General features: G+C 46.9%; 77 protein-coding genes across 77 annotated transcripts; 33 read left to right on the plus strand and 44 right to left on the minus strand.

Annotated features, from left to right (window-relative positions):
• Positions 1-10122: 10122 nt before the first annotated feature.
• On the plus strand, positions 10123-10554 carry HD556DRAFT_1306819 (uncharacterized protein; the record flags this gene model as incomplete). The annotated part of the gene is made up of 1 exon (XM_041299963.1): positions 10123-10554. The coding sequence occupies one exon, from the start codon at positions 10123-10125 to the stop codon at positions 10552-10554; it is 432 nt and encodes a 143-aa protein (XP_041161972.1).
• A 5110-nt stretch (positions 10555-15664) lies between these two features.
• HD556DRAFT_1441300 (uncharacterized protein) lies at positions 15665-17162 on the minus strand (the record flags this gene model as incomplete). Its single annotated transcript, XM_041306271.1, has 2 exons — positions 15665-16501; positions 16554-17162. The coding sequence occupies 2 exons, from the start codon at positions 17160-17162 to the stop codon at positions 15665-15667; spliced, it is 1446 nt and encodes a 481-aa protein (XP_041161973.1).
• Positions 17163-19408: 2246 nt separating this feature from the next.
• HD556DRAFT_1358799 (uncharacterized protein) lies at positions 19409-19940 on the plus strand. The gene has a single exon (XM_041302552.1). The coding sequence runs from the start codon at positions 19546-19548 to the stop codon at positions 19930-19932; it is 387 nt and encodes a 128-aa protein (XP_041161974.1). The 5' UTR covers positions 19409-19545; the 3' UTR covers positions 19933-19940.
• Positions 19941-23354: 3414 nt separating this feature from the next.
• On the minus strand, positions 23355-24309 carry HD556DRAFT_1441301 (uncharacterized protein; the record flags this gene model as incomplete). Its single annotated transcript, XM_041306272.1, has 3 exons — positions 23355-23856; positions 23914-24023; positions 24220-24309. The coding sequence occupies 3 exons, from the start codon at positions 24307-24309 to the stop codon at positions 23355-23357; spliced, it is 702 nt and encodes a 233-aa protein (XP_041161975.1).
• A 2275-nt stretch (positions 24310-26584) lies between these two features.
• On the plus strand, positions 26585-28762 carry HD556DRAFT_1358814 (uncharacterized protein). The gene is made up of 16 exons (XM_041302553.1): positions 26585-26768; positions 26828-26915; positions 26967-26980; positions 27029-27049; positions 27099-27176; positions 27224-27251; positions 27311-27362; positions 27416-27459; positions 27512-27536; positions 27590-27617; positions 27768-27869; positions 27928-27987; positions 28039-28066; positions 28115-28172; positions 28224-28248; positions 28298-28762. Exons 1-16 carry the CDS (start codon positions 26689-26691, stop codon positions 28482-28484), a joined length of 918 nt encoding a protein of 305 aa, XP_041161976.1. The 5' UTR covers positions 26585-26688; the 3' UTR covers positions 28485-28762.
• A 2173-nt stretch (positions 28763-30935) lies between these two features.
• HD556DRAFT_1358859 (uncharacterized protein) lies at positions 30936-31578 on the plus strand. Its single transcript, XM_041302554.1, has 5 exons — positions 30936-31092; positions 31157-31244; positions 31295-31380; positions 31430-31507; positions 31556-31578. The coding sequence occupies exons 1-3, from the start codon at positions 30949-30951 to the stop codon at positions 31357-31359; spliced, it is 297 nt and encodes a 98-aa protein (XP_041161977.1). The 5' UTR covers positions 30936-30948; the 3' UTR covers positions 31360-31380; positions 31430-31507; positions 31556-31578.
• A 270-nt stretch (positions 31579-31848) lies between these two features.
• HD556DRAFT_276438 (uncharacterized protein) lies at positions 31849-32978 on the plus strand. Its single transcript, XM_041310109.1, has 7 exons — positions 31849-32041; positions 32089-32189; positions 32246-32305; positions 32354-32381; positions 32435-32492; positions 32553-32577; positions 32627-32978. Exons 1-7 carry the CDS (start codon positions 31964-31966, stop codon positions 32889-32891), a joined length of 615 nt encoding a protein of 204 aa, XP_041161978.1. The 5' UTR covers positions 31849-31963; the 3' UTR covers positions 32892-32978.
• Positions 32979-33910: 932 nt separating this feature from the next.
• HD556DRAFT_276552 (uncharacterized protein) lies at positions 33911-35247 on the plus strand. Its single transcript, XM_041310111.1, has 2 exons — positions 33911-35162; positions 35214-35247. The coding sequence occupies exons 1-2, from the start codon at positions 33985-33987 to the stop codon at positions 35230-35232; spliced, it is 1197 nt and encodes a 398-aa protein (XP_041161979.1). The 5' UTR covers positions 33911-33984; the 3' UTR covers positions 35233-35247.
• HD556DRAFT_276538 (uncharacterized protein) lies at positions 35234-36419 on the minus strand. The gene has a single exon (XM_041310110.1). It carries the CDS (start codon positions 36261-36263, stop codon positions 35307-35309), a length of 957 nt encoding a protein of 318 aa, XP_041161980.1. The 5' UTR covers positions 36264-36419; the 3' UTR covers positions 35234-35306.
• Positions 36420-40220: 3801 nt separating this feature from the next.
• On the minus strand, positions 40221-43329 carry HD556DRAFT_276593 (urea transporter). The gene is made up of 14 exons (XM_041310112.1): positions 43134-43329; positions 43066-43071; positions 42844-43013; positions 42425-42786; positions 42064-42372; positions 41713-42010; positions 41605-41661; positions 41476-41553; positions 41254-41427; positions 41192-41201; positions 41056-41132; positions 40775-40999; positions 40532-40720; positions 40221-40487 (listed from the first exon to the last, which is right to left on the minus strand). The coding sequence occupies exons 1-14, from the start codon at positions 43177-43179 to the stop codon at positions 40422-40424; spliced, it is 2067 nt and encodes a 688-aa protein (XP_041161981.1). The 5' UTR covers positions 43180-43329; the 3' UTR covers positions 40221-40421.
• Positions 43330-45529: 2200 nt separating this feature from the next.
• Positions 45530-46911, minus strand: HD556DRAFT_276791 (coenzyme Q biosynthesis protein Coq4-domain-containing protein). Its single transcript, XM_041310113.1, has 4 exons — positions 46466-46911; positions 46185-46411; positions 45667-46128; positions 45530-45608 (listed from the first exon to the last, which is right to left on the minus strand). Exons 1-3 carry the CDS (start codon positions 46791-46793, stop codon positions 45742-45744), a joined length of 942 nt encoding a protein of 313 aa, XP_041161982.1. The 5' UTR covers positions 46794-46911; the 3' UTR covers positions 45530-45608; positions 45667-45741.
• A 1-nt stretch (position 46912) lies between these two features.
• On the plus strand, positions 46913-48540 carry HD556DRAFT_276801 (uncharacterized protein). The gene is made up of 3 exons (XM_041310114.1): positions 46913-47644; positions 47693-48362; positions 48423-48540. The coding sequence occupies exons 1-3, from the start codon at positions 47120-47122 to the stop codon at positions 48473-48475; spliced, it is 1248 nt and encodes a 415-aa protein (XP_041161983.1). The 5' UTR covers positions 46913-47119; the 3' UTR covers positions 48476-48540.
• Positions 48541-48765: 225 nt separating this feature from the next.
• HD556DRAFT_1358903 (uncharacterized protein) lies at positions 48766-50754 on the minus strand. The gene is made up of 3 exons (XM_041302555.1): positions 50680-50754; positions 50444-50604; positions 48766-50370 (listed from the first exon to the last, which is right to left on the minus strand). The coding sequence occupies exons 2-3, from the start codon at positions 50457-50459 to the stop codon at positions 48986-48988; spliced, it is 1401 nt and encodes a 466-aa protein (XP_041161984.1). The 5' UTR covers positions 50460-50604; positions 50680-50754; the 3' UTR covers positions 48766-48985.
• A 1206-nt stretch (positions 50755-51960) lies between these two features.
• On the plus strand, positions 51961-53328 carry HD556DRAFT_1306830 (uncharacterized protein; the record flags this gene model as incomplete). The annotated part of the gene is made up of 2 exons (XM_041299964.1): positions 51961-52491; positions 52540-53328. The coding sequence occupies 2 exons, from the start codon at positions 51961-51963 to the stop codon at positions 53326-53328; spliced, it is 1320 nt and encodes a 439-aa protein (XP_041161985.1).
• A 78-nt stretch (positions 53329-53406) lies between these two features.
• Positions 53407-55242, minus strand: HD556DRAFT_1466823 (DUF1768-domain-containing protein; the record flags this gene model as incomplete). Its single annotated transcript, XM_041308375.1, has 8 exons — positions 53407-53802; positions 53857-53937; positions 53986-54266; positions 54321-54414; positions 54467-54553; positions 54616-54747; positions 54808-55066; positions 55106-55242. The coding sequence occupies 8 exons, from the start codon at positions 55240-55242 to the stop codon at positions 53722-53724; spliced, it is 1152 nt and encodes a 383-aa protein (XP_041161986.1). The 3' UTR covers positions 53407-53721.
• A 362-nt stretch (positions 55243-55604) lies between these two features.
• On the plus strand, positions 55605-57213 carry HD556DRAFT_1358915 (ADP-ribosylation). Its single transcript, XM_041302556.1, has 8 exons — positions 55605-56045; positions 56096-56210; positions 56267-56445; positions 56495-56516; positions 56570-56607; positions 56660-56799; positions 56845-56881; positions 56941-57213. The coding sequence occupies exons 1-8, from the start codon at positions 55919-55921 to the stop codon at positions 57072-57074; spliced, it is 792 nt and encodes a 263-aa protein (XP_041161987.1). The 5' UTR covers positions 55605-55918; the 3' UTR covers positions 57075-57213.
• Positions 57214-58102: 889 nt separating this feature from the next.
• Positions 58103-59981, plus strand: HD556DRAFT_1466837 (ADP-ribosylation). Its single transcript, XM_041308376.1, has 7 exons — positions 58103-58270; positions 58323-58472; positions 58528-58852; positions 58907-59018; positions 59068-59274; positions 59327-59501; positions 59550-59981. The coding sequence occupies exons 1-7, from the start codon at positions 58109-58111 to the stop codon at positions 59652-59654; spliced, it is 1236 nt and encodes a 411-aa protein (XP_041161988.1). The 5' UTR covers positions 58103-58108; the 3' UTR covers positions 59655-59981.
• Positions 59982-60022: 41 nt separating this feature from the next.
• Positions 60023-60570, minus strand: HD556DRAFT_1441313 (cytochrome c C1; the record flags this gene model as incomplete). Its single annotated transcript, XM_041306273.1, has 4 exons — positions 60023-60175; positions 60243-60360; positions 60408-60507; positions 60555-60570. 4 exons carry the CDS (start codon positions 60568-60570, stop codon positions 60023-60025), a joined length of 387 nt encoding a protein of 128 aa, XP_041161989.1.
• A 425-nt stretch (positions 60571-60995) lies between these two features.
• On the minus strand, positions 60996-62022 carry HD556DRAFT_1234328 (uncharacterized protein; the record flags this gene model as incomplete). The annotated part of the gene is made up of 6 exons (XM_041297657.1): positions 60996-61098; positions 61148-61176; positions 61228-61442; positions 61497-61593; positions 61652-61689; positions 61755-62022. 6 exons carry the CDS (start codon positions 62020-62022, stop codon positions 60996-60998), a joined length of 750 nt encoding a protein of 249 aa, XP_041161990.1.
• Positions 62023-62877: 855 nt separating this feature from the next.
• Positions 62878-64960, plus strand: HD556DRAFT_1431264 (cytochrome P450; the record flags this gene model as incomplete). Its single annotated transcript, XM_041304990.1, has 13 exons — positions 62878-63001; positions 63072-63201; positions 63260-63448; positions 63510-63658; positions 63709-63824; positions 63872-63986; positions 64045-64058; positions 64109-64298; positions 64349-64405; positions 64457-64481; positions 64533-64655; positions 64711-64854; positions 64906-64960. The coding sequence occupies 13 exons, from the start codon at positions 62878-62880 to the stop codon at positions 64958-64960; spliced, it is 1431 nt and encodes a 476-aa protein (XP_041161991.1).
• HD556DRAFT_277295 (uncharacterized protein) lies at positions 64881-66154 on the minus strand. Its single transcript, XM_041310116.1, has 6 exons — positions 66049-66154; positions 65702-65999; positions 65621-65649; positions 65514-65569; positions 65440-65465; positions 64881-65380 (listed from the first exon to the last, which is right to left on the minus strand). The coding sequence occupies exons 1-6, from the start codon at positions 66062-66064 to the stop codon at positions 65125-65127; spliced, it is 681 nt and encodes a 226-aa protein (XP_041161992.1). The 5' UTR covers positions 66065-66154; the 3' UTR covers positions 64881-65124.
• Positions 66155-69369: 3215 nt separating this feature from the next.
• Positions 69370-69972, minus strand: HD556DRAFT_1234371 (uncharacterized protein; the record flags this gene model as incomplete). Its single annotated transcript, XM_041297660.1, has 1 exon — positions 69370-69972. A coding segment is annotated over one exon (603 nt), but the record flags the coding sequence as incomplete, so codon positions are not given.
• Positions 69973-74405: 4433 nt separating this feature from the next.
• HD556DRAFT_1466861 (uncharacterized protein) lies at positions 74406-75434 on the minus strand (the record flags this gene model as incomplete). Its single annotated transcript, XM_041308377.1, has 1 exon — positions 74406-75434. The coding sequence occupies one exon, from the start codon at positions 75432-75434 to the stop codon at positions 74406-74408; it is 1029 nt and encodes a 342-aa protein (XP_041161994.1).
• A 741-nt stretch (positions 75435-76175) lies between these two features.
• Positions 76176-78196, plus strand: HD556DRAFT_1431265 (uncharacterized protein; the record flags this gene model as incomplete). Its single annotated transcript, XM_041304991.1, has 7 exons — positions 76176-76263; positions 76547-76751; positions 76804-77075; positions 77126-77136; positions 77236-77376; positions 77467-77598; positions 77651-78196. The coding sequence occupies 7 exons, from the start codon at positions 76176-76178 to the stop codon at positions 78194-78196; spliced, it is 1395 nt and encodes a 464-aa protein (XP_041161995.1).
• A 7717-nt stretch (positions 78197-85913) lies between these two features.
• HD556DRAFT_1466863 (uncharacterized protein) lies at positions 85914-86475 on the plus strand (the record flags this gene model as incomplete). Its single annotated transcript, XM_041308378.1, has 2 exons — positions 85914-86246; positions 86296-86475. 2 exons carry the CDS (start codon positions 85914-85916, stop codon positions 86473-86475), a joined length of 513 nt encoding a protein of 170 aa, XP_041161996.1.
• An 85-nt stretch (positions 86476-86560) lies between these two features.
• Positions 86561-87505, plus strand: HD556DRAFT_1466866 (heterokaryon incompatibility protein-domain-containing protein). Its single transcript, XM_041308379.1, has one exon. It carries the CDS (start codon positions 86635-86637, stop codon positions 87238-87240), a length of 606 nt encoding a protein of 201 aa, XP_041161997.1. The 5' UTR covers positions 86561-86634; the 3' UTR covers positions 87241-87505.
• Positions 87506-88813: 1308 nt separating this feature from the next.
• Positions 88814-89591, plus strand: HD556DRAFT_1234071 (uncharacterized protein; the record flags this gene model as incomplete). Its single annotated transcript, XM_041297640.1, has 3 exons — positions 88814-89012; positions 89062-89234; positions 89283-89591. 3 exons carry the CDS (start codon positions 88814-88816, stop codon positions 89589-89591), a joined length of 681 nt encoding a protein of 226 aa, XP_041161998.1.
• A 168-nt stretch (positions 89592-89759) lies between these two features.
• Positions 89760-91589, minus strand: HD556DRAFT_1441324 (PIN domain-like protein; the record flags this gene model as incomplete). Its single annotated transcript, XM_041306274.1, has 7 exons — positions 89760-90173; positions 90225-90674; positions 90731-90866; positions 90920-91035; positions 91104-91353; positions 91407-91513; positions 91566-91589. The coding sequence occupies 7 exons, from the start codon at positions 91587-91589 to the stop codon at positions 89760-89762; spliced, it is 1497 nt and encodes a 498-aa protein (XP_041161999.1).
• A 3547-nt stretch (positions 91590-95136) lies between these two features.
• HD556DRAFT_278216 (uncharacterized protein) lies at positions 95137-97733 on the minus strand. The gene is made up of 11 exons (XM_041310118.1): positions 97080-97733; positions 96964-97017; positions 96881-96909; positions 96808-96821; positions 96715-96749; positions 96542-96601; positions 96181-96490; positions 96099-96127; positions 95994-96049; positions 95594-95939; positions 95137-95529 (listed from the first exon to the last, which is right to left on the minus strand). The coding sequence occupies exons 1-10, from the start codon at positions 97237-97239 to the stop codon at positions 95610-95612; spliced, it is 1077 nt and encodes a 358-aa protein (XP_041162000.1). The 5' UTR covers positions 97240-97733; the 3' UTR covers positions 95137-95529; positions 95594-95609.
• A 1700-nt stretch (positions 97734-99433) lies between these two features.
• Positions 99434-100833, minus strand: HD556DRAFT_1359032 (uncharacterized protein). Its single transcript, XM_041302557.1, has 7 exons — positions 100730-100833; positions 100557-100619; positions 100196-100505; positions 100114-100142; positions 100009-100064; positions 99935-99960; positions 99434-99877 (listed from the first exon to the last, which is right to left on the minus strand). Exons 1-7 carry the CDS (start codon positions 100791-100793, stop codon positions 99634-99636), a joined length of 792 nt encoding a protein of 263 aa, XP_041162001.1. The 5' UTR covers positions 100794-100833; the 3' UTR covers positions 99434-99633.
• A 778-nt stretch (positions 100834-101611) lies between these two features.
• Positions 101612-103812, minus strand: HD556DRAFT_1535325 (uncharacterized protein). The gene is made up of 13 exons (XM_041309594.1): positions 103703-103812; positions 103279-103655; positions 103165-103218; positions 103084-103112; positions 103017-103030; positions 102928-102962; positions 102868-102877; positions 102754-102815; positions 102393-102702; positions 102311-102339; positions 102206-102261; positions 102129-102154; positions 101612-102071 (listed from the first exon to the last, which is right to left on the minus strand). Exons 2-13 carry the CDS (start codon positions 103439-103441, stop codon positions 101828-101830), a joined length of 1032 nt encoding a protein of 343 aa, XP_041162002.1. The 5' UTR covers positions 103442-103655; positions 103703-103812; the 3' UTR covers positions 101612-101827.
• A 2467-nt stretch (positions 103813-106279) lies between these two features.
• On the minus strand, positions 106280-107487 carry HD556DRAFT_277846 (uncharacterized protein). Its single transcript, XM_041310117.1, has 7 exons — positions 107485-107487; positions 107315-107425; positions 106955-107264; positions 106867-106895; positions 106760-106815; positions 106680-106705; positions 106280-106620 (listed from the first exon to the last, which is right to left on the minus strand). Exons 2-7 carry the CDS (start codon positions 107328-107330, stop codon positions 106377-106379), a joined length of 681 nt encoding a protein of 226 aa, XP_041162003.1. The 5' UTR covers positions 107331-107425; positions 107485-107487; the 3' UTR covers positions 106280-106376.
• Positions 107488-108544: 1057 nt separating this feature from the next.
• Positions 108545-109767, minus strand: HD556DRAFT_1306845 (uncharacterized protein; the record flags this gene model as incomplete). The annotated part of the gene is made up of 10 exons (XM_041299965.1): positions 108545-108732; positions 108791-108803; positions 108861-108983; positions 109040-109053; positions 109098-109209; positions 109244-109302; positions 109344-109422; positions 109455-109467; positions 109640-109655; positions 109701-109767. 10 exons carry the CDS (start codon positions 109765-109767, stop codon positions 108545-108547), a joined length of 684 nt encoding a protein of 227 aa, XP_041162004.1.
• Positions 109768-110181: 414 nt separating this feature from the next.
• HD556DRAFT_1359116 (ribosomal protein L4 domain-containing protein) lies at positions 110182-112234 on the minus strand. Its single transcript, XM_041302558.1, has 6 exons — positions 112078-112234; positions 111947-112021; positions 111755-111897; positions 111134-111699; positions 110347-111083; positions 110182-110297 (listed from the first exon to the last, which is right to left on the minus strand). The coding sequence occupies exons 1-5, from the start codon at positions 112118-112120 to the stop codon at positions 110570-110572; spliced, it is 1341 nt and encodes a 446-aa protein (XP_041162005.1). The 5' UTR covers positions 112121-112234; the 3' UTR covers positions 110182-110297; positions 110347-110569.
• Positions 112235-114019: 1785 nt separating this feature from the next.
• Positions 114020-115968, plus strand: HD556DRAFT_1359125 (uncharacterized protein; the record flags this gene model as incomplete). Its single annotated transcript, XM_041302559.1, has 8 exons — positions 114020-114043; positions 114105-114387; positions 114441-114523; positions 114570-114914; positions 114977-115101; positions 115165-115294; positions 115349-115378; positions 115430-115968. The coding sequence occupies 8 exons, from the start codon at positions 114020-114022 to the stop codon at positions 115853-115855; spliced, it is 1446 nt and encodes a 481-aa protein (XP_041162006.1). The 3' UTR covers positions 115856-115968.
• Positions 115969-116498: 530 nt separating this feature from the next.
• Positions 116499-117945, plus strand: HD556DRAFT_1359132 (t-SNARE). The gene is made up of 5 exons (XM_041302560.1): positions 116499-116762; positions 116817-116901; positions 116954-117105; positions 117153-117585; positions 117636-117945. The coding sequence occupies exons 1-5, from the start codon at positions 116554-116556 to the stop codon at positions 117645-117647; spliced, it is 891 nt and encodes a 296-aa protein (XP_041162007.1). The 5' UTR covers positions 116499-116553; the 3' UTR covers positions 117648-117945.
• Positions 117946-119602: 1657 nt separating this feature from the next.
• Positions 119603-121240, minus strand: HD556DRAFT_279220 (uncharacterized protein). Its single transcript, XM_041310119.1, has 8 exons — positions 120833-121240; positions 120744-120776; positions 120659-120693; positions 120503-120608; positions 120371-120449; positions 120196-120315; positions 120100-120137; positions 119603-120045 (listed from the first exon to the last, which is right to left on the minus strand). The coding sequence occupies exons 1-8, from the start codon at positions 121056-121058 to the stop codon at positions 119735-119737; spliced, it is 948 nt and encodes a 315-aa protein (XP_041162008.1). The 5' UTR covers positions 121059-121240; the 3' UTR covers positions 119603-119734.
• Positions 121241-121269: 29 nt separating this feature from the next.
• HD556DRAFT_1526183 (glycosyltransferase family 22 protein) lies at positions 121270-123655 on the minus strand. Its single transcript, XM_041309299.1, has 8 exons — positions 123449-123655; positions 123037-123400; positions 122759-122983; positions 122601-122707; positions 122326-122552; positions 122096-122268; positions 121441-122043; positions 121270-121389 (listed from the first exon to the last, which is right to left on the minus strand). Exons 1-7 carry the CDS (start codon positions 123593-123595, stop codon positions 121670-121672), a joined length of 1617 nt encoding a protein of 538 aa, XP_041162009.1. The 5' UTR covers positions 123596-123655; the 3' UTR covers positions 121270-121389; positions 121441-121669.
• Positions 123656-123685: 30 nt separating this feature from the next.
• On the minus strand, positions 123686-125326 carry HD556DRAFT_279401 (uncharacterized protein). The gene is made up of 2 exons (XM_041310120.1): positions 124955-125326; positions 123686-124900 (listed from the first exon to the last, which is right to left on the minus strand). Exons 1-2 carry the CDS (start codon positions 125156-125158, stop codon positions 123902-123904), a joined length of 1203 nt encoding a protein of 400 aa, XP_041162010.1. The 5' UTR covers positions 125159-125326; the 3' UTR covers positions 123686-123901.
• A 16-nt stretch (positions 125327-125342) lies between these two features.
• On the minus strand, positions 125343-126819 carry HD556DRAFT_1359167 (chaperonin 10-like protein). The gene is made up of 5 exons (XM_041302561.1): positions 126541-126819; positions 126403-126481; positions 126168-126357; positions 125727-126121; positions 125343-125671 (listed from the first exon to the last, which is right to left on the minus strand). Exons 1-5 carry the CDS (start codon positions 126801-126803, stop codon positions 125552-125554), a joined length of 1047 nt encoding a protein of 348 aa, XP_041162011.1. The 5' UTR covers positions 126804-126819; the 3' UTR covers positions 125343-125551.
• Positions 126820-127011: 192 nt separating this feature from the next.
• On the minus strand, positions 127012-128275 carry HD556DRAFT_1431272 (chaperonin 10-like protein; the record flags this gene model as incomplete). The annotated part of the gene is made up of 5 exons (XM_041304992.1): positions 127012-127128; positions 127179-127573; positions 127634-127820; positions 127876-127957; positions 128019-128275. 5 exons carry the CDS (start codon positions 128273-128275, stop codon positions 127012-127014), a joined length of 1038 nt encoding a protein of 345 aa, XP_041162012.1.
• Positions 128276-130089: 1814 nt separating this feature from the next.
• On the minus strand, positions 130090-130890 carry HD556DRAFT_1234268 (uncharacterized protein; the record flags this gene model as incomplete). The annotated part of the gene is made up of 4 exons (XM_041297653.1): positions 130090-130216; positions 130265-130427; positions 130485-130701; positions 130765-130890. The coding sequence occupies 4 exons, from the start codon at positions 130888-130890 to the stop codon at positions 130090-130092; spliced, it is 633 nt and encodes a 210-aa protein (XP_041162013.1).
• Positions 130891-133801: 2911 nt separating this feature from the next.
• On the minus strand, positions 133802-134957 carry HD556DRAFT_1441337 (uncharacterized protein; the record flags this gene model as incomplete). The annotated part of the gene is made up of 6 exons (XM_041306275.1): positions 133802-133924; positions 133979-134139; positions 134196-134296; positions 134351-134537; positions 134593-134779; positions 134829-134957. The coding sequence occupies 6 exons, from the start codon at positions 134955-134957 to the stop codon at positions 133802-133804; spliced, it is 888 nt and encodes a 295-aa protein (XP_041162014.1).
• A 2234-nt stretch (positions 134958-137191) lies between these two features.
• HD556DRAFT_1359212 (cyclophilin-like domain-containing protein) lies at positions 137192-138591 on the plus strand. Its single transcript, XM_041302562.1, has 8 exons — positions 137192-137295; positions 137350-137397; positions 137446-137561; positions 137610-137700; positions 137758-137840; positions 137892-138050; positions 138108-138431; positions 138480-138591. The coding sequence occupies exons 1-8, from the start codon at positions 137243-137245 to the stop codon at positions 138527-138529; spliced, it is 924 nt and encodes a 307-aa protein (XP_041162015.1). The 5' UTR covers positions 137192-137242; the 3' UTR covers positions 138530-138591.
• HD556DRAFT_1359220 (uncharacterized protein) lies at positions 138592-140632 on the minus strand. The gene is made up of 10 exons (XM_041302563.1): positions 140546-140632; positions 140441-140497; positions 140348-140392; positions 140219-140296; positions 140036-140166; positions 139875-139985; positions 139780-139822; positions 139283-139729; positions 139065-139227; positions 138592-139015 (listed from the first exon to the last, which is right to left on the minus strand). The coding sequence occupies exons 1-10, from the start codon at positions 140547-140549 to the stop codon at positions 138661-138663; spliced, it is 1434 nt and encodes a 477-aa protein (XP_041162016.1). The 5' UTR covers positions 140550-140632; the 3' UTR covers positions 138592-138660.
• HD556DRAFT_1359227 (Arp2/3 complex, 34 kd subunit p34-Arc-domain-containing protein) lies at positions 140546-142221 on the plus strand. The gene is made up of 7 exons (XM_041302564.1): positions 140546-140586; positions 140640-140745; positions 140798-140844; positions 140892-141130; positions 141180-141430; positions 141479-141819; positions 141868-142221. Exons 2-7 carry the CDS (start codon positions 140731-140733, stop codon positions 141890-141892), a joined length of 918 nt encoding a protein of 305 aa, XP_041162017.1. The 5' UTR covers positions 140546-140586; positions 140640-140730; the 3' UTR covers positions 141893-142221.
• A 26-nt stretch (positions 142222-142247) lies between these two features.
• HD556DRAFT_1359228 (uncharacterized protein) lies at positions 142248-143433 on the minus strand. The gene has a single exon (XM_041302565.1). The coding sequence runs from the start codon at positions 143286-143288 to the stop codon at positions 142377-142379; it is 912 nt and encodes a 303-aa protein (XP_041162018.1). The 5' UTR covers positions 143289-143433; the 3' UTR covers positions 142248-142376.
• Positions 143434-143530: 97 nt separating this feature from the next.
• HD556DRAFT_279968 (uncharacterized protein) lies at positions 143531-144252 on the minus strand. Its single transcript, XM_041310121.1, has 3 exons — positions 143992-144252; positions 143798-143942; positions 143531-143744 (listed from the first exon to the last, which is right to left on the minus strand). Exons 1-2 carry the CDS (start codon positions 144196-144198, stop codon positions 143826-143828), a joined length of 324 nt encoding a protein of 107 aa, XP_041162019.1. The 5' UTR covers positions 144199-144252; the 3' UTR covers positions 143531-143744; positions 143798-143825.
• Positions 144253-146418: 2166 nt separating this feature from the next.
• Positions 146419-148145, minus strand: HD556DRAFT_1441342 (uncharacterized protein; the record flags this gene model as incomplete). Its single annotated transcript, XM_041306276.1, has 7 exons — positions 146419-146610; positions 146661-146813; positions 146868-147029; positions 147089-147492; positions 147562-147676; positions 147731-147894; positions 148139-148145. The coding sequence occupies 7 exons, from the start codon at positions 148143-148145 to the stop codon at positions 146419-146421; spliced, it is 1197 nt and encodes a 398-aa protein (XP_041162020.1).
• A 2885-nt stretch (positions 148146-151030) lies between these two features.
• Positions 151031-152974, minus strand: HD556DRAFT_1306860 (uncharacterized protein; the record flags this gene model as incomplete). The annotated part of the gene is made up of 8 exons (XM_041299966.1): positions 151031-151075; positions 151129-151158; positions 151217-151316; positions 151379-151690; positions 151744-151757; positions 151816-151884; positions 151931-152792; positions 152853-152974. The coding sequence occupies 8 exons, from the start codon at positions 152972-152974 to the stop codon at positions 151031-151033; spliced, it is 1554 nt and encodes a 517-aa protein (XP_041162021.1).
• A 393-nt stretch (positions 152975-153367) lies between these two features.
• HD556DRAFT_1441345 (uncharacterized protein) lies at positions 153368-154383 on the plus strand (the record flags this gene model as incomplete). The annotated part of the gene is made up of 3 exons (XM_041306277.1): positions 153368-153444; positions 153498-153641; positions 153699-154383. The coding sequence occupies 3 exons, from the start codon at positions 153368-153370 to the stop codon at positions 154381-154383; spliced, it is 906 nt and encodes a 301-aa protein (XP_041162022.1).
• A 3113-nt stretch (positions 154384-157496) lies between these two features.
• On the plus strand, positions 157497-161846 carry HD556DRAFT_1431276 (uncharacterized protein; the record flags this gene model as incomplete). Its single annotated transcript, XM_041304993.1, has 13 exons — positions 157497-157603; positions 158296-158431; positions 158481-158576; positions 158616-158705; positions 158733-158798; positions 158851-158909; positions 159021-159204; positions 159226-159525; positions 159602-159693; positions 159747-159829; positions 160630-161231; positions 161432-161729; positions 161773-161846. The coding sequence occupies 13 exons, from the start codon at positions 157497-157499 to the stop codon at positions 161844-161846; spliced, it is 2187 nt and encodes a 728-aa protein (XP_041162023.1).
• A 4989-nt stretch (positions 161847-166835) lies between these two features.
• On the plus strand, positions 166836-167170 carry HD556DRAFT_1441349 (uncharacterized protein; the record flags this gene model as incomplete). The annotated part of the gene is made up of 2 exons (XM_041306278.1): positions 166836-167063; positions 167120-167170. 2 exons carry the CDS (start codon positions 166836-166838, stop codon positions 167168-167170), a joined length of 279 nt encoding a protein of 92 aa, XP_041162024.1.
• Positions 167171-183908: 16738 nt separating this feature from the next.
• On the minus strand, positions 183909-186180 carry HD556DRAFT_1441352 (uncharacterized protein; the record flags this gene model as incomplete). Its single annotated transcript, XM_041306280.1, has 5 exons — positions 183909-183953; positions 184004-184137; positions 185162-185507; positions 185559-185794; positions 185844-186180. The coding sequence occupies 5 exons, from the start codon at positions 186178-186180 to the stop codon at positions 183909-183911; spliced, it is 1098 nt and encodes a 365-aa protein (XP_041162025.1).
• Positions 186181-187091: 911 nt separating this feature from the next.
• HD556DRAFT_1441353 (uncharacterized protein) lies at positions 187092-190178 on the minus strand (the record flags this gene model as incomplete). The annotated part of the gene is made up of 5 exons (XM_041306281.1): positions 187092-187474; positions 187527-189282; positions 189334-189621; positions 189670-190027; positions 190075-190178. 5 exons carry the CDS (start codon positions 190176-190178, stop codon positions 187092-187094), a joined length of 2889 nt encoding a protein of 962 aa, XP_041162026.1.
• Positions 190179-190272: 94 nt separating this feature from the next.
• HD556DRAFT_1441354 (uncharacterized protein) lies at positions 190273-191331 on the plus strand (the record flags this gene model as incomplete). Its single annotated transcript, XM_041306282.1, has 2 exons — positions 190273-190737; positions 190792-191331. The coding sequence occupies 2 exons, from the start codon at positions 190273-190275 to the stop codon at positions 191329-191331; spliced, it is 1005 nt and encodes a 334-aa protein (XP_041162027.1).
• A 341-nt stretch (positions 191332-191672) lies between these two features.
• Positions 191673-193651, plus strand: HD556DRAFT_1306867 (uncharacterized protein; the record flags this gene model as incomplete). The annotated part of the gene is made up of 6 exons (XM_041299967.1): positions 191673-191839; positions 191893-192338; positions 192388-192563; positions 192616-192925; positions 192975-193198; positions 193244-193651. 6 exons carry the CDS (start codon positions 191673-191675, stop codon positions 193649-193651), a joined length of 1731 nt encoding a protein of 576 aa, XP_041162028.1.
• A 1735-nt stretch (positions 193652-195386) lies between these two features.
• On the minus strand, positions 195387-197463 carry HD556DRAFT_280429 (uncharacterized protein). The gene is made up of 2 exons (XM_041310123.1): positions 197320-197463; positions 195387-197265 (listed from the first exon to the last, which is right to left on the minus strand). The coding sequence occupies exons 1-2, from the start codon at positions 197360-197362 to the stop codon at positions 195671-195673; spliced, it is 1638 nt and encodes a 545-aa protein (XP_041162029.1). The 5' UTR covers positions 197363-197463; the 3' UTR covers positions 195387-195670.
• On the minus strand, positions 197243-198886 carry HD556DRAFT_280339 (WD40-repeat-containing domain protein). Its single transcript, XM_041310122.1, has 2 exons — positions 197315-198886; positions 197243-197265 (listed from the first exon to the last, which is right to left on the minus strand). Exon 1 carries the CDS (start codon positions 198573-198575, stop codon positions 197457-197459), a length of 1119 nt encoding a protein of 372 aa, XP_041162030.1. The 5' UTR covers positions 198576-198886; the 3' UTR covers positions 197243-197265; positions 197315-197456.
• A 1914-nt stretch (positions 198887-200800) lies between these two features.
• HD556DRAFT_1359280 (uncharacterized protein) lies at positions 200801-201572 on the plus strand. The gene is made up of 4 exons (XM_041302566.1): positions 200801-200939; positions 200993-201240; positions 201290-201364; positions 201414-201572. The coding sequence occupies exons 1-4, from the start codon at positions 200817-200819 to the stop codon at positions 201493-201495; spliced, it is 528 nt and encodes a 175-aa protein (XP_041162031.1). The 5' UTR covers positions 200801-200816; the 3' UTR covers positions 201496-201572.
• A 251-nt stretch (positions 201573-201823) lies between these two features.
• Positions 201824-204965, plus strand: HD556DRAFT_1234123 (uncharacterized protein; the record flags this gene model as incomplete). Its single annotated transcript, XM_041297643.1, has 9 exons — positions 201824-202015; positions 202073-202167; positions 202233-202704; positions 202754-202808; positions 202857-203599; positions 203659-203787; positions 203843-204227; positions 204269-204351; positions 204408-204965. The coding sequence occupies 9 exons, from the start codon at positions 201824-201826 to the stop codon at positions 204963-204965; spliced, it is 2712 nt and encodes a 903-aa protein (XP_041162032.1).
• A 1023-nt stretch (positions 204966-205988) lies between these two features.
• HD556DRAFT_1234262 (DUF1748-domain-containing protein) lies at positions 205989-206296 on the minus strand (the record flags this gene model as incomplete). Its single annotated transcript, XM_041297652.1, has 2 exons — positions 205989-206127; positions 206208-206296. The coding sequence occupies 2 exons, from the start codon at positions 206294-206296 to the stop codon at positions 205989-205991; spliced, it is 228 nt and encodes a 75-aa protein (XP_041162033.1).
• A 1171-nt stretch (positions 206297-207467) lies between these two features.
• On the minus strand, positions 207468-210625 carry HD556DRAFT_1268132 (heterokaryon incompatibility protein-domain-containing protein). Its single transcript, XM_041299140.1, has 3 exons — positions 210123-210625; positions 209850-210070; positions 207468-209800 (listed from the first exon to the last, which is right to left on the minus strand). The coding sequence occupies exons 1-3, from the start codon at positions 210133-210135 to the stop codon at positions 207680-207682; spliced, it is 2355 nt and encodes a 784-aa protein (XP_041162034.1). The 5' UTR covers positions 210136-210625; the 3' UTR covers positions 207468-207679.
• A 206-nt stretch (positions 210626-210831) lies between these two features.
• HD556DRAFT_1441360 (citrate synthase-like protein) lies at positions 210832-212522 on the minus strand (the record flags this gene model as incomplete). Its single annotated transcript, XM_041306283.1, has 7 exons — positions 210832-210896; positions 210949-211493; positions 211540-211713; positions 211763-212114; positions 212164-212284; positions 212331-212444; positions 212490-212522. 7 exons carry the CDS (start codon positions 212520-212522, stop codon positions 210832-210834), a joined length of 1404 nt encoding a protein of 467 aa, XP_041162035.1.
• A 153-nt stretch (positions 212523-212675) lies between these two features.
• Positions 212676-213542, plus strand: HD556DRAFT_1431281 (putative methyltransferase; the record flags this gene model as incomplete). The annotated part of the gene is made up of 3 exons (XM_041304994.1): positions 212676-212756; positions 212803-213004; positions 213049-213542. 3 exons carry the CDS (start codon positions 212676-212678, stop codon positions 213540-213542), a joined length of 777 nt encoding a protein of 258 aa, XP_041162036.1.
• A 1971-nt stretch (positions 213543-215513) lies between these two features.
• On the plus strand, positions 215514-217440 carry HD556DRAFT_1234137 (heterokaryon incompatibility protein-domain-containing protein; the record flags this gene model as incomplete). The annotated part of the gene is made up of 3 exons (XM_041297644.1): positions 215514-215588; positions 215638-215782; positions 215837-217440. Coding segments are annotated over 3 exons (1824 nt in total), but the record flags the coding sequence as incomplete, so codon positions are not given.
• A 1427-nt stretch (positions 217441-218867) lies between these two features.
• Positions 218868-219872, plus strand: HD556DRAFT_1359330 (exoribonuclease, exosome component 4). Its single transcript, XM_041302567.1, has 3 exons — positions 218868-218907; positions 218966-219249; positions 219301-219872. The coding sequence occupies exons 1-3, from the start codon at positions 218905-218907 to the stop codon at positions 219788-219790; spliced, it is 777 nt and encodes a 258-aa protein (XP_041162038.1). The 5' UTR covers positions 218868-218904; the 3' UTR covers positions 219791-219872.
• Positions 219873-222210, plus strand: HD556DRAFT_1359334 (Quinolinate phosphoribosyl transferase). Its single transcript, XM_041302568.1, has 11 exons — positions 219873-219967; positions 220021-220147; positions 220197-220312; positions 220368-220539; positions 220603-220769; positions 220829-220878; positions 220932-220947; positions 221001-221123; positions 221223-221424; positions 221475-221623; positions 221687-222210. Exons 1-11 carry the CDS (start codon positions 219902-219904, stop codon positions 221747-221749), a joined length of 1251 nt encoding a protein of 416 aa, XP_041162039.1. The 5' UTR covers positions 219873-219901; the 3' UTR covers positions 221750-222210.
• A 980-nt stretch (positions 222211-223190) lies between these two features.
• Positions 223191-224294, plus strand: HD556DRAFT_280847 (uncharacterized protein). Its single transcript, XM_041310124.1, has one exon. It carries the CDS (start codon positions 223550-223552, stop codon positions 224123-224125), a length of 576 nt encoding a protein of 191 aa, XP_041162040.1. The 5' UTR covers positions 223191-223549; the 3' UTR covers positions 224126-224294.
• A 1657-nt stretch (positions 224295-225951) lies between these two features.
• HD556DRAFT_1268146 (uncharacterized protein) lies at positions 225952-228748 on the plus strand (the record flags this gene model as incomplete). Its single annotated transcript, XM_041299141.1, has 3 exons — positions 225952-226524; positions 226574-226718; positions 226772-228748. The coding sequence occupies 3 exons, from the start codon at positions 225952-225954 to the stop codon at positions 228373-228375; spliced, it is 2322 nt and encodes a 773-aa protein (XP_041162041.1). The 3' UTR covers positions 228376-228748.
• A 210-nt stretch (positions 228749-228958) lies between these two features.
• On the minus strand, positions 228959-231592 carry HD556DRAFT_1359354 (glycoside hydrolase family 79 protein; the record flags this gene model as incomplete). Its single annotated transcript, XM_041302569.1, has 10 exons — positions 228959-229415; positions 229468-229799; positions 229851-229966; positions 230028-230051; positions 230108-230271; positions 230325-230501; positions 230549-230759; positions 230819-230927; positions 230978-231438; positions 231565-231592. Coding segments are annotated over 9 exons (1575 nt in total), but the record flags the coding sequence as incomplete, so codon positions are not given.
• Positions 231593-235423: 3831 nt separating this feature from the next.
• HD556DRAFT_1535349 (uncharacterized protein) lies at positions 235424-236670 on the plus strand (the record flags this gene model as incomplete). The annotated part of the gene is made up of 5 exons (XM_041309595.1): positions 235424-235688; positions 235739-235827; positions 235883-236266; positions 236326-236356; positions 236567-236670. 5 exons carry the CDS (start codon positions 235424-235426, stop codon positions 236668-236670), a joined length of 873 nt encoding a protein of 290 aa, XP_041162043.1.
• A 3417-nt stretch (positions 236671-240087) lies between these two features.
• On the minus strand, positions 240088-241164 carry HD556DRAFT_1441368 (uncharacterized protein; the record flags this gene model as incomplete). The annotated part of the gene is made up of 2 exons (XM_041306284.1): positions 240088-240389; positions 240444-241164. The coding sequence occupies 2 exons, from the start codon at positions 241162-241164 to the stop codon at positions 240088-240090; spliced, it is 1023 nt and encodes a 340-aa protein (XP_041162044.1).
• Positions 241165-241969: 805 nt separating this feature from the next.
• HD556DRAFT_1441369 (uncharacterized protein) lies at positions 241970-242473 on the minus strand (the record flags this gene model as incomplete). The annotated part of the gene is made up of 3 exons (XM_041306285.1): positions 241970-242112; positions 242161-242346; positions 242398-242473. The coding sequence occupies 3 exons, from the start codon at positions 242471-242473 to the stop codon at positions 241970-241972; spliced, it is 405 nt and encodes a 134-aa protein (XP_041162045.1).
• A 1178-nt stretch (positions 242474-243651) lies between these two features.
• Positions 243652-246131, minus strand: HD556DRAFT_1306879 (uncharacterized protein; the record flags this gene model as incomplete). Its single annotated transcript, XM_041299968.1, has 10 exons — positions 243652-243792; positions 243843-244202; positions 244256-244567; positions 244678-244899; positions 244966-245165; positions 245409-245438; positions 245575-245748; positions 245805-245841; positions 245942-246005; positions 246058-246131. The coding sequence occupies 10 exons, from the start codon at positions 246129-246131 to the stop codon at positions 243652-243654; spliced, it is 1614 nt and encodes a 537-aa protein (XP_041162046.1).
• Positions 246132-256461: 10330 nt separating this feature from the next.
• Positions 256462-257295, minus strand: HD556DRAFT_1234065 (uncharacterized protein; the record flags this gene model as incomplete). Its single annotated transcript, XM_041297639.1, has 1 exon — positions 256462-257295. The coding sequence occupies one exon, from the start codon at positions 257293-257295 to the stop codon at positions 256462-256464; it is 834 nt and encodes a 277-aa protein (XP_041162047.1).
• Positions 257296-259992: 2697 nt separating this feature from the next.
• HD556DRAFT_1306883 (uncharacterized protein) lies at positions 259993-260732 on the minus strand (the record flags this gene model as incomplete). The annotated part of the gene is made up of 5 exons (XM_041299969.1): positions 259993-260040; positions 260177-260265; positions 260319-260344; positions 260441-260574; positions 260610-260732. 5 exons carry the CDS (start codon positions 260730-260732, stop codon positions 259993-259995), a joined length of 420 nt encoding a protein of 139 aa, XP_041162048.1.
• Between the last annotated feature and the right edge of the window lie 3332 nt (positions 260733-264064).

Raw genomic sequence — 264064 nt, forward strand, 5'->3', positions numbered from 1 at the left:
AAGATGGGTATGCGGTGGTGCATTCATTGCACCGTGGAGATTCAGTAAGGCAGAAAGTTCCTCGTGCCGTTCCACTTGTATTGAAGATGAAAGGACATAACGTACACCATTGAAGAGGGCCATCCTCAAGGTGTATGGTATAGATGTGAGAAGGAGTGCGACACGATAGGTCAATGGAACATTCTTACAGAAACTATGTCACAGTTGGCCGGCACACCCAATGATCCAAGTGGTCACAGTTATGGTGTGGTACGTCACGGCGACTCCGAGAGGAGGTAGGTATCCCTGGCCTTAACAAATTCAACCAGAACCATGTGGCACTAACACACATTAGGCACGAACGAAAAAATCAAAATGTCAGGGTTAGAAGGCTACATTAAGGTTCTTCAGGCTCACATGGGAGGCGCAATTAGTTGTAACCAGCAGGTATCGGCAAGGCCCCACCGGACAAGTTGAATAAACGCTAATTCAGCCACACAAAAAAATGTGTCAGGCATGTCAGGGTCAGAATTACATAGAGTGAACTTTGAAAAGGCACTCCTGCGCACCAAGAAAAGACCACGAGTTCATTAATTTCCTTCAAACACGCAAGTATACTTCTAAATCCTTTTACATGAAATGCATCTTCTTGGCCAAATTCGCGTGTTTGTCCTTGAAATTCTTCCTCCAGCATTCAAGGTCGAAGAGCGTCATCGTTGCTAGAGATGGTGGCAGCGTCGAAACCCATACATATGGTAGGGTTGAAATGGAACGCGCCACTGTGCGCACCAAAACATTTTGCGGTAGATCCATCCGATTTTCCCGCCCCTTTCTTGTTGACCTTTCCCGGTAGTCGTTTTTGCCGTGCACTCGACCGAGTTCAAGATTGCAGCTCGGATGTTTTTGATTCTGCATGGCATACTAGTACTGTTGGGCGCTGTTTATTGTACACTTGTATTGTACTAATGCATGGCACAAATCCGAAATGAAGTGCAGATGAGTCAGTTGATGGAATGAAGCTTAATGAAGATTAGGGATTGTTCTGAAATCAACATCACCTTGCTTGCAAGGAACCCGTTAATTCTGTGAATCGTCTACAATTACAAACAATGGCATTTTCCGCATGCTTCTCCGTTCGTAACATTTGCTATGATTGTGACCAGTCTCTGTCCTTCCAAAATACCATTTCAACTGCGCTCATTCATGATTACATTCAAAGTAAACTGATTAGAAAGATACGAGAAAATGTGGCACTATCAGTACAGGTATGCTGCAACATGTTAATATTGGATCAGAACGTATATGGGCACATAAACGAGGTTGAATTGGAGTCAGTGGCGTCTTTTTTTCTGGCGGGATGTGCGTGTCGGCTGAGCTACTGTTCTTGAAGCTGCATGATGTGCAGACTCGCATCAGCTGTGTACATGATTTGAATGAGGGAGAAATTGAATACCATGCATGATGTTTCCATTGTCATTGCTCTCAGTCGTACCTTGCGAGCCCTGTTCTCCACTATTAGGAGAACACTCATTAGAATCGAAAAAACTGTCCATGTCGTCCTCGCTGTCAAATGCATAAAGTTCTGCCCTAGCCCTGGAGCGGCCACGCTGCACAAGTCCGGGGGTCTCTCTATTCCAAATATGGATTAGCATATAACAAAAAAAATCATGGACGACCTTACAACTTCCAATGGTTAAGTGTTTCTTCCACCCATTGCTTGTTAGTATTTCCTTCCAACATATCGACCACTCGATCATAGAAAAGAACGAGATCAAAATCTTCTATTTGCTGACACCATTGCGTTGCAGAGCTGAGTTGGAAATATGCCTTGCGTCGGTGATCAGTTTAAGTGCATAAATCTTGTGCAAGGCTTACCTGTACAGCTGCGTATGCAATTGCTCGTGGCAGTGGCGACTTCATCCCGTGAATTCTACCTTTTGGAGCCTTAGTACCTTTGTGAGTGTTTGCAGAAATGGCACTGGACGGTCCAGTGAATATGTGACGAAAGACCTGTTCAGGTCATAAAATAGTATCCAATGAATAAGGATAAGAAGGAAGAACATACGCGCTTGAGGTAGTATCCCCGAAGACAACCTTGACTTTTCCTGGTGGGGTCCAACATAGACTCATCGTATAAAAATGTGGGAAGCTTTGCGGCCGTAATCGTAATCTGGCCTTCCTTTACCTTATTCATAAATGACCTATGGCCGGTTACATGTCAGTAAATAAATAATATTAGCACGACTAACGGGGGATCATTGTCAAATATGTCCAGCGTCCGCATCGGGCACAGCAGTCGCGCAGTCTGAGGGTGGTTCCATCCACGAACAATTTTCCCGTGCTGCTTGAGCAGAGGGGGATTGAACTGGTCGGTTTCAGGGTTCTTGAGCATGTATACTAGTCCTTCTCGCATCAGGCTCCCAGTATCATCAGATCGCGCATCATTTGCAGCAGACGAAAGCTGGTAATTTGTAAGACAAAGAATACAAGAATGACATGCAAAGATTGTGTCACCGCATGAATGAAATTGTCCATGGCCGACGGAAATCTCTCGAATCCCGATATAAGGTCACTGAAGGTCGGTACAAGCTTGACGAGTTCTTTGTAGTGCTTTATGCACAACTCCTTCTGATGACTGCGCAGATAAAATATCAGTATCAGATAGCTTAGGTACAGACTTACTTGTCCAAAGCTTCTTCGGTTGACCTGAAGTGTCTTCCCGCGATTCAGAAAATTCGGCTTCTATGCCTTCATATAAGACATCCTCGAGCAAAGTAAACGGATCGATTGCAAGAGGAAACCACCGAGCTGCACGCAAGTATAGTTCAATCGGACCATGACTGGTCTGATAGTGAGCAACGCGTGACGATTTGAAAATTTAAAAGTTACCAGATCTTTCTTTTACGGCCGCTTTTTACACCCAAGTTCAGGTCTTTGAGCAGATCTTCAACGTGGCTTGACGTTTCCGATATGTTGGATGATTCAGGTGGCATAGTGGATTGGATGTAGTATCGATGCAAGACTTGTGAGTGACACTGTCAACCGCACTGGTATTCGCACCGGTATTGTTGAAGTTCAACCTGAACTTGAAGATCCGGACCGAACTAGAAACAGAAGTGTATGACTTTATAACTATATTGGACTGATGGGACTAACCTTGTTATTGAAATGCAGAGATCGATTGGATGATCGGATCACGGTCCAGCTCGAGCGGTCAGGGTATGGCATAATACTAAATTTGTGGCATTGCTGTCAGGCTAAGACTTGGCCGTGGCGAGAGGATATTAAATATTAAGACGAGATACACGGGCTTGGACTTGGCGAGAAGGAAATGATGGTAAATATTAAGATGAGATAGACGAGTTGGAATTGGCGAGAGGGAGATGATGGTAAATATTAAGACGAGATAGACGAGCTTGGACTTGGCGAGAGGAAGATTATGGTAAATATTAAGACGAGACAGACAAGTTGGAATTGGCGAGAGGGAGATGACAGTAAATATTAAGACAAGATAGACGAGCTTGGACTTGGAGGTCAAGGCTGCTTATAGACGTCGCATGCTCCAATCTAGCATATGCCGTGCCATGTCTGGAGTTGTTAGAACTGGCAGGAATTGGGACGGCGATGAAAGACGAGGGGCTTGTGAGGCTTTTGGGAACCAAGCCACTTTCCCGAAAGCTTGATCTTGAGGATAATGAGGAGATCACTGACGCTGTCCTGAGTGCACTGACCAACCAGCATTCAACCACATGACTCACCTGCACGCAGCTCGCCTGTCAAAATGAGCGACCATTGCTGTTGTTGATGATTGATATTGGGAGGCCGTACGAAAATGGATGAGTGATGGAGCCAATGAGACTGAATAGTCAAAGTATGGCACTGGAGAGCCCGTACTGACGAAAACACCACTTGTAGCGAGGAGGACAGTTGCCTTTTGAAGTATATCAGCGTCGTCTTGAGCTCGCGCGAAATGAACACAGATGTGCAAGAATGTCACCGAAACTGTCAGAATGTGAACGAGAGTGAACATTAATGTCGAAGGACACAATGGACGTGAAATTTGACTCACCGATTCAGAGTAAGCTACATGCACACATTCGAAGGACCAACAAGGTGATGTGCTAGAGTAGGTGATTGACGTAGGATAAGGGTACACTGTCAGTGGCAAAGAACAAGATTAGAATTAAAAAATCATTGCACACCTTAATAAGCAAGATAGTGAGGACGGTGAGCGAGTGAATTGCTGGTGTTGGAGTGGGTAGAACCGGAAGGTTCGCGCAGTGGATAGCAAAAATGAGATTGTGTGCAGGAAACAACGTAACGCGACGACGGCGAGCAGGGGCCGGCTGGCGGGATGAGAAGACCGCGAACATGTGAGTGGGCACGTCAGACGAAACATCGTTGACAATTATCGAAAGTTCCTGCGGGAGGACATTGGAAGCAGGTTCAGCTTTGATCCCTGCAAGGACACGGAGCATGCTGAAAAAGGATTCGTTAGATGATCGATTGACTACCAGATGAATCTTGACTTACTCGGGCCCGAGGCATTCTAGTCCATCGCGAATGTAATCAATATGGGTGTGAACAAGTTCAGGTGCCACAGCCTGAAGTGTGGACACCGGGATCTCAGTGGGCTTGGGTCGAGCGAGGAGTCTGGGAAGGGAGATGATCTTAGACACTGTTGTTGAGTCCCCCATCTCGACATCGCGAGAAATAGTGGGGACATCCATCTGCACTGGAGCAAGAGGGCTTTTGGACGGAGTTTGCTCCTTGCGCTTCTTGGCATGCTCAATTGCATGCCTAAGGTAATGGGCTCCGCCTGAAACGAGAGCTCGGCGACGACGAGAGGCACCCTGGATACCAGTGCGAACTTTGGATGGTTTCGCAGTAAGGCGTGTAGCGGGAGGAGTGTTCTCCGAGTCGATGTGATGAACGTAGTTAGCCGTTTGCGAGACCATTGTGGTGTGATAAAGGCGGAAGAACTGAAAATAGCGGCTTAAATGGCAAGGAAGCTTGTACATAAATAAGTAAAACGACGCACCTATAGCTAGTCCTATAGGTTCTGGAAGTTGACAAAGAACCTTTGGCTCCGGATACGTCAGCACTGCACACGCTGGCTAGTGAAGGGCTGAGAGTGTGTGCGGGAGTGTGGCCACGCGAATTTTGAGGCCTGGCCGGTGAATGAGTGGAGAGAAGACAACATGATTGTAGTAGTAAGAAGATAAGATGAATGTAGTTGTAGGGCTCAGAACTCGGATATGTCGACTCGGAACTGGCGTTGTGTCAGCCGCTTGGCTTACATAATCTGGTCGGAGTTTCGAACGTTAATTTCATTCATGACCGAGCGCATACCCTTCCTCTCAACGTCCATTGCTGCCCGGCAACTGACTTGTCCCCCGATTGTCCATTTCCTGACATTCTCCACGGTTTAACTGGGCTATTCTTTCTGTTCACTTTACCTCTCCATCCTCTCTTTTTGGTTGGCCGGCCAATAGGTAAGCTTTAGTCCATCTTTATTTTAATTGTTTGTTGCGGCCCATCCCCTACTGTCCTCGCCGGCCTTTTGTAGGTGAGCGAGGTTCAGTACACCATGCGAGGTTGGACAAGCCTTTTGTAGGTTATTCAACTGTCACGCGTGTGGTGGGGCCTCTTAAACTTTTTTTCTCGTCATTTGCCTTGTCAATTCCCTTCTGACTGTGATGTGAGTTTCTAGATGGTAGCCTCTAGTATCACTGACGAGGATCACGGGCCCGTCAATGGGGCCGATGCTGATGCTGATATTTGGACTGACGAAGACCTACTCATCTTTTCATACCTCGCCTCAATCTTAGGCTGTGGTATGAGCCTGGTACTATCATTTTACTTCGTGGACACATCCTCCCCCATGCTGTCGAGGCATTTTTTGATGGACAGAGAATTTCTATAGCCCACTTCACTCATGAGTCCTTGTGGAAGGCTCTGGGTCTAGAACTTCCATAGCTTAGTCTTGTAATTTTTATTTAATTGCACACCAACTAGTTGGTCTTGGCTAGTCACTAGGCCGTATGTAAATATTTCGAATAGATCACGCGACCTCAAACCTCATGTGCTTTGAAAACTCTGGTGGTGTTTGTAAGCAACTAGAAAGTCACGCGACGATTCTGCTCGAGCCTTCATTGTGTCCCGCCCCCAGGTTGATTCTATGCTAGCGAAATCCTATGTCTACATTTTTTTGTTTTTCTTCATCATGAGCCACATATGTAGGGGCTGTCATCGAGAATTTGATTCTTGTGGGGCTCTCAGTACCCACAAGCGGTTTTGTTTGAGCAAAATTACCGATGCTGCTGCTACTTCTCTAGCAAAGAGAAGACACAACCGAGAAACCCAACAAGCAGCAAAAATATGTCGTCAGGAAGAAGAAGCAGCAGCACTAATAGCTCGTCAGGACATACGTGAAAGCATTGCTGAGTCGGGGTTACCACCGGTATGTTCATTCATTTGTTATATCTGAGTCATCTTCATCTGGTGTCTTGTTCAGGACCCAGGCCCAAGGTCTCCATCACCATCTGCATATCGGCCCTCGGGTCTACCAAACCGCCGACGTCGCTTACCGAAAAGATTCTGGGATGACTTACCACCTATCCCAGTGGTAGCCCCGGCTTCAACCTCGGATTCAGACAATGTGAACATACCAGATCTACCCCTCCCAATTCCCAACCAACCAGCGATTAGCACAGTATGAGATCATTATGGTCTCTATCGTCAATACACACACTCCCTTCCATCATATAACCCCGATAACTTCATCTCCACGGCGCATTTATCTGACTCGCCAACCTTTATCAAGACTCCGAACAGCCTTGGGGTCCAACCATGGTGGTCAGGATTTGGTAGATCGATACGGGTTTCTCCAGCCAATTACTTCGCGCCATTTCTCAATGCAACAACATTTCGCCTCATGTCTTGGTTTTACAGTGGCCCCATTACAAAATCTTTGGCTGAGTTAGATCGTCTTGTAGACGAGGTCATTCTTGCAGAGGACTTCGACAAAACTGATCTCAAGGAGTTTCGGGCCTTGAAGGAATCCCATCGCCTTGACAGCTATCAGGGCGATGTTGAAGACATCCGTTCATCATTCTCTCCATCAGATGGCTGGAAGGAAACTGGTGTGAAGATCCGTGTCCCGGCTGATGGAGTTCAACATGTATCTGAGGATGCGGCTCCACTGTTCGAGGTTCCTGGCCTATTCTATCGCAAGCCGCTTGAAGTCATCAAAGCGGCATTCTGCGAATCAGCTGCAGAACATTTTCATCTTACTCCATTCGAAGTCTTTTATCAGCCGTCTGAGAATACGCCTGCAGAGAAAACCTACGGGGAAATCTACAATTCGCCTGCAATGCTCGACGAACACAAGAAAATCCATTCACAGCCCCGAGAGGGTGGCTGCACTCTGGAGACTGTGATTGCAGCAATGATGCTGTGGTCAGACTCGACCCATCTTGCAAGCTTCGGAACGGCATCTCTCTGGCCTATTTATATGTTCCTAGGGAATCAGTCAAAATACGTGCGAAGTAAGCCAACATCATTTGCAGCACACCATCTTGCATACATTCCAAAGGTAGTACGAGCTTCATTATTCTAATTAGTCCATGTTTGATGTGTTTCCACAGCTCACAGACAGTTTTCAAGACTTCTACCGACGTACATTCAATAAGCCTGCGACGGCTGAAATCCTCAGTCATTGTCGACACGAGTTGATGCAGGCAATCTGGTTGTTGCTCCTTGATGATGACTTCATGCACGCCTATGAGTTTGGGATCATCATTGAATGTCTTGATGGCATCTCCCGCAGAATCTTTCCTCGGTTTTTTACTTACTCGGCAGATTACCCTGAAAAGTAAGGATCTTTCGAAGGCACACTTCCAACTGATTTATCTCATTCGATTAGAACACTTCTCGCATCAATTAAATTTCTCGCCCAGTGCCCTTGTCCACGCTGCCTGATCCCCAAGACCAAGATAGGTGGTCTCGGAAACAAGGCTGACAGACGATGGCGCGAGAAAAAGATACGTGAAGATGGCCATCGGATATGGACAATAATCAGACAGGTTCGGGAGTGGTTGTACGTCAAGGGCACCAATATCACAAGTGTCTTTGTCAAGCGGATGCTCGTACCTGAGTCTCTTGTCCCCAGTACGGTATGCTTCATGTACTACATCCTGTTTCACCTTACTGATTTACTTAGAATGCATTTTCAACTCGGCTCGCACGCTTTGGGTTCAATTTTTACACCATGTTTGTTCCTGATCTGCTTCATGAATTCGAACTGGGAGTTTGGAAGGCCACTTTTACGCATCTCATCCGTGTTCTTTACGCATATGGCCACGACACAATACAGCAGTTGAATAAACAATACGAGTTCCTGCTTAACCACTACAGGAATTGCTTATATTAATATACGCTGACAGTTATCGACAAGTACCCACATTTAGCAGGAGTACAGTCCGCAAATTCAGTGACAATGCCTCTGGCATGAAGAAGCTTGCGGCGCGAGACTTTGAGGATCTTTTACAGGTATGTTTTCTAATAGTGGTGCTAGTACAGCGCACTTGTACTAACCAAGGTTTGCAAGTGTGCTATCCCTGTGTTTGAAGACCTCCTTCCAGAACCATTCAACACCCTTGTCCTCGACCTTCTCTTTGAATTGGCTACATGGCATGGATTGGCAAAGTTACGCCTGCACACAGACACTACCCTATCCTTCCTTGATTCATCCACAACTCGACTCGGCAAGATTTTGAGGCGTTTTTCCAGCGAGACAGAGACATTTGACACCCGAGATCTTCCAAGCGAAGAAGCTGCTCGTGGCCGTCGCCAAGCACGAAAGGCTGCACAGAGTTCAGCGCACGGAAACTCGGCAATGCAACAGCCTCAAGGACGCTCGAAGCACAGGAAGTTTAATCTACAAACCTACAAACTTCACGCACTGGGTGATTATGTTAATACCATCAGACGATTTGGGACAACAGACAACTTTACAACCCAGCTGGTACGTACTAGTAACGCTCCATGTAGCAATTGACTTAGTACTAATACTGTTTCATAGGGTGAAATTGAGCACAGGCGCATCAAACGCTTTTACCCGTGAGTGAACAAGTTTCGATATGTATCTGGAATTGCAAAGCAACAGCAACGGGAGAGAATCCTCTTCAGGATGAAAGAACGTATTCCTGAGGGTAAGTACAAGAAGAGGAAAACCACTCCACTGCGCAATCTTATTGCTCCTGATGCAACGGAGATGCCATCCTTGCGCTTTGAGGAGTCGGAACGGCTACCATACACTGATCCTCGAGTACACTACCATATTTCCACTGAAGCACGCCACTTTTTGGGTCTTTCTCAATGGCTGAGGAAGAATGAAGGGGATCCTGCTTTCACTGTGAGTGCTTCTGACTTCAATTTCTATCCTACAATGCTCAGTATTTTAAAATATCTAGGCATTTCTTCCCCGATTAAAAGATCATATCCTCGCACGATTACTTGGACACGATTATGATGGCGACGAAGTCTCCTTCTCCACTGCTGAGCGCAGCCGACTGGTATTTGTAAATGATCGTATCTATCGACACAAGGTGATCCGCATCAACTACACTACCTATGATCTACGACGAGAACAAGACTCGCTCAACTCCAGGACTCATGCCGATATAATGGTCTTGTCCCACGAGGATGACGAGGCTAATGGCCATCCTTATTGGTATGCCAGAATTATTGGTATATTTCACGCACTTGTCTATTATCGTGATCCCACCGCCAACTCATTGTCATACGATCCTGTGCAAGTTGACTTTGCATGGGTGCGTTGGTTTGGCCGTGATCTCAGTCACTGTTCAGGCTGGAAGGTGAAGCGGTTACACCGACTTGGCTTCATCCCGAGTGAAGATCCTGGAGCGTTTGGGTTCATCGACCCAACACATATCATTCGTGGAATTCATCTTATCCCAGCCTTCACTCATGGCCATACCTCAGAATATATGTCACCATCAATCACCCGTCATCCCAATGACAACAACGAAGACTGGACTTATTTCTATTTAAATATGTGGGTGTCACTGTTATGGGTGAATATCATTGCTGATATCTAACAGTTTTGTCGATCGAGACATGCTTATGAGATTTCGTGGGGGCGGCGTTGGTCATCGAACAACTCACGAAGCAACAAGCAGTTTTCTGAACGATCGTGACCCACTGGACATACATCAAGCCAACACTGCAGTAACCCATAGCGAGGATGAAGGCAGCGATGACGATAAAAGTGATTTGATAGACAGCAAGGAAGGGTCTGCAGCTCGAGGCGAAGCCATGGAACTGGACGAAGGTGACGAGTATCAATTCGACTACGATGACTATGGCTACTCCGGAATACAGCAGGAGGTTGAAGGGGAGGACTTTGATGAAAACAGATACGGCGAGGATGGCCCGGGAGAGGGTGTTGAAGCCACTGAAGGTGATGGGGACAGTGATATTGATGACGAGCTGGGTGCAGAGGACGGCGAGGACAGTGACAAGGAGCTAGAGGGTTTTAGTGAATTTTGATCATGTTGCATCCCCAGTAAGAATCAGTCAATATGTTCGATTAGAGGTCCGTGCATAATATGTATCTCGTTGCTCAGGCTCGAGTATTTCGTACTTCACCACACTAGATACAACTTCAACAGTTCAACTTGCCCACGACTCGGACTAAGAGTTTCAATTCACTCTCCAGAGGGCGTCCGACCAATTCTTACTGGGACTGAACAGTCTTCGCACATTCGAAACATCTCTGCTATAACTTGCATACATACCTCAGCACTTCTGTCAGTACTTCACAAGCTCCACACATTTCTTGTACGAGTTTTCATTTTGCACATGTCTCCTATGACTTGCTACAATCTCATACATACCGTCACACTTCTGTTTGTTACTTTGCGAGCTTCACATACCTCGTGTACAAGCCTTACATTTTGTACGTGTCTGCTAAGACTTGTATACAGGCTACAAACTCATGCATACCTCCACATATCTGTTTGTTACTGTACAAGCTTCGCACACTTCCGGTACAAGTTTTACATCTTATACGTGTCTGTTACTACTTGCATATGTGTTACAATCTCATACAACCATCTACCAGGGTTTGTAAGCCATAAAAGGCAGTAACCAGCCATATACGCGAACTGTTCTTTTGTCGATGAGGTAGTGGTATCGCTGTGCCCATGCCCGCCTCCGCCCTGCCCGCTATCCCGACGCCAATGCTATCATGCACACACACCGGGGTCCCGCCGCTAGTCATCGCGCTCATTCCCACTGTCCTTGCCTTGGAGCATCGAAGAAGAGCTGATCTGTAGTAGTAGAAGAACCCAGTTAGTACAGTGGCCTGTAGAACCAGTAAGCACGATGACACTCACCTGCGCCGTGGCCTTTCGTTTGTATTCCTAGTGTACTGCATTAGCGCGGGAGGTTTTCGCTGACATGGCACGTACCTCCTTGATACTGGTAGACAGGTTTCACAGGCAGAAAGAAATGCAAATTCTTGCCAAGACAGAGCCTCTGTGTGACATCGAGTTGAGCGAAAGCGGCTCGTCGCGCATGAGAAAGGCCGACTTAAAGGGTTCGTCAAATTCTTGTGTCCTGTGACACGCGAGATGGAGCCAAGTATTGTCTCGCAATGCGCGCAATGCTCTCGATTTGGTGGCATCAATGCTTGTTATCTTGGAGAAGGAAACAGTGGGGAGGGGGCAAACGTCTTCACACCAATTCCAGCTCAGGGGCCCGGGCAAACGATGACTTCCCACAACTCTCTCAAAGCTTTGGAGGATTATCGAGGCGGGAGCTGAGATCTATGAATCTCTTCATCATGAACTGGAGCACGGCGCTCGAATGGCACGATACATCTTGAATTAGCACCATGGTTGTACATCTCGATAGCATGACAGACATCACCACTACGAAGAGCACACGATGCAGCATCAACGGCAAGTGTACTTGGGAACTCCTTCGTGATAGTGTGACGAGACGATACTGAAGCCGTCTTAGACATGTAAGCATCCAAAAGCTGCATGGAAGTCGCATAAGTGTCCAGTTGAGTGCCATGATTGTGTTAGTTGGCCATCTAAAGCGGGCCCCACACGCTGCCGGGAAGAGAATCACTTTCTATGTGGGAGCGGGAGGATCAGATATGTAGGTTGAGATTCCAGCAAGTTCGTCCGGGGTACTAGAAACGGCAGTCACAGTGAATAAATCAACTGCTCGCCGCTCTGCCAGTGGGCTCGTGGTTGTCATGTTGTAGTCTGCAAGAGATATAGTTGCGGGCAGCCTGGCTTAGTAGTAACTTGAAACGCGAGGGAATGATTGTATCAAGCCGGACGGTCGTGGCGGGGACAAACTTTGACATGGTGAGCGGATGAGAAGATGCACATGGTTCAACCAGTGCACTGACTCGTAATAAATATAACACACATACATGGCTAAACGTCTGCATATGCAAAGTTTGTACAAAGTTTGCCGAAAGTTCGTTGCACAGTTGCAAACTACGCGATCGAAGTCTGACAATGTTTGCATTTTTTTCCTTTGCAAAGATTCTTTGTGTTTTGCACAAAATTAGAGTTTTGCTGTCTCGAATTTCTTAGATTTGTATTTACCTCAATTTGTGAGGACATCTCAGACTTCGACTTTCCGCCCCATTCGCCCCATTCGCCCCATTCGTGCCATTCGTGCCAAAGATTATATAATCAAATACACGTGCAAACAACTTCCTGCACCGTACATGCAAAGTCTATGATGTAATCACACATCGATGAGCACCCAGTCGCTACTCCAGTGCCAGGCCATACTGTAAGAATGATACATTAAATACCTACAATTGTAGATGAAATGGGATACAATAATTACTGAAGTCCATAGATACCTATCATTGTAGGGCTGATATATCAATGGAGGATCCTGTCAGGACACTCCCATAATAATCTCACACCCCTAATTTTCGCATTTTTGGCCACCTACTGTGGGAATTTCCCCACAACACTTAAAAATAGATTGCTTCTCCACATTTTCGCATTTTTAGCCACCCCACTACACCTAAAACATCACCCATTTTGGGAATCTCCACAATATCAATTATTCCCACACCCTCCCCACCTCACTGCAGCTTCACCACCACACCACAATAGGTCCCCTCTTGTATCTAAGTAGTAGTTTGGTATATATATGTACAATATAATGTAATAGACCGCTTTTTTTGCTTATTTGTGTGCCTGCTCCTCCTCTAGAGGCCATTTAACATATGTTAGAGTAAAGAACACTTTCGCACTTTTGCCCCTTTGGTAGGAAAGTGTTCTATTATATTCAAAACATGTTTATGAACATATATGAGTATATTCCCATCTTTATTTGACCCCCTGAAGCGCCCTACATCAATAGATATAGCACATATGCAAGAAAACACAGAATATGTTCCTATTTAATTATTTCTAGGTGGACAGACTTGGAAAAATGATTCCCAGTATCTATTCAACAATATGAACAATGTATCAGGAGCCCAGGACCATGGGATAATTCCCTGTTGCATGGTGTGCCCCCCCTCTCCTGGTGGTTTACCCCCTGTGAAAGATTTTCCTGCAGGACCGGACCTTAATTGAGGTGAGGGGTCTATTTCTATGTATATTTGGAGTAGATCTATCATATAGCTGGCCCAGAACACACATAGGATCCTGCTACAAGAACAAAAACATAGAAAATCTCACTTTTGACACTTTTGATGTTTTTTAGTATCTTACTCTTGCATAAATAACCATCCCTGCTCACATATTATCAGTAGTACATTCACACATATGTTCTATGCCAAGGATCAGCTCAAAATAGGCTGGAGGTTTGAGCTAGTGTAGATACTTGCTATTTCTACTGATAAGGAGCCCATACTTTCAAAACATCGAAATTTAATAATCAGACACTTGGAGTAGATTTAAAGTACATTCACTATCATATACCTAAATTTACAAAACAATCCAACAAGAATTGAGTGCTGAGGAAGTGAAATAGATAAGAAATTGAGTGTGGGAAAGTTCAAAGACTCAAAACATCGAAAATGGTCAGTTGGGCAGCAGTAGGACTTTAATGCTGGGTCAACTCAAATATACACCACATTCCTTCCATCACCCTCTAACCTCAGGGCAGTATGTAGCATAGGTTCATTTAGTAGTCTATCATATATCCTACATATTTTCAATGAAATATTTGCCCTGTACCATATATAAATGTGACTTTGTGTCAAAAGATGTCAATTATCACTTTTCACACATATGTCATTTTACTTGTCATTCAGTCAGTCCTTCACTGATCTTTCTAAAACTTCAAGTCCATCATTAGGGACATATATAAGAGGTATCCCAGTTATCTGATCACTTATCACAGGCTGGATTACTCTGTAAGTTTCCTATCAGTAGAAATACCCTTTGTACATCAGATATCAAATTTGCGCCCTATGTAGGGCTGATCCTTGGCATAGAACATATGTGTGAATGTACTACTGATAATATGTGAGCAGGGATGGTTATTTATGCAAGAGTAAGATACTAAAAAACATCAAAAGTGTCAAAAGTGAGATTTTCTATGTTTTTGTTCTTGTAGCAGGATCCTATGTGTGTTCTGGGCCAGCTATATGATAGATCTACTCCAAATATACATAGAAATAGACCCCTCACCTCAATTAAGGTCCGGTCCTGCAGGAAAATCTTTCACAGGGGGTAAACCACCAGGAGAGGGGGGGCACACCATGCAACAGGGAATTATCCCATGGTCCTGGGCTCCTGATACATTGTTCATATTGTTGAATAGATACTGGGAATCATTTTTCCAAGTCTGTCCACCTAGAAATAATTAAATAGGAACATATTCTGTGTTTTCTTGCATATGTGCTATATCTATTGATGTAGGGCGCTTCAGGGGGTCAAATAAAGATGGGAATATACTCATATATGTTCATAAACATGTTTTGAATATAATAGAACACTTTCCTACCAAAGGGGCAAAAGTGCGAAAGTGTTCTTTACTCTAACATATGTTAAATGGCCTCTAGAGGAGGAGCAGGCACACAAATAAGCAAAAAAAGCGGTCTATTACATTATATTGTACATATATATACCAAACTACTACTTAGATACAAGAGGGGACCTATTGTGGTGTGGTGGTGAAGCTGCAGTGAGGTGGGGAGGGTGTGGGAATAATTGATATTGTGGAGATTCCCAAAATGGGTGATGTTTTAGGTGTAGTGGGGTGGCTAAAAATGCGAAAATGTGGAGAAGCAATCTATTTTTAAGTGTTGTGGGGAAATTCCCACAGTAGGTGGCCAAAAATGCGAAAATTAGGGGTGTGAGATTATTATGGGAGTGTCCTGACAGGATCCTCCATTGATATATCAGCCCTACAATGATAGGTATCTATGGACTTCAGTAATTATTGTATCCCATTTCATCTACAATTGTAAGAAGTGATACATCAAACCTACAGGTACAGGTGCCAGTGCTTGCAGGAATTGCAGGGTGTCCTGTCCCCTGTGACGGAGCTCTCACTCGCATCTATTGTCCGATTTGTTTTCCTTGCGACAAACCTTAAGAATGACATAGTCCTTGTTCAGCCAGGAGATTATGATCCTGGTTCTCCGCCTGCTAACCTATCACCGAGTATCATCCACTTTCTCTCTGCTAGCTGTCAAATTGTACTGGACGACAGACAGTGATGAACACTCAGATACAGTAGAGGGGTCGCTCAGGCTGCCGCTGTCCGATGATGCACTGTGGCTACTGTCCGACGACAGTGAACGATGTCGACTTGGATGTGGCACATGTTGACGGGGAGTGATGTTGACGTCGACCTCGGAGCCAGAATCGGAAAATAGCTCAATCACGTCCTGCAAATTAGCGTCCACAGTGTGTTCATGTTTTATTGCCAGTGGAGGCGAGTTTGGTATTGAGAATGACCGACGTGGTGTCAGAAGTGTGCGCTCATGTTTGATGATCAATGCAGGCGAGTATGGACGAACAGCTGAGGAGCCAGCAGTGTTTGTGCGCACACGGCGAGCGTTGCCTCGCAGTGAGTGACCTGAATGCTTACGCTTCCGCATATCTTCTGGATCCTCTGAATCGGAGGCTGCGATGCTAGCAGCCCTAAGCTGTGTGCGTGTGTTGGACAGACGAACGGCAGCGCGCTCAGCTTTGAGATTGGTGCGAATATTGGGAACAACATGAAGAGAGTTGCTTTCGAAGATGTTGTCGAACTCGGGAGTGATTGTAACACCTATGGTCCGCATGTACACTTGACGGCTGTCGAGCATGAGCGCGTGCCCTTGCTGGACTGTCGACCATCGGCTCCTCGACGCATTGAAGTATTGGACTTGAGCCTCTGCATCGTCTCCAGAGCACAGCCCAAGCGCGCGAAGTACTTGTGCAGTCACCTTGAATTGCAGCAGGGTGATGCCTTCTTGAAATTCGCACATGGTCACCTCTGCACCGTCCTAAAGCTGCTCTTAAGACACGTAACAGAAACCCATACTTCGGAAAACACACCTTTGACCATCCATAGACTTCCACAGTATTCTTCATGCGATGCTCGAGATTACGCTGCTCGGCAGCTTGGTGCGCCGTTGCCTTCAACTGCTGTTCTTGTTCAGCATAGCACTGAGTGAAAACAGGTGGGAGTTGCGATGGGTAACGAGGGTTGGCATGTATGTCAACCTCTGATGGAGGCAGTGCCCGATCTTTACCCTTGTTTGAGGGGTACGAACGTCCCTCTGAAGAAGCGTGGGCAATGGCGGGAGTAGGCACCTGTGAAGGGGTATAGGTGGCACCAGAAGAAGTAGGCGCCTGCACGTTGAGTGAGATCATGGGGCTAGGAGTAGGGGCCGAGTGTACTGCTGAAGGGCCAGCCTTGGCAGGCTGGGATGGTGGCACTCGAAGGACAGGGTCAATTGCCATGTTTCGCTGACTTTCGGCAGGGGTGGGCTTGTGGGTCTTCGAAGAACACCCACCAAAGGCAACACAATGCTTGCGACAACATAAGTTTTCGCAATCTGGTGCGATCCGTGTGAACTTACATCCAGGTACAGCGCACAGGCGTGGTTGAGAGGACGCGTCACCAACTGGCGGTGGTGGTGGTGGTCCAGGCTGGGTTGGCATAGTGGTACTGTGGGGAAGGACTGGTGATTGTGTGGGGGACGATCTGGGTGAGCCCCAGCGGAAGTACTGGCATGATTGGTAGTGCTGCCGTGGTCCGGTCCTGAACCATGGTTCGAACCGGACTTTTGGTCCGGTTCTCCTGTGGTTCGGTCCACGGTCCAGGTGTCAGCCAGAACCGGACCATAGTACGGTTCTCGGTTCTGCCATTGGGTGAATGGTTCGACTTTGGTTCGGACCGGTCCCGAACCGTTCCGAACCGCGAACCGAAAGAAGCTTGCCACATTGTTGAAGCGCGCCTTAACACCTTCCTTTGATGATCCACTTTGGCCTCAGGGATTCTCAAGCTTCAAGATTTACTTGTTTCCATCAAATGCAGAGGCCCATTGACAAGGTTAGTCATGATATGCACTGTTCAAACTGACGAATCAGACCACACATCTCATTGTGCAACTCCTCCCGCAAGCCCATTGTCCCACTCCCGCAAAACCACCGCCTCCACCCCTAAAATCAACGCGCCGACAAAGACCAAGGCAACCAAAACCACTGAGTTTGAGGTGTCAGGTGAGTGACCTCTTCACCTTCAATTAATTTGATGCACGCTCTAACTCTTTCGCTTGTGCTCGCTATCTTGCGCCTGTTTTCTCATGCTTGCTCTCTCGTACCTGTCCTCTTGTGCCCATTCTCTCGTGTTAACTCTCCCACCTGTTCTCTCAGGCCACGCCCCATCTTTCATGCCCTCCTACTTCCCGATGTCACTTGGTATTGAGACCATCAACTGCGGCACAACAACAAGTGCCTGCCACGTCACCTGCGTCTTTGCTATGAAGAGCGGTCCGTTATGATGAAATGTCTTGCACCCTTGCTCTTCAATGCACATCCATTCTCTTCACAAACTCTACAGTATTCTCAACTCTATCTAACTACATTGTTTGTTCACTTTCTCCTTTGAACTCACACAGCCGCCTTACAATTGGACATTCTCCAGGACTCCTCATTTCAACGATGTCTCACTATGCTTTAGGTAGTACGTTGCACATGTAGACTCGACTCTGGTTGGGCAACTTACTTTTTTTTTACCATCCTATATAGATACAGCCTCTCCAGGACTCCTCGGACTTGGCAACCCCATTGAGGCAGGCACCACTCCCGCACCATCAACATATCATCCCACCCTCATGAGTCCCCCATTCTACTAGCTGTTGATGCATCAAGCATCTTAGATACAACTCATTCCATCCCATGTATGTACATGCGCAATGACATTGATATATTTCTCTTCGTGTGACTCAGCGGAGTGTATCGTCGCCAGGACAGGTGCTGTTGTTAGTATTGTGGAGGGATACAGAGCTCGTAGTGCTGCCGCGGTCAAAGTACTTCGATTATATATATTTTTTGCTAGCTGTAGAAAAAATTGGGTCCGGTTCACGTTCGAACCAAAAAAAAACCGAACCTGACCGCTGCGAACTGTTCACAAAGGTTCGGTCCAAAGTTCATCGATAAAGGTAGAACCGGACCTTGGTCCGGTTCTCAGTTCTCATCAAACTGCCTCTGAACTGGACCGAACCGGACCGCGGCAGCACTAATGATTGGTTGTCTGAGGAGCGTTTACGTCGGCACTGAATTCTCAGTAGTTAGCGCGATGAAACTATAGACATGAATAGATATACGTACTACTGCATACCAACGACCTTGATTGCCCTTTGAATTGTCTTTGCAAACCTGCCATTCGGCAGGTTCGGAACATGATTGACATATAGCGACCCATTCGGGCCGGATGAAGGGTGTCGTAGGAGGAACAGATGACATGAATACTATTGCAGCGTGATACAAAGAACTAATAGAGGGAGCGTGTTGAAGGTAAGCATTTAGAGTTGTACACTGAATGAAGTCCGTCAGCACCAGTGCACCATGGAGCAAAGACCAGTGCAACTTACATGGTGCCAATACATACCGCTTATTAATATGCGGGGCGGGTGAGGAGAATGGGTATTGATGGCGCTAATAACTGGCGGGATGGAGGTAAGGACAAAGCGTCATAGTAGTCATGTCACGGACTTTGTCTATTACTAATCGTGGGAAAGAATTCGGCACGAACACAAATGGGGCGAACCGGGGCAAAAAGTCGAAGACTGGTGAATGTCAGAGATCTGGCCAGTCTGGGGCCAAAGTCTGGGGCGGAGTCTGGGGCCAGAGTCTGGGGCGTTCGGCAAACACGGCTGACCCGGGCTGAGTTTGAATTGTTTTTGTCACGTGTTTGCTTTGTGACAATTCCAAAGCCACCCGCCATCATCGTGCCTCCTGCCAGTACTAGTGTGCCCGTCGTAGATGGCTAGCGGCTGCCGACACACCCGCCAATCTACTCACCACATGCAGTTAGCATGCTATGTTCGTGCTTCTCCGCACCAAAACCAGTCAAAATTATGATCGTCAATCCACTGTCCCAACACTTGTGCTTCCTCAACGTGTCTTGATTCTGCTACCAGTGTCTGCCGCACCTTCGTTGCTGTGTTTTCTGCTTCCCATTTTCGATCTCCTCCGCTGTCTACTCTCAACATGTTTTCGATCTGCTCTGCTGTCTACATCCTTTCTGCTTGGCTCTCGATGTTTGCGATCCGCTCTCAGGCTGTCGTCTATTTCGTTTATGCTCGGCTCTCAACGTACTTTCGAGGTATACTCCACCTGTTTCGCATCGGTTTCACTATTTTTCAGCTGCTTTCGTATACCGATTGTATTCCGCATAATACCTACTAAGCAATCAAAGCATATTTGACACTATTTAAGCACATTCTGGGAGGACAGCGCGAGTGTGCGTGAATGCGCCTAAATGTGCGCAATATAAAAGAAGCACAATAGAGCACATGGGGCACTGCCCCGTCTTATAGAAAATATGCTGTCAGTCCGGATATCGAGCGAAATGCGCGAGTATGTGCGCTGTCTCTCAAACGCACATTTCAACACATTCAGCCCTATTCGAGCACAGCTGATTCTCACTGGGAGTACTGAGTACTGATCATTGATGTCACCAAGTGCAGTGCGGCCTGCAAGAGGTCACAAAGGGCGGGTCACAACTCACAATGGACGGGTCACACTGGTATTGCAAACGTGACCAGATATAATTGGAACTCAGAATTAAGCTCCGCACGCGTCAGCCGCAGCCCCAGACTTTGACCCCAGACTCCGCCCCAGACTTTGGCCCCAGACTGGCCGTTTCCTGGATGTCCTCGAAGACTGAGACTTTCTGCAATTTGTGGTTAGACATCTATCTACGCGTATCTACCTCATTCTTGTCGATTTTCACTGGGAATAAACAATAATAAACCAGTTTAAAGCTTTTGAGCCCAATTTGAGCCATGTTGCAACAGCTAGTTGGTAATGGCGCCCAGTCTTCGCAAGCACAGGCTGCTGCCTCCACTGCCACTGCACCTCACTAACACAAACACCAATCCCCATGTCATAATCAGACACGCTGGACGCTGGACTCGTTTTTGGCTCTCTCTATATGCTGTTCCTCTTCTGAGTATACTGACGGTCAGAGTCATTGATCTATCCTGTTTCTTTTTTCCGTCTTTTAAAGATCTCCTTTGTCATTTCTTATAATTTCGTTGCGCTTCTACTGTGTATATCCATGATCATCGTTTTCTCGCCAAATACATATGTAGATTGGCTCCGATCACATCAAGTAGGTAGCGAATCAGTCTACTAAATCGACAGAAACACTTGCCTACAGGCCCTAATACTTCTCGATATGTCTCGAAAGCGCAACCTCCTCTCCAACCTCAGTACATGTGAGTGAAGTCAGTCGAACCTTTGACGAATGCCGAGCAAGCGGCAGAGAAGGAACAAGATGATTTCAAGCTCTAGATTTTGTCAGAATGCGAAAACATATCGAAAATGGGGACGGTCACCAGTATAGACTTTCAGGAACCTCCCAATCGCACCCAGCACTTGACCGACAAGACGATCCGCTCTACACAACGTAGGATCAATCTTGGTCCGAATACCTATCAGTCCTCTCGGAACTGCAAACTGCGAGTGATTGTTCTCAGCGTATGGAGAGACGATCCTGCTGAAAATAGGCCTGCGGCGGTTCCGGCCCTGAGTGTCTTTCATTACGACCCCCGGACGAATCTTTACTTCTTGCCCTAGCCCGTAGGACGTCTGTGAGAGAACACCACCTTTGAGCTGATCGACCTCAACACTAGGCTTTTGACGTCGAAGGAACAGACAACGATGGAGCGGGGATCGGAAGCAAAGTCGGGGACTGGCATAGGTATAATACACTTTAAAATATATTCGTTGACAATATCGATGTTGTATTTCGGTTGCGTATCGGAACGATGGGTAATGACTCGACCACCATGCCTGCTACAAAGATTGGATTATCCATGCCACCCAGGACCCACCCTTGACGAATGTAGCGATTGATTTTTGGTACTCAAGAGCCCGATCGAGTCGATCTTGTTCTGCAAGATAATGATGCTTTCCAGCTTCATGATTTCAACCGCAGCCAAGTGCTCCGATGTCTACGGCTGAGGGCATGTTTCGTTTCTTGCGATTGGATGAAGAACAGCATCCATGACTGCGGCATAGTTAAGCATGGTAGACATCAGAATATCGTGACCGGGACAGTCCGCGAAGGAAACATGGCGAATGACTTTCATCCTCTGACCGCATCCTGACCGTTCGCAAGGAGGATCATCTTCCTTGTCTGAGCGGTACTGTCGATAGCAGCCTAGACGGGAGCACGCCTCGTTCCCGCATTTGTAGATCTATGAAGGTGGTTCTCGAGATCAACAATCGATCAGATGCGAATCAGAAAGGACGGTACTTTTAACCCAGCTCAATCGCGATGTTACGAACGAGCTCGTTTTCCAATCGTACACTCGTGATGCCGGATATCACATTTAACACTGTGATCGATCGTTCTTGTAGTAGATAGCTCGATTGTTCCACTCGGAAAGTTCTACGTGCCCAAGTCAATTGTAACCTGGAAGGATAAGTTGCCCTTGGACAAACGCAAGCTGCTTGCGCACCTGTTTTCATTTCATTCGTGATATCACATGTCAATCTTTTGGATACCCTCGTCAGCTTTCAAGTAGCATCTGGAGAGTGCGATGCTCTCTCGAGCAACTCACCTTCACCACACCGGCCACATGGAACACTAAATCAGAAACAAAGTTTAGCACGCCAACATCTTGGCACGAAATTAGTGTACCCACACCATAAGGCGCATGATATATATCAGCTTCCAACAAGCCTCCCACTGCGAAGGAGTCGTTGCTTGTAATCTTGACGGAGTTGTGTTTGGAACGCAGGTGTCATCTCAAAGTGAGCGAGTGAAAATAAGTGACATCCTGTCCCAGGCCTACCAGAACATTGGATGTGGCGGCACTCTACGATGGACGTAACAAGCGCCTTCGAAGTGAGCACGAGCAAAAGACGTCCACGTCTCACTGACACAAATGTTGATATTCGTCACTGGTAGATATTGATCAGTGTCAGCGACAGAAGGCATAGTAGATATTGATACTGTCACAGCAGCAACAACAGCGAGGACACAGCAGAAACGCATTGTTTCTGACTCCTGAGGATGTATAAATGAGGACCAAATAGATCTGAAGGGGATAGGAAGACGCCTTGCATTATGTGCTGAATGTTGGCGAAGGAACCACCTGGGATTCCTTATCAAACAGTTGACTTTATCTGCAATGCCAGCAGATTGCCACCACGTTGTGAAGCACGGTCTGCCAACAACCTGGCGTGGAACAATACATCACCCTGCGAATAGTCGATGAACATGCAATATATGCTTAAAATACCTCTTACATGGTGTGAAGGCTTATCGATGGGTTTCGATACTTGAGTGACCGAAAATGAGAACAAGAGGGAATGGAGTACATCACAGATGAAGGTCTTCTAGGGTCCAGGAACTAATTAAAGCTCGATTAAAAATGCATAAGCATCCGAACGGCGAATGGCGAATGAATGCACGAACGGAGTGAAGCCAGAGGCTGCAAATCATCGTCGGTCCTTTAGAACGACGGGGCAGGAAGGGCTGGTGGCCACGAGTTCCCATTTATCATCTTCCTTGAATATTTCGTTAGGCTATTCTTCATAACGAGGAAAGTCATTGCGATGATAAGCCTGACGAAGCCTAAGGGCTACTTGGCGAGTAGTAACTAAGTGAAACCTCTATTTATCCTGCATCTCATTTCGACGCCTCAGTTCACGAATACACTTGAGCCTTTGTTCCCTGTGTGCCTCGATTGTCGAACATGTAAACCTTATATTACGATATCTCGGCTGAGTACCCCCGAGTGTGATTCTCTGCGTGTCCGGCATCGAAATCCACTGTATCCCATCCAGTACTCCTAATTCCTCCAGCCATTGCCGTACTGCCAAATCGTTCTCTGTCTCCGTGAGGGGGCCCGGGTCGGTGTCCTCGATGTGAAGGAACGTAGATACGAACAGCATACCCTCGATGGCAGTTTCAGGGGACATCATTCCTGCTACCTTGACATTGAGTCGCCCATTAGTGGCCAGCCAATCGTTGAAGGGCCACTCCATGTGCTGGTCATCCCAGTCAGCGAAGCCCTGCCCTTGCGTGATGTCGATGGCGAGTTGTTCGGCAACTTTGCGAGCGGTGGAATAATCCATGAAATAACCACCCAGCCTAAACTGCGGCATTATAGTGCTGAAAATGGGGCATCTTGAGATGAAAGAGTTTGCTATCCAAGTAAAACTCACTCACTGAATTGAAGGGACGATCACAAATCCAGTATTAGAAGATCTGAGGGATAGCTGAGCTGCGTAGATAATTGGGAACAGTGAGCTTGCAAGGGATTCTGGAGCGCTCACCAGCTGCAGAAAATAGCGATAAGTTCGAGTTAAGCTTGTCCGAACATTGTGATACTTATATATGTACACAGTTTCGTGTCACCTTGATGTTCAGATTCCGCGGCGCAGAAAAGGTTGGAAAAATAAATAATAGCCACATACATATATACTTGCAAACGCTCTCAGGCTAGTACGCAACTTTACGCGTGCCTATACTCACAACAATGTACTCAATATTTACGGACAGCTTCTCTAGCGATGGTGAACTATCAATGCCAGAAGATGACACCACGTTGCAGTCTTCCTCCATGGACAACTCTGGGAACCAAACTGTTTTTGCAGATGGAAATCCTGACGTGTCAAAACCATTGGAAGTATTCAAGGAACGTGGACCTGGCCGCCCACGGAAGCCAAAAGAAGGTACAGCATGGTCACTACAGGCTTAGGGTGTCTTCGAGTGCAAGCTGTTGATGCTCGTGAAGATTAATTGCGGCTAGTTTGATTTTCCGATACGTGATGGTCAGTGCTATTCATCTTGTTACATGACATAGACATTTAATATTGTGCCCGGCGCATTCGGTCCAAGTACTTCAACCTCACTGTTTTCATTCAGGACGAAGCTGGACAAACCGGACAACCCTTTGTTCCTCAAATCAACTGACGTCAGTCAACTTTCTGGTCGATCTTTTCAAGTTATGTTGTATCGAGATCTGAGGCCACGGCGACAACTCGGCTAACAGTTGAAGTCCAAAACTTCACGATCTAGTTCTTACTATCATGAAGTCTGCACTTGAAACATAGGTACGTCTATTGCCGTCTGACTGTCCCTTTGACCATATCCTGCCCACGCCTTATCATCAACTCCAACTCTACAGCCGTCAAGTATCCCGGAAGGCCCAGGCGTACTGTGTATGATGTACATGCAGTCTACTACGTTTCTGTGAAGATTTTAACGACACAGAGGCCCAGCTGAGCAGTACCGCGTTCACGAAATGATACAGATGTAATCCGGTACCGAATCACTGTTCCCACGAAGTGCGACACCTCCCGGGTATTGCATCATCACCCGATTGTCGGACCGAGGGTGTTGTTGTCTATGGCCTCTGCAAGACTCATCAATACTTCAGCCTCGGTTATTTCAGGTATTCGGCTCCATGATGCTTTCTCAGGCCGGACATAGTCTTTGACCATTTCTGGAGGGTTATTGCAATACATCGAGGCTATACCACGAGATCCATGTGTGGTGATTTCATGCTGAGACTCATCAGTGAATTGGGGTATGTGATGAGATGTGGTTGTATATTGACCACGGAATGCAATTCATGATCATAAATAAACTAGGGGCGCTTTAGCTGCACAGTGTAACTTAGTCGAGACTGTCATCCGCTCAGTCATTACGCCAAAAGGCAGTGATACTGCAAACTTGCATTTCAGTATCGCAGACAGTATTGATGTAGATTATGGGAACTCTAGTGAGTCTACCCGCGACCCTTTACCGCGGGTCGGTGGTGTTTGGGTTATGATTTACCAAATCGGGAAGTTTAATTTGTTACCGTGCCAGCGCTAGTAGCCTAGTACCGCCTGGATCACAACCAACTACATTGCTATGCTGATTTCTTTTGCGCCCCGTGAATCATTCTAACAATCCATCAAGCTGACACTGTGCTACAGAGCAGCCCGAGTAACTACCATGAAACCAAGGAAAAAAACTCGAGACCAGTACTAAGTTCACCCACTCACTACGAGTCGTTTCTCCAGTTGAAGCTCCCAGGCCATCAGAGGACTGGTGAGCCGCAGATATTGTCATACATGCCGATATATGATCATATATTGACAAGGTTGGAATATAAAGTCATACATATAAAGCCATGTATAACGTCGGAAAACCATCGCAGTCAACATAAAGCACCCTGGGGAGACTCGCGAGTTCTCTGATGCGCCACTGCCAAAGAAGGCATTTCAGGTCTCAAGATCTCATCTATACCAAGTCACACTGCATCTATCTCACCATCCATCTCCGAGAAGCCCAAAAGTCGTTCAAAAAAGCTGTTGCAAAGGGTGCTAAGGCGTTGGCATACACTCTTAAGCTTGTTCATGCAGTCCCTGCTGTGTTATCCGATATTTACGGGTCGGTGTGTACCCGTACTACCCGTGGAGGATACGGTGTCAACTTTCCGATCTGTGCGGGACCCTAGCGATGACATGACACCTGGTCAGAATTTAGAAATTCGAGTGACACTCGTTCTTGATAGTATTGTACATCTGCCAGACGAATAGCAGATGAGACTCGTTCAAGCAATAGTTCGCTTCGGGCGTAGAATTTAAAGGGCAGGAACGTCTGGAGTCGAGCGGTCGAGATGGCTGGTGAGTGTGAAGTGGATCTCGCGATCGAACTTGAAAGTATAATTAGAGCTGATCGTATAAAAATTTTATCGACTATGAATTCATTGACAAAAATAGGCTTATGGATAGGTAAACAGTGGACGGTAGCTAGTTGAACAGCCTGAATCATTGATCTCAGTACTTGTGCTCTGGCCGGAACATTCCCGGGCCATTCGCCAGCTTTATGCGGCTTATACCTGTACTATTAGTAGTTGCTAACTTACACACGCTTGTATGGCTACTCTTCTAAAGTTCCTTCGACTCCTCCAAAGAAAATCCAGAAACAAGCAGCAACTTCATTCGCGTAATGGCCCAAGTCGCGGCGGCACATAGTTTCACTACCAAAAATATAGTTCCCCTGATAACTGGTTTTGGTATATCATCTATGTATGATTGTATTACCGAGAACCTATTGGCGCCAGTCATATGCTAATGAAGGCCGACAGAACTTTCTTGATTTTGACCGCGCAAGTCTGGATTTATTTCTGGAGACGTAAAATTCGATCTCGGGAGAACAGGCGGAACAAAGCTCTGGTACGAATTTGCGTTGCATATCACAGACTAATCGCTGACAGTGCAAAACAGATTGCCTTCATCTGGTAATTATACGTGCAGCAGTTGACGGAAAAACTGACGTTGCGTTACAGGTTAATGCAAGCTGCTCAAATGTGAGTCCCCATAGAAAATATATATACGGGCTACTGGAACTCTTGCTAGGGCAATTACTACTCGGCTATCATCTATTCATACGATGGAGTTAGATGATGCACCCCGTTTCTATGGCTATATGGCGACGTTAGTATCGTCGGTGACTCATCAAGCGTTTTCTGACAGAACGATAGCGACTGGGCGCTTTACACCGCAATATGTGTGAGTGGGGCTTCTCTTCCCCCAGTCTCGAACCAATCAAGCTCACTGTCATTCCACAGTCCTTCACCACGTCCCTTGTGCATGGTGTCTTCATATATAGGGTTTTCAGACGTACGTGCTGCGGACGTACTACAATTATACTTCTTTTTGATGCGCACGTGAAGTTGAGAAGAGTCTCTATGGTAAACGGAGAATAACGTTCGTTCTGGTAGGCACTGCGTTTGGTTACTTCAAAAACAACAACTAATCGCGCCAATAAGATTGCATTTTGTGTCATGGAGCAAGGTGCGGTACTTTATCCTGCAACGGATAATCGCCACCTAATCACAGAAAAATAGTTTTTGGTCTTCTTAGTGCAGTCTTCATGTAAGTCCAATTCCATCAATGTCGTCCTGTCTGGTGTTTCTCAAATACGGGAAACAGTGCTAATCTCAGTGATCATTTTGACTACAATGTCATGATTATTGTAAGTTTGTTCTACCCTTGACCGGGATGTTGGCAACTCACAAGGATGAAGTGGTCTATCTCAATCTCGCTCGGCTGTTCAGCAATCAGTGATGTTCTTATCGCTGGAACTTTGGTCTATATTCTCTGCAAATACAGGACCGCATCGCCAGGGTGATTAATCAGTTGGAATATGAAATTAACCTGTATAATTGACCATCTTCGTGCTCAGAACTAATCAAACGGTCATGAGACTTATCGTATTCTGCTCGCAAACGGGTTTGATTACAACGCAAGTTCCTTGGTATTGACAATGGGTATTTACTCACCGCTTCCTGTATAGCGTGGCGGCATCCATCACCATTGCGCTTGTGAGTGCTTCATCTCGTGCATCAACTATGTCTCTGACTTAGATGTAGTGGGTGGCTTGCCGTTTCGAGATTTTTCATCTATTTATGTGTATTCCTATTGGAGGCTGTGAGTTATCAACTCAAGTACACGGAATGTTCTGACGTCCTGGCCTGTCAGTATATTCTACATGTCTTCTCGCCAAGTGAGTCGTTCTCAGGGGTAATAGAAGAGACTACTGATATCTTGCTCAGCCTCATCGCTCGGGAATCCTACCTACAGCCACAGACAGACCACGAACCAGAGATTTCCGAAATCAGTCTCAGTTTTGGACCTTTCACGCAGGTGATTCATGTGGGCTTGCCAAACAATAACTCCGGGCAACAGGAAACATCGGTGATGCAAGAAGAAACACATTCCTCGAAAGCGTCTTCCTCTTAAGTCGAGTGGCTATATATGACAATCCATTGGACATAATGTCACCATTTCGCGATCGGTGTTGTCGTATTTGCCTAGAGTTAAGTTACTATCGTACGTATGGGTCAAGAAGTTGTTCAATATCCACTGTATTTACATTCATCGAGGGTCGCAGTCAGACCATTAAAAGGAACACATATCATTTCCTGATTCTTCGCAATGCCTCCGTCCTTCTAGACTACTATGAGACATATTTCCGTCGGAATGCCGCCGTGCACAAATCCTGTGTTCAAATCACTGAAAACATATCCTATAATGAAGACGATAAGCATAATCGGCTAGAATGTGGCAGCGCAAGATATATAGTCATATACCTACATATATCGTTATCCTCTACTTAAGACCGATGATTATGATGACTGCATTTGGTGTGAGCCGCATGAATTGCGTTGTCACAATAATATGAATGAAACTGATCCTAAGCGACGACGCATGTTTGATGAGGCGCCTCTCGTTGAGCATTTCAGGCTAGCGAAGAAAGTCTCCTATATGAGAAGTAGAAGAAATGATTTTTCTCGCTATCTGTACCATGGGTGAGTAATTGTTTGCGACGTCTTGGCAGCATGGGCTGGATGAATACTTGATTGGCAAGATCACATCAGGTAGTACACATAACGGTTACTGGTTATGGACAGAAACGAGCGCTTGGTACTGTACACGTGTATTCTAGAGCTCAATGATATACTGGCACCTAGTCGCTATCCCAGTAGTCCATTTGTAACACAGCCTGCAAGAACAGTGGCCATGACGAGTACTGAGAGCGTTTTAAAGTCCAACCAGAGCAAGGCGTAGGTGTGGTTTGGTTACTGATTCCGTATGCAGAATTTGCAAGGCATTGAGTTGAGTGCGGCAGTAAGGGATCGAGTTCGACTAGGACACAATTCGGTTCTGAGATAGGGTCGACTATGGGATCAAGGGCTGGCCATCCAATCGAGTCTCAGCCATCAAGTCGAGTTTCCTATGGGATCGCTCCCAGCCATACTGTCAGAGCCAGGTTTCCAAAACCGGTGAACTTAGAAATCTGAGGGAACGTGAACCAGGCCAGGAGGGGACACTTTGGACCAGAAGTTATTGAGAAAGATAGTGTTAATGAACGAGTAGAGCGTAGTACAGAGAACCACGGAACGAGGACGGTCCAACGGAGTCAGATAACAAGTAATTAGCTATTCCTCGTACTTAAATGACTAGAATCTTGACTCACTCTGCCGACACGTACCTCATGTACTTTGAGATCCAGAGATGAACTGTTTTAGAATAGGAAGATCTGTATCATCAAGGTTAGGAATGGAGCAGGGTCGCAGGATAATGATAAGGCTGCGAGCTTCGGTGTCGGTTGCGGACAACCAAAACGAATGAAAGAACCAAACTGAAGTTAACTCTGAATTCGGTTCGCGATGTACTTACATACTTGAACATGAGGCTGAACTCGGTGACTCTACCGAACCAGTATCTAGTAGTTTGACTGGGACGTAAATGTCAGTTCGGGATAAATGACTAAAGTAATGACCGTATCGATTGACTTTGAATGCAAAAACTCCTACTAGTAGTAATTTGAGAGACCAATTCATCAGTGCAGCTACTACTAAAATTGAATACAGTCCCAACCTTTGCGATGGAGGAGAGCAATGGAAAGAAGTGCAAACTGAGAGTGGCTAAGCGCTACATGATCAGTCATGATACATGAATGGAACCGTACGTCATTCGATCAGTGGTCTGACTCGGACATCAGTGAGAAATAGAAGAAGTTGTCGACGCGTACCTCGCACTGGAAGGAGATTGACAGGATATGCACAAATTGCCAATGTTAGTATGGCTCGGTGGGATCGGGACATTTCGGAATGAGGACTGAGGCCAGGTACTACTACTTCCTTGATGGAACACTGTAGAAGCTAGAAATATGATATGGGATGATCATGGTTCACCGCAAAGAAAGTAAAAGGTGAAACAGACCAAAAACCAATAGGTCTTAAACTCGGGTGCAGAACACTTGGAACTTGCTAAGTTGTTGCCAGCGTGTCCAATGGGATCCGATGAGACTAAGTCATGGAAATCCTGATATTCGTCTGTCACTCGTATGATACACCATTGTACGTATCAAGTGCTGCATGTGGCATGGAAGGAGGATTACTGGTATGTTCCGACCAAGTTCCGACCAAACAAAATTGGTTGAAAACAATGGCCATATCAGGCTAAGCGAATTAGAATGTCCGCACAGCCACATCGAACTCATCACAACTTCGACGGAACGGTTCATAATCTCTCGTGACCTGCTCGTGTTGACCGTGGGTGTCGGGCTCGGGGATGGTTCTAGTACTAGTGCTGATAGTAGTAAGTGCTTCTTGCGATCTTGATGGAAGATTCACCGGCGATTGTGGTTACCGGTAGTGCTACTATAGTAGTAACGGGACATGCCAGACAGCACTCAGAGATGATAAACTGTACGGTTGCTCTTCTGCCTTTGATCCCAATTTACATCTCATCCTCGAGCTCTATAGCACCTGGATTCCATGACTACGGCGTCATACAACGGAAGTATCGCTTCTCTGATGACTGGTCTTGGTATATCATCAATGTAGGATTGTTTCATCGACAACCATATCGGCAACCATCTAGTATCCACTAACGACGGAAGATAGTGCTTTCTTGATTTTGACTGCGCAAGTCTGGATCTATTTCAGGAGACATACCATTCGATCTCGAGAAAACTGGCAGAGCAAACTCCTCGTACGAATTAGATCACATGCCACAGACTGATAGCTGATAATGCGTAACAGGTTGCCATCATTTGGTACATCTCTCCAATTGTGCACCTGATGTGAGGACTGACGTTGTTTTATAGGATAATGCAAGCTGCTCAAATGTGAGTTTATATTAAAATCTTGTTTGCATGACACTGTAATTCTCGTTAGGACGCTTACTGGTCGGATCGCGGGCATTCATATAGTGGATTTCGAGGATTTTCCACAATTCATTCGCCGTGTGTCGACGTTAGTATCTCCAGTGACTCATTGATAGTCTTTCTGACAGAATGACAGAGAATGGGCAATTTATACTGGAATATGTGTTAGTAGAGCTTTCTTCCCCTGATCCTGACTTCAAGCTCACTGCCGTTTCACAGACCTTGACAACATCCCTTGTGCATGGTGTTTTCATCTGTAGGGTTTGCTGTCGTACGTGTCACCAAGATACTACTGTCGTACTTCTCTCTAACGTGCGCATGAAGTTGAGAAGAGTCTCTGTGGTAAACGGAGAATGTCATTTGTTCTGGTAGGGACTGTATTGAGCTGCCTCGGAAAAGGTGACTGATTACGCTAATCAGATTGCATTTTGTGCCATGGAGCAAGGTGCCGTGATTTATCATGCAATGCAGAGTTACTACTTAATCAAGAGAAATAGTTTTTGGTTTTCTCAAGACCATCTCCATAATGTAGGTCCGATTCCCAATGTCGCGTTGCCAGGCACTTCTCAACACGGGAGACAGCTTCAAACCAAGTAATCATACGTACTACACAATGGCTCTTGTAAGTTCGTTCTCTAATTGATCAGGGTGCAACTCACAAGGGTTAAGTGGGCTCCCCCGATCTCAATTGGTTGTTCAGCAATCGGTGACACTCTTATCGCTGGTACTTTGGCCTACATTCTTCACAGTAATAGATCTGATTTGCCAAGGTGATTGACAAGTTCAAACACCAAATGAATACCGAATTCACCTTCTCGATGACTAGAACTAACCGAATGATTACGAAACTCATAATCTTTTGCTCGCAAACGGGCTTGGTTACAACGTCAGTCCATGATCATTGACGACGAGCGTGTACTCACTCCTTGCATAGCGTGGCGGCATTCACTGCTCTTGGAATTGTGAATGCTTTTATCCGTCTCACTCCTAAATCATTACTCTAACAAAGATTCAGTGGGCAGTCTGCAGTTTCGTTATCAAACATCTGTATACGTGTTTTCCCATGGGATGCTGTGAGAATCTTGTTACTATCGCTCAAGTATACTGAATGTTTTAATATTCTGGCATGACAGTATACGCCACATGTCTTCTCGCCAAGTGAGTCACCCTCAGCGGTAATCAGGACACTGACTAATAGCTCACTCAGTTCGATTGCCCGGGAGTCCTACCTGCAACCACAGGCAGTCCACGAAATCGAGATTTCCAATATCAGTTCTGCACATTTCGCCAAGGACGTCCGTGTGGACTTGAATTTAAATTCGTTATCAGACACAAAATCGGGGCACCAGGAGACATTGGCAATTGAAGATTCGTTATCAGACACAAAATCGGGGCATCAGGAGACATTGGCAATGGAAGAAGGCAGAAGTTCCGACTCCTGCACACTAAAAACGTTTTCAAGTTTGGATTAGTTTCTTTACATCTATGCATAACGCAGAAATAAAAGGGCCTTTCCTTTGTTTCATCGAATATAAGGGGAGAGGCGTTCTTCATGTAGGAACTGAGCTCAGTGAATTGCAAAACTGGGTTAAGAGGAATAAGGTGGACTGTGAACATGTCAAAACCGAGGTGACCGCATTCATTCCAACGTCAGGCTCCTCCGGCGAAAGCAGGGACAAAGATCTATTTCCTGCAAGCTAGATCCATTTCTTTACTTTCGATGCACAAGATTGAAATTACAACAGTAGTTATACCAAGAGTCGCACATCCCGTCAATGAACGCGATTTAGGTCCTTCTGCATTGCTATCCCGTACAGCTGGCTAGGACGAGGTAAGGGTTGCTGTTCCCTTCGTAAGTAGGTTCCAAGATATATTGTGCATCCAATAGTGACATCGTGGCGAGATGCATGGTGAATATGCTACGACAAGTGCGTAAGTATCGAAACGATTTGTACAGCCACGGAATGTTTCGACATCTAGCGCTCTCCTTTCCGTCTCGTGTTTTTTTCCTTCGCGTTCCTAATCGAGTTGTCGTTGTCTCTGTCGAGAGGCCGTTCGACGTTCACTGTGTCCAAGTCCATAAGATATTCAACATCTCCATGCCGCCTGCCTAGTCAAAGCCGATCAGCCCTCCATCCTAGTCTCCTGTAGTCAGAGACTTGAAGCGCATCCTTTGAGCACTTGCAAAAGAACTTGATGCATATAGGTTCTTCGCGCGTAATTTATCTTCGAAGTTGCATTCCATGTACATATTTGAAGAGACGAAGGTTAGAAGTTAGAATTAACCAGAGATGTGTATTATTATTGTTAGCTATAAGGTATCATATCACTCACCTTCTACAGATGGAGGGATACAATTCATGCTCGACGATATTGAATATAGAAAGTTAAAGTGAACTTTTTTGTCTGCAATATTATCCACATTCTCGTCGGCACGTGACCGCGTTGGAAAAAAAACGTGACTTGAAACGCAACGTGTCACGCGTTTGTCACGGAGTGTTGGTTTGGGTGGACTCTCGAGGACTGCTACTGTAACCTGTTCTTCACTCTTAACTCTGCACCACGATGAGCCATCCGAGATACAGCGTTCTCAACCTCTTCGATCCTCTCAATGCGACTCCAAGGAGCGAAGTCACAACGCCAGACTCGCTCTCTGGATCTGACAAGGAAAACGCTGAGCCAAGCTACGAATCCTACTATGAATCCGACAGGCTCACGATGACGGCATTTTTCAACCGCACTTACCAGACGCAAAGCAAGCACTACTCCCCAGTAGTTCTCAGAACTCGTCTAGTTGATGTCGGTGATACGACTATCATGGATGAAACTGCCGATCTTTTTAATGGGCTCACTATTGAAGAAGAGCCCGAAGATGACGTCGATAATGCGTCGCTTGTTCATGAAAGTATGGACATGGATGAAGAGGACTCGCTGGCCACGCCGATGAACAGTCCTTCGAGAAAGACCCACAATCGCTACAATTCCACGCAAACACCACTGTCAGAACAGACTCTTACTGCTCATGTTCAGCGCACCCCTCTTGCCGATATCTCTATGGATGCCACACCCGTTCCGCACAAAGCAGTAAAGCTCGCCCGAGCTTCTCCTGAAGCTCCAAATTCTGGCGTGGAGCGTCATTCCTCACCAATGACAGCAGTCCGCGCGAGTCACACTACCTTGGCACCGGTTAGCTCACCACTAGCTTCTGTGATCAATGCCATCAATTTCACAGATAAAAAAGTGCCATCGGGAGGGCGCATTAATGAACACGCTACCCCTACCATCGTTGTGTCGAGAGAAGGGAACTTAGGTTCACCTACAGTACATCTATCACCGTCACCGTCGGCCACCCTCCTTTCAGAAGAGATACTAACTGGATCTGATGCGCCATTATCACCTCCTTCCAAATATCAGACCCAATCATCTTCGCACGACACATTAACCGCATCAACCGCACGCCCTCGTTTACGCGCTCGAGCACACACAACATCTTCCCCATCTTCTAATCCGCGCCGAAATTCTGTGGATCTCCAGTCTTCATTCAACCTCCAACTAAATTGCCCTGACGCGTCTTTCGATCTTCTAAATGACAGGATTTCATTCTTTGGTGGTGATGCTTTTGTGATCGACAGCGATGATTTCGACATGCACGCTGAGGAAGAGATGATGGAGGCCCTTGCAAAACGAATCCAGGAGAAGGACGCGGCGAGCACACTTGCAAACGTTGCTGGCTCTCCAGGTGAGTGGTGCTCTCTTGTTAGATATATTTGATCTTCAAACCTCGCTACATGTAGCACCACAATCTGGGTCTAGTCCAACGCCACAACCATCACCTCCAGCGGTTACTGCAAATGGTGCGTTCATATCTTTGATTTTTCCCCCTTTTTTCATGCCATTGTACCAGCTCCCCCTGTAGCCATGAGATTGACAACAAGACGGAGCAGCCTCTCTCCGGGAATGAAATTGTCGTCGCCCTCCCCGCGGCCAGCCATGGTTGTTGCACCCGAGGTTGAGGTCTCTGAGTCACTGAAGGTGTCTGCACCTTTATCCCCGATCCCTTCTCCAGCATTGCAATCAGTGACACCGCCGAGGGTTTCGCTGGCATTCACTGCACCAGTTCCCGCAGCTCCAGTGCATGCGCTCCGCATTGTGAAGCGGCCCAAGGCACATGACAGGACAACTTCCCTGTCTAGTGCGGGCTCGTCTGCTGGAAGTAGCGCAGAGGAGCAGGTGTCACCGACTGTACCTTCCACCTCGATCCACAAACCAATACTAACTGGTGTGCGTCGCCCTCCTCCTGGGCTGGTACCTGCCGACCTTAAGGCGAATGTATTTTGCAAGCCTGAGCAGGGTATACGGCCTACGCTGGGTATGAAGAGCAAACTCACAAGCGTCCTCGGTCTGCGCACAAAAGCTACTGAGCCTCCCCATTCACCCCTTGAGATGTGTATGCCCTCCCAACCTGTACAGACAAAACCATCTAGTGGGACGCTCAAATCAAGGTTGCTGAAGCCTACTGCGTCATCACTTAGCAAGGCTCCGCCAGTGAAGATACCAACCGCATCTAATACCACTGCTACATCAAAGAGCCTGCGCCCGCCATCGCGCTTTGCGACTGTAGGCATGGCTTCGGGGCTGCCCCGTCCTACAGGCGGAACGCTACCTGCATCCAGACTTCCAGCGCCCACCATTAGCGCGCCAAAGTCAAAACTGCCCAGCATGACCGGAAGTTCAAGTACGATCGGGAGGAGTGCCACGATTCGGAGGGTTTGAGGGGTAATGAAAAGGAAAACGACGAAGGGGAGACGATGCACATGGGATGGGATTTCACGTATGTCAAGCATGTTATCATTGCATTTGTTCTTTGCGGCATTTTTTCTTTGATGTTTTGGTCTCGCTTTGTTCCGTATGCCTCGTTATTTTATGTCACTCACAATGCATGCACATCAAGAGGAGTGGTAGATACGCATCTTAGCATGGTAGTTATGTAGGCGTTCCCTACAGTATAGAAAACATAGTTCATAGACTTCCTCAGCTTTGAATCTCATTGTAGGCTGGCTGTAGTCGTGTCATGCCCGAACCAGACAGGTTCATGACCAGGCTGGCCTAATAGGTTAACGACGAACACGTCCGACTCGCTTTGAACTTGTTCTGATCACTTGCTAACTCTCGTGGGGACGGGCGAGGGTACGTTCAAGTTGTAATGGAGGCTGTTTAGACATTTTATAGGATTTACTGTCGAAATAACGTGCCGTTGATGAGACAAAATACATATTTTCTTTTTAAAAAATAAGGAAAGGCAAGGATCAAAAAATATGTGACGACAGGTAGAAGTTATTTCAAGACTTTAGTTAAAATGGCGGCGGCACAATATCAATGTAGAATATAGTTTCGCGCCATGATAACCAGATAACAGCCAAAGTTCTAGAGGTGCTTTACAGATGAGTGGGGATTGTGAATACTCAGCCATAGGTAAAGTGCCCATGATAGTCTAAATGAAAATACTTCTATGAAGGTCGTACTTTCAGTTCTAGACCCTCAACTCTGACGAACGTGGTCAGTTCCTCGTTCATTAGGGCCCAGTAGGGGTGGTGCACATCCAGATCCACTACCGCGCCACTGGTGAGTCATTTGGTTAAATGAAAACTACTCGTACTCACACAAAGCGGCTCATCAGGGCAGTATTGGTCTGAATGACTGCAGAAAAAGGACACTGCTCACTGTCAGTGGCAGCGTCGGTTGCAGATATTAAAGCAGCAGTAACAGCGAGGACAAAGGCAAAACGCATTGTTTGTGAGGCTGTGATACGAGTAAGAGCTCAGATAAGTCTTCAGGGAACCCAACTCCAACTACGATAGACAGCTGATGACGAGACAATGTCCAACATAGGGTCTATGACCCCAAAGGACCACACTCTGAAGCAAAAATTCTTCAGGGAAAGTAGGGAGATGTCTTGCCTTTACGTGCTGAATATTGTTGTTCTTTATGTAGGAAAATTCAGTTCACCTCAAAATGAATTGAGATACCCGCAATTCTAGCCGATCATGATGCATGATGGCCAGCTACCTTGTAAACAAGGTCATATTGGCAATTTGGCATATCACCTACCGGAGCAAGGTGAACGGGCCAAGCATGTTATTGCCACCTAATAAGATCTATCATGCAAAGCATTGTCTACAGGCAATTTGGCATGGAACAACGCATCGCCTTGTGAAGCCAGCTCGTGACAAGGACCGACAAGCTAGGCTGACGCGGTCGCGGCTTGGCACTGACGAACCTGTGGAACTTTCCTATGTCTCTGAAGCTATCACTAAGCGGTGGTAGAAGGCGGCGGCAGTAGAATATGACCAGATACCTGACCACAATACTAGTCAGTATGAGTGACATAACTATGAATGAACGGACATACACTTAGTCCAGTCCATGCGTTGCAGATAGTTTTCGTGAGGCAAAAGAAATCAGATGAATTTCCGGTCAACGCTAGTACTATCTGATTTATACAAATAGTAGGTAACATGAATGATCAAGTTATAAATACCCAAAGGGTTTTTCGACTCAGTGCGAAAGAGATCAGGGTGGTCCATGAGGGCGGGTGGGCCACAGCAGTTCACGGATCTGAATTCTGCCGTTGAAAGTGATGCGTCGGGGGTATTCTGGATGAAAGAAAAGATTGCAATGAAAATGGTGCTCTGGAACGAGACGCTTACTGCTAAGAGGGAGTGTTGTGCGGTAACGAAATGAGAGTGAAGTTGAGGAGTATAGAGCTTGCGAGTGGTACGAAAGGAAAAGCTGTGGCGCTACATAGACTAATATTCCCGCTACGGTATTAGTGGTGAGGACCTATTGGGTATTCCTGTTTTAAATGGCATTTTGTTCGCACGGTCATGAGGTGTTGTGTCTGCGTATGTCGATCTTCTTTACTGTTGTAATTTGTCGACTACTATGTCTTCTATTTATCACGAAGTCCTTGGATCTTTCGCAGACGTTCCTGCTCTTATTCCTGTCAACGGTGCGAGTTCTGATTCCGCCGTATCCTTGTCTTTTCTGCACAGTTTCAATGTGCCGCGCTCTGTCATCAATCACGATGGAGTCGCTGTGGAGTCGACTTCTGGTCCGGCGCGCGTTCCTACTGTCGACGGCTGCTATGATTCTCAACAGACATTTCGCCCCGTCTATCTGGATGGATATGACGTCGAGCTTGGCCGTGATTGGCTCGCGTTCGTGAATGCGAAGTTTGATGTAAGTCCTCGTACGTGCATGGAACTTACGTAGAATATAAATTCTAATTATATCAATGACTCCGGGACAATATTTCAATATCCAACAGAATTTAGTCTTGCCCCATGATAACCAGATATATAACAGGCTAGTTGAATTCTGGAGGAGCTTTACAGATGAGTGGGGATTGTAAATACTCAGCTGTGGGTATGTAGAGTGCCCATGATAAAATACCGAAATACTTTTATGAAAGTCGTACGTGCTTTTGGTTCTAGACCTTCAATTCTGACCTGATCCCCCTCGATCAAGGCGCCACACAACCTAGACCATACTATGCGCCAGAGCACACCCAGAGGAACTATCGCGCTAGTGAGTTGTTTTGTTAAATGCAAACAATTTATACTCACACAACGCGGCTTATCAGGACAGCAATCATCTGGATGTTTGCAGAAAAAATTACACTGCTCACTGCTAGTGGCAGCATAAGTGGTAGATATCAAAGCAGCAGCAACAGCGAGGACAAAGGCGAAACGCATTGTTTGTGAGGATGTAGTGTGGGCCCAGATAAGTGTTAGGAAGACAGCTTGCCTTTACGTGCTGAACACTGTTCTTTATGTAGAATAATCCAGTTCACCTTAAACTGAACTGGTATGGTGCTCTCCATTCCAGCAGATCATGACTTGGATGCATGATATCCAGCTACCTTGTCCGAGTCATTGGTAATTTAGTGTGGAGCAAGGTAAACGGTGTGAACCCCAAGCATATTGCCACCTAATAAGATTGATCTTGAAAAGGAATCTCTACCGGCAATTTGGCGTGGAACGTACCATCTTGTAAAGCCAACCCGCAACAAGGACTGATAAGCTAGGTTGACGCGGTCGTGACGTGGCACTGACGAGTGCTCAAACTACGGGTATCCGTAGAACTGATGGCATCCAACTCTATTTCTCTCCGGAGTCCGAAGTCCTGGAACTATGAATAGGCAAGCGCTGGCAGGTCACTACGAACTAGTTGGACGCCGTCCATTCGTTCACCAAAAGGTTCAACGTGGCCGCTCAAGTGCCAACGCAGGTCTTTTTTTCAACCTACCTGCAAGCATTGGATATCGAATCATTATCCTCGCACGACGCACATTGATTCATGCACCATGCTACCCGTATGCGTATGACTTCTCACCACTGTTTTTTTTCCTCAAGAGTCCTGCAGGCTGACGATACATGCCACGATCGTCGTCGTCGTCGTTATGTCAGATTCCAGATGGGCCAAACACATGCGCTTCTTCCTGTTCCCTGCGCTGCGCCATTTGTCAATATTAACCCCGTCTTCGGATATAAAGGCTACTGTAGCCCATTGTGCTGCCTTGGAGGACTTATTTATTCATAAGTGTTGTGACAACACAGCAGCATGTGTATCGACATCGGTCTTGCAACAGTCGAGTCATTTCAGCATACCTACCTGCGAATATCATGTGTGGCCAGCGTAGCGGAAACCGAGGCTAAGGCTTTCGCTCACATCATTTTCTTCGTCCTTCCTCGTATCGACCAGGTCACCAGATGGGAGAGGCACAGGAACGAGTAGTTCAAAGTCAACCAGGATCTCGAAGCTCTTAGATCTTCTTCGGCTGCAGCAGCGCGGCGCCGATGACCAGAGTTTGGGATGATATTCTCATGCACAGGAAATGTCCCAGGGTTGCTATCAAATGTTTTCATGCTTTGAATAACCAACCAATGAGCAAGGTAGATCATATAGTGTTTTTTCATTATCCAAAAAACTGTCACGGAATTTCATTCGACAGGCTTCTTCATTGAAGATGGTGCAACAAATTTACCACTCCCAGGAGAGAAAATATCCTGCATGCCATCAGATGAGTTCTAAGATAAAATGCCACACTTACCATGATCACTCCTCTCGAAATGAGCCGAAGGGCGGCTCTGCTCTCCCACAGGGGGTATATCACAACTGCGACCGCCGACAGGAATGTCCAAATGATACCGACTATCACCCACACCGAAAAGCCGGTAACGCTATAGACCGTCTGGGCAAAAAAGAGGGGGAGAGGGATAAGTATTATCAGTACCAAGGTCTGTAGAGCAAGCGGCTTCAGTATCTGAGTGGTTACAAGGAAACAAGCACGAACAAGTACTATTGATGCTCTGGCAGCGAACTTGAATGCCTTATTAAGACCAACTGGGTCCAACTCGGGATCAATTTGAGTTTCATTTGTCGCGGATAATGCTGACACGTCTAAACCTTTCTTCTCGACCTCTGGCTCCTCTAGTTCGTCATCGACATTTCTACTGGCAACAGCGGCACCACGGTTATTGATTGCACGAGCCGAAGCAAAATCGTAGTCATCTGGCCACTGCAGGATTGATTAGCTCGTGATCTCCGAGTCAGTGGATGAAACATTTTGCGCACGATAAGCGAAGCAGTAGTTGAGATAATGGCACCAACACCGATTGATGCAAGATTTCCTGCGAGCATTTCGTAGTCGCCTATCAGTCATTGGGTCAATTCAGCTTCACGTCAGTGTTGAAATTGGCGGTCATCTAACCTCCGCTCGTCTGATCACGCAACAAGGTCAAAAGCGGAACTATGAGAGTATAATATACATACGGTGACATTGATCACTTTTTGGTTAAGCGCAGAGGTGGTGACCAGCCAGGCAATAATACCTGCGGAAAACCCAACGAGCGAACCCAAAATACAGCCCACTTTATTAGCTTTTTTCCAGGTAATGCAAAGGGCAATTGGGCAGACAGCAGAGCCCAGGATGACCCCCATGAATGTCTGCAAACTATGTCAGGCACAATAGGTAGCACGGATATAGGCACGAACATAAAGCCAACCCATGGACACTCCGATGTAGTAGAAAATAACACCGGCGATACCCATCACAAGGGCAAAGATGGCAACCTACACACAACAATTGATGAGGAGATTAGATTTTCCAAAAAAGATGTTTACCCCTGCATGGCTCATACGCAAAATTTGTTTCTCCGTAGCCTTCGGATTAACATATCTCTATAACTAACAGTAAGCGATTTTGGGGCCGAATGCTGGATAGCAACATACCACATAGACGTCGTAAGTCAAAATAGAAGAGACCGCGATGAGCTCCGCACTCGTGGCACTGGTCACAGCCAGGAAGAGGACGATAAGAAGTGCAGCTGCGCCCGATTTGCCGAGCAACGTCGCAGCAGCTAGCGAGGCTGGAAGACCCTCTGAGATAGCATTTTGCGAGAGCGGCGCAAGCATGGGAATAAAGTTGCTTGATAGTGGATCTTGTGACGGAGAGTTGGCAGCAGCCACCGCAGAAAAAGCCACCGCGGCAAGCCCGAGTGTCGTTGAGAATGCAAATGGAACAGCAAACCTATGTTTGAATCAGAAATGTCGGCACATGCTGGTAAAGAGACGCCAACTTACCACGCCAAACCACCAATAAGGTATGCCTTGACAGTCGTAGAAGGTCTGCTGGCAATGGCGCGCTGCCAATATGCCTGGTCCTCGAAGACAGTTGCGAAGTTGCCGACGAGGTTTATAACACCGAAGATGAGGCCGTTTTTGGAGCGGAGAGTCAGGTATGAACCGCCAGCATTACCGGCTACAGGTGAGATCTTGGATACCTCACTCAATAGATGGTGCATGCGACTGATGGAACCGATGTAGCCTGAGGTTGCATATACGGTGAACATAAATGTCAAGATGATGGCAAAGAGGACGGTTGTATGTGTACTGAAGATAAAGGTGTGAGTCAAGGAATATGACATGTACGACATCCACCTACTAATCACAAAGCAGTGTGGAACGCATTCCACCGACGACGACATAAATGGCAACACCCAGTGGGATCAAGAAACACGCAGCGATCGTGCTCATCCCAGTTAAACTTGTTACGGTAGCCGAACCACCCAAAACAAGCATTGAGGACACGATCAAGTTTGTGGCAAGACCAAAAGACATGAAGAAAAGATGCGCTGTAGTTCCCCAGCGCGCTGCAACAATCTCGAGCCAGGTGTGTGCATAGGGAGCATTGAGCTTTAACTTCGCGGCAAGCTGCGCGAACAAGAGGACCTGTACTGTCGCACCTGCGGCATACCACCATGGGCCTGAAATGCCATATCTATAAGCGACTGCACTAGATTGGAGCTAAGTGATATCGTCCGCTAAGCCACGTGTGGATATGGATGCTGAACATGGACATACTAGCGTTGCTGCCCATGTCCAAGCAGAGACAATGCCAGAAGCAATAAGCCCAGGCTTCACTGAGCGTGAAGCAGACGAAAACTCCTCGGACTCCGTGGGAGAGACACCTGTGTAGCGTGCCTGCATAGCAGTCAAACCCACCATGAAAGCACTGAAGAACAGTCCGATCCCTACATAGATGTCTTGAGCGAATGATAGAAGACAGATTACAATGTATCTTACCGATGACTAACAATGTTATTGGAGATGAGTACTAGTGTTTAAAACATGTGAATTAGAAACCAACTCACCGACGCCATAGCCTGCACCTTGGGGGAGAACTTCACTGGTCGACATGCGGGCAAATGCGTTCAGAAAGTGGCTCAAGACCTAATCTCATTTATACCAATAGCAGTTATTTGATCTATCGCAACCTCGGAGTATTATCACTGACGAACCAAAGTTTAGATACCACAAGGAGTCGTAAGTCAGCATAAGAACATCATGTTCCGATTCTATTTCAGCACCACGTGCTAGTGGAACCAAACACTGATCGGACATTCGAATCCGTGCTTCGCGGCAAGTGCAAGTGTTCCACCAATACTACAGTTAACCTTTTCTTCGCAACAACTTTTCAGCCGTATCAACATGAATCTGGAGTCTGGATGCAATTCATATGGCATTTATCTGGTTCTTTCACTCTACCACGTTGATGCGTCCTTCATGATGAGTTTATTAGATTCAAGCTATGATACAGGCCCTGTTTTGGACTGGTCCACACGATGCAACGATTCTCTATTTTCAAACTTAACGTGATTTAGTACCACTGGCACGTTACATTCTGCACAAGTGTAACGTTTTCCCGATTACTGACCTACGTTTACGATATCGAGGCTTAGCTTTTTGCAAGCATTATGGTTCAGTCCAATGGACCAAAGGAGACCGCGGAGGCTGAATTTGCGCCGAGCTAGAACACTTGGCCAACAATGTTCTTCGTGCCTTGTCAGGAGGCTAGCACATCGCAAGAACCGGCCGAGATCAATATATGATATAGCAGCAAGCTCGCTGTGCTATTACATAGGCTGCCAACATCCGTGTAAGTAAGTCTTTGGTGCTGTTGCAGACAGTGAGCAAACGTGAGACACAGTGACGGATACAGCAACTTTCATCCTTCGAGCCTGGGGGTGACGATGAGCCTGCCGTGTCCCAGACTTTGGCTCAGACTTTGTCCCAAACCGGCCATTTCAGAGATGTCCTCGTTTCGCCGGTCTAAGGTAAGTACGGTTATTCGCTCCTCGTTTCAATCCAAAGTTTCAACCATACATTTTTAGCTTATGCTTTGAATACGGGATTGATAGGACTCGTGTGCTATATCGAGCGATGTCTGTTGATGCCTCCTATCAGTAGATTGTTGATGACAAGGCGAGTGTACTAGTACATATATGCCACACTCCTGCTTCTTCTGACACGGGCCCTGCATCAGTGATTTTTAAGAGACTTTGGGTGACCTGTCTTATTGCTGTCTTAGACCTTCAGTTGATGAACATCCAGTGACGACTGGACACTCCTCAGCACAGTCCCAGAGGGGTGAGAGAGTGATATTGTCTTATAGTATACCATTACATGACAATATATGCGGAGCACGTCCTTTACTTTTTAGTACGACGTAAAAGCCCCACAATCAATGTAATGCACCCTAAAGGGTTCATTAGTTCTCTGACGCTGTATGGTTTGATGTAAGATTCATACTATCCTTTCTGTCTTTTCTGAGCAGGTCAGACACGTTTGAGATGCAGTGCTATCAGCTTCTCCTCCCCTTGATGGATACGTGATATATAACGTCAATCCACCCTTTCTCGATGCGATTCAGCAAAGGGTCCTTGGCACTTAAAGGCATCCGACACTCGTCATGTCCGCACAGGTGCAGTCAGCGAGCATTTATGCTAGGCAATTGGTTCTGGCATCATTCGCTCTTGTGATGTACTGGCACCATGCTATTACATTCGCTCAAGAGGTATGGTCGCCTCCATAGTAACTGATATCGATTTAACCCTGATCTGACGCTATCATTCTTTTATTACTAGGCCACCTTCTTCTGGTCTGGGTCATGGTCAACTTGCTTCCTGAAGTCCTATATCTTACCGTAAACCTGCGTTATATATAATTACACTGTTGGTGATCTCACCTTGGATTTGATAGATCTGACACTTGGCTTTATCGAATTCAATGATGGGTAGAATATTGCCAGGATTTGGTCGTAGTGAGGGGATTAGTATGAAGTTCTAGCACTGTGTGATGTGAACGTTATGTGCGACGAATGTGATGCGAATGTCTAGATTCGTGCGAGATGCATCCTAGACGTAGTGTGCGTTTTTCTGCAGTGAGTGGCCGACATCTGTTGCTCAAGGTCACAGACTTTGTCATGACTGTTTGCAATTTCAATGAGGTGGCAATCATGAGTCACACGACCAGTGTAATACTGATCCAGAATGGTCGTTACTCGTAGTCGTGATGGTGGCTATTGCCGTGTATGAACTTGGGATAAGAGTCTAGGTTGATGTGAAGGGTGCTGAACACGAGAAACGAGTAGAGGACATAAGTATTGCACGTTTTAACGTTGTGTTCGATGCAAGCTTAGTAGCAGGAAAAGGAAATAATTTCATGCACCTATTTGCATACAAGTGCCGGGATGTTTCTAGCTGATAAAACCTTCTCTCCCTAGAGTCGGGATACCTCCATGTAAGCTTAAATATAACAGTCCTACCAGAGTCCAGGCGTTCTGGATCCTATAAGTGTGTCAATGCACAGACTCAAAGAGTCGACAACGGGAAATAGGAGACATACATTATCCGTTCCACATGCTGAAGCTCCACAGGACCCGTGAAACGGCAAAATTGCCTATCGCCATGCCGGTATGTGTCAGGGGAGGTCAATACGCGAGGGTCGTGGGATGGTAATTCCTGCCGGTGGATCCCAGACACCAAATTCCTTCTTCATCTCGTCCAGATCCTGTCCCCATCTCTCCTCCCAATACACTGTAAGCAGGCACCTCGCATGACTCCCGCATCTCGCAGCCCAAGGGATGAATTCCCCCCAAAGTCGGGCCCGCTGAGGTGACTTGAGTCTTATTGAGGCTCCCAGGGATAATGCAGTCATTGGGAAGCCTAGATTCGTAAACTCAAACGCTTTGAGTGCAAGTTCGGGAAGGGCAGAGACTTTCAATCCAAAGAGGGCGTGATACAAGTCGTGCGTCTCGCGATAGCGCTGCATGACATATGCCAGCTCTGGGTCATCAATGTAGTGTACCTGGGTCCTTAATGGTGAGCATCTGGTATGCATAGCGTGGAATAAAATGACCCCACGGGCTCTCGAGAATCAGGTGTGACTTTGCAAGCGTCAAGCCACCTCACATAAGCACGTCCAAAGGTGTTCTCTGGAAGGGACCGCAACTTCTCCCAGTCCAAGGTCTGCGAATTGATACGTGGCATTTCTTTGAGAATGCGCCGACCCTCTGGAGACTCCAACATTGTATCCCTCAACTTTACCAGAGTTGGCCCAGCAGTGGTTTCTCCGCAAGCTGCAACCATGTCTAGTGGACTTGTCAGCAAAATGTACCGACTGTAAAAGATTAGGAGGTGCTTGCCCGCGCGACGAGTATCTATGAGAGACATGAGTGCAGAGCCAACTGCGAGAACTCCGTTTTCGAATGGGGTGAGTGGTATGTGGCCAGGATATGCCGGTTGTGGTTTAAGTCGTAAATTAGTGTAAACAGAGCGCGATTTTCCGTTGGTAGCATAGGATGAAGACCTAGGCGAAGCCGCCAGTGCAACGAAGGAGCGAGCTTGGCTGGTGTTAATTACACTGTTCCATCTATGATTCAGAGTTTTATGATACGAACTATACATTGGCTTCATTAACGAGTGAGCTCCGACACGGATTATCGGGGGGAAGGAAGTACAGATCACTGACATGTCGAAGTTGGTGCCAGCGGTTGGTTGGTTGGTTGGTTGACTTCAAAGTCTCGAACCGAGCTGTTGGGAAGGGGACCCTAACCCTAGAACTGGGTTATTATGCCCGAAATGGGGATCATCAAAACTTTGCAGTGGACTACCAAAGCAAAGCACAGTTTGAGTGTCCACCAACTCAAAGCGTCCAGACTCCACATCCACAAAAGCGTCGACGGTCCACATTCTTGCGCGTATAAAACACCACCTATTATCCTTCATGGAGTACCTCACCATCCTCCTCTTTCCCTGCTTTTCTCTGCGCTGCCTGCTTTCACTTTTGCCAGTTAATCATGTCAAACTCAGAATCAACTACTGCCACGGGCATCGATGGATTCGACGGCTCCAGGGCAGACACTCGTAGATACGCCACCTTCATTTCCTATCAAATTGTAGAGGGGATGTCATTCCTGTCTCTCGATGATGAGGAGGACGATGCAAGCCTTTACACCGATTTCGTATCTGCATGGGAGTTTACTGCTGAACCTGTGGCATGTCCTGCAAATGCCAAGTCAAGCGACACCGTTCTATCTGAGGCTCAGGAACTCGACAAGAAACATCAAGAGCATCCCGACGGAGCGACAGAGGCCCAGAGATTCGTCCAGGAATACCTACAACGAAGCAAGACAATCGAGGATCAAGGGACTACAAACGTCTACCCCATCGACACTGTCAAAGAACTTCCCGTTACTCCTAACAACAGGGATTCGACATACACCACCATAACCGACGACGGTCAATCCACGATTGATCTTGAGAAGCGTCCCGAGTCAGTGATTCGTCTGCTTCATCATGACCCGGAAGGCGTAGCGCAGGCGGTAAGCACTATTCACACCCCATGATACTTCATACTGATGTCCGTATAGCAGCTTCAGGTATTGGAAATGGTTCAGGCTGGGCACTACACTCCTGGAACCATAATCCGTTGTTCACATTCTGGATGCACTGATGTCCTTCGTGATATTGACGCGCTCAAACGTCATTTGCACATCCACAACATTGGCGATATGATCGATGCCATGAGTGTTTTGTCTGCGCACTCCCAAAGGACAAAGGAACCTGGACACTCTTCCGCGGAGTCTTCGCCACTTAATAAATCCTCGAGAAAGGTTCGCAATCGGTCCAAACCGTTCATGAACTCGGACGCCACATTGGGCCAGCGGTGCGACATACACTCAACGCAAAAGGTTCATGCGAAGGACCTTTATTCACCCCCTCGCAGTCGAAAGCCCAGTGCCACTCATATTAAATCGAATGCATCGACACCAAAAACACGTGGGCGACGCAGCCATAGGAGCACCATTCGCAGCGGACTAGAGGAGGCCGGGTATCATGACACCATTGCGATGGTCCTTTCTCGCTCTCCGTCGCCTGTACAGGATGCCCAAGAGGCTTTAGGTTTCTATATGAACCTGCCTGTCAACAAAAGCGGCGTACTTTCCCCTCCTGTGAGTCCGACTTTTAGAGAAAAGGAGTTACCTCGTGCGACGAGCCCCAAACGATTCAGCCCGGTTAGAGCCCTCAGTCCCATCCGAGGCATGTCTTATTTTTGCATTCTTTTTTTTCGGGCAGCTAACGTTTTGATGTGTCTTGCAGATGGTCTTCGACGAGTGTTTTCATGCGGATGCGTGAATGAGCACAATGAATAGTCTGTGCAATGTAGATTTAGTTCTTTCACTCATCTTCAATTGTTTGTACTGTGTTAACATAGTAGTAGCGTACTTTCTATTATCATGTTACAAGTGGGTGGGTGCCGCTGTGCGGCTCCCAGGCTCTTCCTATGTAGACCAGCCAAATACCTGACTTTTCTGATTCGATTCCCTGATTTGTATTCCTACGTTCTTATTGATTAGAAATGAATTTAGCGAACAGCAGAAACAGAACGACATCTGCCGAAAGTACAGCGCACAGCAAAAGCGAAATTGAGCGCCTCTTTTTCCCTATATACAGTATCATGCTGCACTTCGCTATATACATTCGCCTCCCAAAACGCTCGTTGCCATTGTCCAGGCTGGCTATTGGCTGTTTGTTATATCACTGGCACCTTGAAGATCGGCCAACTAGTCCTAATACCACTACGATACAGTATTTCTTTGTCACCTATCCGATACGTCAAGTCAGACGGTCAAACTATGTAATCCAAATTTTGCGGAAGGGTTCTACATGTTGAAGTTATGAAGTTCTATCCCCATGGTAGCAGTAAAAGTAGGGTGCAGTGTTGTTGCTCGTCGCTGAGTCGTGTACCCTTTGTACGCATCCTCCGCATCCTGCAGAAGATTCGCCAAAAGTGTCTTGTCATGGTCGTCGAGCCCTACTAACATATCAACATTCCCAGATTGGAAATCAATCGTTTCGCCCTCTTTTTTTTTCTTGACCTGAGCCACCACTTGCTCCCTCCACTTCTGCCACACTGGCGTCTCATTGGGCACCAACTCCAACAGGATGTTCATCGGCTCGACACCCTGAAGAGGCCTTTGTATATCTTCGCAGAGAACGAAGCATGTGAATACAGCCATGATGGTCCGAGTGCTAGCTTTAAAACTAAGCACAGCTGGCTGCCGAAGTTTAATAGTGTCGTAAAACAGTTTCCGTTGTAGTTTTTCCTCGTCCAGGGACGCGAGGAAGGAGTTGTACGCCCAGGATGCAATTATTGAAGTCAGGAACATGGTCTGACCAATCAGCGATCCCTGGGGAATGAGGAGGAGCTGCAGCAGAAACTGCACCTCAAGGAGCAGCGAGCACAGCCCAATAGCTGTATACTCTGGTTTTCCTTTCAACTTTAGCACAAATTTCCCCTTCGTGATTACATTCACATCCTTTTCCTTTCCCTTCAAGATGAAGACGTTATTATTGATCAAGAGCATCCCGTCTCCTACAGGGGAACCCTCCGCTGGAGTCTTGACCGTCTCGATATCAAGGTCTCCAGAGCCAATGACAAAACACGTGACACCGCTAGAAATAATTCCGAGGAAGATCATCGCAAAGCAGTACCAGTCTGCGAATAAGGCGGAAAGGATGCATGTACCGACGCTGACCAGGATAGGGAAGCTGGCCAAGACGGCATGATGATTGCTAATGCGTATGGTCTGCATACTAAGGTTGTCGTAATTGATGTCAGGGACAGTGACAATAGAGATGAGTGAGGTTGTAGCATCTCGTGCGCTAGGAAGAAGCATTGGCGGCACAACCGAGTGATCTGTCCCCTGCGTCAGAAGATGTGCAAGGTGCCCCGTCTGCTGCATGACAGTTCCTGAGTGTGACGCCACATATTTCGGGCCAGTCTTCCCGTCCAGCCTGAATGCAACAGCTGGATCATGATGGCTGGAGCCAGGAAAAAGACCATTCCAAAATCTTGATCTGGATATCCTGCCAAACTCCTTGGCTATAATGTAGCTGCCGGGGGAGTTGTACCAGCCGAGCCATCTACGCCCCCTATACAGGTGCACAGTAGCCATGGCAGTGATAGCTTCCTCACCACCGAAGAAACCAGCAACAGCAGAAGCATTGAGATTGAATTTTTTAGAATTAGCAATTGGCGAAAGCACTGACAATGGAGGCATTTAAGACAAGTTTTGAGTTTGTCATCGGGTTGTCCGTCATTATATACTAAGACTTACCTGCAGGCAGCTCCATCACATGTTGTAGAACTGGGAGGGCAAAGATAGCCGTTTTTGAAAGTTGAGCGCTCTGAACCCTTATCACATCCGAGTAGTGGCCGCCGCGCCTAGGCGAGACGCCTCCTCGTGTCACATACTAGTAGCAAATCGGATAGCCGTTTCTGAAAGTTTGTGATAGTCAAGCGCTCTGAACCCTTATCACATCCGAGTAGTGCGCCTCCTAGTGATGGACGTACCAGCCTTAAAAATACATCTTGATAGAACTTCGCAAAGAAGAATGATCACGTACTAGTGTTTTACTTTGCGGGTCGTATGAACTCCTCGTGATTCGGTCATGGGATGCTATGTTTGTCCTTGTTTGCGTCTAATTGCATGGGGGAAGACAAAGGGAAGAGCTCTCTAACGTTGTGCTGGTCAATTCCTTCAGCATCTAGGTCTTTGTTGTTGTTGTTTGAGTCGCGCCTCGATTCTGGGACGTCCGACAATAGTGCTGGCAGTGAGGGAGAATGAAAAGGGGAGGAAGAAACAGCGCACACCGCTCAGCTGGACATCTGGTGCCGGTTCCTGAGCGCTCGGCCAGGAGGAGCCAGCACCTTTGACATGGAAGCACAGAAGAGGAAACGATACTAGTTCACTGGCATAATTCGATGATCGAGTGCCACATGGCCCATATGGACTATGGGCGAGTCCTACAGGCACAGAGGAGGAGTTGCATTTGTACAAGAGGTTGTTGTCACAAGGCTTGAGCCTGGATTCCAGCGCCTGGTGAGTTATCAGTGTCTCCGCAATGTTTGCATTTCCTATTGAACTCAAGCTATAAATGTTATCATATCTTATAGTTGCATCTGAGATTGCGAGTCCGGAGTTCTGCCAAGTTTTGCCACTCTCTTCACGTGAGTTTTGCTTCTGACGCTGTGGCTGAGCTTAATAAGTAAATGCTCTGCAGCCAAGAACATGTTGCATGATCAGAGGAGAAGTGGATGCAAAGCGAAGGATAAGAGGAAGTTACTTAATAAACTCACTGCTTTTCATGCCCTTCTATACAGAGCACCGCGCGGCCTTAACTTATCGATGATGAAGTCTGCCAGGTTGCAACACGTGACAGGATAGGCTTTTAGTGGTACGGGTCAGACATTTCAATCAGATATACTCGTCCCCGCCGAGTCTGTTCCGATTGTATCACCTTCTTGAAGGCATGTGAGAATTTCTGGACAAGCTGTTTCAGTTTCTAACTGAACCTTTCACTATACATGGCTTGCTTGGTTTGTACTCCGCAGAAGCCGTCAATTACTGCCCTAACCCTAGTACTGGGTTATGCCCAAAATGGGGATCATTAAAAACTTTGCAACAAATAGCCTCAGTGTCCGACCTTAGAGCGTCCACATCCACGAAAGCGTCGAAGATCCACATTTTAGCGCGTATAAAACACCACTGATTAGTCTTCATGGAGTATCTCACCATCCTCCTCTTTCCCTGCTTTTCTCTGTGCTGCCTGCTTTCACTTTTGCCAGTTAATCATGTCAAACTCAGAATCAACTACTGCCACAGGCATCGATGGATTCGACGACTCCAAGGCAGACGTTCGTAGATACGCCATCTTTATCCCCGATCAAATTGTAGAGGGTTCATCCATGCCTCTCGATGAGGAGGATGCCGACGACAATGCAAGCCTTCTCACCGATTTCGTATCTGCATGGGAGTCTACTACTGGACCCATAGCATGTGCTGCAGATCCCAAGCTGAGCGATAGCGTTCTATCCGAGGCTCAGGAACTCAACGAAAAACATCAAAAGCAATCCGACGGAGTAACGGAGGCCCAGAGAATCGTCCAGGAATACCTACAACGAAATAAGACAATCGAGGACCAAGGGACTACAAATGTCTGCCCCCTCAACACTGCAAAAGAACTTCCCGTTACTCCTAACAACAGGGATTCGACATGCACCCATGCCGTAACTGACGACGGACAATTCACAATCGATCTTGAGAAGCGTCCCGAGTTAGAGGTTCGTCTATTTCATCATGACCCGGAAGGCGTAGCGCAGGCGGTAAGCACTATTCACACCCCATGCTACTCCGTACTGATGTATGTATAGCAACTTCAGGGATTGGAAATGGTTCAGACTGGCCACTACACTCCTGGAGCCATGATCCGCTGTGAACGTCCTGGATGCACTGATGTCCTTCGCAATCTTGAAGCGCTCAAATGTCATTTGCACATCCACAACATTGGCGACATGACTGATGCCATCAGTGTTTTGTATGGGAACTGCCAAAGGGCAAAAGAACTTGGACACTCTTCTACGGAGTCTTCGCCACTCAATAAATTCTCGAGAAAGGTTCGCGATCGGTCCAGATCGATCACGGACTTGGACGCCCCATCAGGCAGCTCGTGCGACCCAACGCGAAAGGTCTATACGAAGGACCCTTGTTCTTCCTCTCGCAGTCGAAAGGCTGGTGCCGTTGATGCACCGCACACGCGAACGAAGCTGCCCGATGCATTGACACCACAAACACGTGGACGACGCAGCAATAGGAGCACCATTCGCGGCGGACTCGATGAGGCTGGGTATCATGACACCATTGCGATGGTTCTTTCTCGCCCTCCGTCGCCTGTACAAGGCGCCCGAGAGGCTTTGGGTTCCGATATGAACCTGCCTGTCAACAAAAGCGGCGTGCTTTCACCTTCTGTCAGTCCGACTTTGGGAGAAAAGGAGTTACCTCGTGCGACAAGCCCCAAACGATTCAGCCCAGGTAGAGCCCTCAGTCCCATCCGAGGCATGTCTTATTCCTGCATTCTTTTTGTTCAGGCAGCTAACATTTTTGATGTCTCGCAGATGGTCTTCGACGATGTTTTCATTCGGATGCTTGAATGGGCACAATGAATAGTTTGTATAGATCTAGTTCTTTAACTCATCTTCAACTGTTTGTACTATAACATATTTTCTATTATCGTGTTGCAAGTGCGTGCCGCTGTGCGGCCCCCAGACTCTGAATACCTGATTCAATTCATCGATCTGCTGTATTCCGGTATTAATGTTCTTATTGATTAGAAATGAATTTGGCGAACAGAAGAAACAGAGCAACATCTACCAAGGGTAGTTGTTCGTGGCTGATGCTCCAATTGACCCTGAGGGGATCGACACCTGGCTTTATGGAAGGGCGGTAATTAGGTGGACGCAGACATTGAAACGGTAATAGATAGCAAATATGGACTCGCACACGACGCACTATAATCTTACAGTACCAATTATCCAAACGGGAAGATTTTTTCAAATCTAGGTTGCCTTTCCAGCTTGCACAGCGCAAGTCCTTGAACAATAAGGATGTTTGCCGTACTTTGGTTTGCTGCGACAATGCTAAGAAAATGTCGGTCAGAAACGACAGACTGTTGGCCAGAAATACAAACTAACGTTGCACATGGTCGCTGCTTGCGAAGCGCATGTCCTACCACAGTAAGGATGGTGCTGATATTTCGGTTTCTGCTGGCAAAACTACAAAAAAGTTAGAGAAGCGCGAAGCCAAGGACAGCATCAACGAACCTCGCATAGCCCAGCGTCCTGAGGAGATGCTGACTGCGGGCTGATCGCCATGCCTGCGGGAACAATGGAGAGGCGCTGCGGCGCTTGGAATTGATGTTGAGGTAGTACTGTTGAGGGTGGGCCGATTCCCATGCCCGTGGAAACAACGGAGCGGCGTTGCGATGATTGGATTGAAGGTTGGGGAGATGCTACTGCCGCAACCAGCGACGTCAGGTCTTGCAACGAAAATCGGGACGTATCACGCCTGGCAGGGGGCACCCTGTTTGGTTTGTCATCGTATCCTTCACGTCGACTGGTAATTAAATATTTCTGTTATTTCGTGAATGAGTACTTACGAAGCTCATCGCGCACTCTCTCAAGTGCTTTTCCCAGTTCGTTGCGTCCAGAGCCATCAGCACCTATCCCCCAAAAGAAGTCCTTTGGGGAGTTCTATCCACGAGATCAGAGATCAGAAGAAATACCCATAATCACCTAGTTTTACCTCAACTAGTTCAGCATTACCAGTGCCAAGAAGCAAGGCCTTTAGATCTGTATGCTGAGTGAACTTGAGTCGAAGTGTGGCTTCCATCTGTAGGTCAGGACAAAGGTAGCCCCCGTCAGGTACTGACAGCCAGTAAACTTCCGAATTACCTTCTCAACATTTACTTGTCTCCAATCAGATCGAACCCATTTCTGGTGACGATGAGCTTCGTCGAACACAGCACTTGGCCTGTCCCCACACTTGCGGATGTGCTCCGCGATGGCTGGCTGGGAGTCCAAAAACTGTTGCATCGCATCCAAAAGTGTCAGAAAGATATCGGAAAATCAATATCTTTGACAAACTTTGAAAGACTGGAAGAGATGCTCGCTAGTTGGGTATCTCTTCCCAGCGTAGACAACGTCATGTGGCGAGAAATTCGTGAATTCGTAGTAAGGTTCATGTTTGTTATAAAATAAAATGCGTTCCCTTCTTTGAAAGGGTGCTACTGATGAGCCCACAGGTTCTGGCGGAGCGGTCAGTGGAGGATAGTAAGCTTCTGATTCTCCGTCGTCTTGCACACCAGGAGAAGGCAGCTTCAAGCTTGGTACGTGCCCAGAGCAGCTTCAACATCACGATAATGTGGACAGTCAAGGTACTTACTTCGATGGCGCTGAGTAGTATTGGGTAGCGGGTCGAGCCCGACGCGCCGCAGATGTTGACTGTGGCGTATCTGAAGGAGAATTGACACCAACTCGGAATATGCTAGCAAGTTTCATGATCATGCGGTTGTCAAGCATTCCAAGCAGGACAACAGCAATAGCGACAGTGACAGCGAGGATTGCGTATAGTATTTTGGTAAATTTTGATGGGCAATCGAGTGAAAAGTCTAGTTAGAAACCGAAACAGCTTTCCTGGCCTAAAGGTTCTTATAGGCCTTCAAGAAGGCGATACGATCGGAACAGATTCGGCAGGGACGAGTATTTCGGAAGGAAGTGTCTGGCCCGTGGTCGGTGGATCCTGTCATGTGTTCAAATCTGGGAAAGTTCGTCATCGATTAAGGCCGCGAGGCCCTCTGCATGGAGGGGGCATGGAAAGCAGTGAGATTAGTAAGCAACTTCATGTTATTTGCTTTCCTTTTTTGTTCCTTTTTCGGACTCGCCTTGCATTCACTTCTCCTCATGTTCTTGTCGTGGCTGCAGAGCATTTGCAGCATGGATACAATCTTTGAGATTGGGCAGTGATTGTGATCCGCCTTTGTTACGTTTTCTTCGGTTGCACTCATCAATGCACTTCGCATCGATTTCATCGACACGAGGTTCCTCATCGTGCAAGTGGACAGGCCTGATAAATTCGTTATGGCCAATGGTGCTATGCGGATAGCATGCAGGGTGCACCTCAACCGCATTGAAATATCAAGATCATATTTTATGGACGTGTAGCCAGGGCTTGGTTGTCTATCTGACTTTGCTATCTATGTCAACTTCGTCTTTTGAATCCTTAAACTTGGACGAGTTCTCTTTGGAGAACCCTGTCAACTGCTCCGCAGGCCGGCGCAGCCGCTTGGTGTATTTGAGTCGTGATAGTGCTCACTTCGCCGAAGGTGGCTTCATCCTTTTTATCAGTCGGCGCTAGCTAATCCTGCTCTTTCAGTGGAAGACCTTTTCAATAAGGGATGGCGACATGGCAAGAAAGTCAGGCCACATATACAAGGAATCTTTAAGATCCTCTGGCCCGACAGCAATCTTGAGCCATATCTACAGTACAGGTGATGACAAACGCTCGAAGTGGAAATGGTGCGCGCTGATCATTGCTGCATGATAGGAAGCAGGTGCAGGCCCACGTAAGAGCTCGGAACGAGGCAGGGAACGAGAAGTTGCTCTTCCACGGTACAAACAGGGCATGTCTCCTGGGAGAAACGTCGAGGAACATTCTGCTGTGTGGCCTCAAAGAGTGCTATCTTTGTTCTATCCTACGGTCATCTTTTGATATCAAGAAATGTGGTAAGGCTTTTCTCGATCACTTTATTATGCACTGTCTAATACTGCATAGGCACGAAGAACGCTTTCAAGAGGTGAAAACAAGCATTTGGAATCTAGTGTGCCGTTCTGACAGTTGGTATCGTAGGTTTGGGCATGGGATATATACCTCTGCTTGCTCATCTAGTCTGTTTATATTCATTTTTTACATCGGCGCACCTGCTAAACTGCAGCACAGAAGCTGATGATTATTCATGCAACTTGTCACAAGATGCACGCCTCCGCACCTTGCTAGTCAATCGTGTTGTAGTCGGGAGGCCATACAAACGGTACAGGAATGCACCTAAGCTCGTAAAACCTCCCGATGGTTTCGATTCCGTGAGTTCCTCATCGTTTGATAATCATCTACTCACATCTTCGCAGATTACTGGTGAGATTGGCTGGGACCTGAACTATGAGGGCGAGTTTAAATTGATTATTCATCTGTGGATTGTTACTTACCTTTCATAATTGACCCAGAAACCGTATGCTACACAAATGACGCTGTGCGTCCTGCATATCTCGTCGTATATGGACATAAACCCAAAAATTCGCCTAAGCCAAGCTTTAAGACCCTGATGTCGACGATATTCAAGACACCGTTAGTCTCATGAACCAATGTTTGAATTTACCCTTACATCCATGATAAGCATGGGGACGCTCGAGGGACACTGTTTAATTATTTATTCGAAGCAGCCATCTACTTTTTGTATAATTCCGCAGAATGATGAAAATTTGTGCAATGAAGCGTGGATTCAGACTTGATGTGGCTGTGCTATTACATAGTCCTTTCGCTTCCACCACCTCACACTTATTAGAGTTCGCGAGTGATAAAAGAAATTTCTTTTATCATGAGTTGAATATTAAATACCACATGAGTGGCGACTAAACACCTTTCGGGCCTACATATACAGCTAACTTCATATCGATAGGTACTAGGCTCGACGATGACCAGCCTGGCGTATGATGAGGCTCAGGTGGTCAATAAATTCTCACCATCTCAAATTGACGCATAGTCAGACTGGTTACGAGTCTAGTAATAGGCGGGACCCTTTTGTTTGGCCAGCTCCACAACGCGGTGAATGAACGAAAATGGATTCTGGCCTATCGATATGAAGTTAGTAACAAGACACGCGCATATCTCGGCATCGGTCGTGCGGTGAACGTTATTCCGGCAACTGTTTCAATCATGGTCTGGACCTGAAAGCCTCATATATACTATGTGGTTGTACTTATATGGTACTCTGGAGGAAAATGCGCGAACTGCGCACGGTGCACCCTGCGGCAAATCCTGCATCCAATCGATACGACTGTCATATTACTACCCAGCCTCGCATCATCCTGCTCGCTCGGATCACGAGATCTCCGTGCTATTATGCAGTGTCTTTGATTCCAAGGCTGCACAGAGTCCACGGTGCCTCTTTTCCCTCGCGGAGAACACGCGCCAAACGCGTTTCATCGAAGAGCGATTGGCCCCTCTCCATGATGGTCTGTGTGTTAGCTATAAATTGTTGTTTGCTTCGAACGTCACAGATCACAACTTATCCGAAAACTCAAAGCTCCTGGAGAGCCTGATTCACCCAATATCTAGCCCATATCCTAGTATCGTCTTGCTTAAGACAAGCCCAGTACCCCTGATACCAGCAAGATGAATGCAACGATCCCACCCATGCATGCTGCACTTTCTGTGCTCGGCACTATGGCTGGCCAGTACATCGCATCGCAGGGACAAGCACCTCAAGCCAAACAGCCTGTGCCCGCTAATGTGTCTACCCAGTTCACCGGAACTGCGACTCTTGCAATGTGTGACGTATGTAATTCGAATAAGGTCTTTGCTTCTCAAAAGCCAACGCCGTTTACAGATTTGTCAAGTCCGTCCCAAGTACTTCGATGGACAGAAGACGCACTCGTACTGCGGGAAGACCTGCGCGACTGCAGGACAAACCAAGCATGTTCACAAAAGCAAACCTAAACGAAACAAGACCAGCAAAGCCACCCGCAGATTATGCGACGTACGATGATTGATACTCATTTAAAGATAAAGTCAACTGACATGTGTCACTGCAGCATTGTCACAAGCAACCCAAGTACAATGATGGCACAACGACCCATTCGTACTGCGGCAAAACCTGCGCACAAAAAGCGAAGGCTGCAGGGGCGTCGGCTGCACAACCTACACAACCAACCAAGTCCGTTCAATCATTCTTTCATCGGGTGTTGACACTACTTACTACCGTTTCTCGATCCAGTCCAACAACCAATGGTTGTTTGTTGTGCGGAAGGGCTGTCAAGGGCAAGGGTCACTTCTGCAGTCAGGCGTGCACCTCGAGGGCTGAGATGAATGCCCCAGGACTCATAGAAGTCCCACAAGGACACGATACGTTCAAGAGCGGTAAGTAGCACTCGCGTGTCAATGCGGGCAATCGATAACGTTTATGTGCTGTAGTCGCTGACCAATTTAAGGCATCGTGGAGACATCAGACTCCATGCCCGACAGTTCGGAGGGTGCACAAAGTGATCTCATCGCCAGCCTCCATTGCTAAATACGAGGCATATCGGTCAGTCTTCGTTCACGTAGATGCTGATGTTTTGGCTGACACGGGGCAGTGCTGCTGTCGAGAGTCGCGGCAACTTTGTTGCAGCTGGGCGTTCGGCAGGGAACGAGAACCGTCGCTGGCACGGAACGACCAGGGAATGCAATCTAGGCGATAATGGCAACTGCGCGTTGTGCCCATCTCAGACATGTTCTCTGTGCTGCATTCTCAAGACGTCTTACAACCTGAATCTCTTTGGCAAGAAGACTGGCTGGGGCCGGTATGTGACCCTTTATAACTAATCAATCACGGTATCTTGATGCGTATGTCAGGTTTGGTCACGGCATCTACACTTCGTCGACGTCATCGAAATCGAACGACTACTCCACGAATGTTAATCCATCGGTGTTGAAGGCAATATTGCTAAACAAAGTGGTTGTTGGCAAAGGTCACAAGATGACCCAAGACAACACATCACTGACCGCACCTCCAACTGGTTATGACTCCGTATGTGCCCTGCCTCTTGCCTTTTGTACTCGCTCTCAACTAGTCTAGGTCCTCGCGGAGGTGGTGAGTGGAGGATCATTGAATTATGATGAGCTTGTATGTTACACGAATGACGCCATTCGCCCGTCCTATATGGTTATGTACGATGCATGAGAGGAATAGCACCTTCCGCCCCTCTGCAGACAAGTACAATGTGTAATTATTTATCTATTTCTTTCACCCTCATGCATTCAATAGAAACACGTAGACTTGCGCTGGAACATAATAGTGTTACGCACCATGTGTCTTTGCATGTCATCACCAATAGGCTGATCACTCCACTTATCCTGTGGTGCATGGAGGCAACTTGACATATCGCTGACTACCAACAAGCAAGAGAAAAAAGTATATCGTTGTATGAGCGGGGGTAAAGGATGCAAGGAGATGCGAGCGAGGGTGGCCGTCTAGTATACTAAGACCTGATGCAAAGCCGTACTATATCTGTAGTCTGTATGAATAGGATGTCCGTGGTGGATATAAAATTAGGCCGTCTGGAGCGGGAACAAATCGTTGGCATTGGAGATCACAGCTATTCCGGGAAAATAACGTACCGCTTCCTTCAAGTATGTAATGAGGTCATTCCTGTCCTTCTCCTTCTTGAGACCAACGAAAGCCATTGTGGTTCCTGGGATGTACTGTGTAAAAATTCAAAGCGCATCAGTATGTGATGATGCACAGAAGCAATCCGCGCCCGCAACAAACCTTTTTGGGGTTCTCAAGGTAAGCGAAAAGAGTGTCCTCTCCCCAAATAACACCCTTCTTCACGTTGGCCGCCGTGTACGAGAAACCTTCTACGGAGCCAGTCTTGCGACCGAAAAGACTGGGAGACGCTCAGCGAGGGTTAAGAGCAGTAACAAATTCACTCACCCATGCAAGTTAGGCCCAACCTTGTTGGGCTCGCCAGCACCGGCGGTGTGGCACAAAGCACAACTTCGCTTGAAGATAGCAGCACCCTTGCCAGCGTCACCTTAAACAGAGTCAGCCTCCGCCCTGCAGCAGAAACCATGAGCATACCTGGAGCGTAAGGCATTGTGAAAGTCTATGAGGTGAAGAAAGAGAAAAGGATTAACTACACAATAGCCTGGAAGGCGAGATGGTGATGGACCAGCGGATACTTCTGGTATGACAACTTTTTCGCTTCAAAAATGATTTGAGCCCGATCGAGCCGAAAGGTCGCCGGTTTTTCCCGTTGCTACACTAGCCAATCAATATCGTGCTATTTCGGAGACGGAACGGAAGCATAGTCCAGCGCCAGCTCCAGTGGCAAATTGAAAATTGAATGAATCACAACATAATATATATGCTACACACTGTCACGTATCTACCAGAGCCCCATATAATAATACAGCAGTCACTATTGTTCATGAGACTCTAGAGCGTAACTAGGTATGGCGGTAATGCGGAAATGGCCTCGAGGGCGGTGTTCAAAGTTACTCGCTAGAATTATGGTGGTGCCTATATAGCGGCTGCAACTCGGATAACCATTGGATGGTGAATACTGCGAGCCGATTGCCAAACAAGCCAGGTAATCACAAGCATTCCAAAGGTCAAGGTAAGGCTATTGAACGTGGTCAGTCAACAATCCAAGATGATCTCGACATACGCACATCTGAACAACGGCAAGGGCTGAAATTGCCTATCAGTTTACGTATATCCCTTACGCAACAGCTTACTAACCAAAGAGCACTTGCAATTGACCACAATACACAACCCCATCGCATGATCCACTCATGAACAAGCGAGGGAACGACTTGTTGAACAAACCTGCTCCGGCAACCCAGAATATCCATGTTACAAGCACCCAGACTGCTTGTGTACCTATAGACGCAATTGGGCGTCTGGACCACAAGGGATCGAGGAAGAACAAAGTGTATGTGCCTGAAGTCACAGTTGTCCAACAGGCTGAAAACCTATTTGACAGCGTGCTCAATTGCATATTGCCTCAAATTGCGAAACAAACCCACAAGAGAAAGCGCACACCACTGCGGGTGATGGGATCAGGTGCATTGTTGTTGAAGCGAAATTGCAACAACAACCAAGTGGCATCTGCGACCTAATATAACAAAGAGGTCATGCATGTTTCTGTACAAAAGTTGGATCATTATTCTCACCTCTGCCAAGCTAACAGCCAGCAAGAATACATACACGACTAGGCAATGCAAGGTCAAGGTGCGTCAACAACGAGGCAGCAATAGGTGAGGATAGAATACTAACGTGGGCCATACTGCTGAACTCGCGCTCCAGATATCTTATTGATCGACCTTGGGTGCCGCTTTGAATGCCGATACAGAAGGTAGAGTGGACAAAAGTATATTAAAGCAAGCATGGGCGTCACCGCAGCTATGACGCTTGAGATAGCACTTGTATATATTTTCGAGCTGCTGACATCGGGGGCACTGGAAACTGTCGGAGAGCTTTGTAGTGCGAAAGAGCCACAGACGAGAGCACCAAGGATACAGATTGTTGAGGCAAAGGGAAGCATTTCGACCAGCTAGACGCGTGACATTGGTATCCAGCTAGCCAAAGAACGGACCCGACATACCGAAAGTGTTTGTTTACGACCGAGTGTAGGTTTTTTTACAGGCAGTGAAGCAGCTGTTGAAGTCCACCTGAATGGCCAGTCTGGCAGAGGGAAGAAGACAAGGAGTGATGTAGCCTTGAGCCGACGAGCCCTCATCGTCCACTTGCAAGGGTGTTGCGGAAGAAGCATAGACATGCTGACGATGCATGCAGAAAACGTGTTTCTCGTGATACAGTAAAAAGCACTTCTTGAGGATACGAATGTGCCATGAGACAAACGTAGTAGTAGACACGAGTAAGGTGACCCCTTGGCAATCTACGTCTGGACTCGGAGCTCCGCGACTTAATTAGCTGTATGCTAGGGAGACCTACGAGAAGAGATTTAAAGCTTCAAGTTATGGCCAGCATGCCTGTAAACACCTAGACCTGCGCATTCCGAGTTGTACTATCCGGTCATCAAGACATGTCATGTTACTAGCCCTAGTAAGTAGTGCTCACCGGAATAAGTACAAAGTCGTATTACTAGTGTAACGTTCGGACCGATGGCCTATACAATAGCACACCGATCACATTCGCGAAGCGCGCCACAAATAATATCAATGTATTAGTACGCGGCCCTGGACGCGAAAACTAGATACACTGTCGCAATTTAATGATGATGAGTCAGGTTAAAAAAATTGCTTCAACATACATAATACATATAAATGGAGGTGCCCGAAACACACCATTCCTTCATCCCACCATGTCGTTGGACTGGAGAGACATCTGCATCGGCGCCTTGATCTGTGCCACTTTTGTTGGTGCGGTTCGTTGTGGCATGGAGAAGCGAAAAGTGCCTCCGCTGCCGCCGGGACCGCTGCCTATTCCACTCATTGGTAATATCCGGGGGGTTGACATCAATGCACCATGGTTAGCTTACACGGAATGGGGCAAACAATACGGTGCGTGCATAACATGGAAACATCGTGAAAATATGAATACCCTGAATTTCGCTAAATGATTTCATGGTAGGCGATATTGTATACTCGAGTCTTTTCGGCCAACACATTATTGTGATCAACTCCGAGAAGGTAGCGATTGAGCTTTTGGAGAAGCGGTCATACAACTACTCTGATAGGCCGGACCTTCCAACAAACGCTCTGTAGGAGCCATATTTAACTAACCACCCAGCGTAGCTCTTGACATAGCGTCTTCAACAGTTTTGGGTTCGGTTTCAACACCATACTCATGAGATACGGAGCTCGCTGGCGTCGTCAAAGAGGAATATTCCATCAAGCATTCAGGGCAGAGGCAGCTCTATGTTATCGTCCAATGCAGCGGCGGAAGGCTGAGCAGCTTATTCGTGACATGCTTGATGCCCCAGAGAAATTCCTAAACCATGTTCACGTGTAAGTCTTCTCCTAGTACAGACCGGTGCGGTGTATTATTAATACCGGAATTCTCTGCCAGATTTTCATCTTCTGTGATAATGTCGGCTTCATATGACTATGAAACAAAACACGACGACCCATTAGTGAAGCTTATTGGAAAGTCACTGAGGTTGGCTGTGCAGGAACTCAGACCTGAGGTAGCTACCGTGTTCAATGCATTCCCAATTCGTGAGTCTTTGGTTGTATTTTCTGGGCTCGACTGAATACTGTTCATGTAGTTCTACGACTACCAGCATGGTTTCCTGGTATGTCGCTCAAGAAGAAGGCCATCCAGTCACGTGAATGGCTGGGAGAGTGGATGCACGATCCTTTCCAGTATGTGCTCGAAAGAACGGTATGCTGTCAAATATCTCCATATTTGCACCTAACATGTCCCGGAAGGCTGAGGGGAAAGCCCAGTCATCCATGGTTTCAAATGCCCTCAGACGGATCGGCGGAAAAGAAACTTCTGACGAGATCACAACCATCAAAGAAAGTGCAGCCACAGCGTTTGGAGGTGAGTACCAGTCGGATACAGTATGCCGGAATAACATTGACGAGCATTGTCCGAGCAGCTGCTTCCGAAACGGTATTTAATTTTCGAGTATTTTATCTTGCAGTGCTCTAACTTTTACTTAGACGGATTTGATATTGCAAGTATTCATCCTTGCCATGGTACTCTTCCCAGAAGTACAAGTGAAAGCCCGCACTCTGATTGATGCTGTCGTTGGCGCGTCGAGGTTGCCGACTTTCGAAGATAGATCCTCCTTGCAATATATCGATGCTATCCTCCGGGAAACTCTTCGTTGGCACCCGATTTTGCCCCTATGTGCGTGTGAGGTTTTTAGGCGCCTGTCAATTTCTTACGGAATTGTGTAGCGATACCGCATGCGTCGGTGGACAGCGACGTTTACGAGGGATACTACATACCCAAAGGCACGAAACTTCATGTTTTCTGATGAAGTTCTTTGCTAACCTAGTAAACAGGTGCCGTCGTTGTGCCAAATGTGTGGTGAGTCTGCATGTCCAAGGGATCATCATCCAGAGGCCAACTGCTTTATAGGGCAATGTCACAAAATGAACAGAAATACCCAAATCCTTCGCAGTTCTCGCCCGAGCGCTTCCTGGATGCTGATGGCAACCTCAATGACGATACCGTCAATATGGCATTTGGATTTGGGAGAAGGTTTGTCATGATATCTCTTTTTCAGATGCCATTGAACATCCTTGTGATAATGTAGGATTTGTGTTGGCCGGCATTTTGGAGACGCATCTCTATGGATAGCAATTTCTTCCCTACTTACCGTGTTTACATTTTCGAAACGAATCGGTGCAGATGGGGAGGTGATTGATTTTGAACCACGATGGTCCAGTGGTATCGCAATGTGTGTTCACTCTCGTTCCTCTCTGTGTCTCGACTAATAAGACCTCTTTAGTCACCCGCTACCCTATCCGTGCAGCATCACTCCAAGGCTCCGCAAGGTAACTTGAATATATGATCACTAGTCTAGCTATTTAAATCGAAAGGAGTGTAGTTACATGTGGCTTCATTTTTACTGCTTCTCCAACAATGTGTCGGTCAAGGAAATCATGTTAATGGACATAAATGGATATATATACAATAAAAAAAGGGAATCATGTGCTAGATACACAAGTTATGTATAATTTTGCACCTCGTCTTCTCTTCCGATATTCCCAGCAGGTAATGCCGCAGATTTGAACGGGAGAACCACATCCATCTCGCCGACTTCAACGTAGATTTCTCCTTCAGTGTGTCCTCTCCTCCATTGGACACGACTGAGTTCTGCATGGTTGAGCAACCATGCCGGATCGACATGGTAAGTTGCAGCCAAGCACCGGATGCTTAGCATCGCGCGACAGATAGAGACAGCCGTAGCTGCCATTGCTATTCTGGATGATAGATGTTGCTCGTGAACTTTAGTAAACTGCCATGGACGGAACAATCTTACTCTCCCATATCACCTAAACCATATTTCTGGTAACGGTGACGCATATTTCATGCAGCTATGGCTATAAAACTTACGGATATGTCCTCTGGTCTAACAAAAGAAAGACTGATGATTTCGTACAGTAGCGATCCTGTTATTTGCTTGAGCATCTGCAAAACGAAGAGAATCGAAGTATATTCACCGGCTGCAAACGAATACAAGATCATTCCCCTAAGCGAACATTAGTTTTCATGGGTAGAACTTGTGATTAATAGGGGCTTACTCTTTGACGAATCGGTGGATCATCCCATGTTGCTGCAAGGTTTCGGGGGTGACGCGAAAGCGATACAGCGTAAGTAAGAACATAGTCGTATGGACAACCAAGGCTGGCAGGTAGAGGATGAATGAAAATGTACGGCCCTGTGCCAATATGTTCGTGTTCGCGGCACTTTTGATTGCATTATACTTGATGGCGTCAAATATTGCACCTCCTGCCAAGCAAACGGTGAAAATAGTGACTGCCAACCATCTGATGAAGCGACTACGAGGAAACAGATGCCATACTCGCAATGTTATAACACCTGTATACCAGTCGATTCAGTGGAATCAATCAATGTGCAAGGGACATACATTGGCATAGAATCATGACTGTTAATCTAACAGTGTATTCAAGTATAGCAGACCTACGTCAATCTGTAAGTTGGTCTGTTGCCTTGTCATATGAAACAGCCCACCCCTGTAGAACAATGCATGTAAGACCCCAACGACGATATGCGCAGCTCAAAAACTCACAAGATCGCTGTGAGCCTTGGCTGCTCCTATTGTTGTCGCAGCATTAAGACTAAAGGATATTATCATTTCTAGTGCATTTTATTAAATGGAGTCAAACACACCAAACTTGCGCAAGAGCCAAGTATCGGATCTGTCGGACCTAAAATTAGTCACTGAGAAGAAGAATATGATTCGTAACGGCATTACCATGAAATACAGTATTCTTGACGGTGACCAAGAACTGGACCAAAAGAAAGTCACCTAAAATAAACGATGGCGGTGAATCAGGGTTAGACTGTCATCGACCGTGAAGACGAAAGTACTTCTTGAGCGAATGTGATAGCATGATCGTACACCACAAGAGTGAATGATACAACTTGAACGGTAGGCAGTTGCTGAACAGCAATATTAATGCCCGCTGACTGCACCTGTGCGGACATAACAAAGTATGGGTGCCCTCGAGTGTTGACAACGTTGAGATCTGAGGGCTCACAGTGCCCTCTGTGGGTTGCATCAAGAAAAGCTGATTAGTGCTATATACTATATACCCACCGTGATGAACGGGAGGCGAAGCTGATGGATAGCACTTACCAGCACAGCTGTACTATGTAGGGATGATGCATCGTCAATCCTATTCATTCATCATATCTTTGTCAGTTTTGTTCCGAAGTTCCTCTCATGCTTCTATTCGGTGTGGTGCCGGTGAAGTGTTCTACCGATCAATGAACATTTAGCGTACGTTTATCGACCAACGTTCCCATGGAACGTTGGGAGTACCAGAAGTCCTGTCTGGATTCAGATAACGTTATGATTGGACGACAAAGCAAATTGAAACTCAGAGTCGTGAAAGCGATACAATTTGAGTAAGAACATGGTCGAATGGACGACCAAGGGTAGCAAGTACATGTATATACAGGTGTGTCTGCTTCGAGCTCTCGTGGTTCCTGTCGTGTAGATGACAAGAACAGAGACCGCCAGCCATCTGATGAAGCAACTCCTAAGTAATACTAGCAAGCGTGTGGTTCGCAATAAAAAACAGGTTTGATCTATTTCAACGTGTAAGCTTTTTTTGGAGCCTTATCATGTCGAATAGCTCACTTCTGAAGAGCTGTGAGCGAGACCCAATAAACGATCGCGCGGCTTGAGAAGTACGCACAGCAGCACAATGACTGAAAGTCTGGCCTGGTATTGTAATTCAATCAGTTGCCGCAGCACGACAAAAATGTTCGAGCCGTATGACCATAAAAGACGGAACTAATCAGTCGTGTCAAGAGATATCGGATCTAGGTGAAATCGCCAATTTATATATAACGCAGAATTACCATGAGATATAGGACTCTTGAAGTTGACCATGACCCACACCAGAAGATGGCCTAGTAATAAAAGAATGACAGCGTTAGATCTGGGTTAAGTTGTTATCAATTAGAACGGAGACGACCATACCTCTTGAGCGAATGATGCCAGAACCAGTCGCCTAGCAGAGATGCTCGCTGACTGCACATGTGTAGACTTGACGAGTATCGGATGCCTCTAAGTGCCAAGATCCTTTGCTGATTCGCATCGAGGAAGGGTGGATTGAAGTTATATACCACATATCCATCGTAATGAAGGGGAGGAGAAGCTGATTGCATTGCATCTTAAACACGTCTGACCTGCTCAGAAAGGAAAAGAAAAGATAACGTGAATCTTCTGATGAGTCTTTTGGGGTGTGTTATGTGAATTGCGAGGCCTTTACGTCGTAATGAAAAGTAAAGGACATATTGTCCATATAACTTTCTTACCAGTCCTCTGATGCACTGTGCTGAGTACTGAATGTTCATCGCATCGATATCATAATCAACCGAAGATCTAAGACAGAGGACCCAAAGTCTCTTGAGAATCACTGATGCAGTAGCTGTGTCAGGAGAAACAGGACTCTGGCATATATGTACTAGTGCACTCGCCTTGTCATCAACCATCTACTAATAGGAGCCATCAGCGGAAATCACTCGACATAGCACATGAGTCCTATAAATCCCATACTCGAAGCGCAAGCTAAAAATGTAGAGTTAAAACTTCAAGTTGAAACAAGGAGTGAATCACGCACTAGGCCACATAGCCTATCATGATGGTGATCCGGCGGCTCACCGGTACTCATTTAGACCGGCGAAACAGTCTCCATCGCTTGAACGTTCAATGCGATTTCCTTTGTTCCACGGGACTGGCTCATGATAATGCTTGCAAGTTAAGCTTCGATATCATAAATGCAGGTCAGCGGCAACCAGGAAGATAGAAAAGCAACGTGTGGACCGGTCCAACACGTCAAGGCAGGTGACCTGTAGGCTGTATCATGTGTCATCTTCAATAGCCTGAACCTAATCATGAGTCAGCATGACGGACACGACAACGCGGTCGACCTCGGTAGAGCGAAGGAATCGTATGTGAATTTCATCCAGACTCCAGATTCCAGGTTGAGTATACAGCTGAAAAGTTTTTGAGACCAATCGGAATTCAAGGAAGAGGTTAATTAACGAATTTCTTTCAAGTGATTGGTGAAAGGCCGCTGAGACGGATAACATGGCAGTGCGCACGCGTGATGGGCTGGTTCCGAGAAGTTCTCATACTTGAATTTGATTATCAGAATTGAAGTTACAACTGGATCGTCACTGAATAGAACGCGTGTGACAATCCTTGGGATATTATGGAAAGCCAGACAACCGCGCTCAATTTTTCGTGTGCATGCTTCTCCCGACGCACCATATAAGGCATACGCTTCTACGGGACACCTGCCACTGCGAATCACAAGCGGCAGTTTGCGAGAGATTATTGGACCAAGAAAAATTCAATGACAATAGTACAAATGTAACAAAACATACTAACATCAGGTGTGACGACATTAAGATACGGCGAGTTCAATATATATCAAGCTTGCCTTCCATATGCCTCCAACTCGAAACCGGACCATTCACAGTAGTGGTTGCACACATGTTTCTTCTCAAACTGGCTCACCACATCTTCGATATTTCCATCACCGAAAAGATTGTTGCCTTCAGAAACGGACCTGGAATGAATGTGAATGTTTGGAGGTAAGGTCACAGCTGGGGTACATACGGGTGCGTCAATATTTGCGGGTCTGTCAGCAACTCTGTGCTACCTGTGGTAGTACACCATGTCAGCCGACAAAACAAACATAAGTAACTTCTATGCACCCTGATAGTCGGAGATGTATGCCAATCCCCCCGTCTTCTCATACTGAACGTGTTGAGTAAATGCTAGGAAAAGCGCTGTACTGTACCCATCCTCGTCAGGATCAAGGAGCGGATCACAGTCCGTGTTGTGAATGAATTTCACAAAGGCATCTGGCCCACCTGGAATGAGCTCCTCTAACAGAAATGCAGCGCGGACGGAGCATGGTTTAGCACCCGGTTTAGTAACGATCATCTGGCCAGGTAGGAAGGACAGTGCGAGTCCAGCATGAACGAAACGAAGATGTGGAATCTCAAAAGGAGGGGGGGCTGACGAGGCCGCGACACAACGGTTAACGAAGGCGTAGGTAAGATCTAACAATGAATTTGCCCAGTACAGGACATTGGCTTCCTTGAACTGCTTGGACAATTCGTCGGCCACAGCGTAGCGTCCAACTTTGTATGTGCCTGCCGATGGTCCACTTGGAGGAAATATCTTAATGAAAGGTCTCTTGACTACGACTTTCTGATGCGGGATTGAACCTAGTCCGGTTGTAGGAATGTGTGATGCAAGTGTTAACCACCCAGGATGGGCACTCTTGAATCCACCTCGGCCAATGAGATTGGCAGAGGACGTTTTAGGACACGAGCTGGCGCTGGGCTCGTATTGAGCTATTTTACAGTACACGTCAAATACCCGTCACATGCTAATCACTTCCCGATGTTATCCGACGCTAACCCGCCAACCCGACGTTTAGGCCGCATCGGACCCAATGTTTTCCCGTGCACTTGTCCTATCCGTGTCCCGTCCTGTCTTGCTAGCCCCACTAGGTGTGTAGTTCATTATTTCGCACATTACTCACGTCGCAGCCAGCGCTATTACATGTTTTCCCATAGTCCGCAGCGCCTCATGTTTATTTACATGTACTTCGGATCCGAAATACTCCGCCGCTACTTTCGCCTATGGGTTCCGCATTTCTACGTACTTACATATATATTGGACTGACCTCGAGCATTATTCATTATCCAAGTAGAGGGGAGCAGTTCCCCGACGCTTAGTGGTCAAACCCGATATTTCGTAGTTCTTAGTTGATATTGCGAATATCATCGCTCTTTCATTATTCGTATCAGTCATCATTGTCATCACGCATACCGCTCGCTTTTCTGACGCTCGCATAACGCGTCACTATTAGTTTCTGAAAGACCCGAACCCGAACCCGATATCCCGAAACCCCGAAAACATCGGACCCGACGCTTTTGCATCGGACATCGTAATTATACCTTCGGACATTGTTTCCCGCGCTCGGACTATTGACCCCACATCACTCACTTACCCCCAAGACTATTCCCAGACCGCAGACCCCTGGGTCGAACGCACTTGTCAGGCAAGTATAGCAGACTAGGCAGTGCAAAGACCACAACACAAATATATCAGTTAGGAGCGATCTTTGTTTTGTTCCTCTCGGAATAGTTGTTTCTACAACGTGTTGACTGTCAGTTGCCCAGTCGCCGATTCTGCAGTATGCAATGTGAACGACTGATATTTGTTGTTTTCCAGGATTTGAGACATCGGGCGAGTAGCGATCCAGTACAGCTGAACATTTTCATTCTGCAGGTCATACACTTTGAAGGGACATTAGCGCAACAAACAAGATACTCAAGACTTGAAACTCACCACTCTGTGCATCTACATTTGCTGTTCCGCCAGATCAGAGGGCCTCTTTCAACTCATTACGATCGGGTGACTGAAAGATATTCGCGGAAGCCGCTTTCTTTAGTGGCGGTGATGTGGAACTCAGGCTGCTGGCTGTACGGATGTGGGTCCTCTTTGAGGGAAGCGGTACCCCAGTGGCAAGGTCATCTTCGCCCTGGAAGACATCAACAGAGGCTTTGGAGATAGCGGTAGTAGCCATTGGAGCTTGGCGAGTAGCCTCGTCCTACAAGAGTACCAAGTCAGCCTAGAAGCATGGGAAAAAGTAGTAGCATTACCTCTTCAGCTTGCTGAGTCCATTCTTCGACTCGCTCCGTCCATTCTTCGTATTCGCGCCACTGGCTCTCAGGTATGACGACCATGAGTGCAAACTGTTTTGTCTTGAATATCGGCGATTTTAAGCCTTTACGTCCAGCTTGAACACATTGTGAGTAAAAATATGGCTCGCGTGCATGATGACCCGATAGATCCACCCATCATGAGTCTCGGACGACGAATTCTTCATCCTGCCACTGAAAGGTAGGACAGAATGATTGAATCCTCGGACAAACAGTATTGAGGGCGATTTTGATGAGTCCTGGGGCATCAATTTGAGCGTCTATATCTTTTTTTCCTTCACAGATACTCTGTATGTTGTGGCATTAGTGGTTGCATTGTGATAAAGTAGTTGAACACATACCCCAAAAGGTGTACCACGCCCACCCTTCTTCCGGCTACCTCCCTCATGAACAGCTGAAATTTCGAGCGAGATCGTTTGAGATGGAGGAGGAGCATAGGATAGTTTTGCCCAACGATCACGCTCCGAGCCATAGTGGGCATGGTGTGGCGTATATCCGGTGGAACTACGCAGAGTTTGCTGCGATGATGGCTGCCACAAAGACGGAACACTAATATCAGGCCCTGCAGAAAACTCGGACCGTCCATGGGACAAAGGAATCACTGGCGGTGGATTGACCGACACTTGGAAAATCAGTCCAGCTACACCAGGTAATGGATACGACGACTTACGTTTTCTTTGGCCTGTGTTCACTGACTGCCGAATGACATGTGGATCTGGAGGGCCTCGACCAGCGAAGCCAGAACTACCACCACTGGCAGAGCCTGGAGTAGGGCGAACTAGAAACACTTGTTAGTTATAGACCTTGTGCCAGAACTTGACTTACCAGCAGGTCGCACAGATGTTGCTGCCTTCTTCTGATAGCGTTCATGGCAAGGACCACAGACATAGCGCCCTGGTTTGCTGTGCTCTATGGTGGCCACATAGAAGCAAGGGTCACCCTTGGCGATATTGGCGCCACATGCAGGACACTGGCACAACCGGTCCTCTTTTGCAAAGGCGTCCTCGGTGTATTGAGACACAAGCTCGTAGTTAGACATAGTCACAAAGAATAGTAGTTGAAGGAGGAAACTGAAGCTCAGAGCGCAATGTCCAGGTTGCTTAAATGCACCATGAGCCACTTAATTTAGCTCTGCATCATATGTACAATAAAACATACCAAATATCCGACATTGGAAGTTGCACCGCAGAGAGTGAGACAAATAATGATGATGCACAGAGAGTTGCGCTGCAGAGAGATCAGTAGTCAGTTATGTGCATTGTATATACATACCAAAGATCTGGAACATCGTTCACCGGAAGTTGCGCAGCAGAGAGCTGCAGAGAGATCAGTTATAGTACATTGTATATACAAATTTACGAGACCTGGCATGCTGTCAGTGCTCATATGACGGCGCTTGGCAGTACACGCAGTCGTGACTCGTGTTAGAGTTTGAGTTGGTGTTTGCAGTGGCATTGACGTTGTTATGATTGCTATTTGGAGACACCCCTGTGAGCTGCAGAGTGAAGCTTACGGTCAGAAGCTGCAAGGCTAATCATTAATCATGAAACTCACAGTCAGACCCAGGAACTGCTCTCTAGATCTGGGCCCTGAATGTCAACCTGAATGTCAAACTTGGGTAAGAAGGGAGGATGAGTGCTCTTTCTGAATGTCAAACTAGGTAAGAGGGGAGGATGAGCGCTCTCCAGACAACTATTGAACGTGGTAAGAGCCGCAACTATTGAACATAATCTCCTACCTCCTCCGAAGCAATTCCCATGCACAGCAAACTAGTTTTTAGTAAGACATTTCCTACGCCATTTCAATGTACAGCGGTCAAGGAATCTACAGTATAAATATGCTGACTTCATGGGCTCCTTCATGGGCTCAACTGATTCAGAAAATGCCCAATCAGAATAAACCCACCTGTTCGTTGTAGAAACAACAATACAGAGAGGAACAAAACAAAGATGGCTCCAAACTGATATATTTGTGTTGTGGTCTTTGCACTGCCTAGTCTGCTATACTTGCCTGACAAGTGCGTTCGACCCAGGGGTCTGCGGTCTGGGAATAGTCTTGGGGGTAAGTGAGTGATGTGGGGTCAATAGTCCGAGCGCGGGAAACAATGTCCGAAGGTATAATTACGATGTCCGATGCAAAAGCGTCGGGTCCGATGTGCGGATATGCGTGATTGTTTCGATATTTCGTGATGAGTGCGGCAACGGATAAATCTGATAAATGCGAGGTATCTCAAGCATAGGGGAAGTGATGCGAAGGTATGCGATGTGCGGAAATGTATCTGAGTGGCCGACGCGGCCGATGCGATGCGCGGGAACTTTCCGAGTGCAAGTCCGAAAATGCACTGATATGTGTCTGCTCGTGTTCTGACGTCTTTTCCTACTTCTCTGCATAATCTATCACTGTTCTCTTCTGCACAAATGTGATGGATGCAAACAACTCAATGTCCGAGTGTGCAATGGTATCCGAAGTCCGAAATTGTCGGCCGATGCAATGTTCGAAAATCTGCGCTTGTCCTATGTGTCCCCTATGTCTGTATCTCGGATCCGATGCTAGGTGGTCCCCCACTAGGGTGTCTAATAAAAAACAATGAAAAAAATAATTGTAAGTGCCAAATGAATTTTCGGATAACATAGTCAAGATGACACTAGGGACGCAGATTACCATCTGACTTGACTTCTTCGTGCAACTTTTGACTGTCTTTCTTTGGGTTTTTCGGGTTTTCGGGTTTTTCTATGTATATATAAGGGTGTGCGCGCGATGCGCAGTTCGAAGATGAAATGCTATATAAATAGGGGTTATTAGCGCGCGTTCGGATTCGAATGTCTGTGTACTATTAGTTTCTTCTGTAGGTGCGGATGTATGAGGATAGGGATTTTTCGGGTTATTGAGATATGAAACACCGGCCTAATCCCGGGGTGAAACGTGCGATGCTAGTATGTGCGAGCTATGAACATATGTGCGCGTTTTCGGGTATCGCGTTACCCGAAATTTCGGGGTTTCGAACTATAGCTTTTTCCTAAGGTAGAGACGTCGTTGGCTTTCATACTGGTAAAACGCGATCTGGGAGTGCGATGGACGAGGGTATTGAAAGCGTCGGTAGACCGGATGATGGAGTCGGATATTTCGGATCCGATGCGACGGGTGACGGTAGGGCGAAACTATGCAGGGAAACTGTGGGTAAACGGGGCATATCTTCGGGATGACGGGGAAATGTGTTTCGGGTGTTTCGGGCTTTGACGTGCGGATTTTCGGGTGTGACAATTCAAAATGATACCTAGACCAAGTGACATAACCGGTGAGAAATAAAGCGACGGCTACTGCGTGAACAAAATGATCAGTGCGATCCGGAGAAGGTAAAACGAGTTCGTGATCTAAACTCCTGGTACAAATATCCCATATTTCGGGGAATTCGTCGGCCGATGTTTCGGGTATCTCGGGTACGTTGTCTTCTAGCGACGTTAGCTCTGAATCTAAGACTTCTGATGTTAGTACGTCTGCATCAATGACTTCTACGAATACATCCAATTGTTCCGATGGTAACTGAACTTGTCCGAAGGTCAAGTCCGAAATTTCAGGACTTCGGACTCCCTCTGGGGCATCGGATGTTGCGATAGGGTCTTTGGGTGCGGAGATTTCTATTTCTGAAGTTAGGCGTTCTTGTGCGGGTGTGTATTCGTCACTTAGGGGAAGTGTCCACCATTCATAATCATCGGGTTCCTCGGGTTCGGGTATTTCGGGTTTCGGATCAGGTCGGGTATACTCGTGTATGCCTCCTTCTGGGTAGGACGACAAAATTTCGTTAGTAAAATCTAACCAAGATGTACCTCGGGCCTCAGGGCATCCTGCCCATAGTTCTTTGTGGTCGCATTGGATATACCTGAGAGTATACTTGATGAGCTCAGTGTCTGATAAATTGCACTTTTGTCCGAGTTGGTCTACAGATTGCAAAAATGTGAAAACTCCATAAACATCGCCAGTGAATCTTGGGGCTGATTGTTCTGTCCTGAATGGCATACCAAATCTGTCGGGCATGATGGGAAAAAACTGCAGGTACGTCGGAAATATCGTCGGGTCGTCGGGTCCGAAGTACGGGTTCGTCGGGAAATCCTAAAATCAAAATCACTTAATCAAAACTAAACCAGATGGACCCCTCACGGTGGGCTCCAGTTGTAGAAACAACAATACTGAGAGGAACAAACAAAGCTCCTGACTGTATCTGTAAATGTTGTAAGGCCGCGCGTTGCCTAGTCTGCTATACTTGAGACGACAAGTGCGTTCGACCCTAAAGGGGAAGCGAGTGCAGCAAGGATCTAGTAGTGCGCGCTGAAGGCGCTACTGGTCGGCTGATGCGAAGCGCGGGAAAGCGCGCAGGTGCACGCGAGGCACGGGAAAGCGAAGGTACGTGCGAGGCGCGGGAAGCGCGCGCGCGCGTGAGCAGAAGCAAGTGAGAGTAAGTGTGAGTTTGCTTAAGTGGTGATATGATGCAAGACAAGAGATATGAGCGCGAGGTGTCAAGGAATAGATTGCAACTATACTCTGCTAGGTAGTATGTGGGTGGTAAGTGGGAGGTAAAGTTATTGTTGGAAAGTTTCTCATAGTATGTAATGCTGGCGCTTATATGGCGCCTAAGCGCTGTCATGCGGAGCCGAATCGCTACCGAGTAAGGTATGCAAAGATATATGTATGTAAGTAAGGGTCCATGATAAAAATAAAGGTGGAACGATGCACAGATAAGAGAAATGGAAACATACGCACTAGAGAACTTGGTGGACAATGGATGGATGCTTCCGGATGGCTGGCGCTATAGGGCGCTCAAGCGCGGGAAAGCGCGCGCGCGTATACATCGTAAGGCGTGGGAATGGTGCGCGCATGGCGCGCGTTGCACGGGAAAGCTGCGCCTCATATAGGGATAGCTGCAGATAGCACACAGAATGGTGCTGCAAGTTCGTGCAATGAACTCCCTAGTGAAAAGTGCCATATCACACCATGAGAGGCATGAGTCTCTACATCGTCTTCCATCCTTTGACCTTGCGTTGATGCTGACTCAGATGTTCCAGCACCTTTGGCCAAGATCGCACCCCACATCCTTCGGCTATGGAAGTCACGTCTAACGGACAAGCAGATCGTCCAAGCCTTATGAAAAGAAATCGACACCGAGCGCTATGGAATTGGGTTAACTAAATTTATTCAGGTTCGTACGGACATGGGGCTGCTGCGCACACGCCAGCAAGGCCACAGTGTTGAGTCCATTCGTGATGCCATGCTCGAACTTCGCGAAATGTATCCAAAGGCCGGAATGAGAGAGATGATTAGCTTACTTCACCACGAGGAGGGTATGAGTGTATCAAGGTATGAACTCTTACCTTTTCTGATTGTTCCCATCAGATGAACACTTCAACAGGAGTGTCATAAAGTCTTACTTCGCCATCTATGAAGCCGATCTTGTTCGCCAGCGAAAGGCCCGCCGCCTGCAAAGAAGGCGCTTTTGGGCTGCTGGAGTGAATGATATAGTCGCAGTAGATCAGCACGACAAATGGCTGAGGTTCAGTCTAGCGTTGCACACCAGAATCGAACCTTTCTCTGGCCGCATCATGTGGATGCGAGTTTGGCATTCCAATCGAAATCCACAGCTCATTTTGAGCTACTATCTAGATACTATCGAGAACCTTGGTCGTGAGTATTTTGATTCGGAAATTATCGCAATGTTCTGACACCCTCAACAGATATGCCCTTGGTTACACAGAGCGACCCTGGGACCGAAAATTTTGGGATCGCAAATGGCCACACCATGTTGCGCCAATGGTACGATCCTTCGCTACAGGGCACATTATAGCATCGGTGGATGCGAACCAAGAAAAATGTCATGCCAGAGATTGCGTGGTCCCAACTGCGACGTCGATTCACTCCGGGTTCTGAGTCCCTGCTGGACCACGGAGTCGAACAAGACTGGTATGACAGTGACAATACACTTCAAGTGTACGTGATTCAAGTTCTTTCAATCTATCGCACTGATTAATATCTCTTCAGAATGATATTTTGATGGGTATTCATCCCATGGTTGCAGCGCGAATTAGATTCTTACCAGGACCGGATCAACCACACTGCCAAAAGGCGTGATCGCAACAAGGTACTGCCACATGGAGTCCCAGAACTTATCTATCGGTCCGCTGAAGACTTTGGTGCCCTTGACTTCAAGGTGCGTACCATCTAATCTTCGTCTTAGGGAGCTGACCTTACCTCATCAATAGATCAAGGTAGAGAAGGCCACTGTGGATCATGTTCGAGCAGCGTACATCAAACCTGGACACCCTGTGTTCGATCTCGTGCCCAGTGACCTTGGAGACACTCTTCAGATATGTTACAAACGTTTGGGACGTCCTGTCGTCAATCGCAAATCAGCTTGGACAGTGTATTTAGGATTGCTTCATATATTTGCCGCTTCCATCGAAACACTACCCCGGATGCCACTCTCTGACAGTATTGAAGAAGATGAAGAATTGCCGCTCCTTCAGGAGCATCAAGACCTGCCATTTCACGAAGAGACTAATGGGTATTACTATATGGGTGGCGTTCGTGGAGGACTTGGACTAGATGATGGTCATCATCGATTACTCGATGACCTTACTCACGAAGATGAACCAGATGTCTCTCATGAGGCTGACAATGCCGGTCTTCAATTACTTGATGACCTTACTCATGAAGACGAACCAGATGTCTCTCATGAGGCTGACAATGCCGGTCTCGTCGTTTGGGAATTTTCGGATGAAGAAGTGGGTGCAATGGACGAGTGGTGATTATTTTCATACTAGTATCTATTACCAAGGAGCCGTAGTAGAATCTAGGCTCTGGGGATCTTGTACAATGTCTTACGAAAATCATGATTGTAAGGATTCCTATCCTCTACGCGCCGACCATACTTCACAAACGGAGACACTTGAATGGATCATACGTTCGAGGTCGTCCACGTGATTCATTTTGATGCGAAGAGTTGCACTCTTCGCATCCGAATTGCGTGGATACATTCCTTTCATTTCTCCTACTCTTTCGTTATCTTACCTTGTGCTCAGACTTCACGATTCCCGTTTCTTCACCGATATCTTTCAACTCGCCATATGCTCCCTGTTCTTGTTCCGGCCTAGTCAACTACTCGAAAACGTATATATATTGCTCATGTATACTCATACCTACAGTGAATTCTATCCTAAGATCCCCGCTCCAAGTACTTCAGAAGCCTCCTATAACGTGTCCGTCTCAAGCATCTCAATTCTCGTTCCTCTCGTCTCTTGTCTAAACTAACTCTGTTCACAATTCCCTATCGAACTCGACGTCAGCCTTACATATTTTGGAGCCCACTGCGAGGGAATTGTTTTGAACAAATCCCGACGCACCGAGTATTGATTCGTGGGTCTATACTGACCTACTAGTCAAACTCTCTTTTCTAGTACCCGGTCTTTTGACCACCTCCTTTCGCCATTACGAAATATTACCATCCCAACGCGCAGCTAAGCCTCGAACAAAAGCCATCTGCGCTGGCATCGTCTAGCAGTGTCACTCCCCAAACGAAGGGCAAGGGCAGAAGCCGTGCTCACACTATCGACGTTCCTCGTACACCACCCTTAGCAGAACTCGCTGATCCACCCTTCCTTCGCACCCCAAGTCATCACTACCGCGCCCAGGTCAGCCTAGAGACATCGGAAGACCCATCAGAATCCTCTCTCTCGGACGACGATACTATAAATCGCACACACCGCTCAAACTCGCCCCCTTTTCCGTCACTCCCTCCTCAAAATGTATTCACTCTCAGACCGGCCAGATTTAATCCAGAAACTCCTATCTTTCCTTCGATACTCCCTGAATCTACCAAGCCAGCCCCTTCAGCACTGACATTACCTCCGATACCCCAGCCAGAATTCCTTAAACCACCTTCACTTCCGCCCAAACAGTCCAAGCAGTCCGCAAGCTCCTCTAGCATCCCATCAGTTCAAATTGTCGCTCCCAATTCCTCGATCCAAACGCCTGCTATCGCTACTGCGCCAACACAGCCTCTGTATGCACCACCATCACACAACACTCAAACGCCCACCTTTTCGACTATCCCCGTCATGTCCAACGCAAATAAGGGAATAGGAGCCATGCCCGGCCCCGGATCCAACAAAGCTCCGTTTTTCAATGGAGAAACGTCGGAGCTTCTAGAATTTTTCGAGTTTTTTGAGGACCTGGCAGCCACATACGCACTCACAGACGCAGACAAGTGCAAAGCTATTGTCCGATACGTCGACTTGCAAACGAAGCGCTTCTGGCTAACCTTGACCGGATACGAGAGCAAGGACTTCACGCTATTCAAAGCCAGCATCCTAGCGCAGTATTCAGGAGCAGCCAAGGGACAACGATACTCTGTTCGTGATCTTGAACGAATTGTCGTTGCGAACGTCGAGAACGATATTACGACGGAAACTGAGCTAATACAGTACTATAAACAGTTTTGTCCAGTTGCTCTCTGGCTTGTGGCTAACAGCAAGATTTCAGCGTGGGAAAGGGACACTTACTTCTGGCAAGGACTTCCTACCTCCACTCGTCGCGCCATAGACCGACGTCTGGAACTCCAAGACCCTAACTATTCCAGAACAGAGCCCACGGACTTTGAGAAAGTCCATCAAGCCGGACGTTTTGTGTTTTCGGACGATGCCTTCGACACTGATCTCAATGAGCCTATCGCAGCCAGGATCCGAACCATTCGCGAATCCAGAAGCCTACCTCACAAAGGTCGAGCGAAAGTTCCCATACCGATAGAGGACTCTGATGACGAAGAAGAAAAACGAGACGTGAGGCAAGAGGTTCAGACCAAACGAGTAGCGTTCGTGACGCCCCCACCTGCCAAGTCCACCATAGATGAAGTCGAGGAGCTCGCACGCAAGATGCACGGCCTTGATATCGGTGATATAGCTTACTCAGGATGTTATTCAAGACTTGCGTACATCGCTCCAACAGTAGCCCAAGTCTGGCCTCCTCCTAAGGCGCTGCACCTCATCAGTACAGCAACTGCTCAGCCCCCGCTATCGTATCTTCCCCTTCCTCCTCTCCCAGTCTCAGCTCCCTTCCCCTCGAACTCGACATGTTTCTTTTGTGGAGGGTCTCATGTAATGCGTGTTTGTCCCACAGCTGGTGAATATTTACGAGCCGGAAGAATCATTCGAAATGGTCAATATTTTGCTTATCCTGATCAGTCACGCATACGACGTACCGGAAACGAAACGTTCAAGCAAGTAATAGATTCCAGATATGCTATGACGACTCTTCCAACACCAGCCACCGGCTCTAATGCGATCCCTGTGGACACCTCCCCTCGTGAAACTACGCCTCAGTCCTCCAAAACCTCTGAAATTCCCTCATCTGCTTTTATATCCGAGTCGTATTTCTTACAGTGCGACCTAGTAGCGGAGAACCACGCTATCATAGCCACGGTTGAGGAGGAGAGCAAGGAAACTCCAACAGACGTCAACGCCATCACACGATCAAAAGCTAAAGGAAGTCCTGTCACCTCCGACTCAAAGGAAGACCCGTCCCCACCACCTCTTATCGAAGTCACCCCCAAACCACCCAATATAGTGGCAAAGAGGCCTCCATCCTTCTCCTACGAGTCGAAGGCAGCTGCGCCGGACGCCATTCACCGCATCTACAAGTCCATCCTAGATATAATGGTACCCCATGTGACTGTGTCTGACCTCCTTGCCATTAGTCCTGAGCTACGAAAGGAAGCAGTGGAACATTGTCGTACGCACCGTGTTCCTGCGCCTACAACGGCTGTCTCAACGAATGCCCTCGCCTCTACCATTCCTCCCCTTCAGATTGAACACGCTACACCTCTTCGAGAGCTCCGCGTCTTACTTAATGGCGTCCATTCAGAACTAGCGCTGCTCGACGAAGGCTCGGAAATTGTCGTTATACGGGAAGACATCTGGAGAAAGACTAATGCACCTAGGAACCAGCAAATTCGCATGAAGATGCAAACTGCGAATGGAGGAGCCCAGGAGATGGGAGGATGCGTTGAGATGTTAGAAATAGAGGTCGAAGGGATCAAAAGTTGGGCACACGCTTATGTCGTGCCAGATGCACCCTACCGCTTGCTCTTAGGACGACCCTGGCAGAAGCTTGTTCACCTTTCTAAGGTTGAGGACACGGACAAGGTACAGATTACGATTCAAGATCCCATGAACAGTTCCAACACTCGTACTATTGAAACTCTCCCCCGTCCTTGGCCGCACCCATCCCTTGCTCTCACCACCGCAGTCCTATCAATTCCAATCTGTCAGACAGCCCTATCTACGCCGACAAGCTCAACGGACATTTATCACGCTATTCCGCAATCAAGCCTTCCAGTTTCTCAAACACCCATTCCCATATCCCGTCTCACTTTCTCCTCCTTTGCCGAGTTCCTCCTTCAGGCGCACTTCGAAATCAACCCAGTTAGCCGCACCTTCGCCTATAAGAAAGTCGCCAACAAAGTCAGACCTGTAGCCATGACCATGCCGTCCCATGCTCGAATCGTACGACGCTTCCCAGAGGATCCACTTCTCTCCCTCCCTCCTCTATCACCAAATCCACCCGAATTCCATTCCGGCTCCCGTTTATCTCAAGAACGAATGGATGAGCTAGGAATCTTCAAAAATGAATTTCTATGGCCTGAAGAGCGCAAGTTAGCAGCGCACGTACTCATGAACAATGAGTCAGCTCTTGCTTGGGACGAGACTGAGAAAGGACGATTCCGTGATGATTATTTCCCGCCCGTCATAATACCTACCATTGAACACACTCCCTGGGTCCATCGCCAACCTCCCATACCCCCCGGCATTCGCAACGAGGTCATAACGCTCATCAAATCAAAAATCGCCTCCGGAGTCTACGAAGCATCTAATAGTTCGTATCAATCTAGGTGGTTCTGTGTGGCCAAAAAGAACGGCTCAGTGCGTATCGTACACGATCTCCAACCCCTCAATGCTGTCACAGTCAAAGACGCAGCCTCCATGCCATATGTAGAGTTATTTGCGGAGCAATGCGCAGGACGCGCTATATATTCTATGATGGACTTATTCGTAGGCTTCGACCATCGAGCCCTTGCAGAGGAATCCCGCGACATCACCACCTTCCAAACTCCCCTCGGCACATATCGTCTGACAGTCCTCCCCCAGGGATGGACCAACTCGCCAGCTGTCTTCCAGAACGATGTTGCATTTATCCTACAAGACGAAATCGATGTTGCACCAAATTTCCAGGATGATGTCAATGTTTTGGGACCCTGCACGCGATACGAGCTACCTAATGGCTCATACGAACTCATCTCCGAGAATCCTGGCATTAGAAGGTTCGTTTGGGAGCATTGTGTAGATGTGAATCGGGTCCTGCATCGTCTCAAGCATGCGGGAGCTACTGTTTCAGCAAAGAAGTTGTTTCTATGTGTTCCTGAGGTTCTCGTCGTCGGTCAACTCTGCAATTACGAAGGACGAATCCCGGACAAAACCAAGGTTTCAAAAATTAGAAACTGGCCACCCTGCACAACACGAACTGAAGTTCGTGGCTTTCTCGGAACTGCAGGCACTGTTCGCAACTGGATCAAAGACTATGCTCGCGTTGCACGACCTCTCACTAACCTTACCCGTCTCGATACTCCATTCACATGGGACTCAGCTGCGCAGGGTGCCATGGACTACCTCAAAGACGCAATCATCCACTCTCCTGCAATTCGCCCCATCAACTACTCTTCTTCACTCGAAGTCATATTAGCAGTAGACTCGTCTCATATAGCATGCGGATGGATTCTCTCTCAAATCGATACAGAAGGTCGTCGTCGTCCCTCCAGATTTGGCTCCATTACTTGGAACGAGCGGGAGTCTCGCTATTCCCAAGCCAAAATCGAGTTATATGGCTTATTTCGAGCCCTGCGCGCAGCAAAGGTATGGCTCATAGGACTCAAAGGTTTCACTGTCGAAGTAGATGCGAAGTACCTTCGTGGCATGCTCAATAATCCTGACATTCATCCAAACGCCGCCGTCAATCGTTGGATAGCCGGCATCTCTCTTTTCGACTTTACCCTTAAACACGTCCCTGGAAACAAACATGTAGCACCAGACGGCTTGTCTCGACGACCCATGGCGCCTGGAGATGAAGAAAATTTGGACGAAACGACAGAAGATGTTGAAGAGTGGATTGAGGAGATACTGGGATGCGGAGTATGGGTGGCGAAAGAAGTTGATGATGAATGGCTTGCTGAAAGAACACGAAGTGCTCTTACCGTCACACCAGACTCGCCTAAAGACGGAATTCCTTCAAATAGTGTTGCCTCTCGCTACGATGATGATTTACGGACTATCCAAACTTACCTCGACACTCTCTCCTTTCCTTCAACCATCTCGAGCAAGGATCAGCTGCGTCTTGCCAAACGTGCACATCAATTTTTCGTACGAGGAGGTCGTTTGTGGCGAAAAGAAACAACAGGACGCCATCAACTAGTTGTGTTTGGAGAACACCGACTGCGAATAATGTGCGAGGCTCACGACAAGCTCGGTCACAAAGGTTTCTACTCTACTCGACGAACTATAGCGGACCGTTTTTGGTGGTCATCCCTAGACCATGACCTTCAATGGTATCTCAAGACCTGCCACTCGTGTCAAACCCGCTCTGTCGCGAAAGTCGTCCTTCCTCCTACCGTCAACATCCCAGCCTCCCTCTTTCAAAAAACGTATACCGACACCATGTTCATGCCGGCTTCTCACGGATACGATCGCATAGTCCAGGCTCGTTGTTCATTATCTGCCTGGCCAGAGTGGCGCATGTTGAGGACTGAAACGGCACGGACTCTAGGCGCATTCTTATTCGAAGAGATATTGTGTAGATGGGGAGTGATCGAAGAGATTGTGACAGATAATGGGACGCCGTTCATAGCAGCAGTGGACTGGTTGGCAAAGAAGTACGGGATCCATCACATTCGAATATCAGCGTATAACTCCCAAGCAAACGGAGTCGTCGAACGCTCACATCGCACTATCCGGGACTCCCTCGTTAAGGCATGCAACGGTGATATTACTCAATGGCCGAAAATCGCGCCGCACGTATTCTGGGCAGATCGTATCACTACACGAAAATCAACCGGCTACTCCCCATTCTATCTTGCGCATGGCATAGAACCTTTGCTTCCCCTTGACCTCGTCGAAGCCACATTCACGCTCCCAGACATTTCGGCACTAATATCAACCTCGGATCTTATCAGTCTTCGCGCCCGCCAACTCTTAAAACGAGACGAGGATCTTACAGTTGCTCACGAACGACTCGTCAACAGTTGCCTCGCATCCCTTAAAAACTTCAAGAAACGCTTTGCTGGTACGATCCACGACTACAACTTTCCTCCCGGCGCTTTAGTCCTCGTCCTCAATAAGAAAATCGAAGCCGCGTCAAACGCAAAGTGTAGACCGCGCTATTTCGGTCCCATGATCGTTGTTTCACGATCGCAGGGAGGTTCTTATCGTCTTGCAGAAATCGACGGTTCAGTCTCCAAGCTCAAGTTTGCCGCCTTTCGTCTCATACCCTACCACCCTCGTTCCCCAACCTCTCTCGACGTCACTCAATATCTCAACATCGAAAATCTTGCTGGTACCGCCAAAGACGAAATCTAGATGCGTTTCTCTCATTTTATTTCCTTCTTATCCTCCTTTCTTCTTAATCTTTTTCTTGACCAATTCAACGTACGATACAAAAATTTTAGTTAGAGGATCGACCAAGGACGGTCGATATTCAAAGTGGGGAGGTGGTGTAAGGATTCCTATCCTCTACGCGCCGACCATACTTCACAAACGGAGACACTTGAATGGATCATACGTTCGAGGTCGTCCACGTGATTCATTTTGATGCGAAGAGTTGCACTCTTCGCATCCGAATTGCGTGGATACATTCCTTTCATTTCTCCTACTCTTTCGTTATCTTACCTTGTGCTCAGACTTCACGATTCCCGTTTCTTCACCGATATCTTTCAACTCGCCATATGCTCCCTGTTCTTGTTCCGGCCTAGTCAACTACTCGAAAACGTATATATATTGCTCATGTATACTCATACCTACAGTGAATTCTATCCTAAGATCCCCGCTCCAAGTACTTCAGAAGCCTCCTATAACGTGTCCGTCTCAAGCATCTCAATTCTCGTTCCTCTCGTCTCTTGTCTAAACTAACTCTGTTCACAATTCCCTATCGAACTCGACGTCAGCCTTACATGATAACACTATTTAATTTTCGGAAAGGGTGTCCAAGGTCCTATAGAAGCTAACTGCCTTATATGGTGTCTCAAGAGAAGCATGCACGTGAGAAATTGAGCGCGGTTGTCTGGCTTTCCATAGGATATTCTCTCACACATTGTTGTCTACTACTCTAATAGCAAAAGTCGTCAACGACAATACAGTGTTGTGTGGTCGCCCTCTGGCCAGCAACTTGTCTCAGTTGCATCAACGATCAAGTTTTGGGACTCCTCGAATGGAACACAGATCGGTCTACCTTGCACCAGTCACACTCAGGCTTCCCGCATTACGTCATTGCCACTACCTCGTTAGACTGTGCGCCTGTGGAGCACAGTCACACCAGCAGATAGGACAGGCACTTGAACATACCACATGGGTTTCCTGCGTCGCAATTTCCTCCAGTGGAGAAGTGGTCGCGAGCGGAGACTTTGATGGGAATCTTCAACTCTGGTCCATCGAGAACACACTCTCCGCAGCATTCGGAATGTATTACTCATACATTGCACACCGCAGTAAGGTGAAGTTGGGCCAAAAGCTCCATGCACAGGCCCTTTCGGATGCGGAAAAGGTGCGGACGACACCTGTCATTGTTTGAACATTTGTGATAATGTTCGTAGGTTATCGAGCTCAACCCTTCATCTTATCTTGGGTACGAGTTGAAGTATACAGCGCTTCGTGGAGCACAACGCTATGATGATGCATTGGCAGCCTTCATAATCATGCTCTCCAAGTTGGATTATGCGCTCGACCCACGGATCCAATGCAAGCTCACACAACTTGAGCGCCAACTGGAATGATATATTTTCGCAGAGCTACGCCATAAATACATCGATTCATCTGAAATAGAAGTTGCTATTGAACGAGCCATTCAAGCACAACTAGAAAACACCCCCCTTCGTCTAGTCAACACCTCTACTGGACGTTTGTGCAATTGAGATGCGCAGATCAACACATTCATGGAGAGTACAGAGTACAAAGAGCTTTTGCATTCATTGGTGATGTATGCACCCCTCCAAACAGAGCCCATCAAAGAAGCGGTCGCAAAGTACTCCAGTTGGGTAATGTTGTCTCATAGGTGGGAAAGGAAGGAGCCCCTACTGCACGACATTCAGGACAAGGTCATATATGACTTGGATCCGGTTGGAACCATGGTGGAGTTGCAGAAGTTCTGCAAAGTTGCTCGCGATACGGGACATCGTTGGGTGTGGAGCGACACATGCTGCATCGACCAGAACAACAATGTTGAGGTCCAGCAATCAGTGAACTCCATGTTCGTATGGTATCACCACTCAGCGCTCACCGTCGTCTACCTATTGGATGTTCCTCCTTCGTCAGAATCTGGCGTGCTCGCAAACAGCACTTGGAACACGCAAGGATGGACCGTTCAGGAGTTCCTCGCTCCTAAAATTGTTCTCTTCTACCAAACAGATTGGACCCCATATCTCGACAGCCGCTCATGCAATCACAAGTGGTCTGTTGCTATCATGTGGGAGCTGGAGCGTTCAACTGGCATAAATGCGCGGGCGCTCGTTGATTTCCGTCCGGGGACAAAAGATGCTTGAGAGAAACTCCGATGGGCGTCAAACCGGTATACTACAAGGGAGGAAGACATCGCCTACTCTTTGTTTGGCATCTTTGATTCAACCTTCCGGTTATCTATGGAGAGAAAAGACAGAAGGCGCTCGGACGACTCCTGCAGGAGATCATAGCCCATTCGTGCGACATCGCAGCCTTGGACTGGGTGGGACAATCGTCCGACTTCAACAGTTGCCTGCCAGCTGACATTTCCTCATACAAGGCTCCGTCCTGTACACTGACATCTGTATCCAAAGACGAGATGCAGATGTCGGTCTCCACGCTGCAAAACAACATTATGGCCGTGCAGTCAGCTTCGAGACTGTATACTATCCTGGAGAATCTTAATGTTCCTTGTTTCGCAAACGCCAGACTGCAATTACCTTGCATCACATTTCCTCTCACTGAAGTCAGGCGGAGTGCCGGTGGAGACGGTGACAAATGTTTCACATATGAAGTCAAGGCACACGGGCTACAAGACCTGCAGGTCAGAACGGAAGACAGGCTTGCTCAATTTTCGCCTGCAAGGTGTACTCAGCAGTCATTCCTGCTTGTTCGCCCGTGAAATCGGTATGATCTCGGGCTGGTTAACTTTGCAATGCAGAGTGTAGAAGATTGGCTCGAGCCTGGGTCTCCTGGATACAACGAACCGACCACGCCAGAGTTGAGGTTGATTGTTCGCTGTAGGACACGAGCTGGCGCTGGGCTCGTATCGAGCTATTTTACAGTACACGTCAAATACCCATCACATGCTAATCACTTCCCGATGTTATCTGACGCTAACCCGCCAACCCGACGTTTAGGCCGCATCGGACCCAATGTTTTCCCGCGCACTTGTCCTATCCGTGTCCCATCCCGTCTTGCTAGCCCCACTAGGTGTGTAGTTCATTATTTTCGCACATTACTCACGTCGTAGCCAGCGCTATTACATGTTTTCCCATAGTCCGCAGCGCCTCATGTTTATTTACATGTACTTCGGATCCGAAATACTCCGCCGCTACTTTTGCCTACGGGTTCCGCATTTCTACGTACTTACATATATATTGGACTGACCTTGAGCATTATTCATCATCCAAGTAGAGGGGAGCAGTTCCCCGACGCTTAGTGGTCAAACCCGATATTTCGTAGTTCTTAGTTGACATTGCGAATATCATCGTTCCTTCACCGCCCGTATCAGTCATTGTTATTATTGCGCACACCGCTCGCTCTTCCGACGCTCGCTATAGCATTACTATTAGTTTCCGACACCCCGAACTCGAACCTGATCACCCGAAACCCCGAAAACATCGGGTCCGACGCTTTTGCATCGGACATCGTAATTATACCTTTGGACATTGTTTCCCGCGCTCGGACTATTGACCCCACATCACTCACTTACCCCCAAGACTATTCCCAGACCGCAGACCCCTGGGTCGAACGCACTTGTCAGGCAAGTATAGCAGACTAGGCAGTGCAAAGACCACAACACAAATATATCAGTTTGGAGCCATCTTCGTATAGTTCCTCTCAGTGTAGTTGTTTCTACACCGCATGATGCTGCTGTTACTTTACTTGGTCTCAATGATCTGTCTCCTGCGTTATGACGAGGCCCTCCGGATCACTTGGGCAGATATAACTTTTCAAGTCAAGGACAACGTGATCGAAGACAATTGGCTCGACATATCCACAGATCTATTTCTTCAGGACACAACCACATTCCGACCCGCTGACTTCCGTGTGAAACTCGAGCTGCCATTCAGAAAAACGCATCAATATGGAGGTGCGTGCTCAAGTACTCAAGTGTGCATGGCTGATTTTGATCATGACAGGCATAGCACTGTTCTATATATATCCTGACGAGGAGTGTCCGTGGATGTGCTTGGTGCGGATGTTTGCAGTTTGGTGGGTATTGGCAAGGGAAAGGTGCGAGAACCTTGATGGCTTCATTTTTCAGAAGAAAATCGGTACCGACAGTATTAGCGTGAATCCCACAGACGGCATGGTGGGTGTCCTGTGCTTCTTGGCACTGCTTCTGATTTATCTGGCCTAGACCTCTGATGCGTTCCTCGAGTGTTTTCGCAATAACCTCCTGGATATTGGCGTGGATCCACATCCTTATGGCACTCACTCCTTTCGGCGGGGCGGGTGTCAGTTTTTATACAAGGTATGCAGGTGGGACTTTCGGGACATATGTGACTGGGGAGGATGGGCCAAAAACTTCGACAATCCAGGTACCATCTTTAAATACCTGCTGTCATGGAATGACAATCCCCGGGAGCAACGGGAGCACTACATGAATCCCAACCAGCCCAGGAAGGACCCTTGTCATACTTGTGGTAGAACTTGTCATTGTGCTTAATAATAGTAACCTAATACATGGTAGATGAAGTGAAACAGCATGAGCACAGAGAGTAGATGAATGTGAAGTGACAAGATAACAATACAAATGAAGTACAAATACGCTGGAGTGAAAGACAGATGAAGAAGAAGTTTCAGAACAACCCGAGAAGGAAGTCATCCTTGCACGTCAGATAGTAAGGTCAATAATTTCATGGTCTCCACCTTCGTCTTGGGTGAGGTCGATGATATCCACATATGAAGAGGAGGAGACAGTGGCAGCAGACGACGCAGGGCCATCATCCATTGTGTTGTCCTCGAGGTCAATTGCGTGTGACGTGGAAGGCTCCGGAGACATAGGGAACATCGTTCGGACCCAGCAGTCATATATGTCATCAGCAAGCCATACACGAATATACTCAGTTGATTGTGTCACATCATCTGAACCCTTCGAGCTTCCAGTGGGAAGCAGCTGAAGTGCCGCTCGTTCAAGATCACAGATGGGCACATCATTGTTGTGGCCTGCAATCCCCGCAAGGACTTTCTTTGGATGCCTCACACAACACTTAAATATTGCCCTCGTACACCCTGGTGCGAGGTCAATCTGTGAGCAGCACGTCAGTATATTAAAAGCAAGATAAAATGACCAACGGACCTCATCACTCGCAGGGGAGTTTTTTGCAATGTCCTCGAGCAATTCGTGCAAGACCACAATGGGCCAGATGTTAGAACGAAATGAGCTGATGAGTTTCTTCGGGTCCCAACCAAGGAGTTGCTGGACGAGCAAGGCCAATGGTGCGAGGTCAGGTGGTGCAGGGGAATGCAGGATGGGAAGCTCCGTGAGTGGGGTGATGGCAGGTTTTGCATACAAATTCAGAATGTGTTGATTGGGAAATGAATCAGGAAGGGCTCGGGCAATGGCAGGGTGAGCTCGACCCATCTCGCCCGTGGGATCATCCATGAGATGGTACCGAGCATCCATCCGCCACCGTTCAAGGGTCTGATCGGGCGAGTTTCTGCCACATCCAGTGTCTCGTAGCACACTGGTATTCATGCAGTGCACGAGACCAAGGGCAGTCTCACGACCACACCCAGGAAGGCCATTCTGACAGACATTAATGAGAATCATCATCTGGTACAAAGAAAAGCATGCTAACTTACATTGTCGTAGTCGCCGCCACAGCAGACAGCCATGGTCATGAATCCGTCAATGGTAAGGTGTGGTTCCACCCGTTCCTGGATGGAACTAGTAGTGTACATCTTGACGGTCGCAGTTGCATCAGCTGAGAATGACGAGCTAAGAAAGAAAATCGTTCAAACCCGCCAATAGAAAAATTGCAATAGCCTTACTTTCGAAGGACGGTCTGAGCACCGAAGACAAAGGCATCGCTATCATCAGTCATAACAGCATCAATGATCCCTGCATTGTTCATCAATGCTAGTTGAGCTTCAGCCTCTCCCGCAGCCTAGGCAGTAGGCGGACACAATAGATGCAATGTCAGCAACAAAAAGTAAGATAGAAAGAAAAAAGTACCGTAATCCATTGCATGTTGAACACATTGAGGATACGCTGAGTGGGCTGGACCATCCAGTGGTCTTTTGTAGACACACGATGGCCTCTTTTGACATCGGGCCGCTGATCGCCATCATAACAGAAAATGAGCTGTACTGGGTGCCATGCAAGTCGAGCGAGCCGAAACAGAAAGGTCCTAATGGTGGGGTTCATTCCAGTTTGAGAATGCGCACGGTGCCATCTTCCTTGCTGACATTGTTCAAACCATCCGCTGCAGAATCGTAAGTCATCGAACAGGGGAACACCTGAGATGTTGAAACTGACCTTGCATCGATACCCACTACATAGGGTGAGTGAGGCGCTGGTCCTACATAGCGGTCTGAGACAGCAAGGGACACGACGGGTACCGTCGTTGCAGCAGGCTCAAGTACCTGTGGAACCGGAGGTGAGCTTTCTGTTGACTGAAGTTGCATACACACGTACCTCCCACAGATTATTGATGCCCATGGCAACAGGGACTCGCCAGTTGGTACTAGTAGTGGAATGTTGAAGAGAGGTCGTTGGAGAGAGGTCGTGGCCGCTATAGGTGATGGTGATGATGACGAGAGGGTGACGAGAAAAGGGTAGCAGTACATGTACCGAAGTCGATTATAAATCATGTGGCGCCTGGGACTGCAAATTTGGCGAGGACTGTCAATTTGCAGTCCATCAGCTTGAAGGGCCTTTTTTTTCGCGGAGGAAAGCACGTGCCCCTGCCAATTCCTCAGCTGGGTCAAACCGGTAAATTGACGTCCCAAACGTGGGAGATTTGCAGTCCCTTCAGCATGTTCCCTGGGGAGGTTGAGATTTGGCTCACCTGTAATCCCTCACCTTGTCCAGCGGTGGTTCGAGCTCATCCGAGGCTCAAAACATCTCAATTTTTCCGTCTACGACGTCGATCGCTCATCCTCCGTCCCTCCACGCGATCCGTTCCAGTCTTGGACAGACAGATCATGCTGCTGGCTGGGGTCACGTCCTTCTTCTCTTACTCAGTTTAGGTGGCGCGTGGCATGGTGGCAGTGCCGGCTTTGTCAGCCTCAGCTGGACCATCAATTTGCTCGTGATCAGTGCTTCTTCAAGTGCAGCATAACCACTAGGCTATGAGACCACATATATTTCTGAGTTATAAATCATATATATACCATATTTACTGGACTTTGAAATATTTTATTTCACCTTTTCAATAACTTTGTTATTTTTGTTCAATGTCTTAATGAAAGTTGTAGTCATAGTGGAGACAAGTCTATGGCTAGTCTTGGCTTGTCAATTGGTAGTTGTTTGAGCAAAATATAAGCAAAATAAAAACGAAACATCAGCAAATTTGTCAAAGATGCAAAAATTAGAAGTAAATAAAATCCTTGCATGTCTTAATGAAAGTTGTAGTCCTAGTTGAAATGTGTCCATGGCTAGTCTCACCTCGTTAATTGGTAGTCATTTGAACAAGATATAAGCAAAATGAAAATGAAACATCAGCAAATTTGTCAAAAATACGAAAATTAGAAGTAAATAAAATCCTTGCATGTTTTAATGAAAGTTGTAGTCCTAGTTGAAATGAGTCTATGACTAGTCTTACCTTGTCAATTGGTAGTCATTTGAGCAGGATATAAGCAAAATGAAAATGAAACATTGCATAGAAATTCTGAAGTTTTGCAAAAGTTGAATACTTAGATTATCTGACCTACTACATTACTAATACAGCTCTAGTGTCTGCATGATCAGATAGGCTGGGTATCTGGGTGTTTGATCTCACTGATGTGTCTGACTGACTAATTAGGCTGCATATCTGTGTTTATGATTTGTCTAATGAAGCTGACTGACCAAAGAGGCTGCATATCTGTGTTTATGATTTGTCTGATGAAGCTGATGACTATGAAGTCCTGGCAGAGCTGTAGTGCTGCATGGGTAGATATACTTGAGGGCCATGTAGTTCTGAAAGACTGATGTACTATGTAGCCTGCTATGTTTGAAAAGCAAGACATCCTGCAACAATTGTATCCTGCTGTGTCTGAAATACATGAGCATCATGATGTCCTGATGAACTGAGAGTATGTTGTGTCTGACATCACTGTCTGACTGTGATTTTGACAATCTGGGATTATGATAGGTCTGAAATCAGACCAGTCAGGTCATACAGGTATATCAGCTAAACTGGGAAAAATCCAGGTTTCCTGATGAAGGCGGTGAGCCTTGTACCCCTCGTGTATTATGCTGACCTGGCATGCGAGCAGGCGCGGTGTTACCTTGATGGATTCCTAAACTCAGAGCAGCTTTCTGCGCCTGGCTCCTCGAGTTGGAAAGGAGAGGGGAAGCCTGGTAAGTGGTAAAGGAAAGCCTATGGCAGCAGACGAAAGGGAGGCGGCCAAGCAACGTGTCTATGACGCTGCTCTTCAAGCATGGGGTAAAAGGTGTCCATCCCAATTTGAAGGAGACGATGTTTTTGTTGGAATTGAGCAAGTGTGCCCGCAGCCGAGGTGTTTCGTTACTCGTATGTTTCATTTGTTTCGGTCTTGTTATTACCTTTCTTTGTATTCACTAAGACCTTTTGTTTGCTGTGGCCAGCGCCATCTTTTATTGTAACAAGTTTCACATACTTACAAGTATTACGACTAGGATAGTTCGAGCTTTCCTTAGGCGGAATGCCTAATCAGATAGCGGTCTCGCTATGGGAAAGACGGGGGTCTTCTCTTGAATAAGAGGTTCAAGGGTTCCACTAAAGGTAGCGTCGGCTTTCCTTTAGGTACGGCTTAGACTGAGTGATTGGGATGATCACACAGAGGAAGTTCTGATGAAAACCTAGTAGAATCAAGTAGGGAATATACATGATTCTGTCTGCTCTATATACTGTCGTCCGTGTGCACAGACCAATACTATGTATGGTAGGTAAGTATGAGTGTGTCTATACAAGGGCATCTTATCTGATGCCATGCGGGCAATTATCTATACATGAGGTGTTTGCATGCCTCTCCTATTAGTCCTCAAGGCTAAGCATGCCTTGTAGTTTAACTGCGCATGCTGCAGCATGCGGCTTCTCTTCTGACCATGAAGCAGAGCTTCTCCATGATCCAGGTCGAGGACCATCTAGGTCCGTCCAGACGTTGCCTAGGCTGGTCTAGGTCATCTTTAGCGGCATCCAGGCCGTTCTAGGTGTCTCTATGAGTCTCCGTTGAGTCGGTAAGTCTTCCAATGACGGTGTATAGGCAGGATAGGGGCTAAGGTCATGATGACCTCTGTAGGAGGGGTTCTCGGTTACATGTTATTGTAACAACAAGAGCATTCCAGCTATTTAGCTACTAATGTTTCGAGCCGATACCTCAGATGTTTGCCTTCACGCACGATCTGAGGTATGATATCTATTCTACTTATTCTCACCTATACTAACTTGTACTAGAATATCTATTTGTTATAGGTGAATACTATAGATGTTTGCCTTCACGCACGATCTGAGAATATCTATTTGTTATAGTTTTATATCGGAAGAGATAGCACGGACAATCTGTATCTGTATGGCATTGTAGAACGTGCTTCTTTGTAACATGTTTGATCTTCAGGATCGTGAGATTATTTCGAAACAATTCCTGTTGAAACAAAGTGTCAGCAACATTACTAAATTTCGCTGTTCACCTCACACTACACTACATAGGATGGATTCGATGACTACTGAAAGAATTGATGCCCTCTTTCGTCCACCTACATTTATATATATACAATGTTATTTTGGTTACAAAAGTCCGGTCTGCATCAGCACTCTTCATCGCAGATTCATCGAGGCTCAGATTCCTCACGGGAGAGTGACATTGCCTGCCTCACATCACATTCTCTTTCAATCCAGCACGCTCAAGCTGGACCGTAAATTGCAGTTTCCCTTCTGACCTGCTTACGCGACCACGTTTAACGGATGAGTCAAAGACTCATGCTCACACATTTCGCACTAAGCCGTTTGAAAGGAAGTTAACAGCGTCATTGATGCCGGAGACATGAGTGAAGCTCTTGGACGACCGTGACACACATTAGCAAAGATTAAATCGAATGGTCAAAGGGAGAGTAGAGGGACACAGACATCAGAATATCTGGAGTGCTCGATGGTGGTGCTCAGTGGAGGCTCAAGTGGAGCGCACACATGGCGTGACACCATACTGGAAATCGCTCCATCCCTAGAAATGAGTTTTGGGCGAGTTTGGGCGAGGCCTAGTGGTTGATTATGAAACAGTGATAAGTAGTCCTGGTGGGATCGTTCGCTCCCATTTCTTCTATTCCCCCGTCTGATAATAAACATATATCATCACTCACTTTGTGTTCTGAGCACCATCACTCAAAGATCCCACAAGTACGAGAGGAATGAGCATCAATCAGCCAAGCGATCTCATTCTAAGCACAAGCGTGATATCGAGATAGGATGTCCGGGTACTTGCTGGAACGATGAGTTCTGTTTCAGCAAGAATGTGTTATTCCAGGGAATCATGTTCAAAACATACAAGTTAAATTGAATTTTTACACAACCCATTCGCCTTCTGTTCTCCCGGCAGATACCCCCAGCAATTTGGAAGGGGGATCTGCCTCCATGTCGCCCGATTCAACAAAGATTTCCCCTTCACTGGCTCCTCTCCTCCATTGAACACGACTGAGTTCTGCGTGGTTGAGCAACCATGCCGGATCGACATGATATGTTACGGCAAATGACTTGATGCTTAGCATTGCACGACAGACGGAGACGGCTGTAGTTGATATTGCTATTCTGGGAAATAGATTTGTCTCGTGAGCTTCCGTAAATACCATCTCGTTTAGTAAAACTTGCCCTCCTATCAAAGATGGATAATATATCTGACAACAATTTTGAGTGGTAATTTGTCATGCAGCTAAGGCCATAAAACTTACAGATATGTCCTTTGATTCAGTCATAGAAAGACAAATAATTTCGTACAGTAGCGATCCTATGATTTAGTGTCAGGTTCTGCTGGGGAACAACCCATATATATTCACCGGTCGCAAAGGTATACATAAATATCCCTCTAAGAAAACCGTCAGCTTTGTGGTAGAAACTGCAGCCGATAACTGGGCCTACTCTTTGACGAATCGGTGCATAATGCCACGTTGTTGCAATGCTTTTGGGCTGACGCGAAAGCGATACATCGTCAGTAAGAGCATGACCGTATGGACGACCAGGGCTGGCAGGTAGACGGTAAACATAGATAGAGGGCCCTGCGTGAAGATCTCAGCGATCGATGATGCACACAGGGCTCTCTTCATGGCATCAAACTCGACGCTGGTAACTATGACAGCTCCTACCGCGCAGATGATGAAAACAGTGACCGCCAGCCGTCTAATGAAGCAACTATGGAGGAATAGATGCCACACTCGTAATGTCACAACAGCTGCGCACTCCAGTCAATTCATGTGGATCGACGGATACGCCAAATACGAACCTTGACAAATTACAGCGACCGTCAATGTAAGAAAGTAATCCGCAATGAAGGACAGGTTTCCTCTTTTTCAAAGTGAGCTGGTCTGCAAGGTTCTCGCAATGTACAACAGCTCACTCCTGGAAAGCTACAAGTAAGACGCCAAACAATGATACACACAACTTGAGAAGTCTCACCACAGAGGTGCAAGTTTTGACCTGTCCTGTTAGTCCTATATGTCAAGTATTCACCGAAACCGTGACAAGGACATGATGTTTATTAGAACAGACCATAAAGAGAAAAACTAGCCAATGCCAATGATGTTAACTAATGCGGTTTTGATTGCATGGAGTCAAAACGCACCAAGCCCGTATCAGAGCCAAGTATCGGATCTGTCAAACTAAAGATTACTAATCGAAGGCAATAGAGGTAATTGATGGCATTACGCTGAGATATAGTGTTCGTGCCGCTGACCATGAACCAGACCAGAAGTAAGTTATCTAAAACAGACGACCGCAGTGAATCAGTGTTATATAAACATCGATTGTGGAAGCAAACATACCTCTTGATCTAACGTGATAGCATGGTCGTACACTACAAGGACGAAGGATACCAGAATTATTTCCGTAGAGGCAACGTATGTCGACTGTATGGACATGATGAATCACAGATGGGCGCACTGACGTCCAGAACTGAAAGCACACTTTGATAACTCGTGGCATCAAGGAAGACGGACTTTATTATATGCCCTCAGGCTGTGACGCGTGATAACAGGAGGTAAAGCCCATCATTATGACCTGCCATACATGTTTAGCCCTGTTCAAAAAGGAGAGAAAAGGGATAACGTGATATCTTGCATCAAAGTTTATTCGAAGTATGCTGTGTTCTTTGTTGGGAATTGTCGTCACCGGGACTATGTGTATGTTCATCAACTGAAACAAAGCACAGGAAAAAGATTCCCTGAAACATCAACGGCAGCTATCTATGTATCAAAAAAAAGACACCCATGGAGTTAGACTCTCGCCTTGCTAGGATGTCACCCCCGAACTACTCCTCTCGTTTGATCTCGATACATCGTTGACAGAGCCATTACAAGAAACCACTCCATTGCTACGTCGCATTCTTCTGTCAGCTATGCAGACAGTGCGAGCTGCCAAAGAGAAAAAACATCAGCCATTAATGAGCAGACCGTAAGTATTATGATCGTAACTAGGACCTCCAGCACGACCGGCACCTATCAAATTTCAAACTCCTCGCTCCGCCCTGCCACGCCACACCGAGTCTGAGATTGACCAGCCTGGCTACACCACTTGAGCATCCGTGGTAGTATACGCCAGGCTGGTCACGAGCCTAAGGTACTACACAGTTCAGTCATCAGCGTCCCGTCACACCTACCACCATGCCGTGTCAATGCTACGTACCCTGCGCGTCAGAACTCGGTACTTTAAAGTTATACTTTCATTCTCATCTAATAGCGTCTCCTTTCGTTCTAACAGAATTAGATCGTCGTACACTGTAGTCGTCCATACTGGGCATATGCACTGATGAATATTCTGAGACTTGGGTTGCAACGGAAATCATCCGCATTGGCGGCGGCGTCCTTAGTGACCGCAGCTGGGTGCCGGGGACCTCCGAGTCATCCCCTGCTATGACCGCACAGGTGCGCCGCTTGACTAACATCTTTGAGAACTCAGATTTGACGACTAGAACAGATTAATATAGCCAATCTTCCGGCCTCTGTGCAGACTACTCGGCCTTCACATATATGACGGCTCTTGTCACACATAGAATTGGCGTCACTTCGCACTGTGCCTCAAATTTGAATACCAGCTGAAGAAGAAATTGCGCCCATGAAGCGTCGCACTTGCACTGGCGCGTCACGACCGCGACACAATAGCTACCAGTACTCCCCGACAGACTATCACAGTATTCAGCACGTAAAGGTAAGGCGTCCTCCTACTTTCCCCCTTCATATTTATCTGAACCCATACTAGTATCACATCTTCACCGAAAATGCGTCTCCCTTTTGTCCCCGCCGTTGTCGCTGCTTTAATATCTGCCACTGACGCTGCCAGTGAGGGCTCACTCTGTCCTTTCCTCTGCTTACATAGTAGCCAGCGCAAGACCTACGATGATGGGCCGAATTGTGTGAGTATGACTTGTTTGTACTTCACCAAATAACTCACCGGCGTGATAGATCCTCTTCACATGCTCCTGCTACTAGGCTATCTGTAGTGCAGGATGATTTTCCTGATGCAGAATCGAAGGCCCGGTTCTAGAACTAGAAGCACGACCGTCATAGAAGTCTTCCGTTGGTTTCAGTATTTTCATTTAGATTATCACGGGCAATTACAGCTTGCGTTCGAGTTATCGATCAAGATTAACTTTCAGTAGCCTGAGTCGAATAGAGTGATCATGAAGAACACGACAGCGCGGTCGATCGAGTGAAAGAATCAGATAAATGTCGTACACATTCTATCCACACTCCATATTCCAGGCTGTTAGTCCACGGGGAAGACGTTTACTAGAAGAATTTCTTTATTAGTATTTTACATCAAAGGCTTCTGAGACGAATAACATGGCAGTGCGCGTGATGGGCCGCTACTTCTTGAAATGGAATTCCGAGACAAGATATCATCACTACTTCACCACTTACTGTGTAGGGTTCAAATCAGCAATAGTACGACTGTCGGGCCTCATTGTCATGAATCTGGTATCCAAACGTTAGGTTTGATCATCAGAACGGAACAATACGATTTCAACACCTGGGAGAAGCAGAACTTGACCGGTGACCATACTTACATTAGAAATGATTCTTCGTAGTTTGAGCGAAGTGGTTGATTATGAAACAGCCATTAGTTCTCATAGGATCGTTCAACTTTTATTCTCTCGTTTGATAATAAACTTATATCGCCACTCACTATGTATTCTGTGCATTATCACTCAAAGATCTTGCAAGTACGAGAAGGACGATCATCAACCAAACTATCTTATTTTGAGCACAAGCGTAATATCGAGATAGAACGTCCGGGTACTTGCTGAAACGATGAGTTCTGTCTCGGCAAGAATGTATCGTTCCAGGGGATCATGTTCGAAACATACAAATGAAATTAGTTTTATACAACTCCTTCGCCTTCTGTTCTCCCAGCAGATGCCCCCAGCGATCTGAAAGGGGGATGTGCGTCCATGTCGCTTGCTTCAACGAAGATTTCCCCTTCATTGGCTCCTCTCCTCCATTGAACACGACTGAGTTCTGCATAGTTGAGCAACCATGCCGGATCGACATGATAAGTTGCAGCCAATGACCTGACGCTTAGCATTGCACGACAGACGGAAACAGCTGTAGTTGCTACTGCTATTCTGGGAAATAGATGTGTATGAGCTTTCATGAATACCATGTCGTCTAGTAAAACTTACCCTCCCATAAAAGCCGGATAATATACCTGACGACAATTTTGAGTGGTAATGTGAACGAAGGTCATAAGACTTACAGATATTTCCTCCGGTTCAGTCATAGAAAGACCGATAACTTCGTACAGTAGTGATCCTGTAATTAAGTTTTAGATTCTGCTGGAGAAGAATCAAAATGTATTCACCGGCCGCAAATGTATACATAATTATCCCTCTAAGAAAACGTTAGCTTTCGTAGTAGGAACTGTAGCCGATGACTGGACCTACTCTTTTACGAATCGGTGTATAATGCCATGTTGCTGTAACGCTTTGGGGCTGACACGAAAGCGGTACATCGTCAGTAAGAGCATGGCTGTATGGGCGACCAGGGATGGCAGGTACATGGCAAACACAAATGGAGGGCTCTGCGTCAGGATCTCATCAACTGGCGGTGCATACAGGGCACTCTTAATGGCTTTGAACTCAACGCCGCCCATTATTACAGTTCCTGCCGCGCAGATGACGAAAACAGTGACCGCCAGCCATTTAATGAGGCAACTCCGGAAGAAGAGATGCCACACTCGCAACGTCACGACATCTGTGCATATCAGTCAATTCATTTGGATCGACGGATGCTCCGAAGACAAACATTGACAGAGTATCAAGACCATGAATGAAAGGACGTAGCCCGTAATGAAGAACAGGTTTGTTCTGTTTCAAAATGAGCTGGTTTGTAAGGCATTCATGATGTATAATAGCTCACCCCTGGAAAGCTATAAGTAAGATCCCAAACAATGATACGCGCAACTTGAGAAGTACCCACCGCAGAACTGAGAGTGTTGACCGGTCCTGCCATTCCTATGTGTCTATCATTTACCAGAACCATGACAAGGAATATTTACTATAACGAACCGTACACAGAAAGGCTAAGCAATGTTGTTAGCTAAGGCGCTTTTGATTGCATGCAGTCAAAACGCACCAAGCTTGTATCAGAGCCAAGTATCGGATCTGTCGAATCTAATATTACTAATTGAAGGTAAGAAACCATCGATGACATTACACTGAGATATAGTGTTCTTGACGCTGACCATGAACCAGACCAGAAGAAAGTTATCTAAAACAAACGACGGCGGTGGATCAGTGTTATATTGTCATCGATTGTGGAAGCGAACATACCTCTTGATCCAACGTGATAGCATGGTCGTATACTATAAGGGTGAAAGATGTCAAAACCAATGTCGTAGAGGTAAAGTACGCCGACTGTGCTTGTGTGGACATGGCAAATCACGAATGGAACTGCAGGTACCCGGAACTCAAAGCACTCTCTGGTTAGTCACATCGAGGAAGGTGGACTATGTTATATACCGTATATATACTCATGCTGTAAAACATGATGAACAGGAGGCGAAGCCCATGATGGACTGGAATGGCCTGTGTCTCCATTTGATATCATCGTCTATTTGAAGTATTCAGGCTATGCTGGGAAGCGTCCGGTCGTCACTATGTAGATGTTTATCAACTCAAACAAAGCACACGAAAAAGATTCCCTGAATCATTGCAATGTAGTGACCCACGGATTTTGACTCTCGCCTTGGTATCGGATGACCTAGTAGTATATGCACGCCGACGCGACAAGCGGAGTCGAACAACCAACTTATGTAATGTCTACATCCGATCACTTGTTTGTTGATGCTTGGTTGTCATGTCATTCGCCACGCACATTTGCGAGACCGGTGGCTTTGGTAGCATCAGATCAAGAGCTCGCCTTGCAATGATGGTACATTAGTAAACTACAATGACCTTCTATACCTCCTACATAGTGCTCCAGTGCCACCCACAGCTTGGAACAACCAGTTCTATTTCAACAAGAATGTATTATATCAGGGGATCATGTTCAAAACATACACATTAAATTACTTTTTACACAACTCCTTCGCCTGCTGTTCTCCCGGCAGACATCCCCAGCAATTTGAAAGGGTAAACCGCGTCCATGTCACTCGCTTCGACAAAAATTTCACCTTCATTAGCTCCTCTCCTCCATTGAACACGACTCAGTTCTGCATAGTTGAGCAACCATGCCGGATCGACATGATAAGTTGCAGCCAATGACCTGACGCTTAGCATTGCACGACAGACGGAGACGGCTGTAGTTGCTACTGCTATTCTGGGAAATAGATGTGTCTATGAGCTTTCGTGGATACCATGATGTTCAGTAACTTACCCTTCCCTCAAAGCTGGATAGTATACCTGGCAACAATTGTAAGTGGTAGTGTAAACAACTAAGGTCACAAAACTTACAGATATTTCGTCCGGTTTAGTCATGGAAAGACCGATAATTTCGTACAGCAGTGATCCTGCGATTTAATTTTAGATTATGCTGGAGAAGAATGAAGGTGTATTCACCGGCCGCAAACGTATACATCAATATCCCTCTGAGAAAATGTCAGCTTTCGTAGTAGAAACTGCAACCGTTAACCGGGCCTACTCTTTTACGAATCGGTGTATAATGCCACGTTGGTGCAACACTTTTGGGCTGACGCGAAAGCGATATATTGTCAGTAAGAGCATGGCCGTATGGACGACCAGGGATGGCAGGTACATGGCAAACACAAATGGAGGGCTCTGCGTCGGGATCTCAGCGGTCAACGTTATATGCAGGGCAGTCTTGATGGGATTAAACTCGACGCTGCCAACTATTACAGTTCCTGCCGCGCAAATGACGAAAACAGCGACCGCCAGCCATCTAATGAGGCAACTCCGGAAGAATAGATGCCACACTCGCAATGTCACGACACCTGTGCGCACTAGTCAATTCATTTGGATCGACGGATGCGCCAAAGACAAACATTGACAGAGTATCAAGACCATGAATGAAATAACGTAGCCCGCAATGAGTAACACGTTTGTTCTGTTTCAAAATGAGCTGGTCTGTAAGGCATTCATGATGTATAATAGCTCACTTCTGGAAAGCTATAAGTAAGACGCCAAACAATGATACGCGCAACTTGAGAAGTACCCACCGCAGGACTGAAAGTGTTGACCGGTCCTGCTATTCCTATATGTCCATTATTCACCAGAACCGTGACAAGTAATATTTACTATAACGAACCATACAGAGTGAGGCTAAGCAATGTTGTTAAATAATGTGCTTTTGATTGCATGCAGTCAAAACGCACCAAGCTTGTATCAGAGCCAAGTATCGGATCTGTCGAATCTAAGATTACTAATTGAAGGTAAGAAATAATCGATGACATTACGCTGAGATATAGTGCTCTTGACGCTGACCATGAACCAGACCAGAAGAAAGTTATCTAAAAAACGACGGCAGTGTATCAGTGTTATATCGTCATCGATTGTAGAAGCGAATATACCTCTTGATCTAACGTGATAGCATGGTCGTACACTATAAGGGTGAAAGATGTCAGAGCTAATCCCGTAGAGGCAGAGTACGCCGACACTGTTTGTGGGGACATGGCAAATCACGGATGGACCTGCTAGTACCGAGAAAACAGAGCACTCTCTGGTTAGTCGCATCGAGGAAGGTGGACTATGTTATATACCATATATTTACTCAGGCTGTGATGTGTGATGAACAGGAGGCGAAGCCCATCATGGAGTCACATGGCCTGCATCTCTCACATTTGATATTATGGTTATTTGAAGTGTTTTGGCAGGCTATGCTGAGAAGCGCCCGGTTGTCACTATGTGGATGTTACGTTCATCAACTGAAAGCACTCGAAAAGATTTCCTGAATCATTGATGGTAGCGACTTTTTGTTAGAAAAAGGGTACCCACGGATTTGGACTCTCGCCTTGCCATTAAAAGGTATCAACCTCTTCCATGACACACTCAGTAAAATTTGAAACATGTAATCGGTGGCAAGTAGTCACGTCCAGGAGGGTTTGAGCCGTCGTTATTCGCAGGAGTTCCCACGGCATTATTAATACTAGGGCGCATCATGTTACTGTACGATGTGACTTGGGATACTATTGATACTGCCAGTAGTAGCTAAGCTCTGGAACTCGTCAAATGGACACCAGATTGGCCAAACTTGCACTGGTTACACTTCTTGCTCGTTATCTTTTTTGATGGCTCCCTCGTTCCTCGGACGACAAGGCTGTGCGATTGTGGCGAACAAAGCCACTCAATGGCACACCGCCGGAGTTACCTCCATCGCCATTTCTCCCATCGGAAAACCGCTCGTGAGTGGAGACTATGATAAGACAGTTCGGCTCTGGCCCATCAAGAATACTACTTTCACAGCATCTAGGCTGGATTCTAGGCTCGTGACCAGCCTGGCGTATACGGTTGCACAAGTGGTGTAGCCAGGCTGGTCGATCTCGGCGTGGCAGGGCGAAGCGAGGAGTTTGAAATTTGATAGGTGCCGGTCGTGCCGGAGGTAGTTCCGATCATACAGCACAAGTTATGCATCTGCTCAGAAATTGCACAAGCGCCTTGCTTTGAAAGAAACCTTCTCTCTAAGTTGCCATGGAGGGTCTTTCATGCAACATGAGGTCCATGACTGTCATCCACGAAGTATTTTGAAGACAGCGAGAATTCTTCCTTGCTGGAAAGATTGATCAAGGTTCAGGCTGCTGATACATCATCACGGGTGGGTATAACACATGAAATGGAATCATTTTGATTGTCCTAATCAATGATTAGTGCTCCGGCACGATGTACTTGAGAGGGGATACTGTACTTTTCGCGTTATCGACAAGTGATGTTACCCAAAGCGGCATACCGGCATCTGCCAAATTTCAAACTCCTCGCTTGGCCTGCCAAATCACTCCGAGTTCGACCAGTCTGACTACGTCAATAAATTGACGCATAGTCAGACTGGTTGTTACGAGTCTAGCTGGATTCCTCATATGGCTTTGCACACCACCGTGACAGTGAGGTACACTTTAAAATCTCTTCCCGGAGGCCATTTCCAATGCGGAAAAGGTGCGGACGATACTCGTTATTGTTTTTATAATTAAATGATATTCGTAGGCCATTGAGCTCGACCCTTTGTTTCATCATGGATATGAATTGAAGCATGCAGCACCTCACGGAGCACGACGCTATGGTGAAGCAACCGAGGCCTTCAAAATTATGCTCTCCAAGTTGGATGATACTCCTGACACACAAACACGACATGGGCCCAAAACAGCTCACCTGCCTGATTGAAGACGACTAATTTTGCGGAGTTGTGCCAATAATATGTCAGTCTGTCTGAAGCAGAACATGCTACTCGATGAGCCGTCGACACTCACCTAGAAAACGCTCCACTTCGTTTGCTCAACTCCATCACTAAAGAAGCGGTCGTAAAGTATTTCACTTGGGTCATGTTATCGGAGCCGCGACTGCGTGAAATTCTGGACGAGAACGTGTATACATTGTGTCCAGTTGGAACCATGGTAAAATTGCAAAAGTTCCGCAAAGTCGCTCGCGATGCGGGGCATGGAGCGACACATACGGCATAGACCAGGGCAACAATGTTGAGCTCCGATAATCGGTCAACTCCACGTTCGTCTGGTACCGCTAATCAACACTCACCATTGTCTGCCTATCGGATGTCCCGACTTCCTTCCCAGTCTGGCACGCTCATAAACAGTGTTTGGAACTCCCGAGGATCGACTATTCAGGAATTCCTCGCTCCTAAAATTGTTCTCTTCTAGGAAAATTGGAGAACCACAAAGAGTCTGTCCGCGTCATGCAGGAGTTAGAAGATGCAACAACGCCGACTTCCGTTCGATGACGAGAGAGATGCTCCTTGTTTGGCGTCTTCGATGTCAACCTTCCTGTAAGGAAGAGAAAAGACAACGCGTTCGGACGTCTCTTGCAGCAGATTATAGCTTATTTAGGCCACATTTCTACCACTGACTGGGTAGGACAATCATCCAACTCAATAGTTGTCTGCTAGCCGGCATTTCATACACAACTCTGTCGTGCATATTGCCATATTTATCTGAAGATGAAATGTAGACATCGCTCTCTACGCTGCGACGTGCTGTGGCGCTTTACGGACGAGACATAGTAGTAGGGCGTAGATGATTGGCCTGAACCTGTCTCTAACAGACCATCCAGTCGGCTGGAGACAATGAGTCATGAGTTGAAGGTGCTCGTTCGCCTCCGACAAACTTTTGCTAGCATAGCAGTGCGTCGGGGAGTATAAGAGAATTGCTTCGGACAACACAAGCCAAATACATAGTTTCTGTTGATGTCATGACTGATCAGGACGCTGGAGATATTGTAGCTGCGAAGAATGGGGATTTCGGGACGCATTTTCATTCATACTTGACAGCACCTGCATGAACAACTACAACTTTGTTTCGTATAAAACTGTACTATACACTATCCCATACAGCACTACTGCCCACCTACTCAGTAGATGAGACTTCGCAAGGCAAATTGATGTGCCCATTACTAGTTGAGTTATTACATATGGAGTAAAGTTGTGGTTGTTAAGACATCTAGAATTGTCTTAAACCTTTCCTGGATACTCCATTTCCACAGAAGTTGACGGTAGCGATCTGCAGGGAAGAACCACATCCATCTCGTTGACTTCAACGACAATTTCTCCTTCACTGGTCCCTCTCCTCCAGTGGACGCGACTGAGTTCAGCATGATTGAGTAACCATGCTGGATCGACGTGGCAAGTTGCAGCCAATGACCGGATGCTTAGCATCGCGCGACAGACGGAGATGACTGTGGTTGCTACTGCTATCCTGGGAAGTAGGGGTTGCTCGTGAGCTTCGGTAAACAACGGAAGATGAAGCGACCTTACTCTCCCCCTAGAGCTGAATAGTAAACCTGGCAACAATTTCAGACTTTAACCAGCCACGCAACTATGGTCATGTAACTTACAGTTATGTTCCCTGGTTGAGTCAGAGAAAGAGCGACAATTTCGTACAGTAGCGTTCCTGTAATTTGTTTCAGCGTGTGCAAAACGAGAAGAATCGAGATATATTCACCGGCTGCAAATGCATACATAAACATCCCTCTTGAGCAAACGTTAGCTTTCGAACTAGAGCCTGTGATCGACCGACAAGGGTGACCTACTCTTTTAAGAATCGGTGGACGATCCCGCGTCTCGGCAAGGCTGTTGGGGTAATGCCAAAACGATATATCGTTAATGATAACATGGTCGTATGGACAACCAAGGCTGGCAGGTATATCACAAATAATGTTGCAGGGTTCTCCTCTAAGTTCGACGGGTTGTATAGTCCGTACACGGCCGCCTGAATATGCCCAAACGCGGCGACACCAGCGGTTACAACTCCTGCCGCAGAAGCGATCAGAACAGTAACCGCCAGCCCTCTAATGAAGCGACTTCGGTAAAATAGATGCCATACCCGCAATGTTACTACACCTGTACACATCGGTTAATTCAGTGTGATCAACAAATGCAGGAAGACGAACATTGGCAGAGTTCCATAATTAGGAATGCAAGGACGAAATCTGTAATAAAAAGCCATTGTACACTATTTCCTGCGTGAACTGGTTTGTTAGGTCCTTGTCACGCATGACTCACTCCTGTGGAAAGCTGTACGTAAGGCGCCGAACGACGATACGACTGAAGAAGTGCTCACGGTAGAATTGGGAGTCACAATGCTTCCTATTCGTCTGAATCGTCAGAGCCATGTCACGTATATTCTCACCGACGGACCATAGAATATGAGACTAATCAATGGTCATCAACAATGCGGTGTTATGAGATGGCATCAAACACGCACGACATTTGTGTTAAAGCCAAGTATCGGATCTATTGAATCCACGATTAAGCACCGGCAGCAGAATACAACTCATCGACGGCATTACACTGAGGTATAGTATTCTTGAAGTTGTCCATGGCCCAGACCAGAAGAAGGTCACCTAGAAGAGTGAGTTGAGAGTGGTTGGTCGTAGATCAGCGTGAGGTCACTATTGATGATGGAGGCAACGATACCTCTTGAGAGAACGTGATAATATGATCGTACACAACTAGGGTGAATGATGCCACGGCTAGTAAATGCGCTGAGGTAGTAGCGCTCGCAGCCTTCTGCGCTTGCCAGTCGGTGGACATGGCGAGTTGCAGATGGGTCCTGGAATGTCTACAGAAAGGACCGTTCCGGGAAATCGCATTGAGGAGTTAATGTGGACCAACTCTATATAAGTAGCAGATGACCATGCAGAGGCGAAGCTGGTGACCCTTGTGGTAACCTAATACATACACGTTGAAGTGCTCGAAAAGGATAAAGGATTATATATAGCGTGCAATCATTTTCATCAACGTACACGGCCTTTTCAAAAGTTCATGTTTCCAAATATGTCCAGATACCTTGTCGTGATGCACCTAGAAGTTAACACAGCACACCCTCAGATTCGCATGTCACCATGGACGCTTGCTCTTACTCTCTCCCGCAACAACTTCTATCATGCTCAAATCACCGGATTCAAGTAAATCCAGTAAGTCCTATTTTTATTAAAATCATCGATGCAGTGTATACTAAAAGAGTATGGCTGAAACAGCATGTTGATCACTAACCCTGAGTCTGTCACATCAGTGGCCAAGACATAGCGATCAATCTCGATGAGTCTCACTTGTGGGAGTGTCTAGACCATTGAAGTTGCGGCCATTCGAAGAAGCCAGGGTGTGAGAAGGATTCGGAGTCATGGGGAGTTCTGTGTCGCTAGAACTGCCTCGCTCGAAATCTCGTCTTCACGGTTTCCCATGGTCTTTTGGACACGACTGAGTTCTGCGTGGTTGAGGAGCCACGCTGTGAAGCGCCGCAGATGTAGATCGAATGTTGAGGAGTAACGCATGGCAGACAAAGACAATGGTTGCACCGACGACGACGCTGAATAAATGATCGGTTTCATGATTTCATTCATAAGTGAGCTATGAAAGCAACCTACCCGCCTTATAAACCTATGCAGTGAACCTAGAGAATCATAGGTTGCTGAGCAGAACAAGAAACAGTTTTACAATATTCATATCCAGCCAGTCAATGAAAGAACGATGATTGAGCGCAGTAGCGATCCTGAGTGATGGTATGACAAGTATGAAAGCCGATATCGAACTTGAATGCTTCCCGTTGCGCATGGATACCTGAGAATGCATATGGTGAGTGTTTTATGCGAGTAGCTGTACGATCAATGGCGTACTCTGAAAAAACCTTCTAGAAGCAAAGAGCGTCTTTGAAATTGGTCGCTCATCACACACCTAGCGCGCTATGGTCTATAAAGCCGGACGTGGACACGAGGGCAATAATCGTCAGGCTCTTGGTAAAACTCGGGTGCACCATCCCCTTGAAAAAGATCGAAGAGAGAGCCACCTATAAACCCATAGTCAACGCTTAGTATGCACACGGTGTATAGCGACACCCTGTTCCTCGCGAAAAGGCACCAAACACAGAGAGCGATGACAGCTTGGAAGGTCGTTAATAGAAACAAATTTCAAGCTGCGTACCTTGACACAGCGCCACATCCAGAGTTATCAACGCCACATTCACAACAAACACTGCCTTGAGGCTAGGTGTGGCGCAAGCCTTGCACGAGGACGAGAGCTGGTGAGACTCACAGCTATGAGTGATCTGAGCAACTTGGCACACCAAAAACATCTCATCAATGATCTCTTACGGTAGATTCGGAGAGATGAAAGTGCACGACATGAAATCAGAGATCACCTTTGCCATAAGAAACCTCCTTGCGGTACACTGAAAGATGATGAGGAGCGATCATACTAGTTAGACGCTTGGTGCTCACAATGCTCGAGTTAGTCCTAAAATATCGTATATGCAGATGGACAATCAAGGAGATATTGTACCGTGGTCTGTAGAGTGCATCAATGCGGTCTCACCAATAATGGAGTCGGCCAACACTGGGGTTGGCATGGCTGAATAAGTGAGGGAGGGTTGTAGGATTCTCCTTATGAATTGTAAAGGATTATATATACGCACAATGTGTCCTCTGAGGCAGTGCCTATCATAGTCATGGCACCTCTCGCGCTGGAGTCACTGCCAGAAGCTCAATGTAGAAAATCACGCGCTTCGCAACAAAAGTCACTATTGTGGCGGTGAACCTCTCAACCCATCATGCATCATGTTCTGGACTTCGACCATGTGGAAATAGATGCAAAAATGAAGCACCCGTCCGATGGATTTGGTGGTCCTACTCTGATCTGAAAAGCTCTGAACAAGCCAAAAGGAACTTCCACGCTTGTCACAGATTGTCACTGCAGGATTATCGATGTGTATGATCGTGTGGAGTACAGTGGTAGTGCTTGCCGTGGCCTAAGTGGATGAACTTGCAATGTTGCTCCAAGAAAAAAGCATCCCAAGAGCTCGACTTGGACACGATGGGACACGATTGAAATGTTGACACATGTAGCGGGCGTTATAGCAGCCCATTTGCGGAAATTTACCTAGGTCCCTGGGAGTTAAACTCAAGACAATATGGAGCACATTACTCACCATTTTTTTCTCAATTGAAGCTTGATTGAAGCGGGTATTGTACCAATCGTGTTTGGAATTTATCAAAGACGTAAGCTCCACACTCCTGCAGGGTAAGCGGATTGAATTCAGCTGCCCAAGGGGGAAAAACTGTCAGGCGTTGTCAGGCCAAATGGTCTAAAAACGCGTCCACTTTCGACGGGAATGATGTGGCTGAAGCATAACTCCATTGGACGCACTTTGACTAAGCGGGAATGGAGTGGAACGAGATCTGAAATTGATCAGAAGTACTAGCAAAGTAAAGTCTCCATGAATGACAATTTTTGCATGGCATGAATGCATAAGGGCATGCGAGGACAATCGACGTAGATGTAGGTAACCATAACTTCAACACACTCAAGGAGCGAACAACGTGTTGAGGAAAGCCTCTCCAGCAGAGGAGCCCTTGGCCTTCTTTCCTTTCTTGTCTTTTTGTGCCTTGACACGCTCCTGTTTGACTATAACACACCAACGTAATACATGAGTGATCAATTTGATTAAATGAAAGGTATATAAGATACATACGCAACTCTTGTCTGCGGAGGGTCTTGGCGTAAGGGTTCATGCGGAAGAGAACGCCCTTGTTGACGAGGGGGTTCTTCTTCTGCGTCCATGGGCGCTTCTGGACCCTTGGGCCTGCAGGGCGAACAACAGATTGAATCTCAGTGCTGTTGATGAGACGAGTAACGTCGGGGTTAGAGATCTTAGCAGTGGGAAGGCTATACGGGACAAATCAGTCGAGCAATAAGGCACTGCATACGAGACATACAGGTAGTCCTTCTTGTACGAGGAGGCTTTGTCGAAGGTGCCGAACACCTCATCAAGGAGGCTGAAGGCGCCCTCTGTCCAGATGACGAAGCGGCCAATGTGTCCACCAGGAGCGAGTTGGAGAAGGTTCAACCTTTGGACGTTGACGAGTTCGACACCAGGCAAGTTACGGAAGGCCTGGACGATGCCGTTGTCGTCCTTGAAAACGACAAGAGGGCCACGACGTTGACGGTAGCGGCGGTTGCGCATCTTGCCCTTTCCTGCACGGAGTTTGCGCGAGTTGGACACCTTGGTGACATCCGTGTATGCATTCAGGGCCTTGAGGAGAGTTATAGCCTCCTTTGTTTTCTTGAAGGACTCAGCTGCGTTATCAACGACAAGAGGAACCTCGGCGATTTGCTCGATACGGTGACCGCGGGCGAGAACAAGGGATGGGAGCGCGGAAGCTGCGAGTGCGGAGACGGTAGCGAAGCGGCGCTGGTTTTGGTTGACCTTGACGTGCCATTTGCGCCAAGTCTTGGTGGGGGCGAACATGCGACCGCCACGGCACATGTTTCCAAAGGCAGCCTAAGGATATATTGTCAATGATGGAAGATCGGAGATTGGATGACTATCCCCGCACCTGGCCAGAACGGTGGGTACCACCACCACCGACACGAGGAATACGCGCAACAGCGCGACCAGTACCCCAGGACTCAGCGGAAGTCTGATGGCCAGCCTTCTCGCTGACAGCGTAAGCCTGACGCCTGTTCTTGGCCATGCTCTCTGAGACAATGTCACATTTCTGATAAAGTGCCAAACACTTGTTACGCACTGTGAACCTGGGCGACTACATCAAGCCTGATGGGAGCTGTGAGGACGGCAGGAAGGGGAAGGGAGGTTGAGGCCTCTACATGAGATAGACTTTAGTATGGACGGACAGCAAGCCGAGAAATGTGTACAAACCTCCGGAGACGGATTGGACGGTAACGGTGGGTCTTGAGGCCATTGTCGTTGATCTTGACGGTCTTGACGGTCTTGACGGTCTTGAGATATTCTAGCCTGCCTAACGTTGATACAGTAAATAGAGTTTGCTAGTTACAAGCCTCAGAGCAAATACGACCAAACAATCTTTTTAAGCAAATTTCTTCACTTTGACAATTAGACAGGAATCCACTTTTAATATTCTACAGACTTAATCCGTCTACACCAACTTAAATTTGTTCTACCCTCCGGCCATTAAGCTTATCTCTACGACTCGCAGGAACCTCGCCAGCATGTGGTCACGAATTTTTGGCTCAAGCACCCGTGTTATGACTCGATCAAACGACACATCTGCGTCTTTTGGTACAGATATATCATAGTGGTAAAAGAGTGATTGATTGATTCACGGGAACATTGGAAAAGGAATCCGAGTCAATCACTGGCATTGAGTCTGCAGACACGACATCGAAAATGACTTCTTGTACGGCATTTGCAAGGGACTGCGATCAGGCATCCTCACTTTCATGGAGGGGCCCAGCAGGGTAACCTATCGGTGCAGGTTGTCTGCGTCATATAAAAGTAGTCTCTCCTAGGCAGAATGTTACAGAAGGAAGACAGTTGTCCCTTCTAACATGAGGGTATCTCTACTGCACACCTTATCACCTGTGGAAGAATGAACTCGTCCGATGAATGGAGTTGCAGTCAAAGGTTTGAGGTTTGTAACGTGTGGCAGACTAGCACTGACGAGCCTCTGAATCAGCAAAAACACACAGGGAAAGAGATGTACAGTCTCATCTGCAGGCGGTTCACACTGCACAGTCATCTATTTCAAAGATTTGGAGTGTCCAAATTTAACATTATCTATCTCCGAGCTACTCGTACGTCCGATGGTGTCTAATTGTTAAGCATAGCATTTACCAAGAGTCTAAACCAAGATGGGCGTGCTGACCGGTGACCACTCATACCAACTTTCAATCTTATCTCTGTGCATAGGTTGCCTAATTTAAGGTCGAGGCGTGGCGCCCGGGACAGACTGACAGTACTTGGCACAAACTTGGCACAGTTAACGTTCATACTCTGCCTTATGAGTCATACATGCCCACGGTATACACGCCTGTCACGGTTCAGAAGTGGATATACGAGCTATAGGTTTATTCTGCCATAAGCCCGTCCATGGTAAGTCGTACATGGAACAGATTCGATCTTTTACTTTTACTGCTCCTCAGCCACGTGGAGTCTCCTACTTTTAAATCTTTTACTGCGGTTATTCATGCCTCTTGCATCACCTTTCGTCGACTACAGGTTTACTAATCGAATACCCCACAGTCCGGCGATTATACTACAACCATCTTGTCTCACACACTCTATCATCATGATCGCCTTTGCAAGCATGTCGACTGAGTCGAACCCCCCTCCGGGGCCGGGCCCTCTGTGAAAGCTTATGTGCCTGAGAGTTTGGATAAATATTTTGGCGAATTTACTCAACAATCTTAATAACATGATGTGCGTCATGACATATAACTAGAGTGTTGGATAACAAATCATTTAGACACAGACAAAGACTGTCAAGGCGTTTTTAGTGATGGATCTTCACGGCAGCCGACCACAAGGAAATCTTGGCCAGTAACTGCGAATGGATGAATCGTTTACCCTCTGATTCGAAGGACCCGTGCTGACATCTTCAAGTAAGAAAGCACTCCTACTTCTAATTCAGGAGATAGAACCGAGGGAAGAAAACCGATGGCCAGCGACGAAGACGGGTTTGAAACTCCTGATGATTGAATCGATGTGACGAAATAAGGTACGTCCTCATTCTCCTTAGCAGCCTATATCAACAGTCCACCCACATCAATTATTACTCACTTCCAGCCCCCTCTATCATCTCCACTCTATCATCCCCAAGTATTACTTCTTGAGTGACACGATGAACGCACAGCAATCTAAAACAGTTAGTAGTGACGTGGGCCCAGTCAAAGCGAAACTATGTACTGACCTTTTGAATGTCTCAGGCTGGATCCACCCATCAGCCGGACCATCTATACAAAGGAAGGCGAGCTTCACTGCCCCTTAACATCGTAGTCATAGGATGCGGTCTGGGAGGTCTCGCCGCTGCATATTGCCTCGCACAGGCAGGCCACAACATCACCATCCTCGAAGCAGCGTCAGCCATCGGTGAAGTGGGTGCTGGCGTTCAAGCCAGTCCCAACGTCTCGCGTCTCTTGATGCGTTGGGGTCTTGGCCCACGTCTTGAAGAACTTGGCGTCAAAATTCAGGCTTTAAGCTTTAAACGATGTGAGTTCCATCAAATTGTTGTCTCGGCGCTCTTGTTTAATGACAATTTCCAGGGGACAACGATGAGGTCGTGGGGTGGACGCCGCTTGGAGATGTGATCGATAAGGAATATGGTTCCCCTTTCTACCTCTTACACGTTAGTCGTATCCTTATTGCACCTATTCTTTCTGACGAGGAAACAGCGGGCTGATTTCCATCGTATGCTCTACGAAGCCGCTGAGCCATACTGTAACATTCGCGTTAATAGTCGCGTTGTATCCGTGGACCCATCGAAACCTAGTGCAACTCTTGCTTCCGGGGAGGTCGTATCTGCTGACCTAATCATTGGCGCTGACGGAGTCAAAAGTGTTACTCGGGAGTATATTGTCGGTGGGCCCGATAAACCCAAGGCTACTGGAGATGCTGCTTACAGAACCCTCATCCCGGTGGAGAAACTCCTAGAGGACGAAGAGCTGAGACCATTGGTGGAGAAAATGGAATCAAATATATGGATGGGCCCAGGAGGTCACATCGTCGGCTATACTATTGTAAGCCGACTGTTCAGTTAACATGGTTAACATCCCCGGGAACTAATGCGAGAGCCGGACAGCGTGCCAAGACAGAATTTAACCTCGTCATGATGCACCCTGATGAAGATGAAGGGGGCATTGAATCATGGACTGCTGAAGGTAACGTGGACAAAATGAAGGAGACCTACAAGGGATGGAGCACCACGTTAGTGACTCCGTTTTAATCCCCACCTTGTTCATGCTAACTGGTGGCGTGGGCGGGACGCAGTATTCAAAAGCTTATGGCGCTTGTTCCGTCAACACTCGATTGGAAGCTGATCGCCCGAGACCCACTGTCTTCGTGGATTCACAAGGATGGCAAGTTGGCCTTACTGGGAGACTCGTGCCACCCAATGCTGGTTTGTATAAATTCTCGATCAAAACAGCACATACTGAGTGTCATATTCTCTTAGCCGTACCGCGCACAAGGGTCAGCCATGGCGGTAAGGAGGAGTGAAAACAGTCAAACGAGTGCTGACATCAGAGTTTTCTAGATTGAAGATGCTGCCATCTTAGGCAACATATTCTCGCATTGCTCGCACCGCTCACAGATCTTGCCTCTCCTACATGCCTACCAATCTCTCCGGTACGACCGTGCTACCGCGACACAGAACTCCTCAAAACTAAACCGGCACATATTCCACCAACCCGACGGGCCGGAGCAAGAGGAACGTGATCGCGACATGCGTGCTGCCATGGAGGACGCGTTACGCGTTGCTCGTGGTGAGAAGAGCACACGTGTACTGACAAGCAACGCGAATCAGTGGGCTGATAAGACCAAGAGCGATATCCAATTTGGATACGATGCGGATGAGGAGGCAGAAAAATGGTGGCTCGAGAATGGGACCAAGCTCATGAATCTCATTCCTTCAATTGAACTCAAGCAAAGAATTGTACATGCTGCAAATCGCGATCACTAACTCCATAGTTATTTGGATTCTAGATTATTGGCTGCCGTTTAGCTCAGCAGTCCTATCCTACATTAGCACTGTACTAGTAACATTTTGAATTTTCACAATATTCTGAACATCCCTCAGATATGATAGCCGCTGTGGTGATTTCATCGACCGTTGAGCTTTCCTGTCGTGGGACAGGGGGGATGGCAAGGAGGCGCGTGGCTCTGGGACACCTTTCCCATCTGAGCTCCTGCAAAAACTTGTGTCTTAGAGTGAGGTGAAGTGAGGATTCTTACCTGAGACACGCAGGTTTCGCCACGGAGCCAGCGCGGGATGCGAGAAGTACGATTTTATAGTCCATTGTGCCGTAAATATTACCTCTGCAGCTCAAAAACTCGAATTTTGCGACTAAAAGAATTGTCCCTTACGCGGAACACCACACCACACGTTCTTCCAACGTACTCAAAATTTTCTGCCACGAACACATCGCAGAAAATACGCATCTCTGCTTCAGAAGTTCAATATTCGCGCCTTGTGTTTATCAGTCACATGACCTGGAAAAATCTGGCCCATTAGTATTTTAGAGTTTCTCAGGAACATCGTGGGATTTTTGATGATTTGTAAGCGCTTTTGACCCCTTTGGGTAACTGCGTTCGTGGGCAGCACACCTTGACCACTAAATATTGCGCTATTGTCCTCCTTCAGCTCTCTCGTGTGTCATAATGAGCTTCCAGGACATTGAAACTGGTCTTGCACGTACGGGACAGTCCAGTTCGACAGCACTTCAGCCGCGTGAAGAGTCTGCGTTTCTCTCCTTGCAATCGTCACTTTCACTCCAGGTGTTCAAGATAAATTCGAATGTACAGGGTATTCTCAAGCTGGTCGACCAACTTGGCACTACAAAGGATTCTGCCACGCTTAGGAAGTCATTGTACGTATCACTCGCTAGGTATCACCTCAGTTACTAAATGCACTATGGGCGCAGACATGACCTCACCGAAACCACGAGGGCTATGGCTAAGCGAGGCTCTGAGGACTTGAAGAAGATTGCCTCAACCGCTACGGCAAGCGTAAATTGATATTTTACACTGATGCTTTTGTCAACTGAATCGGACGTACCAGCCTCAACACAAGACCTCAGTTCAGAAAATATCACATGACTTGCAACTGTCTTTGGTAGCGTTTCAAAGAGCACAACAAGTTAGCGCAGAGCGCCAGAGATCCGTGGTAGAAGGGGTGAAAATAGCAGTAGAAGATGATCACTATGATGATGCGTGCGTTACTTTCCCCGTGAAGGTGCAATAGCCTCATGTTTCTACAGGCTGCGCCAACGAGAGCCAAGCGCGTCTCCCCGACTACGTCAGGCTCAACTTCTTCAGTCACAGCTTTCTCCGCACGAGCTTGCGTACCAAGAGTCTTTGATTCAAGAACGAGAAGCGGAAATCCAAGAGATTGAGTCCGGTATACATGAACTATCGGAGATCTTCCGTGACCTTGGGACACTCGTCAACCAACAAGGCGGCATGCTTGGTATGTGCATGGCTTCCGTTATGATCACTGGCTCACTGGCACCTTCTGTTCTTTTCCCTTTTTTCGCAGACAACATCGAATCAAACGTGTATTCCATCGCTGTAGATACCCAGGGGGCAGCTGAGGAGCTTTCGACTGCTTCCGAGTACCAACGCAAAGCTGGACGACGTGCAGCGTGTCTCATGATTATTCTCGTCATCGTCGTTGCAGTTGTGCTTTTGGCTGTACGTAAAATGACCACCACTGCAGGTAGACTTGACTAATCGACCTCCAGATTTTATCATAGATGTGTGGCCTTGTGTCGTCGCCTCTCATACCTTTGCAAGTTTTATATTAGCTGATGGATTATGGACCTCGTTGTAGATATGTTTCACCAAGTGTTTTTATTTCTAACGTCTATTTCTTATATCAATGCACTTTGATTGATACCCTCCCCAGTGAATGTGCGTGTGGTAAGTTAGAACGAGGATAGCTTAGATGGCTATATTCTTTCTCGATGTGTGATATGTGCGTGATACGTAGTCTCGCATACGTATGAAATCAGAGTTTGTATCTTACATAAATCGATCAATATTGGACGCCCAGCGTTTATTGTTCTCTCTCACTGTGTAGCGCTTCACGACCCGCACACGTGTTGGACTATGACTTCTATCTCGGCTGTCTTTCGCTCCTGCTAATACCCCACTTCAGACAGGAGGAATACGTCAGAAACGACGCGTAAACTAGCAAGCGGCCCGAAGGCACATCCATTTCTGTTCCGCCTCGACTCGGAGGCATTCGATTCCCACAAGCTGAGCGCGCTTTACTCAAGGCTCCAGCCTGTTCGTACATAGCACCTTACAGCACGAAGCTCAAATAACTCCTGTCCGGGAAACTTCTAGAGGAACCTCGAATACACATCTTCAATGAACACCGAGGGCGCCAAACCGCTATGGATTCACGGATTACGCGTTAGAAGCTTGCCCATCAGAACACCTGCTCCTGATTATTCTGGAAATATGGAAGATAGAGAATTGTGCGGAAATGTATGGTGTGCTTCGTTCTCAAGCTTTTCTCTATTTCCGACTTCATCGTCTAGTATCCCCAAAAAGACCATCATTGTTGCTGAACATCATCCCGGCTAAAGGTTTGCTAATCCCACTGCCTGCCCACCTCCATGCCCTTCGCTTACTCGAGTACTACCAATCTCGGCAGGCGGATTTTTCAACGGCGGAGCGCTGTAGATGGAAGTCTCATCAGTGCATCTTTGCCGACTGCTCAAACTCAGTCTCCTTCCGCCGGCAAATCGTTTATGCGCGCCTTTTCACGTTCATTTAAATTCTAATGTCCCGTGTTGGCATTCGCCCCTAACAGCAAGTTTCTTTTAGTATCAATGCGTTTAACGCACCGCAGTCCACGCGCAAAAGGCGATTTCCATGGCTCATCACATTGCGGTTCAGCGAAATTGAACCTTGGACTAGAGTTTTACCCGCTCTATCCGAGCGCGCCAGAATACCTCCCTTGTGGCGTTCGAGGCCACCTACTCATCGCTTCATTCAGGGTACCTCATAGACGTGTGATCTCGGTGCCTTTGACACTGGCATCCTTGACGTCTGTGCCGGCCTCACCTGCATTCTATTTCGCCTTGCCAGAAGGTGAAGCGCGACTGATGCGGTCCATGTAACGGCGTCTAGAGATCCATGGTGCCACGTCTATACCACCAGTGTATCGAGATCTTTACACCCTGTCGTTATCTCCTGCGACGTTTTCGAGGACGGTCTTCCTGAAATGCAATGATGGATAATCACCTTGACAGGTCCCGAGTCTCGACTCTCCACTCCAATGGGGTTGAAGTTCTAAATGACTTTTGCAAATTGCAAGTATTGAAGTAATCAGGGCGCCGCAACTCTTCCCTATCAATTGATACGAACTTTGGATTCCGAAATTATAATACCTATTCCTGCAAGTGGTATTCAAATCATAAGTCTTTGATCTAAGATTTCATTCTCACCTATCGGTAGATATGCCATCAGGGCGTTCTCGACGGATACCTCTGATCAAGCTTTAATCGAGCCTATCGGTCTTTATCCTGTGCGTGCCCTAGCCCGCCCGCCCGTGACACATATTTAGCAAGCACGTTGAGTCCATTACCAAGATCAGACAGTCGCTCAACACGTGCATGCATGATTTCATATCAACAAAATATCACCTTAATACATTATAACCGAGTTAAATAACTCCAGTTATATACCTTTTGACGTTACATAGTAACAATGTTTATGTATTTCCACCATTGGGTATAGAATAATCGTCCATAAACGATAGGATCTGAACGAAGGGTGTGGACACCACGCAGAAAAAAATTATAGTTTGATAGATCGAACAGGATGAGCATCAGCCCAGCAACCTGTCCGTCTCCGCAACCCCATTCTGTCGGTCCTTGCGTATGAGCCCACGACAGCTCCGCACCGTATGTTTCACCCCGTCCACTGCTCGACTGAAGAGCCAGTTCCTCGCACGCCAGACCGGATGGTCGCGTACATCGACGCGGTCTGGGCGGAGGCGGTCCTCGTTATCGACGACGATAGCAAGCGTTGTAACCGTGGTGATAATCGCTGCAAGTGCTGTGGAGGCGGAAATCATAAACATGATAACCATCTGGAGCCGCGCTGCCTGCTGAACTGAAGAGCCACCAAGTATGGCACCTGAAACCCTTGATCAGTATGACCATTCGTCCACATCGTGGCGCAGATTCTTACCGGTCATCATGCCTGGAATAGCAATGATTCCGATCACGCTATTGTCAAGGGCAAACACTGAATTAGAAGCAGCTTGGTATTTTGAATGATACGAACCTCATTTGGCTGATCGTTGGAGCCAGTGCAAGACGGAGAGCTTCTCGTGCAACAGGTCTACATGCTTCAAAACGCGATGCTCCAAATGAGAGGTACATTTCGACTTTGTCGCGATTGTCGCTGCAAGAACGTTGGTTAATATCTAGATTTTAAGTACATTAGTGGCACGACTTACTATATCTCCCGCAGTACATAGGACACGGCAACAACGATTCCCGAGACCGTGCCTCCACATAACATACCAACAATTGGAACTTGTAGTTACAAGTCAATACCACTGATCTCGCACAAAGAGATCATGACATACTATATTGTTCGGGCTTCCAGAACGGCTCTATGACCATGGCGAAGCGGATGCCAATGATAGAGACAGGTATCGTCGAGCACAGCATACCAAACAGTACGCAAGAGAACTATGGAACTGTTCAGAATAGAATATAGATACGATCATGGTAGAACTCGCCATGTAATTGTAGCGCTTTTTAGACTTGTTTATAACTTCTCTGCGTTAGGGACCGAGACAACGATAATAATCGCTTGGGACATACCTGCCTCGACAGTTCCTAGTAAATTCATCAAACCTGGATATCATAATTTTAGTGCCCGGCTACCTCGAGTGAATACGAAAAACGCTCACATGCAATACCGCCCACTGCCCATGGATTATTTGTCTCGAACACTTTCTGCAACACCATCGCCACTAGCCCCAACTGCACTACACATCGTATAGCCGCGGAGAGTAGCGACGATCCTACTCCGAGTTGTAGCGAAGTAGAAATGAGGGCATTGAAAATAATGAAGGAGAAGCCGAGGCCGACGTTGCTCCAATCCAGGTGAGTAGAATCTGTAGGTGCGCTGTCCATGGTTTCTGGGAAGACAGATCAACTAAAGCCTGAGCCTGGGTATGACCACACGATTAGTGGTATTTGAACAACTTGCGAATTTGGAAGCATTGGAATCCGAAGAGTGGAACCCGTGGCCAGCCGCCAATAACGTTGAGCAGCTTACATATTAATATAATATCGTGATGGCGCTTGGTTCGTCGCGACACCTAAGCTTACTTACTATGAGCAATGAATTAATGATCATGCATATGGTCTGTGCATCAACGCATTATGAGTTAAACCTCTACATAGTACATACAGTCTCCGCACATTCTACAAGTATAGGTAAAAATACATAACGTCATGTTCACTGTTTGACAGCGCTTCAGCATCTTATCATTAACAATCTTAGCGAACGCACCACGATAAGAAGCAGCCTGAGAGTCCAGTCCAGTACTTTTGGCGCGTGCAACACTTGTGATTGATGGGCCCCGAGAACGCTCACCTAGTACATACCCGGAGTATCAGTGATACATTTAATTGTGAAGGGATCATTGCACGGCACCCGGTAACAAATAAGGTAATTCGTTTCCACACATTACTCAAGTATGTGTCAATCAAGCTTCAAGGATAGCAAGGTACAGAAGATATCACTTCACTCTCTCTAGTATATAAAGCTGGTCGTTCGTCTCCATCTCCAACACGCTTAACCACTGATGAAGGGGAACTTCCAGAACCTTGGCGATGCCGCCCCTTGGGAGATTCCACTGCCATCTTGAGAACCCCTGCACGCTGTCTACTAATTTCCATCGACCGGTCCTGGTGAACTCTACCGAAGACTCGGCAATGAGATGAGTGAGAGGGCTCGACGTTGTAAGATCGCGTGGGGAGAGACTTTCTGTCTTGTTGTAGACCCAATCATTTGTTGCTGGTGCGCTCATGGATGGGATATATGGTGGTGAATGACTCTGGAGGAAAAGCGAGGCCCCAGTCTGGGCTGCAAGGTTAGATATGTGAACGTGCACTGTGATGGTGTTGTCAGCGAGACTCAGAAGCTCATTCACTGTGGCTCATACCAGCATGCTGGTCTGCATATTGATCATTGAATGTTACGAGTGCAGAACCACCAGGGTAGTTTGCCATTGACGCGCATGTCGATACGATAGTGATGGCACAATTCAGAGCAAGGATGCCCATAGCTGCGAGAAACATCATTCTTCCGAAAAGACCACCTTTCCTTCGAGATACCCTGTTGAAAAGCTCAGTGTGCCTCTGATCGAACGAAGTAGAAAGTATGGATACTTACATCCACCAGGCACCCCGAGCGGCGGCGATATTGAATAGGGGAACGACGTAGATAATGAAGCGCCATTCTTTGTGACCCAAACAACTGATGAGGGCAATAAAGAGGACTGGGGGGTACATTAGGACCCGGACACGGTTATCCGACATAGCTCCGAGTACAGCCAATGGTAAGGATCCAAGAAGAAGCTTTGGAAGGTGTGAAAGGAAATACGCGTGCACAGGTGAGGTCTGCATAATGGGTGAGAAACACGAAAGAAAAATAAAGTGACAACTTACGCCCCAATCAGAACTCTTGCCTTGATATACATTGAAATATACACCATACATCTCGGGCCACAGCGGCCACTGGTTCCACATGTATGAGTCGACGGTAACGCTTAAAACTATTCGCTCAACAGTTGCAGACTTTTCAGTGCACAGAGAACAATACGCACCAATGGACAACATGCCAGACAAAAACCCAATTTTAATCAATCTCATAAAACTGATACGCCGGAGAAGAAGTGCTTGGATGGCAAGAGGAGCTAGTAATAGCACGACTTCCGAGCGCAACACAACGGCAGTGAACGTTAGTAAAGCAAATGCAACATCGGCACTCCTTCTTGCAGGATACTGAGACTGCGGAGCTCTGTCGTACAACGCGTAGAATGCAAGGTTGACTTGTGGTTGTCCTTTGTTAAGCAGAAGCTTGTGTCGCAGGAAAATCACCTACCAGGGAACAATGCGAACATGTTTGGTAATGTTCTGCCCATCCAAAACGGCAGATGGAATTGCGAACACATCAAGAGGACATACATGAGGCCAGTTGGACGACCAAATCGTCTACATACAGCCCGTCGTACCAACATGAGACCTGTTGCATTTAGCGTAGCAAGTACCAAACGCACTATGAGAAAGGTCAAAACGTTGTGAGCCGAGTGTTGAGATAGAATCAAACCTGCTAGCTGAAGGTCGAGTTTTGTGCTTAGCAGGCCCCACTGACTGGCCACATAGGCGACAGGTGAAGTGAGCCACGCAAGTAGAATGCTTCCTATGAATGTCCGTGGTACGGCACCTGAAAAGGTATTATGGTCAAACTTCGCAACAGATTAGATACGAAGAGATAGGATGAGAAAGTTTCATGCCTTGTGCAAATTATTTCTTCCAACTCCATACATAAGAACATCATGGGTTGCGTGCAGGTTGAAACTTTCTTCGACTTTCGTGTATGGTGCCAAAAGAACGTGAGCCCAGCTGGTTGCCAACAAGAGTAAATCCATAGCAAAGCTCATCGAGAATTGAATGTGAGTATCGCTGTTCTATGTCCTAAACGCAGACTCTGCATGCAGCCGAGAATATGGATTTTACAGGTGCCGCCGGTACCTATCTAAATTGTATATTATTTCCGGATGCTGACGTAACAGTGTGTAGTACTTAAGTTATGTACAAGTTGGGGTAAAAAAAAATTAAAATCAGCCCTGCTAAAGTTATGTAAATAGCTCCTAGACCACCCCATCCTTAGACAGGGACCAAAAAACTAACCATGCTGGTGTATAACCTGATCGATTGCTTATATCAAGGAAGAACACTGCGTATTGTTACTCCTTTGTCGCAAAGTGAAAGTGCTTTAAGGAAGGCCAAGCGGAGGGCTCAAGCATGGACTGCACTTCCGGAGGGAATTGCACTGGTATTGTGGAGCCTACTTGCAAAAACAGGCGCAGTGATTGCAAGCCTGCTTCCAAAAGAGGCTCAAGCCCCTGAAAAATACTCTTGATAACGTCGCTATCCTGGGCACGAGGCCTAGGTCCATTGATATGAAGATCAAGCGATTTCAGCGACTTTCCGAACGTCTCAACGATGATAGGTATGAGGTAATCAAAGACGGTCACGACACCCTGAAAATACCCGTCTGGCTGAAAAACCAGCGTATGTAGGTTTGTTGCTGCAAGACGTGACATGAAGAGGGTGACGGAAGACATTGATCCACGAACATCCAACTGCTTCAATGCAGGGAACATCGGAGGAATGGCTTGCCAATCCATGTTCAAGCGATCTTGGAGGTGGATTTTGAGGTCTGAGATAGGTACCTGGGACAATAGCGTGCAAAGAGTTGCAAGCTCGGGGGCACGAATATAAGCTTTGCTTAGATCGAGGCTCTCGATCTGCCCGAAATGAAGATGGAGTGTTGAGTGCAACGTTCTCATTGTCCGCATGAGACCAATAATGCGCAGTTCCTTTAGATGCGGTGTTTCAGCGACAGCGCGGTCAAGTACCAATTCAATAGGGTCACAATCAATCGCGTCGCGACACACGAGAGTGAGAGATCGCAGGGAGGGGGGAAATGGCTTCGCTTGCGGGGAAATTGGCTCGTAGAGGATATAGGACAGACTTCGTAATTTTGGGAAAGGATGACATCCATCCTGTCCTCGAATGACTGTGAGACGTGTATAACAATCCTGGTTTTTTACGAGGTCTACGCTGTTATTGATGTAGTCTCCTATGCACAAACTCCGTACTCGTGCAGCGTATTTGTCGAACGTTTTCCAGTCGTTCGATGGGCGATACTTTAGGAGATCGCAGTCTGTCGTCCGGGAGTCCTGCGGATATAATGAGGATTGGCATCAGCGACAGACGTGAGATGAGTCACTTACATTCGCAAATGACGCGCTTTGTGGAATCAACGAATGGAATGGCGCAAAGGAGTGCATAGATCTCCAGAGGACATCGAGGGCAGGATCTGTAAATGCACGACAACAGCAAGACATGTGGTATAACGACTTCTTGTCGCCTTGCAAACCATCAAGGATAACTGCGAGAATTTCCGAGATGCAGAGAGTCTCAAAAGGTCCTCGCATGATCGGTCGAGGAATTTTTTCGTAAGTCACAGCACATGCAAGACAAGTTAAAGACCACAAATTGGCTGATAGAAGCGACTGACACGAGGTCCCGACCAGGCATTACATCCAGAGTCCGGAAGTACTATTACATAGTACCAGCCTCCGAGTCAACGTGAGGTAGAAAAAATTATCATTAATTATTGTGGGGAAATTATCCGCTAATTCTCGTGTTCAAATAAGGTTTGCAAAGACGCGCTTGCCAATTGCAACTCGAATGAAATCTGAATCACAGGTTTGTTCTTGAAACAATTTACTAATACATAGTAATGCGATGCCGACACTTGAATAAAAATACAGTGACAAACCAGACGAAAATCACATCGACTTCCTCGTCGACCACATAGTATGGCCTCACTTTGTGTCTTGCGGGTGAGCAACCAGCTTTTTCCCGCTTACTTTCGCCGCCTTCATTTGTTCCAACCCCCCGATGATTCCTTCAAGACCATCAGGAAGAACTTCGTACCTAAGAGGCTATATGATGAGGTAGGTCAGCGGCAGTGAGACTGGGATATGCTTGATACCTCACCTTAATGGTCCCTGCTCCAAGCCACTGCGAAAGAATGGCCCACGACCCTTTGCAAAGCTCCTTGTTTTCTTTCGCGTGTGGACTTCCGAATGTCCTAATAGCTTTGCGTTCCTTTCCTTCGTCTTCTTGGACTGATGCCGGAAGCGTCAAAACCAGGCATCCTTTCGCATCGAGGATCGACCATCCAATCCGCTGTGTCTCAGGGAGAGAGATGGCATCATACACGTACTTGATCGGGTTCTTTGTAAATCCGTTGATAGCAGCCTTGACAACGTCGGCAGAAAGGTGCCTGTTCAATACATGGGTAGCCCCAAGCGACTTCAGGTACACTTCATGGGCAGGCGACGCAGTCGTAATGATAGGAGAGAACCCAGAGAGGCGAGCCAGCTGAATGACTGAAAGGGAAAGGTTAGAATGATACTTCTCTTGACAGCAACTTACCATAAGACCCAACAGCCGACGCTCCACCAAGAATGACGATTGGAGTCCCGGAGTACATGCCAATACCGCCCTTTACCCAAGGCGGCGTGAGGCCTAACCCGTACTTGTTACTATTATACAGGCCAGTCGAAGCAGTGTCGAGGGCCAATGGAATAGTGGCTGCATCATCATATCCCAAATTATCCGGGATCTATATGCTGTCAGTACTAATGCAAATCCTTCGCTAAGAACATACCTTCGCAGTGAGGTCCGTACCTCCAAGTGCGAACTGTTGGAAACCAGCTTGATCATTTGAAAACTGGCCATGGGTGAATCTATAGTGAATAAGTTAAGAAGGCGACCCAGGCACAACTCAGGGGCTGATAGTGCTCACACTCTGTCTCCCTTCGCGAAGTTGAGGACGCCTTCTCCTACTTCGTCGACCATACCAGCAATATCCTCACCGAGTACTGCTGGGTAGTTTTCGACAAAACCCCCGACTTCCTGAACTTTGTAGTCGACAGGATTAAGGGCTACAGAGTAAACCTTGATCAAGACCTCATCCTTCCCGGGCTTCGGGGTGCTGTTCAAACCAACAGCGAATTGGCCGTGCTTGGACTTGAGAAAGAGTGCTTTTTGTTGCTTTGTATCAGACATGGTTAAGAAGATGAGAGTACGATTGAAAGCGATTCTATATAGGGGTCCCATTTTATATACGACCCCGAGTCGCGCCCATTTTGAAATGATGACACATGCAAGAAGCAATTCATATTGACAAAGAAATGAAGGTAATGCAGGGATGCAGGGGGTATCTAGATAAAATAATGATCATATATGGATGTCCCAGATCGCCCGTGCAAAATTGTTAAGTTTCTTGTGGCCGAACTACCATTTTCACCCCGTCTACCTTCCCAGCGTTGAATCTCTCGAGCGCATCTGGTATTGCACGCAGCCCGCCAGATAATAGTTCGACATTGTTTGGCTGAAAAAATGTTAGAAGACACCTAGAGGTAAGGTTTGATCGATACATACCCGTATGTGACCCTCTTCGACCCATCTCTCAAGATGGGCCCACAGCCTCTTCCCCGTTTCCCAGTTCTCGTCTGATTGCGGGCTTCCGTCTACAGGAACCACCTGCCTACTGTCATGGCTGTCCTTGCTAATCAAGGATGGCTGTGTGACAACGAGCTTCCCTCCAGGCGCAAGCAATGACCAAGCAGCCTCCTGCGTCTCTGCTGTCGATATGCAGTCGTACATCATATGTATGCGAGAGCCCGTAATTTTCATCACGGCCTGTTTGAGTGCTGGCAGTGGAAGATATCTGTCTATGACGTGGTTTGCTCCGAGACTCTTCAGACGTTCCGTGTGCTTCAGCGAGGAAGTGGTAATGATGGGTGAGAAGCCCGATAGTTTCGCTAGTTGGATAACTAGTAGCAGTGATGTATTAGTAAGATGTCTTGGCTGTGGCAATGAGCCGCTAAGCTTACCGTAGTTGCCCACAGAGCCGGCACCACCAAGGATCAAGATGGGCCAACCTTTGTACTTGGACCATCCGCCGCGCTCCCAAGGTGGAATGAGACCGATACCATTCATGGTACCGTACATCCCGATCGCGGCTGTGCCAATTCCGCATGCGATAGTACTTGCCTGGTCGAGCGATAAGCTTCTCGGGACCTGAGTAATATCGATCAACACGAGTCTCGACTACCGATCGCGGGGATTAACTTGCCTTAGCTGCGAAGTCAGTTGTGACTACACAATACTGCTGAAAGGTTGCCAGATCGTTATCGTCAAAGGCACCATGGAAGAATCTAGCCGAAGTAACGATCAATCTCACAACGAACGTGGCCATTATAGAAATGAGATACATACATTCTTTCCCCTGGATTGAATTTCGTAACGCCTTCACCGATTTCTTCGACGATGCCAGCACCGTCGGTGCCCAGAACTGCAGGATAGCTGTCGACGAAAGTGCCATCTCTATGGATCTTAGCATCGAAAGGGTTGAGCGCAGTGGCCTGGAGTTTGACGAGAACCTCGCCAGGGCCTGGCTTGGGGATTTTGCGGCTAGCGACGGTAAAAGTCGCTTGCTTGGATGGGATGATGAGTGCGAGTTGTTGGTCAGGCATATCAGGGATTGAGTGGAAGTCAAATGTTGAATGGATGGAAGGGCTATGTTCCTGTGCGAAGATAAAGCATTGGTCGTGGGTCTTTATACTCATTGCTATTATTTACCTGACTCAACGGAAGCGAATGGAATGAAGTGTTTAGGGACACCTCGTGTATTGTGTGAGGCCCTCGACCATCTAGGCGCGATAAAAATTGCACAGCTTTATCGAGAAGCCTTAATCTTCGACGGATAGGTCCGGGGGGCTTGTTGCTGGTGCACTGCTGCATGGGGTTGGTGAGTAAACGATGAACACGAGGTACATAATAATGGAGCGCTATGCTTACAGTCATTGTGCTTATGACGTGAACTCCGATTAGGTACAGAGGATATTTCGTTATACAGGAAGGAATTGTGTGAGCTTTATAGTCATTGGTGCCACAACCCACGAGGCAGTTACGCTATTTCGTGACATTTTAGGGCCGCACAGAGTGCAATTGATGGAAATTCCCTGCACAGGAAACTCCCTCGTGCGCTCCACAAGTTTATCCTATGTGGAGCTTCGTTATAGAAGCAATAAAAGGTACGTACAAAATTAACGCCAACCTCGAGGCTGACAAGTTGGACGCCGGACGTTTCACGTATAGTCCAGCGAGCGGTCCCTGGATGCGCCTGGAGACCAGACCAGACTAGACCCCATTAGTGAAAAACACAAGGTGCACAGCCTAGCCCACCTTCCCCTTGCACATGGAAGCCCATTTCCTTAAGAAATAACGTTTGCCTCATTTCCGAGGGATGCTGAGCGCCAGGGCTGTGATCAGGCAAAAATCAAATAGCGCAAAAGCCGTTATCATTTCGAGTTAACTAGATCCACATCCAGCATGGATATCTATGCGTAGGAAAGTAAGAGGAGTGGTTCGTCAAGAAGACACATTGATTAAGTGACAGTACGTAGAGTGAATTCAACTGATCTCGAGAAGTGGAGGCGGTGATTGCACAAGACGGACCGTGATCGCAGGCTATTAAAATCGATCGAGGATTAACGGGTGAGAATGAACTATGTATACGATTAATCTGCTCGCCAGGGTTTGGTCAGCGAGAGCTCAAGTATACCGCAAGAACGTACCTATCAAGAAAACGAACCACAGCCGATTGTACAAGATTGAAATATAATTGGAGCATGACGAAGGGATGGTTAACACCAATGCAGATTTGACGCCAGTTAATTGGCAGATGGATACGGAAATGGACGAGGATGCAATGCTGTTCAATGCTCTAAAGCATTTCCTTCGTTACGGTGTGCGGGACGGGGACATTATTGGAGCGGAAAACAGTCAAACCTCGATGCGCGTTTTCTCATGCATGTGAATGTGACAAAGTGAGAGTCCAAAAGAAAGACGTGGGTCGGAATTACGTTGTGTGCGCTTGTGCTTTCAGCGATCAAGCTATCGGGGAGAGATTAGAAACTTACCTATAGGGTAGTGATACTCCTCAACGTCTCACTGACTCCGCATGCTGTCACTGGACTCCAATTTTACCCTCTTGGCACTGCGGGTAGTGGTTATTCTTTCCTCGAGCCTTTTCACTTGTGCCTTCGTAGATTGGGTGTCAGCGCTTCTATAAGCATATCGCAAGAAAAGATCTGACTTTCAGCGCATTAAGCTCACGCAAGGCTTCATCATCTATATCTGAGCCTGTCCCATCGTTGTAATCTTCCGATTCTGGTACGTCTATAGGAGCTTCACGCTTGGTTCCCCATGAAGGTTGCATAGGTGGCGGGGCAATGCCATCTGCCACGAGTCGATCTAGTAAGGATATATGAGTATCAGAATATAATTACCGACTATGTTTTGCACACGAACCAAATGGTCTGTACCTGAAAACAAATGTAGCCGTGGGGGTTATTCCAACGCGCGCCACGTTAATTACCTGTTGCGGCGGCACGCGGATCTCCTCTCCAAACCTAAGATCGTGTGTGACTTGGGTGACGAGATGGAGCAAAACTACGCACCCCACACAGTGACTTGATGCCTTCTTTGAGCGCTCGTGGACTATCGTTCCCTCAGCAGAGACTGTATTTTTTCGGTAGCCCATGCCAATCACAGTCACAGGCCAGATGGCCAAGGAAATTTCTCCGAGATCTGCATGTGCAGAATTCAGGTGTTGATCTTCATCTATAAGTATATGAGCATCCTTCTGGAGTCTGATGGTCTGCACCAGATAAAACTGACCCGTCAGCTGAAGCCTCGAGAAGGTAAGTGGACGGATAGAATTCATCGATGTGTTGACATATTTGAATTCCGCAGTACATCTCTGATACGTCGGTGGCTCATTGAAACCTAAAGCACGCATTAATTGACCCCCTCCATGTACGCCATCGAGTGTCACATCTCCTGTTTGGTGATACTGGCGTGCATAGTTGATATCTTGCCATACTACAGAGAACGTCTGCAGGAGTGACAGGAGGCGGCGTTGGGGGTCGCCTCATGTACAAATTCACGAAGTACACACCTTTCCTGCTTCCGAAGCAATCCAACAGGTCACCTTATTTTCTTCTGGAAACGTCTCAATTCCATAGCTCTCCAAAACTTGTCCATCGACCCTGATGCACGCTCGTAGCGTCCCATAGGATAGCATTGAAGGAAAGGAGAATGATGACGTGGATAGCTTCCAATCGATGTACACGCGCTTAACCAGGTACAGAAAGAATTACACTTTTATCCACTAATTAAATTTAAAACTCAGCGACACCAAGGAACGCGTTCACGTCATGTGACATATCCCAAAACTCTTCTTTTCAAACCAAACTTGTTGGTACGTTGATGAACGTTCTTCACAGCAACTGACGTTACTGGTACCTCCTCAGTGGCTATGGCCTGGTGCTAGGCACCTTTAGACCACTTGGAAATGCGTACTTCTCGCTGTGATTTTAGCCCGGACCATGCCTACTCGCGATTCACATCTTGGAGATGGTAAATGCTTCTTGCAGCTTAATCTTCGATTTCCATGGACTCATTATCTGCTAGTCTAGCAGCTTTGTGATACTGCCGGAACAGTGGAAATGAGGTCAGGCTTTACAAAACGGCTTTTCATGTGAGCTCAGGGCCACCCACAAAAGCACGTCATAATGTGCTGACTTGCGGCCATTTCAGACAAGTCACGATGCACGCCTGACCCGTAAAAATTGATGACACGTGAGGAACGGCACATAGGAGTTGACAACGCTGCAGCGCTGATGGTTCACATCGGCCGATGTAACGGACCGCCAATGTCCAGCGCTCTGATTCCTTCTTCAACAGGTTGGCAACGGATCATGGACCAAAAACATGAGGTGTCTCTACGTGGAATCACTATCACATATGGACTAGTACTCCTTCGTGTCAATAAAGTCCGAGGAGTTGATGTAGATCCGGAAAGGCGGCCGAGACTCAACGCGATCTATGTCTATCACTCAATGCCGTTACTATTTTGATAAGGCGCCATTATACTCCAAACAACGCGTTGGTTAAACTCTAAATTTCTGGACAATATGTGACATTCACATTCTTCGTTTTCAGCTTTGTGACAGATACACACAAAAATACTGTTTCCACTACTCCTCTCAGCCCCCCTTTCAAGAGTTCGACGCCACTTTTACCACTTCGGAGAACATCAGAAAGTTATCAGGAGAATCGGTGTACGAGTCACCGTCTTCATGTGATGTTTCAATTTCAACCGCGAGTGGTGTCATGCGATGTGATACTGACCAGGCGGTACAGACAGGCACCATGGACGAAACACTGCATAGATTTTGAGGAATGGAAAGAAGGATTCGGGCCGGTACAGGACATCACACCGAGGACGCCATATGTGTATACTATCCCTTCCGGTACAATCGGTACGCCACAGACGCTGGCAGTCACGCAAATGCCACGGCACATATCGACAGGTGTCGATATTTTTACGTGGCTTCTGCGCTTTCAACTATCTCACTCCATTCTACTCCAGTTCACGTGGTCGTTCAACATCATAATGAGTCATAAGAGAGAGAATGATATCCGTGTTTATAAACACGAGTTTTGTGAAAGTACCGACTTCTGTGGGGTACCGATTACACCGGAAGGGTAGTATTTGAGAATGAGCACCTGCCGGCGGCAGGATCTACTCAAGGCTGTACTGACGTCAGGTCAGTAGTCTCAGTGGCAGAAAAAATTCCCGCTCACGAGGATGACGGTCCTCCTAACTTGATTCGGAATCCCGAGTCCCTCTTTTTGCCGCGGGCGTTTCAGCTCATTCTACACTCGTTAGGTGATGACAAAACCAGGCGAGTTGATCCGGGATCTTCTCTAGCAGTCCTGCGAAGCAACCGGCTTCCGGTCCACTCATAGGCTTCCGGCTAATAATCGCAGAGAGCGACAACTGACATTCATTGTATTGACATTCATTGTGTTCGGTACAGAAATCGGAGACAAGCTTACCAATGGAGCATAAGATCAATCAAATAGGAGGTTTGTCTGTACCGGAAGTTCTCTTAGCTTCGTCTCCGAGGCTGCAGTTATGGAACGAGTCAAGTCCCAAAATATGACTGCCACTCACACGATATACTTCTTGAATGTCCCAATAGCTGTGTGTTCGTAAAATATACAATTATCCCCCATGATCATCCAAGGGCAGTAGGTAGCCGTCATCATCTGAATACCGCTCAGCATGATCATGAAGGTCTAGATACCGGTCAACAGTGGAACAATATCAAGTCGCCATTGCATTGCCGGCAAGTACCGATGGTCGAGGAGATATGAAAGTCGCGAGTTGGTCACGAGAGCTACATAATACATAGTGCGCAGTACCGCATCATTGATAAGTCATTGTAAACGTTGCGTGCGTTTCGGAATGTCCTGGTACCGACTGGAGACCGGAAACACTTGAGCAAAACGACATTGAGCTCCTTACTTATGCCGCGACATTCGGAACGCGAGTTGAGAGGATATCTTGCCTTCCTTGGATACAATCCAGCATGTACCTAGTAGCCTCCGGACTCCTATCTTAAAGGGGAGACGGCGGTGCCACGATCGCGAGCGCTGAGCTCATTTCCATTAACCGCAGCGCAGGCCAGGCACAGAAGTCTCCGAGGAGCATGTGTGGATATTCGACCCTGCTACGGGAGAAAGAAAGTGATAAAAGTTGGTTTGTATTGTAATCTTGAACTCACTGATATTGAATATTGAACTTCTGAAACCTCGGAGTGCGAGCTGTTATTATATGAAGTCTATATACGACTTGGAATGCCATTATACAGTGGTTATAGAACAAGGCGTAGTACTAACGGTATTATTCAAGTCGTAAGCGTAACGTCAGGACTCGTGGCGACAGACTTTTAAAGTTCTGCACCTATACAATGTACATACATATATCATAGTGATGATGATTTCGAACCACACAGAAACTATTGATGTAGCGTGTTTCATCTTGCAGATAATCGAGTTCCTAGAAAACGCATGGTGGTGTCCATCACACTGGGAATTTGATTGCTTACCTCAGAACGGAGGACCTGAACCCAAGAAAAGAGAAGCTAATCCTCAGTGAGATCAATAACCTCCACAACAGCGGGTTTCCGTCGCGATCCCCCGTGTTCCAACTTGACAAGCGAGGGCTTCCGATCTTCTACTTGTGCACGCAAGCGCTGAAGCTCCATCTGCAAGACGAGAATGAGCTGGAGGAAAAGATATCACCAAAACGAAAAAATTACCTCTAGCTCTCGAATCCTTGCCAGTGGCTTGACATCCTCTGAGGGCAAGGACTCAACAGGCCCATCCATGACTTCATTGTCATCGTTATGATCCTCTATCTCTGTCTCTGCATCTGCCATGATTGATGTACGTGGTGCTACTCCCATTGCTTGCAGGATGTCTGGGATCGGTACCATGTGTGAGTGGCGAATGCGCGTAGAAAACAGCATGGCCCACCCAAGCGCGTGTACTTGAATACGAAGATAGTCTTTGGACTATTGTCTGGTATGATCTTGAAGGCTGATACTGAGTTTTGATAAGGTACTTCTTCTCCGAAGCTTAACAAAATGACAATCATAAAAAAGTGAGGTTTGTGATGAAATTTTACGCACACAACACGATGAGGGCATGCCTTCTTGGCGCGTTCATGCACCTTGCCTTCCCGCACACAAAGTGTACGATCATTCACATTCTGGGAACCCACTACTTGTTCTTTCATGGTGTACTTCCCCTGCACTACCTCCATCATAATTTGACCTATATCATTTGCGCTTTGGTCATCGAGCATTGAGTCGTCATCTGATGTTTAGCATTAGAACTTGGAGGAAGGCTTCGGGAACTTTCGCATACTAACCAGTAAGCTCGAGTTGGGAGAACATGAAATCTCTTCTGACATAACGATTGCTCATGTATTTGATTTCCTGCGTACCGATCCAGCCCGGAGACATGATGTAGGAACGACAGCGATTACCGTCAACGAAAACGGATACCGAGCTCCCCGAGGTCTGCTGGGCTAAAAATTTCGCCCTGACTCCAAATTTCTTATGAAGGTACTAAGGGTCTTTCCTGTGCATCTCATGAACAACGCACCTTGCCTGCATCTGACGCGATCCAACACGTTATTCTGTTCTCTGTTGGTGTACTGGAAACGACAATATCATACTCCGGGAGCTCCTCGCCATCCATGAATATACAAGCAGAAAAGTCTCCTAGAATCATGGTGATATATCTCAGGGCGGGATAAGGTCTGCAAGATGGAATATTAAGTGGCTTTGCTTTCAAAGCTTGAAAGAAGTATGTGAAGCTTTGAAGACTTTAATGTTATATGTAATAGTGAACCGAACCGAACTTTAAAGTGACAACGGGTCACGTGCGGGATGCCGGACGGAGTCCGAGCTCGCGTCCACAACGTCACGAAGTGTATGTACGGTAGTCATATTGATATGCGCGCACGCGTAGGATTCTGGTTTGTGCATTGCCCAGTGCGGAAACACAGTGATTGATGAGAGGGGACTCACTAAGCGGTTATCTTGGATTATCATGACCTGAGGCGAGACGCCGACTCGGAGCGACAACCACAGCAGCTATTGCATAAACAGACGACGTTAGAACGTACGGAATAGGCTGTACCTATCAAACAGACGAGCACAAGACGAGAAAGGAGAAGAGCTCATACTACGGAATATGTATGTATTGATGAACTACGAAAAAGGAAATTAAATAAATGGAAAGTCAGTAGAGTTCATGACAAAGACAAAAAGGATGGAAATATCATATCATAAACGTTCACCCGGTGTGGGACTGGATCTTGGGAACCAAGAAAGGTACGTAGGCTGCTCAAGAAGTCGGGAGCCTCGTGCATGGGAACAACAGTTTGGATGTCGGTGTTACATATTACATAATTAATATCAAGTCTGGTAGGTCGATTATGTTTGGGCGGCGCACTCCCCTGAATTCTGTAAGGATTCTACATAGAAAAAGATTTACTAATGACATAGTGGTGGACTTGACAACCGTAGTCAGTGACGACAAACAAGAGATCAAGAAGTTGTCCCAATACAAAGACATCCACAGCGACAGGGAATGAAAGACCAGTTTCGAATTCCATTGGAAGTGTACGTGCTCCATCTTACAAAGAACCGAATTCTTGACAGTAGAATTGCACGGAGGTGAGAGTTACAAACATTAATATGTCTGCGATGACTTACCTCAAAGCGGTGGCCTGAAACCAAGCTATCGCAGACAAATTAAATTCTCAGTTAAATCGAGGACATCACGAGTAAATGCAGGTTGCCGTCGTGACCCCCCCCCCCCCCACATTCCAACTTGACACGTGAGGGCTTCCGATTCTCACATGAAGCTAGTTGTGCATGTAGATGCCGGGGCTCCCTCTGTGACGAAGATGAGTTGGAGGAAATAATTCCCTCAACATCCAAATTTACCTCCAGTTATTCGATCCTTGGCTTGACATCCTTGGGGGGCAAATCAGGTTCATCAGACACTTCGATTTCATCATCTTGATCCCATCTCTTTGTCAACTGGTTTCTTTGATGTCGATGGTGCTATGCCTTTTGCCCGAATGATATCTAAGATTGAAACCTGGAGGGAGTGGCAGATGTGCATAGTCATTATCGTGGCAAGAGGCTGTATTTGAACACGACGGTCGCAGGATGGTCATCTGGTTTGATGGAACATCGCCGGCATGACCAAACCGACGTGCCATTTGACGGAGATATCCAAAACATGTTCAGGTGGCAATTATATAGCATGAGGCATGGGATGAAATTCTACGCACGTAACACGATGAGAGTCTGCCTTCTTGCACATGAAGGGTGCGATTTTTCGGTTCATTGTGTTTCATTATCTTTGCCGTTACATACCTCCCTGTTTTCACCTCCAACGCAATTTGAACTAACGTCGTCCGAATTTTGATAATCGAATGAAATTCACCTTGACCGGTAAACTTGATCTTTGAGTCTGTGCGGGCCAGACTATTGCGTTTTTGCATACCAATCCAGCCCGGGAGCATAGTAGTTTGTCTACTGATAGTCCGTCAACAGAGACGATCGGACGCCCGAGCACTGCGGCTGAGCTAAATTCTTCCATCTGACTCCAAATTTCTCATGGAGAATCAAGTGTTTCGCTAGTGTGTATGATGAATGACATACGTACCTTTCCTTCTTCCGACGCGAATCGCGATCCAACAGATAAATATGTTTTCTATCGGTGGAGCAAATGCAGATGAATATCTTCTGACGGCCTTGAATGAAACGCGCAGCTGAGTAAAGTTTTCGAAAGTTCGACAAAGTTAATAGAAAAGTCTCCCGAGATTGACATGGCACGCGTAGTTCACTCACAGTCTTCGGTGAAATGCGCAAGACCACGGTAGTAGTCAAGTAGTTTTGGAAGACTAAAAAAAGACCGTGACTCCTTGAAAGCAGAGTCACGTGCGATAACCTCGCTTTCCAAGTTTCCATTCATTCTGGACTCAGTTGGATTCATACATGCGGCCTCGGGTTTTCTTCGACTTTGCAATAGGCACTGAGCCTGCAGGGCGGTAATTAATACCCCTATATCGCACTGGTTTTAATGCCTCATCACTTCATCCTAGAGTTATTTTCGAGCTCTACAACGACACAGCACCAAAGACAGCTGAAAAGTAAATGAACGCTCATGGTATACAGCCCTGATCTGACCCCCTTCTTAGCTTTCGAGCACTATGTACGGGAGAGAAAGGCCTTTCTGCTGTCTCCGAACGGCCTCTGTACTACAAGAATAGCATCATTCACCGTTCAATCCGTGATTTTATGATTCAGGGTGGAGGTGCGCCATTATATCACTCCATTTTTAGGCGTTACTCATGGTCATCAGACTTTACGAAACGAAACGGCGCTGGGGGAGAATCCATCTACGGCAGTGCTTTCCCTGATGAAGACTTGACGCGACCTTTGGATTCAGAAGGGTAAGTTCACCATCGAATACCTCAATACTTCACTCATATTCCCAATTCATGGTACAGCCTCCTTTGCATGGCCAACAAGGGGCCTAACACCAATGGATCACAATTCTTCGTTACCCTGAGAGATTGTCCACATTTAAATGGCGAGCCTTTCTTCTAGAAAATCCACATGTGTATTTAATGTGCCCTCATAGGCAAGCATGTCGTATTTGGCCGGGTCATTCGCGGATACGACGAGGTCATTAAGAATCTTGCTGTGGTTCCTGTAGATGAGAAGGATAGACCTCAGCACCCTATCGTTATCGTCAACTGCGGTGAACTTGAACTCAAGAGGAAGGTTGAGGCGTCTCAAGGTGCGCCCTTCTCGCCAGAAGTTGTGATGAAGTGACTGATATCCTTGCAATGTGAAGAATCAAATGCAGAAATTCCTAGTCGAAGGGGTCACAGCAGTCGCTCGCGCTCACGAAGTTCAGATCGTGATCGTAGCACTCAAAAGAAGAAAAAATCCAAGCGCCGAAAACATGAAAGAAAAGCGGATGCCAAATCGGATGATGAGGGCCGCAAGAATGATGACGAGAAGGCTCCTAGGCAAGAAACCGAAGAGGAGTATGATGCCAGGCTTGAGAGAGAGGAGCAGGAGCGGTTAGAAGAGGCTAAGCGAAAGGAACTAGAGCGGATTAAGCGCAAATATGAATCTACACCCCCTGCGAGTGATGGAGGTGTGCGATTCAAAGGTCGGTCATCTTTGTACTCTCGTGTCAAAAGCTGAAGCAGAGTTTCAGGACGGGGACGAATGAAATTCATCGACCCCGAACTTCACCATCGACGGTAGAATATCTTGTTGACACTATACTCTATAGTTTGTTATACCATGCTCATTAACATCATGCGCAATACCCCAAATCACAAAATGTCATAGAAATCAGAGCAAGTGTGAAGATAAAAAGTCATAAACACATTATACTACACGCTTACTTCTGCGACCTGTTCGGTAACTTTGTCCATGGGCAACTCCTCCTTCTCTTCAACCTTGGCGTTTAATGCATCCTTCTTCGTACTAGCAGCGTTGGCGAAGCTGATCGATGGTCTAATATTTGCTGACGTTGTTGGCGTAGCATGAGAAACACGCGGAGATCCAGGTGTCGGTGGCGTAGCGATAACTTGGGGAGGCGACCGTGTAGCAGTGATAGGACTTCGTTCAGTCGCTTGACGGGAGGAGTTACGTGACATTGGGTGCGGAACACGTTCCTTTAAGGCTTCACGATCCTTCTCAACGCGGGCAGTAATTTCGCGTTCTTTTGAGGTAAGATCAACTGGTCTGCTGAGAACTTGAGCACTTGACAGGTTAAATATCACAAAAAACGGACCTGGCTGCGCCGAAAGGACTAGCTTTGGGAGCAGACGGGGCAGCGGGATTAGAGGCCATTTTCGGAGAAGAGAGAGGAGAGGGACTGGCAGAGTTGGAAGAACGAGGGAGAAGCTCGAGCTTACGACGACCCATCTGGGGTGTAGGGGGTGTGGAACTGCTCGCTGTTATCCGAGTTTTTAACCCACACTCTTACCATGTGCTGAAAATGATACTTACGCGATGTTCTCGATCGTCCAGCGCGCCAGTCACCATCATCGGCGGGCGGGTCTCTCGCGTGTTGCGAATCCTGACTGCCTCTCAAACTACCAAATCTCGATGGCGGTTCTTCTGTCGACGGCTTGAACTTACTCCCAAGAGTCCATTTGTCCTCGTTGTCCGCAGGCGATTGACCTTCGGGCGTGGAGAATCCTGAGCCCCTGCGCTTGAATGATGGAGCCTCTGGTTCAGGGATCTTTGCAAGAGGCTTACTCGACCTCCACTGGTTGACCTCGTCTGAGATACTGGGTGGAGGTGGCATGCGATCTCCCGGGGGACCATCGAACCGACGTCGGGAAGAATCACGTGAGTCCTGCATGTTAGGCGGGGGGCCTTCACGGCGCCAGTTACCAGAGAACTTGGCGTCATCGTCGAAGCTAGACCCTGAGAATCCGGACCTTTCCTTTGCTGTGAAATACTAAGTCTTGAAAGCCTGGAAAGAGTCCTTCAGCACTCACGAGGCTCGGCGACGCTGGTACGAACTGTGCGTCCAGAAAGGCTCTAGAAGAGAATCAACTACAGCACGAAGGAAACTGATGACACGTCCACTGACACTACCGGTCTTTGCCAGTGCATCTTTTAATCCATCAAGCTCCACGAACTCGACATATCCAAAGCCTTTCGGCTTGTCATCACGGTCCTTGATTATTTTGATGGATTTGGTCTGGCCAAAAGTCACATTACGTTATGTATATCAGGCCGCAGAACACGTACCTCATGAGGACCAAAGAAGCTTTCAAGTTCGCCTTCGGTGATGTCAAAGGAGAGATTTGCGACGTAGGCAGTGTAAGGGGGTTGAGTGGGCAGGGGGAGATCTTCCCGAGGCGACGCAAACGATCGATCGGCTGCGTAGGATGTGAATCAATACGAATCACGAGACTCATAATAAGAACTTACGCCGCGACGAAGAAAAGTCGTCCCTTCTCCCAAACCGATCACCAGGTCGAGACCTGTCATCATCCGCTCTCATCGACGCTAGGCGAATTCCGATAAGCTAAATCCTCATGGGCATAGACAAGCACATACGAGCACTCGGAAGAGAATCCATTTCATCCGCCCATGATCCCAGTGCTATGCGTCACATTATAACCGAGTTTTCAGGAAAAATGACCAACGCACTGCTATCGCCGAGAAATTCATTGAGAGACATCTTTGATGCCTTCGATTTTTTAGGCGCTGAATATCTTTGAGTATTGAGCATTTAACTTTAGGAAAAAAACAAACCCATGATTGAAAACCTTGTGCGATACTTTTCGCTGTATGATCTGTCGCTCGCTAGCTTGGATAAGTAGCAAAAAGCAAGAAGGAAATCACTTGCGGCTGCGACCATAAGACTTTCTCACGCTCGTGTCCTACGTACTAGATAACACACGGACCAACACGGTGCGCCGCAGCAAGACGTCGACAACATGATCCTTCTCGAGGTGAGCAACGTTTGAAAGCTCCTTTGAGGATGTGTATCCTGATTGCTGTTAGTCCCATAATCTCATCATTCAGACCACGCTTGCGGAGAAGATCGCAAAGTGAGATTGTCATTGACTAACGCTGCGTACACTAATGAGATATCCAGGCCATCGTCTCTCGATGTTTTGTTTGTGGATTTTGATGGCGTGAGGTTTCATCTATCAACGCCAGAAAAGAAGTCCGTGGTTCAGCTTTCTATGAATATCCGATGCTGGGATGAGCTAGTTGCATACGGAGCGATGCAGGTATTACAACGGGAGTATGGCCCGCTCATTAAACAGCAGACAGAGCCAGAATATAACATCAGTCTTGAAATAGATATTGATCAGGTTCCAGCCGATGAAGGTGCGTGCCGCTTCTCTGCGTGTTTATCTGACTCAGGTGGTGTCTACAGAAAGCAGAGAAGCATTCGTAAAGTCTATCTCGCTGTTCAAGCGGAACGCTCTAGCGGCACCATTCGAGCTCGCGTTTAAGCAACAGAAAGAGTTGGAAGCATCAGGTGGTGCTCAGGGGCAGTTAATGCAGATCCACTACCGTGATGAAGAAGCCATCTACATTCAAGCATCGCCTGATCGTGTCACCGTGATATTCTCGACAGTCTTCAGGGAGGAGACCGATCGTATTTTTGGCAAAGTATTCTTGCAGGTCATAATACTCTCTGATTTCTCGCGCCATGCCTGACGTTGCAACCAGGAATTCGTGGACGCACGACGGCAGCCCAGTATTCAAAATGCCCCCCAAGTGCTCTACACGAACCGCGACCCACCCTTGGAAATCCGCGATCTCGCAGGTCTGCGGAACACTGATGACATCGGCTATGTCACCTTTGTCCTTTTCCCTCGTCACTTTGCGAACGCCAACATCTCGTTCAATACGATATCACACGTACAGCTATTCCGCGATTATCTACACTACCACATCAAGTGTTCAAAGGCGTACATGCACTCCCGTATGCGTCATCGAGTAGCCGAGTTCCAGAAAGTTCTAAACCGCGCCAAGACGGAGGTGGCAACAACCGAACGCAAAACTGTCACGTATGTTGAGCGCCTTTCGTTAAGTGTCCAGCTAATGGTGTGATACAGTGGCCGAACTATGACGAATCGGTGAGATCGATGGACGAGGTACCTTTCCTAGCGTCGTGTAACTTTAGTAGCATATTAGTCAAGACGTCTCCTATAAAATTTGACCCACTGCACAGCTATGGTTCTCAGCGAAGGGACTCCATTATCATTGGGATCCTTCGTTAAGAACCTCAAACTGTGGTTTGCAGAGAATTTAGAAACACCCACCAAAATTTCTCCAGAGCATCTGACAAAGTTGATATTCCTTCGTTTTCTCTCCAGGCAGGGCACAACCCGGAATTGACAGTCACTCCTGCGGCATCTTCACCACCTTTACTTGTATGCATTGACTTTCATATGCAAATAATTACTCGCTTGTTAACGTTGGAGACATGATAGGACTCGGAAACGCTGGATGAAAATCATGAATCTGGACGAGCACAATTCTAGGAAGTGCTTGCGCCAGTGTTTTCTCCTTTCCATTGAGACTGAGTACTGAGTAATGAGGCAGAATACGATACTATTGGATGCTATACAATGCAAAGTTCTACGGATATTTTCATATGCTCCAATCTAGTTGTTAGAGTATAAACGAAAGTGTCAGGCCTTGCAGGGGAGAATTGAACTAGTTTGTCTTCCGTTGTGACCAGCAGGTCTTGTAGCCCGTCTGCCTTGACTTCATACGTGAAACATTTGTCCTCGTCTACACCAGTACTCCGCCTAACTTCTGTGAGAGAAAATGCGATGCAAGGCAATTGCAGTCTACTGTTTGCGAAACGAGGAACGCCGAAGTTCTCAAGAGTGGTATACAGTTTCGAAGCCAACTCCACAGCCACAATATTATTTCGTAGCGTGGAGACCGAGTTCTGTATCTCGTCTTCAGATAGAGATGTTACCGTCCATGGCAGAGCCTTGTATGAGAAAATGTCGGCTGGGAGACAACTGTTGAAGGTGGACGATTGTCCCACCCAGTCCAGGGACGTGATGTCGCCCGAATGGGCTGTGATCTCCTGCAAGAGACGTCCGAGCGCGTTCTGTCTTTTCTCTCCGTAGATTACAGGAAGGTGGACGCCGAATATCCCAAACAGCGAATACGCGATATCTTCCTGCAATGTAGTGACACGCGTTGACGCCCATCGGAGTTTCTCTCGGGCATCTCTCATCCCCGGGTGGAAGGCGGCAAGCGCCCGTGCATTTATCCCAGTTGAACGCTCCAACTCCCTCATGATACTGACAGACTCCTTGTGGTTGCGCGAGCGGTCGTCGAGATATAGGGTCCAACCTGCTTGGTAAGAAAGGACGATTTTAGGAGCGAGGAATTCCTGAACGGTCCATCCTCGCGTGTTCCAGATGCTGTTTGCGAGCGCGCCCCATTTTGATGAAGGAGGAATATCTGATAGGTAGACGATGGTGAGCGCTGAGTGATGATACCATACGAACATGGAGTTGACTGATTGCTGGACCTCGACATTGTTGTTCTGGTCGATGCAGCAAGTGTCGCTCCACGCCCAACGATGCCCCGCATCGCGAGCGACTTGACAGAATTTCTGCAATTTCACAACGGTTCCGACCGGATCCAAGTCGTATGACTTTGTCCTGAATGTCGTGCAGTAGCGGCTCCTTGGTTTCCCACCTATGGGATAACATCACCCAACTGAAGTACTTGATGACCGCTTCTTTGATGAGTTCCGTTTGGAGGGGTGCATGCGTCACTAATGAATGCAAAAGCTCTTTGTACTCCATACTCTCCGTGACAACGTTGATCTGTGCATTTCGATTACATATATGCCCAGTGACGGTGTTGATTAGACGAAGTGGAGTATTTTCCAGTTGGGCGTGAATGGCTCGTCGAATAGCATCTTCTACTTCAGATAGACTGACATATTGCTGGCGTAGCTCTGCAAAAACATAAGTCATCTTCAAGTCGGCACTTGAGTTGTTTGGGGCTTACGTCGTATTCGTGGGTTGGGTGCATAATATTACTTGGAGAGCATGAATGTAAAGACCTCGAATGCATCATCATAGCGTTGTGCTCCATGAAGCACTGTATACTTCAAGTCGTATCCGAGATGAGACGAAGGATCGAGCTCGATGACCTGCAAATATCATCAGAAATGTTGAAACGATGACGGATGTCGTCCGCACCTTTTCCGCGTCTGAAAGGGCCTCCGCATAGAGCCTTTGGCCCAACTTCACCTTACTGCGATGCGCAAAGTATAAAGGACCCGTCTCGAATGCTGTGGAAAGTATGCTCTCGATGGACCAGAGCTGAAGGTTCCCATCAGAATCTCCACTTGCGAGCAGTTCTCCACTGGGAGAAATTGCGACGCAGAAAACATATGACATTGGCATGTTTGAGTGCCCGTCCTACTATCGGTTATCACAACTTCGGTCAACCACTGGTTCAGACAGTCACGTGACAATGTAACACGATAGTAACTCAATGTCAGCATCTGCCGAAACAAGTTCCGCTCGGCATCCAGTATCAGCGCCTTCAAAGCTTCAAGTGCACAGGCCTCGTAGCGTTCATTACTCTAACTAAAAGTTAAACAATCGAAAAGGTTATATTGAATATACACTATGAACTGGTACAAATTTATGAGGGGCTGTAGGAACTATTTAGATGACTGGGACAGGGGCCACAGGGCAGCGCCTGCCAGTGCAGTGCAAAAGAAGGTGCTGCAAAGGAGTTCCTTGAACTCCAGCAAGGGCTTCTTGAATCCGCAACTCGTGCTGGATCGTTTTGCTCAGAGTTGGGGTATGGGCATTCTTGCCCCGAGCGTGCCCCATGCACCGTCCAAGACCCTATGAGCACAAATCTGCTAATAGTGAGTGGTTCAGCAAATCTGAAACTCCACCATGGCAGACTCAGTTTGGTGACAAGAAGACATGATATTTGGCTCTGTCACACCTGAACAAGGATCTCAATCATTTCTCGACCAATCTTAATTATTCAACTTCACAGTAGTGTATTATACGTCAGGAAAAATCCCATTGACTACATAGTACTATATAGTCCATGTAGTCCGTGTAGCTCTGTAGTTACATGCCCTCTATATAGCAACTGAGGTGACTATGTTGTACTATGTAGTGCTACATAGTGCTTGTCATATCCCGTATTCCGGACCTACATCCGACGATGTTCCCATGCCTCATCTGGACCTTCGGACACCCTATCCATGTCTCCAGTCCTCTATCCGTCCGGATCCCTGCACCTCTGCACATCCACATCCGCACATCCAGATCCCTTTACCTCCATACCTCAGCTAGCCTGCATTATTCATCCTTTGTCCCATCACCCTAATGTCTATCCACGCGTCTCATCCGGACATCCGATCCGATCCGGTCCGGTCTGGTCCGGTCTGATGTATAGATCCGCTTCCGATCCGATATACAATAAGCTTCTTAATTCATTCCCGTGCATATAACGTTAACACAGCCTATTCCTCTATTCGGTATTCCTTGTCCTCGGTATCTCGGTTATACTTACTACCGGTATGCTTACTGATCCGTTAACCTATGCTTCATTTCCGACTCGCGCTTGATAACTTTGCTTATGCTTCATACATAGCCTCGGACGCTTGCTTACTGATCTTTCCGTTATTTCCTTAGTATATAAACTCTTGTATATGTCCTGTAGTTCCTCAGTCTGAATATCATATTAGTCCTCGCACTAGATCTCACCCTAAGTCCTCATATCAGTTCTAGTCTTCCGACTTAGCCAATATCCATCTCAGGCCTAGGGAGAAATTCCCTAGGCCAGAGCACTGCTTATCCGATCCTCCGAAGTTTCCGGACGTTCGTCCGAAACTTTCCTACGGTCCTCCGGACCTATTCTGCTTCGGACTTTGTCCTTGCAGCCTTTCCTCTGTTTGCTTCTACTTAGGACTTGTCCTAAGTAGCCATTACACATATCTGTATCAGGACGAAACCTCATCATAATTTCCGCAAGTTCCTCCGGAACTTTCCCGCACTCGTCCAGAAGTTACTTGCACTCGTCCGGAAAGTCTTTCCGAACTTTCCCGCGCTTCGGACATCCTTCGGACGTCCTTGGACTTTCTTCGGACATCATTCTGAAATTAAGGGCACATACTCGGGTAAGGGGTGCAGCGCACGAGCTGAAGCCAAGCCCCTCGGAATCAGTCCTACCCTTTGTGCATGGTCTTAACAGTGCTCTATAGCGCTACCAGGTACTACTGTAGTTACTGTAGTAGATTGTAGTTCATGGGAGCGCTACTACAGACAGCTACCAGGAACTACAAGCAACTATATAGCGTGCTGTAGTCACTCAGATAATAGCACACGAAATGTCACAAAAACAAATGAATTCAAATAATCAGCACAAGCTAGTAGATTCACTGGCTGTTAATAGCTGGGACAATATTCTTCGTTCCCATCTGCGAGCCTCAGCTCCCGCTCTCCCTACTAGCCTCGCCACACACCATCCTGAAGCTTGTGCTCTCGAATGGCATCTTCGAATGCCTCGTCACTGATTTGGGATCCGTCTGACACTGTAGTGAGGATCTCTACACCTGCATGGAAACTTCGCAAGTTAAGCTAGTGCTTGTGAAATTAGAGTGAAATGCACCGAGCCACATCATGCAAATTGTCACAAATTCTTTCCAAGAGTTTATAAGGTGCTGTGCACTCGTCAAAACGCTGCAGTGAGCTCAAATGTGTTTGGTAGATAGATCCATAGGTAGCTGCTGTGAATTTGATGTCTTCCTTCATGCCCTGCAGCCACTCGTCAATACAGCATTCAATCTGTCAACAATCAGACATATTCAGCGTCACAAATATAAGAAATGACTCACAGCTGTAAGTGTGAGTGCAATAACCTCGATAGGCATGGGCTTAAAATACTTATTGTGGATGATGCCTTCGTCACCTTGGTTTGCAAACCACATAACATTGATCCCATCTTGGAGTAATTCAGTCTTGTAGATACCTGTCTTCGTTGTCCAGTCCTAATCCCCAACAGTCAGTACTTCAAAGGTCATGTAGACCATTGCACTATGTACCTTGAAAACAAAGGATGAATCATCTTTCAAAGATTCCGCCAGATCTCGGTTTTGCCTTATCACCTCCCTCGAATCACTTGACCAGAACCCAAAAAACGAACGAGTCAGCGATTGCATTTTTGTTTTGAGTTCGCCACGCACATGTGATGTGCATTTCAAGAGCTTCATGATAAGATATAATACAAGTCAGAACAAGAATGCGCAAAGAACAGACAGCTTACCATCTTGACTGCTAAAGGCGTCAATTTGACGTTGATGCCTTTCATTTGGCATGCCTCATGCCAGGCCTCTTTTCCCAGCTTTGTCTCGACAGCAATGGTATCCGGAAATGGCGCCTGTGTGACGATTAGACAGCGGAAGATAGAGGTTGCAGTTACAAGGATGTCTTTGGTGTCAGCCTTGAAATCGCCAGCTTTCATATGACGACGGGAACCGTCCGAATTTTTTTGAATCTTCACCACCGCTGTGGCATCTTCTGCATCAAGCGGTCGTTTGGTCATGCGAGGAGAAGGCATTTGTTCCTTGATGGAGTTACCATCCTCTTCGTCAGTATGGTGAGCCCAGGCCTTGGGTTGAGATTGGTTTTTTGACTCTGAGTCGTCACCAGACTCGTCACTAGTGTCGTCTGAGGTAGTAGGAAGGTCAAATAGACGTGTATTAGTGTACCTACAATTAACAAGCAGCACTTACATACCCTTCAGCTTGCGTGCACTGTTGCTAGCGGCATGCAATTTGGGGGGAATTTTCCCCACACAGAATGCCAGGACCTTGGTATTGGACAGTTTTGTCTGCAGAGCGTGGTCCAAGAACTGAAAAAAAACAGCTATTGTTCAAGTTGCAAGAAACAAGGCAAGTGAGCAAACCATAGTGTCTTCATCCCTGTCAGTGTCACTAAGTAGCTCCGAGGGCTCTCTCTCAAAGACGTCAGGATTGTCTTGATATGTCACCTTGAGTGCCCTTGTCTTCTGTTTTTCCAACCTTTTTTCCTTTGTGGCTTGACGACGGACTATGTTTTGCGTTTCAGATACTGTAGAGAAAGTAAGTGAAGCATCACATCGTAGTAGCAGTGACTTGCCTCGATAATTTTCTTTTTCTGTTGGTCGTCGTGGTCGACCTCTTGCGGTGTGCACAAGTGGTTGCTTGCTGTGCGGTGATGACTGAACACTTGTCTTTGCTTGCTTGAAGGTGGGCTTATGAGGAGGCACAATTCTTGGTCCTCAGAACACAAGGTGTGAATGACCTGTAGTTCAGCTGATTTTATAATGTTGCACAAGACATAAACACTCACAATTTGAACCTTGAATGTTTGTTGATTTCAGGGCGTGTTAATCTAGAATAATGCAAGGTTCAAAGCTGTGTTAAATGGGTTAGATAAAAAGGACATACCGCTACAGTAATTTTCACTGTCATGGATACCTCCAACTCAGCCAAAAAACGGTGCGGAGCTTGCTTCAAACACTCACCACACTCTGACAGATCTTACAGGTTAATGTCACCATCCACTGAGGCTCACTATAAAGAAAGCAAAATTGGCATCAAAAGGTGATCTACCCCTCCTTGTCACTACCAAATACTCACCGGCTTGCAGGCCAAAGCTCGAGGCGCCTGATGCTGAGCCCAGGAGGCCAAAGCGTGAAGTCCCTGATGCAGAGCCTATGTTCCCACTCCCCCTATATCATCAAACACCTGGCCCCATCTCCGTGGCTCAGACATACCTGCGAAAACTCATTTTAGAGCGTTGGGAGGTGTTAAGACCATGCACAAAGGGTAGGACTGATTCCAAGGGGCTTGGCTTCAGCTCATGCGCTGCGCCCCTTACCCGAGTATGTGCCCTTAATTTCAGAATGAAGTCCGGAGAAAGTCCAGTGAAGTCCGAAGGACTTCCGGAGGAGCATGGGGAACTTCGGAAGGACTTTCCGGATGAGTGTGAGAAACTTCTGGATGAGTGCGGGAAAGTTCCGGAGGAACTTCCGGAAATTATGATGGAGTTTCATCCTGATGGGGATATGTGTAATGGCTACTCAGGACTTGTCCTGAGTAGAAGGAAACAGAGGAAAGGCTGCAAGGACAAAGTCCGAAGCAGAATAGGTCCGGAGGACCGCGGGAAAGTTCCGGAGGAACTTCTGGAAACTTGGAGGAATGGTGGATCGGAGGAGCGGAGGAGTGGAGCTCCGGCCTAGGGAATTCCTCCCTAGGCCCGAGATGGATAATGACTAAGTCAGAGGACTAGAACTGTTACGAGGACTTAGGGTGAAGGCTAGTGCGAGGACTAATATGTGTAATATTCAGACTGAGGAAGTACAAAGATTCTACAGAGTTTATATACTACAGAGGACTTAACAGAGAGTCAGTCAGCACAGTCTGAAGCTATGTGAGGCTGTGGACAGAGGATGTAGAAAAGTCAAACACTAGTCTATCAGAAAATAGTAAATGAAGACGGAGATGAAGACATAGGAAAATAAAGCCGGAAATGAAACGAGGTACGGAAAATGAGGAAGTCTAACTCAAGAAGGAACATACAAAGGGATAAGGCACGGAAGATAGACGCGGGTCGGATCCGGATGTCCGGAGATGAATGCGTGATAGGTCTGGGTCCGGAACGCGGAATATGACACTAACTTGAGAAGGAACATACAAAGGGAAAAGGCAAGGAAGATAGATGTGGGTCGGATCCGGATGTTTGGAAGTCCAGAGACAGGTGATTACCATAAGGGGATGGGCACTGATTTAAGGTTTAGGTTCGGACATGACAGATAGGTCGGATCCGGAGATCCGGAGATGTGGATATCAGATCTGGCGTCCGGATATCAGATGCAGGAGTACAGGGATCCGGACGGATAGAGGATTGGGTCTGGAGACGTGGACAGGAGGTCCGGAGGTCCGGATGAGGCGTGGGAACATCGTTGGATGTTGGTCCGGAATACGGGATATGACAGGAGGCAGAAGTTCGGGCCTGCGAGAAAGCAAAGAAATTGCAATTGTTAGAAATAGCACTGGGCACAGATCTTACCCTCATACAAGCCAGCTTGCGAAGACTTGTCTCTGAATGCTGGGATGCAGAGGTAAAGTGTTGTGAGGAAGCAAAGTGGGTACAACTGTTAGAGTTACTTCTTGCCGCTCACAGTATTACCAGACTAGTGTAGTGCCATTATAACTGAAGTCTAGACCTGAACCTTAAAATTTTCTGTTGAAACAATCACTGATCAGATCGGAATATACCTCGATGAATATATCACTCGACTGTGTTCATGGACTGCTCCTATGCAATGGGCATAGTCTCCATAACCGACTGCATTTGAGTCTCCATAACAGAGTGCATAAGGGCATACCCGGTAACGATGAAGGGCAAAGGGTTAGTTACAGATTGCCCAGACCCAAAACGTCCAGAGCCTAGATCTGTCAAATTACGATACACGTCAAAAAGAGCCAGAAAAAAACTCAAATCACTTACCAACCATGCCACACAGCTGCGGATTCTGTGGCAAGCCTTTCCCTTTAAGAGGAGGTGTCAAGAAGCATATAGCTACCTGCCCCGAGTGCAGAAGAAAATGGGAGTCAATGGTTAAAGATACAGATGATGAAGGTGGCGCACCAACTGAATTTGCTTATGAAAATCATTCCTTTTCCCCACTTCGCCGCTCACACTCTAAGTCTTTCGATCTTGATGAAGACAACCCGGTAGCATCGAAAAGTCGACGGGTGACTGTTGAGGATGTAGCTGACAAAGAAGATGGCAGGCAGTATTTTGAACTGTGTCCTGATGCCGGCTGGACGCTGAAGCCCAGTGAAAATCGACAAGAAGGGGAGGGATATGTATCGATAGACATCGAAACCATAGACCATATCGACTCGTTTAGAAGTCTTTAGAAAAAACCGGCACTTTTCGAGATGGAAAAGATAAAGATCGAGAATTGTTTAGATGAGATTCTCGCCTGGCTTAGATGGATTTTTGCATTAAAAAGGATCCTGTTTGGCTGGAAAGATACACGTCTAATGCAATAGAATGAGTATCGATGGGTATCGCTATGAATGGGTGCTATTATGGTGATATAGGGTAGGGTATCCGCTGCTCGTCTGGGTCGCCAGCCATCCTGCTTCGCACCATACCGCCTGCTAGAGCTGCTATCCACGCTCCTCGAGTCCATTGACTGCAGAAACAGAGACTAATCCGAACCGGGAACACTTTGAGCAGACGACGACGAGTTGAGCTGAAAAAGAGATATCAGTATGTGATCCAGAACGAGAAAAACACATCACTCACGCAAGCAGCGGCAGCCTTTCGCTTGTACGCCTATGATAGTGACAAGTTAGGGAATATGATGGATGGGAATATCATAATAGTCACATACCTCTTTGTCGGCATTCGAGAGCTTGTTCCAATAAGCTGCAAAAACGCATGCAGGTTCTGTTTGGTTGCCATTCTGTTGCCAGTCAAGAGCGCACAAGTTCCTAGTGTGGTATGAGTGGCATGAGTCTTACAAATTTTCGTATCAATAGCAGACATAACTTACCGCGCAGTGACATTCGCAGTGACTCGCATCGGTTTAGAACTCGGTTGTCGTTTCTTTGGAGGTTCTGGCTTGTGTAGCTCCGAGTCTGTCGCCACGAGCTCCTTCTTGAGAGCGAGTGAAGTTGCATTTGTAGCCGACGAAGTAGGTCGTAGTACTACTGGGGCACACGAATCATTGTTGGACGATGGTAGGTCTGGTGATGGTACGGCAGTCGTAGGGAGGCTGGTGTCAGAACTCGATGGTTTCGAAGCGAGTGTTGTAGCGCTATAAGCCGAGGATGAAGTAGCTTTAGGTTCGATGATAAGCCCATCACTGTGAATAAAAATATGAGCAGTGCCAAGAAGCTCGAAAGAAAAAGTTCTTACAGTGGGCTCCTGATCTGTTGCGACAAGTGATAAAGGTTAGAAAAAGACGTGAAGACCATTGGAAATGCTCACCTCCACATCGGACGGGATCTCCTTTTGCTTGCCTTTGTCGTGTCGCAGAGATGATGTCGACTCAGAGGCCTATGAAATGATGTTAGAAAAAAACCACAAAGTGCACAGCACTTACTTTTTCTTGAGTATCGCACATTGCATGAGAAGTGTCGGGAGTAGTAGACTGTAGCGTCAGAGGAAGAGAGTGGTCAGACTTGTGTTGGGTGTCCTCGGTATCCAAATCTTCAATGCATTGTTTTTTTCTTGCCGGCTCCGCTTCATTGTCGGTAGTATCAAGTGAGGTTGCTCTTTTACTAGTAGGGTTGCTTTGGGTAGGTTCGGCAGGGGATTCGATTTGGATGCCTTCGGTGATCGACTCGCAAGAGGAAGCCACGTCTTCGTGCTTAACCAGTTTGATACCTTTCTTCTTGACGTGATAATTATACCACTGTGAGTAGTTGTCCATCATTAGCTTAGTCGCTTTCCAATTGTCGACACAGAGTCGAAGTTCGGGACAATGTCTTCGTAGGGTATGGAACAACCAATTCAGGACATCGAGGGACACTTGGCCAATGGATGCAGGTGCGAGGCCCTGGCTATCGAGTTGTCGGAAACTGGAAAGCATGATATTGCGGATGGTCTTCGCACGCTGAGCCGTGACAGTGATGCCTTTCTTATCCTGGAGGTACTGGCATGATACATTGATTCCCTGGGCCATACGCCTAGAACCTCGTGATGGCTGACCAGATGAGCCCGGCTTTGCTGTTGTATTTTTCGGGAGCTGCTCTAACCAACTTTTCTTTGTCCATGACCGGACCAATGGGTAATCTTGTGGGTTAAGCTCGTTGTCATAATCTTCTCTTACAAATCCATCCAGTAGAATAGGCTTTTGTTCGTCGGAGGAAGACGCACTGTCGGAGGGTGATAACCGTGATTCCAATGAATTCGACACGATTGAGCTTGTGGAACTTGCACTCTTGATGTTGACGAGTATGGTCCTACATGTAATTAAGAACTGTGCACTGTGCATATATGCGCATATATTAAAGGAAGCTTACTGTAGGGTATCACATTTAGTGCTCAGAGAAATATTTTCATGAACCAGGGTGGTTTTCTCGGACTGCAGACGGCCAATTATATGCTGAAGTTCACTGACGTCTCGCTTAAGTTGCAAGATCATGGTGCTATGATCAGGGAGATCGTGCTCAGGAAGAGTTAAACGAAATTTATCATCAGCCTCCGTTGATGTCAGTAACTGTTATTAGCTGATATTGGTCAATTCCTGGAACCTACAGTGCTTCCGTTACGAAGATAGGGTTGTTCCCACATATGTGAATGATGGGATCCGCCAGATTCCAACTGTTGAGAAAAGGACTGTCGAGAGTTTGCTTGAGAGATATGAAGATGTGGGTTTCCGGTTAACGCTGGATCAATTGATGTTTCGAACGATATCGTCGACATGATAGTAATGGTGTAAGGGTGTATGCTAATTACATAAGTCAAGAAAGGAAATTCAATGAAGTCCTTACTATACAATCACAACGTGCACAACATCGAAGTTCCTCACTCTACCATGATACCAGAAGCTGTACAAATTTTCTTTGATATGTGCTCCGAACCTGACATCGATGGCTATGAGGCTGACACTAGGTATGTTCACTATCTACTATGAAATATTTCTAATGTACTATTCATTATCAAAGCTTGTGTGTGTCAGAGAACTGGTCAGAGCGCTCTGACACACCTTTCTTGAGCTCATCGGATGATCTTCTCCTCGACCCTGCATACTGGAAGGCAAACCCAGAGAAGGAGTCTCTAATGAGACAGCGCATCTTTGGTCAAGTCACGTTTGTAGTATCATATCTTTTCTCAAATGCTGTTTCTAACACACCAGTAATAATCAGTACTACTGTCCTTGCTCCCGTTTGTGATTTGGAGAGCATTACAGAGCCCGAAAGCGAACCGGACGCACATAACCTCACACCAAAAGCCCCACCTGCTGTCCTTGCACCCATCTGTGATTCGGATAGCATTACGGAGCCCGAAAGCGAACCGGATGCACCTACAACAGCCCCACCTACTGTCCTTGCACCCGTCTGTGATTCAGATAGCATTACGGAGCCTGAAAGCGAACCGGACGCACCTACAACAGCCCCACCTACTGTCCTTGCTCCTGTCTGTGATTCAGATAGCATTACGGAGCCTGAAAGCGAACCGGACACACCTACAACAGCCCCACCTACTGTCCTTGCTCCTGTCTGTGATTCGGATAGCATTACGGAGCCCGAAAGCGAACCGGACGCACCTACAACAGCCCCACCTACTGTCCTTGCACCCATCTGTGATTCGGATAGCATTACGGAGCCCGAAAGCGAACCGGACGCACATAACCTCGAACCAACTGTCGCAACTCCAGTACACAAGCCTATCTTCGCAACACCAAGTCCTCCCCCCCCTACGTCAATCTATTGGAAGTATGTGTCGAAGGAGGAAGATGCTGCGTGGTATGACCGATCAGGGAATGATGACAGGTTTCGTGCTGTTCGTGAGATCAAGCGAGAGCTTCAAGCTCTCTGCGATAGTAAGTAGTCTTTTTCGGGCAAAGTTTCAGGCAAAGAAGATGTATCGTTTTATTCATGTCTACTATGTACCTATGCTTCGTCGGGTATATGCTCTTCAATGCCACTCATTTTGATGATATCTAGTCCTGGTCTCTCCACAAGATAGAAAAGAACACCAGCGATACCCGGAAATTGATGTGGGATCATAGCCACGACGGATTGTACAGTAAAAACTTCAATGAGCTTTAGCGAAGCATCGCCCTGATAATGACATGCGAAGATTGTTTGGAACGAGCTTTCAAGGAGTTCAGGATGTGGTGAACCAAACTCTGACACCATTGCGAATGTCTTCTCTTCATCATGGACTGACATGTTGAAATAAAATAGAACTTCTGCGATGGTGATCTTCCCGTCAGTCAATAGCTGCGATACATGAGTTTACATCATATAATACTAGTTGAGGGGGAAAAATGCACCTTCACCATTCGTGCTATCCTTGGCTGCCGTGTCATGGCATTTTCTTTCCATGCAGATCGAGCCACTTGTCCATTTGGGAGGCGAAGACGAGCCCACCTTGTCACTGGAGGTGCACTTGTAACATGAATTTCATTTGCAGTAAGATAAGAAAGGATGGCGTTGGCTTCACAGGTTCGGGTGGCATGAGGAGACCTTTCCCGTCATCGCAACAAGACATAGCCTTGGCCAAGGTCTTGAGAACCTCGTGGGAGTGCGCTGCTCAAAGGCTCGATACATGGAATAAATGCTTTGATTGCATTGATTTGACATCGGCGTGCAGCTCGTTGTGAAAGATTGGTGTAGACGGAAGAATTATGGAGACGAATTTCTTGAGCTAAGTTGCCAATTGTTCGTTCCATTGTCCACTGTGATGAACAGATTGGCGGTCCTTTGTTAGCTGTCTCAGGTGCAATGTGCGACAAGGAATGGATCCATGGTCGAACAAAGTGAAGTCGATCAAGTCGACGTTGATAGTAGATCTCCTCAAACCGCAGTAAAAATGTAAGAAGATGCCTATGACCATCAACGAGATCAGTCCGAGGGATATGGTACTGTTGCATCAAACGCATTCCCCAAACAAGATCGCATAGATTTGTCCAGTAAGGGTCAGGAAGGATTCCGTACAGTGTAGCTGGTCCCATTCCGTAGAGGTACAGCAGCCATTCCCAGGCCTTGTATCCACTATGGATCTTTTCTGCAGGGTTACGTGGCGGACGGTCGAATGAACCAGGTAGAAATGAAGTTGCGTCAGCAATGACGGTTCCATGTGCTTTCCACGTTTCCTTGGTGAGAACAGCCCAATCCCAGAGAGTTTTATTGTCCGTGGGGTCGGCTCGAAATGTACCTCGCCAAAGAGGTATGAGCAAGTCTCCGACGTTGATGGCAGCAACATGCATGATGTCAGATCCAAAGCAGAGAGGGACAAGTAAGATTCGGCTAGTGTCAAAAGCACAGAAGATACTCGGCTTCGTTATCCCAGTCTCAAGACGTGCCTGCTCGTACTCGGCCATATTCCTACACCAAATGATGCGCTCCAAGTTATGCTCGTAGTCGAATGATCCGGCAGGAGGAAGCTGATTGATTGGAACATCGGGATGAGCATCACCTCCATGTGGCCGTAGAAGAGCTGGATAGTAGGTTGAGCCACCAGGCTTGTGTCGCCCAGGAAGTCCGCAGTACAGGCGACAGCCCATTTTGCCGTGGTGACCAACAAGGCCAGTCAAAAACACCATTCCGGGGCCGTCAGCAGTTGCTACGAAGAGGAAAGGGTGTGATGTGAATGAGATCTCACGTGCACCATCCCAAATGACAAGACCTTCGGTCTGGATAGCACGTAAGTGATGGAGACCAGGAAACATGAACGAATCGAGGTTTTTTGGTTTTTTGGGGCCAGGAATAATACCTCCAGGGAGGACGTATTTCTTCTGGTAGCGTTCATCTGGTGCGTGGTCGAATAGGACCCAAATATACACCCAACAGTCAGATTGCTTCGATTCATAGAGTTGAGCGCCATCGATGGAGAGCATAAGTACAGAATCCCCCTCCTTGATTTTGCCTGATTGGTATGCCTCTAGGTACTGTTTCCCATGAAGGATATCTTCGTATATGTCAGGGATACCTCCTGTGATTCTGAGCTCTTCGAGAATCTTTTGGGTGCGTTCATCACGCCATCGCATCTTTTCTGCGTGGTCAGGGTGACGCCAAAGAGCTTGGAGTTGGGGACCGACAGGGAAAGTATCAAAGGTCTGACGAGCCACCTTTTTCACCGGGGTGCTTTTTTTCATGTCCCAGCGATGTTCTCTGCATCGGGGACACTCGTTGAGCTCAGCAAACGGGCCTGTGAAGGCAAGACATGTATTGAGGCACATGTCATGAGTGATCGGAATGACTCCACTCAGTTCTGTGACTGCGCGTTTGATGCGGTAATGGCTGTAGATATCATCTTCTGGATGATGCTGCATGGTTGCCTCGCGGATAAGATCATATGCGTTGACAGTCAAATCTGCAAAGTAGTATTTGAGCGAGAGAATGAGATCAGGATCCGTGGTGTCTGGAAGTTCACGAGGAGGGTTACGAAGGCGATCGATTGCATCTGGAGGAAGATGTGTACAAGGGTCATTGAGCGAAGCTTTTCGGAGTGCTGTGATAAATGATAAAGCGTCTTGAGCATCCTCGAGTCGAGCCATGCGGTGTAGCTCTTCTAAATCTTCATCTGTCCAACCCATAGTTCGCATCTGGGGCCCACCCTCCCCCACATCCTCAAGGTTTTCACGTGCTGAGCTCAAGTCCTGGCCCAGGTCTGCTCCTTGAAACTCGTCACCAGGCTCATTATCATGCTGACTATTGTCGTCGACTAAAGGTTCGTGATCGTTGTCGATTAAAGGCTCATGATCATCATTGAAGAAAGGCTGATTGTCATCCTCGATGGAGGGCGGATTATCATCTGTGACAGGCTGTAGCACTTGATCAGAAGTATTAGGGACGCCTGAATCTCATTTGAATCAACATCTCGAACATGATCAGCTAGATTACCATGAGTACTATCCGAGTCAGCAGTATTAACCCCATCTCTCATGTCCGGTTCAATAGGCTGGACGTCGACATCAGCCTGGGTTCAAGGGTGTCATGAGCAGGCGTCGCAGTCGAAATGATGGTGATTTACTCACATTGGAACACTCCGGCACATATGGTGCTGAGCCGTATGAGATTTCCGGCACATCAACAAAGTTTTGGTGAGTTTCCGTGCGTCCTTTCTTCTTTGATGGGCCCGGAGATGCAAAATCATCGTTATCGTGCATATCAGGTATGCTGTGGTGTCGTTTACCAGACAAGACAAGAGGTAATGGAGGTACTGATGTAGACAGAGGTTGCTGTGATGTAGCAGATACTAGAGGGTGTTGTATTGCCTGAGCAGATGCAGGTAGGAGTGAATCCAGCTTCGCTAGCCTGCCAGGTCTATGCTGGAAGTATGTTGTTCGACCGACCTGCTTGGGCTCCCGTCCATTCTTGCATAGGCAGATTTCGCAGTCGCAAAGGTATATAGTGATATCTTTGCTGCTAGAATTAACTTTGTGGATACCTGCTTTGAGGTTGCTGATGTCCATGATAGTAGGAGCAAGGGACTTTGTGCAAAGATTGTGATCGAGTGCGAGTGTATATCTGTGTATGTGCAATGTTGTGCAATGTCGTTGCGGTGAAAACTTTGCAAAGACGAGTTCGAAAATGCAAGTTTGTCCCGAACGACCCTTGCGTTTACTTGCATTTTCGAACTTTGCACAATTTGTTGCATTTTGTATTTTTGACGTCTTCAATTTCTTAGATTTCTATCTATTTGCTTCTGTCCTTCGACGTCTATTGCCACGTATCCCTCCCCTTCTTGTCGATTTTCACTGGGGCTGAAGGAGGGCCAAACTGGCTTTGAAAGGTATCAGCGATATAAGGAGGGTGAAGGTGAAGATGAGTGGGCTCCCTTTTGCGATAAGGAAGAATGGGGTCTTGCAGAGTGGCTTGTTAAAAGCCTCGGCCAGACTCGAACGGATGAATTTCTGAAGTTACCGATAGTAAGCTTTGTATTGATGACTATAAAGTATGCACTGACCATAGTAATAGACACAAAACTGCACAAAACCTTCATTCCACAACAATCGATTATTCCTACAGAAGGTTGATGAGCTGCTGCATGGACCTGCCTGGAGTTGCAAGAAGGTTAGTGTCAAGGGAAATTGAACAGACGAGAACGGACAGTCACTGCATGAGGATGTTGAGCTTTGGATGCGTGACCTTGTAGAGTGCATCAAAGATCTCATCGGAAATCCTTTATTCAAGGAACATATGGTATATACACCATCATGAGCATACCAGGACGAAGCAGGCAGTCAGCAGCTCATTGATGATATGTGGACGGCTGATTGGTGGTGGGACAAGCAAGTGAGTAGCACATTGATTTGAAACAAGAGAAACGAACTTACCTTCAGATCAGAAAGAACTGCCTGAAGGAGCCACCATAGCTCCCATCATTCTGGCTTCCGACAAGACAATGTTATCGCAATTTTGAGGCAACAAATCTGCATGGCCTGTTTACCTGTCAATTGGCAATATTGCAAAGGAGAAACGACGTCAAACATCTGCACGTGTGACAGTGCTGATTAGGTACCTACCAGCCACAAAGCTCGACTGCTTCACCTCCGATGCATGTTCCCTCGCTGGATACCGACTATTCCATCACTGTGTGTCCCTGCTGCTGGAGCCCCTCATCGCGGCTGGTGAGGATGGCATAGACATGGTTTGTGCTGACTCATTCATTCGACGAGTATACCATATACTTGCTGCCTATGTCGCGGATTTCCCTGAACAGTGCCTGATCTCTTGCTGTAAAGAGAACCATTGCCCTAAATGTTTGGTTGCAGCCAATGAACAGGGAAACCCACTAAATTCATTGATGCAAGATGTGGAGTTGACAAGGGAGATACTGGAGAGATGGAGGAGTGGTCAGCACCCTGTAGAATTTGATGAGTATGGGCTGCGTGCTGTGTACAAACCTTTCTGGGCAAACTTACCGCACACCAACATTTTTATGGCGTTCACGCCAGATCTCCTCCACCAACTGCACAAGGGGGTCTTCAAAGACCATCTTGTCAAATGGTGTCTCGACATTGTGGGCAAAGACGAAATTGACGCTCGCTTCAAGACCATTCTCCATTCCGGACTATCCTGGTCTTCGACATTTTAAGAAGGGGATATCCAACATCAAACAATGGACAGGAACCGAGCATAAAGAGATGCAACACGTTTTCATGGCGCTAATTACCGGTGCAGTCCCAAGGTGCCATATTCTTTCTGCTTGGTTTCAACGAATTAACCCGCTTTAATTTACAGTCAAGTTGCCATCGTCACACGGTCCATACTGGATTTTTGCTATTATGCACAACTTCATACACATATGAGCAAATCCCTGGACGGTGTAGAGACTCATGCCTCTCATTGTGTGATATGGCAGTTTTCACTAGGGAGTACACAGCACGAACTTGCAGCATCACTCTGTATGCTATCCGCAGCTATTCCCTTATGAGGCGCAGCTTTCCCGCGCAACATGCACGCACACTTCCCGCACTTCACGAGGTATATGCACGCGCGCTTTCCCGCGCTTGAGCGCCCTATAGCACCCGCCATCTGGAAGCATCCATCCACTGTCCACCAAGTTCTCTAGTGCGTGTATTTCCATTTGCCCTTATTTGCATATCATACCACCTTTATTCTTATCATGGACCCTTACTTACATATATCTTTACATACCTCACTCGGTAGCGCTTCGGCTCCGCATGACAGTGCTTAGGCGCCGTATATAAGCGCCAGCAGTACATAATATTACGAACTGAACTCACTTTCCACTTTACCTCCCACTTACCCACTTACTACCTAGCAGAATATAGTCGCAATCTATTCCTTGGCACCTCGCACTCACATCTCTTGTCTTGCATCATATCACCACTTAAGCAAACTCACTCTTACTTTCTCTCATTTCCGCTCACACGCGCACCTGCGCTTTCCCGCGCTTCGCATCAGCCAACCAGTAGCGCCTTCAGCGCCTACTACCAGATCCTTGCTGCACTCGCTTCCCCTTTAGGGTTGAACGCACTTGTTGTCTCAAGTATAGCAGACTAGGCAATGCGCGACCTCACAACATTATAGATACAGTCAGGAGCTTCATTTGTTCCTCTCAGTATTGTTGTTTCTACAACGGTCTGGAGAACACACGCAGTATTTCACGCAAACAAGGATGTTTTAAAGGAACTCGGAGTGCGCGAACATTTCAATATTCCGAAGTTGCATCAATTGTCTCACTACGTTCAGTCAATCAAATTGTTTGGTGCTGCTGATAGATTCAACACTGAACTCCCCGAGCGCCTACACATCGACTTCACTAAAGACACTTACCATGCAAGTAACAAGTGTGACTACGAGGAACAAATGGTATTATGGCTTCAACGCCAGGAAGCAATCTTCTGGCGGACCTCTTACCTCGAATGGATGGCCAAATGTTCCACTCAGACAGAACCTGAATGTGAGTATAACTCTGACTCTGATGCTGAGAATGAAGACTTCGATGTGGTGCCTGTTGTTTCACAAGATATAGTTCATGTTCTAGCAAAGACACCTCCACACCCTCGGCAATCTGTTCAACATCTTGAAACCATCCATGGCACCATCAATTTTCTACCTGCTTTCAAGTCATTTTTACAGAAGCATTTCCCACACAATCACATCATGCCCAGTTATCAAGATCATTTTGATGTTTTCCGACAAGTCGTCATCATCCTCCCCCCTGACCCTTGTGTATCCGAGTCTCCCAAGTGCCTGCGGGTGAGGACAATGCCTGAAGTGCTTCCTTCGCCTTCTGGACGGAAGCCAGGCTCCCCCGCATGATTTGACATGGCATTGATTAGTAGCAATGGTGTCCAAGCATCAAAGGTACTACTCACCCTGGACAGTATGTCAATGTCTTCCAATTCACACAGTATGATGACGAACTCTAAGTTACAGCTGCAGTCCGAGTTGCACAGGTCCGCGCAATATTTACACTGCCTCATCAATTTGGCGTGTACTCGCGACCCCTTGCCTACATTGAATGGTTCACGCCATTCAGAGAGGCAGACCAGACAACTGGTCTGCGTCAAGTCTCACGTTCAACTCGTTGCTTGCGCCGGAATGGGGCCATGATACATGTTGACGAAATTATTCGTCCATGTCACCTAATACCAAAGATGGGTCAATCGGTCAATCCTATGTGGACGAGCGCGAACATGTATGAGTTGGCAAGTGAATTTTACTTGAATACATTCATCAACCTTGAGACTTTTTGTATGTCCGCTATGATTCCTTAGAATATAGAATAGCACTACAGCGCTTGAGGCCACCATCTGCAGGCAGGACGCTCAAGTAGCACACAAGGACATTGGGAGGAGAAGGGAGAAATGAGGAAAAAGACAAGGGGGGCACAGAGAAAATGTATGTTTGAGTCTGATGACAAAGACCTTTCCCAACACCGCCAGAACTTGGAAAGTCCCGGTGGAGTTGCAGACAAAAGTATAGGGAAATTAGACGTATTCGACCGACAACCACTAACATGGGAGTCAGGGACTACAGTTACTACAGTGACTACAAGTGCCTCCTGTAGCTCTATATAGCCCTGACTTCAGCTACAGATCACTACAGATCACTACAGGGACTATGTAGCACTATGTAGCTGTCACTGGGACTACACCGATATTTGTTTTCTACTGATGTAAGTGTACAATGATATGTGGTTGGACAGAATATGATTTGAAGCAGAGTTAAGTGAGATATTGCAAAGTGTCCGAACCAGTGGTTGACCAAAGTTGTGATAACCGATAGTATCTGCTGATGTGACTTTGTGTTCCACAGATGCACTGTATAGTCGTCCGAGGCGGTTGCAATGAAGGAACCATCAGAAGAGATGGCGAGTGACCTAATGTTGCGAGTGTGACCAGTGCAAGGTTGACCGATCTGGGTCCCATTCGCTGAGTCCCAAAACTTGATTGCTTTGTCGCATGATGCAGAGACAAGTTGCTGGCCATCAGGTGACCACACAATGTTGCTGGTCCAATCCTCCTGAGCCCTGATGTCAAATAGAAGTTTGGCATTATCTGTGTCCCAAACCAAAATGTTGTGCAATGTTCTGGACACTAATTTGAGCCCATCTGGGCTGAAGGTGACACACAATATCATACCCAGATTACACTGGAGGGTTGAGAGGATAGCACCAGTCTCCGCATCCCATATATTGACTGTTCCATCCAATGACGTGCTTGCGAGTCCCTTGCCATCTGGAGAGAAACACAGTGATCTCGCCGGTGCGATTTCATGGAATAAAAATGTTATCATTGGCAGGTTGCAAACCTGCACATTCCAAGAGAAACAGATTTTGACTCTGGCGATCACTTGATAATTTGATCTTTAGCAGGTTTTGAACCCACACAGACAGATTTAGACTCTGTTGTATCGACCGCTTGGCTAAGACCAGTGAGATGCAGTGTTAAGACCATGCACAAAGGGTAGGACTGATTCCAAGGGGCTTGGCTTCAGCTTGTGCGCTGCGCCCCTTACCCGAGTATGTGCCCTTAACTTCAGAATGAAGTCCGGAGAAAGTCCAGTGAAGTCCGAAGGACTTCCGGAGAAGCGTGGGAAACTTCGGAAGGACTTTCCGGATGAGTGTGAGAAACTTCCGGATGAGTGCGGGAAAGTTCCGGAGGAACTTCCGGAAATTATGATGGAGTTTCGTCCTGATGGGGATATGTGTAATGGCTACTCAGGACAAGTCCTGAGTAGAAGCAAACAGAGGAAAGGCTGCAAGGACAAAGTCCGAAGCAGAATAGGTCCGGAGGACCGCGGGAAAGTTCCTGAGGAACTTCCAGAAACTTGGAGGATTGGAAGAATGGTGGATCAGAGGAATGGTGGATCAGAGGGTCGGAGGAGTGGAGGAGCGGAGGAGCGGAGCTCCGGCCTAGGGAATTCCTCCCTAGGCCTGAGATGGATGATTACTAAGTCGGAGGACTAATATGTGTAATATTCAGACTGAGGAAATACAGGAGTATCTACTGGGGTTTATATACTAGAGGCAAGTCTGTGCAGATCAGTAAGCAGAGGGGTAAGGCTATGTACGAGCATGTGGAAATGTATTAGAAAATAAGACAGATCATAGGAAATGAACTCGGAGATGAAATGAGGGCTGGAAAATGAGTATAGTCTAACTTGAGAAGGAACACACAAAGGGAAAAGGCATGGAAGATAGACGCGGGTCGGATCCGGATGTTCCGGAGTCCGGAGACAGGTGATTACCATAAGGGGATGGGTGCTGATTTAAGGTTTGGGTTCGGATATGAAGCATAGGTCAGATCCTGGGATCCAGAGATGTGGATATCAGATGCAGGAGTACAAGGATCTGGACGGTTAGAGGATTGGGTCTGGAGACATGGACAGGAGGTCCGGAGGTCCAGATGAGGCGTGGGAACGTCGTCGGATGTTGGTCCGGAATGTGGGATATGACATGCAGTTCCAATAAACTCATTCTTTACAACTGGGTCATGAGTGACAACCGACAATGGAAGGATCACATATGATTGGACTTAAGGGGGATGTTGGAAATTAATATTAGAACTGACAAAATGCAGATAAATGTACCTTGAGTATTCACTTCTGAATGGGCACATTTGGAGTGCATCTCACTGGTCTTAGCCAAGCAGTTGATATGACAGAATCCAAATCTGTCTGTGTGGGTTCAAAACCTGCTAAAGATGAAATTGTCAAGTGATTGCTAGAGTTAAAATTGGTGTCTCTTGGGCCATGCAGGTTTGAAACCTGTCAATGACATATTTTATTTTCTATAAAAATACTCCTTGACATGTTATTGCCACAAATAGATTCACACAACTGCTCTCAGCCAAGCGGTTAATGCGACAGAATCTAAATCTGTCTGCGTGGGTTTGAAACCCGCCAAAGATGAAATTTTCAAGTGATCACCAGAGCTAAAATCTGTTTCTCTTGGACGGTGCAGGTTTGAAACCTGCCAATGATAAAATTCATTTTCTATGAAAACACACCTTGACATATGCTCATGGTCGGTTTGCTTTAAAGCCGCTGAGACTAGTGTTTAGCCAAGTGGTTGTCAAAACAGAATCAAAATCTGTTTCTATTGGAGTGCAACAGGTTTGAAACCAGTGAAACATTACATTTTTTTCTATAAAAAAAAATGCCTTGAATATTGAATCATAGACAGTATCTCAGACACTTATCTTCATCAGTCTTACCTGAGTTGTCGCCAGAGTCAAAATCTGTTTCTCTTTGAACTGTGCAGGTTTGAAACCTGCTAATGATAATATTTTTATCACACCTTGACATTTCCTAGTGAAGAGTTTTTCTCAAAAACTCATATTAAATGGTCTTAGCCATGTTATTGCCATAATAGATTCAAAATCTGAGAAATGCGTCATTTGACTGATTGCAAACCTGTAGGCTTTGATTGAAACATATTTTGAATCTATTGTGGCAATGATATGGAAAAGAGCATTTATGATGGGTTCTGAAGAAAACTATCCACGATAAAATATCAGGGTTTAATTTCATAGAATAAAAATATCATCATCCGGCAGGTTTCAAATCTGCAAAGTTCAAGAGACACAGATTTTAACTCTGGCGACAACTTGACCAAGACCAATGAAGATCAATGTCTGAGATACCGTCTATGAGCCAACATTCAAGGCATGTTCTCATAGAAAAAATGCGACATTCAACAGGTTTTAAACCTGTCGCATTCCAATAGAAACAGATTTTGATTCTGTTGAGACAACCACTTGGCTAAAGACAACTTTGATCAGCTTGCAAGCAAACCGACCATGAGCATATTTCAAGGCGTGTTTTTATAGAAAACAAATGTTGCAACTGGCAGGTTTCAAACCTGCACGGTCCAAGAGAAACAGATTTTAACTCTGGTGATCACTTGACAATTTCATCTTTGGCAGGTTTTGAACCCCACGCAGACAGATTTAGATTCTGTTGTATTAACCGCTTGGCTGAGAGCAGTTGTGTTCAATTCCAATGAACCCATTCAGAAGTGAGTCCTCAAGGCACATTTATCTGCATTTTGTCAGTTCTTTCAACAGCATGGTCACCCTTGATTCTTGTATACTGCTCTTATTGCAAAAGACACAGACTTCTGCTGGGGCTCTTAACTTCAAGACCTGTTTACCTAAGAATCTCCTTGAAAAAGTGCTGATGACAGACCATCACGGTGGGCCAATGATGTTTGTGATGTCTTGGGATTAACAACCGGGTCACGAGTGACAACTGACAATGGAAGGATCGCATATGGTTGAGCTCAAGGGTGATGTTAGAAATTAATGTTAGAACTGACAAAATGTACCTTGAGGATTCACTTCTGAATGGATTCAATGGGAGTGCATCTAACTGGTCTTAGCCAAGCAGTTAATACAACAGAATCCAAATCTGTCTGTGACAGGTTCAAAACCTGTCAAAGATGAAAATGCAAGTGATCATCAGAGTCAAAATCTGTTTCTCTTGGACTGCGCAGGTTTGAAACCTGCCAATGATGACATTTTTATTTTATGAAATCACATCCTGTCCCATACCAAGCACTGCATTTCTGTGCGCGCCCTACATTACACGTCCATCTGTTGTCCAATCCAACACACTGCTGGTATATTTTCATTATTTTATTTTTATGTCGTGCTGAAGGATACTCCCAGCTACAGACCACAATGTATAGATGCAACAGAAGCATTCTCGCTACATTCTGCTGCAAAACTAGCACAAAGCAGTCACACCTGGGTTGCATTGAAAAAGATAAAACTGACACGGATGACATCACTTTGATGAATACTCCAAAATGTCTAACTGTCCCTATTTGCTTGCACTTGGAACTTGGGTCTCTGAGAATCTATACGCTGCAAAATATTTTGCAAGCAGGTTTTGAACCTGCATGGTTTGAAAGAAACAGATTTTGACTCTGTTGCAACATCTACTTGGCTAGGACCAGTGATATGAAGCTCTCATGAAAGTACACATGGGTCGATGTCAAGGTGTGTTCTAACAGGGGAAAAAAACAAACATATATCAATCATGAGGAAATGTCAAGGTGCGATTTCATGGAATAAAAATGTTATCATTGGCAGGTTTTAAACCCGCACATTCCAAGAGAAACAGATTTTGACTCTGGCGATCACTTGATAATTTGATCTTTGGTAGGTTTTGAACCCACACAGACAGATTTAGATTCTGTCGTATCGACTGCTTGGCTAAGACCAGTGAGATGCACTTCTAATGAACTCATTCAGAAGTGAATCCTCAAGGCACGTTCATCTGCATTTTGTCAGTTCTTTCAATAGGCATGGTCACTGTTGATTCTTTTATCCTTGACGCAAAGTTCAATATATGACCAAAGTCTTGATGCAAACTCGGAATGATGAGTACAAGAGCAATTTAATTCTCTCCAAAGGTCTTGACTTTGTTGAAGAAGAAGAGCAGATTACACATCAAACTTTCAAGTTTGATCCTAATGACCTGGGGAATGAGGAAGAATACACATCTGTCAAGGCTGAGATTCAAGGCAAAGATTCAAAAGAGCCATCTGGCCACTATTCGCTTATGTATAAGGTTGAGGTGCACTGTATTTGAGACCTGCTCTTCTCTTGCTTTTTGAAAGTGTTGTATTGCAGTCTGTTTTCAATTCATCTGTTCAGCTGAGGGAAAACATTGCGAGTGACTGAACCAGACACTTAGTCAAGCCTGGTTAGGCGCGCGATGATGTGCGGAGCACAGTTAAGCGGAAGTGCTACTATGCGTTGGCACGCACTAAGCAGATGTGAGGCGCGCATGCAGGTGGTTGGAGCATAGCGACTCTAGATGAGTTGAAGGGGGACCTAATAGGGGCTCAAAAGCACGTACCACAAAGGACTACTTTGAAGGTAAACCTATAGGGAGAGGTATGGAAGCAATGTAGTAGTAGTCCCAAGTATAGTCAACTTATACTGTCTAGTGCGCAGGAAAGTGCGGGTTCAGGTTTGCACAGGAGTTAATTGTTGGACAAATGATGAACAAGGATAGGGAAACTGATAGTGCTCTATACTCCTCGATGCATATATAAAAATTGGCTCATTCCTGCCCAGCGCGGTTCTGAGCATCACAGCAAGATGATGGTGGTTAATTTGTCAAGAGAGAAAAACATACATGAACTATGTAAGTAATGTTAAGCGCTAAAGCAAACTGAGAAGCGAAGCGAGTGCGTGATAATATGTAATATAAGGGTCCATGACATAGCATTATGGAATTTGTGCGTATAGCTCCAGCAATGCTGTCAGAATTCACAGAAATAGAATAGAAATATGCACTGATGAACCGAATGGACAAAGGACAAGCATGACTCTGTTATGACAGTCACATGGCTAAACCCAACTTTGATCAGCTTGCAAGCAAAGCGACCATGAGCAAATTTCAAGGTGTGTTTTCATGGAAAAAAAAATGAATTTTATCATTGGCAGGTTTCAAACCTGCAGAGTCCAAGAGAAACAGATTTTGACTCTGGCGATCACTTGACAATTTAATCTTTAGCGGGTTTTGAACCCACACGGACAGATTTGGATTCTGTTGTATTAACTGCTCAGCTAAGACTAGTTGAATGCACTTCCAATGAACTCATTCAAAAGTGGATCCTCAAGGCACAATCTCAGCCTTGATATATTTGTATTTTTCCTCATTCCCTAGGTCATTAGGATGAAACTTGCAAGTTTGATGTGTAATCTGCTCTTCTTCTTCTTCAACAGAGTCAAGACCTTTAGAAAGAATTAAATTAAATTGTTCTTATGCTTATCCTTCCGAGTTTGCATCGAGATTTTGGTCATATATTGAACTCTGTGTCAAAAATACTCGCATTCACCTAGCAAAAAAGGATGCATGAAACCAACAGCGATGTCAATCAAGCTTGAGATCATCAGTGTTTGCTTGCTATACATTTGTGTGGAAATGTGAAGGTGTGATTTCATTATTCATACAATAAAAATAAAAATGTTATTGTCAAGGTGTGTTTTTATAGAAAATAAAATTCATCATCGGCAGGTTTCAAACCTGCACATTCCAAGAGAAACAGATTTTGACTCTGGCGATCACTTGATAATTTGATCTTTGGTAGGTTTTGAACCCACACAGACAGATTTAGATTCTGTCGTATCGACTGCTTGGCTAAGAACAGTTAGATTCACTTCCAATGAACTCATTCAGAAGTGAACCCTCAAGGCACATTCATCTGCATTTTGTCAGTTCTTTCAATAGCATGGTCGCTGTTGATTCTTTTATTATATTTGTATTTTGCCTGATTCCCCAGGTTATTAGGATCAAACTTGAAAGTTTGATGCGCAATCTGCTCTTTTTCTTCTCAAACCAAGTCAAGACCTTTAGAAAGAATGATATTGTTATTGTACTTGTCCTTCCGAGTTTGCATCGAGATTTTGGTCATATATCGAACTCTGCATCAAAAATACACTGTGTGATCCTTTCATTGTCAGTTTTCACTCATGGACCCACCGTGGTGGTCTTCCATCAGCACTTTTTCAGGGAAATCATTTAGATAAACAGGTCTTGAAGTCAAGAAGCCCCAGCAGGAAGTCTGTGTCTTTTGCAATAAGAGTAGGATAAAAAAAATCAACAGTGACCATGCTATTAAAAGAGATGACAAAATGCAGATAAATGCACCTTGAGGACTCGCTTCTGAATGGGTTCATTGGAGGTAAATCTAACTGGTCTTAGCCAAGCAGTTGATACAACAGAATTCAAATCTGTCTGTGTAGGTTCAAAACCTGCTAAAGATGAAATTGTCGAGTGATCACCAGAGTCAAAATCTGTTTCTCTTGAACTGTGCAGGTTTGAAACCTGCCAATGATAACATTTTTATGTTTATTCTATGAGGGCACACCTTGACATATGCTTATGGTCGGTCAGCTTGCAAGCTGATCAGAGCTGTATTTAGCCAAGTGGTTGTCATAACAGAATCAAAATCTGTTTCTATTGGAGTGCAACAGGTTTGAAACCAGTGAAACATCACATTTTTTTCTATAAGAACATGTCTCAAATATTTGCTCATAGACAGCATCTCAGACATTTATTTTCATTGGTCTTTAGTCAAGTTGTCACCAGAGTCAAAATCTGTTTCTCTTGGACTGCGCAGGTTTGAAATATGCCAATGATAACATTTTTTGTTTTATGAAATGATGATGATGGGTATTTCAGATCAGGAGAGCAGTAATATTCACAATGTCAACACAGAACTATGACATATTGGGTTTGACCCCTATGTATCAGGAAATGGCTCCCTACTACTTGGATGATGGGCGATACTGTGGAGAGTCTAATATTTATGTAGATATGTAGAAATCCAGAATAAATAGGTGAAAGCAGTAGTGAAATATTTCAGATCTGAAGTACATGTAAAAAGACATGAGGCGCTGTGGATGATGGGAAAAAATGTAATAGCGGTGGCTACGACATGAGTAATGTGCAAAATAATCAACTATGCACCTAGTGGGGCTAGCAAGATGGAACGGGACATAGGGAGGACAAGTGCACAATATTTGGTTGGCCGATGTGGCCAAAACATCAGGTCCGCCAGTCAAAGTGTTGGGTCCACTATGGGCTATGGAGACTGTCAGAATATAATTGGGAAGTGATTGGTGTGTGACATGCATTTGACATATATTGTAAAATAGCTGAATACGAGTCCAGTGCTAGGCTGAGTCCTACATCGTCTTGGTCAAGGAGTTGATGCACCAGAATCTAAAATCTGTCTGTTGATGATGATGGATATTTCAGATCAGGAGAGCAGTAATATTCACAATGTCCAATGTCACTCCCTTCTGCATCTGTCACATCCTAATTGTTTTGGTCAAACTAACCGAGGACCCTGCCATTGTGCACTTATATACAGCTCATGTACTTTTGTATTAGCAATGAATCATATACCCAGACCCCCCACTCCAAGAACACCAGAAGGTCTGGAACGTATCAGTCTCAAAATGTCTCATCCGCATCATAACATTTGCGCTCATTTTTATCTAAAAACTCATCCTTGTTCACTTTCCCCTTCGAACTCAAACATCTGCCTTACAAGAATATGTGGTGAATATTTGCTCACAGACAGCATCTCAGTCATTGAAGTTCATAAAACGACCACTTGGCTAAGCACAACTCTGATGAGCTTGTAAGCAAACCGACCATGAGCATATGTCAAGGTGTGGTTTCATAAACAAAAAATGAAATTTTATCATTGGCAGGTTTCAAACCTGCACAGTCCAAGAGAAACAGATTTTGACTCTGATAATCACTAGCAATTTCATCTTTAGCTGGTTTTGAACCCGCACAGACAGATTTGAAACAGATTTGGATTCTGTTGTAGCAACTGTTTGATTAACACCAGTTAGATGCATGTTTTAAGAAAACTTTCAAAAGTGAATCTGCAAGGAAAGCGTACTGTTCCCTGTCACTCACAATGTTTTCCCTCAGCTGAAAAGATGAATTGAATACAGACTGCAATACAACATTTTCAAAAAGCGAGAGAAGAGCAACATGGTGATGAAAGGTCTCAAATATAGTATACTTCAACATGATACATAAGCGAATGGTAGCCAGATGGCTTTTTTGAATCTTTGCCTCGACAGATGTGTATTCTTCCTCATTCCCCAGGTCATTAGGATCAAACTTGAAAGTTTGATGTGTAATCTGCTCTTCTTCTTCAACCAAGTCAAGACCTTTGAAGAAATCTGTCTGTGTTTATGATTGGCCCGAGGACTGTGTGCAGATGCATATTCAGTTTTGGATCCTCCATGCTATTGAAAGAACTGCCTTTAGGATTCATTTGTGAATGGGTCCATTGGAAGTGCATCTCACTGGTCTTAGCCAAGCAGTTGATATAACAGAATATAAATCTGTCTGCGTGGGTTCAAAACCTAATGAAATTATCAAGTGATCACCAGAGTCAAAATCTGTTTCTCTTGAAATGCGCGGGTTTGAAACCTGCCAATGATGAAATTTATTTTCTATGAAAACACATCTTGACATTGTCTCATGAATGATTTTCTCAAAAATTCATCTCAACTGATGTTAGCCATGTCGTTGCTAAAATAAATTCAAAATCTATTTCCATTAAAGTCTACAGGTTTGAAACCTATTGAGTGACACATTTTTTGTATTAGAACATGTCTCGGATATCTGCTCATAGACAGCATTTCAAGTATTGATCTTCATCGGTCTTAGTCAAGTTGTCACCAGAGTCAAAATCTGTTTCTCTTGGAATGTGCAGGTTTGAAACCTACCAACAATAACATTTTCATTTTGATTCTATGAAATCACACCTTCACACTTCCACATGAATCTTAAAATGAATTGGAAGGCCTCAAATTTCTGTTGGCATTATGACTTTCTTGGAAGAGAAACCAAAAAATTTCAAAGCTGGTGTATGGAACCATGTTCCATTGCTAGCCTTGCAGCAGCTTGTTTTATGATCCATGTCAACTGTTGAATATTGTCCGAGTCTCTATCTATTATATCCAACTTGATATGCATCAAACCTGAAAATATCAAACATCAGACATCAGGTTTCACATCGGCCAATCAGATATCACACACACTCATGCTACCTATGTCTCATCCCATCCTGCTAGTCCTGCTAGGTGCGCAGTTCATTATTTCTCACATTACTCATATCATAGACGGTATATTACATGTTTTCCCATAGTCCGCAGCACCTCTTGTCTTATTACAACTCAACTAAGACTGATGAAGATCAGTGTCCGAGAGACTGTCTATGATTCAATATTCAAGGCATGCTCTAATAGAAAAAATGCAGCATTCAATGTGTTTCAGACTGTCAAGATGAATTTTCATAAAATAAAAAATGTTATCTTTGGCATGTTTCAGTCCTGTGCAGTCCAAGAGAAACAGATTTTGACTCTGAGGTAGCGAGTATAGTGGTTTGTGCAAGTCAAAACAATGATGAAAGAGTGAAAAAGAAGAGGAATGTATCCGCGTGACTCAGATGCGAAGCATGATGCTTCTTTGCATCAATGAGTCACATGAAGGTTTGCAAACATTGGTTCTACAATTTCCTTTTGAAGTCATGGTTGGGGCGTAGAGGACATGCAATCCTTACATTCTTATGGGAAAAATGTTACATCCAACAAGTTTCAAACTCATTGCACTCCAATGGAAACAGATTTTGATTCTGTGATGACAGCGACTTGTCTAAACACAACTGTGAGCAGCTTGTCAGCCAACCAACCATGAGCATATTTCAAGTCGTGTAAATCATAGAAAATGAATTTTATCATTGGTAGGTTTCAAACCTGCACAGTCCAAGAGCAATAGATTTTGACTTTGATGATCACTTGGCAAATTCATCTTTAGCAGGTTTTGAACCCACACAGACAGATTTTAGATTCTGGTGCATCAACTCCTTGACCAAGACGATGTAGGACTCAGCCTAGCACTGGACTCGTATTCAGCTATTTTACAATATATGTCAAATGCATGTCACACACCAATCACTTCCCAATTATATTCTGACAGTCTCCATAGCCCATAGTGGACCCAACACTTTGACTGGCGGACCTGATGTTTTGGCCACATCGGCCAACCAAATATTGTGCACTTGTCCTCCCTATGTCCCGTTCCATCTTGCTAGCCCCACTAGGTGCATAGTTGATTATTTTGCACATTACTCATGTCGTAGCCACCGCTATTACATTTTTTCCCATCATCCACAGCGCCTCATGTCTTTTTACATGTACTTCAGATCTGAAATATTTCACTACTGCTTTCACCTATTTATTCTGGATTTCTACATATCTACATAAATATTAGACTCTCCACAGTATCGCCCATCATCCAAGTAGTAGGGAGCCATTTCCTGATACATAGGGGTCAAACCCAATATGTCATAGTTCTGTGTTGACATTGTGAATATTACTGCTCTCCTGATCTGAAATACCCATCATCATCATTTCATAAAACAAAAAATGTTATCATTGGCATATTTCAAACCTGCGCAGTCCAAGAGAAACAGATTTTGACTCTGGTGACAACTTGACTAAAGACCAATGAAAATAAATGTCTGAGATGCTGTCTATGAGCAAATATTTGAGACATGTTCTTATAGAAAAAAATGTGATGTTTCACTGGTTTCAAACCTGTTGCACTCCAATAGAAACAGATTTTGATTCTGTTATGACAACCACTTGGCTAAATACAGCTCTGATCAGCTTGCAAGCTGACCGACCATAAGCATATGTCAAGGTGTGCCCTCATAGAATAAACATAAAAATGTTATCATTGGCAGGTTTCAAACCTGCACAGTTCAAGAGAAACAGATTTTGACTCTGGTGATCACTCGACAATTTCATCTTTAGCAGGTTTTGAACCTACACAGACAGATTTGAATTCTGTTGTATCAACTGCTTGGCTAAGACCAGTTAGATTTACCTCCAATGAACCCATTCAGAAGCGAGTCCTCAAGGTGCATTTATCTGCATTTTGTCATCTCTTTTAATAGCATGGTCACTGTTGATTTTTTTTATCCTACTCTTATTGCAAAAGACACAGACTTCCTGCTGGGGCTTCTTGACTTCAAGACCTGTTTATCTAAATGATTTCCCTGAAAAAGTGCTGATGGAAGACCACCACGGTGGGTCCATGAGTGAAAACTGACAATGAAAGGATCACACAGTGTATTTTTGATGCAGAGTTCGATATATGACCAAAATCTCGATGCAAACTCGGAAGGACAAGTACAATAACAATATCATTCTTTCTAAAGGTCTTGACTTGGTTTGAGAAGAAAAAGAGCAGATTGCGCATCAAACTTTCAAGTTTGATCCTAATAACCTGGGGAATCAGGCAAAATACAAATATAATAAAAGAATCAACAGCGACCATGCTATTGAAAGAACTGACAAAATGCAGATGAATGTGCCTTGAGGGTTCACTTCTGAATGAGTTCATTGGAAGTGAATCTAACTGTTCTTAGCCAAGCAGTCGATACGACAGAATCTAAATCTGTCTGTGTGGGTTCAAAACCTACCAAAGATCAAATTATCAAGTGATCGCCAGAGTCAAAATCTGTTTCTCTTGGAATGTGCAGGTTTAAAACCTGCCAAGGATAATTTTCATTTTCTATACAAATGCACCTTGACATATGCTCATGGTCGGTTTGCTTACAAGCTCATCAGAGTTGTGTCTAGCCAAGTGGTTGTCATAACAGAATCAAAATCTGTTTTCATTGAAGTGCAACAGGTTTGAAACCTGTTGAATCTCGCATTTTTTTGTTCTATTAGAACATGCCTTGAATATTGTGCTTTAGAGCACCATCTTGCTGGTGGTGTGATTTCATAAAACAAAAATAGTATCATTGGCGGGTTTCAAACCTGCACAGTCCAAGAGAAACAGATTTTGACTCTGATAATCACTCTACAATGTCATCTTTAGCAGGTTTTGAACCCACGCAGACAGATTTGGATTCTGTCATATCAACTGCTTGGCTAAGACCAGTGAGATGCACTCCAAATGTGCCCATTCAGAAGTGAATACTCAAGGTACATTTATCTGCATTTTGTCAGTTCTAATATTAATTTCCAACATCCCCCTTAAGTCCAATCATATGTGATCCTTCCATTGTCGGTTTCCAGCGATTTGTTTCGATGTTCAGTGGATAAGACGGTGACTGGCACCCTAAATTCTCTGGTCTTTCCTACATTCTTGACGGTATGTACATCGAGATAGGGGAGTTCTAACGCTGTGGTAGGCTCCCATTCTAAAAATCCATTCTCTTGGTTTCTAGATCTTCATCGTCTAGATCTTCGACCTTGCTAGAGGTCTGTTCATCATCAGGGTTTGTACGCCTTACTGGTTGCTTCCCTTTATCATTCTTTCGGGCATCTCCGGTGGTGCGTGGGTGGAAGGCTGTGTTATTGGCGCGATGGCCACTCTTGTGACACTTGAAGCATAAGCCTTTTTTCATATGCTCGTTTCTGGCTTCATCAGTCATTCGGTCAACGTCCATAGCGTTGGGGTCGCGGGATCTGTTGGGGGTGTAACGCGGAGTCTGTTTCCGGTTATTCTGGGGGTTCGGATGGTGGGATCTGTGGGCAAGGAGGAGTTGGTATGCAGATTTGATGTTCACAACCCTCGTGACAAGCCCATCAAAGGTGGTGGGGATTTCCCCAGAGTTGCAGATCTTTTCTACAATTCCTCGTTTCAGTCCGCGGAGGAAGTAGTCTTTCTTGGCAGCGTAGTTCGAGATTCCAGCTTTGCTGCATAGCTGTTTGAACGTGTTGATGTACTCGTTTACATCGTTGCCCTGTTTAAGGTTATGCAACTTGTACAACGCAGTACCTGCGGAGTCGATGGGTTCAAAGGAAGCAGAGAAGTCTTCTAGGAACTTCTCCCAGGTTCCGTAGCCATATGGGTCATTCGTGCTAGGGTTAATTTCTAAGGTGTGGTCGATGAAATCTTCCATCCATATTGTGGCAGCTCCTTCCTTAAAGAAGGACAGGGTGAAGCCGATCTTCTCGACGTCATCAACGTAGATGAGTTTGTTGATGTCGAGGTAGAGGCAAACAAGGCGGATGAATCTGGAGGAGGTTTCTCTATCTCCATTGAAGTCAGGGGGAGTACCAATTTTCTTTTCTACGGGTCTCGGCATATTGTCGTCGGGGTCTTCTTCTTCTTCGTCAGTGGGTTCGTTTTCAGGTTCAGGAGCTTCGTATCTAGCTCTGTATCTGGGCTGAGGTGCGTCAGGGATTTCCTCGTCTTCATCTGCAGGTAGTACTGCGGGGTCAGGGTCAGGTAGGACTGTGAAAGGTCCGATCGAAGACACGGTGGTTCTTGCCTGGACCGATGATGGCCCAGGTAAGTTCAGGAAGGTGGGAAAAGGGTTCGGTGGTGTCTGAGGTCTGTTCAATCCGGCTGTCAAAGTCAGGGATCTGGGGTAGGGATTCGATCCGGTGGCTTCACCAAATGCGTGCTGCTGCTTTCGTGAGGCAGGCATCTTGGTCAAGTATAAGCCCTGCTGGATAGCTGGGGTTCAAAGTATAACTTGAATCTTTTGTTACGAACTCAGATGGAGTCTTCCATAACAGCTCCAATAAAGGAGATCAAGAGTACGGTATCGAGTAGTGACGACCAGAGGTAGAACTCTGGTGAAGTGATCGAGTAAAGGCTAGTCTCTTCGCAAAGAGCTAGATCAGGAGGCACCCTCAGGTCCTAGTCAGGTATCAGGGAGAACTGAGTAGATTCAAGTTAAGGAAATGTACAAGAGGTAGCTAAGGTTTATATATGTAAGAAGTGGTGCACGGACCAGTCCATGAGGCGTTGTAGAAGTGCAGGGAAAGGAAGCTAGAGATAAGGGAAGTCCTCATGGTCGACATGAGGTGCGCTAGAAGAAGGATGGGGATCAAGAAGTATGGTACATGTGTAGTCCTGTAGGTGATGGTGGGAAAAATGATAGGGTCACTGTAACACCAGGGTCGTGATTTGGAGATCTAAAAAAGAGCTGAATATAAAAGTAAGTATGATGGGTAGGAGATGGAACTAAAGACGGGCACCAAAGGTTATCCTATTGAAGAGGTGCATGGCTATATATAAAGGTGTGACCTTAGTGATGTCTCAGCTCCAAGCTGCGATTTTCAGAAAATGAGCATAACATGCTGAATAAAATTCCTAAATTCATGAAACTATTTATGGACATAGATTGAGTCAAAAGCCGGGAGGCATCTAAGAGGAATTCTTACTGTGATGCATCATTGTCTTGCTATGAAGCAGCTCAGCAAATGGCTCAAAATCCAAGCCATTTGCTGAGCTGCTTCATAGCAAGACAATGATGCATCATAGTGAGAATTTCTCTTAGATGCCTCCCAGCTTTTGACTCAATCTATGTCCATAAATAGTTTCATGAATTTAGGAATTTTATTCAGCATGTTATGCTCATTTTCTGAAAATCGCAGCTTGGAGCTGAGACATCACTATGTGACCTATTCTGGCAGTCAGTGTAAGATTCTAATGCATTACAACTTACAAGGGGCGCCAAAAGCCTGCACATAATGCATTACGCTGTCCATCATCATTAATGCAATACAAGTGTCTTGTAACTACACTACATTAATGCATTATTATGACAGGATGGCCTGCAAAATATTCCACTGATGATGAAGGAACAAATTGTTCATGAGTAGTAAACCAACTCGTTCAGTCCTTAGTGCTACACGCACTGGACTGCGCTTGTCAATTGCAAGGTCCAGTAAATATTTCATGAAGCCATGTCCCTGTGCCCAGAGGGACATGCCGCCAGTGATGACTACTTGGCCGTCTCACTCAAGCTCTGCTTCAATCACCAAAGCAAACCTATGACTTCAATGAGGCCATCTCTTCGCATGAACATGCCCTGTGCCCAGGAATACTAGACAAAGGTAGTTCTACGAAGCGCTTGCACTTAACTTGCGCTGAAGCTTTTTCCTCTTCCCAAGGACGTCAGGTTTGGAGACTAGCATTTGTATACAAGATAATATATATGACACTATTCAGACCGATATGATGCAAAATTTTAGAAATACTATTCATGTGGGGGTGTTGTAAATGTTCCGTTCATCGCAGCTAAAATATCTCCAGCATCCAGACGTCCATCATGTTATCAACAGATGTTATGTCCTTAACTTGCGCAATGATTTTGTTATCCAAAGCAATTCTCTTATACTCCCCACCCCACTGCTGCGCTAGTAAAAGTCCACCAAAAGGCTGTCTGAGGCGAATGATCAACCTCAACTCTGGCGTAGTCAGTTTGTTGTATCCAGGAGACCCAGGCTCAGGCCAATCTTCTACGCTCTGTGGCTCGTCCGCAAAGTTAATCAACCCGAGATCAGACCGATTCCAGGGTCGAACGAGCAGGAATTTCTGCAGATTATGCCTTGCAGGTGAAAATTGAACAAGCCTGTCTTCCGTTATGACCAGCAGGTCTTGTAGCCCATCTGCCTTGACGTCATAAATGAAACTTGTATCCCCGTCTTGACTAGGCCTCTGCCTGACTTCTGTGAGAGGAAATACGATGCAAGGCAATTGCAATCTCGCGTTTGCGAAATGAGGAATGCTGAGGTTCTCAAGAGTGGTATACAGTCTCGCAGCCAAGTCGACAGCCAAAATATTATTTCATAATATGGAGACCGAATTCTGCATCTCATCTTCGGATAGAGATGCCAGTGTACATGACGGAGCCTTGTATGAGGAAATCTCGGCTGGAAGGCAACTGTTGAAGTTGGACGATTGTCCCGCCCAGTCCAAGGCTGTGATGTCACCCAAATGGGCTATGATATTCTGTAGAAGTTGTCCGAGCGCGTTCTGTCTTTTTTCTCCATATATTATGGGGAGGTGAATGCCGAATATCCCAAATAGCGAATACACTGTAGGACACGAGCTGGCGCTGGGCTCGTATCGAGCTATTTCACAGTACACGTCAAATACCCGTCACATGCTAATCACTTCCCGATGTTATCCGACGCTAACCCGCCAACCCGACGTTTAGGCCGCATCGGCCGATGCAAATTCCCGCGCACTTGTCCTTCCCGTGTCTTGTCCTGTCTTGCTAGCCCCACTAGGTGCGTAGTTCATTATTTCACACATTACTCATGTCGTAGCAAGCGCTATTACATGTTTTCCCATAGTCCGCAGCGCCTCATGTTTATTTACATGTACTTTGGATCCGAAATCATCGGCCGCTATCTTCACCTATGGGTTCCGCATTTCTATGTACTTATATATATATTGGACTGACCTCGAGCATTATTCATTATCCAAGTAGAGGGGAGCAGTTCCCCGACGCTTAGTGGTCAAACCCGATATTTCGTAGTTCTTAGTTGACATTGCGAATATCATCGTTCCTTCACCGCCCGTATCAGTCATTGTTATTATTGCACACACCGCTCGCTCTTCCGACGCTCGCTATAGCGTTACTATTAGTTTCCGACACCCCGAACCCGAACCCGATAACCTGAAAACATTGGACCCGACACTTTTGCATCGGACATCGTAATTATACCTTTGGACATTGTTTCCCGTGTTCGGACTATTAACCCCACATCACTCACTTACCCCCAAGACTATTCCCAGACCGCAGACCCCTGGGTCGAACGCACTTGTCAGGCAAGTATAGCAGACTAGGCAGTGCAAAGACCACAACACAAATATATCAGTTTGGAGCCATCTTCGTATAGCCCCACTCAGTATTGTTGTTTATACAACGCGATGTCTTCCTGCAAAGTGGTTACACGCATTGATGCCCATCGGAGTTTCTCTTGGGCATCTCTTGTACCCGGATGAAAGTCAACAAGCGCCGACACATTTATGCCTGTTGCATCTTCCAATTCCTTCATGATGCTGACAGACTCCTTGTGGTTGCGTGAACACTCATCGAGATATGGGGTCCAATCCGCTTGGTAGAAGAGAACAATTTTAGGAGCGAGGAACTCCTGAACAGTCCATCCTCGCGTGTTCCAAGTGCTGTTTGCGAGCGCGCCAGATTCTGATGAAGGAGGCACATCCGATAGGTAGACAATGGTGAGCGCTGAGTGGTGATACCATACGAACATGGAGTTGACTGATTGCTGGACCTCAACATTGTTGTTCTGGTCGATGCAGCACGTGTCGCTCCACGCCCAATGATGTCCTGTATCGCGAGTGACTTTGCAGAACTTCTGCAACTTCACTACGGTTCCGACCGGATCCAAGTCATATATGTCCTTGTCCTGAATGCTGTGCAGTAGCGGCTCCTTCCTTTCCCACCTATGAGACAACATTACCCAACTGAAGTACTTTGTGACTGCCTCTTTGATGGGCTCCGTTTGGAGGGGTGCATGCATCACCAATGAATGCAAAAACTCTTTGTACTCTGTACTCTCCATGAATGTGTTGATCTGCGCATCTCGATTGTACAAATGTCCAGTAGAGGTGTTGATTAGACGAAGGGGGGTGTTTTCCAGTTGTGCTTGAATGGCTCGTTTAATAGCATCTTCTATTTCAGATGAATTGATGTATTGATGGTGTAGCTCTGCGAAAATATATCATTCCAGTTGGCGCTCGAGTTGTGTGAGCTTACGTCGTATCCGTGGGTCGGGTGTATCATCCAACTTGGAAAGCATGATTGTGAAGGCCTCAAATGCATCATCATAGCGCTGTGCTCCATGAAGAGCTGCATGTTTCAATTTGTACCCGAAATAAAATGAAGGGTTGAGCTCAATGACCTATGAACATTATCACAAATGTTCAAACAATGACAGATGTTGTCTGCACCTTTTCCACATCCGAAAGGGCCTCTGCATAGAGCTTTTGGCCCAACTTCATCTTACATCGGTGCACAATATATGAGTAATCCGTTCCAAATGCTGCGGAAAGTGTGTTCTCGATCGACCAGAGTTGAAGATTCCCATCAAAGTCTCTGCTTGCGACCACTTCTCCGCTGGAGGAAATTGCGACGCAGAAAACCAATGCGGTGTAGGGATTCATTTTTGGCTGGGCTTGTAGAGACTGTTTTTACCTTACCTTATGTTGGCACTTTTGTAGCTTACATAAGAAAGTTATCTTTTCACCAGTTACCAGTATGAGTCAGAGTACTCAGCAAGTTTTCATGATATTTCCTCTCCTCTGAGCCTTGAGCCTGGTCCAGAAACCCTTTAGGGTCGAATAGCAGCTAGGTTCTGCAAGACCCAACATTGTTCAGACTCACCATCTGAATTGTTGTACCTTCAGCAGTATGTTCGAGTGCCTGTCCTATCTGCTGGTGTGATTTTGTACTCCACAGGCACACAGTCTTATCGTGCGAAGCACTGACAACGAAGGAGCCATCAGAAGATATGGCCAGGGAGTAGATTATGCGAGTGTGACCGGTGCAAGGTTGACCGATCCGGCACCCATTTGATGAGTCCCAAAACTTGATCGTTTTGTCCACTGATGCGGAGACAAGTTGCTGGCCGTCAGGCGACCACAAAACACTTTCAACCCAATATTCGTCGTGAGCGTTGATCTTGAGAAGAAGCTTGGTGTTGCTGGTGCACCAAATCTGAATGGTACCCTGGGATCCGCCAGCTGCTATTTTTAGCCCATCTGGGCTGAAGGCAATGCACAACACCTGCACCATATCCACATTACAAAGTGTTGAGAGAACAGTGCCGGTCTCTGCATCCCATATAATAACTGTGTCATCCCACAACCCACTTGTGAGTCTCTTTCCATCGGGGGAGAAGCACACAGAGGACACCCGGTATGTATACTTCAGCAGCGGGTTGAATAGCATCTGCTTGCTCTCGACGTCCCAGATGATGATGGCTCTATCTCCTCCAGCACTCGCAATTCGCCTATTGTCTGGTGATACAGCAACGGACATCACTAAGTCACTATGTCCCTGGAATGACCCTCCCATGAATACTCTTTTCTCCACATCCCAGATTCATAGGGTTTTATCCTTTGCTGTGACGATCTGTCGACCATCTTTGAAGAATGCAACTACCAACACTGCCTTCATGTGCACTCGCATTGTGTATGACGGCACCAGCTCTGTTGTCTGCACCGGCGTCCTGTGCCTTTTCACAGCAAGATATGCTTTTTTTGCTACATCAAGTAATTCCTTCATATTGCTAAACAGGGAGATAGACTTTCAGTAGCGTTTGAACTTTGAAGCTGATGAGGAGCATACTCTGGTTAAGTTGTCGATCTTACTATGTGTCGTGAGTAGAGTTGGATTTCTGCTCATTTATAACCTAACTCATGCAGGCGCTTGTCCGTTCTGCCTCCATACTTACCACACTGTCACTGCGCGTCGTACTGCCCCTCTTCAATAGACCCTCGTATATTGAGTCCTTCATGGATGGTTTTTTTTGTAGGCTTGCAAGATGCCAAGCAGAATATCATGTCATGCATATGACCTTGTTAGGCAGGTGAGCGCTTGAGCAATCATTCAATGCCGCTGCTAATTTCTGTTATCCCTTGATCTATTTGTGAGGGGGGCAATAGACCCTGCAAATGAAACTTTCTTCCGTTTTTAACCACCAACGCCATCGATATCTGAATCAGCCTCAGCCAACATGCGCCCAGCCCCAGCACTGGTGATAAATGCTTAATTGTCCTGGCGATCGTATGTAATACCTAGTGTTGATGCGACGATTTAGAAGCAGCTAGAATTGGGAAAGATATAAACAATGAAGGTCTCGAGTGTCAAAAAGCCCCTTCGTCGTTGTTATTGAAAACGTGTGGCTCATCAGTGTCGAGAAACTCATACTGGAATACAAGGTTGTCTATTGATGAGAAGGACCAAATTTAATGAGTTATCGTGCGGCTGTAGGTCAGACTAGAGTTGCTATTTGTCACACTCAGAGTATGCTATGCTGGAAGATTTTGCCTGTCGAAAGCTCATGTCATCGGATCATTAATATTCTCTACCATTGCCATAAGTGCCTGCAATGAATTTAATTTTATGACAGATCCTGCCTGACAGGGGTGGTACCACTTTCTTTCACCGGTTCCGACGCCATCACGCTGCAGCCCTGATATAAAACTTTTATATAGGTCGCGATCTGAATGCTGTGTCCCTTGATGCCGCCCATCTAACACAGCGGTCCAGGCCAGGGCTCATTTACGTTACTTTGAGGTGGATGGTACAGTCAGTCTGGACTCTGATGCACGGCCACCAGGTCGCTATTGAATACTGTGACTGTTCGTTACGTTGACAATGATAGCTTGATACTAAAGTCATTCTAATGCACGGCTACCAGAACACTTCGTTGTTGAGCTTTAGACTGCCACTAGAGTGGCTGAAGGTTCAAGGCTCGGTAAGACCATCGTCAACTTAGAGTCTCGTTCACGAAAGTACCGTCACTCACAGTCTATCGTGACGAGACCGATATCCTAGTGGTGCGTCTCTTTGACCTAGTCGCAAGGCAATGGGAAGCTGCAGTAGCTGAGGTAGTACGTGATCTTCAAGCATTCTCGCGGTTCTTCTCATTCCCAGTCAGTACTCGTGCAGCGTCATCATTGTCCCAGTGTCAGGAGCTCCATTATGTTCCCTTGCTGTCTGTTACAACAGCAGGGTAATGTGCCAGGTGGGCCACAACTAATGCTTAATAGTGCGTCCAGGGGCCGATGTAAGGTGCGCCCATGAATAACTTCCCGCCGCACGGTGATCGTGTTCTAAGTAATCCTGGTATGGGACTGCCGATAGGTGCCTGAGTGGTGCCACGAGCCGGGGAATGGTCCCAGGACAAGGTCACAACATGATGATAGCCAATGCCAATGCAGTAAGTCATCGATTCTTGCTGCAGCTCTTCGCCATTCCTCAACTGTTCTGAAGCACTCGCAGTATCGACAAAGTATGAGTAATTATACAATTTTAGAATCAAGGACTGACGGCTTGCAGAGAAGGCAGAGACTTCAGTGCTACAGCAGGAAGGATGCCAGAGTTTTACGGAGATCAAGCGGGACCTGCGAACACTGAACGATATTATAAAGGGAGGAGGCAATTAGATGCATACCTTGAGCAAAGTATCTAGAATTACTTCTCCAACGCTACTTTCGTCGACGTCACCTCCTTCAAATAGCACCTCAACAGCACGTTCGCGGATCCAGCTTGGGTTCCACGCCTGGTAGATAGGATGTGCGGACATCACTAAGAGAAGATTCTAAAGGCATCTGTTAGTATCTAACACACATGATGTTGCCAGCCATAGTTGGTGGAGGGAGGTAAGAGCCGAATAAGAGGAGTGCACAGATGTGTGACTCGGAAAAGCGAGAGCCTGCGAGTGGTGTTGTTCGGAGCTGGCGAAAGAGAGGATGTGTTGCAAATATCTGATAGGGTGTGTTAACAACAAAAAATAACAGGTCAATCTATCCCACAGGTAATGCGGTGGATTATAGATGGCCATAGGACGACTCGTTATTCTTCCAACAGATAACAGAGACATCAGATGACTCGATGCGAACGATATTAAGGGAAGTGTCACCGTAAATCCATGATGGCACCGTAGCCTACACAATACATAAGCTGAACGCATATCTGAGTCTTCGAACAGGATGGAACCTATCATATTCTTGACGTATAGCGGCGTTAATGAATGCTCAACCAGAATCACCTTGGGTCTGCAGGAGGGAGTGACGACCGTGCAAAAACCACCGTACAATAACTTGTGGAATATGTGAGCTCTGAATTCGCACTCCCAAAAGGATTCATTCAGGTTCATGCATATGAATACGCGACGAGTCTGGAAGATAGCTCTCCTCATCGCTCCTTCGATTACTCTGAGGGAGTCCAAGGCCTAGTTTCCAAGTCATTCGTCCGGTTGTCATTTAATGAGAGATGCTTGAAGAACATGGGACCCGGGCCCGCCACTCGAGTTGTTGTTGGCGTCGCAAATGTGGCCCGTTGGTGTACCTGTATGGGACTGTTGACTCAGTCAAAACGAACGATTGCTTTTTGTGCATGTGACCAATCGCGTCGCGTCTGTTTGGCATATTTTTGATTTCATACTAGTTTTACTAAATGTGAGGGACATGCGCTGCTGTGGTAGAAATACAGTTGCTGGTATATTCAACAATAACCTGAGATACATGATATTCTATCTGCGAGACAAACGAAAGCAAAAGGAAAGGAAATATGTACTGGTACAACGAAGCACCTCGCTATGACTAAGTACGAAAAGTATCACGAAGGTCAATCAACAGCCCATCAAAATAGATCATTCCAAGAGGGCTCAACTGATACATCTGACGTAAGACAGCTTGATAGAAAGCTGTGTTTTCTGCAGTCACGAACTCGGCAGCTAGCAATCTGCCCGTTGAGTACCGTCCCAGTGCCCATTTAAAAGTGGTGCTGATGAAGGAGATTAAGTTCATAAGGCGATTTTTCCACCTTTCGGAGCCATCGTAGAAAACGAAACGATGGTACTGTTTCTCCGACAGGATGATTTCTAACATATTGATGATCGCATTACTTCCAAATGGGATACCGAATGGCCTGGGCTGGCCATCGCTCCCGATCAGCTGAAGCCAAACGTCAAATGGGGTAGAAACTCGTGCAATGGATGCACTTACCATCATGAATCCATGAAGGAACGAATCGTTCGCGAGTAGTGAACGGATCCGTTCAATCCTTAGTGCTACGCGCGCTGAACCGCGCTTGTCGATTGCAAGGTCCAGCAAATAGGCATTTATTACTGAGGTGAGCGCGAGGTCCTTGAATTCGTTTCGAATTCTTGTCAGAATCCCCTTGAGCTTGCTTATTTCATGTTGACCCTCCGAGCGCATCTTCCACTTCTTGAGGTCTGCTGCTTTTTTTAATCTGTGAGTTGGTGAAAGTATATATCAAAGGGATAGTACCATTTGAACTTTGAGCGATCGCCTCGTCAAGTGCTTTTTCGGCCATTGTGTTGAGAGTTGCTTCATTGGCAGGGAAGAACGTTTCGTCGAAGATGATCCTAACCATTCGTGTGTAGGCTTCACTCTTTATGAGCTCTACCACCTCTGCTGATAAAAAGACTGCTGTAGGATGGGGAGCTGGTATCGTTGGGGGTGTAGAAAGTGGAATGGGAGTGTGAGATGGCGCCATCCCGGTTGCAGACTGGAGGTTGCTTTCGTTGTTGGATGGCACCTGCAGAGGTTGTCCGGGGACAAATTTAGTCTCAGGGTTGCTGACTTGCAGCAGCCAATCCTGCATGTGAGCTATGATAATGGACAAGGACGCCTGTCCGCAGCCACGTGATTAATGAAAGGTAGTAGCAGTCGGGATCATAACACACCTTTTGAGAGCTGGTACTGGTATCTCTTTAGGTCTGAGAGGCGACGGTAGTGGGAATGAATGCGAACAATTGCAGAACAACGCTGCCTTAAGAATGCTGCAAGTTGGTCGCCGAATCGGATAGCATATGCTTGCGTCGTGACATCCTAACCAGGACATGTACTATAATAATTAGTCAGTGATTGGGTGTACGAGTGAACATCACTTGATCATAGCTTGAGGCCTGGTGAGGTTCCCTGAAAAGGGAGCAAATTTTCAATTGATTATGAACGAGATGACTTACCTTTTGAATGACGGCCGTATATGGTATTCATTCGTTTAAAATAAAGTTTTTCCATATTCGGCGACCAGAAACGACGACCGTAAATGTCTTCGGTCTGGTCGATGGCTCGAATAGGCTCGTCTTCTTCGCTTGTGTTCGGATGACTGAAGCGGTATTAATGTCGATGACCTTTCTAGGTATCTCATCAGCAAGAGACCCATAATTTTCGCTTGTCAAAAAGAAGTTTGATGCTTACGGTGAGCTTACGGCGCTAGTGATGGAGCAACGCGATTGGTGGAACAAAGTTATCCATAGTAAAATGTAAATCTAATAATGCGGTAGCGTCATAATTGTTAAATGGTTCGAAATAATGGTATTATATTGAGTTTATTGTTTAGAGCCACTAGTCTAGGGTTTGGAATGCGAATACTCATTCCGAACCCTAGACTAGGGCCATTTATAATCAGCGATGACGACTGTTGTAAAATTTTATAATGATTGTGCATGGATTTAAGATCATCGTCTCTGTCGTCACTACTAGTAGTAGTATGAGCTACTGATACTGGGTCTATGCGAACTCTGTGCTAAATGTATGATAGCTTTCCTTATCTGCGAAACTGTTGAGAAAAAACCGGTCATAGCTCTCCAAACTAGTGGCTGAAGAAATCCTCTCGTCTACCTTGTTACCATATTCTGGTATCAATTCGACGGCATGTGTTACATCTGTCAACGACACGACACCACCACACCTACAACGTCTGCCACGTTGGTCTATCATGTACGTGCGCTCCACTGTCCACATCGCAAGTTCAGGACGGTCACTGGGATTAGCGACGAAGTGGAAGAATTGGACGTAGAGGAGTGGACTTGAAAGGTACATTGGTAACACCAAGTCAGAAGCCCGTGGAATCTTTGGCTGAAAGATGAGTCGAACTTGTGCAACACGACTGGCTGAAGATGATCTCAAATTAGATCTGGAACACGAGTGCAAGAATACACTTACTGCTTTGGCCGTCATCGCCCGTGACATTGATTAGGACAGTATCGCAGTTTCCGAGGGGGAATGCATCACTCGGCGGGTATGCTTGTATCACTCTGCTTGGCATGATGACTCGTGGCTGGAAAGCAGAGTGAAGCTGTAGTCGAAATTTATTCCATGTGCAAAAGTGTCCGTATCCATGGTCCCAGCGGGTATGCTCGCCAGTGGAGAGGGATAATTGATTGATAAACTGAGAGAGCGCATGATTGAAATCAACAAGTGAGTATTTAGCTTCAATAGCGATGGGCGTCAGAGCATTAAAATCCGGCGTCGAGGTCAGATGGAAGGCAGTGAGAGCGTCTCCAGAAAGAATGCCCTTAAGAAAATGATTCCAAACTGGCCGAGGTCCATGAACAGAATGCGTTTCATCAGGGAGAACACGAGAAATCCAGGAAAGCGCTGGATTAACGGTCGTCACTTCTTCATCTTCGATGCGTATGGCATTGACAAGTGACGTGCCACGAGAATAGAATAACGCATACAGGTTGAATAATTCCATCGACTCCTGGCGGTTGAGGATCCGTACGCACTGCTCCGTAAAATCAGTAGATCGCCGGTTTGTGCGCTCAAAGAGATGTTTGCAGTGTGTAATGAGTAAGCGCTCTGTCATATCAGCTGAAAACTGCATCAACGTGCCCAGTTTCTTGACCATGCCTCTGAAGCTTTGCAATAGCTCGAGTTTCGGGATAAAAAAATCGTCTTTAACACCTTTCTTTCCCCTCCTTGCCTCAGCGTCAACGATAGCATCCTTGAATGAGTGAAAATCCGAAAGTGCTTGCGCCATCGACTGCAGGGAATCAGGAGAATGAACCGGATTTTGAGAAAGGTAGATGAACTCTATGAGGGCACGGATGGAACGAATGAACCTGGGTGGAGCAGCGCCTGCAATCGAAGCAACAATGGTGCGTTGAATATCTCGGTGCTCGCGCCCTGTCATTTGGTTGACATGGGTGACACCTTTGGTGAAGTGACGAGTTCCCACCCGCTTATGCTGAACCATGAAGCGAGCATTGAGCTCAGGTTTCCCTACCGTCTCCTTGATCCAATTGAGCGGATGGTCCGCAAAAAACTTGATACAGGTATGCAAAACTTCACCGGTGAGAAAGACAGATGGGCATGCAAACGTCCAATCACGCCAATATGGCATGTGAACTCCAGACAGATGCACCGCTTTTGCTGCCTTCTGGAATTTATCAAGATCCCAAGGATCGACCTCCTTGGAGATCTCATAGACGAGTTGCAGTGTGTGTTGTCCAGTGCGAGGAGGGTAGAGAACTCCGTCACCAAAATTTGCTTGTGTCGCCATAGTTATGGGAGAGGCACTTTTACTGACTGTAGCGATCATGGTAGCCTCTGGAAGGTCACATACGTGAGAGACAAGTGGTGTAAAGACATAATGGATGTATCGGGAAGGATCGGGCATAAAACAACCATCCTTTGCTGCGACCTTGAGGTTGGCGCAGATGAGATCGACACATCTATGCCACAGGCGTGCCTGCAGAATGCCCTGATAATCAGGATGCACATGAAATTTAGCGATGGGCATGTAAGCAATACAGCGCCAAGCTCGTAGTGTAGCCTTGGAGCGAACTTCCGAATCGAGGTTACCAATCGTAATGAAAAGTGGGTGCATCTCAAGCCCTCCAGTGGTGCGCGTCACAGGTGTTTTATCTGATCCCAAGATTATCGGTACTTGTGTAGCACCTACTGGGAGATGGTCCTAAGAATACAAAGTCAATATTTGAACAGTAGACTAACAGATAGAATTGACCTGAATTTTCCATGCCATGTCAGCGCTCATATAATCCCCATATTCACGCTGACCCCCAGTATTAACAACATGCGGTTGAAAAGTGATATGGTTAGCAAAAACAGGATCACTGAAGAGCTGTTTGACGACTTCGAGAGCATCACGCCAGATGAGTTGCAAGGGATAAGTCGTCTTGTAGCCTGTGAACTCCATGGTCGAGACTTTCCATGGTACAAAAGAGGGGAGCGCATCAATCCAATCAAGAAGTTGATCTTTTGAGGTGAAAGATGGTCTTGGGCGGGTGTGAAACTGTAAACGTAGAGTCAGACCTGTTAAATAGGGCTCCGAGTCTCCTACCCATTTCAACTTCAAAAACTTGTCGATCTGAGTTTGAGTCAGGTTTTCAACTAGAAACCTTGCTAATTCCCACTCTCCTTCATCGTGGAAAGGATAATAGGTATTTATTTTCCTCCGGTAATCATATTGATCTTCTTGCAACCTGTCGAATAGGTTTTTGCCCACACCAAAGACATACCCGGATCGAGGATGATAAGAGCCAGTAGCGGACGATGTAGATGAACGAGAACCTCGCAATCCGGGTGGAATTGGGAATTGTTGCGGGCGTGATTCACGTGGCCAGCAGGTAGACTGAGAATCGAGATGCAGAATAACTGCCTCGATGGAAAGGAACTCCTCATTGCAGTTGGGACACAGCCTGGTATACGTCAGTCTATGTAATGTAATAATAGTGATAAAAGATACTCACATCCGCTAAATAGCCAAGTCTTGACTAGGCCCTTCCTTGTGAGCTTTGCTGACGAGTTGCTGGCAGTAACTATGTCTTTGAGACTCCGCAGACTGTGCATTCACAGGGTATCGTGCTGATATCAGCCTATAGTATTGGCGTTTCGTTTATATATCAGTGAGTTCCTTCTATTGTCAAGTTCAAAGTGCGTACAGATGTCTTCTCCATCTCACTCTCAGCCCAGTAGTCCTTCCCGAGTCTCATCTCCTCCTCCTCCTCCTCCCAGCAGTTCTCCCAGCCCCCCAAGTCCATCAAATAGCCCTCCATCTTCTCCTCTGTCCAGTGGACGTGCTACCACTCCTGAAATGTCTCTTTTTTATTCTAGCTCCAAGTCAGGGAGCTCTCCTAACACTATGAATTCTGACTTATGTACTTCACCGCTAAGCACAAGGTCAGAAAGGACACCTGGGAGTCCTGCCAAAGAGACGGATAGCATATTTTTTGATCCGTCTAGGCCTCTGAACCCTGAACGTGCTGCTCGACGGCGGTTCATACAAGACAGAATGAAGAGGAAGCAGCATCCATATTCTGTATATTCAGCTCCAATCGAGGTTCGTTATGCAGCTCGTGTCATGGGACGCGACCGCGATCCATATGTATCATTCGAAACACTTCTCCAGGTACAATACATTTCTTCTACCTAATTACGAAGACTGATTTTTATATTGAAAAAGCACTTTGGACTTTTAGAAAATGGCCTCGCGCAACTACGTTCCTCGACCTTATACAAAGGGTACAAAGCCAAGCTTGCTGCTCGTGAGACTGCCCGCCAGCGCCTGGTGGTGACCGCGTGGGAAATTGAGGAGTCAGAGTGCTTCACTGCATTCCTTGATGCCCTGCATAATGAGAACAAAGAACGACTTGGATTTGCAGACAGGGAGTTGCAGAGTTTTAGGAGCATTTTTTCTGACCGTGGCTGCAAGGAGGTTGAGGACGATAAAGATTATCTTCAAGCCATCTATGAAGATGAATGCGAAGTCCTTCATGTTACCTCAGCCCAAGCTGAACAGATTTCAAAGATCTTGGGTTCACGAACCAAAGATGCGTTTTTGCAATCCGGACCTACGGACTCGCGATCCCGGCTCCCTAGCCTTGAGATCCACAACAGCGATGATGATGAGATCGTTCTGGATGATTCTTCGGACTCAGATTCCGATGAAGAAGAGTGTCTCGGGGCACCAGTGGGGGGCGAGGCGCCCCATGATGCGAACTAGATCGGTGGCTATTCAGGCCCTTCCAATCGTGGTATGTGACACGAATTTTGTATTCACTACGTACGACACTGATCAATCGATAAGAGGACATGTAATAATACACGCTGCTTGTGCCAATGTTTCATTATGATGGCGACCCCCTCCAGATTGTATTGGTTTGTCATCGCGCATGCTTTACTTTTACATAGTACCCCTTCATCTCACCCTTCTTCAGCGTCTTATCATTGCTTCTTGATGACATATCTCTTGTTTAAGTATGGTTTGTAGTAGAATATTATGCGGATATTTATCTGTACCCTCCACCCTTACTGCGCCCTCAATTACCCCAGTCCTGCCAGCGCATGCCTGCGAAACGAGCCAGAGGTAAAACTACGATATCAAAACCCACTCGCGGGTCCGGTCTGAACCCTTCCCACGTCCCAGCGGACAGTCAAATGCACCTCAGCGACGAACAACCCCATGAGCCGATGCCCAACGCTTTCAATCCGCATGAAGGGCTCAATTCATAGTGCGTATTTCTCTCTCTCAACGTTCATCAAACGCTTACGCCGGTCCATCTAGCGCACAGGCTGGTTATGCGCCCTTCACCCCTGCTCACGACGTCATCGACACTTACGCTGGACCATCAAACGCTTACGCCGGTCCATCAAGCGCGCAGGCTGGTTATGCGCCCTTCACCCCTGCTCACGACGTCATCGACACTCACGCTGGACCATCAAACGCTTACGCCGGTCCATCAAGCGCGCAGGCTGGTTATGCACCCTTCACCCCTGCTCACGACGTCATCGACACTCACGCTGGACCATCAAACGCTTACGCCGGTCCATCAAGCGCGCAGGCTGGTTATGCGCCCTTCACCCCTGCTCACGACGTCATCGACACTTACGCTGGACCATCAAACGCGTACGCCAGTCCATCAAGCGCGCAGGCTGATTATGCGCCCTTCACCCCTGCTCACGACGTCATCGACACTTACGCTGGACCATCAAACACTTATGAAGACTATGGTGAGTTCACTCAATCATCAATATGACATTGCGGCTAATGAATCATAAGACTCGTATAGTTCGAGGCACCTCAACAATCTGTCCCACTTCAACAGTATGCAGGCGCCTAATCCGCACCATATACAACTTCCGCAATCGTTTGACGACGAGGATGAGCCGACGGAGCCTCAACGTCGTCCTCTCCCCATCACGACGGGTGAAATATCACAATCGCATGTCATACATGTAAGTAGCTTTAATTATCTTTCGCATATTTCACTGAAAGTCTGTGGTATAGACAGCAGGACCCGCTCGCTCATCTAACACGCGACGACGTACCCGAAAGCTACCTGCAACGCCGTACGTTGCTCATGAGACCGTTGTCTCCGCGACAACGCAGGCAGCTGCAGGCCTTGCAGAAGCACCGGACAGCAACCGCCATTTCCAGCTTACAGGACCGATGCGCGAGCAGATCTTCAATCGCTCGAAGGAACTTGTGGTAGGTATCGTGTTTACAGAAGACGCGATGGCTTCATCTCCTGCCGACAAAAAACGAATCGTTAAGTCTGTGATTCGAAACGCGACGCCTAAGATTCCCGGCCTTCATGGTATGTCAACTCAAAGTTTGTCATTGTTTTCTAACTAATCGACTAATAGGAACCCCCCGCTGGGACAACCAAAAGAAGGATCTCACAAAGATCTGGCGCGCGGTACTCGTTATGCGCACGGAGCTCACAACGCTTACTCGAGAAGGCGTTGTACTCGCCTACAAACTCTTTCCTCCGCAGGGTAGCTTGATTTCCCCCGAAGCCTTTCGTATTGAGCACGTGAGACATCTCATTCAAGAGAACAAATTTATGCACGAATATTCGTTCAATGCGGTACGTTTTTTTTTCACTTCAAATCACACGCTGACTCGTCAACAGGATGGGACGCTAAAGATCCATTCAAAATTCAAAAATCCGTTCATCCTACACCTAGTCACGAGATTGGTATGGAACATGCGCTTCCGACTTGACACTTTACTCGTCTCGCCACGCAGGGAGTTACACTACGCGATGGGGGCAGCCGGCACATTCACAAAACGTATACTGTTGGAACAGGGACACGCGACACTTACTGCATCTAAGGTATCATCGGACTCAAATTCTTCTACCTTTCAGATGCTCTGCTCGGACATGGACAGTCTTACGGACGAGGAGAAAGCTGAGTTGGACGGGTGGAAAGACCATATGGTCATTTGCGGGATTTCGCAACAGCGCGTCGGGAATGAGCTGTCAGATTTCGACTTGAGCCCCGCAGACTTAGAGCGTGACTCGGACGCCGATGCGTGACATGTATATTATAAATCGCGATACCTGTATATATCTTTCTCATATATGTATACCTCGTAAATGCGACTCTTTTTGCCTTGCAAAATTAATTATATTCGACTATCTCACTTACTTAAGCACATCCGGTTGAACTCTGCCTCAATTAAACTAAGACAAGTATTTACGAACACTGTCCTGAGCTACGCCTAATGCGGCTTGTTCAGAACAGGTTTTGAAACTTGTATCGACTGACTCGAGTTTTTTTAGATGGCCTGTAGCGGATATATCACAACCGAGTCGTTTAAATGGGGACTAGGAGGTACGTTGCCTCATTATGATACTTTTCGGTGACGATCAAATTTGGAAAGAAGAGGATATCATGAGCCTGCCTCAATTAGATCATCTCGAAAGCATGCAATAGGCTCGTCTTCTTTTTCACAAGAAGCCCGTACGTTGTTCGGACACGCGCACTACTGAGTAATATTAATGTTGCCCTCAAGATATCTGCAGTGAATACATCACAGCCGAGTCGTTTCGAATCGGGACTAAGAAGTGCGTTGTACCGTAATATGATTATCATCTTAATGGCAGAGATTCTACATGGAAAAGGTCTTATCAATGAGCTTTTCTGCTTACATAGCGGGTTTGGTAGGCTAGTTCAGCCGTCGGAAAGGAGTTCTCCGTAGATTCACGCACACACTCCGAGCTGTCCTCATCCAAACTCGTGGCACTAGTGCAGGAAGCGCTCGATTGCCACCTTCAGTACGGACTCAGCTGCGAATAGATAATGCCACTGGTGAACATAACTTTCGCATTCATGTCATGGAGCCGTTTACCTGCAACAGCAAACGACGTCACGTCATGATTATATCGGCAACACCAAAATCCCGACGATCCTAGGACCTTGCTGCAGTCAACAAGAGCTTCAAGCGGAGTTTCAAGTTTCGAGACTTGTTCGAGACAAGCCCATATTCAAGAACAACTTGGGGTTTTCATGGAAAACCCGTAGTGAAGTTATGGTTGGGGTGCGCAGTATAGGCCATTAAAACTGTATGGATCAAAGCTCTACAGGTATTTCTGCATGCAGGTGCTGTCAAGGTGTAAACGAAAACGAAAATTCGTCACAATATCTCCAACATCCTGACGTCCATCATGTCATCAACAGAAGTCATGTCCTTCACTTGCGCGATGATTTTGTTATCCGAAGCGATTCTCTTATACTCCCCACCCCACTGCTGCGCTAACAAAAGTCCGCCAAACGGCTGTCCGAGGCGAACGATCAGCCTCAACTCTCGAGTAGTCGGCTCATTATATCCAGGAGACTCGGGCTCGGGCCAATCTTACTACGCTCTGCGTCTTGTCTGCAAAGTTAATCAGCCCGAGGTCATACCGATTCCACGGACGGACGAGCAGGAATGGCTGCTGAGCACGCCTTGCAGGCGAGAATTGAACAAGCCTGTCTTCCGTTCTGACCTGCAGGTCTTGTAGCCCGTGTGCCTTGACTTCATATGTGAAACATTTGTCCCCGTCTCCACCGGCACTCCGCCTGACTTCGGTGAGAGGAAATACGATGCAAGGTAATTGCATTCTGGCATTTGCGAAACGAGGAATACTAAGATTCTAGATGTTCATTCGGGATTGACGCGGACGGGTGAGCATGGTTGCGTGAGTAGCTCAAAGGATGAGCAGTGCCTCTATCTTGCCCTTGTTGCACTGCGTTGAGGTGCAGAAGGATTTGAAGAATGGTTGGAAGGTAACTCGCAAGTACTCAAACAGAAGACAATAATGCCACACAATTGTCGTCGTGATTCGAGTAAATGACTTTGCTAGAGTAGACAACAATATTGTGTGAGAGAAGTATACGCGAAAGCAATATAAGCACACCACAGGAATATCCCAATCGAAAACCATGTACATGCGTTCTAGATCTATATAGTGAGCAGGTTGGGTTACGCAGGTTAGGCTAAATATTATAGGATTCAGGTGTTTTTGCATGCAAGGTATAGATGAAAATGCGTCCGACATTCATATTCCCAGCAGCTACAATATTTCTAGCATCCTGACATCCATGTTATCAACAAAAGTTATGTCCCGGACTTGCGCGATGATGTTATTGTCCGAAGCGATTCTCTTATACTCCCCGCCACGCTGTTGCGCTAGCAAAAGTGCGCCAAAAGGACGAGTAAAGCGTACGAGTAACCTCAACCTTCTGGTAACAAGCTCATCATCTCCAGGCCCATTCATCCATTCGTCCATGCTCTGCGACGCATCTGGAAAGTCGACCAACTCGAGATCATACCGATTCCACGGAAGGATAAGCAGAAATGTTTTCCGGGTGCGCCTTGCAGGCGAGAATTGAACAAGCCTGTCTTCCGTCGTGACCAGCAGGTCTTGTAGCCCATCTGCCTTGACTTCATATGTGAAACATTTGTCCTCATCTTTACCAACACTCCGCCTGACTTCGGTGAGAGGAAATGTGATGCAGGGTAATTGAAGTCTGGCGTTTGCGAAACGAGGAACGCTGAGGTTCTCAAGAGCGGTGTACAGTTTCAAAGCCGACTTCACAGCCACAATATTGCTTCGCAACCTAGAGACCGATACCCGCATGTCGAGTTCAGATAGAGATGGCAACGTGCATGGCAGAGCCTTGTATGAGGAAATCTCAGCTGGGAGACAGCTGTTGAAGTTGGACGATTGTCCCACCCAATCAAGGGCCGTGATGTCGCCCGAATGGGCTATGATCTCCTGCAAGAGTCGTCCGAGCGCCTTTTGTCTTTTCTCTCCGTAGATAACAGGAAGGTTGACATCAAAGATGCCAAACAAAGAGTAGGCGATGTCTTCCTCCCTCGTGGTGTCGCGGTTTGACGCCCATCGGAGTTTCTCTCGGGCATCTCTTGTCCCGGGATGGAAGTCGACGAGCGCCCGCGCGTTTATGCCCGTTGAACGCTCCAACTCCCTCATAATAACGACAGACTGCTTGTGGTTGGGTGAGCGGTCGTCGAGATATGGGGTCCAATCTGCTTGGTAGAAGAGAACAATTTTAGGAGCGAGGAACTCTTGAACGGTCCATCCTCGTGTGTTCCAGATGCTGCTTGCGAGCACGCCCGCCTTTGACGAAGGAGGAACATCCGATAGGTAGATGATGGTGAGCGCTGAGTGGTGATACCAGACGAACATGGAGTTGACTGATTGCTGGAGCTCAGCATTGTTGTTCTGGTCGATGCAGCATGTATCGCTCCACGCCCAATGATGCCCCGTATCACGTACGACTTCGCAAAACTTCTGCAACTTCACCACGGTCCCGACCGGATCCAAGCCATATATATCCTTGCCCTGAATACCTTGCAGCAGTGGCTCGTTCCTTTCCCACCTATGAGATAACATGACCCAACTGAAGTACTTCGCGACTGCTTCTTTGATGGGTTCCCTTTGGAGGGGGACATGCATCACCGACGAATGTAGAAGCTCTTTGTACTCTGTACTCTCCGCGAACGCATTGATCTGCGCATCTCGATTGCACAGACGTCCAGTAGAGGTGTTGATTAGACGAAGTGGAGCATTTTCCAGTTGGGTGTGGATGGCTCGTCGAATAGCATCTTCTACTTCAGATGGACTGATGAATTGTTGGCGTAGCTCTGCAGAAAATGTAAGTCATCTTCAAGTCGGCGCTTGAGTTCTGTGGACCTTACGTCGTATCTGTGGGTCGGGTGCATCATCCAACTTGGAGAGCATGATTTTGAAGGCCTCGAATGCATCATCATAACGCTGTGACCCACGAAGTGCTGTATGCTTCAATTCGTACCCGAGATAAGATGAAGAGTTAAGCTCAACAACCTACGAACATGATCACAAATGTGAGAACAACAACGGATATCGTCCGCACCTTTTCTGCGTCTGAAAGGGCCTCTGCATAGAGCTTTTGGTCCAACTTCACCTTACTTCGATGCGCCAAGTATGAGGAATCCGTCCCTAATGCTGCGCAAAGTGTGTTCTCGATAGACCAGAGTTGAAGACTTCCATACTTGTCTCCACTCGCAAGTAGTTCTCCACTGGGAGAAATTGCAACGCAGAAAACCAATGCGGTGTGTTCGAGTGCTTGTCCTATCTGTTGGTATGACTTTGTGCTCCATAGGTGCACAGTCTTATCTCCCGAGGCAGTGGCAATGAAAGAGCCATCTGAAGAATTGGCAAGTGACCTAATGTAGGAAGTGCAAGGTTGACCGATTTGTGCCCCATTCGACGAGTCCCAAAACTTGATTGTTTTGTCCGCTGATGCAGAGATAAGTTGCTGGCCGTCAGGCGACCACACAACACTGAGAACGAATTCTTCATGAGCGTCGATTTCGAGAAGGAGCTCGGCGTTATCGGTGCTCCAAACCCGAATGTTGCGCCATGTTCCGCATGCTAATTTGAGCCCATCTGGGCTGAAGGCGACACAATCCACCGAGCTCGAACACTTGAGTGTTGAGAGGACAGCGCCAGTCTCCGCATCCCATATAATTACTGTACTATCCCATGACCCGCTTGCAATTCTCTTTCCATTCGGGGAGAAGCACACCGAGGACACCCGGCTTGTATGTTTCACCCGCGGTTTGTTGAATAGCATTTTCTTACTCTCGACGTCCCAGATGATGATGGCTCCATCTCCTCCACCGCTCGCAATTCTTCTCTCGTCTGGCGACACAGAGACTGACAACACGAAGTCACTGTGTCCCTCGAATGGTCCTCCTACAAATGCTCTTTTCTCCACGTCCCAGATCCGTAGGGTTTTATCCGCTGAAGATGTGACGATCCGTCGACTGTCTTTGAAAAACGCGACTGCCGTCACTGCCATGGTGTGGACTCGCATAGTTTGTGTCAGCGCCGGCTGGGTTATCTGTGCCGGCATCGAGCGCCTTTTCACAGTAAGATATGCTTGTTTTCCTACATTGAACAATCCTGACATGTGGCTAGACAGGAGGATGGACGGTCAGTAGCGTTTGAGGTTGACGAGTGTGCTCTGTGCTGCCGTCATCAATCTTATGTATCGTGAGTAGAGCTGGGTTTTTGTCCATAACCCTTTCTCGTAGGCTCTTTATATATCCTTGGCTCATCTCGCGTTGCTACAGCACGGATCTAACTTCGTTCGCTTCATCCAGTGCTTGTACTGGATCAAGTATCTTCTGCTCGTCGACGTTTCAGATACTGATGCATCGGCATCAGCATCAGCACCAGCTGCACTGCCTGCAACTCGCCCGTCATGTGGTGACACAGCAACTGGAGCCACGACCCCAAATGGCCTTCCTACCAATGGTCCTTTCTTTACGTCCCAAATACGTGCATTTTAGTCTGAACAAGTGATAACGCATCGACATCGACTATTGGCACCATCCTCGTGTGCCCTGGCATCGTCGGTGTTTGTGTTGTCTGGTCCGGTGTCTTGAATTCTGTCACAGCAATATATGCTGTTCTTGCTCCATTAAGTACACTCATCAACATATCACGCTGGCCTGCTAGACAGGGTGATGAATGGTCAGTAGGATTTGAAGTTGACGAGGAGAGTACTCTATAGTTATGTCGTCAATCTTATGTGTCCCAGTTGTATTCTTCTTATAATCCAATTGTTGCCAGCTTATCTGGGGTCCTTGATGGCTCTCACCCTCTCTTATCACACTGCCACAGGCTGGTGTGGCGTTGCTTCTTGGCATCAAACCAACGGCCCGTCATACATAAATTTTGTGCACAGAAAACTCGCTCCAATGAATATCCGTCTGGTACTCTCACGGTTAATTCTGCAGATGAGTCTATTCTATATATTATCCTGCGTGTATAGCACACATCGCGAGACCTACAGGGCCCAGAACGATCTCTAGGGGCCTTTTGTTATTGATGGGACACCACACCCGGGGCACACGGCAACTAATGCATCTTTCTATATGTTACTGGTTCACGCTCTGGACCTCATGTGTAAGTTTTTCTTCGTTGGTGACTGTGTTCCTCCAGATCGTTGTCAACACTGGTTTCCTCTTCCCGCTCGTCCTCAGTTAATCTCCCAGCAACGCATTCGATGCAAACGCGCATTCAAGACACTTCAAATAGACGATCATCTCATCAACGCTCTTTATGGTTCTATGCAATATTAATATTGTCACGTCTCAGGTGTAATAATTGACATCGGCAAACACAGTCTTTATCTTGGGATGGCCGGACTATGACGGACTGATGAGATGGGACGAGGCATGTCTTTTTACTTTGACACGAACAATCAAGTACTCGAGAATATCTAAGAATGAAACTCTGTGGTGACTGCCATTACGGGCCTCATTCGCAGATTGGCACTGGCACTGGTATTGAGGAATATAGAAGGAATGACTGACTTCCTTCTACGTGGTCTGACTGCGGGCGACGAGCGTTGAAGTGGATATAAGCACAAAGTCACCTCTCACCCACCTAGGCTTGACGAATCTACCGGCTGCGATTGACGTACATGTCTGCACGGGTGAGTTAGATGAGCCGTGCTTTCAGCTTGACATTGCTTATTCCTGTAAAGTGCAAAAGGACTTGAGCTTGAGTGGTTTTACTCTTGCCAAGGATGGGGAGTTGTCGTATCACCCGCAGGACTTCCACGACCTCCTGGTACTTGAAAACCTGTGAGAAATGAAACCTTGCGGTGCCCGACATATATATGCCTTTACATATTAGCACTTGTACTGGTGTGGAAGGGGATGTATGTAAACACTGGTAGACGCACCTGTGAGACATTCATTCGGGATCGACAAGGGAACATGCTTGCACGAGTGGATGAGCCGCTGTATTACGGTACCTCCATCTTGCCGATGTTGCACTGAGGCTTTGTTGATGATGTGTTGAGGTGCAGAAGGGTGTTCAGAAGGTACCAGTCGACTCGCACTCAGAAGACGATACCAAACTCGAGTAGACAACGACGTGTGACATGCGAAAGCAAGATAGCGCTACACCACGAAAGTATCCCAACTGAAAACAGGATCAGGTCATACACGCTCGTGATTATTTAGTACTCAGTGTCCAGCGAACGTTAGAACGTTAACGGTTTGAGATGTAGATAAAACTATAACAAATCGGATGGACAAGGCAGTATTACGCCCTGCTACACAACGTGCAGTATTTTGTAGGACAATTTAGATTCATGATTATTCATTGAGCGCAGATTCTCACGCCTCCAGTTGTCATGAACGGCGAGGAGATGGTCATGACTGACCCGCAACCTGCGGCCCCGCCATCGGACTCGATACGAATAACGAGGCAGGGCAAAATCAGATGCTGGGTCAAGCACGGATTGGACTTTTTCCAGGTTGGTTCTGTGGCTCTTCCATTGACTGTTCATTTGACAGAACATGGGTTCAGGAAAATCCTGACAAACCATTGACGCTGCACACTTCCCCGGCCGATGTTGCACAATCTACCATCCCTCGGTTGATTTCAGTTGTGGAGATCCTGAAGCGTGAATATTTGAAAACCTTGGATGTGTCGGCAGGACAGTTGACAGGGCTGCATCAGTACAATGTACTACAATGGGAGCAACGTGGCGAGATCGCTGCAGAAGGGGAAGATCGAGCAAGTACCATAGCAAGAGCTTTAGAAGGTAAAAAACAGTGCGTATTTTGCGTATGGATGATGGCGCTCAGGCTGATGAAAAGATAGCCCTAAGCTCACGCTTGCGCCCTATATGAAAGTCACGCTGTGCAGGAAGGCTCTTGCAGGAATGCATGACATGACGTGAGTAACGGTTATGCGCAGATTTTTGTCCGACCTGACAAGCTTGCAGATACCAGACACCACAAATACGACGACTGTCCAAGACTACAAAGGCGAGGGTAAAGAAAAAAGCAAAGCAGCATATACCTTAGTTATTATTATTATTTTCCTATAAATCTGTGTTCAAATATCATTATCAGAAGTAAAATTCCCAGGGGGTTTCCGATTCGTTGATTCGTCCAAGTTGAGAACTCAAGTTTACTATTATTCGTCCAACTTGGACTCCTCAGGCTGCGTTGTTCTGCTAAACGTCGTGCTCATCGTCAGTAACGGCGACGGAAATCACCAACAACTAATTTCAGCCTAAACTTGGTGCTAGGCGTCCTTCCAATAATCGCCGGACAGGTTGTGCATTTGAACATCGCCTGAACTGCCGAAGGATCTCCGACCTTTTTATAAAGCCCTAACTCAGCTGCGCGCATGCCTCGCCGCACTTCTGCTCGCCTTACATCCTCTGTCACTCCACAAGCACCTTCAGTCTCTTTTCAACTTCCTGCCTCCGATGCAGATCCCAATATCCTTCAACTCAGGCGACACTGGAAATGGGCTGCTTTCAGCCAGTTCTTCTTCACATTTAATACTCTCTTTGCCATGAATGACGTGACCTTGATCGTGAGTACCGACTCTGCCTGCCTCTGGAGCACCATCTTATCTTTCAAACTATCACAGGACATCGAAAATGACCTCGCATACTCTACCAACCGTGTTTTGTCTCGCATCATGACAAGATTGCTCGTCACGTTAACGCAGGACAGAAAAATATCGTAAGCTTCCCTCCATCGTATGCTGTAGTCTAAATCCTTTTATCTGACGAATGTCGATTCATCAGCGCTGATAACTGGCAAACTGCTTTACGAAAGCAATATATAAGACGGGACCCAGATGTAAATCCCATAGGACCAATTCAGCAAATATACACCAATGTCGCAGAGTCCTCGCGCGCATCCACAGTTCCCCCATACCCATCTGAAACCGGAGAACAGTTGGCCCAAGAGCAGGCAAATAAAAGCATGGTGCACGAAGACGGAGCGTCTGCTGACGGCGATGCTGTCCCAGACGATTCAGCAGATGCGGTCGAGGTCAAGTCAGAGGAAACTAAGATCGACGAATCGAAAGATGAAGTCGCTGGGTCTTCCTCAGAGGCCTTACAGGACTCCGAGCAGCTACAGCAGCAGATTGATTGGCTCGACCTTCCTACAGTGAAGAAACTGGAGTCCTTACACACTCTTATGGAATGGCAATTCCATAACCCTAATCGTCTACGTACTCAGATGAAAGATGACGACGAGAATGCCGAATGGGTAATACCATGCCTGCTTCATTCTCCAACTTACTGACCAGTCTTCATAGCATATAGAGCCAATAGGATATGACGCCAAGAGTAATGCCTACTGGCTCATAGGTGGTGTGTGCTATTTTTTCATCTCGTTGCCCAGCCTTAACCTAGGTTTAGCCGACCGTTTGTGGATTCAACGTGAACCTCCACGTCAGACACTCAAACGCAAGCGGCACACAAACCCTAACGCATCGAAATCCAGTGGCAAAAAGTCTTTCAACAAACGCCAGCGAGTCGACACAGAACCAGAACCCACACCTCCACCCACAACACCTGCCAGAGCATCCCGTCGGCACAACCAAGCACAGGCCCAAAACTCGAGCCCGTCCGGTTCGCGCGGTACTCGCGCCGCTAAATCACGTGCGAATCAGAAGCTTGATGCTCAGGCAAAGGACCTCGCTGAATTCCAGCGCCAGATGGCTCGGAGCAAGTCTACTAGTGCCAGACCTCTGACTCCACGCCGGCCTTCCGGGATCCGCGTGAGTGCGCGGCTGCGCGGAAACTTGGCAGACGACGAGTGGCAAGAGGTGCCAGACGAATGGCTTTCTCCTAGCGCGCATGATGGAACAGAGGGAGAGGAGAAGACGCCACCTAAAGCTAAGGCGAGGCTGAAAACGGGGCTTGAGAGCGATGATGACTCGGTCAGCGATCTCACGGAGCTTAGCGAAGACGATGATACAAATGAGGGGGACGCCCAAGAAGAAGCCGATGCAGAAGAGGATGAAGAACCAGACGTTAAAGATGAAGAATCTGAAGCGGAATCCGTACCGGTTCCCGATAAACCAAATGGCAAGATTGATGTTGATGAAGAAGACAATGAGATTCCATCTCTTCCCGAAGGTTTTATGGAATGGGAGACGGTGAGTTATTTATGAGCAATTAGTTAAATCAATTCATATCCCCCCTTCATCGTGAACAGATCTGTATCACTCTCGAAGAGTGGGAGCACTTCCCCGAGCAATTTGAGAAAGCCACCCACTATGCTGAGAAGTCGCTGTATAAGGTATTGACGCAAACCATCGTCCCGGTAATAACCGCCGAGCTGAGGGTATGTATCCCGCTCCATTTAACCTTGGGAAGCATCGATGCTAATGTAATTTTAGGAGGTGGAGAAGAAGAAGCGCAAAGAAGAAGCGGTCGTACATCGCAAGCGCTCATCTCGTATTGCTATCAAGGAAAGTGAGAAGGAGCAAGAATTACTTGCTGCTAAGAAGCGCGCAGAGGAAGATGAGAAGATGAGTCGAGCTCGGAGGGCTGAAACGCGTCGACAGAAAGAGGAAGCGGACAGGATTAAGAGGGAGAATGCTAGAGAGCAACGCAGGAAGGAGCGAGAAACCAAGCAAGCTGGAGAGCTTGAAGCTGACACCAGGTATGAATACTTTGCGCATACCTTGTGTATTCTAAACGCCTTGCTAGCGCTAACGCGCCTATCGATGTCGTGCGTCAAGAACCTTCCTCATCTGCCATACCGCATGGTCAGATGGGCAAGTTCCCGACATTGTCTGTTCCTGTTCCCATGAATGGATCAGGCGCTGCTAGCAGTGGATCGCGGACACCAGCCGAAGACTGGGAGCTGGATTGCGAGGTCTGCGGTAGACAAGGGATTAACCGGGTTTGTCTCTTTTTCATCTTGTATTCTTGCTGCTTCATATTTTGCGATAATTGTAGGATGACGGCGTTCCGATCATGTGTTGTGGTCGATGTTTGAAGTGGCAGCATATTGGGTGCCATGACCAACGTGACGTCACTGCAGGTCGCCCGAAACGTAACTGGGATGCCGAGGACTTCATCTGCAGAAGATGTCGCTTGTCGGGTTCTAGGGCTTCTTCGTTTAGCAGTAGCCAATTGCCCACACCAACCGATCTGAAAGCGGTGTACGGTTCAGTCGGAACGCAGCCCTACTATAGCGGCCAGCAGAATTACTCCCATGACCGTTATCCCAACGGAAGCTACTACACTGCCGGCGCGACAAGTGGGAGATACAGCTACGAACACCAATCTGACATAAGGTCATCTGGCATGCCTTCTCAGTCTTATACTCAAGCTCCCCGTACTCCTGGCGTCACTTTTGCTCACTATCAGCCGCAGCAAGGAGGATTTTCGACATCACGTCCATCTTACTCCATTCAAGAGCCTGTTCCCATAACCCAGCAGACTCGTTATCCGCAGCCTACATCTCCAGTCACTGGAGTGAGTCAATACCCCGGGTCCTTCCAGGTGACTTGAATATCTTCAGTTCCAAAAACCATATTTCTAACTCATTTTAAGACCCATCCATCCCCCCACATCCAGGTGCAGCCCCAACACCGATGGCAACCCTCCAGCTATTCTCGGAGCGATCCGTCTTACAGCATGAACGCGGTTGTCCCGCCTTCTTCATACACCTCACAACAGCAACCCTACTATCCTGGATCCTCTTCAAGCCCCTCAGTTCCGTTCTCTCAGATGCATGGTACGAACCATCAATCCGTGCCCCAATATTCCGGATACCAACACGCCGCTCCTTACCAACAAAGTAGATGAGTTCACATACGTACGCTAGGTTTTCGTAGGAAACACTTTGATTTATCAAGATATTCGTAAGTGAGGTCCATAGTTAGTGGAGGAGGAGAATGTAGAGTACTGAAACGTGTTGTAATGAAGCTTGGTTGGGCCGGAATGTATCATGATACTAAATCCCAATTGTCCATGAATGCGTTGACTCCGCAAGGTCAGGTTATTCTGTTATGTCAAGACTTACGTGATTATGTGATTTTTCCGAGTTAATGCTTTCTAAGTGGCCTAAACAAACTATCTCATACATATACAAGTGAGTCGCTGTAAGTATGTGCACGATTTGTACGAGCTCGATGATTTCAAAAGTACTATCTCACCGTGACTGTAAGATACTTACGAACTTATGAGCACGGATTTCAGAGACAACTTGAACCTGTTTGTGAGTGCAGCATGCAACCTCTGTCAACTCAGGACCAGAAACGTCCACCACGAAATCCACTCCATGTTCCCGGACATTTGGAAGGTATTACGACAAGCCAACATCTTAAAATTCATGGGCACACCTAAAGTGCTTCAGTACATGCGCTTGGAAGCTCTGTGAATAGTATTGACATCATCTCTCACTTCTGAACAACGAGACGCTGGCGTCCGTCGACTATTTGATTCTGCTGAGACATGAGAGGTTCATCTAGTAGGGGTATAACTGCCAGACCTTCATGACCACCTTTTCGCTCGTACATAAGACATCGTCTACTATCTCCTCGAGTCCTTCTTGAAATAATCACTATTAACAGACGTAGCTGTGGCCATGTCGAATATAGTTTCGCCAACGCCGAGGAACCGATCAGCAACTGAGCGCATGGTTGGGTCTGATATCAGACTGGTGTCAACGCTGAAGAGCGCATGAGCCGGGCGAAACCGATGTCGTTCACATTAATGTTGAATGCGGGACATGAGGCTTGAGACACTCACGCGAATCCACTCGACCGCCGGATGCCGGCGACGACAGTTGAAACTAGCACTGCGTCTACAGCATAATGCACGATTCTGCCTAGTGCCATGAAGTGATAATAATTGTGTCAAGTAGGAGGTGTGCTAGCTTGGGTAATGGTGGTTAGCGATTAAGAATTGTGCGCACTGCGGGTGCGCAAAAGGAAACTCTTCGGTACAGCGCTCTCATGGTCCCGCCCTAATCTCCCCAAGTCGGACAAAAATAGAACTCGAAGACAGTCTCCTTCCATATTAGTGGCCGCCCAGACGACAATGTCGATGGGGCTAACAGGTTCATGATCCTTTCATTTGGAAGTCCTACACTCATCGAATTCACTTGTTTGGCCGCCTGAGCTTGGTCACGGTGCAGCACAACTACAAGCATCAGATAGGCCCCACAACTCCGAGTTCAAGCGGATGCTCGGGCAGCCCTACAGGGAAGCGGTTGTAATATGTCTATTTGCCCGCATTTTTTCGACGAAATCACTGCCTGCCAATGACAAGGACTGCATGACTGCCGATTTCAGTTTGTGACGACTCGCTTGAGTGTGCGCTTGTTCGAACTCATTGAATATTTCGTTGATTAGGCTACACCTGGGACGTCCGCATCTTGGAAATACTGCACATTCTGTAGCAGGAAGGCGCGCAGTGACAAATACTAAAATACTAACATAGTTCTCGACAGTATCAGTAATTTCAATAGAGTGTCGAATCTCGTTATAAGAGAAGCAACACAACTTGGTGAGCACTGAGTACTGAGTATCAATTCATATCCTTCTAGGCAAAATAACGGCTCTGCGCCCAAATGCCACAGGGACTACTTACTGGTTCATCGTCAACGTCCGCGTCAGTTCGATGTGACAGACATTCATCAAAAGGTTGCACTCTACCGGGAAAAAGCACATTTTTCATGGAGCTAAACTGCGCTTGACTGGTATGCCGGGCCATTGTAAGTACTATGTATGTGGGATTGACCAGCTATCAGTTGTTGAAATATCATCGATGTCGATGAGCGTTTATCCAAAGTCAATTGGCTGACCATGGTGACTACTGGCTTCGGTGGACCACGGCTCAAACTACCATAATTTGTATCAACGATATGTTGCAGTCGGATTTCTTCAATAGCTAATTTTTTTTGATTCCAATTTCTGTCCTTTGCAGAGTAATAATCTAGAGGGACCCCCAGTGTCCCTTTCGTTGTACCGAGTGTGCAATAAAAATGAACAAACATATCAATACATGTGGAATGACCTTGCGTACCAAATTCCAAGAAATCTGTATCGTTGTCTCGACGTTTCGTACTTCAAGTCTACACCAGTGTCTAGCCTGAGATACGATTCATGATTCAGAAGTAGCTAATGCATCCAGACCGACGCGAAAATTTCTGTCTAAATCTGCATTCTCCAACAATCCGAAGGACGTGAATTTGGTACATAAACAACCGAGGGACGCCATTACCCGAGAAACACTACCTTCTTCTCCGGCCTTGATGCAACCCAGGCGGCTTCGTGAATGACGCCCAACCCGACACGTTCCATCAAGCCCTCATCCTGACTTACCGCCATCACATGCAACAAGCATCCATCGTAACCCATAAGGTTCTCTTCGTCGTATACGCTGCGCGAACTAGTGCGAGAAAGGACGATAAAGTCGAGAGAAGATGGTGGAGCAGGTTCTAATGGCAGGACGGCAGTGCCAACCCAAATGGGAGGAAAAGATGCAATAGAGAGAATATCGAAGAGACCGTGAGCATATGCATTTGGTTCTTCACCACCTCGCCGTGAAATGCGAAAGTGGCTGCAAGTCGTGCGGAAAACGAGAGTGCCTGGTTCTAGCGGTCGATGAATGTCTAGCGTCAGTTCCGTTGGGTCTAAGATCCCTCGCGGAGCAGAATATGCATGTTCTTCTTCATTTGCTCTCAAAACGACCCAGGATACCTGGTGAACAGAAAGCTGCACTGTATTGCCACTGTGGTCCACGATGTACCAAGGATCAACAAGCGTCTCACCCACTGATGGTGCACTGCTCAAATTGCCCATCCGAGTCCTCAGATACACCTCCACCCCCCTGTAGATAACACCGCCACGCCACGCAGCCCATGCCCAAGAGGGCCAAGGCGAACTGCCTCCGTCAGGGAGCAAACGACGGGCGCGAGGTGTTTGTGGATCGTGCTGCCAGAGAAGTGCGACATGCATGTCTAGCAACATCATTCCATATTGAAAGGTTCTGTCTGGGTCACCGAGCTCAAATGCCATCGCTAAAGCGTTCGTCACTCCAGTAAAAGCATCAACGACATCCGATTCCACGGTGAGATTGCGTCGTGTATACCTATCAACAGCCTCCATGTAACTCGAAACTGACTGAAGGTAGGGGAAATGTTCTCCAAATGACGACTGGAGGAAGCTGTGGGAGAGTGGGAGACACTTGCTTTCGGCGACGATGTCTTCACAGAAAATGTCACATTTGCACTCAAAATAGACTTGTGGCCCAGTGAAGTATATCCTTCGGCAGGAGAGCGCGCTCTCTTGATAGGTCCAACAACGCGTATTCCACGTGGATTGAGCGAGAGCCTCCCCAAGTCTTGGAGGAGCGACGTAGAGATGAAGTCCTTGAACGACCTCGATCTGCTGTTGCAGTGTTCTAGATCGTGGGCGGCATCCTGGGAGAGGGTCTCGAGCCGTCATGGCGCCAGCAGCGACTATCGTGAGGTGAGACAGGCCGTAGACCAAATCCATAGCACGTAGCTGAATGGACTTGTCAAGCAAATCATCTTGAATGATACATAGAGCATCGATCCATAAGTAACGTTCACCGAGTTGTCTAACGAATAGAATCGAATCAGTGATGGTCTCGGGTAGATTCAACGCGTTCAATCCGCCAGGCGTGGAGCGTTCCGCTATGTTACCCTTCGTCGTCCAATATTCTGCGCCGATGCTTCCCCAAACATAACTGAGGGTGAGATAACAACAGCCAGAAGGCACAGGAACCACGGCCATCGAAACTACGTCCACCACCCTCACAAACCCCGGCAGCTTCCTGTGCGTTTTCCAAACGTTTCCGCATTTATCTCCATGGTTCTCCCGGCACAGGCTAATCCACTTCCGCACCAGACCAATATCTACGGTGTTCTTTACCCTACGGCCATGAAGATCGACTGGTCTCCCGAATTTGAAAGCATCTTCTTGCAAGAGGTGAATGATTAACGGACTTCCTTCTCCTAAAGCTAGATGTTTCTTCCAAAGGCCTCCTGCGTCCTTCGTCTTGATGACATGCAAGCGGTAGCAACGGAATTCAGGCTGATAAAAGGGCTTCCGAATACACCCACAATTCTTCGAGTATACCCCAAGCCCAAGCCCCGAGAGATCGACTTGAGAAACCTCATCCAACTTCCATGTTCGACGGACATGAAAGGATATGAGGCGGCAGAAACTGCATTGGTAGGATTTCTCCAAGATGGACGAGAGCGAACCAAGCGGGATCTCCTCCTTTGGTGGGATACCATCGAGGAAGATCTTGTGAAAATCTAGATTTGCACAGACGGGACATAGGAGCGTGGACGTGACAGTGTGATCCCTCTGTTCGTGCTCTTCAATCGCGTTGTGCCGGGTAAGTGGGCATGCTCACCTGACTATGGGTTGGTGGTTGATCTGGATTTAGGAGGGGGGCAGATTCAGAGGATGTGATGTTTGTTTTGAGTTTGCATGTGCGGATGACCGATAGCCAAAAAACCCAAACTACAAGAGCGGCTCCTCCAATAATTCCAACAAAGGCCCAACTATGATCTGAGACTTGACGGAGAGTCTCAGGAGCATCAGTGAGTTGTGCTTTAAGACCTTCATGGATGACTTGAATACGTGATAAAAATGGCGGAAAACATCGTAGAGGCATGATACCCACCTGGAGGAATCATAATGATGAGTCACGATCCACCGAGAGGACTTTGGTTTGACTCTAGGTAGGCAAGAGATGCGCGACGGAAACTGGTATGACAAGCTGTGTTTTATTGGCAGTGGGAAACGTACCTGTATGTACACCGCTGCCGTAGATAAACCTGTCCAAAGATAAAGTGATACAGCTAGCGCACCTCTGCCTTGAATCATAGAATCACAAATGGAGCAGTGGGTGATGGTGTTCTTATAATACACAGGTCGTTCAAAAATAGCAGAAAGGCTTTCTCCATACGTAGCGCTCGAAGAAGGCGGTCATGATCAGATGAGGGTTGTATATCACAAGCGTTGTTTGGCTTTTTTACTGCGTTTTCTGTGCTATGATGTTGGAGAATTTGGGATGAGACATTGGAAGCTGAAATATACTATATTACTGCCCTGCGGCCCCTGCCTAAGCTTGCTCAGCGATGCAAATATTGGACTGAGATCGAAATTAGATCCAGATTGGAAATATGGTAGCTGTAGGCTTTGGACACGACCTCCGTCTTACACACCGTCCATGTCTCCTGCGAAGTGCCCGGTTATACTTGGGCTTGAGGAACAATGTAAAGTCAAGTCTATGCATTCCCTAGAACAATAGCTCATGGATTTAAGGTAGTCTATGAATCATGTAGCCATAATGATATGCGAAAACAACAGCCGAAACAAGCAAGAATCTATCAGGGCTTGTCCTTGAACATTTTCTGGATAGCTTCACTCGAGTACGATTTCGGACGTTCCAAAGCTATAACATACATTCAGTATCCCATCAGGCCAGATTGGATGAAGACACTCACGAGCACCAAGGGCACGATCCCAGATCAACTGAGCAGCCACCCCAAACGCACGGGAAACACCAAACAACACGGTATAGAACTGCATTTGGTGGAGCCCATAATGGGTCAGCAGCACACCGGAATGGGCGTCCACATTCGGCCACGGGTTCTTTGCCTTACCCGCCTCCAACAAAATACTAGGGACGATATCGTAAATCTGACCAACGAGTTTGAAGAGAGGGTCATTGGGAAGGTTCTTGAGGGCGAACTCGCGCTGGGCGGTGTAGCGGGGATCAGTCTTGCGGAGGACGGCATGACCGTAACCGGGGACGACTTGGCCACCCTTGAGGGTGGACCAGACATAGGATTTGACGGCGTCGTCTGTGGCATTTTCACCGATTTGAGATTGCATTTTGCGGAGCCAGAGGAGGACTTCTTGGTTGGCAAGGCCGTGGAGGGGGCCTGCGAGACCGTTGAGGGAGGCGCCGAATGCGAGGAAGGGGTCGGAGAGGGCGGAGCCGACGAGTTTACCGGTGTGAGCGGAAACGTTGCCGCCTTCGTGGTCGCTTGGGTGGTGTTAGTTTGTGTTGATTAGTATAAACAAAGACGTACGTGTGGATGGTGATGTAGAGGCGAAGGAGCTCGACGAAAGCGTCGTTATCACCAAAGCCGAGAAGGGTTGCGAGGTTAGCGGAGTAGTCTTTGCTGCTGTCGATGGCAGGGAGTTTTCCATCACCAAATACGTTGCGGTATATGCGACCTGCAATGTTGGGGAGTTTGGCAATGCTAAGGGGGAGATGAGGATTGGTCGACTGAATGGAGGATTAATACTGACAGATCCATGGAGTCCTCAAATGTGTAACCCCAGTATTCCTTCTTAGAGACACCGTCTTGGTATGCCTTGGCAAAGGCAGAGTCATGGTTGAGTGCGGTGACTGCCATGGAGAACTGGCTCATGGGATGGAGGGTGGGAGGGCAGCGGTCGATAATCTCCTTTACGAAATCAGGTATCTCGGCGCGAGCAGCCCAGTCACGGCTAAGCTCTGCAACCTGTTCCTTGGATGGAATTTCGCCAGTGAGGAGAAGCCAGAAGAGACCTTCTGGAAGGGGTTCCGAGCCACCTGGTGCTGCAGGTAGAAGGCTCTTGCACTCGTCGATGGACTTTCCACGGAAACGGATACCATCCTCTAGACAGGCGCGTGAGATGAGAAATATGAGAAAGACAATATGACAGACCTGGGTCGAGTACGGAGCCATCCCAGATGAGGGCTGGGAGACCACGCATACCACCATAGAGTTGGTCGACTGTTACGGGACCGAAAGCCTTTTTACCATGCTCTGCTCGTATTGCTTTTACCTGGGAAGGAATTAGCGTCACGAGGGTGAAATAATAGAACACAAACCTTTTCTATTTCTGTAGGGATGAGCTCGGCAAGACGTTCTTTTAGAGTAAGGTGTCTTGAAGCTGTTGTTGAAGAGAATCGAATTGAGGTACGTGCAAGTAGTGGAGAGCGTGACTAGGAAGATTAGTGTTAGCTTTTACAGGGTTAAAGTTAACCTACGACATTGAAGACATTACGGAGAGCAGCGACCATGATGGAGAGTGGAGAGAAGAAATTGAAAGCCGGGGTGGAATTGAAATTGAAATTTAAGAGGGAGAATATCGGAAAACATCGGACCACGGCCCACGGGAAAAATGGGTCGACGCGGGAGCAACGCGGGCGAGAACCGAACGGTGACCGAGGAAAATGCCAAAGCGAAAGAGAACGACATCGACGGCGGCGGCGGCGGCGGCAATGATGAGCAACGCAACTTCAGTGCTCCCACAGGTCAGTCCAGTCAGATCTGATACATAAAAGACTAAATTTTGAACAGAAAAAACATTACAGACAACGAGCGCATGCGAATCCATTCTCTGACCATTCACTCGTGTATCCGTCATCACCTGATTCAATCGATTGGTCAATTCATTATCCAGCCTTTGTGAACCAGAGACCATCGTTTGCAGATATTGGATGTGGATTTGGTGGTCTGTTAATCACACTAGCACCTCAATTCCCTGACACTCTCATCATCGGTCAGTCAGTCAGTCATATGTAAACCCCTTTCTTATATCCGCAGGTCTTGAAATTCGTGTTCAAGTAACACAGTATGTCCAAGATCGTATCACCGCACTCCGCGCAACCTCAGACAATTATCAAAATGTATCAGTCATCCGCGCTAACGCCATGAAATTCCTCCCAAACTTCTTTCAAAAAGCTTCCCTCACCGCTCTCTTCTTCCTCTTCCCCGATCCCCACTTCAAAATACGCAAACACAAGGCACGCATCATATCACCCACCCTTCTTGCAGAATACGCGTACGTCCTCGCACCAGGTGGAATCGTCTACACCATCACCGATGTCGAGGATCTTGCACAGTGGATGCGCGCTCATCTAGATGCTCATCCACTCTTTCAATTTGTTGAGGAACAAGAACTAAGGAATGAGGGAAAAGGTCCCATCTTGGATGCAGTGTATAGTTCAACGGAAGAAGGGAAAAAGGTCGAACGCAACGCTGGCCAGAAGTGGCTCGCATGCTTCAGACGCATCGAGGTCAAAAGAATAAATACGTAGTATGTAAGATAAGATAACAAATGTACAATTTTTTCGCAAGACTTTTGGAAACAGGCTCCTCGAGCTTGACCGTCGTGATTCTCAATTTTGACTGCTCGCTTCGCCCTGCCACGCCACTCCGAGATCGACCAGCCTAGCTACACCACTTGTGCAACCGTGGTAGTATACGCCAGGCTGGTCACGAGCCTAGAACCAGCAGTTGTGAGTGATGGGATGGCATCGCCTTGTCGCACCTTGTCGTTCAAAGCTCAACGACAAAGCATCCTGGCAGTCGTGCATGAGAATCACTGTAGCATTAAATCATATGCATCAAGGAAGCACACCAAGGATCGTCCTCATGTCTCTTGTAAATCTACTCCAGAACTGATAGGTGAGATTTCGACAGTTAGCAGTTAGCAGCCCGGTCAGATGGGTGAAAAAAACTGATACCCGATTTTCAGCACTGTAGCACCGGAGCCAGTGAAAGAAAGAACATTGTGAAATGAGTTCCCCGCACCGGTGATGAATAAAGACAGCTTTTGATATGTTGCGATGTCAGATGTCCATTGTAAGATGTCCCTGGAATGAAGTCACGATAGTGACTGCGTCTGGCAGGAGTGATATACTTGAAGGACGAAGTGGTATCACCTGATAGGAAGTAAAATTTCGGGGTATCCGTCAAGCGTAATTCTTCGGAATAATATAGGGGAATAATCAATGCCGTGCTGAAGCCTGGACAGAATGAAGGAATTAAATATGACAGGCGTTTAAAGACAGATGCTGATTCGGATAAGGAGCACGATGAGATGCACGCTGGAGCAACGTGGTGTGGAGCAAACGATATATAAAGAGCCTACATCAACTGGGTTGTGGGCAGAAATTCAGCTCCACTCACGACACATAAGATCGACGACTTAACTACAAAGTACGCTCTTCATCAACTTCAAACGCTACTGACCATACATTTCCCTGTTCAGGGATATGTCAAGATTTCGCCGCAGCGATGGATCAAAAGAAGCGTCTCTTATTATGAGAAGGCGCTCGACGCCGGCGCAGACAACCCAACCGGTGCCAACACACACGATACGGGTGCACACAAAGACAGTGCGGGCAGTTGCATTCTTCAAAGATAGTCGATGGATCGTCACTGCTTCGAAGGATAGAACCCTGCGAATCTGGAACGTGGAGAAAAGAGCATGTGTGGGAGGGCCATTCGAAGGACATAGTGACGTCGTGACGTCAGTTACCGTATCTCCAGACGATAGACGAATTGCGAGTGGTGGAGATGATGGAGCCATCATCATCTGGGATGTCCAGAGCAAGCAGATGCTGTTCAAACCGCTGGAGAAGCATATGCGCCGGGTGTCCTCGGTCTGTTTCTCCCCCGATGGCAAGAGACTTGCAAGCGGATCATGGGATGAAACAGTTATCATATGGGATGCGGAGACCGGCGCGGTCCTCTCAACCCTCGAGTGCTGGAGTTCGGTGTCGTGTGTCGCCTTCAGCCCGGACGGGCTAAGATTAGCATACGGATTATATCGCAATATTCGGATTTGGAGCACCAATAACGCAGAGGTTCAGTTCGACATCAAAGCTCATGACAATGATTGGGTTTATAACAGCATTCAAGTTGTGTGGTCGCCTGACGGCCAGCAGCTTGTCTCTGCATCAAATGACGAAACAGTCAAGTTTTGGGACTCCTCAAATGGGTCACAGATCGGTCAACCTTGCACTGGTCACACTTCCTCCATTAGGTCACTTGCCATCTCTTCTGATGGGTTCTTCAATGCAACCGCCTCGGACGACTATACTGTGCGCCTGTGGGACATAAAGTCACACAAACAGATAGCACAACCACTCAAACACACTGCACGTGTTTTCTGCGTTGCAATTTCTCCTAGAGGAGAACTGCTCGTGAGTGGAGACGATGATGGGAATGTTCATCTATGGTCGATCGAGAACATACTTTCTGCAGCATTCGGGACGGGCTCCTCATACCTTGCGCATCGCAGTAAGGTGAAGTTGGGCCAAAAGCTTTATGCAGAGGCTCTTTCGGATGCGGAAAAGGTGCGGACGATATTCGTTGTTGTTTTCACATTTGTGATAATGTTCGTAGGTTATCGAGCTCAACCCTTCGTCTTATCTCGGGTACGAGTTGAAGCATGCAGCGCTTCATGGATCACAACGCTATGATGATGCATTCAAGGCCTTCACAATCATGCTCTCCAAGTTGGATGATGCACTCGACCCACAAATACGACGTAAGCCTCAGACAACTCAAGCGCAGACTTGAAGACGACTTACAATTTTTGCAGAGCTACGCCAGAAATATGTCAGTCCATCTGAAGTAGAAGATGCTATCCGACGAGCCATTCATGCTCAACTGGAAAACGCCCCCCTTCGTCTACTCAACACCTCTACTGGACGTTTGTGCGATCGAGATGCGCAGATCAATGCGTTCATGCAGAGTACAGAGTACAAAGAACTTTTACATTCATTCGGCATGCATGCGCCCCTCCAAACGGAGCCCATCAAAGAAGCGGTTGTAAAGTACTTCAGTTGGGTCATGTTGTCCCATAGGTGGGAAAGGAAGGAACCGCTACTGCACGACATTCAGGGCAGGGACATATATGACTTGGATCCGGTTGGAACCGTGGTGAAGTTGCAGAAGTTCTGCGAAGTCGCTCGTGATGCGGGGCATCGTTGGGCGTGGATCGATACGTGCTGCATCAACCAGAACAACAATGTGGAGGTCCAGCAGTCAGTGAACTCTATGTTCGTCTGGTATCACTACTCAGCGCTCACCATCGTCTACCTATCGGACGTGCCTCCTTCATCAGAGTCTGGCGCGCTCGCAAGCAGCATTTGGAACACGCGAGGATGGACCGTTCAGGAGTTCCTCGCTCCTAAAGTTGTTCTCTTCTACCAAGCAGATTGGACCCTATATCTTGACGACCGCTCACGCAACCACAAGCATTCCCTCGCTATCACGCAAGAGTTGGAGCGTTCGACTGGCATAAGTGCGCGGGCGCTCGTCGACTTCCGCCCGGGGATGAGAGGTGCCCGAGAGAAACTTCAATGGGCATCAACGCGTGTCACTACTTTGCAGGAAGACATCGCGTATTCGCTTTTTGGGATCTTCGGTGTCCACCTCCCTGTAATCTACGGAGAAAAAAGACAGAACGCGCTCGGACGACTTTTACAGGAGATCATAGCCCATTCGGGCGACATCACGGCCCTGGACTGGGTGGGACAATCGTCCAACTTCAACAGTTGCCTGCCAGCCAACATTTCCTCATACAAGGCTCTGTCGTGTGCACTGCCATCTCTATCTGAACGCGACATGCAGAATTCGGTCTCCTCATCACGAAATAATATTTTCGCTGTGGAATCGGCCTCGAAACTGTATACCATCCTTGAGAACCTCAGCGTTCCTCGTTTCGCAAACGCAAGATTGCAATTACCTTGCATCGTATTTCCTCTCACAGAAGTCAGGCGGAGGCCTGGTCAAGACGGGGATACATGTTTCATTTATGACGTCAAGGCAGACGGGCTACAAGACCTGCTGGTCATAACGGAAGACAAGCTTGGTCAATTCTCGCCTGCAAGGCGTACTCGGCGGACATTCCTGCTCGTCCGTCCGTGGAATAGGCATGATCTCGGGCTGATTAACTTCGCAGACGAGACGCATAGCACAGAAGATTGGCCCGAGCCTGGGTCTCCCGGATACAACGAGCAAACTACGCGAGAGTTGAGGTTGATCGTTCGCCTCGGACAGCCTTTTGGGGGACTTTTGCTAGCGCAGCAGTGGGGTGGGGAGTATAAGAGAATTGCTTCGGATAACAATATCATCGCGCAAGTTAAGGACACGGCATCTGTTGACGACATGATGGATATCAGAATGTTGGAGATATTATAGCTGCGAAGAACGGGTCATTTTTCTTTCATACTTTGACAACACACCTGTATCGTATCATACATTGTCTCATATTACAGACAACATAATCCTTAAATCAGACGTCCTACGAAAAGGACAGCTCCGGCGCAAGCGCTCACAGGTTGGTGTCCTTCTCATGCATTGATTGCTGTAACTGAAGCGCACCTGTGATGCATCGTAGTACTGCGTGCTAATACATATGCTATGCAATTCATCCCTTCCACGCGAAAATCATCAATACGGCGCACTGCTGACAGTAGTACTCACGGTGTGATGCAACAGATACAATTAGCTACTATCGATCTGCCGTGACATCCATGGCATACCCAGAATGATTCAAACTCTCCGGGTCTGCGCATAATGTGCCTCGAATGAGGCTGCTACTAGTTCTCCGCATAAGTGTGCCTGACGCTTTGCGTTTGCCCCTGATGTTCCACGCTGGTTGTATAACATCATCTCACCGTTCATCTCAGCATTCTGCTTCCCACCTGAAAGCTTTTGGGTCCCCCAGTTCACCCCAGAGTAGGTTTGTCATTGAGCAAATATCTTTGGGTGGTGTGTCACAATATGAGGCTGTAGCGCACAACAAGACATACCTCTTCTCCGCAGACAAGTTGTCATTCTCATTGAACAACAAGATATGGCTGCCATTGACTGGTACAGCTCTCAGTGCTGGGCTTGCCAGAAATTATGACACGAATGAACGTTGGTCCTTGGAGGGTGCAGTGAATCATATGGATGGTCGTGGACGCCGGTGGCATATGTGCAGACACTAGGGCACGACAGAATATCGGGGAGAAAACTGTTCTATATTCAGGTTTGTTCGAATACACATATCATAGACATGCACGAAAGACACATACCGTCGCCCCACACATAACGAGAGATGTGTGATCCTTACCGCTGAAGTATCTTGTGCCCATGGAATCCGCAAGGTGACCTGTAGGCAGACTCGGATAGTATGGTGTGATGGCGGAGAGTACTAGTAGGCGTGTAGTAAGATGAGTTCAAGAGCGAGGCTGACCTAGGCCTAGAAAGCAAGAAAACGAAGTAGATTCAGAAGTTCAGTACTCAGTGCTGAGCTATATGATAGGGAACAGAGCTACCAACCAGATCTTACTTCACCCGCGATGACTAATATTCCTCGCTTCCTCACAGATCGCTAAAACAGGCAAAAATACAAGCTTAAGGTACGCTTGCACAGTGGATGCGCGCTCATCCACTCTTTCAGTTTGTTGAGGAACGAGAACTAGGGAAAGAGGAAAAAAGTCCCATCTTGGATGCAGTGTATAGCTCAACGGAAGAAGGAAAAAAGGTCGAACACAATGCTGGTCAGAAATGGCTCACATGCGTCGAGATCAAAAGAATCCTGTATAAGATAACCAATGTACAATTTTTTGCGTGAGACTTTTGAAAACAAGCTCTTGACATTCATATTGACCAACCATGGTGCGCCCACTTTACTCAATATTCCCAACATAACCGTCTTCCACATATTCACATCCAGTCATCCCGCATCGAACTACTCAATGCTGGTCTTCTTCGCAGCGACGGTCGTAGACCTTATGAACTACGGACATTAGCCATCAACTTTGCACCACAAGGAACAGCAGACGGCAGCGTCACCTACTCACACGGCCTCACTCAAGTACGCGTCTCAGTACTCGGTCCACACGAACCAAAACAAGGAACAAGACGCGAAACATTCCACGATCGCGCAACACTAAACGTCGAAGTACAACTCGCCCCTTTTGGCGTCGGTGAACGAAGAAGAAGAGGCAGATCCGACAAGTAAATGTTATTGACACCCACTTTATTACGTATATCGTTAATACCACTCAGGCGTCTCCTTGAACTCGCAGCATCAATCAAAAGCACATTCGAACCAGTCGTCCAAACCCATCTCTATCCACGCAGCACAATCGACATCTTCGTACACGTCCTTCAGCTCGATGGCGGCCTCCTCCCCGCTTGCATAAATGCCTCCACCCTCGCTCTAGCAACAGCAGGTATCCCCCTCTTCGACTTTGTCTGCGCTATCAGCGGTGGCGTGTACGGCACCCAACCCTTACTCGATCTAACCACAGTCGAAGAAAACGACGTCCCTAGCGTCGTGGTGGGCGTGATGCCTCGTACCGGACGCGTCACGCTCGTCCAGATGGAGACCAGGTTGCATATGGATCGCTTTGAGGAGGTATTTAGAGTTGCTTGTGATGCGGGCAAGGTGTTATGGAGTGAGATGAGGGATGCGCTCAGGGAACGGACAGGTGATTTGGTGGATAAACTTGAGGCCGGGCCCGGAATGGTTGTAGCGAAGGAGACTGAGACATAGGATTGATGTCAACTGTAGCTAGCGGTTCCGGTTAAACTGTTTTGTATGATCGGTAATCGGTGCCGGTAATTTGAAGCAACACCAAGTTTTCTTACTCTACCTATCATCATCATGACGAGCGCTAGCGTCCAGTCTGAATTCAAGGTCGTATCGATCCTTGATACTGACTTGTACAAGGCATGTATCGCAGTAGCGCCATCATGGTCACCTCTTCTGATGCAGTTGTGCAGTTCACGATGCAACAGGCTATCTTCGAATACTATCCCACTACCCAAGTCGTCTATCGATTCACGCACCGCGACAAGCACCGCCAGTTCTCCAGAGCATGCATACAGAAATTTCGCGAAGCGCTGAACGGTTTGTTTCTCTGACTATTCAATTTTGTGTGCTGAATTAATACATGCAGGTTTCGCCGATGTACAACTAACACAAGACGAACGCGCATGGCTTCAAGATAAATGCAAGTTTTTCAAGCCTGCGTACCTCGATTATCTCCAGTCTTACAGGTTCAAACCTGAACAAGTGATTACATGCCCGTCAAGCTCCGTCCTTGCACTCCATTGACACGCACCCGTAGATCTCCGCCACCTTCCTCCCGTCTTCCGATGACCCCGATATGGGCAGCGTCAAGATCGAAGTGAGGGGCCTGTGGCTGGAGACCGTTTTATGGGAGGTCCCGCTCATGGCGTGTCTGTGTGAGATGTATTTCCGATATGCAGAACAAGATTGGGATTATACCGGCCAGGAAGGTGAGTCAGATCCCCTTGTTCATTTTTCATTCTTTCGTGATACTCAGTACGTGCACGGGTCAGAACAAGCCACGCATAAAGCTACATCCCTTTTAGACGCACGATGTACGTTCAGCGAATTCGGGACGCGGCGCAGGCGGTCGTTCGTCACGCATGATTTAGTGGTGAGAGGCCTTATCAAGGCGAGGGATGCGCATGAGTGGAAGCAGGGTTTTTTTGGAACCAGTAATGTATGTTATTCTTCATATCGGTGGTCTCCTTCTGGTTTTTTTTTGACGCAGATGCGCAGGTCTACTTCGCTATGCGATACAACCTCAATGCGATAGGCACGATCGCTCAGTATGTAGCTGTTCTTTTTTTGTTCATTCTGACTTCTGACTTGTGAATTTTAGCGAGTGGTTCATGGGTGCAAGTTCCACTCTCTTGATGATAAAATCTCCTCTGATCAAAAATATACTTAGATTGCGGCGCTGGGAGATTACAAAGACGCTGCTGGGACAGCTCTAGACCTCTGGTCCAACCTCTACGGAGACAGTCTGTCAGTCACGCTCACGGATACGTTCTCCACTGAAGTGTTTTATCGGGTACGCATGTCCACTTTATCACTGCGCAGCGTCTCTGATTTTCTTTTTATTTCTATTTCTATCTTCATTCTTGGTGATTATTTTTTATTTTATTTATAGGAATTCGATCATAGGCGCGCTAGCCAATGGAAAGCCCTACGTCAAGACTCGGGAGACCCAAAAGTATTCGCACCGAGGGCTAAGCGGATGTACGAAGAGCTCGGGATGGATCATACGCAAAAAGCTATCATCTTCAGCGACGGGTTGGATTTCAAGAAGGCGAAGGAGTTGAATGAGCAGTGCCAGCTGCTGGGATTCAAGTGTGCGTCGTCGCCTTATATTTGGCTGCTCGTGGTCTAATCGCACGTGCAGGTTCGTTTGGGATTGGAACTTGGCTGACCAACGACTTCAAGACGAAGAGCAGTGGGTATGAGGAACGGAGCAAGGCGTTGAATATCGTGATCAAACTTGGGTCGATTGATGGGAAGGAATGTGTGAAGATTAGTGACGAGCTTACAAAGGTGGGATGTGTCGTGATTCTCGGGTTTGTCTCATCATTGATCGCCTTTTTTTCATTTTTACAGAATACGGGAGTTCCGGAAGTTGTAGCAAAGGTTAAAGAGATGTTCCAGATATCGGTCTCGTAGACCCAGTGTAGACCAGTAGCTGTGTGAGTGATGGTACTTTTGTGAATGAGAACTTGGATTGACGATGGGATGGCGTTGTCTTGCCAATCCAGGGTTTCCAAAGGCCAACAACGAATTGTCCAGGTGGTCGTGTATTAGAATAGAATGACTGTAGTATTAAATTATTCATGCCAAAGCCACGTAACGAGCCCTGATCATCAGTTCATGGGAGCATCAGAGAGATGCTTTCGGACAGCCACAGCATTCAGATCGCCCAGCGCTGCGCGGCTGCGGCGCCAGAACCGGTGAAAGAACGACCATTGTGAGGTGAGGTTCTTACACCAGTATGTATTATGTACTAGAAAATTATGCGATTATATTTATAAAGACAGCTTTTGAGAGGTTACGATGCTTGAAACATAGCGTGACGCATCGCTCTCGTCTACAGCATTTTCGACTACCTGTGTAGTTTCAGATGTCCATGGTGGTGTGCCCGGAAAGTAGAACAACGTTCTAACTTCTAAATGCTGCGGGAAGTCCTCCACTAATGGAATGAGCGGAAAGAGATCCACGTTGAAGCAACGTGGTCTAGAGCAAACGATATATAAAGAGCCTAAATGAATTGGTTATAGAAATCCAGCTCTACTCGCAATACATCAGATAGACGGCTTAACCATAGAGTACACTCCTCGTCAACTTCAAACGCTACTGGCTGTCTATCTCCCTGTACAGCGATATGGAGTGGTTGCGCGATGTGGCAGAAAAAGTGTATCCTGCTGTCAGAAGGCGAGGGACACCGGCACAGACAACCCAGCTACCAACACACACGATGCGCGTGCACACGAAGGCAGTGACGGCAGTCGCATTCTTCAAAGACGGTCGACGGATCGTCACTGTTTCAAAGGATAAAACCCTGCGAATCTGGGACGTGGAGAGAAGAGCATTCATGGGACATTGGGAGAACTATTCGAGGACACAGCCGCGATGTGGCTTCAGTTGCTGTATCGCCAGACGATGGGCGAATTGCAAGTGGTGGATGGGATAGAGCTATCATCATCTGGGACGCCGAGAGCAAGCAAATGCTATTCAAACCGCTGGTGCAGCATAGAGGTCGAGTGTTCTCGGTGTGCTTTTCCCCCGATGGAAAGAGACTTACAAGCGGGTCATGGGATAGCACAGTTATTATATGGGATGCAGCTATCCTCTCGGTGACCTGGATTGGGTGTCCTCTGTCGCCTTCAGCCCAGATGGGCTAAAATTAAGTAGCACACGGAACATTGCGCAACATTCGGGTTTGGAGCACGAATAACGGCAAGCTTCTTCAAGTTCTCAGGATCGACGCCCACCAAGATTTTGTTCAGGGCGTTGTGTGGTCGCCTGATGGGTCTCTGCATCATACGTGAGGATGGACCTTATATCTCAATTACCGCTCACGCAACCACAAGGAGTCTATCAGCATCATGAGGGAGTTAGAGCGTTTAACTGGCATAAATGCGCGGGCGTTCATCGATTTCCATCCAGGTACAAGATATGCCCGAGAGAAACTCCGATGGGCGCCAAACTGTGACACCCGAGGGAGGAAGACATCGCCTACTCTTTGTTCGGCATTTTTGATGTCAACCTTCCTGTCATCTATGGAGAGAGAAGACAAAAGGCGCTCGGGCGACTATTACAGGAAATCAATTAATCATAGCCCATTCGGGTGACATCACGGCCCTGGACTAGGTGGGACAATCGTCCCAGTTCAACAGTTGTCTCCCAGCCAAGATTTCCTCATACAAAGCTCTATCATGTACCCTGCCATCCCTATCCGAAGACGAGATGCGGAATTTGATCTTCAAGTTACGAAACAATAGTATGACTGTGCAGTCGGCTCCGAAGCTGTATGCCACTCTTCAGGAGCTCAGCGTTCCTCGTTTCGCAAACGCCAGACTGCAATTGCCTTGTATCGCATTTCCTCTCACAGAAGTCAGGCGGAGGCCTGGTCAAGACGGGGATACATGTTTCACTTATGACATCAAGGCAGACGGGCTACAAGACCTGCTGGTCACAACGGAAGATAGGCTAGTTGAATTCTGGCCTGCAAGGCGTACTCAGCAGACGTTCCTGCTCGTCCGTCCGTGGAATCGTCATGATCTCGGGCTGATTAACTCTGCAGACGAGACGCATAGCACAGAAGATTGGCCCGAGCCTGGGTCTCCCGGATACAACGAGCAAACTACGCGAGAATTGAGGCTGATCGTTCGCCTCGGACAGCCTTTTGGGGGACTTTTGCTAGCGCAACAGTGGGGTGGGGTGTATAAGAGAATTGCTTCGGATAACAATATCATCGCGCAAGTTAAGGACATGGCATCTGTTGTTGACATGATGGACGTCAGGATGCTGGAGATATTGTAACTGCGATGAACCAGACGTTTCCATTCTATACCTCGACAACCCCTCTACATACATCCCTTAGAATTTTGCATCGTATCGATATCGTGTCGTGTATTGTTCCATATACAGACCAGACTGTCAATCCCCAAATTAGATGTCCTTATAGGTGACGGTCCCACATAGGGAAGAGGACAACTTAGAAAGCTCCGGTGCTGGCATTTCCTAAAACTGCGCTCATTCAGATTGGTCCAGTCATGGTGACGCAGCGGTGCACGATTCAAGGCTATCTTCGAATACCTCTCACCGCAGAAGTCGTATATTATTCTCGATTCACGCACTCTCGTAGACCTCGGTCCTCGTGTGAGTGACAGTACTTTCATAAATGAGACTCTCAGTTTCCCGGACGATGGTCTTACGCTGCCTTGTCACTCTAGTTGTTCAAAGCTCGAGCGCTCAAAGACGAAGTGTTCTGGTGGCCGTGTATTAGAATGACTTGAGCATTGAACTATCCTTGTCAACGTAACGAACCCTGACCACCAGTCGCATTGGAGGGATACTACTTCTGGATAGCCACAGCATTCAAAAGTGTCCTGGTAGGCAGTGGTAGCATTAAACCATCGACGTCAATGCAACGTAATAATATTATAGCCCTGACCTGGACCACCATATCAGGCGACATCAACGGAATACTTCTGGACAGACACAGCAAATATTCAGGTCGCGGCCCCGATAAAGATCAATTATCAGCACTGCAGCGTCGGAACCAGTGAAAAAAAGGCGCGTTCCTCGCACCAGTTTTCGGAAATGTATGCGATTGTGAAGGTGACGGCCTGACGTCTACGTACCGCTCTCATCCACAGCTGGCTTAGTTCCCACCACCATCGTGACAAGCGCCTGGAATGAATTACAGCTGTTTGCATATATGTTGGCAGTCGCGTCGTTTTTTTCGTTCAATTAGAAAACTTTAGACTTGGTGAAATCCTTGCATATCTGTCGGGGGTGGTACCACTTGACGGAAAGCATGTAGGAGGATATGATAGCAAGCATATAGGGGTATAATCACAGAGGCAATTGATTGTGGCTCACCTGCCATATTTATGATTTACTTGGCGGTCTTCAAGCCTATGGACTCAGTATGCATGTTATATGTCAGTGTAATTAGTGGCAATGTGGTAAGTACGCCGTGAGCCAGAACGGACAAGCGCCTACATGAGTTGCAAGGTTTATAAACGAGTAGAAATCCAACTCTACTCACGACACCACATAAGATCGACGACTTAACCAGGGTATGCTCCTCATCAACTTCAAAGTTTAACTGCTACTGACAGTCTATCTTCCTGTTTAGCGATATGGAGGGATTACTCGATGCAACAAAAAAAGCATATCTTACTGCGAGAAGGCACAGGACGCCGGCGCAGACGACAGGGCTGGCGCCATCATACACAACGCGAGTGCACACGAAGGCAGTGTTAGTAGTTGCATTCTTCAAAGACGGTCGACGGATCGTCACTGCTTCAAAGGATAAAACCCTACGAATCTTGGACATGGAGACAAGAGCATTCATGGGAGGACCATTCCAGGGACATAGTGACATAGTGACATCAGTTGCTGTATCGCCAGACGATAGGCGAATTGCGAGTGCTGGAGGAGACGGAGCCATCATCATCTGGGACGTCAAGAGCAAGCAGATGCTATTCAAACCGCTGCTGAAGCATACACGCCGGGTGTCCTCAGTGTGCTTCTCCCCCGATGGAAAGAGGCTTGCAAGCGGGTCATGGGATGACACAGTTATTATATGGGATGCAGAGACCGGCGCTGTCCTCTCAACACTCCGATGTAATGCAGGTATGGTGTTGTGTGTCGCTTTCAGCCCGGATGGGCTAAAATTAGCATCCGGCGGATCTCAGGGTACCATTCGGGTTTGGCGCACCAGCAACACAGAGCTTCTTCTCAAGATCGAGGCTCACAACGATTGGGTCGAAAGCGTTGTGTGGTCGCCTGATGGCCAGCAACTTGTCTCCGCATCGGCGGACAAAACAATCAAGTTTTGGGACTCGTCAAATGCGTGCCAGCTCGGTCAACCTTGCAACTGTCACACTCGCATAGTCTCCCTGGCCATATCTTCTGATGGCTCCTTCATTGTCACTGCCTCGCACGATAAGACTGTGCGCCTGTGGAATACAAAGTCACACCAGCAGATAGGACAGGCACTCGAACATACCACATTGGTTTTCTGCGTCGCAATTTCTTCCAGCGGAGAACTACTCGCGAGTGGAGACGATGATGGGAATGTTCATCTCTGGTCGATCGAGAACACACTTTCCGCAGCATTCGAGACAGATTACTCATACCTTGCGCATCGCAGTAAGGTGAAGTTAGGCCAAAAGCTCTATGCGGAGGCCCTTTCGGATGCGGAAAAGGTGCGGTCGATATTCGTCGTCGTTAAAACATTTGTGATGATGTTCGTAGGTCATTGAGCTCAACCCTTCATCTTATCTCGGGTACGAATTGAAGCATGCAGCGCTTCTTGGAGCACGTCGCTATGATGATGCATTCAAGGCCTTGATAATCATGCTCTCCAAGTTGGATGATGCACTCGACCCACAAATACGACGTAAGCCCCAAACAACTCAAGCGCCGACTTGAAGATCACTTATATTTTTGCAGAGCTACGCTATAAATACGCCAATTTATCTGAAATAGAAGATGCTATTCGACGAGCTATTCACGTTCAACTGGAAAACGCCCCCCTTCGTCTAATCAACACCTCTACTGGACGTTTGTGCGATCGAGATGCACAGATAAACGCATTCACGGAGAGTACAGAGCACAAAGAGCTTTTGCATTCATTGATGATGCATGCGCCCAACCAAACGGAGTCCATCAAAGAAGCGGTCGCGAAGTACTTCAGCTGGGTCATGTTGTCCCATAGGTGGGAAAGGAAGGAGCCGCTACTGAACGACATTCAGGGCAACAATGTATACAATTTGGATCCGGTCGGAACCATTGTGAAGTTGCAGAAGTTCTGCAAAGTTGCACACAATGCGGGGCATCGTTGGGCGTGGAGCGACACATGCTGCATTGACCAGAACAACAATGTTGAGGTTCAGCAATCAGTGAACTCCATGTTCGTCTGGTATCACTACTCAGCGCTCACCATCGTCTACCTAGCGGATGTTCCTCCTTCATCAAAGTCGGGCGCGCTCGCAAACAGCACTTGGAACACGCGAGGATGGACTGTTCAGGAGTTCCTCGCTCCTAAAATTGTTCTCTTCTACCAAGCAGATTGGACCTTATATCTCGATTACCGCTCACGCAACCACAAGGAGTCTGTCACCATCATGCAGGAGTTGGAAAATGCAACAGGCATAAATGCGTGGGCGCTCGTTGACTTCCATCGAGGGACAAGAGATGCCCGAGAGAAACTCCGATGGGCGTCAAACCGAAACACCACGAGGGAGGAAGACATCGCCTACTCTTTGTTTGGCATTTTTGATGTCAACCTTCCTGTCATTTATGGAGAGAAAAGACAAAAGGCGCTCGGACGACTGCTGCAGGAGATCATAGCCCATTCGGGCGATATCACGGCCTTGGACTGGGTGGGACGACCGTCCAACTTCAACAGTTGTCTCCCTGCCGAGATTTCTTCATACAAGGCTCTGCCATGCACGGTACCATCTCTGTCTAAACACGACATGCAGAAGTCGGTCTCCACGCTGCGAAACAATATTGTGGCTGTGGCGTTAGCTTCGAAACTGTATACCATTCTTGAGAACCTCAGCGTTCCTCGTTTCGCAAACGCAAGATTGCAATTACCTTGCATCGTATTTCCTCTCACAGAAGTCAGGCGGAGGCCTGGTCAAGACGGGGATACATGTTTCATTTATGACGTCAAGGCAGACGGGCTACAAGACCTGCTCGTCATAACGGAAGACAAGCTTGGTCAATTCTCGCCTGCAAGGCATGCTCAGCAGACATTTCTACTCGTCCGTCCGTGGAATCGTCATGATCTCGGCCTGATTAATTTTGCAGATGAGCCGCAGAGCGGAGAAGATTGGCCCGAGCCTGGGTCTCCTGGATACAACGAACCAACTACGCGAGAGTTGAGGTTGATCGTTCGCCTCGGACAGCCTTTTGGCGGACTTCTGCTAGCGCAGCAGTGGGGTGGGGAGTATAAGAGAGTCGCTTCGGATAACAAAATCATCGCGCAAGTTGCGGACATAACATCTGTTGATGACATGATGAACGTCAGGATGTTGGAGATATTGTAGCTGCGATGAACGGGATGTTTTCATTTCATACATTGACAACACCTCCACATGCACAGTATCCATAAAATTTTACATTGTATCGCTCTCAAACGCTCAAACCCGACGTCCTTAGGAAGAGGAGAAAGCTTCAGCGCAAGTTATGTGCAAGCGCTTTCTAGAACTGCCAACCTTCGTCTAGTAGTAATCGACTCAATTATAATTACATAGCGTACGAGTAGGTAGACGATTATGGCTAAGAATTCAAAGGACTCCAGTTTCTTGCCAGTTACCGTAGTCAAGTCGGCTCGGCTCGAACGTACTATAATAATATGGCATTGAATTATAATGGCAAGCGCAAAATAACTCTTCCAAGAGAATAGGGGCGCAATCCAGGGAATCACATAATACCACGACGAGCTTTAACCCCTTGGAACCCAAATAAGAAATTTCCGACATCATCCACCCGTGGATGGGATTCCGCTATCATACAAGTAGTTTGAACTTGAAACTCACATTTTTAAATCAGCAGATATGCGAGGACCCTCACCGGGAGTCTTACCTTCTCCACTGATGATGCGTGTCTTAGCGGTACACGGTCGAAGCTGTGCCTGCATAGCATTTCTCACTTTTGAACGCGTCAACAACTGAAAGCTCTGCGTCTCTGAAGAAATGCAGAGCCTTGAACTAGAAACGAGGAAGAGAAAAGACCGAGGGAAAGGAATATTCTAGACACTGAATATTAAAGGATCGTTGAAACGGAGTGAACGTGGATAGAATGTGTATGATAGGTGAATGTGCATGTACATAGATACGTACGAAGGATGTATCGTGATAGCGGCAAGATGCAACGAAAAATTGTCCTGGTGACTGTGCATTATAATTACTATTGCATGCTAAACCATCCCAATCATGAAAACGTAACGAGGATTGCTTCTGTCTCTTGCAAGTCTATTCCAGAACTGATAGGTAAGACATCGACGGTTAGTGGTCCACTAACTCTACCGTCGCTGGTCTCGTACGTCTGACCTCCCCAGGTCAGATTACTGGTGTCGGAGGCATAGCTACAGATAGCTTTAGCATCCAGGTCGCAATGATGATGAAATCAGCTCATACCCAATTTTCAGCGTCTTCACGCTCGTATTATTGGGAGGATATCCGAGACCCGTGAAAGAGAAATCGATGTGAGTCGAATTCCTTGCACCAGTGCCGGAAAAGTACGCGACCGTGTTTATGAAAACAGCTTTTGAGAGGCTTCCATGCTCAAAAAATGCATAGCCCGATACATTATTTTCATCGATGGAGATTTCGACTGCCTGCGTGGTCCCAGATGACCCGATAGCCTCTGCGACGATGATAGCCGCATAGTATGCTGGCTGTACGTGCGGTGCCAGCGGTGTAATCGGGGAACCGTCCAGAATTGAGTAGTTAAGCGTCACGGGTTGAATCTGCTCATAAGGGGATTGAGTAACGCTGCATTGACTCAGCTGAGTACTAACCAAATTGTACTTGTAGCCAATGCCCTCATGAAAGTGTATGCGACTAATACCAACTTGTGTGGCATACAAAGTATAGTCAAGTAACCAGAGGGCGGCGCCGGCTGTATTGCTGACATCTGGTAAAAAGGACGATCACATGTAAGTCATTGCGACCACTGTTCATGTTGTCGACCTTACTAGGTGCACCGTGGCAACTGATACCTATGAACAAGTTAGCAAGTCTAGTGCTGTCGGACAATTATCAGACAATAACTTACTGTTTGTCTCCCCGAGGATGTACTTCAGCCCGTTGGCCAAGGTCGCCTCAATATCTGGGACAAACGCGGATAAATTACCACGGATATAGCTCTTGGTCATTAAGTCCTGCAGCGCAGCTCCGCTGCCAGTGCAGAATGAGCCACTATAATGGTGCTGCGAAATGCTAGCCATAGGATTCAGCACGCCATCCAGATTCTGAGGTTGTGTTTGACATACGTCTCGATCAGTTGACCTGCAGGAGATTCAAGAATGCCCAGATTAAATATAGCTTGCGGAGAGAAACCGCTAAGGTTGTTGTGAGAAGACCCAGCGAAAGCGGCTCCGATTAATTTTGTGCAAGATAACTTGGAAAGGTTGGCGGTTATCGATACGTTATATGCAAATTCCTCCCACCTATATATCGGTCAGCACTAATGAGGAAGTCGTCGTCATAAACTTACTCAGAAACATATTCTTGTACATTCCAGCTGCTGTTACGGCCCTCATTGTCGTAGTAGAGATCGGCCTCGTTGCCAAGTTCGATGAACTTCAGAGTAATATGTTTCTCTAGGACAGCAGGGGAAGAAAATGCGTTCATGAGCGCAACAGTTTCGAGGTAGGCTGTCGTGATGTTGTATTCCCTCAAGTTCAAGCCCCAGTGAACTTCCGTCCCTGGAAGTAAAGCAAATTAGTCGCTTGGCAAGTTGAGAGCATCTAGAAAGTTAGATTACCGTTGGGAAGATGAGAGATGATATCATAGAAGCCTTGCCCAACAGTGATATTAGTGGCTTCTGGGTATGGCGTGATTGTGCTCGAAGGAGGGAAAATATCTTCTTCGTACTATGCACCAGCTAAACATACGAACTGATTCAACATTGAAAGAAATTTACCTCAACGTCATAGCTAAAATCAGTATGGTCCTCCGAGTCAGCACCTATTCTTACGAAGGGAGGAGCATTCGTAATTTGGATAAAGTTATCAAGGACGTTGTTGAAGAATGTATTCGGTTCTGTCGTGCCAGCCCAATCGTTCCATCTATCTTGCTCGATTGAAAGCGAAACGAGGTTCCCCTTGAGTGGTGCTGCTCCCAAGGGCGCAGTAAGAGGGATTGCGACCTCTATTGCCGAGACGATTGGAACGACAAGTGTGATTAAGTGGGTACCCCACATCATAAATCGTGGCATGAGGGGCATCTTCTTGGTTCTGGTGCAAGCCTAGAGTGCAACTCCGAGATCCTCTATACTGTTGTAGGCGGGATGACGATACGATTGGCCGTCTTATGACCGGTAAGGTGTCGTGGAATCTGTACAAAAGTGAAAGATGAATTGTGCATCACGATGAGGACGCGAGCAGGGTGCCAGGCTTCGAAATCTATTGCAATTAGCGGGGATTACGAGACCATGTCATAGTAGCTCTGTTGAGAAAGAAAAGGGCGATAAGGCCATCACCCGCCACATTTACTACGACTGAAAACTTTGATTCGATTCACGGTTGGTGACAATTCCATCAGGAAACGCACTACCGAGCGAAGCGACTTGTAGCAGCGCGTAACACAGTGCTTCACGGTAGCTAGTAGCAGTTTCAAGTTGTAACCAATAATAAGGACTAATATCGGAAAATCCTATTTTTGGTTGGAATGTCCCACAATGGCTTGAAAGGGCTCAATTTACCGGCGGCATTGTCACTCACTTGGAAGCAGACCCGAAAATTGTGGAAGCTACTTGGAAGACAGTGTTTCTACCGCCAGTGGCAAGCCACTGACTAGCCAGGAAAACTTGGCTTAGCCATTGGCGGTACGGCAGCGGTTGGCTTTTCCCACGCTTACTAAGCTGGAAGAACACAATATCATTGGCAACACTAGATTGTACTACTCATCATGTTGTCCAATGTTTGCTCGTCGTCTTCACCTTCCACATCCATGTCAACTAACTCGTAAAACTTGAATTCATTGTAGATAGCGACAGGCACCTGGAGAGTGAGCTAGAACAAGTAGAGAATCTCAGTCGTTGCAAATGGACTCTGTTTACATTGAGTATGTACCTAGAACAAGTAGAGACTAGGTACTTGTTAGCTTTTGGAATATAATAAGTGAGATAATGTGCACGTACATCTCAGTCGTTGCAAACGGACTGAGATGCTCGAATGGCTGCACGAAGCCTTTTATCATCACAAGTCCCTGTAAGGCTGATGTATCAATTCTGGTACTTATAAGTGATAGGTAATGCATCAACTATGTACATTACCAAGCTTTCCGATGCATCATCAATGCATCAGAACATGCTAACTAGCAGACCTTTAATACTGTAGATTGTAGCACTTTCAGTCAATGATATTTCTTTTTTGGTCCTCGGCAACCAAGACACCTATGAAGATCTAATATTCAGTTCGTTGAATCTCAGTTCGCATTGTGCCTTCCACTTTGCTGAGCTTCTATTTGGTACCTTGTTCAAAACGGATCTCATTTGAAGCCGCTTGACCAATGACATATCCCAAATAAGTCAGACACGGAAGCAGGTTTGGAGCGGGCATATTTACATCTAGATTCTAGGGCACTCACTCGCACATTTCTAGTCAAAATTAGATGTAATGTATTCCAGGTATTGATAAAGTAACAAATGTAGATAACATACATAAAAATGCGAAAAATTACCTATAACAGGCCCATCTGGATTCTGGGTTGTAGCTACAGCGTGCAGCCATACAGGTGGATATGCATTGGCACGAGTAAAGCTGCGCGTCGGACGCCAGATGGGAAAGATATACTATCTATGAGAGGTGAGCGAGTGAGAGATGGCGGGTGAGAGACAGTGGCCGAGAGCAGACAGCGGGCGAGTGAGAGACAGTGGGCAGGTGAGAGACAGTGGGCGAGTGAGAGACAGCGGGCAAGAGACAGCGGGCAAGAGACAGCGGGCAAGAGCAACTAGCGAGTGAGAGACAGCGGGCGAGAGAGACAGCGAGCGAGAGACAGTGGGCGAGTGAGACACAGTGAGCGAGCAAGAACCAGCCAGCAAGAACAGCAAGCGAGTGAGAGGGGATGCACTGAGGTGGAGGAGGGAGTATCAGGATAGGATTGCGTAGTATTAGTAGTTAACAGATAATAGTGGATTGATGACGCACCTTAATGGACAACTCATTAATAGACACCTCAACTGCTAAAAGTCCCACTGTCGAGCGATGATTGATGTAGTGTTTGAAGTAGCTGGGTAAAAAGAAGTGTAAGCAAATGACAGATAAAATATATCAGAATGAAAAACACACCTAGTTGACCTTAGTCGGACCATAACAGTTGTACATCGTTGAATTATGTGTGAAAGGCTCATAAATATGATTCAGAGCTATTCAGAGTTCACTGTAACAGAATTAGTATATGTTAATGATTGTGTAGTAGATGAAATTCACATACATGTATTAGAATTTCGAGTGACCGTAACTGACGGGATGGTTCAAGTTGAGACTCAAGAGACCGGTTCGTCTAAATTGGACTCTATCAGTTGATAGGACTGAAAACATGTACCGGCTCGTTAGCATTACTCTAAAATCTAACTCAGACCAAAAGTCATTGATAATAATCCCATTTCGCCTATACATAAGCACAAGGCCACAAGAATTACCAGTACATAGTCTATTACTAGTAGTTGTTTGATGTTCGAGTTATGGTCCTACCATGGTAGGACCATAACTCGAACATCAAACATTGAGTAACACAGACTGTTTGATTCTTCTTCCTGCCGTCTCGTCCTGGGTCCTAGACCCTCCAGCGGTGCATGTGCCTCGTCTCTGCTTCTGTAACAATGTTCCATTCATTGCACACTGTACTAAATATTGTGCTGCACTCTGCAATATAACTTCATTGTTAAAAATATGTATGGTATAGCAACTTAATTGTGATGTACTGTGTGACGTACGAGACAAAAAACCTTGGCAGAATGGCAGAGTTGAGGACTTAGTGAATTCAAACGGAAAACCTTGGTGGAATGACGGAGTTGGGGACTTAGCAAATTCACAGCTCAAAAATTGCATCATTGATGGGACCTGCCCTATTACTAATATGAAAGGACAACTAGGACAGCAAGAGACCTACTAAAATGGATGCTGAGTGGCTGGACGCCAAAGGATTCGAGTAGGAACGGCAAGAGGCCTACCAAACTGAATACTGAGTAACCGGACACCGAAGATTTGAGTAGGTAAGCAAGGTACCACCAGGAACAAGGTACTACCGGGAGCAAGGTACTACAGGGTACTACCAGAAGCAAAATATTGCCGGGGAGCAAGGTATATATAGGTACAGCGCGCTGAATATGGATGGACGAGTGCTAAATATGGACGGCGCAGCCCAAATATGTACCGGATGGATGATGCATAACTGTCAGATCCCTGATGCATTAATGATGCATCACGCTGAAGGTACAACTATTCAGAGAGTGAGTCTGAACAATGTTGGGTCTTGCAGAACCTAGCTGCTATTTGACCCTAAAGGGTTTCTGGACCAGGCTCAAGGCTCAGAGGAGAGGAAATATCATGAAAAACTGCTGAAGACTCAGACTCATACTGATAACTGGTGAAAAGATAACTTGCTTATGTAAGCTACAAAAGTGCCAACATAAGGTAAGGTAAAAACAGTCTCTACAAGCCCAGCCAGAAATGAATCCCTACATCTCATGGGAACTTTGAATCATGACTGTCCCCAGTAGTGTTGCCGCCGAAGCGAAGTGACTTCGAGGTAACTTCACTTCACTTCGAAAACGTGAGAATTTGGTTGACTTCGTTGTTCCGAAGTCAGTTGAAGTGCCACTTCGTCCACTTCGAGAGGTGAATCGAAGTTATCACATAGATTAATCATCATCACTGCACGTCTGAAGACCTCTATGTGCCCCCTGTCTCTATCATATTTCAATCATAAGACATCACTGTACATACTATGTACATTCAATATAAGCTTTTCGTGCATGATCTCGAACATTCGCCAAGTCGGCTCCACAACGGAATCAAAATTTATGCCCTAAAGACTAAAAGTAGGCTCTCACTGTCCGTGTCTCGAAACAAAAAATTCTCTACTCCCATGTACCATTCAACAGCAGGTTTTCTTCCTAGTAGTCGGTCACAGTTTCCTTCGCACTCAGCCGCACAGCCTACAAACAGTCATGGTCCATCAGTTTCGCCATTAACAACACCACATGGTTCTTTCGAGACTTTGCGAAACCTCTCTCCGCCCCTGCATGTACCTCCTGGTAATCACTATGCCCAGTATATGATGCCCATGCAACACGTTGAGCTGTTGCAGCAGATGTGGGGCCCTGCACAACCTGCTTCGACACCACCAATCCTAATGCAGCAAGATGCAGGTGTCCTGCAAGACTCGACTGCTCCTGTTGGACATTCACCAGATTATTGAAGTCCCTCACGCAGCTCAAGAGCTACTTGCAAGTGAGCGTACTCCGACCCTGTCAATGGCCCTTCCTGCATATGAACTCCTGCAGACAAAATGGACCGAGCTGAAGGGAACCATTTGGGAACTTGCCCATTATATCGGAATCGGCCTTGACAAGCTAACTAATTACATTCATCAAGCCAGGAAAACACGAATCTATGCACTAGCAATGAGTCCGCTCAAGATTCTTTTCGTGTCTGGAATTTTACTGAACTTTAGATAGCTATCAATCCGAGCTTGAAACTTGAATGGATGAAGGTTCACTGGGACGAGAATGATGTGAGAAAGGCACGGGAATGGACATTAGAAGCGGTATGTTCAATTTTCATTGTCTTTTGCAATGGTAGCACTGATGTCTGATTTACAGATGACATCATACCGTACAGCAATGCGCTTGGAACGGGAAAGAGTACCTACACCGTGCATATCAGCATTACAGCTCCCTTACTCCGCTGACAGTTCTACGTCTGTGGCTGCGCGATCATTGATGGCAGGATTTGGGCGCTTGACGAAAATCAACACGAGTGTTCGACGTTCAACAACTTCATTGTCAACCACAACCTTAACTGCCGCACCAAATCGTTCCTTGACATTTGGCCAGTCAACTCCGACACTTACGCTGGAAGAGCAAGCACAACGAGATTTAGAGGAAGACAGGAAAGATGCTGAGCGAGAAATGCAGCGCTATGAAGAAGCAGCGCTTCTTGATGCCACGGCTGAACGCACAGCTGACATTGTTCGTTTTTGGGAGGTGCGTGCACGATTTTATTTTTTCAACTATCCATTGAATGAATATAATATATTTTGTAGCAAAAAGAACATATATTCCCGCTGCTTTTCCGTGTCGCAATGGATGGTCTTCCCGCGCAGGCTTCATCTGTCCCTTCCGAACGAGTCTTCTCATCTAGCAAAGAGACATGCACAGATCGGCGTGCCAACCTCTCACCAGCAGTTCTCGAAGCTCTACAAATACTCAAGTTCTCTTACAAGCAAGACCGGTTGAATTTCACATCCCACCTCGTTGCAGAAGAAGTAGATTATAATATTTCAGGGCCAGTATCTAGGAATGCCATAGATGAGCTCATGGCAGCAGGCAAGCTCGATGAACTTGCGCAGCTGCTCGTGAACGAAAACGAAAACCAATCTCTGTCTTAGATTATGCTGTAGGTAGCTACATATGATTAGTAATCTATTCTGCTTGACTTCGCGAAGTACTTCGAAGTGCACTTCGAATAACTTCGTTGACAACGAAGTCTACCGAAGTGTGTCAAATTTCCACTTCAATTCGCTTCAGTTCGCTTCGCGGCAACACTAGTCCCCAGTCATCTACCTATGCAAACCAAAGCTAAGCTAAACTAAGAAAACTACTAACCTGGGGGTCCTCAAACACCTTTTGTTTCCATGACGCGTATGCCAGGTAAACTGCGCCAGTGAGTGAGGGTCAGGGCAATCCAATAAAACGATGACCCCAGCACCTGTTTTCCCTGACATCTCTTGTGCCAGGCGAACCGCATCAGTACTGGGGGACTGGTAAAACGATAAAAAACGATAAAATGCGAAGTGGTGGTTGCGCGGATGACGATGGGAAGTAGACGGATCGAAAGAGCCGAACGGGGGCTTCGAAATGAGTATAGGGTCGACTAGGTTTGGTGAAGAACTGAGGGAGATATGAAGGAAATGGTGAAAACATGCGAAAATAGCGAAAACGGCGAGTAGCGAGGGCGCGGGTGGGCGTATCGGAAATCGGATCGGACGGATGGAAAGCGCGGAAAAATGCGGTCAGAACGCGCCTAAGGCGATGGGCGCGCGATCACAGGGCGACGAGATATAAAGAAAACGCAAAAAATGGGGCGAAACAAATGGAGGGAACGCGAAAATGCGGATAGCTAGCGAACAGCTGAGCGCGCGAAGGCGCGGATATGCGCGAATGAAAGCCATGAACGAGGGCTTCAAAACGGGTATAGGGTCTATGGGGTTCCGATGCAAAATGGGCTGGTGAAAGTGCGAAAAAGTGCGGAGGTGCAAGAGGGAGGAGGAGGAAGGGGTATGATGCAGGGCAACAAGGGCTGGTCCTATCAAAAAGCGGATTGGGGCAATGGACAGAGCCACTGAGGGATGGTAAATGGCCAAAAGAGCTAGATGAGACAGGCCTTTGAGCACCCAGAAAACCCTTATCTCCCCTCAACTTCTCAAAAACACCAAAAACTCAATAACTCCACAACTACTGCTCCAAATTCGATGAACCAGGGCTCAAAATGATCGGACGGACGTGGGGAATACGACCCTAAGTTTGCGAGAGATCCGCTCGAACACCGCGTGGGAAAAACACCTATCAGTGCGCTGGTGAGGAGGACAAGATGCTGAAAAGTGGGAATTGTGGGAGAAGCTGGTAATGAATGACTGTGGTTGGATAATAGGCGAATTTGGGGGATGATTGGTGAGCTTAGAGAGCCTAGAAACACAAGAAACCCTCGCAGTGGGCTCCAGTTGAAGGTACTACAATTCAGAGAGTGAGTCTGAACAATGTTGGGTCTTGCAGAACCTAGCTGCTATTTGACCCTAAAGGGTTTCTGGACCAGGCTCAAGGCTCAGAGGAGAGGAAATATCATGAAAAACTGCTGAAGACTCAGACTCATACTGATAACTGGTGAAAAGATAACTTGCTTATGTAAGCTACAAAAGTGCCAACATAAGGTAAGGTAAAAACAGTCTCTACAAGCCCAGCCAGAAATGAATCCCTACAACGCAATGAGCAAGCTTGATGCATCACAAAACTAGGCTACTTAGCCTGTTTTGATGCATTAAAATGACAGTATTGCCTGTTATCATATGGTAAAAGTTGGAGAGAAAACATATAAGTCTGAAATGACGACGCTCAATGTGTTCGTACCTGGTCTGATGTCACTCACTTCCACGTCTCTTCTGGCTCAGCTTTGGACTTCAACACTCCCCCTCGAACGTGATCGAGGCTCATGAGGCCACATAGCTTCTGCAGGCATGGGCTAGGCAAGGCCTTCGTGACAGATAGTCCCCTAGCAGAAACACAGATCGTCAGCATAGCGCTCAGAGTTCAGCACACCCTCATGTCCATACCCCACAGCATGTACCAACACCCATTGTCACCATCCTGTACAAAACCCTGTATCAACACCCTGTACCATAAAACAACCCCACTCACATACACGGAATCACCAGCAAAAGAAGCGGCATCAGCCAAACACGTCCATTGATAGCCGAAGAACACATCGGCCGCCACAATCCACATGTTTGCACCCCTCCCGATTCCTGTACCCGTGCCTCCGGCAACTGAGTACGTGTCCAGACGTCACATACAATAGTTAAACAAATGATGTAAACACCTTCAAAAGTCGTCTCATCAACAAGGTGGCGCAGCTAAAACGGCTGGCGGGAATGGTGGACTGATGGGGGCACACCTCATATCAGGGCATCCGTGCACCTGCAGATGCGAAAGGGACACTGGGGGTCCCATAGACTAGATAGTAATGTCCTACATAGATTACATCTGCAAAGGACAGAAATTGGATTTTTTTTTTAAAAAAAAAAGGCCTTCATGAAGGCGTTGGCGACGTTGTTGTGTGTAGGACAATTAATAAGCTCAAACACTCCATTTTTGACGTGCGTCCTGACGAAATGGTAACAAAGGTCGATGTGCTTGGTTCAGGAGTGGAATTTGTTGTTGTTGGTGAGAGCTATGGCTGCTTGATTGTTGCAGTGTATAGGCATGGGGAGTTCGGTGTAGGGATTCATTTCTGGCTGGGCTTGTAGAGACTGTTTTTACCTTACCTTATGTTGGCACTTTTGTAGCTTACATAAGCAAGTTATCTTTTCACCAGTTACCAGTATGAGTCAGAGTACTCAGCAAGTTTTCATGATATTTCTTCTCCTCTGAGCCTTGAGCCTGGTCCAGAAACCCTTTAGGGTCAAATAGCAGCTAGGTTCTGCAAGACCCAACATTGTTCAGACTCACCATCTGAATTGTTGTACCTTCATCGGGCACATCGTAGAGCTCCTCGAGGAGGAGTTGAAGGTAGAGTAGTTCACGGTGTAGAAACAACAATACTGAGAGGAACAAATGATGCTCCTGACTGTATCTATAAATGTTGTGAGGTCGCACATTGCCTAGTCTGCTATACTTGAGATGACAAGTGCGTTCGACCACCTGTACCTGTAGTGTTGAAGCTTGAAAGTATCAGATTAGAGACAGACCTTGATGCACAAAATGCTCTAAACCTTTGACCGTGAAGCATCAAACAAGAGTGACTGTGAAGCATCAAGCCTGAGGACCGCCCTACCTCGGCCATTCTCGCGAGCTACCCATGATCTGCACCCGATTCCATCGTTGGTGCTTCTTCGTCGTTGTTGGTACCTCTCCGCCATTCATGGTACCAGGAACAAACAATATGCCATTGTTGGTGCTTCTCCGTCGTTGATGCGCCTCTCCATCGTTGATGCTCGGTACCTCTCCGCCGTTCACAGTACCAGGAACAAGTAAGATGAATATGGCAATATTTAATTAACATGCAATACAAACAAAAAATATACAAAAGCTCCCTACGACGTGGGGGATTCCATAGCAGGTGACGGGGACTGGAGAAGAGCTGGAACAATACTCCACATCTCCTGGAACCTGTCACACATAGCCCTCTGAAGAGCAGCCTGGCGTTTCGCGTATCCCTTGATACCCTCCTGTTCGGGTGCGGCTAGGACATTCCTCCAATTCGCTTGCTCCTCCCACCACCCTGCATGCCAGGAAAGAAAGTCAGCTACACGGCGCATCTCCTCTTGCAGGAGCTCTACTTCTTCGGTCCATCGGTTAGCTTGCACCTGAGACTTGCACCACTCGATGCGCAATCCTATTTGAGGGATCAGGTCAATGTTTCATGCCTGTCACGGACGAGGACACATACCTTCAGATAAGACAGCTCCGCCGTCTTCACCAACTCCAGCCACACCACGGGCCTTCCAGATCCAGGATAAGGTACACGTGCCTTCGGATTGCCCCGTTTCTCCCTCTGCCATCCCCCGAATATCAGCCAGTCGTAACTCCGGCAACTCTACTTCCCAATTTGGCTTGCTCAGGACCACGGATAGTGTCTTGATGGCTGACCAGGCTCTGTGATACCGTGCAACCGCAGTTTTCATGGTCTGCTCCACTCGGTTAAGCACCGTGGATGCTCTGGTATTAGCCCGTTGGCCACGGATGTGCGCGTCCTTGAATTTGTAGAGGTGAGTGTGAAGCCGAAGTTGTCGGCGAAGGTCATCCAGAGCTTCATGTGCCTGTGCACGCCATAGCTCCCACTCATAAGCGCAAAGCGGCTCCTCGCATGACTCAGCAGTGTCCTTGACTTTCGATGGAAGCCAAAGTGTGACTTCATGTGCCTTCTCCTCACGGACGGACTGTGCATTTGCAGTTTCAACTGCACGAAGACGGCCGACTGCAGGCATGTAGAGCAACTGAATGTTGCACCACTGCTCTACCTTCCGCAGGAGTGCATTTGAGCGTTCCTGCAGCTTCGTCAATTGCAGATCCATCGGATGGGTACTGAGAGTGGCCAGATCTTGTTGTAGGCGGTGTAGAGACTCATGCCTCTCATGGTGTGATATGGCACTTTTCACTAGGGAGTTCATTGCACGAACTTGCAGCACCATTCTGTGTGCTATCTGCAGCTATCCCTATATGAGGCACAGCTTTCCCGCGCAACGCGCGCCATGCGCGCACCATTCCCGCGCTTCGCGATGTATATACACGCGCGCTTTCCCGCGCTTGAGCGCCCTATAGCGCCAGCCATTTGGAAGCATCCATCCACTGTCCACCAAGTTCTCTAGTGCGTATGTTTCCATTTCTCTTATCTGTGTATCGTTCCACCTTTATTTTGGACCCTTACTTACATATAGCTTTACATACCTTACTCGGTAGCGCTTCGGCTCCGCGTGACAGCGCTTAGGCGCCGTATATAAGCGCCAGCATTACATACTATTGAAAACTTTGGAACTTAGACTCTACCTCCCATTCACCCACTTACTACCTAGCAGAGTATAGTTGCAATCAATTCCTTGGTACCTCGCACTCGCATCTCTTGTCTTGCATCATATCACCACTTAAGCAAACTCACACTTACTCTCACTTGTTTCCGCTCACGCGCGTACCTTCGCTTTCCCACGCCTCGCGCGCACCTGCGCGCTTTATCGCGCTTTGCATCAGCCGACCAGTAGCGCCTTCAGCACGCACTACTAGATCCTTGCTGCACTTGCTTCCCCTTTAGGGTCGAACGCACTTGTCGTCTCAAGTATAGCAGACTAGGCAACACGCGACCTTACAACATTTACAGATACAGTCTGGAGCATTGTTTTGTTCCTCTCTGTATTGTTGTTTCTACAGCGGTATCTATAGATCATCCATTAGAAGCCATTAAAAAAAATGAATTTCAAATATTTACTGTTGTTCTTCGAGGTCGATTCCAGATGATATCAGTACACTGGGTGAGATATCCGCATGCAATGAATTGTTGAATCCATTTTCGAGGTCATCTGCTTCCTGTTGAGATAGTTTGAGATGCACGGCAGCCAGCGTCATAGCTATATGTGGTCAGTCTTCAACCCTAGCGTACAGAGCGAGTCACTTACAGACAGTCGTTATCTCAAACAGATTTTTGCTCGAATGGTCAGACTCCCAGTTTTCAACAACTTCTTGCCACTGAACTACTTCACTCGGTCGTTCTTCGCTTAGCACATGGTTGAACTCGTCAAAGTCGTGTTGGTGTTGTTCACGCTCGGGGATTGCGGTCTTTATCTTACTCAATAAGCTGATACCTGTAGGCCATTATTTTCATGGTCTGCTGCGCTGAGACAATGAATACATACCGGAGTTAGTCACCTTTTTCCAATTATAGTAACCAAAATGGTCGTCAAGGGTATCTCTGCGTGCACCAGGACCCATCTCCCGCGTTGTAGAGACTCATGCCTCTCATGGTGTGATATGGCACTTTTCACTAGAGAGTTCATTGCACGAACTTGCAGCATCACTCTGTGTGCTATCTGCAGCTTTCCCGCGCAAGGCGCAGCATGCGCGCACCTTTCCCGCGCTTTACAATGTATACGCGCGCGCGCTTTCCCGCGCTTGATCGCCCTATAGCGCCAGCCTTCCGGAAGCATCCATCCACTGTCCACCAAGCTCTCTAGTGCGTGTATTTCCATTTCCCTTATTTACATATCATCCCACCTTTATTTATATCATGGACCCTTACTTACATATAGCTTTACATACCTTACTCGGTAGCGCTTCGGCTCCGCGTGACAGCGCTTAGGCGCCGTATATAAGCGCCAGCATTACATACTATTGAAAACTTTGGAACTTAGACTCTACCTCCCATTCACCCACTTACTACCTAGCAGAGTATAGTTGCAATCAATTCCTTGGTACCTCGCACTCGCATCTCTTGTCTTGCATCATATCACCACTTAAGCAAACTCACACTTACTCTCACTTGTTTCCGCTCACGCGCACGTACCTTCGCTTTCCCGCGCCTCGCACGCACCTGCGCGCTTTCCCGCGCTTCGCATTGGCCAACCAGTAGCGCCTTCAGTGCCTACTACCAGATCCTTGCTGCACTCGCTTCCCCTTTAGGGTCGAACGCACTTGTCGTCTCAAGTATAGCAGACTAGGCAACGCGCGACCTCACAACATTTACAGATACAGTCTGGAGCATTCATTTGTTCCTCACAGTATTGTTGTTTCTACAGCGTGCTCATAGCGACAGGATTAATGTTGGCCCATCCTCATTCTGGAGCCTCGCCATCTGTGCGTCCCATACCCTTGATAAGGTTGTGCGAAAATGATATCTGACAGGTGCTGATATGGGCCGGCAAGTGAAATTTGGGAACAAGGAAAGTCGTCGTCTTTCCGTCACACTCGAAGTGTAGATGCGACGGGTATTTTGACATGCGGTCCCAAAGATTTTTGCTCCACTGACAGGCAATGTCGTAAGATACGTTAAGTACAATGACTTCGCCGGAGTGCTGCACGGTCAAGAAAAAGAGATAGTCCATATTCATATATCTGATTCGAAGTTTTAAGTTATGCAGAAAGATTATATAATCAAATATGTACTTTTCACCTCATTGAAGATCTCCCACTCCACATGGCCGCTTGAAGTTGTGACGAGAGCAGTCCACAGTCCCTGCTCCTGTCGCAGCCAGCCCTTGTGAGCTCTTTGTTTCAGCGAGGTTCACGGCGTTGTGACTGATGCAAGTGCTTTTCTAAATTGTTCTGTCAGTGATAACGATATAAAACAAAAATGCTCGCATACCTTTTGTGAGACCTTTCCGACATCCTTCAGGAATAGTTTGAAGCTGGTCTCCTCGACAAAATAAGCCCACCCTTTACTCAAACCAGGGTCGACACTATCGGAGGACACATTTTTCCGTACCAACCGAAAGTTTGCGTCGATGGCAAAATATTGTGCATATAGCCATTGCTTGTCAGGGGACACCATTTTCCAGTCTTTGGGTAAGTTCTTGCCAGGGTGAGGGCAGGCGGGACAAAGTACTGTGCACGCTCCAGGTTCAGTGGTATCAACACCGGCAGGATCATGACCTCGGCCAAAACATTTTAGAAGTGTGATGTTCCGCCATTGTTTGATCATGCGCAACAAGCTTTCATAGCAATCCTATTGATTCAACGTTAGCAAGTCCAATTGCCATAGACACACGACATGCTTACTTTGCAGGGCTTGATTCCTGTGTTATCAGTAAGACGAACGAGTGTTTGCCAATATTCGAATGCGGATGCTTTTGACTCGAAGGTCAATATCTGAAAGTGTTGGAGAAGTCGAAATGTGGCAGCTGATTTGGGTTCAGAGCATGTTGCAGGGTACAAGCGGGCTCGAAGAATTTGAGTTGTGTGACTTTGTGCATATGAGCACCCGCAAAAATCCAATGCGACCTCATGAACACGATCAATGTCCAGAATCACAAAGTCGTCGTCGAATGCCCTGGATTGATTGAAGCACCGTTCACCAACTGCATGGCCAAGCTGAATTCAGAGTCCAAGATGTTTGAGAGTAGTGTCCTCGAAGTAATCGCCATTCCAGCACTAAAACAACAGTTAGCGCACTTAAAAGATAGACGATTTAGGCTACGTACCTCAATCCTGTGCAGCAGATTATCGTGATGCCTCTCCACCGTGCAATCCTTACAGTACAGTTCAGTACCAAAACAGTCCTTGCAATGATCCTCTGGCTCAAAGGTACATTCACAATGTCCATGACAAGCCTCATGGGAAGTATAATCACCGCGGCCTTCGAGTCTAATAACCTCCATAAGATATTTCTCTTGCTCCTTTACCCACTGAGCCATGGCACGATCCTGTCCAATTCGAATTAAACAAGAACATTGTACAATTAGAAATTACTGTACACCTATTGGCCTTACACACTTCTTAGGCACCAGAGTAGTTTCAGCCAAGTGGTTCTCATATGCAGGATCATTGAAGTCGCCGTCAGGTGTACATGAGTCAAAATCGAAGTTGAATTCCCCCATGAGCGTCTCGGAGGCCAATGGAAGTGCATGTGAGGTGTGCGCGACAGTACTTTCAGATACATGGAAAAATTCTGTTTCAGTGGAGATCCTGCCTGAAGCGGTTCGAGAGAAGCAAGAGTGCTTATGATAAAGTTCGTGGTCGTTGGCCACATGAGATGAGGACGAAGCTTGACAGCGTGCTTTCTGATGTGCTCGCTGTGCTTCTGCTTGCTGAGCGTGGATATTGCTATTGAAGTCTCTCTTTAGTTTATCCATTTCACGTCGACGTTTGCCACCACCCATGATGGCAGTTTGTAGTTGTGAGTTTCAAGCTTCAAGGGCATCATACTACTCACGTGATTGATGGCGACATGGAGCGTAGATGGCTAAATATAAAAATCCAAAATTCAAAATATGGATAGAATATTATCTAAAGAAAATGTGATTCACTTTAATGCCTTCCGCCTTGCTTCTGCCACACAAGTCGGTCATGCTGGAGACACTCGAAGTATTTGTCTATACTGTCATCCATCAATGTCAGTCCTTCTTCCAATGCATCACAGTGCAATTCCACAGCATCAACAGCAGCTGCAGAAGATGTAAGAAGATACTCTGTACATGCACCATCCACCTGCAGCGAACTTGCGAGCAGCTCGCGAGCTTCGGAAAGAAGCTCCTGTGCCTCTACCAACATTCCTTCACAACGCGGTCTCACAGCATGCCATCCTTCATTATCAGCTTCACGAACGAACTCAAGGACTGCATATTGGGAAGGACCTGGCCAATACCCTAGGTTGAGCCATAGGCAGTCTAAATTTAATAAAAGTTGTTGAGTAGCCTGAGTTGCTTGTTAGCTGTGCCGTTTGTGAGGTATAGAATATATGCATACCTTTGTGGCTCCAAGACCTTTACACCAGCGGCCACAAGATTTCAAGTGTTCGTCTAGCTTGTGCCTATAAAGACATGAGACACAATCCATATTGACTGATGATAAGGAAAACATACCTTTCATAGTACCTTTGCTTTGATTGTCGTCGAGCCTCAAGGCGCTGTTGTTCACTTTTGTACTTAGACGGCATGTGAAGCTATGCAGTGGATTGGTGTGGATAGAGAGTAAGTGCCATTGGAAAGTAGCGATGAATCATTAGGAACTTCGAAGTGTATCAGATTGCGCATGTGACTTACTTGAATATACAATGTGTGGATGGAGAGTAAGTGCTGTTGGAAAGTAGCGATGAGTGCAATGCGTGGATAGAGAGTAAGAAAGTAGTGATGAGTGCAATGTGTGGATAGAGAGTAAGTGCCGTTGGAAAGTAGCGAAAAATCGTTAGGAACTTCGAAGTGTATCATATTGCACATGTGACTTACTTGAATATAATAGTACGTGCTTTGAATTCCGCACGCACGGACACTTCGGGACAGTTAAAGAAAACATCGAGTCAGTCAATATTCCGCGTTGCAAGCACATACAGATATGATCAAACAACTGATTTTAATTTGTGCTCACAACTATTTGAATTCCGCGAGCACGGACACTTCGGGACAGTTAAAGAAAACATCGAGTCAGTATACTCAAAGTCAAAGGTCCGCGTTGCAAGCATTCAATTTGAAGGAGAATGCGCCATGTGAACTTCAGAATGTCAGAACATATTTGAGTTTGGAGAGTGACACGATCAAATTCAAAACAGCCCGAACATATTCGATCTACCGTGACAATATGTACAGATGCCACTACACAATAAATCCGGGCCAGATGATCCCATCCTCCGCTCAATCTACTATAATAGCACTGCTAGGAGATGAGCCATTGTTTTGCATGGCGGGTTTATGTGCTAAAAATCAAAAAAAAAATAGAATCAGAGCTTAGGGAAGAGCAAAGAACTCACCAGCGGTACCAGGCTCAGACTTATATTCAGGAGGTTCGTCAAGAATTTGAGCATTGCAAACATAACACTGGCGGCAGTGTGCATGCAAAACACAAGCAGGGCAATCATTGGCAGTAAGAGGAGAGGGTGGTTCCACAGTGGAATTGTCGTGTGCTTGAAAGATTTCTGTATGAATAATCAAACAGTGAGTGTCAAGGAACAGAATTAGAGTTTACCCACTATCCTGGTCCCTGATGAGTTGCAGAGCGGCAGCGAGCTCATTGATGGTGAAAGTTAGTGGCTCCACTGAGGATGGAGCACACTGCTGGACGCAGACTGTACAAGTGTTATTATTGGAATCACTCATTTGAAAATGAACCAACGATCGATGTCGTATAGCTACTAAATGGGGGTGAGGGCGGTAGCTTTTCATTTTGGACTTTGTCATAGATTATATATATAGTGCGAAATTTAACTCCGATCCAATGTACTATAGGAATAGAGGAACATGATTGGTCCCTTGTCGATGGCTGAACCTTAATGAAGGCTCGACTGTATGTTTAGTTTGGTCAGACGCACCTACAACTGCCCAAAAATCTGCCAACCGAAAGCAAAAAAAAGTAAGCAACGTTTAAAATCCTACTGATATGCTGTGATCAATTACGGCACTTTAAAGCCTTCCAGCCGATTAACCGGACCCAGACCAAAAAAGACGAAGTAAGCGATGACACACGCCTAGCAATATGCTGTCATTGATCACGCTACCATTATGACAGATGGTTGGAACCCAATGGACCAGCGCCGAACAACAGGATTACTTAGAGTCTCAATTCAGCGAGTTCCTGAAACAGCAACTTCAGGGTACTTTGTTGAACTTCTGGCCCACCGTTAGCGTAGAATTCTTAAATCGATGGCCCAAAATTGATGTGCTATACCCAGACAAGACGCTGGCACAGCTCAGTGAGGTCGAGAACGTGGAACTGGCAAAGGCAGTCGATGCGCGTAAGAAGGTTAATAGATTTCACAATGATGAATTTGATTTTTAATTGAAAAAATGCTTATTTCAAAAACAGCAACTCAAGAACTGGTTCAATTATAGATCTCGCAAGGGTGGTCGGTCGCAACTCAACTCACTGATGAAATTGATTACCAAGATGATTGGCAACAAGGCCAAAGGAACTCGGGTTCACACCGAGGTGGAAATATTTTCGAAGATGAATTACGACACTACTGTACGGTCGCAGATTAAGGAGAAAATCGAGTCTGGGTTGCTCATGACTAAGAACAAGAAATTGATGGCAATCAGGGAGTCGACGAAGGTGGTGTAGGGATTCATTTCTGGCTGGGCTTGTAGAGACTGTTTTTACCTTACCTTATGTTGGCACCTTTGTAGCTTACATAAGCAAGTTATCTTTTCACCAGTTATCAGTATGAGTCTGAGTCTTCAGCAGTTTTTCATGATATTTCCTCTCCTCTGAGCCTTGAGCCTGGTCCAGAAACCCTTTAGGGTCAAATAGCAGCTAGGTTCTGCAAGACCCAACATTGTTCAGACTCACTCTCTGAATTGTTGTACCTTCAGTGGCATACGAGGCTGCACCGCCAGAAATTCAGTCATTGTGCAGGGCAAAGGCTGCCGAAGAACGTGAAGCTAAGGCTTCTGCCATGGTTTCCGAAGCTACTGCAACCAGAACTTCACCTACTACCAATGCGCAGTATGCAAAGTAAGCAAAAATTGTGTGTCTCCATGTCTCAACTTACAGTGTACACTATATCAGGGCACTAGAAGACTGTATCGGCCCAATATCGCAATTTTTTGATGCAGTAAGACAGCTAACAGGTTGGGAGTGGACAGTTATTGGTGGAGGCCCTGATCCTCGCCTTGGCAGCATGCTTAATGTATCGAGGTATGTATAATTTGATATGTACATTTATTATTCCTAACACTGATCATTTTTAGCTACCACACGGGTGTGAATCAATCCGGCCTTACGTGGAAGCAGGCGACTTCAAATTTTACGGACAAACATCTCAACCCATACTTGAGTTATCTTGGGACAGTTTTCAGTATGTATTTGATTCGTTTATGTAAAGAGTCATCTGCTAATGTAGTGTACAGCTGAGGATGACAGGAAGAAGCGCGCATTAGACTATGTGCCCCCTGCGGAACAAGAAGAGACCATGGCTCCACCGATGTTGGATGCGAGTACCTCATTGCAGGTAGCTCTCTCATCACCTGGAGTGCCTGAGGACCTGTTGCCCTTCGACTTGCCAGGGCCCTCACGTCTCAGCTTGCAGGGATTTGACGACCCGTACTCTTGGGTTTTTGATGCCAGCCTTCTCAGCCAACAACCCTCACCACCAGGACCTCGGCCTCAAACACCCACACTCCCCGCATTTCCATCAACATCATTGCTACCTACCACCTTACTGCCTGATACTCTCATCACATCGTGGAGGAAGGAGTCCGAGCTTTGGAATCCAACGAGGACTTCGACCCTGACAACATCTCCTACCGCACCTTTGACCATACTGCCAACGTTCAACTTCAATGGCTGTTCTTTCCCCACCCCTGGTATCACATCCAGCATCAATCCACCGGAAATCCCAGTTCCTCACCCCATAGCAACTGACCTTCTCTCTGATGACTCTGTCATTCGTCCCGCCGCCGCTGCAGGCCAACTCACGGCACTCACAGCTGTCACCGATGTTGACCTCATTACTATGGATGCACCTACCGCAGCAGCTACCTCTCATGTTCACCCTGCTGCTATGGTCCAGGGGAATGCTATAGAACTCGCCGCCATGGAAACAACTACCACGAACGCACCTACTGTACAAGTTGAAGTACAAGCCGAAGAAGACGAGCATGTGGCCATAGACCAGGGTGTTGTGAGGGATAGTGAGGGTGGTGAGAGATGTATCAAGCAGAGGCGTCCGCGAACAGCACCCATTCAACCTTCTACTAACTCCTCAGTCAATATTCCTCTTCGAAAGACAGGTAGGGTTCGCCACGAGTCCACACGCATGGCACAAGCAAACATGATAGGTGAGAGCGCGAAGAGACTGTGAACAGGCGATGCTGAGAACACTATTCAAAAGAAGTATGTGCTCTTCCTGTGGTTGTTGGATGGCGCTAATTTTATGAACAGGAAATGCAAATCCGGCACCTGAGTTGCCTACCCATCAAGATATTGTAGTAATGCGTTCATTATATCACTCCATACCATACTGCATGTATTGTGATAACCCTTAGGGCACCATTGACTCATTAATGCACATTGACTTCTTGCTGCAATTCTCTGGATATGTTAGACTTAGTGAAAATTTCGTGCACACAGCGCTATTTCATTGTAAGTCATATGTGCAGCACTGGATATACTAGTGGGACTTGGCAAAATTTTGATTCGCACAGCTCTGTATACACATTTGTACATACTACTACAGACAGGACTTAGTAAAATTTCAAGTAATAGTAAGTGGCAAATCTCAATCCCTCGTTCGGCATCACGGACTTACTCGGCATCAAGGAAACATCATGAGAAAGTGTGAAGCTTCAGAGGTGCAAAGAAGCCGGGAAGGGTCACGCACCTGCTCAAAAAGGGCGAGACCAAAGGAAGAAGCCAAGAGGGCAAGCCAGGAAGGAATTAAGACGCTGGGAAGGGCGCGTACCTGCTTAAAAGGGTGAAATCGAATATAGAAAACATTGTGAGAAAGTCTGAAGCTTCAGCGCAGAGGTGCAAAGAAGCTGGTGTAGAGACTCGTGCCTCTCAATGCCGGACATACGGCCCTATGAACCACATATTCCTTACATATTCCAGCTCTTATCCGAAGGATCAGTCATACGCACTCGCGCGCTTCCGTGCGCGTCCGTGCGCCTCCCCTTAGGTCTTCTTGCGCCTACCCGTCCATCCGTCCGTCCTATGTCCTCACTGATTTACTGGTGCGTTGTAGAAACAACAATACAGAGAGGAACAAATGATGCTCCTGACTGTATCTGAAAATGTTGTAAGGTCATGCGTTGCCTAGTCTGCTATACCTGAGACGACAAGTGCATTCGACCCTAAAGGGGAAGCGAGTGCAGCAAGGATCTAGTAGTGCGCGCCGAAGGCGCTACTGGTCGGCTGATGCGAAGCGCGAGAAAGCGCGCAGGTGCGCGCGAGGCGTGGGAAAGCGAAGGTACGCGCGAGGCGCGGGAAGCGCGCGCGCGCGTGAGCGGAAACAAGTGAGAGTAAGTGTGAGTTTGCTTAAGTGGTGATATGATGCAAGACAAGAGATGCAAGAGCGAGGTGCCAAGGAATAGATTGCAACTATATTCTGCTAGGTAGTAGATGGGTAAGTGGGAGGTCCAGTTGAAAGTCGGAAAAGTCCGTAATAGTATGTAATGCTGGCGCTTATATACGGCGCCTAAGCGCTGTCACGCGGAGCCGAAGCGCTACCGAGTAAGGTATGTAAAGCTATATGTAAGTAAGGGTCCAAAATAAAGGTGGAACGATACACAGATAAGAGAAATGGAAACATACGCACTAGAGAACTTGGTGGACAGTGGATGGATGCTTCCAAATGGCTGGCGCTATAGGGCACTCAAGCGCGGGAAAGCGCGCGCGCGTATACATAGTAAAGCGCGGGAAGTCGTGTGCGCATGCTGCGCCTTGCATGGGAAAGCTGCGCCTCGTAAGGGAATAGCTGTGGATAGCACACAGAGTGATGCTACAAGTTCGTGCTATGTACTCCCTAGTGAATACTGCCATATCATGCAATGAGAGGCATGAGTCTCTACAGCGTTATTCTTATCTCTTTCACTGAATTGACGTGCACTCGGTCCGATCCTCGCGCTTACATACAGAAAGTCTATCTTAGACTTTAGATTATATTTAGAGTTGATATGGTTACTCGGTTTGGTACCGCGCTTGGAAGCACCGCATAGTGCTATCTCCCTTCTTAAATAGAGGGAAGTTCTTTTTACTTCGGTTACTACTTTTCCCCCCATTTATCTCAGTATACTGCAAGTTGTATAGTGCACCTTAGTACTTGAAATCAGATTATACTTCTCCATCTGCTACAGCTCGTGTCTCCACTATACTTGAAACCACATCCCTTATCACTCATAAGTGCGCTTCCGCATATGCGCGTGCCCCTCGCATCTCACGCGCCCTCGCATCACTCACGTGCGCCTTCGTGCGCATTATCTTCTCGCGCCTACCAGCGCCCATCTAGTTGACAGAGTTTCCCTCCACCTTATTCACGAGGAACTTCTCTCAGTAGCTGTCCTTTGGGTCGAGTTGTATTCTCGTATCCAGGTCTTGCTGTAGAGCCCCCTTCTTTTAGTGTTTTCACCCACAGTCAAGATTCCTCACCTTCACCGGGAAGGGGCGCGTACCTGCTCAAAAAGGGCAAGACCAAAGGAAGAAGCCAAGAGGGCAAGCCAGGAAGGAATTAAGACGCCGGGAAGGGCACGTACCTGCTCAAAAGGGTGAAATCGAATATCAGAAACATCGTGAGAAAGTCTGAAGCTTCAGCGCAGAGGTGCAAAGAAGCCGGGAAGGGGCGCGTACCTGCTCAAAAAGGGCAAGACCAAAGGAAGAAGCCAAGAGGGCAAGCCAGGAAGGAATTAAGACACCGGGAAGGGGTGTACCTGCTCAAAAAGGGTGAAACTAAAGATCTTAAATGTCATGAGAAAGCGTGAAGCTTCAGCATAGAGAGCCGGGAAGGGGCGTACCTGCTCAAAAAGGGTGAAACTAAAGAACGGAAGCATTGTGGGAAAGTGTGAAGCTTCAGCGCAGAGACGCAAAGAAGCCAGGAAGGGGTGTACCTGCCCAAGGGAAAGCATGAAGCTTCAAGGCAGAGACACAAAGGCTTGATGCTTCATGAAGCATCAAGCTGCAGATGTCAAGGAACTAGACACATTATGCTTCAAGGTGTGTCTCTTATCACACACTTTGAAGCTTCAATATGACAGTATTGCCTGGTTCGACCCTAAAGGGGAAGCGAGTGCAGCAAGGATCTAGAAGTAGGCGCTGCTGGTTGGCTGATGCGAAGCACGGGAAAGCGCAGGTGCGCGCAAGGCGCAGGAAGTGAAGGCGCGTGCAAGGTGCGGGAAAGCGAAGGTGTGCGCAAGGCACGGGAAGCGCACACGCGCGTGAGCAGAAATGAGAGAGTAAGATTGAGTTTGCTTAAGTGGTGATATGATGCAAGACCAGAGATGTGAGTGCGAGGTGCCAAGGAATAGATTGCTACTATATTCTGCTAGGTAGTAAGTGGGTAAGTGGGAGGTAAAGTGGAAAGTGAGTTAGTTGAGTAATATTATGTACTGCTGGCGCTTATATACGGCGCCTAAGCACTGTCATGCGGAGCCGAAGTGCTACCGAGTGAGGTATGTAAAGATATATGTAAGTAAGGGTCCATGATAAGAATAAAGGTGGTATGATATGCAAATAAGGGCAAATGGAAATACACGCACTAGAGAACTTGGTGGACAGTGGATGGATGCTTCCGGATGGCTGGCGCTATAGGGCGCTCAAGCGCGGGAAAGCGCACGCGCATATACATCGCGAAGCGCGGGAAGTGTGTGTGCATGTTGCGCGTTGCACAGGAAAGCTGCGCCTCATATAGGAATAGCTGCAGATATCATGCAGAGTGATTGTCATATCCCGCATTCCGGACCAACATCCGACGACGTTCCCACGCCTCATCCGGACCTCCGGACCTCCTGTCCATGTCTCCAGACCCAATCCTCTATCCGTCCGGATCCCTGTACTCCTGCATCTGATATCTGGATGCCAGATCTGATATCCACATCTCCGGATCTCCGGATCTCCGGATCCGACCTATCTGTCATGTCCGAACCCAAACCTTAAATCAGCGCCCATCCCCTTATGGTAATCACCTGTCTCCGGACTTCCGAACATCCGGATCCGACCCACGTCTATCTTCCTTGCCTTTTCCCTTTGTATGTTCCTGTCATATCCCACGTTCCGGGTCCGGACCTATCACACTCATCATTTCTGGATTTCCAGATCCGGCCAACTTCTATGTATTGTCCGGATCCGACCCGCGTCTAACTTCCGTGCCTTATCCCTTTGGTATTTCCCTTATCAGTTAGTACACTTTATTTTCCGTCCCTTATTCATTTCCATCTTCATTTTACTAAGTTCCGATAGACTAGTGATAGTCGTCCCATATGTTTTCTCCATAGCTTTACATAGCCTCGCACTGCACTTACTGTTCTCCGTTATGTCCTCAGTAGTATATAAACCCTGTACAGTCTCTGTAGTTTCCTCAGTCTGAATATCATACACATATTAGTCCTCGCACTAGTCTTCACACTAAGTCCTCGTAACAGTTCTAGTCCTCTGACTTAGTCATTATCCATCTCAGGCCTAGGGAGGAATTCCCTAGGCCGGAGCTCTGCTCCTCTGCTCCTCCGATCCACCATTCCTCCAAGTTTCCGGAAGTTCCTCCGGAACTTTCCCGCGGTCCTCCGGACCTATTCTGCTTCGGACTTTGTCCTTGCAGCCTTTCCTCTGTTTGCTTCTACTCAGGACTTGTCCTGAGTAGCCATTACACATATCCCCGTCAGGATGAAACTCCATCGTAATTTCTGGAAGTTCCTCCGGAACTTTCCCGCACTCATCCGGAAGTTTCTCGCACTCGTCCGGAAAGTCCTTCCGAAGTTTCCCACGCTCCTCCGGAAGTCCTTCGGACTTCACTGGGCTTTCTCCGGACTTCATTCTGAAGTTAAGGGCACATACTCGGGTAAGGGGCGCAGCGCACGAGCTGAAGCCAAGCCCCTTGGAATCAGTCCTACCCTTTGTGCATGGTCTTAACAGTGATGCTACAAGTTCGTGCCATGTACTCCCTAGTGAAAACTGCCATATCACACAATGTGAGGCACAAGTCTCTACAACGGCCTACTGTCGTCAGGGTGATGTACTCTGCCTCTGCCGTAGAGAGAGCAATGAGAGGCTGCTTGCATGCACTCCACACGACCGGACCACCATTAAGTATGATGATGTACCCTGAGACAGAGTGACAATGAGCCTGTGATGCCCAATCAGCATCTGCATAAGCTTCCAGACCGCCTCCACCACCACCCAGGGTGATCCCATAGTCAGCTGTTCCCTTCAAATACCTAAACACCCATTTGGCAGCCTCCCAATGGGCTATGCCAGGATTGCGCATGAACTGCGACAAGGTTGCTATACTGAACGCAATGTCTGGTCGTGTGCTTGTAGCTGCGTTCATCAGAGATCCTATTGCGCGTTGGTAAGGGACATTTTTCATCACCTCGGCCTGCGAATGAGTGGCTGGCGAGTGAGCATCTGAGAGAGTGGTGCCAGTTTCCATGGGCGTGTGTGAGATGTTGGCATTGGTAAGGTTGAAACGTTCAAGGATAGTATCAATGTATGCGTGCTGGGAGAGTGTGATAGTGTGTGCCTCATGGTCTCATTGAACCTTGAGGCCGATGTAGGAATACAACACAGAGTGGGGCTATACAAAGATGGCTCCAAACTGATATCTTTATGTTGTGGTCTTGCACTGCCTAGTCTGCTATACTTGGTGAGACAAGTGCGTTCGACCCAGGGGTCTGCGGTCTGGGAATAGTTTTGGGGGTCAGTGAGTGATGTGGGGTTAATAGTACAAGCGCGGGAAACAATGTCCGAAGGTATAATTATGATGTCCGATGCAAAAAGCGTCGGGTCCGATGTTTTTGGGGTTTCGGGTTATCGGGTTCGGGTTCGGGTTCGGGTTGTTGGAAACTAATAGTAACACTATAGCAAGCATCGGGAAAGCGAGAGGTATGCGCAATAATAACAATGACTGATACGGGCGGTGAAGGAACAATGATATTCGCAATGTCAACTAAGAACTACGAAATATCGGGTTTGACCCCTAAGCGTCGGAGAACGGCTCTCCTCTACTTGGATGATGGTAATGCTATGGGGAGTCCAATATTTATGTAGATATGTAGAAGTCCAGAACCATATAGGCGAAAGTAGTAGCGCAATAATTTCGGGTCCGATGTCCTATGTAATAAGACATGAGGTGCTGCAGACATGTAATAATGTGGTCTACAATGTTAGCGATGGGAAAACAAGTAACTATGCACCTAGTGGGGCTAGCAAAGGGACACAGGACATAGGTAGGACGAGTGGGCACGATATCCGATAGTCCAATGCGACATCCGATAGTCCAATGTCCAACGTCCAAAGTGCGAAGTGCGATGTCCAATGTCCGATGATTTTCGGGTTCGGTGCATATTGAGTCGGATATGATAGGGAATGATTCGGGTAATGATTAGCATTCGACACACATCGGAAATTAGACCTCTACGAGGCCACAGAGATGTCAGTCTCTACAGCATGTAAGTGCAGCGCGAATTACGCAGCGTGTGCAATAAAACCGATGTATCGTCAACCATTCGATGTTTGAGAATGATATGTCAAAAATTGATTAGAATAAGTACTCTGTGTTATCTTGAGCAAATTCTGACCTTGTAGTCTCTTTCGTTATCCCTCTTGTTGCGCTCGTCCCAATATACCCTTTCTCACATGTCCTTTAGGACCTTCTCATTGACAAGAGATAGGTCGTAAGGACCAACTGAGGATTTGACCACTATGTGCCAGTGTTTACGTTGTTCTGATTGATAAACCAGCAGCGATTTCTGGGCTATGGGATCCCTCAATGAGTGAAACTGGTGAACCTGGATGTTCATCCAGAATCGTGCCATCATCCTTACTCTGTCTTGTGGCCATTCCGCTTCCTCTATCGCTGTTAGGAAGCGCGGACAAGCTTGGCAGAACTCCTCAAAGGGTAGATTTTCGTCATTCACCACTGCACGAGCACTCCTCATGGATGCTGACGAGACCCAAGCTGTCGAACCATCCGCCAATGTCGAGAGAATCATAGTGTCATTGTTGACAGTTTTCTTCTGCTTGGCTTCATCTAGGCCATCATTAGTGAAGTACCAGAGCTCCACATACTCGCCGTTGTCTAACTTCCTCAACACGTAGGAGCATGGTGTGATGGTCAGATCGTCCGGTATGCCGGTTTCTAGGATTGGAAGAAACTTGTGCTTGTTTTTCTTCTTTTCCTCTTTGCATGCTGTTTCCTGCTCCTCAACCTTCTCTTGATTAAGTCTCTCTTGCTCGTCTTCATTTACCCTCCGAAGATGCTCTTGCTGTTCTCTGTCATTGTCGACTTGCTGTTGCCATAACACCTTGATAGCATTATTGTTGGCTTCCCAGATGTTGTGGAGCAATTGCATGACCTGAGCTTTGGTTGTGTTGTCATTGACTAGTTGCGCTTGAATATTGGCGAATACTTCTGATACGTAGTCTGGGCATATGTTAAGATTTGGATCGTTCCAGATTCTCAGCATATTGAAATAAAAAAGTTAATTCTTATCAAGTAAGAAAGAATGCGACGCAATGGGAGAGTCATCGAATGAGTGGAGGGGTTGCAAGTACTAACGTGGTAGTACAAAGCAAGAAGGTGGGAAACACAAAGGTCCATGTCGCCACATACACTTAATTCTATCTAAGTCCTCATGCCTCAAACTTAAAATAGAATACAACTCAGCTTTGGAGGTTGCTGAAGTCAAACAGGAATGGGCAAGAAGGAGGGTATATTTGGAAGACATGTACGACCACGAATGGTGCGTAAAATGGAGCTGTGGATGCATGATATAGCACTATGGTTAGAATAGCGAGAAGGTGCAAGCTAAAAAGAAGAAAAGAGCACACAGGGTAACACTTGAGTGTGATTTTGGAGGGCTGTTAGTGTGCGAGCAGTGCAGGGTGATGCCAGAGGGTGTGGTTGGGCACAGTTGGATGCGGTTAGGCGCGGTTGGGTGTGTTATTCAGACTGTGATGGCAGCTGTAGAAGAAGTCTGCATAAAAAGATGTAAATACACATTGGCAGATTAAAAAAATTACCTAGACTGATTGGTGCACTTTGAGGGTGCATCATGGATGTGAACATGCTCATTGTTGAAATGGAGCAGCAGGACGATAGGGCTGAAATGTCACCAGCGACCAGGCACCCCAATGGGCTTGGTGACTTGAAGTACCTGTGAAGACACCACCTGAATGAGGTGGTAAGGATGACCTGCAGTATGGACTGTACACTTGCCTCAATCTTATCCTTATGCATATGAGTGGCTATAGGTGGCATGGGTGTTGTGCAAGAGGTGCTTGAAGGTAGGTGTTGGCCTATTGAGAGGTTGGATGTAGACATAACCAGTGCAGGGCACTCCTGCAACCCCGTTGAAGGGAGTACATAGATTCAGAAGCACATAGGACATACAACCCATGTTGAGTCCAGTACACAAATCAATCATGCGACTCACAATACGACATGAATTTGACATGAATTTGACGTGAATTGTTTGTGAATCATATGTAGAAGTTTGTAGATCAAGTTGAGAAGCTAGGTACTACTAAGTTTTGACCAAGTTAGGACTCAAGAGCATCTCATGAGCATCTGGAGATGCTCTTAAGAAGCTTAAGCAGCCAATCAGATGCCAAATAAAACTCCAACCAAAACATAAAACATTGATTGTGAACTGAGTATTAATGATAGTAGCACCTTGAATGGTCTGAAATAACATCATAGCAGTCCCTATATATCACAAGACCATCATCAAGTATCATTGTAAGGCAAATGACCCAGGACACTGCAAAATACAGTGTTATGGACATTTACCTTTCAAGAGTTTGAGGCTGGCTAGTAGCCTTAGTGTCATATCCCGTGTTCTGGGTCCGGACCTATCACACTCATCATTTCTGGATTTCCGGATCCGGCCAACTTCTATGTATTGTCCGGATCCGACCCACGTCTAACTTCCGTGCCTTATCCCTTTGGTATTTCCCTTATCAGTTAGTACACTTTATTTTCCGTCCCTTATTCATTTCCATCTTCATTTTACTAAGTTCCGATAGACTAGTGATAGTCGTCCCATATGTTTTCTCCATAGCTTTACATAGCCTCGCACTGCACTTACTGTTCTCCGTTATGTCCTCAGTAGTATATAAACCCTGTACAGTCTCTGTAGTTTCCTCAGTTCGAATATCATCTTAGACTCTGCTCATTCTCTCCTCCGTCCGACTTGAGTTTCTCTCTCGTCGACTTCTGCTCGTCTTAGGATTGACTCCTATAGACTCATCACCTCCGCCTCTACCTTTGGTAGTCCTCCGCTGTTTCCTTTCTAGTTCGGACTTCGTCCAGATTAGTCTTATCTCTTGTTCCCGAACGTCCGCTGGAATTCCCGCGCATCGGACATCGGACTCCGGACATCGTCCGGTAAACCTTCGGACATCGTTTGATAGCCCTCGGAAGTTAGGGACATGTACTCGGGTAAGGGGCGCAGCGCACGAGCTGAAGCCAAGCCCTTTGGATCCGACCTTTGAGCACGTTCTTAACACTTAGGACTGAAACTCATCTCACTGCGTCGACAACTTTGCTCTCCTGCATTGTTTGAAGCCACTGCTCCCTGCTGCCTCATATCTAATCACCTTACTGTCAGCAGAATTTACATGCAGATACTAATGTATAAATCATATAGAAGTAGCTATTACAAAAACATGTATTCTACTACTACAGTCTACAGATAATACCATCCTACCCATTCCTTGCCATGAGAGCAAGAGCATAGCCAACAATTGATGAAGAGGTCCACAACTGTGCAGCAGGAGATAACAGGAAGGTGGCAAGGTGTGGTGGAGGCACTTGGGTGCTGTGGGAGTTATCCACAAGAGGAGACAATGCACCAGCTACTTTGAGCCTTCAGCGTCAACAACTGTCGCATCCCTCCTGACTCTTGTATCCTCTAAAGTATATTGTGGTTGGCATGGAGGCCCCACCAGCTTCATACAGCGCAACAGTTTGCCATATTGAGGATCCCATGCGGTTTGAGTGTTTGTACCGCACCATTGACATACCCTCTCTCACTGAGAATGAGAACTCCACCAGGTTCACAAATAGAGTTCAGTCAATTGAGGACAAAAGGATTGCCAAGTACCACCTTGACAAACTTCCAGTTAAGTGCTTTGGACTGATGAAAGAACTCTTATGCCGCTCACACATAGTAGCCGAGCACTTTCTGCACCGAAGAGGAAGAAGACGCCTGTGATGGGTGGATTGGAGTGAAGGAACATCAAACAGTGAAAGATCGCACATCAAAACACAACCAACGTGACACACGCATGTGCCATTCGGATACTTCTTCAAATTCTACTCCAAATCCTAGCAGCCTTACGCACATCCATGCTATTGAACGTAAATGTCAAAAGTACGAAATTGAAGATAATTGATGACATATTGCAGATTGCACAGTGGATGCCTTCCGTTTCTGCACATACACATCCATTTAGATGTGAAGATACCAAAAACACAAGCACTCACTGATCACAACCACACTACACCCATTCCTTCACCCCCCAGCGTGTTCCAACAACTCTAACCCAAACTTCCTATCGCTGAGCACAAGGTGAGACATTCCAAGGCCTAAATACTACACCCCAGACCTGAAATGCATGTCTATAGAGGGATCGGGAGGTATGACATGAGTGTATGTAGATAGGTACTGGGAGGGTGCAGCTGTTGCAGAAGATAGGCACAGCATGGTGTACGCAGCACAAAAGTGAAAATAAGGCCAAACCTGGTTGAACACAGTAGTTTGAACAGATGACTCACCTCTCCCATGAGTCGGGCCTCAGCCTTGTCATTAGGGTGCAGCGACCACACAACATTTCCTGCACACCAAATCTTTTGGTCGTCGATCTCCTTCAGCTCTTTGGTAAGATCTTGGTGGTACATCAAGCAGCCGTTGAATTCGAAAGACTTGTGGGTGCATGGTGTAGAAGGCTTGTACGGTCTTGTTAAGCCCTTTGGGGCCTCATAAGACCTGAGCAGTTTTACGGATGAGGTAGGAAGAGTTAAAAGGCAGAAACTGACCTAGGCTGCCACACGAACAGCCATGAATGGTGTGGAGAATGGTGGAGACTAGGACAGCTGGTTATATTTGCAGACTTACTAGTATCAGTATATAACAAATACTCACTAAGGCACAGCTCTACATACCTGGGACAGGATCATCTGGCGAGGTCGGCAAGGAAGATAAAGTATCCAGAGGATCAGCAGAGGGCTGTGAGGCTTGAGGGAGGTGCTGCAGGAGGATTCTGGAGGAAGGAAGATGTGCTATAATTAGAACATCAGTGAGGCTGGGTCTCTTAGACTATATAATCTCAACATAACAATACCGTCTGAGAGACCTCTAATAGTTCTGAAAAGTGCTGCCTGAGGTGCCATGTCTATGGTGTCCTCATCTTCTAATGACTTATGAGCACTGTGCGAGAATGGATGTGATGTGCCCAAGTGATTGGTCATTGTCACTGATGTCTCCATCTTGAGTTTCCAGCTGCTCAGACTCTGATGATGGATCATTAGGAACAGAATCCGAGTCTGCAGGAGTTATAGTTACAGTGGCCAGTGGGGGTAGTGGGTCAGGGATAATTTTCCTTATGTGACATTAGAGAGGCTGCGTCTCGACACTGGGTGCCAAACAGGTGATGGTTGGGATGTGTGTCTACCCTGGGAAACTGTTACTCTAAAGCTCTGCCAACCAGGTCCGAGACCTCAGAACCCTGAATCCTAACTAAGAATGGCTCCTAGGAAGCCTCCAGGAAGCCCCTGATGCCAAACATCCTAACACAGATACCCCTCTAAAAATGCGACACTCTGGGGTCACTGACATCCTCACTGTGCAGTGACCATAACATCAGCTTCGTCGACTTTCTTGTTTTCCATCTCTGCTAGTAGGGTGCCTGTTCAAGGCAAGAACAAACATAGATGTCGTGCATGATACCATCCTGGTATAGGGAACCCTTCCAGGGTCTCCAACAAATAGGAGTTGGTTCGCTTGGTGACAACTTGACGTGGGGCTGACCAGCATGAAATGATTTTGTGGGAAGACTTAAAATTATTGTCAATGTCACTAGCATATGTTTGAACGAGCTGCCCAGGATGAAACAATACCTCACCTTGGTACGATGACAGAACTCGTTTGTTGAATGTCGCCTTCCGTCTTATGGCATTGGCCACTGCATTGCTGAAGGCATCTAGATGTTGTTGCATTATGTATACAGAGTGGACGTAAATGTCTTGTGGGATGACGGAACTTGTCGTGTCATCGAGCAGGGTGTGAGGGGTGTTATCAACAAGGCCCAGTAGTAACTCCTTGGGCGAGCAGCCTATACTGTTATAAAGATGTATCTATACTGTACTATAAGCCAGAAACTCTGATACATCATTCAGTTTAATCGTCCACTATCTGTTACGCACTCAAATAGGTCTGTTATGCGGAGCCCTAAGAGGGGCGTCGTCCGCTAATGTTCATGACATAACTGGAAGAGTCTGGTATAGCGAGTGAGACAGGCGACATCGAGTCGGCAGATATCACAGACATGCGTGTCATGTGACTTCTAAGATGGATGTCCTTGAAGTCACTGAAGTCAAAGTAAGGACTGTCTTGTCCTAATGATGACTGTTGATCGAGATAGACTTAGATGCAATGAGCACCTAAGAAAGTCATACTAGAGACAAGAGCTGAGGGAGCTCTTGAAGAAAGTAGTTTCAAGGGAAGATTGAGTAGATTCAAGTTAAAGAATCTAGTACAGGGTGACCGACTACTTATACTAAGTGGAAAGGGTTGAGGGCTGGGTTACCATACTGTAGGTAAGGGTAGAGGGGAAATGGAAAGGGGTATAGGTACGCTGGAAACACAGCCTAATTAGTGATGGGAGGTTGAATGTGGAATGAGACTGAGAAATGTTGGTATGACCCAACGGTAAAGATACAGTGCACAGCAAGTGCAAGTCAAAGGAGACAGAAAAGGAAAGCCACATTGGTGGCATGAGTCAGGACGAGTCATAGTGCCAAGGCATGTGCACACGTTGGTGCGTTATTAGAGATAAGGGCGAAGAGGAGGTGGAGATGAGGGATGGGAATGGTCCTGAGGATCCGGTAAATAGATATTCGGTAAAGGAGTGTGAGCCGGTAGATGGTGAGGGCGAGATGAAGGGAAAATGATAGGGTGGCCACGTGACTGATGTTACTTGTAATACTATTGAAACAGGATGTATCCCTAGGGCAGCCGCTTTATGGGCTTACTAATCATAAAAATGGAGGTTGAATGCTATATATGGACATTGTCCACCTGTTGACCCTTGCCTCCCATAGGACCCAATATTTGGTTCTTCTGCATTGGCTTCCATTGACTGGATCTTTCAATGAGCAGGTCCATTGAGGGCAGATCTCTCTTGAATCTCAGGTGAGTGCCTGTACCTGCCTGTACCTGCTTATGATCTTGTCTTTATAGTATTTTCATCTATCTTTTTGACTTCACCTAGTGCCTATGAGGAACTTCCCACACTTGGTATGTTTTTCTTTGCACATCCACTTGTTTTGTTGAATTCCTCCAATTTCTCAGTTCACATCCTTTTTTTCTTTCTCCTAGATGCACTGTCCTCATGTGCTTGCATTTTGCCAGGTTATGCTTCATCCTATCCGTCATTCTCGCCATGTAACTCACCACTTCAACTTCATCTACAAAATGTTCAACTCAATCCAGCTCGTTAAAACAAAGTATTTCACTCCAGCACTTCAACATCATTAAGGTTCTGCTTCATTCCATTTATCATCCTCGCCATTGTAACTGACCACCTCAACTTCATCTAGAACTGCAAATTCGGCCACAATGTTGTCAGGCGGACAAGGTAATCTCAGTATGAGATTTGGTCAAGAGTGGAGGTGTGCACATGAAGGAAATTTAAGTTTTATTGTGGTTTCGTGAGTGTCAATTGCCACATGACCTTTAGTAGTGTGCAGTATCTCATTTGTGATGTTCAAACTGTGTCCAACTATATCATACATGCGAGAAAACAATATATTGCGTCTTTTTGGGGAGGACATGTCTTTATTACAAGTACTATACTATGCTTGCATTACCAAAAATTAAAACGGTGCAGCCAAATGATGATAACAGAATGAGCAAGATATGTTGAATGAGTGACTCAGGACCCATCACACTTTTGCCCTCCTGTTAATTGTATCTAATCAAGTTGAGAATGAATATTGGATATAGCTGCAAC

Source organism: Suillus plorans (genome assembly GCF_016647745.1).
Source record: "Suillus plorans strain S12 chromosome Unknown HD556scaffold_18, whole genome shotgun sequence".
NCBI lineage: Eukaryota > Fungi > Basidiomycota > Agaricomycetes > Boletales > Suillaceae > Suillus > Suillus plorans.

Excerpts from the sequence above, each read along its gene's own strand:
- HD556DRAFT_280339 (XM_041310122.1), bottom strand. The coding sequence starts at position 198,575 with ATGTCAGGATTGTTCAATGTAGGAAAACAAGCATATCTTACTGTGAAA.
- HD556DRAFT_276593 (XM_041310112.1), bottom strand. The coding sequence starts at position 43,179 with ATGTCGACCAGTGAAGTTCTCCCCCAAGGTGCAGGCTATGGCGTCG. Across the intron at positions 40,721-40,774 it reads CCAGAGCATCAATAGTACTT|ACCTTGGTACTGATAATACT; the intron begins GTTCGTGCTTGT and ends CTTGCTCTACAG. Across the intron at positions 40,488-40,531 it reads TTTCGAGAGGAGTGATCATG|GATATTTTCTCTCCTGGGAG; the intron begins GTAAGTGTGGCA and ends GATGGCATGCAG.
- HD556DRAFT_277846 (XM_041310117.1), bottom strand. Across the intron at positions 106,896-106,954 it reads GTCCACCGATTCTTAAAAGA|AGGGATGTTTATGTATGCAT; the intron begins GTAGGTCACCCT and ends CGTTTGCTCAAG. Across the intron at positions 106,816-106,866 it reads TATGTATGCATTTGCAGCCG|GAACGCTACTGTACGAAATT; the intron begins GTGAATATATCT and ends AACAAATTACAG.
- HD556DRAFT_1359280 (XM_041302566.1), top strand. The coding sequence starts at position 200,817 with ATGAACGGCGAGGAGATGGTCATGACTGACCCGCAACCTGCGGCCCCG. Across the intron at positions 200,940-200,992 it reads ACGGATTGGACTTTTTCCAG|GAAAATCCTGACAAACCATT; the intron begins GTTGGTTCTGTG and ends ACATGGGTTCAG. Across the intron at positions 201,241-201,289 it reads GCTTTAGAAGGTAAAAAACA|CCCTAAGCTCACGCTTGCGC; the intron begins GTGCGTATTTTG and ends ATGAAAAGATAG.
- HD556DRAFT_1535325 (XM_041309594.1), bottom strand. The coding sequence starts at position 103,441 with ATGCGACTAACCAGAGAGTGCTCTGTTTTCTCGGTACTAGCAGGTCCA. Across the intron at positions 102,262-102,310 it reads GATGTATACGTTTGCGGCCG|GATCACTGCTGTACGAAATT; the intron begins GTGAATACACCT and ends ATTAAATCGCAG. Across the intron at positions 102,155-102,205 it reads CTAAACCGGACGAAATATCT|GTATACTATCCAGCTTTGAG; the intron begins GTAAGTTTTGTG and ends AATTGTTGCCAG.
- HD556DRAFT_1466866 (XM_041308379.1), top strand. The coding sequence starts at position 86,635 with ATGGAGAGTACAGAGTACAAAGAGCTTTTGCATTCATTGGTGATGTAT.
- HD556DRAFT_280847 (XM_041310124.1), top strand. The coding sequence starts at position 223,550 with ATGCGGAATTTGATCTTCAAGTTACGAAACAATAGTATGACTGTGCAG.
- HD556DRAFT_1268132 (XM_041299140.1), bottom strand. Across the intron at positions 209,801-209,849 it reads AACCACCAACCCATAGTCAG|AGGGATCACACTGTCACGTC; the intron begins GTGAGCATGCCC and ends GAGCACGAACAG.
- HD556DRAFT_1359220 (XM_041302563.1), bottom strand. Across the intron at positions 140,393-140,440 it reads TGAATTTCTCGGCGATAGCA|CACTGGGATCATGGGCGGAT; the intron begins GTGCGTTGGTCA and ends TGTGACGCATAG. Across the intron at positions 140,297-140,347 it reads GGATTCTCTTCCGAGTGCTC|CGTCGATGAGAGCGGATGAT; the intron begins GTATGTGCTTGT and ends GAATTCGCCTAG.
- HD556DRAFT_1359116 (XM_041302558.1), bottom strand. The coding sequence starts at position 112,120 with ATGGCCTCAAGACCCACCGTTACCGTCCAATCCGTCTCCGGAG. Across the intron at positions 112,022-112,077 it reads CGTCCAATCCGTCTCCGGAG|AGGCCTCAACCTCCCTTCCC; the intron begins GTTTGTACACAT and ends TATCTCATGTAG. Across the intron at positions 111,700-111,754 it reads GTACCCACCGTTCTGGCCAG|GCTGCCTTTGGAAACATGTG; the intron begins GTGCGGGGATAG and ends ATATATCCTTAG.
- HD556DRAFT_1359212 (XM_041302562.1), top strand. The coding sequence starts at position 137,243 with ATGCGGCCTCGGGTTTTCTTCGACTTTGCAATAGGCACTGAGCCTGCA. Across the intron at positions 137,562-137,609 it reads TTTTATGATTCAGGGTGGAG|ACTTTACGAAACGAAACGGC; the intron begins GTGCGCCATTAT and ends CATGGTCATCAG. Across the intron at positions 137,701-137,757 it reads CGACCTTTGGATTCAGAAGG|CCTCCTTTGCATGGCCAACA; the intron begins GTAAGTTCACCA and ends TTCATGGTACAG.
- HD556DRAFT_279968 (XM_041310121.1), bottom strand. The coding sequence starts at position 144,198 with ATGCCAATGTCATATGTTTTCTGCGTCGCAATTTCTCCCAGTGGAGAA. Across the intron at positions 143,943-143,991 it reads CCCTTTCAGACGCGGAAAAG|GTCATCGAGCTCGATCCTTC; the intron begins GTGCGGACGACA and ends TGATATTTGCAG.
- HD556DRAFT_276552 (XM_041310111.1), top strand. The coding sequence starts at position 33,985 with ATGAGCCATCCGAGATACAGCGTTCTCAACCTCTTCGATCCTCTCAAT.
- HD556DRAFT_276538 (XM_041310110.1), bottom strand. The coding sequence starts at position 36,263 with ATGCTTGACATACGTGAAATCCCATCCCATGTGCATCGTCTCCCCTTC.
- HD556DRAFT_1359227 (XM_041302564.1), top strand. Across the intron at positions 141,131-141,179 it reads TCAGGTTCCAGCCGATGAAG|AAAGCAGAGAAGCATTCGTA; the intron begins GTGCGTGCCGCT and ends TGGTGTCTACAG. Across the intron at positions 141,431-141,478 it reads TTGGCAAAGTATTCTTGCAG|GAATTCGTGGACGCACGACG; the intron begins GTCATAATACTC and ends CGTTGCAACCAG.
- HD556DRAFT_276791 (XM_041310113.1), bottom strand. The coding sequence starts at position 46,793 with ATGTCAGTGATCTGTACTTCCTTCCCCCCGATAATCCGTGTCGGAGCT. Across the intron at positions 46,412-46,465 it reads CATAGATACTCGTCGCGCGG|ACATGGTTGCAGCTTGCGGA; the intron begins GCAAGCACCTCC and ends CAAGTCCACTAG. Across the intron at positions 46,129-46,184 it reads CACCTGATTCTCGAGAGCCC|GTACACTACATTGATGACCC; the intron begins GTGGGGTCATTT and ends TTAAGGACCCAG.
- HD556DRAFT_1359032 (XM_041302557.1), bottom strand. The coding sequence starts at position 100,793 with ATGGTTCTGGTAAATGATAGACACATAGGAATGGCAGGACCGGTCAAC. Across the intron at positions 100,620-100,729 it reads CAACACTCTCAGTTCTGCGG|GAACAAACCTGTTCTTCATT; the intron begins TGGGTACTTCTC and ends CATTTTGAAACA. Across the intron at positions 99,961-100,008 it reads CTGAACCGGAGGAAATATCT|GTATATTATCCGGCTTTTAT; the intron begins GTAAGTCTTATG and ends AATTGTCGTCAG.
- HD556DRAFT_1359330 (XM_041302567.1), top strand. Across the intron at positions 219,250-219,300 it reads AGAAGAGGCAGATCCGACAA|GCGTCTCCTTGAACTCGCAG; the intron begins GTAAATGTTATT and ends AATACCACTCAG.
- HD556DRAFT_277295 (XM_041310116.1), bottom strand. Across the intron at positions 65,650-65,701 it reads ATCCACCGATTCGTCAAAGA|GGGAATGATCTTGTATTCGT; the intron begins GTAAGCCCCTAT and ends ATGTTCGCTTAG. Across the intron at positions 65,570-65,620 it reads CTTGTATTCGTTTGCAGCCG|GATCGCTACTGTACGAAATC; the intron begins GTGAATATACTT and ends AGCAAATAACAG.
- HD556DRAFT_1358814 (XM_041302553.1), top strand. The coding sequence starts at position 26,689 with ATGGCCCAAGTCGCGGCGGCACATAGTTTCACTACCAAAAATATAGTT. Across the intron at positions 27,618-27,767 it reads CTTCTTAGTGCAGTCTTCAT|GTGGTCTATCTCAATCTCGC; the intron begins GTAAGTCCAATT and ends CACAAGGATGAA. Across the intron at positions 27,870-27,927 it reads TACAGGACCGCATCGCCAGG|AACTAATCAAACGGTCATGA; the intron begins GTGATTAATCAG and ends CTTCGTGCTCAG.
- HD556DRAFT_278216 (XM_041310118.1), bottom strand. The coding sequence starts at position 97,239 with ATGCCACGAGTTATCAAAGTGTGCTTTCAGTTCTGGACGTCAGTGCGC. Across the intron at positions 96,910-96,963 it reads CACGAACACTATATCTCAGC|ATCCGATACTTGGCTCTGAT; the intron begins GTAATGCCATCA and ends TTAGTTTGACAG. Across the intron at positions 96,128-96,180 it reads ATGCACCGATTCGTCAAAGA|AGGGATATTTATGTATACCT; the intron begins GTAGGCCCAGTT and ends CGGTTTTCTTAG.
- HD556DRAFT_1358915 (XM_041302556.1), top strand. The coding sequence starts at position 55,919 with ATGTCAACTTCGTCTTTTGAATCCTTAAACTTGGACGAGTTCTCTTTG. Across the intron at positions 56,608-56,659 it reads TACCTCTGCTTGCTCATCTA|AAGCTGATGATTATTCATGC; the intron begins GTCTGTTTATAT and ends ACTGCAGCACAG. Across the intron at positions 56,882-56,940 it reads CTGGGACCTGAACTATGAGG|AAACCGTATGCTACACAAAT; the intron begins GCGAGTTTAAAT and ends TAATTGACCCAG.
- HD556DRAFT_1358799 (XM_041302552.1), top strand. The coding sequence starts at position 19,546 with ATGTTCGTGCTTCTCCGCACCAAAACCAGTCAAAATTATGATCGTCAA.
- HD556DRAFT_1358859 (XM_041302554.1), top strand. The coding sequence starts at position 30,949 with ATGATAAACTGTACGGTTGCTCTTCTGCCTTTGATCCCAATTTACATC. Across the intron at positions 31,093-31,156 it reads GGTCTTGGTATATCATCAAT|TGCTTTCTTGATTTTGACTG; the intron begins GTAGGATTGTTT and ends GACGGAAGATAG. Across the intron at positions 31,245-31,294 it reads ACTGGCAGAGCAAACTCCTC|GTTGCCATCATTTGGTACAT; the intron begins GTACGAATTAGA and ends AATGCGTAACAG.
- HD556DRAFT_276438 (XM_041310109.1), top strand. The coding sequence starts at position 31,964 with ATGTCGCGTTGCCAGGCACTTCTCAACACGGGAGACAGCTTCAAACCA. Across the intron at positions 32,190-32,245 it reads AATAGATCTGATTTGCCAAG|AACTAACCGAATGATTACGA; the intron begins GTGATTGACAAG and ends CTCGATGACTAG. Across the intron at positions 32,578-32,626 it reads GCCACATGTCTTCTCGCCAA|TTCGATTGCCCGGGAGTCCT; the intron begins GTGAGTCACCCT and ends TAGCTCACTCAG.
- HD556DRAFT_1526183 (XM_041309299.1), bottom strand. The coding sequence starts at position 123,595 with ATGAGCTTTGCTATGGATTTACTCTTGTTGGCAACCAGCTGGGCTCAC. Across the intron at positions 123,401-123,448 it reads GAAGAAATAATTTGCACAAG|TTTGACCATAATACCTTTTC; the intron begins GCATGAAACTTT and ends TCTGTTGCGAAG. Across the intron at positions 122,708-122,758 it reads GTCTGGCATGTTGTCCATTG|TTTTAAGCGTTACCGTCGAC; the intron begins GTGCGTATTGTT and ends TTGAGCGAATAG.
- HD556DRAFT_280429 (XM_041310123.1), bottom strand. The coding sequence starts at position 197,362 with ATGCTCTCCAAGTTGGATGATGCACCCGACCCACAGATACGAC. Across the intron at positions 197,266-197,319 it reads ACCCGACCCACAGATACGAC|AGCTACGCCAACAATTCATC; the intron begins GTAAGGTCCACA and ends CATTTTCTGCAG.
- HD556DRAFT_1466837 (XM_041308376.1), top strand. The coding sequence starts at position 58,109 with ATGAATGCAACGATCCCACCCATGCATGCTGCACTTTCTGTGCTCGGC. Across the intron at positions 59,275-59,326 it reads AAGAAGACTGGCTGGGGCCG|GTTTGGTCACGGCATCTACA; the intron begins GTATGTGACCCT and ends TGCGTATGTCAG. Across the intron at positions 59,502-59,549 it reads CTCCAACTGGTTATGACTCC|GTCCTCGCGGAGGTGGTGAG; the intron begins GTATGTGCCCTG and ends CAACTAGTCTAG.
- HD556DRAFT_1359167 (XM_041302561.1), bottom strand. The coding sequence starts at position 126,803 with ATGTCTGATACAAAGCAACAAAAAGCACTCTTTCTCAAGTCCAAGCAC. Across the intron at positions 126,122-126,167 it reads GTCGGCTGTTGGGTCTTATG|TCATTCAGCTGGCTCGCCTC; the intron begins GTAAGTTGCTGT and ends TTTCCCTTTCAG. Across the intron at positions 125,672-125,726 it reads TTGGAGCAGGGACCATTAAG|CCTCTTAGGTACGAAGTTCT; the intron begins GTGAGGTATCAA and ends CTCATCATATAG.
- HD556DRAFT_1359228 (XM_041302565.1), bottom strand. The coding sequence starts at position 143,288 with ATGTTCGTATGGTATCATCACTCAGCGCTCACCATCGTCTACCTATCA.
- HD556DRAFT_279220 (XM_041310119.1), bottom strand. The coding sequence starts at position 121,058 with ATGGACAGCGCACCTACAGATTCTACTCACCTGGATTGGAGCAACGTC. Across the intron at positions 120,777-120,832 it reads GGCAGTGGGCGGTATTGCAT|GTTTGATGAATTTACTAGGA; the intron begins GTGAGCGTTTTT and ends TATGATATCCAG. Across the intron at positions 120,694-120,743 it reads ACTAGGAACTGTCGAGGCAG|TTATAAACAAGTCTAAAAAG; the intron begins GTATGTCCCAAG and ends AACGCAGAGAAG.
- HD556DRAFT_276801 (XM_041310114.1), top strand. The coding sequence starts at position 47,120 with ATGTCAAACTCAGAATCAACTACTGCCACGGGCATCGATGGATTCGAC. Across the intron at positions 47,645-47,692 it reads CGGAAGGCGTAGCGCAGGCG|CAGCTTCAGGTATTGGAAAT; the intron begins GTAAGCACTATT and ends ATGTCCGTATAG. Across the intron at positions 48,363-48,422 it reads AGCCCTCAGTCCCATCCGAG|ATGGTCTTCGACGAGTGTTT; the intron begins GCATGTCTTATT and ends TGTGTCTTGCAG.
- HD556DRAFT_1359334 (XM_041302568.1), top strand. The coding sequence starts at position 219,902 with ATGACGAGCGCTAGCGTCCAGTCTGAATTCAAGGTCGTATCGATCCTT. Across the intron at positions 220,148-220,196 it reads ATTTCGCGAAGCGCTGAACG|GTTTCGCCGATGTACAACTA; the intron begins GTTTGTTTCTCT and ends TAATACATGCAG. Across the intron at positions 221,624-221,686 it reads TTAGTGACGAGCTTACAAAG|AATACGGGAGTTCCGGAAGT; the intron begins GTGGGATGTGTC and ends TCATTTTTACAG.
- HD556DRAFT_279401 (XM_041310120.1), bottom strand. The coding sequence starts at position 125,158 with ATGCGAGGACCTTTTGAGACTCTCTGCATCTCGGAAATTCTCGCAGTT. Across the intron at positions 124,901-124,954 it reads AAAGCGCGTCATTTGCGAAT|GACTCCCGGACGACAGACTG; the intron begins GTAAGTGACTCA and ends TTATATCCGCAG.
- HD556DRAFT_1359132 (XM_041302560.1), top strand. The coding sequence starts at position 116,554 with ATGAGCTTCCAGGACATTGAAACTGGTCTTGCACGTACGGGACAGTCC. Across the intron at positions 116,902-116,953 it reads CCTCAACCGCTACGGCAAGC|CCTCAACACAAGACCTCAGT; the intron begins GTAAATTGATAT and ends CGGACGTACCAG. Across the intron at positions 117,106-117,152 it reads GATGATCACTATGATGATGC|GCTGCGCCAACGAGAGCCAA; the intron begins GTGCGTTACTTT and ends ATGTTTCTACAG.